We start from the raw sequence: 288,358 nt of genomic DNA on the forward strand, positions 1-288,358 counted from the left end.
AAACACACTACTAGTGGTCGAAGTGCTAGCAGACCCCTGACAACGGTGATGCCTTATGCTTTCTCATCTATGCCTGACACTCCATCCCTCATCTTAAAGCCTCTCGATGGGCAGGGAAGGAGATCACTCTCCTGCTTTACAACCAGCCCTGGCAACTACCGTTACGTAGGGATCTTTTGAGGCTTGCAAACGAGGAGATTTCCCACCCTCACCCAGGTACCGTGGGACTGGCCTTGAGAGGATGAACTTGAATGTGACAGGTCTGCCACTCAAGGTCATTTATACTATCCAAAGTGCCAGAACCCCTTCTACACACTCACTCTATGAACAAGTGGAGAGTTTTTTTTTGAAGTGTTGTGACTCAAGGCAGATCATTCCTTACCTATTGCATGCTTTGTATCTGAGGTTCTATGCTTTTTGCAGGATCTTTTGGACAGAGGGAAGGTTTTCTCCACTGTAAAGGTCTATTTAGCCACTATCTCGACCTGTCATATAGATTTTGACAATACACAGTATTGTCTTGGGACCTGTCTATAGTGCTTGAGGCTTTTCACAGCAGCCTTTTGAGCTGCTGGAAAGCGTGGAGATGATATCTCCCTCCTTCAAAACAGCTTTACTTTTTGCCTGAAAGCAAGTGAGCAACCTGCACGCACTGTCAGTCCACCATTCGCGCTTCAGTTTCCCCCAGGGGTTATCCAAGGTAACCTTGTTACCTCACCCCGCCTTTTTGCCTAAGGTTAGTGATAATTATCATTGCCTTGCCTTAGTTTGTGGCTTTCCACCCTCCGCCCTTCACTTCTTCAGAAGAAGAGTGTCTCCACCGTTTATGTCCAGTATGCGCTTTGCATATTTACTTAGAACGAGAGCATTACGTAAGAGTGACCAACTCTTTGTGTCTTGGGCACCTCCATGCTAGGGTAGGCCCCTCTCTTGTTTACACCTATCCCATTGGATATTGGAGGCTATTGTATTGTCTTTTAATAGCTTACAGATTTACAGCCCCCGGAAGGCCTGAGGGGCTCTTTCCACCAGAGGTATGGTTACCTCTTGGGCACTATTCAAAGGCATCTCTTTGTTGAGATTTGGTATGCAGCATGTTGGGCCACCCCTCATATATTTGAGGTTTTTACCAACTGCATGCCATTGCACCTTCGTTGGCGCGTACTGCCTGTCGTCAGTGTGGGAGCCTCTGAGGGGTGATGCTGTTGGGACTACCCTGAGTTCAGAGAGCATGTCTGCTATACTAGAGTTGGCCATATCCCACTGTGATACATCAAATATTTGAAAGAGAACTCCGTTACTTTCGTAACCCTGGTTCTCTGATAATACGACTGAGTTGGATCACCACATTTCCCTGCTCGCAAGAGCACAAGGAAGAGCCATGCTTGAGAATAACCAGAGGGTGAGCGAGTGGCACCTTTTATAAAGAGGAGCTCGCTTAATTCGCCAGTCGACTTGTCTGTCTCCGACAGACGTTGTGGGATTGATTCTTCCTAGTAGTGATCTGCCTTCGAGCGAATCTCATAGTGATGCATCTCACTTATATGATCAGAGAACCGGGGTTAGGAAATAACATTGAGTTCTCTGTTGTGGTGAAGCCAGGTAGTCTACAATATCTTTTCACCTGTGGAAAACAATATGTTTAAAACACTATTTTCATTGTGTAAAGAGGACATTATTTGACCCAATGAGTGTAATTCTAATGTCTGAGCAGGAGACATGCATAAAGCACCCTCTCATTAACTGGGCCCGACTGTGCCAAGCTTATATTTTTCTATAGGCCTTGCGTTTTGAGATATAATAAAACGCTTGGGTGTGATGCCATCAACATTATTTACTCTGTGTATGTTTGTGGGTGAAGGGAGATCAAGAACATCTCTCAAATGCTACCTTAGACTGCATGCACACTACATCAATTATAAAGCACCCAGAGTCTACAACATATAGTTTAGAAAAACAGAAATACTAAGAAAAAAATCTATACTCGGTACTGGAAAAATGGCTGTAATGCGGGTTTCAATTTTCACATAGTCCTGCCGTCATACAGTGTGACAGAAATGGGAAAAATATGGGGATGAAATTGGGATACGACTGGGAAAATATACAAACTGTTAGATGTGGTTCATCTCTAGTGAGTTTAAACAAGTGAAACAGTAGAATATGACCACCGAGATATTATCCACCTGCAGTCAACATCTCTGAAGCTACTGTGTGCTGTGTTTTGTCCGGTGTGTGTGTGCGCGAATGTGCGTGCATGCATCCTATTGCATGCATGAGTTCCAGTCAACACCAGCTCCCACTTCTGTATTGAACTTTACTGTAGCTCCAGGTTCTGTATTCTGACACTCGGAACGTCTCCCTCTGATCTTCCTGCTAATTATAGAATTTAAAGGGACCATGATGATCTGTTATTCCAAATCGGCAAGCTTGTAATTATTCACTTCATTATTTATTTTGGATGTTTGTTTGAAATATTTCAATGGGGATCCATCATGTGAAGATCAAAGGGGATAATGTCATTAAAGTCATGAGGCAGGTTACAGGTAATCTTGTAATCATTTTTAAGTGTTAATTAGATTGCCTCTCCTTGTAAGTTCTCTCTCGCGCTCTCTCTCTCTCTCTTGGCGGGGGTTCAAGAGCAGTGTAATTCACTTGTTTTCTCCTACGACTGCACTTATGTGGAAGAAAACACACCGCTCAGTGTGAGAGCTTTGTCAGTGTGACGCAGCCTGCTGGTGAAAAGTCAACTTTGAGTAGATCAGGGCACATTTAGAACAGTATGGTACTCTACCTGTGAAGTTAAGTGTTAATTAACAAAGGTCTACACAAGTCATTCCTATGCAGAGGTGAACCGTTTGTTTTGCAGGACGTGACTGTCACTATATCATGCAATTAAAAACAATTGATATAACTGGCACTTAATTAAACATGTTTACTGCCTGTAATCAAACCAATTGATTAGATACCAGGGGTCGATGTAATGCAAAGTTCATCAGCTCCATCTACTGGTGAACAGCAGTTACTACAGAAATCAGTATCACCACACATCAGAGTCCTTTCAATTCCTTTATCTCTCAGGGCTCTCTCCACATAACCTAACATAGCAGGCGTAAAATAAACACCCTTCTTTCTTTCTGGTCCTGCCGAGAGAGAAAAAAACGTCTTTACTGTTCTACCAATCCAGTAAATGTGCAGGAGGAGTTAAGATGGAGTGTCGCCTCGTTAAAGTCCAAAAGCAGAAGTCGGCTATATAAACGCAACATGCAACAATTTCAAAGATTTTACTGAGTTCAGTTCATATAAGGAAATTAGTCAATTGAAATATATTCATTAGGCCCTAATCTATGGACTTCACATGAATTGGAATATACATATGCATCTGTTGGTCACAGATACCTTTTTTTAAAAGGTAAGGTCGTCGATCAGAAAACCAGTCAGTATCTGTGGTGACCATCCTTTGGCTCATGCAGAATGACAAATCTCCTTCGCATAGAGTTGATCAGGATGATGATTGTGGCCTGTGGAATGTTGTCCCACTCCTCTTCAATGGCTGTGCGAAGTTTCCGGATATTGGCACACTGTCGTGCATCAAAGCTGGGACCGAGAGACTGAAAAACAGCTTCTATCTCAAGGGCATCAGACTGTTAAACAACCATCACTAACATTGAGTGGCTGCTGCCAACATACTGACTCAAATCTCTAGCCACTTTAATAATTAAAAATTGGATTTAATAAATGTATCACTAGCCACTTTAAACAATGGCACTTCATATAATGTTTACATACCCTACATTACTCATCTCATATGTATATACTGTACTCTATACCATCTACTGCATCTTGCCTATGCCGTTCGGCCATCGCTCATCCATATATTTTTATGTACATATTCTTATTCATTCCTTTACACTTGTGTGTATAAGGTAGTTGATGTGAAATTGTTAGATTACTTGTTAGATATTACTGCAAGGTCGGAACTAGAAGCACAAGAATTTCGCTACACTCGCATTAACATCTGCTAACCATGTCTATGTGAAAAATACAATTTGATTTGATTCGATTTTTTGTCGTACATGTCGATCCAGAGCACCCCAAACATTCTCAATGGGTGACATGTCTGTTGAGTTTGCAGGCCATGGAAGAACTGGAACATTTTCAGCTTCCAGGAATTGTGTACAGATCCTTGCGACATGGGGCCATGCATTATCATGCTGAAACATGAGGTGATGGCGGTGGATGAATGGCTCGACAATGGGCCTCATGTTCTCATCACTGTATCTCTGTGCATTCAAATTGCCATTGATAAAATGCAATTGTGTTCGCTGGCCGTAGCCTATGCCTGCCCATACCATAACCCCACCGCCACCATGGGGCACTCTGTTCACAATGTTGACATCAGCAAACCGCTCGTCCACACAACGCTGTCTGCCATCTGCCCGGTACAGTTGAAACCAGGATTCATCCGGAAAGAGCACACTTCTCCAGCGTGCCAGTTGCCATCGAAGGTGAGCATTTGCCCACTGAAGTTGGTTACAATGCAGAACTGCAGTCAGGTCAAGGCCCTGGTGAACACGACGAGCATGTAGATGAGCTTCCCTTAGACGGTTTCTGACAGTTTGTGCAGAAATTCTTTGGTTGTGCAAACTCACAGATTCATCAGCTGTCGGGGGTGGCTGGTCTCAGACGATCTCGCAGGTGAAGGAGCCGGATGAAGAGGTCCTGGGCTAGTGGGCTTACACGTGGTCTGCGGTTGTGAGACCGGTTGGACGTACTGCCAAATTCTCAAAAGATTATGTTGGAGGCGGTGTAGTAGTCAAAATGATCACTATTTAATGAAATATCTAGATTTGTAGCTAACTTTAAAATAATTCACCATGGGGAACGAATTTGATCATAATAAACACATTTCTTAGCCCAAAATAGCCACCTAAAATGTTTTTGGGGCCATTCTGCCCATTGTAATTTACATATGCTTTCTAAGGCAGACCAGGGCTTTTGGCACCGCTAGGTTGCTACACAGTAGCTGACCAGCATAGCTTATAACTTCACGTTCCAGACCGGACATTGGGGGCCGGTGAAAACCGAATGCATCCAGTTGTTTCCGACCTGTTGAGGGTGCTCGCTACAGTGGATAAAGAAAAGTAAAATGTACAGTGTCAGATGCCATCTAGTGGATCACTTGAGAACACTGTGATTCTTCAAAAAGCCTGAAATAAACAGCATAAACTGTTGTTTGACCTCTGGCAAATCCACAAGCGGCTCCTTATATCTTAAGCGGACATTGCCATTGGCTGCACAGAGTCGCATTAACAGAAATCCAATGCAGCGTTGTTTACAAGTTGGAACAGTGAGATGTAATCTACACCTCCATTAGGATGATAGACACCCTCATTATTTAGTTGAGTCATTTTTCATTTTGAGTGTAGTTATTTCCATATACACTGTAGCCTCATAGCCTTGGGAAGTATGGTTGCCGAGGGTGCTGTAGCACCCCCAGATAAATCAAAATTAAATAAATAATAATTGTATTACTCCTGTATGAACCGAAACATTTGCATAATATTGCGTCAGCCTGAAGTAAAACGTGACTTAAATAAAAGAGTTCACATATTCTCTGGCAAGAAGACTTAACATGAATCTATGGTAAACTCAGGAAAACTGTGCGATTCTCCCCTAGTATTTCTCACATCCAGGAGAATGTTGAAATGTTTAAATGGATTGGGGCTGAAAGCTTCCCTGGTTGTCAAGGAAACTAATTTGTCAACAAGCCAGAGAAAGAGAGAAGTGGTGATGGTGCTGGAGCAAAGAGCAGAGTCAATTTTGGAGATTGGTTTTTCTCTCCCCGTGTATGGAAATTATAATCAGATGGGAGGACTCCGGCTCCCAGAAGGCTTTGCCCTGCAGGAAAAATGCTCAACACCCCATTAGCATCATCAGCCTGTGGGAGCAAAGAGTACAGTGAGACTGGTTGCAGCAGTTGGGATGTGTGTGTTGCATGAGTGTGTTTGTTGTGTGTGTGTGTGTGTGTGTGTGTGTGTGTGTGTGTGTGTTGTGTCTGTGTGAGTGAGTGCATGTGTGCTAAGGTGCAGAGAATCAGATCAGGCATTTCATGTTTAGCAGTATTTTAGATAGAAACTGTCTCTGAGCCTGTTGGTATCAGACCTCATGCTCCTATACCGTCTGTCCGACGGTAAGGGAGTAAACAACTCTGTGTGGGACCTTTGATAATGCTACAGGCTTTTCTCAGGCACCAAGAAGATATCCTGGATAGGTGGTTGCACGGGCCCAGTGATGTACTGGGCCATCTTCACCACCCACCTGAGGGCCTTGCGGTTATTGACGGAGCAATTCCCGTACCAGGCCATGACGCAATCGGTCAGGATGCTGTCGATGGTGCAGCGGTAGGTAGTATTTGGAGTTTTCTTCAGCCGCCTTAGGAAGTAGAGACGCTGTTGCGCCCTCTTGACAAGAGAGATGGTGTTGTTGGTCCATGACAAGTCCTCTGTGATGTGGACACCGAGGAATGTAAAACTGCTGACTCTCTCTACTGCAGTCCCGTTGATGTGGATTGGGGCATGTTCCCTATTTTGCTTCCTGAAGTCAACAATCAGCTCCTTTGTTTTGCTGATGTTGAGGGAGAGGTTGTTGTTGTCCTGGCACCACAATGCCAGTTCACTTACCCCCTCCCTATAGGCTGACTCATCATTGTTGGTTAGCAGGCAGGGGGCTGAGGATACACCCCTGGGGGGGCCCTGTGTTAAGAGTCAGTTTGGAGGAGGTGTGGTTGCCAATCCTCACAGCCTGTGAGGTAGTCCAGGATCCAGTTGCAGGGGGTGGTGTCCAGACCCAGATGTCTGAGAAGATGCCCGCCAGCTGGTCAGCACACACTCTGAGAACGCGGCCAGGGAGTCCATCTGGGTCGACGGCTTTGTCACAGTATTCCCTCTTTTGAGAGTTTTCCTCAAGTCAGCCTTGGAGAGCGAAAGCACCTGGTCGTCTGGAACAGCGAGAGTCTTCCTGGATGGCTCGGAATTGTCTGCCTCAAATAGAGCATAGAATGTGTAAAGCTCGTCTGGGAAGGAGGCTTCGGTGGGCACCACACAGCTGGATTTGCCTTTGTAGTCCGTGATAGTCTGTAGTCCTTGCCACATGCATCGCGTGTCTGAGTTGTCGAACATCAATTCAAGTTTGAGTCTGTATTGAGTCTTTATGCGAGAGCCTAATGGATTTGTAGAGCTCGAACCTGCTTGCCCTATACGCGTCGCACACCCTCAAGTCATCAGGGTTCCTTCTGCTGACAGTGAATGCTTCAGTATGGGTTCTCAGCATGGTATGGATATCTTTGTTCTTCCAGGGTTTTTGGTTGGGGTATGTCCAGATTGTTATTGTGGGTACATCATCAACACATTTCCTAAAGAGGCCTGTGACTGACAATGTATATTCCTCAATGTTGATGGATGAGTCCTGGCAGTATTCTCAAAGCAATCCTACAGATTGTCTGCCTCCTCTGTCCAGTGCCTCACTATTCTCTGTATTGGTGGCTCCCTTCTGAGTTTCTGCTTGTAGGCAGGGAGTAGGAACAGAGACCCGTGATTTGATTGGCCGATGTGGGGGTGGGGGATGGCTTTGTACGCGTCACGGATGTTTGTATATACATGATCCAACATGTATGCTTCCTCTCGTGGGGCAGGATACATGTTGGTGATATTTTGGGAAGAATGTTTTAAATGTGTTTGGTTAAAGTCACCTGCGACAAAGACTGTTCCGGGTGAGAGGATTCTTGCTGGCTAATGATCTTGTACAGTTCTCTGACAGCCGCCGCAGTGTTTGCTTGTGGCGGTATGTATACAGCTGTGATAATAACACGTGAATTCACTCAGCAAATAGTGGGGTCGTCGTTTAAGCGTCAGAAACTCCAGGTCCGGAGAACAGGAGATGTTTTCAATTTCGGTACACCAGGAATTGTTGATGAGGAAACATACCCCTCCCCCTTACTCTTACCAGATGCCGCTGTTCGATCCATACGGAAAATGGAAAAGCCATCTGGTTGAATAGAGTCTAGTGTATCATCCGTAAAGCATGTCTTTGTAAAACCAAAAGACACAGCATTCCCTGATGTCCCGCTGTGATTGAAGCCTTGCCCTGAGTTCACAAAGTTTATTTTCCAGTGATTGGACATTAGCCATCAGGATACTTGGAAGAGGAGGCCGTGTAGCCCATCTGGGAGGCTGAGAGATAAGTCTGTAGCTTCTGATTCATGGTCCAGAAGTGTTTGTCAGTTGTAGGAAATTATTGCACGACCATTCTGAGCAAACAAAGTAATAATTAACCAAAGTTACTATAGAAAAAGAAAAGTCGAGCAGGGACCGGCAAGACTACGAACCGTTATCTCTTTATCAATTGAGTTAAAGCAGCTGATTCAGACAGCACATTTCACAGGTTTGCCACTTTGAACAATACTGTTACTGGATATTTCTGTTGCTATTGGCTAGGATTACACTTATGGTGAATGGAATTAAATAACAATACAAAACAAATAGTTTAACATGTTAGAAATATTGGCATTATTGATATGTGACAACAAGTGAGCTTTGGGCATACTTGATTCAATTAAAAGTTGACCATGTAGAAATAGATAAGCTTTGCGTATGTAGACATGTAGATATGATTCCAGAGCCAAAGCACACTACTTCTCAGCTCATATAATTCTCCTCAGGATTAATGAGGCTAACCATCCTCTGACTAACGCAGAGATAATAAGCCCAAATTAATTCACTGTGTACGCACTGGCATCGCTATAGTCAGGCAATTTAGTTAAATCAATAATATGGATGTTTGATATATTCTCCTTCCAGAAACTATTAAAAAGAAACACTTTCTTCTTAAGTTCTCTATCTCTAGTGAATAGTAACCAAAGTACTTGAGGTAATCGATATCATACTGCTGATTCTCAGAGCAAAAGCAAACACATGGACATTTAACTGACTGCAATATCAAATTTTAACTGGGCATAGAATAGACTGGGTTTTTGAACTTGGCATACTTCTCGCTGCAAACAAATTGATGTTTTATTATTTCAGAGAGGGGGAAAGGACTAGATGAATAAAACTAGCATAATTTTTGGTGAGAAATGTTTATTTCTGTAGCCATCATCAGGTTGGTAGCCAGACAGATGAAGGTGTGTTTGATATATCAGCACCAGAACAAAGATTACTGCATTGCTTTATGTGCTTATAAACATCACTTGGCCAGTACAAATATCGATTCAAAACAAGACCACAACCAGAATTGTTATTTCAAGACGTGTCAAATATGCAGTATGCCCACAAACAAGATAGTATTTAAATTCTCCCTAAAAAAATGTAACAATCTGTATAAAAATGGAAAAACAAAATAACAATGGATTCAAGTCTGAGTGACTTTTATGATTGGGATGTCTCCAAAGCACAACTATAGGCCCAGGTGGACAGCAAGTGCATCCCTAATCAATACATCTTCATGTCTCCCAGCCATTCTTATCCCGTTTTCTATGGAAACAACATTCTAGAAGTGGCTATATTAGGAAAATAGCATGTCAGCTCAACATTTTGAAGAAACTGTATTTAAAAGAAACATACCTTACTGGTTGCAAAAACTTTTAAATGAATGTAGCTACATTTAGAGTAGCACATTTTATAAGATTACGCCAATTACTTTTGTACTGTAAAAGCAAACCAGTGGATTACTGATAAAGAAAGACATTATATTGAAATTAAGTGCAATTCAATTTAGCTTTATGCCATATAATTGGGGACAATACTAAAAAGTACAATTTGTCACATACTGTAGCAAAGTGGAAATACAAAAGTCACAGTTTTGTCATTGGTATGTGCAGATTGTTCCAAGGCCCCATCCATAGCTCCTCCTCATCGGACTGTGTGCGATCGCTCTGAGATTCTAAAGGTTCTCTCACGTCCTCATTGTCCACTGGTGACTCCTGCTCCTCAGCGTTCCGGGTTCTCTCGCTCCTGGCCTTGGCGATGTTGGACTTTGACGCTATGCTCTCTGGGCCAGTGGTGCTGGAGGCCAGGGAGCCGCTGGAGGGCTGGGTGTTGAGGGTCTTGTCGAACGAGGATGTGGTCGCCACGGGGCTGTTGAGGGGCAGTCTCTCCTCGTGAGTCACGGCCAGTTTGTCCAGTTTCTTAAAGTGCTTGCCCAGCCGCACCGGGGAGTTGACCTTGATGTTGTTTGAGTGGACACCCCGGCGGGTGCGTATGACTGAGCCGTTCTGCGCCAGGTACACGCTGCCATTGATGTTGCTGTGGTTGGTCAGGTTAGACAGACGGTTTCTTTGGGGCTCCGGAGCGCTGTCCTCCCCCGTCGAACTAGTCTCATACTCCCTGTCCACCACCAGCTTAATCCGCTTCTTCCTCCCGTACTGAACAACACAAACAAACAAATAAACAGAAGGCAGATATATGAGAGACATGAAGCCTAACACCACGACATCATTAGAGATGGGTTCACACCATTTGACGGGCAAGGCGAAGAGATGCCAGCAGCAAACACAATGTCACACGGTCATGAAGGAGAAGGAGCTGTTGAAGGAAATGATTATATCTTCTGATGTGAATTAACCACAATCTGTTATGCTTCTTGACACAGACAGATGAGAAGCAATCATTAACCATTTACTACAGAGCCCCAAGAGCTTTAGAAGGAAGAATACGATTATCCCACCAAAGGACAATGCTTTCAGTATTCATGAAAGCAATGTAGAAAAGGCAGCGGCAACGGCAGCTAGAGATAGGACCAAAAAGAGAACAAAGCAAGGAAGGGCATGCATTTTAGACTCTTTGTCATTTAAAAGCTTTCTAAAATGGCTTATATGACAATAATAATTAATAAATTCCACTCAGATAATTGCACACGCAATCCAAGGCATTCAGTGATCTTACTTAATGGGATCGGAATTCACTTGAAGATGTTACGGCTTCATCAGCATCGGAATCAGCTGGGTTGTCATCTTCCGATTCCCCGTCTTCCTCCTCCTCTTCCTCTGTGCTCTGCTTCAAGCCGTTTCCATAAATACCGCTGGACGGTCTCTTCATCGTGGCTTCCTCCTCCTCGGTGACAGGGGAACGGTCATCTGAGGTGTCCATCGTGCCACCGCTGACCTCTGTAGAGTAGGACATGGCGGTCGGTCCTCGTCCATTTCCTGTTGAGGCCGTCGTCCGACTCCCACTGGACTTCCCGGACGACGACCCTTCACTATACTCCTCTGGTGATTCTCCACTCTCAGCCTCCACTTCCTCCTCCCCCGAAGACTCCTCCTCTTCCTCGCTCTCCTCGTCGATGGTGTCCTCGGACCCTAGAGTGTGGGAGGAGGACCTGGATCTAGCGCTTCTTGTCCTGGTAAATCTAGAGCTCCTGGAGCTTGGGTCAGAGACACTTCCACTGTCGTCAGAGGATGCTCTCCTAATGGCTCTGCTAATGCGGCTCTGTGACCTGTCTGTGCCACCGCCACTGTCTCTGTCACCACTCTGGCTGGTGACCACAGAGGATCTCCTGCTGGATGGTGGCCTGGGTGAGGACTTCTGAGTCCCTGGTGCTGTGTCCTCAGTTCCTGCAGATGTCGCGCTCCTCTTGTTGTCCTCAGTCTCTGATCCTGAATCTGTCCCTTTCTCTGTGTCTGAGTCTCTCTCTGTCTGGGACTCCTCCTCTGTCTCCAAATCCTTCTCTGTGTCCGAGTCCCCATCTGAGTCTCGCTCTGACATCCTTTCCTCCTCCTCAGAATCTCCCTGGCACTCCTCCTGCTCCTCGTCTGAATCTACAGCCCTCTCCTGGTCCTCCTCTCCACCTAAGTCTCCTCCAGAGTAGCCCGTGGTACCCAGTGTGGAGGATGAAGCAGCACTGCTCCTACTACTCCTGTCGGAGTAGGCCTCTTTACTAATGCTTTCTGCCTCATAGCTGCTGCCCTCCTCTTGCTCACTAATGTCCCAAGCCAGGGAGGCCTGCCACCTCCTCCTCTCCTCCCTCTTAGAGTCATTGGAGCTTTGGGACCCAGACATCCTCTGCTCAGCTACAGAGCTCACACTGAGGATTTCAATAGGGGATATCCTCCGCTCTTGAAGCCTGCTGGAGATGTTTATACGGCTCAGCGCCTTCCCCAACTGCTGTTTGACCGAGGGCTTGGCATCATCCGAAGCCTGGAAGTAGCTCCCATCTATGACCATGCCACTGTCCATGATCAACATGCTGTCGGAGCGGTTGGCCTTAGTTAGTGTCAGGAAGTCCCCACCATCTCCTCCGTCCCTCCGATCCTTGGAGGAGAACTTCATGGGGAATATCCTGGCTTTGTTCCATGGGGGGTGGAGCGAGGGGGGTTTACCAGGTTCCTTGCTAACCGAGACGGGGAACTTGCTGAGTTTCATGACTGCCTTTAGTTTCTGAATGACCGTGGAGGAGTGGTGGGGCTTGGAGTCTGATGCAGCAGTGCCCTCTTCTGACGGTGGCCGGTCCTGCTCTGTTCTAGAATGGGGGGGCTGCTGGTCTCTAAAGGCCTGTCTGGGGGGGCCACTGGGGGGGCCGTGAAGGGGTCCTCTGCCTTGCATCGGGGGCCTCCTCCCACCCCGCATGGCCACCTGTTACAGTCACATCAGCCCAAGCTACCATTAAAGCCACTGTTAACCATTACTGAGCCATTCAACACGCAGTGTTTCCTCCAGGCACATCGTGCACTTTCCATTGAATTCAAAGTTGCATCATTTCGTATCATACATGAAGCTATTGAACAATGTAACAACTGTAGATAAAATCAGCTACCTCTCCCTCTGACTCCTGCGGACTGTAGTAGTAGCTCCCATCGTCGTCCACGATCACCTCTCCGTACTCATCATACAGGCCTGTCGGAGATATCAACTTCCTGCGACTGCCATACTGAGGCAGTTCATACCTGGAGGGGAGATGGAACAGGTTGGTTACACACTGTACTGACACACACACACACACACAACACACACACACACACACACACAAACTACACAAGCGTGCACGCATGCACCCACTCGCACACACTAGCAGCCATCACAACATTTATTCAACCTCTATCAATACACATTTCTCAGTAGAATTCTGTCATTTGTTTTTCAGAAGAAGTGAGTGTAAAACAGAATATGTGAATAAGCCCGGGTCCCCAGTGCCTCCTAACTGTGGATGGATATGAGAGAGCGAGAGAGAGAGAGACGGCAATGGAGCCTCTTTATTTAGGCTAAGGCCTCCTTATGGGATTTTACAGTCATTACCCCAAGGCAGTGTTTTTTTTCTTCTTTCTGTGTCTTTGTTCAGCTGATCTTTAGTGCCAGAGGGGGGCAGACAAGGCGTACAATAAGATCCAGGGCCCACTCACTACAGAGCGTAGAAGTAAGGTCACTATGCACCCAGATTAAAGGCTTTTAGTGCTCCCAGGGAGAAAGCGTCTGTTAAAATAGAAACGGACCATCAGCTTAACAGGGCGCACTGTGACATCACTGGATGGACTAACAGTACATGGTGTCAGTAATGGCTAAATGGCTCAAGCCTCCAGCCAGACGACTATTACCCCACGTGAGCCAAACTCTAATTGTATTAATGGCGGTTGGTATGAAGGGAAACATTCGCATTTTGAGAGATAGGCTACATAGCAGAGAGAAACATAACATCCGGTATGGCTGAAATGAGAGCCTGCACGTTCTAATTAAAAGTTGAAAATCTGCGTAGAGAGAGAGGGGCGAGAGAGACGAAAGAGACTCAGAGGTAGTGAAAGGTAAATGTACTGCATCTGCTGCTACGGCGTCTGTAGATCCGAATCTTTCATCCTCTAAAACTAATCGCCCTCTCACTTGGGTGCTGGAGGGAGAAAGTCTCAAGAGCCTAATTCCGTGCACAACATTCAATCTAAATCCACGCTCATTTTTACTCTGTTATAAGATACCATATGGATGATGCTCATTGTAACAGGTTAGGTGAGTGATTAGACTCGCTAATTATGGAATTCATCACAGGTGGCAACAAACCACAATATGAACCGTTTCGTCTGAAGCTATCGTTATGTATTCCGACCTGTATGCTGCACTTCAAGGCTGTTCGAAAAACTAATTCTGATGTTTCAGTGGGAGGGGAGGCAGTCTGGAGGCCTGTCGTGACGAGAGCTGTTTGGTATTGAACTCTAAAGGAGTCTCTGGACTCTGCAGACTGACTGAGCTTCCCTGGTGTGAGGTAAGCTGTCGGCCCTTGTGTACACACAGGACCAGAAAGGCATCAGTAACACAAAGATGCATGCACACAAACACACAACACACACTGTGCACTGACACACCGTGCACACACACACATACACTCTCTTACCCATGGTCATAATTATAATAATCCTGGGTGTAATAGTCCTGGCCTGGGTCGATGCCAGACTCCATGGAGAGCTCCTGTTGTGGATAAAACAAGTCATTACTCAAAGACAATGAAGTTGAAGGAAAACATGAGATGGCCATCAAAGAGGCCTCTGTGCTTTATTAAAGACAAATATTTCACTACTTAGCCGAGCAAAGGGAGAAAGAGAGCGTGTTCTGTACCTCTGGTCTCAGAAGAGAGGGCCTAAGCAACTGTTGTTGCTGCCAGAGAGAGCAAGGACAGAGGAGGAGGAAAATACGGAAACAAGACGGAGAGAGAAATAAGGTTTCATTAAAGAGATTGTGGATCAACGTAAATATGGATGGGGAAGGGGTAGCAAGCAAGGTCAGAGGGAGTTTGATGGGAAATAGAGATAAAAAACAGCCTGTGTCAGTGAAGTATAATAAGAGAATTTCATAACCAAAACCCAAGGTATATAATACCAAGGGATGACAGCTTCCGCTATCAGCAGAAGTTTTCCAATATCTGTTCATCACATCGCCTCCCCAAATATAAGGCGGGCGGCGAATTGGAAGTTTTATTTCCCCATTCCGTTTTTGTCATTCTATCAAGGCGGTGTCTATAGATAACATTGTGTTAAATAAACTGACAAGTAGGACCACCATTCAAAAGCAGCAATGTCAATTTTAGGCGAATGGAAACGCCAACGTACCTCATGATGTCCGTATCCACGCCTGTAGGGGAAGAAACATTGTGGAAATCAGTAAACAAGATTGTCAAGATAAAGATTGCTTGAGCTTTCAGATATGAACATTGTTTTACTTACTGTAGCTGAATTTGGCTGCTTAAATCAAATGCCGAGAGTGGTCTCCCTCAACACATTTTTCAGTTTCAAGTGTGTAAGAATTGTAAAGCATTTGTTCATTTCCTTTGGAAGGCAATAATCTGAAACATTCTTCAGTTCTCTTAAATCCATTCTATCCCTTACACACACAGAGACAGAGAGAGAGACAAAGACACAGAGACACAGAGAGACAGAGAGACAGAGGACCGAAAGCCAACAGAAAAATAAGGTGTGAATTTCAAGACTCAACTTTTAAAATTGCATTTTCTAGTATGATATATAGCCATGGCCGGATTAATTTTTTTTTGGTAGGAAGTGCTGCTGCTCAGAAACAAATGGAAGTTGTTGAGAAAAACTCTTTCTATTGGTTCTACAGACAGATTTGTTTTCTCTTTTCTACAGTAGGCATTTGTTTTCCAAACTACCTTTTCCCCTGCAATTAGTTAGTTTGCGAAAGGCAAACCGAGAGTCGCAACCAAGCATATAAATATAATCCATAGATGGCAGTTCCCATTCAAGTCAGGACTGGCAGCCATTGCTAGTGTACCCATGAGTTTAATAGTCAAATTGCCAAGGTAAGAGGTTACAAAACCCTTCGATGGATTATATGTCTATGGCCACAACGCAACAAGCTGTATATTTGGCGTGCATGCTGCCAAAATTGTGGCCTTCCCGACTGTAGGCATACCGGTAACTGCTAAAATATAGGTAACATTTCAGTAAATGAGTGATACAAAGTATACAGTGACTTTGGAAAGTATTCAGACCCCCTGACTTTTTCCACATTGTGTTACGTTACAGTCTTATTATATAATTGATTAAATCATTTTTGTCTCAGCAATCTACACACAATACCCCACAATGACAAAGCGAAAACAGCTTTAGACATTTTTGCTAACTTATTAAAAATAAAACCAGAAATACCTTATTTATATAAGTACTCAGACCCTTTGCTACAAGAATCAAAATTGAGCACAGGTGCATCCTGTTTACATTGATCAACCTTGAGATGTTTCTACAACTTGATTGGAGTCCACATGTGGTAAGTTCAATTGTTTGGACATGATTTGGAAAGGCACACACCTGTCTATATGAGGTCCCACAGTTAACAGTGCATGTCAGAGCAAAAACCAAGCCATGAGGTCGAAAGAATTGTCCATAAAGCTCTGAGACAGGATTGTGTCGAGGCACAGATCTGGGGAAGGCTACCAAAACATGTCTGCAGCATTGAAGGTCCCCAAGAACACAGTGGCCTCCATCATTCTTAAATGGAAGAAGTTTGGAACCACCAAGAATCTTCCTAGAGCTGGCAGCCTGATCAAACTGAGCAATCGGGGGAGAAGGGCCTGAATGCCAAGCGTCACGTCTGGACTAAACCAGGCATGGCTCATCACCTGGCCAATACCATCCCTATGGTGAAGCATGGCGGTGGCAGCATCCTGCTGTGGGGATGTTTTTCAATAGCAGGGAGACTGGTCAGGATCGAGGGAAAGATGAACGGAGTAAAGCACAGAGAGATCCTTGATGAAAACCTGCTTCAGAGCACTCAGGACCTCAGACTGGGGCGAAGGTTCACCTTCCAACAAGACAACGACCCTATACACACACAGCCAAAACAACGCAGGAGTACTTGAACCCGATCGAACATCTCTGGAGAGACCTGAAAATAGCTGTGCAGCGACGCTCCCCAGAGCTTGAGAGGATCTACAGAGAAGAATGGGAGAATCTCCCCAAATACAGGTGTGCCAAGCTTGTAGCGTCATACCCAAGAAGACTTAAGGCTGTAATTGCTACAAAAGGTGCTTCAACAAAGTACAGAGTAAAGGGTCTGAATACTTATGTAAATGTGAAATCAGATTTACATTTTTAATACATTTGCAAACATGTCAAAAAAACTGTTTTTGCTTCGTAATTATGGGGTAGTGTGTGTAGATTGATGAAGGTAAAAATAAGGCTGTAACGTAACAAAATGTGGAAAAAGTCAAGGGGTCTGAATACTTTCTGAATGCACTCAAAAACAATTGGTAAATTAGATTATTTTATACTAATACAATTGCTCCGAGAAAGAGATTTTTTTTAACAAGTAATAAAACAATTCTGAAAAAAGGTAGGGGTCAGAATTATTAACACGTCTGTTTTCAATACCGCAATGGCCATTGCAGAATGTTGATTTTGTGGCCAATTAACCATTTATTTAGTGGCTTTTGATGTGTGCTTAGGGTTGTCGTCTTGCTGGAGGATCCACTTGCGGCCAAGTTTCAGCCTCATGACAGAGCCAACCAGGTTTTTGGAAAAAATATCCTGGTACTGGGTAAAGCTCATGATGCCGTTGACCTTAACAAGGGCCCCGGGATCAGTGGAAGCAAAATGGCTCCATAACATCAATGATCCAACACCATATATTACTGTAGGTGTGTTATTTTCCACTCATGCATTCTCATTTCCACTCCAAACACAGCACTGGTGTGCTCAGCCATCTGACCAAAGCACTGGTTCCAATCCAAGTGCCAATGCCGTTTAGCTAACTTACATTTGTTGGATGATCTGAAAATAGAGCTCTTAGGCCACACACACCAGTGTTGTGTTTGGAGTCGAAATGAGAACGCATGAGTGGAAAATAACCCAATACTTACTGTAAAATATGGTGGTGGATCTTTGATGTAATGGAGCCATTTTGCTTCCACTGGTCCCGGGGCCCTTGTTAAGGTCAACGGCATCTCAGAGTACAAGTTCATATGAAAGACAGGGAGTCATCTCATTCAAACTTTACACAGACTAGACTAACGGCAGTCTGTTGACACTACACTAACACATTGACACTACAATAACCATCCAGAGACACTGGACAAAAGGGAAACATTTAATTACACAGAGGATGAAAAAAAAGGATTGGGAGGAGAGCATCTCCATTCATCAGCTGAACCACTTTGCGTTCAACACTAGTGATTAGAATTCAGCCCAGGACGCTGATCATCTGAAGCAAATGATTACAATTGTTCCCTGATGAGAACGTAATGAGGATTTCCAAATGAACATTTCATGGCTAAACAATCATTTGTGACTTAGAGGAATTTCTCAGCCCCACTCCACTGGTGATGTGGTGAGGCGGCTAATGTGCCCCTGTGTGGTGTAGCTTGTCCAGTAGAAATAACCCTGCTCTTGTGTCGGGCTATCAGGTCATGCCTCGTCCCCAGAGGAGGGTGTGGGGGACTGGTCTGAGTAGTGGATGCCTATGCTCCTTGGTCTGGGCCTGGATGTCATCACTGGCAGAGTTGATAAGCAGTTTGTGGTACTGGGTGGGAAAATAAGCCTCTCTAGTCAAGCTTATCATGGGTCACAAGCAGGGTTAACACTCCCAAAGACACAGTCCTTCATTAAGTGACTCTGGCGGGAATCAGAGTCAAAAGTGTATACAGCACATATAGAGTATGTACTATACATCTGTGATTGTGTAATACATCTGTAAAGTGTGCAGGTCGTCTCAAATGAGATTGTATAAACGTGTTAGCGCGATACTGTGAAACATTGCTGATGCTTACTTTGATCTCGGCACTAAATCTAGTGTCTTGACTTCATAGTGTGACTCGCCTGGCTTCATCTCCTTCAGCAGAAGAAAGGCAGTGTCCTAATCCTAGACAGGAAATCATGAATATTTCCCTAGGATTAACAGATTCTGTAGAACAATGTGTCATCTAAAAGGTGCTACCACTCTCACTGTCTCTGTCTCCCTGCTGGCTAACAACACCTAATGTAACTAGGAGAAACAGCTATGAGCACAGGATGAGCTAAGGATGAAAGGGAGGCATGACATGATACAGGGGGATGCTGAGGAATGATGTGTGGAGGAGAGGAGAGGATACTCTTCCAGGGCAAGTAGTGGAAAGAAATGGTAATAGAGTGAGAAAGGGGTAGAAAGAGAGAGGTAGAGAGAGGGGGGGTTATAGAAAGAGAGAGAGGGAGCTAGAGAGAGGCGAGAGAGGTGCAAAACCAAGAATCAAGGCTATAGAGAGATGACAGGCCAACCTTGAGTTTCTCTCTGCCAATTAAACTGCTATTTCTTCTACCACTGACTACCTGAGGTCCTACGATCAAACTCAAACTGGCAAACAGGACACAACAAGGAGAGCCGCAGCAGTGGGTATTGATGAAAGTGAGTGAGAATCACATGTAATGACGCAGGATGCAGTCTCCATTAGTTACCAGCCTAATGAAAAGTGGGATTATGGAGGGAGTCGGAGGGACGTCGGGCTGAATAAATGTGGAAGAGTTACCGCCGGGGTACAGGCGGGAGGAGACAGGAGGCCGACCAGAAACACGATGGATTGGTTAGGTAATTAAAAGCATATGCATCCCAATTTGACAAGCGAGTTGTTCCACCCACGCACAGCTAAGATGTGCAGAGGCACGGAAAAAGCCAAGTACCATAGAGAGGTACTCAGATCACTGACCGAGTCTCCGTGTCTGTATTTCATTCCACTGGCTGGCTCGTCTCCTCTTCAGATGAGTAGTGATTCCGTTAGTGCTTTAGTTCTAGTAGTCTGGCCTTGCCTCTCTGTGTGAGAGACTACCTTTCCAAAAGTATACTTGAATCCCATTCAATGAAACTGGTGGGTTGGTATTACACATTGTGTATAACACCATTATTGAAATAGAGTGTGTACACCTAACACGTGTAACAAATAGAAATGATTCTACAAGCCAAGATATGGCAGCCCCTCTCACCTCAATCACTATCAAAGAGCAGAGCAGAGAACTCAAGTTTCCCTCTGACTTTATACATGGTGTAACTTTATTTGAAAGGCATTTACATAACGCAGTAGACTTCAATATTGCAGAGTGTGTCTGTGTGTGTGTGTATGTGTGTGACTGCATGAGGGAAGATCTAGGCTAGTCAAGAAGATGTAGAAGAAGAAAGGAGAAATGAGAGAGAGAGAGACCATGTGGTGTGCGAGCGAGCAAAGCTTTATAGAACACATATACAGTTCATTCTGAAAGTATTCAGACCCCTTGACTTTTCCACATTGTGTTACGTTACAGCCTTAACCTAAAATTGATTAAATAAATCAAAATATTCATCAAAATAAAAATCAGAAATTACTTATTTACATAAGTATTCAGACCCTTTGCTATGAGACTCGAAATTGAGCTCAGATGCATCCTGTTTCCATTGTTCATCCTTGATGTTTCTGCAACTTGAATGGAGTGCACATGTGGTAAATTCAATAGATTGACTATGATTTGTAAAGGCACACACCTGTCAATATAAGGTCCCACAGTTGACAGTGCATGTCAGAGCAAAAACCAAGCCATGAGGTCAAAGGAATTGTCTGTAGAGCTCAGAGACAGGATTGTGACAGAGACAGTGGCCTCCATCATTCTTAAATGGAAGAAGTTTGGAACCACCAAGACTTTCCTAGAGCTGGCCGCCTGGCTAAACTGCGCATTTGGGGGAGAGGGGCCTTGTTCAGGGAGGTGACCAAGAACCCGATGGTTACTCTGACAGAGCTCCAGAGTTCCTCTGTGGAGATGGGAATACCTTCCAGAAGGACAACCATCTCTGCAGCACTCCACCAATCAGGCCTTTATTGTAGAGTGGCCAGACGGAAGCAACTCCTCAGTAAAAGGCACATGACAGCCCACTTGGAGTTTGCCAAAAGGCACCTAAAGGACTCTCAGACCATGAGAAACAAGACTCTCTGGTCTGATGAAACCAAGATTGAACTCTTTGGCCTGAATGCCAAGAGTCACGTCGGAGGAAACCTGCCTCCATCCCTACGGTGAAGCATAGTGGTGGCAAGCATCATGCTGTTTTTCAGCAGCAGGGACTGGGAGACTGGTCAGGATCAAGGGAAAGATTAACGGAGCAAATTACAAAGATCCTTGATGAAAACCTGCTTCAGAGCACTCAGGACCTCAGACTGGGGCAAAGGTTCACCTTCCAACAGGACAATGACCCTAAGCACACAATTAAGACAACGCAGGAGTGGCTTCGGGACAAGTCTCTGAATGTCCTTGAGTGGCCCAGCGAGAGCCCGGACTTGAACCCGATCTAACATCTCTGGAGAGACCTGAAAATAGCTATGCAGCGACACTCCCCATCCAACCTGACAGAGGAGAAGAACTGGAGAAGGTTCCCAAATACAGGTGTGCCAAGCTTGTAGCGTCTTATCCAAAAACACTCAAGACTGTAATCGCTTCCAAAGGTGCATCAACAAAGTACTGAGTAAAGGGTCTGAATACTTATGTATATGTAATTTTCAGTTTTGTATTTTGAATAAATTTGCAACAAAATCTAAACCTGTTTTTGCTTTGTCATTATGGGGTATTGTGTGTAGATTTATGAGGAAAATGGAATCCATTTTAGAATATGCCTGTAATGTAACAAAATGTGGAAAAAGTCAATGGGTCTGAATACTTTACGAATGCAATGTAGTTACTCAGTGGAGTCCCACCAAACCAAAATCGGTTCTGTGAAAGTTCCCAGAACATTCATTAGGTCGCTGCAAATGTTTCCATAACACAAAAACTGTTCAGTCAGGCTTATTATTATAGAATGTTTGTATAAAACATTTGCCTGATGTTGCAAGAACATTCCTAGAAAACATTGAATCTGTTCTTCAAAGGTTCCCAGAATGTTTAATTAGGTTGTGGGAACAGTCTGGAGAGAACATTGTGGGGACATAAAATATGATATGTTTCCAAAACACAAAAACTGTCCAGTTGTGTTGATGATTATAAAATGTTTCTTTTAGGGTAAAAAAAACATTCACCAGATGTTGCAAGACTGTTCCTAGAACACATTTTGTCAGTTCTTTAAAAGGTTCTCAGAATGTTTCATGAGGTGTTTTGGGAACATATCTTTTGTGGTGTCACCACAATGTTCCTACCAGACCGTTACCACAACCTAATGAAACATTCTGGGAACCTTAAAATAATAAATTAAACGTGTTCTGGGAAAACATTACTGGTACATTGTGTTACTACATTACCTGGAAACCTAATGAGAACTTTTGGGGAATGTTCTGTGGTGGTTGTTACAGATGTTAAGCACAATATTATAGTGACCGTTAGGAGAACATTCTAAGGATATTTCATTTACAACATAAAATAAGAAAAATATTTTGTTATCATCCTAACGTTATATAAAACCCTAACTAGAACTTATTGGGAATCTTAGCTAATGTTCTGGGAATGTTCACATTTTGCTGGGGTGTGACTTCAAGGTAATCCAATGTACTGGAGCACTTTCATTATATATCTTTCAGGTCTCAGGTTGGGAAAATTCTCCATTTGGGATTTTGACCATGAGACTCAAAATGGTTAAAATGACTTGAGTGCAATGAATATGATTTTTCCTTTTTATGAGACTGATGGGTAGAATTCTCTATACTCTTTAATCCTTAGGTGACGATAGAATGAAACAATTATAGGCTAACTATAGGCTAAACAACAAAACATCACTAACAATACGTACATCAATAAATAAATATTGATGTATGATCGAGAACAACTCCCTTGAAAAAAATACATGGATGACACACAAACAAAGAAAGAACACAAATGAAAACAAAGATAAAGAATGGAATGTCAAAATTAACAAAAAAATGAAGAAACAGTCAATGAAGAAAGAAAGAGAGAAGAAAGAGAGAGTCACATTGCAGTGGACTGAGAGGGGAAGCGTTTCTCCAGCTCTTCCACTATAGAGTTCATGTTAACGTTTGGTTGGACCTGCACCTGATGTGGCTGTTCTGCAACCGGAGCCTCTGCCTGTATCTCTGTTTTGGTGGGGGCTACAATCTCTGCAGTGTCTAGTACGCCATTTAAAGAGTCCATGGAATCCACAGACCCTCGTGGCCTCAGGGCGCTCCGTGGAAGCATCTGTTTTTTGTCTATTTGACTGTACATATTAGCGACAGATTTCTCGATGTCGGCGATGTTCTGTATGTTCTTCAGGATCCCCTTCAACTCCTTCCTGGGGGGCTGGGGATCGGTGGGGAGGGGCGGCGGGGGAGGGCGCAGGGACACGGGTCTCAGGGTGGTCACAGCGGGCAGGGGGGGGAGCACAAAAGTAGATGGACGATTGAGGGAAGGGGACAGAGGAGGAGGGAGAGGCGGAGGAGGGGGCGGGGCAGGGTTTTTGCCGTAGTTAAGTGGGGGGGATGGATGGGAGTTGGGAGGAGGAGGCGTGGAGGGGGGAAGAGGGGAGTTGGGTGGGGGTGGAGGGGGCACGTCAGGGGGGTCAGGGATGACCTCCAGGTTGACCTCGTAGGGTTCGGTGGAGGCTGAGTTGTAGCTGGAGAAGCTGGAGCTGAACCTGCGCCGGACGGGTGGAGTGGGCTTGTGGCTTGGGGGTGGAGTTCCATCGCTCTGGGTGATAATGATGCAGGGTGGGCCCTCTCTGTCTTGGCCCAGGTGGCGTTCCTCTCTACCCAGGATGGAGCTCACAGAGTGGCGGTGGTGCTGGGGGCTGTCGCTACCCAGGATGGAGCCCAGAGACTGTCGGTCTTCTCTGGCCCGGTGCTGGGGGCTGTCGAACCCCAACCCCATCAGGAAGTCTGGAGAGAGAGACCCCCGGGAGTCCCGACTCTGCCTCTGCTTCATCTCCCTCATGGCCTGCTGCTCAAACTGCCTGGCCTGCTCCTTCACCGACAGGGGCTTAGGCTCCATGTAGGTGCTGCGCCCGAGGTTTCCCCAGTCCAGGCCATCCAGCATGTCCTTACTGTCCTTCAGCTCAGTCTTCAGAATCTCCAGCTCCCATTGCACCGGGTCCATCACCACCTGTCTCCTCAGAGCATCATACATGTCCTTCCTGTGGAGTCTGGAAGGTAGGGTCCAGGAGTGGCCCGAGCCACCAGAGTTGAATCTCAGGAAGGAGTCTCTCAGGCCTTGAGGGGCCTGAGGGGAGTAGGTCCCCAGGAGGTCCATCCTCCTCTGGTGCTTCCCCAGGGTCTCTGGGCTGCTGAGCGTGCCTGTGCCTTCGTCAAACAGGGGGTTCTTGGTGGTTAGGGGGTTCTCGTCCGAGAATAACGTGATGTTGCTCTCGGACTTGGGCATATTGTTGAGGAGGATCCCATTGGCACTGGACTGCTTGTGGGCAGTGATGGCCCGTGCGGCAAATGTGCTTATGAGCCTCTGGCGGTCACCTTCCTCTAGCACACAACGCTTACTCCTGCTTTCATGGAGATGGCAGAAAAGAAAAATACTTTAAATAAAAAAGAGGGAGATAAGGTGTAATGAGACAGTCAGAATGAAGGGATGCAAGAGGAAAGTCATCTATGGGATTCTAGCTAGACAAAATAAGGGCTAATTTCCAAAGAAAAAGGTTGTTTATCTGAGGCTACCATTTATACCTTACTGCCACCAAATAAGCTTACCTACATATCTCCTCTCCTAAAACGTTATGAAGCCAAATGAGACCGCAACTGCCAGACTGACACAATCTACACTGACCAAAAGTATAAATGCAACATGTAAAGTGTTTCATGAGCTGAAACAAAAGATCCCAGACATTTTCCATATGCACAAAAAGCTTATTTCTCTCAAATCTGGTGCACAATTTTTTTACATCCCTGTTACTGGGCATTTTATCCTTTGTCGAGATAATCAATCCACCTGACAGGTGCGGCAGATCAAGAAGCTGATTAAACAGCATGATCATCACACATGCACACTTTGTGCTGAGGACAATTAAAGGCCACTTTAAAATATGAAGTGTTGTTATAAAATACAATGCCACAGATTTCTCAAGTTGAGGGAGCATGCAATGTCCACCAGAGCTGTTGCCAGAGAATTTAATGTTCATTTCTCTAACATCAACGTCGTTTTAGAGAATTTGGCAGTACGTCCAACTGGCCTCACAACCACAGACCATGTATAACCACGCCAGCCCAGGACCTCCACTTCCAGCTTCTTCACCTGCTGGATCATCAGAAAGAGGGGCAGGGGGGTTGTGGCGGGGGGGTGCTGAAGAGTATTTCTGTCCATAACAACACCCCTTTGTAGGGAAAAACAAATTCTGATTGGCTGGGCCAGGCTCCCCAGTGGGTCGGCCTGGCTCCCCAGTGGGTGGGCCTATGCCCTCCCAGGCACACCAATGGCTGTGCCACCTGCCCAGTCATGTGAAATCCATAGATTAGGGTCTAAGGAATTTATTTTAATTCACTGATTTCCTTATATGAACTGTAACTCTGCAAAATCTTTGAAATTATTGCATGTTGCATTTATATTTTTGACAGTAACTGACGAGCAAAACATAGGGAATAGTTCACTCTGGGAAACGATCTACATACAGCTGAAGTCGGAAGTTTACATACACCTTAGCCAAATACATTTAAAGTCCGTTTTTCACTATTCCTGACATTTAATCCTAGTAAATTCCCTGTCTTAGGTCAGTTAGGATCACCACTTTATTTCAAAAATGTGAAATGTCAGAATAATAGTAGAGAGAATGATTTATTTCAGCTTTCATTTCTTTCATCACATTCCCAATTGGTCAGAAGTTTACATACACTCAATTAGTATTTGGTAGCATTGCCTTTTAAATTGTTTAACTTGGGTCAAACATTTCGGGTAGCCTTCCACAAGCTTCCCACAATAAGTTGGGTGACTTTTGGCCCATTCCTCCTGACAGAGCTGGTGTAACTGAGTCAGGTTTGTAGGCCTTGCTCGCACACGCTTTTTCAGTTCTGCCCACAAATTTTCTATGGGATTGAGGTCAGGGCTTTGTGATGGCCACTCCAATACCTTGACTTTGTTGTCCTTAAGCCATTTTGCCACAACTTTGGAAGTATGCTTGGGGTCATTGTCCATTTGGAAGACCCATTTGCGACCAAGCTTTAACTTCCTGACTGATGTCTTGAGATGTTGCATCAATATATCCACGTAATTTCCCTTCCTCATGATGCCATCTATTTTGTGAAATGCACCAGCTCCTCCTGCAGCAAAGCACCCCCACAACATGATGCTGCCACCCCCGTGCTTCACGGTTGGGATGGTGTTCTTCGGCTTGCAATCCTCCCCCTTTTTCCTCTAAACATAATGATGGTCATTATGGTCAAACAGTTCTATTTTGTTTCATCAGACCAGAGGACATTTCTCCAAAAAGTACGATCTTTGTCCCCATGTGCAGTTACAAACCGGAGTCTGGCTTTTTTATGGCGGTTTTGGAGCAGTGGCTTCTTCCTTGCTGAGCGGCCTTTCAGGTTATGTCGATATAGGACTTGTTTTACTGTGGATATAGATACTTTTGTACCCGTTTCCTCCAGCATCTTCACAAGGTCCTTTGCTGTTGTTCTGGGAATGATTTGCACTTTTCGCACCAAAGTACATTCATCTCTAGGAGACAGAACGCCTCTCCTTCCTGAGTGATATGACGGCTGCGTGGTCCCATGGTGGTTATACTTGCGTACTATTGTTTGTACAAATGAACGTGGTACCTTCAGGCATTTGGAAATTGCTCCCAAGGATGAACCAGGTCTACAATTCTTTTTTCTGAGGTCTTGGCTGATTTCTTTCGATTTTCCCATGATGTCAAGCAAAGAGGCACTGAGTTTGAAGGTAGGCCTTGAAATACATCCACAGGTATTTCCAATTGACTCAAATTATGTCAATTAGCCAATCAGAAGCTTCTAAAGCCATGACATCATTTTCTGGATTTTTCCAAGCTGTTTAAAGGCACAGTCAACTTAGTGTATGTAAACTTCTGACCCACAGGAATTGTGATACATTATAAGTGAAATAATCTGTCTGTAAACAATTGTTGGAAAAATTACTTGTGTCATGCACAAAGTAGATGTCCTAACCGACTTGCCAAACCTATAGTTTGTTAACTAGAAATTTGTGGAGTGGTTGAAAAACAAGTTTTAATGACTCCAACCTTAGTGTATGTAAACTTCCGACTTCAACTGTACAATAAAAGGGCCTCCTACATAAATAATAGCCAACAGACACGAAGCGGAAACTAATACTCTAATGAGCAACTGCACAACTTTCACAGCTCACAGATTTTACCCCCGGTTACAACCTAGCGATACAACAGAAGTACTCACTTTAGTCTGGAGGCCAAGGAAGGGAGAATGAGGGAATAAGATAGACAGATGAGTATAGCAGGAAACACAGGGTGAATCAAATAAATGCTATAGGCTGTACAACCAATAATGGCAGAATGAATTATCCGGTGGATGGCTGACCATTGCATTGGTTTTGATCGGATAAGGAGGAAGCTACAACCCAAGAAAACAAAGTGAACACTGAGGGCAATTTGAGCAGCGTACCACACTGATAACCCTAGAATCCAGCCTGCGCTCCATGTACTCAACAGCCTTATCGATCAAATGAATTGTGATTCACCACGGCCCATATGAATAGTGGCTGCATTTACTTTAATGATCTTAAATTGACATTAATTTCCTCCTATTTTTCAAAGAGCTGCCCAGTGTGGTTGGATTTTCTTTACTGTTCAAGATGGACAAAAATCTAAAATAATAAAGATTCCAGATTGTATTCTCCTTGCATATAAAATGATATTATGTTAATGCAGGCGAGCGTATATGGAAGGCAGGAAACTGCTGAGCCATGAAACAGTGATAACAGCTTTGCCCCGAATTACACTGAAACGCAGCATGTCTTTAACCTCCCAGATAAACTTAAAACAATGTCTACAGCAGCGCCTGTTTGACCAGGGAACCCAATCATGGCCAGGGAAATTGGTCCGATTCTAAATCAAAAAGAGAATTTGCAAGAACACTACAGGCCCAGTCTAGGCCTTTCTGCCGCCCTAGGCGAAGCAACAAAAAAATGCCACCATCATATACTGGCAAATCTACAATAGTCCCAGTAAGCAAAATGAATTTTAAAGAAATCTAGAATACATATTTTCCCAGACGTTGAAGTTAGGTAAATTTTAGGTTCTGAATTAAGGTGAAAATTCATATTTTCCAGACATAAAATCCGATTAATTTTCAGTTCTGAAAGAAAGTTGTGTCATTTACAAAGGTCTATTTTTGGATCAAATCAGGGCCGGTCCAGACAGGACCAAATCTGAACCAAACATAGATGTCCAAAAGAGTGGCGCAGCAGTCTAAGGCACTGCATCACAGTGCTAGAGGCATCACTACAGATCCAGGTTCGATCCCGGGCTGTGTCGCAGCCAGTGTCGCACAATTGGCCCAGTCATCCGGGTTTGGGGAGGGTTTGGCCGGGATGTTCCTGTCCCATCACGCTCTAGCGACTCCTGTGGTGGGCCGGACACATGCACGCTGACACGGTCGCCAGGTGTACGGTGTTTCCTTGGACACATTGGTGCGGCTGGCTTCCGGGTTAAGTGAGCAGTGTGTCAAGAAGCAGTGTGGCTTGGCAGGGCCGTGTTTCGGAGGACGCATGGCTCTCGATCTTAGCCTCTCCCGAGTCTGTACGGGAGTTGCAGCGATGGGACAAGACTGTAACTACCAATTGGATACAAACTGAAGACCACTGATCATGACAATGTAGCCCATGAGGTGAAACTTCTAGACATCAGATGTGAGTAGCCTGATTATCATTTTTTGTATGGTGTTTGTTCAAATGTCAGCGCATTTTTTTATTTGATTGGGACCCATTTAGGTTGGGCTATTTAAATCGGAGAAACGTGCATGATGTAAGAATTGTCCATCTCGTTGCATTGCACACATTTTATCTTCAGCCTGTAGGCGACAGCAAAGGCTACATTTTATTTCTACCATATTGTATATCTGCTACATGATTTAGGTTAGATGATTTTTTGACGGAATGTTGATGGAGCGCAGCCACCCGGACAGCTGATGAAACTGTGGGTTTGCACAACCGAAGAATTTCTGCACAAACTGTCAGAAAGCGTCTCAGGGAAGCTAATCTGCGTGCTCGTCGTCCTCACCAGGGTCTTGACCTGACTGCATTTCGGCGTCGTCACCGACTTCAGTGGACAAATGCTCACCTTCGATGGCAACTGGTATGCTGGAGAAGTATGCTCTTCACGGATCACGGTTTCAACTGTACCGGGCAGATGGCAGAGAGCGTGTAAGGGGTCAGGTGGGAGAGCGGTTTGCTGATGTCAACCTTATGAACAGCGTGCCCCATGGTGGCGGTGGGGTATAAGCTACGGACATAATTGCATTTTATTGATTTTATTAATTGCATTTTAGTGATAGAGTGACAAGATCCTGAGGCCCATTGTTGTGCCATTCATCCGCCGCCATCATAAAGTTTCAGCATGATAATGCATGGCCCCATGTCACAAGGATCTGTACACAATTCCTGGAAGCTTAAAACATCCCAGTTCTTCCATGGCCTGTATACTCAGACATGTCACCCATTGAGAATGTTAGGGATGCTCTGGATCAACGTGTACGAGAGCGTGTTCCAGTTCACGACAATATCCAGCAACTTTGCACAGCCATTGAAGAGTGGGACAACATTCCACAGGCCACAATCCATAGCCTGATCAATTCTATGAGCAGGAGATGTGTCGTGCTACATGAGGCAAATGGTGGCCACACCAGATACTGACTGGTTTTCTGATCCAACACACCTACCTTTTTTTAAAGTCTTTGTGACCAACAGATGCATATCTGTATTCCCTGTCATGTGAAATCCATAGATTAGGCCCTATTGAATTTATTTAAAATGACTGATTTCCTTATATGAACTGTAACTCAGTAAAATCTTTGAAATTGTTGCATGTTACGTTTATATTTTTCTTCAGTGTATGTTGTTGGAGGTGCGTCTTGGTCAGGTAAGCTTGGAAAATGCCTCCCTTGTCAATCTTCGGCCGTAGGCTACCGCATAACCCTGCCTGATGGGCGGGCCGGCCCTGAGGACACACATGATGGAATTTGTTGGGATATATCATAACACTTACATGGCACTGTCCCCAAGCTCTTCGTAAAGGTTGTTGGTGGCGGCGCCCACTGATTTGCCTGTAGGGAGGGCCATTTGGATCCGGGCAGTTTTAGCACACTCCGCTTGTCTCCTTTAGTAATACCATGGAGAGAAAGTCAACCAAGTTACGTTAAGTTACAGCATCAGCATATTCGAACAGGACACTGCTACATTATACATGCACGTCGCTTGGTACGCAGTGTCACCATAATATACTCAAATAAACCAATTTTGTCGGCACATTTCTTATTTATAGGCCTCCGACTGCAATATAAGGGAGTGTATAAAAACAGGTTATGCACAATTTATTTGTTTTAGATTTCATTGACTTCCCTGATCCCAAACGTTTACTTTGAAAACAGTGGAATGTGAATGCATGTGTCCAAATAAAGGCAATAGAAATAAGTAATAACGACAATAATACTCACTCTTTGAATCTGTTGATAATGAAAGGAAATGAGAGAGCGGAAAGAAAGAGAAGGGTGTTAGTAATAGCGAAGGGCAAATTACAGACAAAATGCTTCTTATAATCATTGTCTTGATGCAAAAATAAAGAGAGTGAAAGAATTCACTGTAGGTTAAGCCAATTTCCTGAACCTGAGACACCGAAGATGATGACACTGAGGATTCTCTTCTCATCTGTTTAACATCCATCCTTGAATTTGTGACAGCCTTCAGTCTAGCCTTCCCGGCTTAGTTTGCAGGCTCAGAGCAGGGGGGGGGAGAATCTCCCTAAACGGCAACAATCAGTCTGCAGTGTTTGTCTGCTCTGGCATTAATTAATGTGCTTTTACGCTGTATAAATAAACAATTAGGCTGGCTCTCAAAGGCGTTTCCATGGTAAATTGCGGAGTGAAAGCTAGCTTCCTCCTAAAATGATGGTTATTAGGGAGAGCCTCTGGGGGCTGGAGAGCAGGTAGCTTGCTGTCTAAACCCCTGTGTCTACACTACTGTCTCTATCTGCACCAGTACTTGTGGCTGATGCCCTATTCCATATGTCCTGCCCTGTGCCCTAGTCATACTCACATTTCTCACGACCAATTCCCATTTGACACAATGTACTTCCAATAAAGCAACTGAACTTCGAACTGTTCTTTTTACTCACTGCCTGTAGGTGATGATGACGATGAGGATGGCGGGGATGCAGCAGAGGATGATGATGATGGCTAGGGCGAGCAGCGCCCCCTCTGTGTAGCCCACGGTCTGCACGGCCTTCTTCACACTGGTCACCACATCCGGTGTGCGGATCTCTAGGATCCTCCCGCCTCGGCCCAGGTACGGCTGGAACTCCTTGTTGATGTCCAGCAGCTTCCCATCCAGAAACCTTGGATGTAAACAGACAATATATACAGTACAGTTACACACACACGGTCATCCTCATCTTTATCACTACCCATCATCCTCATCGTCAGTCAAAGACGGCCTGGAGTTTTTCCTGATCACCTCAACTGAGCTGACCAGGCCTTCGTCAGGAAAGGTCTCATTGCAAAATGAAGCCCGTTGCCAAAACAAAGACGCTTCTGACAAGTTATTAGAGGAAGGAAAGACAGGATTGCTTCACATCACTCTCTCACGTGAGTATCTTACCTATATAACCACAACATGTAAAGTGTTGGTCCCATGTTTCATGACATTAAATAAAAGATCCCAGAAATGTTCCGTATGCACAAAAATCTTATTTCTCTCAAATGTTGTGCACAAATTTCCCCCAGAGCTGTTGCCAGAGAACTGAATGTTCATTTCTCTAACATTTCAAACATCGTTTTAGATAATTTGGTAGTACGTCCAACCGGACTCACAACCACAGACCACGTGTAACCACACCAGCCCAGGACCTCCACATCTGGCTTCTTCACCTCGCAGATCGTCTGAGACCAGCCACCCAGACAGCTGATGAAACTGAGGAGTATTTCTCTCTGTAATAAAGCCCTTTTGTGGGGAAAAACTCATTTTGATTGGCTGGGCCAGGCTCCCCAGTGGGTGGGTCTGGCTCCCAAGGCCCACCCATGGCTGCGCCCCTGCATTTCATGTGAAATCCATAGATTAGAGCCTAATGAATTTATTTCAATTGACTGATTTCCTTATATGAATTGTAACTCAGTAAAATGGTTGAAATTATTGCATGTTGCGTTTATATTTTTGTTCAGTATATTTATTTTCAGATCTCATTTTGCTCTTTTGTAGCTTTGGCAATTCTGTGTGTTTTATATCCCAGTTCGCTCCTGTCACTGTAGGCTTTACAGACTAACCCCACCCCTTGGCTGAAACCCTTTTAAATTTAGTGGACCCTGAGCACACAACCCATGTGGAATTCCTGATCTCTGGCAGCGTTTGGAACTGCCAATCTGCGGTGAAGAACACTGAGTTCATCTCAGCCTATGCTGCCCTTCAGTCCCTTGACTTTTTGGCCCTGACAGAGACATGAATAACCCCAAAGAACACTGCTACTTCAGCTGCTCTCTTTTCATCTGACTACGTTTTCTCTCATAGTCTGAGAGCATCTGGTCGTTGCGTTGGTTGCACAGGGCTAGGCATTTCTCCTAAGTGGAGATTTTCTATTTTCTCCCTCTCTCACCTGTCCATTTCCTTATTTGAATTCCATGCTGTCACTGTCACTTGTCCACTCCAGCTTAATATTGTTGTCATCTATCACCCACCAGGTGCCCTTAGAGAGTTCCTCAATGAGCTTGACACCTTGATAAGCTAATTTCCTGACGATGGCTCACCGCTCTTTGTACTTGGTGACTTCAACCTCCAGACTTCTGCTTTCGATTCCTTTCTTTCCAACTCTCTCTTTCCCCTCCTTGCCTCTTATTTTTTTATTTTAGTTGTAATCTTTACCCCCTTTTTATCCCCAATTTCGTGATTACAATCTTGTCTCATCGCTGCAACTCTCCAATGGGCTCGGGAGAGGCTAAAGTCGAGTCATGCATCCTCCGAAACAACATGATCCACCAAACTGCGCTTCTTAACACCCGCTCGCTTAACCCAGAAGCCAGCCGCACCAATGTGTCGGAGGAAACACAGTTCAACTGACAACCGAAGTTAGCCTGCATGCGCCCAGCACGCCTGAAGGAGTCACTAGAGTGAGATGAGCCAAGTAAAGTCCCCCCGGCCAAACCCTCCCCTAACCCGAACAATGCTGGGCCAGTTGTGCGCCACCCTATGGGACTCCCGGTCATGGCCAGTAATGACACAGCCTGGGACCGACCACCAGGCTGTAGTGATGCCGCAACACTGATATGCAGTGCCTTAGACCACTGCGCCACTCGGCAGTCTATCTCCTTGCCTCTTTTGACCTCACCCTTCCCCAGTCCCCTCCCACTCCCAAGACTGACAATAAGCTTGACCTCATCTTTACTAGAGGCTGTTTGCCTACTAATCTCACTGCATCCCCCTCCAGGTGTTATTTGTTCCTTTTCTGTATCCCTTTCCTCCAACCCTAGCCGCTCAGACCCTGTCGCAATCTTCGTTCTCTCTCTCCCCCACTACTCTCTCCTCTCCTATCATCTCTCCCTCCTGCTAAATCCTTCTCCCTCCTGTCTCCTGATTCTGCTTCTTCAACCCTACTCTCCTCCCTTTCTGCATACTATGACTCGCACTGTCCCCTTTCCTCCTGGCCAGTCTCGGTCCTTCCCTCCTGCTTTGTGGCTGAATAACTCATTGCGAGCTTACAGAACAGGGCTGCGGGCAGTGAAAATTGAGGAAAACTAAACAATCATCCTTCCACTCCCTCCTCTCTACCTTCTCTTTCTCTGTATGCGCTGCTAAAGCCACTTTCGATCACTCTAAAATAACCCCAGGAAACACTTTTCCACCTTCTCCTCCCTCCTTAATCCACCCCCTCCCCCTCCCTCTCTGCGGACGACTTTGTCAGCCACTTTGAAAAGAAGGTTTTAACGACATCCGCTCCTCATTCACTCAGCCTATCGAGTCCACTGGTCCCACTCACACAGAGCTACCCTACTCCTCGACCTCTTTCTCCCCTCTCCCTCCAGATGAAATCCTGTGACTAGTGAGGTCCGGCCAACCGACAACGTTCCCGCTCGATCCCATCCCCACCTCCCTTCTCCAGACCATCTCTGGAGACCTCCCATTCCTTACTTCCTCAACTCACCCCTGAGCAGTCGCTGCATCCCCACTAACTTCAAAATGTCAAAATGGCCCGAGTCGCTCCCCCCTCAAGAAACCAACACTCGACTCCTCTGACGTCAAAAACTATAGACCTATATCTCTTCTTTCTTTTCTTTCAAAAACACTTGAGCGGGCTGTCTCTGACCAACTCTCTCACTATCTCTCTCAGAATGATCTTCTTGACCCTAACAAATCAGGCTTCAAGACGGATCACTCAACCGAAACTGCTCTTCTCTGTGTCACGGAGGCTCTCCGCCCTGCCAAAGCTGACTCTCTCTCCTCTGTTCTCATCCTCCTAGATCTATCCGCTGCCTTCTACACCGTGAACCATCAGATCCTTCTCCCCACCCTCTCAGGGCTGGGTGTCTCAGGCTCTGCACACTCTTGGAATGCATCCTACCTGGCAGGCCGCTCCTACCAGGTGTCGTGGAGAGGATCTATGTCTGCACCACGTACTCTCATGACTGGTGTCCCCCAGGGTTCGGTTAGAGGCCATCTCCTCTTCTCTCTATTCACCAAGTCACTTGGCTCCGTCATATTCTCGCAATATCTCTCCTATCATTGCTATGCGGATGACACTCAACTACTTTCCCCCTCCCCCCTTTTGACATCCAGGTGGCGAAACGCATCTCTGCGTGCCTGGCAGATATCTCAGCTTGGATGTTGGCCCACCACCTCAAATTTAACCTCGACAAGACGGCACTGCTCTTCCTCCCAGGGAAGGCCTGCCCGTTCAAAGACCTATCCTTCACGGTTGACAACTCCAGGCACTTGTCATCTCCCGTCTGGACTACTGCAACTCACTGTTGGCTGGGCTCCCTGCTTGTGCCATCAAACCCCTGCAACTTATCCAGCCCGCCTGGTGTTCAACCTTCCCAAGTTCTCCCATGTCACCCCACTCCTCCGCACACTTCACTAGCTTCCAGTTGAAGCTCGCATCCACTACAAGACCATGGTGCTTACCTATGAAACAGCAAGAGGAGCTGGCCCTCCCTACCTTCAGGGTAGGCTCAAACCCTACACCCCAACCCAAGCAATCTGGTCTGCCACCTCTGGTCTCTTGGCCCTCCCTCCCCTACAGGAGGGCAGCTCCCGGTCAGCCCAGTCCAAGCTCTTCTCTGTCCTGGCACTCTGATCAGCTTCCCCCTGAAGCCAGAACAGCAGAGTCCCTGCCCATCTTCCGAAAACATCCAAAACCCTGCCTCCTCAAAGAGTATCTTAAATAATCCCACAGCACCCCCCCCGACCCCTCTCACACCTCCCCTGCAAAAAAATAATTCTGTGAACTAACACTTGCATTTGACTTTTTCCCCCTTACCAGTTCTGACTTTTCTGATAGCTACTTTAATGTCAGTCACTCTGGATAAGCGCGTCTGCTGAATGACTAAAATGTAAAATGTAAAAACTAATGGCTCTAGTCATAGAACAATATGTATGAGAACAGCAGTATGATATCCACTTATGCATCTCTAAATGTTGTTATATTTATTCCCGGGGTCATTGAAATTACCGAATCGATATATATATATATATATTTATCTCTGATCCATGTTCTAACAATGGAACACCACAGAGTGTGCAACACTTTACTCCCTGTAATGCCTGGAATCATAAATGACAGGTGTGGGGGCACACTGCAACACAATCATGTTGCCGTTGCTCACTAGGCCTATTTGACATGCTGCAAGAGGCAGAGGGTGGTTAGATGAACACTGAGCCTGCTGTGTAGAGTTGGTAGGGAGCAGTAGCGGGTTGTCAGCCAGTTGAATGGCAGAACTAGAGCTGCTGTCGTACGAGGGCATGAGGAGGTTGGCTCTCTAATGAGGCCCTGACTGCAGGGTGACAGGAAACAAAAGAACCCTGGTGAGTGGTGACATCCCCCCTGCCGCACACACGCCTCTGTCTGCCACTGGGTAAACACCTGCTCCACGGGAATGGTGTATCTAGATACTACAAGGGGTGTCCCTCAGGGCCACTGTAGTGACAGGCTACTACTCACTTGAATAGCTCCTGGCGTGAGATGGCCCGGTTGGTCAGAGGGTCGATGGCGTAAACCATCAGGTCCGACTTGGAGTAGTCCTCCTGCTCGAAGCCATCGCCGAACCGCTGCGGCCCGATGGACTCCACCACCACTTTGGCCCCGGGAATCTGGTCCTGCACATAGCGCTCCAAGATCCTGCAGAGGGAGAGGAAGGAATAATCAGGTGCTTTGTATAAGAACAAGGTGACAGCAGGATCTCTGGGAAAATTGTAAATTATATGTTAAATCCAAATGGTAATAACGTACTGCAAATCATAGTTGCTACACCGACCTGTAGCTGTACTCCATTTCACCACTTGATACTGAGCTAACGCTGCCTCAACTGTTTAAAAAGGAAGAGGCCTTGACTGAATGGATTCGGGCTCACTGAAAGGATTTCTCAGTCAGAGGATGCGTCCTTGATCAGTACATGAATTAGGACAGTGATTAGAATGAGGTTGTGCATTGCATTTCCAATGGAAACACATGGCACCCTATATCCTCCTTGAGACCATCAGCAACTATAAAGAGTCAATTCCCACACGTTTCCATGACCCTGTCAAAATCACCTCGCGCTCTAAATGGTTTTGGATTGCAATGTAGAGCCAAAAATGGTGCTCCATCTCCAAAATTCTTAATCGAAGTATCTACAATAGAATCAGTTCAAGGCAAATGCATCTCAAATGGCACGCTGTTCACTATAAAGTGCACTACCCACTATACCAGCATAGGGCTCTGGTCAAAGGTAGTTCACTATGTAGGAAATAGCGGCCAGTTCAGACACAACCCTTGTTTGGTAGTGGGCGTCTGCAGCCAGAAGCTCTGATCTGAGCGGGACGGCAACGGCAAAATAGGTGTTGAAACAATTACCTGCTGTGCCCTGGATGTTCCCACTCCCCAGGGAAACTCCAAAAAGAGGATGGTAGGAGAGAATTGTAACCAAATGGATGCATTTCTGCTTGGGTGGGGAGAACACTAATAAACTAGGTGGCTCCACAGCTGGGGCCATAGCCCTTGGAGCTAAAGTGGAGACCTGGGATGAGGTCCTGTCAGAGGAAGTCCATCATGGAGGACTGGTACTGTATGACTGTTTGTCAGTAAGTGGATAGGTTGAGTGATGGATAGGTGTACAGAAGCAATACAGCCAATACACACAAGCTCACGCACAGTCAGTATGCTGGAATTCAGCTGCACCCACACACGCTCTTCCCCCACCCCCCACCTCAGAGGAACAGGAGACAGCCAGGGAGCCACTGACACTTTCCCTCTCTCCCTCATTTGCAATTTAGCTTCAGAGAGAAGTTGGATGCCTTTCTGATCACAATGCTAATAGCTAAGCAGTACGCTCAAGACAAGGATGGAACCAACCAGTGGCTGTGTGAAGTGTATGACAGAGCTCTGACAGAGCCGCGGAGACAGGAGGTGAGCGGCTCTAACGGAAACTGAAGGGAGGCTCTAACGGAAACTGAAGGGAGGCTCTAACGGAAACTGAAGGGAGGCTCTAACGGAAACTGAAGGGAAGGCTCTAACGGAAACTGAGGGAAGGCTCTAACGGAAACTGAGGGAAGGCTCTAACGGAAACTGAGGGAAGGCTCTAACGGAAACTGAGGGAAGGCTCTAACGGAAACTGAGGGAAGGCTCTAACGGAAACTGAGGGAAGGCTCTAACGGAAACTGAGGGAAGGCTCTAACGGAAACTGAGGGAAGGCTCTAACGGAAACTGAGGGAAGGCTCTAACGGAAACTGAAGGGAGGCTCTAACGGAAACTGAGGGAAGGCTCTAACGGAAACTGAGGGAAGGCTCTAACGGAAACTGAGGGAAGGCTCTAACGGAAACTGAGGGAAGGCTCTAACGGAAACTGAGGGAAGGCTCTAACGGAAACTGAGGGAAGGCTCTAACGGAAACTGAGGGAAGGCTCTAACGGAAACTGAGGGAAGGCTCGCGTCGCCTACAACTTTAATTTGAGCAGCCGTCAAACAGCGGGACACCGTTTCATCTCGATAGAAGGCAGCGATAAAACCAACATTGCACACTGATTCATACAGCCCCCCCTGAAACACCTGCATGCCTGGGAACGGGCCAAAGGTAAGTGTTTGCATATCAAGTATAGGAGACGGCTTATAAGCACAGTCGCGACTTGACTGTTAAAATATGGATTATAAGATATCTTAGATATCTTCTACGTTACCCAAGGAGCTTGTCCTTGTTCTGTTCCACGACTGTAGGAGCAACGTTGGAGACCACCACCTGCATATCCATCAGATTCACCACGGATACCTGGGGAACAGGGTTCAATCAGATGATCAATGGTACAGACACAAAACAAGCATCTATTTCTCTCCCCTCCGTAACTTCTACAAATAAGCTTTAACGTTGGACAGCAGGTTAAACCACACGGAAAATCTCCCTGTAGTTTGTGCAGTACCCATGAAATGAAGCTTCCCATTGGAATTAGATGAACTTAGCCACAGCATGGTTCCTCTCGTTCAGGCAAGGCTCTGGCCGAGCCAGCCTCTTCTTTCATTAAGAGCAAAGGGAGTAAAATAGGCTGCTCAAGGCCGCAATGTATAATCAATGGTCCCCATCTGCCCTGGGACAGTTCAATTTGCAACAAACTGGGAAGAGGCCAGCACGGAAGGAACACGCATTCATCTACTCTCTCGGGGATAGCTAGCCTATCTACCACAAGGCTGGCACAGGACACGGACCATTGATTAGCTGGAGTAGCAACACCATGCTTTTTTACAAATGCAATTCCCGTGGGAAGCTTTTGAGTGTGTCTTTTGGGAGGGCTGGGGTGTTTAGTGCCAATATACACCTGGGGAGCGGAGATATTGATATTGTGGATATCGACACACTTAATGTTGGTCCCTCAGTTATTTTTAAAAGAGCCATAAGCTGGAATTGATCAAGGCTGGGAAGAAGGCTATGAAAAGCTGGCACTGACAGAACTTAGCATTGAACAAAGACTCTGTGGGCACCAGACGGAGACCAATGGCTTTTCAGGGCACAGCGACAGAAATAGAACGGCTAGAACGGACATTCCCGTTCAATTCTCTGGGAGCAGGACAAACTCACCACCACCTCTGCCTTGCTGCTCAGCCCCCCCTCGCCGTAATTGTCAGTGGCGACCACTTCAAACTTGAAGTAGGACCGTCGCATGTTCCTGTACATAATGGCAGTCTTGATGATGCCGGTGTAGGGCTCAATGACAAAGCCATCCTTGCCGTCGGTGGTGGGGGGGATAATAATCCTGTATTGCATGGAGCTGTAATTCCCTGTGTCCTTGTCCAGGGCCTGAGACAGACAAACACAGACACATGGGAGTCAAAGGATTCAAGAGGTTCAAACACAGCAGCGTCATCAACAACAACACAACATCAAGATACAGATCAACTCATCCATCGAAAATGAAAGGGCACAGATTGATTCTTGGGGCAGTTGTAGTTCTCAATTCTTGCTGTAGGGGGAGTCTTTGAGCTGCAAGCCACTCTCCAACAGAGAAACTCCTGTCAATCTGCCCAGCTGATTTCACCATTTGCCACATTGCTCTGCAGTGACATTGATTTATAATACCTTTCTACGACTGGGACTGAGTGTGACAGCACTGTGCCCTGCCCCGCCGGAGTCATTAATACAAATTAGATATTTCCTATATTCTGCAAGATTCATTCAACTCAATCGTACACCACAGGCTAACACTATATATCTAAAATGTTCTTTGGTAACAGCTTCCACCACCTGGGTTAGTTATTGGTGATACCAGACCAGGAAAGAACACATCAGTCTATGAATGCAGAGTGAAAATGTGGCACAGAGACAGCGCAAGCGGAGAAAGGAGAGCTCTTTGACTGTGTTCTGAAAGAAAGCCCAACCTGTTTGAAACTGTGGATCAGATTTGAGGCTGATTTGCTGTGAAACCCTCATGACATTGGATTTGTTCTTTGCAGAGGTTCCTCTTTGTTCTCCTATATATACACAGAGACACAAATGCATTCCTCCAAAACGACTTATAGTAATTATCAGATCAATGTGTCCTTCACAGACAACGTGTCGCTTAGACAACGACTCATTATTTATTTCTACATTGCCACGTCTCACTTCTGTCTCTCGCTCTCTCCCCGCATGAAAAGAATACTGTAATATTCACTGTGGTGTTTTTGCAGACTTTACTGTTGTATTCACTGTAGTGTATTTGTGGACTGTAGTACAGTATACTGTAGTATTTACTGAAGTGTTTTTGCAGACATTACTGTAGTTTTTACTATAGCGTTTTTGTTTTATTATCTTTGACATAGAAGTGGAGGCTTTTTTTCTTTCAGGAAACCTGTAGGAAAAATACAAAGAGAGACATTTCCATAACCTGTAGGTTGGTAGTACTAAGGACTGTATGGATAGTTCAGAGCTTCTGTTCTTTTCTATACACTTTAGGGAACACAATATGGTTTATACTTGGCATGTAGGTTTCTCACTTATGGGTGACACAAATTGCGACATGCGGGAGGGGAAAGGGCAGGGTATATGCAAATTAAATACTGTAATATTTACTATAGTTAAAAAAAAGTGTAGTGTTTTTGCGGGCTGTAGTGTTACGGCAGACGTTACTGTAGTATTTACTACAGTGTTTTTTTTTGTAGATAATACTGTAGTATATACTGTGGTATTTACTGTAGTAGTGTACAGTATACTACAACATTCTATAGTAAGTACTACACATGATTGAGGGATACTACAGTGTGTAGTATAGCATTCTACAGTATACTACAGTTTGCTACATAATTCTGTAGTAAGTACTGTAGTATTCCATAGTAAACTGTAGTATGCTCTCATGTGTGTCCATCTATCCCTTCTTCAGGTTATACACCACTCCACAGGGGTTTAGATTCCTTCTTTCTCCCTAAAAACCTATTTAAAGAAGGATTTCAAAGTAGATTAGTCTAATCTTAGAGATACTGAGCGGCTTTTACAGAAATCTATATTCAGATCTTCTATGAATTTACGATTAGTTAAGCAACAGGGAATAGGTATGAATACTAAAGAGGAAGATATTGACCCGGACGATGAGTGAAACACCTGAGAAAGTTGAATGATACCGTTAGGAGATGGAACCAGTGGGAGTCTCAGCTCAGTAAATCTTTGACCCAGTAATTCCATTACCTCCTGGTCGAAAGGATTATCTCTCTTTAGAGGCTCCTGGCAAACCCGTTTGCAACTGTGTGCTCTGCACTAACAGTCTTGCTGCCTACTCCAGTTGCACACAGACATGGTACAGGCAGATACAGGCAGATACAGGCATGGTAGAGGCAGAGACAGGCAGGCAGAGACAGGCAGACAGACAGGCAGGCAGAGACAGACAGACAGACAGGCAGAGACAGACAGACAGAGAGGCAGGCAGGCAGAGACAGACAGACAGGCAGGCAGAGACAGGCAGGCAGGCAGGCAGGCAGGCAGGCAGAGACAGACAGACAGACAGACAGACAGACAGACAGACAGACAGACAGACAGACAGACAGACAGACAGACAGACAGACAGACAGACAGACAGACAGACAGACAGACGTCTACGGCTCATCATTCTGCAACAGAGCATGAGATGCAAATGACCATCCAGCGGGTAGTGATTAGGATTATAATGAAAGGTGCCCTTGTGTGGGCGCTGTATAGTCTGCCCTCATCACTGCGCGTGCACGCCCACCCACCCACCCAACAGGTGTCACAGTGGCTTTAGCTACAAAAGGTGCGAAAAATAAACACCAAAACAACACGTCGAACATGTGAATGCACACCCTGGTGCACACACAGGGAATAATTCCCTTTCACACAGGATGGTGTGGCATGCGATTGACAGGTGTGTGGACATTTGTATGTGAGAGCCTCTACGGCCTTAGCATTCTAAGTATTGCCAGGGGTGTCGGAAAGTCTCAGATGTTAGAGCCTCCAGCTGGTAATGCATTGTCAACACGGGCTAAAGATACCGGCAGGGAAAATAACAGTCCTCCCAGGATTACAACTACAAAACTCTGCATTTCAAATGCAAACACAGATAATCACTCAACCAGACACATTTTTGGGGCGTAAAACCTTTCTGTTCCTTTGGCTGGTTTCATTGTGAGGAGGAGTGATCGTGAAATGTGTCACGTATATTTGACGATGTTTTGATAGTTCCATGTTAGAAAAGTTCAATTGCAGAAAATAATGGGTTGTTCTTTTAAGACACCAATTGCACTATCTAGAAGTGGTACACTTAGGCTGTGTTCAGACAGGCAGCCCAATTCTGATCTTTTTTTCACTAATTGGTCTTTTGACCAATCAGATCAGTGCTGAAAAAGCTTTGGAAAAATAAAACAGAATTGGGCTGCCTGTCTAAACGCAGCCTTTGTGTTTGAAAAGAGCTGGTTGTACCTGAACTTGTAGTACAGAAGTGAATGTTTTGGCGTCCTCTGCCACTCCTCCCAGGTACAAGGGTTTGGTAAAGACAGGAGGGTGATCATTCTCATCCCAAACGTCAATGAACACCCTCGCTGTGTTAGCTGCAAACAGAGGAGAAAGAAACAAGGAATTCAAAATGAACCCCCAGAGAAAAGGTGAATCTCATTTGGATTAAATGGAACTGGAAAAAAACTAGAGGGCATGTCTAAACAGCCTAAATGTGCATCATATACAAAATAGGAAGTCTACAATTCACTGCCAACACACTGATTTAGACGTTTGACTAATATAGTACAACACTGCATTGCGGTTTGTCATAGTAAAAAGCCAAGCCACATCCTGAAGGGTTACAACTGCGCCGAGGGACCTTGCCAAATAAAATGCCATACATCATCTGACAAAATGCTCTGGGACCGACCAAGGGGACAGTAGAGTCGGCACATTTCTGGTTTATCCCTGCCAGGATGTCCAATGTTACAGCGGATGACAACACTAAACGGGCAACAACAGGAGAGTACCTGCAGCTGCGATGCAACACACAGACACATGCACGCAAACGCGCACGCAAATGTACGCACGCAGGCACACAAGCCACACACACACATGCCCCTGTTGAATCAGTGAGGTGGCTCTAATCACTTGAACAAAGTGTCTTCATTATACAGTTGATGGTGGCCACCTTCATAGCCAAACGCAACGGGGAGAACCCATCCACACTACGCTCGAGAGCAGCCATTTAACACTCCACCTCCTCCAGTGGAATGAATCAAACAACATCAATAGCCCCCCCCCATGATGATACTCCCACCGCATCTCAACTCTAGCTGCCAGGCCTGCTTCAGTGGAACGAGGAATTAATCTATTGCCATTGGGTGTCCTCGATCACGTTTGCTGCTGCCCCATCTCAGCTTGAATGACACATAGTGAGTGGCCAGGGTATATAAGTCAAACCATTACAAGGAGGGGGAAATGAAACAATTTTCAGTCAATTGAGTATGAGTAAAGAAAAACCTACAATATCTATTACAAAGCGCAATACAAAAATATCTATCTGTGTATAACATACAGCAGTGACTATATCCACAAGTGTTTCCTTCATTCTAGATGTAAGTGGATAACAGCGCTATTGGAATCAAATTGATTTGAGTGATTTGTTTCTGCATATTGAGGAGACATGATAAGATTGGCAAGAAATGAATGACTTGTTTAATCTGCCACATGAACCAGTAACTGCTTAATTAAAATGTATCCTCCGCTGCAACTCAGCACGATGTTGACTAATTAGAAAACTAAATAACGTGAAAGGACGAGGCGTGCTTTTAGTCTTCTGGAAAAAAGCAAAGATGGGAAATAATTTACAGCTAAATGCCAGACACATTTCTGTTACAAGAGAGAGAAAGACGGTAGAAACAAACATTTGAATTACTCCAATTAAGGCCGTAAAAAGCTATTTGGCCGACAATTGCCTTCAGTTTTTAAACCTCTCTGAGGCAATTACCCCACAGAAGGCTTTTGCTACTACGGCTGACCTTGTAAAACAACACATTTCACTGCACCTATCCGGTGTATGTGACAATAAAACATACAAAAAAAGAAGACTTTTAGCCCTGGGCAAAAGTAATGCACTATATAGGAAACAGGGTGCAATTTCCCAAGTGACAGTTTAAATGGCAGGCAGGCTTACTCTTGGAGGGCGCTCTGAGATTGGAACCGACCACTCCCATGGAGTCAGCCTCCACTTTGAGGATGTAGCTGGCATTGGTCTCGTAGTCCAGCTGCTTGGCCGTAGAGAACACCCCGGTGCTGTTGTTGAGCCGGAATACGCCTGGGAGATACATTCAGATCAACAGAGTAGAGCTAGAGTCAGCACCGTATCATATCAGTCCGGGGAGAGGAGGGAGTCACGCATAATGCACAGAGCAGAGCAGAGCTAGCACCATATCAGAATGTATCAGCCCCTAGGTAGAATGGCAAGGGCATTCACCTCCCCAAATCCCACTGTGTGTAGTGTCAAGTGTTGAGGCACGACACCAGAGAGAGATCACGCTACACTGGAGAATCACTGAGTCAATGATTGTTTTTTTGTTGTGTAAGGCATAATTGATGACTTACACTGAAACACATAGCTAGTTCTCACTTTTCAGACCTAGAAATTAATTCCCCCAGCACGCCATAAACGTTAAAAGCCACAACGATGAAGGACACTGTCATTATCTTCCCGAGCTTCTTCATTGAATCTAATGAGAGTTAAAAGTGAAACCAATTCCCTTTGTTTCCAAATGAATAAATGCTTCAGATGCAGTTTTAGTGCAAGGCTCAATATGGGGATGCAATTTGATATTTTCCCACTCTGAAAAGCATGAGCCCCGGTTTTAATCACAGTGAGGAATGGTGGGAGGACGGTAGGGTCTAATCATCCCTCAGGGAACTTCTACATGGCAGAAACTGTCAGCAACAGGGGACACTGACTAGTGCACACAAACATACACACACTTTGGTAGACTTAGGGGCAAAAAAAGAGCGCAGTCTCAGGACAGATGGTACTCTTTTAGGTCCTTTAGACCATGACTATGACAGTGCATATCTTACATTGAACATATTTTACATTACCCCTCGCTCAAGGCAAATGGTGAAATCATTCTGAGGTGCGGAGGGTTCATAACTAAATGATGAGAAAGTAAGTGACTGACTAGAGCCACTGTTCCTAGGCCGTCATTGAAAATATGAATGTTCTTAACTGACTTGCCTAGTTAAACAAAGGTTAAATAAAAATATAAATAAATAGAGCTGTGTAGAGCCACATAGAGCTGTAAAGAGCCATATAGAGCCACATAGAGCTGTAAAGAGCCATATAGAGCTGTATAGAGCTGTATAGTCAGAGCTGTATAGAGCTGTATAGAGCTATATAGAGCCACATAGAGCTATATAGAGCCACAGAGCTGTATAGAGCCACAGAGCTGTATAGAGTCACAGAGCTGTATCGAGCTGTATAGAGCTGTATAGAGTCACATCGAGCTGTATAGAGCCACATCGAGCTATATAGAGCCACATAGAGCTGTATAGAGCCACATAGAGCTGTATAGAGCCACAGAGCTGTATAGAGCCACATAGAGCTGTATAGAGCCACATAGAGCTGTATAGAGCCACATAGAGCTGTATAGAGCCACATAGAGCTGTATAGAGCCACATAGAGCTGTATAGAGCCACATAGAGCTGTATAGAGCCACATAGAGCTGTATAGAGCCACATAGAGCTGTATAGAGCCACATAGAGCTGCATGCATGGCTCTTTGAGTGACCTCATCACTACTTCATGTTGTTTATAGTGTGTCAGAATAAATTAGTGGCACTATCACTGCTGTATAGAAAATGATAACATGGCCTCTGGAACTAGGTCAAAGGTATAGTGTAGGTTACAGTATGCTACTCACCTCCCTCATTGCCCTCCACTATAGAGTAAATTATTGTTTGATTGATAGCAGCAGCCAGGATGACCCCGACCACCTTCCCCACCTTAGCCATCTCACTCACCGGGGGAAACCTGTAAGAAAACACACACACACACACACACACACACACGAAATTACCCAATTTTTTTCAGGCCACATGTTAGCTATTGATCTCTGCCAGCGCTATAATCCGCATTCCATACCGCACTGCTGTTCATACTAATACCAATAGGCACAACATCTTTAGGTCCTAAAGGGTATTTTTCATATTTGCCATTTAAATCAGCAATTGACTTTCTGACTAATTAGAGCTGTTAATTGACCAAAAAAAGTGCCAGAGAGGAATAAGCAACTGCAGGACTATGGTCCTTGAGGCATTGAGTTGGGCACCCTTGCCATTGGGCATGTGTTTTATTCCACTTCCTCAGACCTAAAACTCTATCTGACGTACTGTAGTTGAAAAAGACAAGCAGCAAAAACACCCACTTATATACAGAGGAGTTGGAACAAACAGAGGAAAAGTAGACAAACTACCCACTTACTTTTACACAGAGAAGTGTCCTGCTAACCCAGGATATGACTGACTGTGGAGCAACCTTGTTTACAAATCATTTCTGCATGATATGGTGTAATGACAACATTAATGGAAACACTGGCAGAGATACTGTAATTGCTTTGCCAAATAGCTTGATTATACATACTCCTACTTGGCACTGTGAAATCTCCCAGGTCAATTTCATTTAATTAAATAAACTCAATTCATGTGGTCTCTGATCACAGCTGGTTCACCTCGAAAATATTGGCAATTAACTAGGTAAGTTATTACAATTTCATAAACATTCCGTTGATTTGACTCATATCACAAACAAAATGTGCATGTTAAAAGCAACTGAACGACAGATTAAATGGGCGTAGGGCAAATAAAGCAAACATCTAAAAGCTGTGGTGGATGCAGACATTCCACGGGGGGTCTTGAAGGTCTCAATGAAAGACAGGGAAGGTTCTCCCAGTCTGTAATCCCAACATATTTCAAACTGACCACCATTGTCCCTGTTCCCAAGAAATTTACGGTAACCTGTCTTAGTGACTATCCCTCTATAGCACTCAGATCTGTTAATTATGAAGTGCTTTGATAGGCTGGTCATGACATACATCAACATCATCATCCCAGACATCCTAGACACACAACAATTTGCATACCGCACCAACAGATAAACAGAGGACGCAATCTCAACTGCACTTCATACGCCATCTCCCACCTGCACAAGAGGGGAAATGTGGGAATGCTGAACATAGACTACAGCTCAGTGTTCAACAACATACAAGCTCATCACCAAGCAGAGAAACCCTGGGACTGAACAACTCCCTCTGCAACTGGATCCTGGACTTCCTAATAGGCCGGCCCCAGGTGGTGAGGGTAGGCAACAACACCTCTGCTACACTGACCCTTAACTGAGGGCCCCTCAGGGGTGTGTGCTTAGTCACCTCCTGTACTCCCTGTTCACCCACGACTGCATGGCCACGTACAACTCCAATACCATCATCAAGTTTGCTGACGACATGACGGCGTTAGGCCTGATCACCGACGGCGATGAGACAGCCTACAGGAGGAGGTCAGAGACTTCGCAGTGTGGTGCCAGGACAACAACCTCTGCCTTAATGTCAGTAATACCAAGGACCAGATCGTGGACTACAGGAGAAAGAAGGGAGAGCGTGGCTGTAGTGGAGTGGGTCTAGTTCCTTGGCGCCCACATCACTAAGGACTTAACATGGTCCACACACACCAGCACAGTCATAAAAAGGGCAGGACAGCACTTCTTCCCCCTCAGGAAGCTGAAAAGATTTGGTATGGGCCCTCAGATCCTCAAAAGGTTGTACAGCTGCACCACCGAGAGCCTCTTGACTGGCTGCATCACCGCTTAGTATGGCAAATGCACCGCCCTCGACCGCAAAGCGCTACAGAGGTTGGTGCGGACAGCCCAATACATCACTGGGGCCCAGCTCCCTGCCATTAAGGACTTTTATATCAGGCGGTGTCAGAGGAAGGCCCGTAAAATTGACATAGATTCCAGCCACCCAAGTCATAGACTGTTCACTCTGCTACCGCCCGGCAAACAGTACCGGAGCATCGGCTCTCGGACCAACAGGTTCCAAAACAGCTTCTATCCCCAAGCCATAAGAGTGTTAACTAGCCATAAGGCTGTTAAATACTTAAATGGTTACCCTGATGATCTGCACTGACCCTATGCACACTCCCAAGACTATATATAAACACTAGTACACTGACACTCCCACACAAAAACTCAAGAACACATATTGATTAAACACAAACACACAAAAACACTTTTACACTCATCATATGCTGCTGCTACACTGTTCTTTATTTTACATTTATTATTATCTATCCTGATGCCTAGTCACTTCACCCTGCCTTCATGTACACATCTACCTCAAATACCTTATTATTATCATCATCATCTATCCTGATGCCTAGTCACTTTCCACTGCCTTCATGTACATACAGTGCATATGGAAATTATTCAGACTGCTTCACTTTTTCTATATTTTGGTACGTTACAGCCTTATTCTAAAATGTATTAAATTGTTTATTTTTCTCATCAATCTACACACAATACCCCATAATGACAAAGTAAAAACAGGTTTTTGGCTGCGATTACAGCCTCAAGTCTTCTTGGGTATGACGCTACAAGCTTGGCACACCTGTATTTGGAGAGTTTCTCCCATTCCTCTCTGCGGATCCTCTCAAGCTCTGTCAGGTTGGATGGGGAGTGTCGCTGCACAACTATTTTCAGGTCTCTCCAGAGATGTTCGATCGGGTTCAAGTCCGGGCTCTGGCTGGGCCATTCAAGGACATTCAGAGACATGTCCCAAAGCCACTCTTACAATGTCTTGGCTGTGTGCTTAGTGTCGTTGTCCTGTTGGAAGGTGAACCTTCGCCCCGGTCTGAGGTCCTGAGTGCTCTGGAGCAGGATTTCATCATGGATCTCTCTGTACTTTGCTCCGTTCATCTTTCCCTTTATCCTGACTAGTCTCCCAGTCCCTGCAGCTGAAAAAGATCCCCACAGCATGATGCTGCCACCACCATGCTTCACCGTAGGGATGGTGCCAGGTTTCCTCCAGACTTGATGCTTGGCATTCAGGCCAAAGAGTTCAATCTTGGTTTCATCAGACCAGATAATCTTGTTTCTCATGGTCTGAGAGTCCTTTAGGTGCCTTTTGGCAAACTCCAAGTGGTCTGTCATGTGCCTTTTACTGAGGAGTGGCTTCCGTCTGGCCACTCTACCATAAAGGCCTGATTGGTGGAGTGCTGCAGAGATGGTTGTCCTTCTGGGAGGTTCTCCCATCTCCACAGAGGAACTCTGGAGCTCTGTCAGAGTGACCATCGGGTTCTTGCTCACCTCCCTGACCAAGGCCCTTCTCCGCAGATTGCTCAGTTTGGCCGAGCAGTCAGCTCTAGGAAGAGTCTTGGTAGTTCCAAACTTCTTCCATTTAAGAATGATGGAGGCCACTGTGTTCTTGGGGACCTTCAATGCTGCAGAAAAGTTTTGGTTCCCGTCCCCAGATATGTGCCTCGATACAATCCTGTCTCTGAGCTCTAAGGACAATTCCTTCGACCTCATGGCTTGGTTTTTGCTCTGACATGCACTGTCAACTGTGGGACCTTATATTGACAGGTGTGTGCCTTTGCAAATAATGTCCAATTAATTTAATTTACCACAGGTGGACTCCAATCAAGTTGTAAACAGGGAAACAGGATGCACCTGAGCTCAATTTCGAGTCTCATAGCAAAGCATCTGAATACTTTTTTAGATTCTACAAATCTGTTTTCGCTTTTTCATTATGGGTTATTGTGTGTAGATTGAAGAGGATCTTTTTTTCCCATCCATTTTAGAATAAGGCTGTAACATAACACAATGTGGAAAAAGGGAAGAGGTCTGAATACTTTCCGAATGCACTGTATCTACCTCATACCTTGTACCCCTGCACATTGACTTGCCACTGGGAGATTTAGTGTGAGAGGACAGAGTGTTTTGTCCTATAAGGTGAATGGTGTTAACTAAGGACATCTTTGTAACCTGTTGTGACATTTCATTGACAAAGAAGAATATGACAAGAGATAGGAATATTCAAGTGAATCTTCTTGCGTCATTGTGTACTGTTTTCACAAGATATATTATAAATTGCAATACAATATGGAATTTACAAATTGCCATGCAATCTTAACCCTTGGAGACCCCAACCTAACAATATAACATATGTTTTTATTAACACAATGGCAAACCACATCACCCAAGGACAGTTTATCACTGTATTTCTGTCGTTCTTTATTGGTAAAATGTAAAGGCCTGAGATCACCCTTCTGTAAAGCTGAATCGTGTCGTCAAGGCTTGGAATGTCATCAATTGCCAGAGTGACACTTAATGGTATTCATAAAAAAACGATCTTCTGTTTCTCTGGTCTCTTTGCTAACCACAAGCCGCATGATAACAGTAACAATGTGTCAGAAGAACACAAACACCTCCTGCATGGTAATATGGCTGGGCTCAGGAATATTACTCTACCTGCATGCTAACCAATACCTTTCTATAGTCAGGAGCTGAGATTGTATTTCTGATGGGTTGTTGTTCTTAACTTTGGTAGCTGGGCTGACCGTTGGTTCACAGTGATACTGCCTCAGCTCTACTCCCCACCCATCCCCATCCTCACACCTTCCTGTGTCTGCCTCCCTCAAGGTCTCCACGACAACACGGGAGCTGCCTGCCGGGAATCAGTCGCCACATATTTCATGACACGGTGGGCATGTCAGAAACACCCACCCACCCTTCCCTTACACACACACACACCTATGACACACACACACTGACCTGCACATCAATACACTGAGACATACACACCAACACACACAAACCTCTATCCTCCACACACACACACACCCTCCTGTAGCATGCATGGAGGGAGAGTGCTCCACCTCACACATTCCCAGACAAATCATCCCCACAGTACCAGCCTCTCTTGGAAGGAAGGAGGATATTACTGAGAGTTGAGCTGTAATGCCTTTCTCCTCCAGTTATGAGGCAATTGGATGGCAGTGTGCGAGACGAGTCGCACTTAGACAACACACACACACACACACACACACACACACAGACTCACGTTTTTTGTTATGCAAGACCATACTGAGGCAACGGGCTCTCAGTAGCTCATTCGCCCCCAGTAATCCCCCCTGACATTTCCCAATCAGCCGCTCCTAGCTGCCAAGTGAGTGGCGAGTGCTGCTCTGTTTGTACAGATAACACAAGAGGATGCTCATCTCTTCCCCTGGCTCTGACACAGCTCTAATGGCCACTCCACATAAGCAGACGGTTAAGTGTGAGAGACTAATGAGGTCCACAAAGCAATGCCCATATCACAGCTATCCCTGTTCCCCCATTCACTCTCTGACTCACCATGCTGTACCTACAATCTAGAGCATGGACTGCAGGCTATGGCACCTCGTAATAACTGGAAGGAAAGTTAAGCCTCCAAGCTTATGTAGCTTTCTGGAGGAATTTTAATGGAATGTTTGTGTTTTGAGTTGTTTTCCTCAGAGTGCTGTTAGTCGGTCTATGTAATAATGAATTTAAAAAACCTGCTGCACATTCACACCCCTTGACTTTTTCCAAATGTGTTGTGTTACAGCCTGCATTTAAAATGGATTCAATTTAGATTTGTTTGTCACTGGCCTACACACAATACCCCATAATGTCAAATACAGACTCAACCACAATGAAATGACCGGGGATGTTTTCCAATGGCTTGCAAAGAAGGGCACCTGTTGGTAGATGGGTAAAAATAAAAATAAAGACATTGACATTCAATATCCGTTTGAGCAAATTTAAGTTATTAATTACACTTTGGATGGTGTATCAATACACCCAGTCACTACAAAGATACAGGCGTCTTTCCTAACTCAGTTGCCGAAGAGGAAGGAAATCGCTCAGGGATTTCGCCATGAGCCTTTAAAACAGTTAGAGTTTAATGGCTGTGATAGGAAAAAAAACTGAGGTTGATCAACAACATTGTAGTTATTCTACAATATTAACCTAATTGACAGTGTGAAAAGGAAGACTGTGCAGAATTTTTGCAACAAGGCACTAAAGCAATACTGCAAAAAATGTGGCAAAGAAATTGACTTTTTGTCCTAAATACAAAGTGTTATGTTTGCTTATCCAATACAACACATTACTGAGTACCAGTCTCCATATTTTCAAGCATAGAGGTGGCTGTATAATGTATCCTGTATCATGTATTGTGTATCCTGAGGCTGAATTTATTGTAGTTGGGGATTTTAACAAAGCAAATGAGAAAAAGGCTCCCGAAATTCTATAAACATATTGATTGTTGTACTCGCGCTGCTAAAACTCTTGACCATTGTTATACTACCTTCCAGAATGCATATAGGACCTCCCCCGCCATCCATTCGGCAAATTGGACCACGATTGCATCTTGCTCCTCCCCTCCTATAGGCTGACACTCAAACAGGAAGCACCCGTGGTGAGGACTTTTCAACGCTGGTCTGACCAATCGGAATCCACACTTCAAGATTGTTTTGATCACGCGGACCGGGATATGTTCAGAGTAGCTTCAGGAAATAATATCGACACATATACCGATACGGTGAAAGATTTTATCAGGAAGTGCATATGAGAAGTTGTACCCACTGTGACTATTAAAACCTACCCCAACCAGAAACCGTGGATAGATGGGAGCATATGCGCAAACTGAAAGTGCAAACCACTGCATTTAACCAGGGCAAAAAGACTGGGAATATGGAATAATACAAACAGTGTAGTTACACCTCCGCATAGCAATCAAACAGGCTAAACGTCAGTATAGGGACAAAGTTGAGTCCCAGTTCAACAAGACGTATGTGGCAGGGTCTACAGACAATCACGGACTATAAAAGAAAAACCAACACGTCACAGACACAGACGTCTTGCTTCCAGACAGGCTGAACAACTTCTTCGCTTGCTTTGAGGATAATACGATCAGGAACCAAGGTAAGACCCAGACGCAGACTGTGTGGAAGTAACAATGTTTATTGTAACAAGGGCAAGAAAACGCCAGGTCAAGGCAGGCAGGGGTCGATAATCCAGAGTAGGAGCCAAGGTACAGGACAGCAGGCAAGCTCAGGGACAGGCAGAGTTCAGTAATCCAGAGGTGGAGCAAAGGTACAGGATGGCAGGCAGGGTCAGGGAGAGTGGTCAGGCGGGCGGGTACAGGGTCTGGACAGCCAAGGGTCAAAAACCAGGAGGATGAGAAAAAGAGAGGCTGGGAAAAGACAGGAGCTGACAGGATAAATACTGGTAAGCTTGACAAACAAGACGAACTGGCCCAGACATACAGAAAACACAGGTATAAATACCCAGAGGATAAGTGGGGAAGATGGGCGACACCTAGAGGGAGTGGAGACAAGCACAGGTGAAACAGATCAGGGCGTGACAGTACCCCCCACCCACCCCCCTTCTAGGGATGCCACCTGGCGTTCCACCTGGGCGGATACCTGGTTGACTGGGGTGCCAGCGGTGAAAGTCGGCGATGAGGGCTGGGTCCAAGATGTCTTTAGCGGGAACCCAGCACCTCTCCTCCGGGCCATAACCCTCCCTCCCAGTAACCCTCCCAGAGTTGTATCGGCAGTCTCCGGACTCGGGTAAGCTCAGATCCTCTCGGGAACATAGATGCAAGGGACTTCCGGAGTTCATCAGCTGCAAGGTGGGGTTAAAGTGATGAGTGAGTTGAGATCCGTCGGTAGTTCTCGGGCTGCCAGATCATCCTTTACCTCCTCCAATAATCCATTCAGGAACGTGTCGAATAGCACTTCCGGGTTCCAGGTACCCTCCGCTGCTAACGTACGGAACTCCACCGCATAGTCTGCAACACTGAGGTTGTCCTGCTGAAGCAACTTCCGGGCAGCCTCTCTCCCGGACACCGGAGCCTCAAACTTTTCTCACTTCCGCCACGAATACCTCCAGACTGAGGGAGACGGTGGATTGTTGCTCCCGCACCGCCATGGCACAGGCGAGTGCCCTCCTGAACATCAGCAAAATAATGTACGCTATCTTCGAGTGGTCCGAGGGGACGAAGAATACTGCAGCTCAAAAATGAGGGAGCACTGGGAGAGAAAGGCCCGGGCAGGTTCTGGAATCTCCATTGCAGCGCTCTGGGGGAGGTAAGCGGGGTTCCCGGGAAACCGGGGTGTTGGCGCTGCAACCAGCCGGGTTACAGAGGGGCTGGGTGGTTATCGTCGTGGTAGGCTGCCTAGTAGGCAACCCACGGAATTGCTCCCGCAATGCATCCAAGGCTAGGTCGTGACGTTCAGACCGCGACGCAACTCCTCGTGCCTACCAATGATGGCTCCTTGGGAGATGGCGTTGCGGAGCTGGTCTAAGTCTGCTGGGTCCGTCATGGCCAGTTCGTACTATCAGGAACCAAGGTAAGACCCAGATGCGGACTGTGCGAAGTAACAATGTTTATTGTAGCAACAGGGGCAGGCAAATGACAGGTCAAGGCAGGCAGGGGTCAATAATCCAGAGGTGGAGCAAAGGTATAGGACGGCAGGCAGGCTCAGGGTCAGGGACAGGACAGGGAAGGGTCAAAAACCAGGAGGCCGAGAAAAAAAAGAGAGGCTGGGAAAAGACAGGAGCTAACAGGACAAATGTAAGCTTGACAAACAAGACGAACTGGCCCAAACAGACAGACAACACAGGTATAAATACCCCGAGGATAAGTGAGGATGATGGGCAACACCTGGAGGGGGTGGAGACAAGCACAAGGACAGGTGAAACAGATCAGGGGAGACAAATACAGTGTCACCGACACGGCCCGCTATCAAGGACTGTGGGCTCTCCTTCTCCGTGGCTGACATGAGTAAGACGTTTAAGCGTGGTAACCCTAGCAAAAAATAAAAATAAAATAAAGCCTCGCAAGGCTGCCGGCCCAGATGGTATTCCTAGCCACGTCCTCAAAGCATGCACAGATCAGCTGGCTGGTGTGTTTACAGATATATTCAACCAATCCCTATCCCAGTCTGTTGTTCCCGCATGCTTCAAGATGGCCAGCATTGTCCCGGTACCTAAGAAAGCAAACTTAATTGAACTAAATGACTATCACCCTGTAGCACTCACCTCTGTCATCATGAAGTGCTTTGAGAGACTAGTCAAGGATCATATCACCTCCACCCTACCTGATACCCTAGACCCACTTCAATTTGCTCACCGCCCTAATAGATCCACAGACGATGCAACCGCCACCACACTGCACACTGCACACTGCCCTGTCCCATCTGGACAAGAGGAATACCTATGTAAGAATACTGTTAATTGACTATAGCTCAGCATTCAACACCATAGTACCCTCCATCATCAAGCTCAAGGCCCTGGGTCTGAACCCTGCCCTGTGCAACTGGGTCCTTGACTTCCTGACGGGTCGCACCCCAGGTGGTGAAGGTAGGAAACAACACCGCTTCGCTGATCCTCAACACTGGGGCCCCACAAGGGTACGTGCTCAGCCCCCTCCTGTACTCCCTGTTCAACCATGACTGTGTGGCCAAGCACGCCGCCAACTCAATCAACTAGTTTGCAGACGACACAACAGTAGTAGGCTTGATTACCAACAACGATGAGACAGCCTATAGGGAGGAGGGGAGGGCTCTGGGAGTCTTGTGCCAGGAAAATAACCTCTCACTCAATGTCAACAAAACTAAGGAGATGATATCTACATCGATGAGACCGCAGTGGAGAAGGTGGAAATCTTCAAGTTCCTCAGCGTACACATCACTGACAAACTGAAATGGTCCACCCACACAGACAGTGTGGTGAAGAAGGTGCAACAGCGCCTCTTCAACCTCAGGAGGCTAAAGAAACTTGGCTTAACACCTAAAACTCTCAAACTTTTACAGATGCACAATTGAGAGCATCCTGTCGGGCTGTCTCACTGCCTAGTACGGCAACTGCACCGCCTACAACTGCAAAGCTCTCCACAGGGTGGTGCAGTCTTCCCAACGCATTACCGGGGGCAAACTTCCCGCCCTTCTGGACACCTACAGCACCCGATGCCATAGGAAGGCCAAAAAGATCATTAAGGACATCAACCACCCGAGCCACTGCCTGTTCACCCCGCTATCATTCAGAAGGCGAGGTCAGCACAGGTGCATCAAAGCTGGGACGAGAGACTAAAAAACAGCTTCAATCTCAAAGCCATCAGACTGCTAAACAACCATCACTAGCACATTAAAGGCAGCTGCCTATAGACATACGTAGAATAGGAATCACTGAACACTTTTAGAAATGGATCACTAGCCACTTTATTAATGTTTCCATATCTACAGTAACATTACTCATCTCATACGTATAAACTGCACTCCACACTATTCTACGGTATCTTAGTCACTTTTAAATTGTGTTTTTAACCTTTATTTAACTAGGCAAGTCAGTTAAGAACAAATTCTTATTTACAATGACGGCCTACCAAAAGGCAAAAGGCCTCCTACACATCACAACAAGAGACACAACACAACACTACACAAAGAGAGAGCTAAGACAACAACATATCAAGGTAGCAACACATGACAACACAGCATGGTAGCAACATAACATAACAACATGGTAGCAGCACAAAACAAGGTACAAACATTAGTCAACAGCACAAAGGTCAAGAAGGTAGAGACAACAATACATCACACAAAGCAGCCACAATTGACAGTAATAGTGTCCATGATTGAGTCTTTGAATGAAGAGATTGAGATAAAACTGTCCAGTTTGAGTGTTTGTTGCAGCTCGTTCCAGTCGCTAGCTGCAGCGAACTGAAAAGAGGAGCGACCCAGGGATGTGTGTGCTTTGGGGACCTTTATTAACAGAATGTGACTGGCAGAACAGGTTGTGTATGTGGAGGATGAGGGCTGCAGTAGACATCTCAGATAGGGGAAGTGAGGCCTAAGAGGGTTTTATAAATAAGCATCAACCAGTGGGTCTTGCGACAGGTATACAGAGATGACCAGTTTACAGAGGAGTATAGAGTGCAGTGATGTGTCCTATAAGGAGCATTGGTGGCAAATCTGATGGCCGAATGGTTAAGGACATCTAGCCGCTCGAGACCAACCTTACCTGCCGATCTATAAATTATGTCTCCGTAATCTAGCATGGGTAAGATGGTCATCTGAATCAGGGTTGGATTTCTTTGAAACGTACCCAGAAAGACTCACACCTGTAAATCAATGACATAGTTGATTCTACGATGTATTGACTCAGGGGGGTGAATATTTATGTAAGTTCTATATTTCTACATTTAATTTTCAACACATTTCCAAAAATATAAAACAAATAATGTTTTCACTTTGTCATTATGGGGTATTGTTTGTAGATGTGTGAGAGAAAAAAATTCTGTGTTATCCATTTTGAATTCAGGCTGTAACACAACAAAATGTGGAATATGTCAAAGGGTATGAATACTTTCTGAATACACTGTAAAAATGCATGTGGCGGAGTGGCTACCTTTGGTTCATACATGATGTTACAGGGACTGACTAACAAAAACGCAACAAATCGAGGCAAAGAAAAAAAAGATACTAACAAAGTAACTGTTGTCATCTCTTAATCTGATCTCCGTAGCCTACTCTATCTCATCCTTTGATCTTCTGGAGTGCAGTGGGAAGATAACATGAGGGATGGAAGCCCATCTGCCACACTGATTTGACAATTTTTCAAAACCCACTGCAAATATTCACCGGATGATAAAACCGACATTTAATCCAGGTCTTGAATAAAATATGTGGCTTGTTATTCAGGATAATCATATTAATCCACTTGAATACAAATGAATCAGAGCAGTCTTTAATCATCACAAAGCCAGGGCAAAGTGTGCTAAGACCATGTTGTAAATCTACAAATGCAGTAAATACCTTCAGTGTGCTATTAGTAGGAAGAAAACAAATTTACTATGACCCGAGTTATGCGTTTGTGTAAGGTCATGAACCCTGTTCCCGTTTTGTGTTGAAGCGAGAGACAAATGCTCATAGGTTACCCATGCCGAGCCCTCTAGCAGACCATGTGAGAGTGTGAGTAGCGCAGTAAAGCATGCTGTCTGATATGGACTCTACACAGCATCAATCCCCCCAGAAAACAGCTGACTACGCCAATACACACCATGGCTTCATTCACTGCACACAACAGGACTCTCACTGACTCCCATTACTCAGAGAGGTATCAACACTCAACGAAGCCGAGTTAAACTAAAAACATTCATGTTTACTATTTGGCTATTTTCGATAAAGAGCCTTTTTATTTTTGCAGCTGTTTTGCTATCTTGAGTATTAGGCGCTCACTTTTTCAAAGAACAGGATCTGTGCAGTTGCCATACTATGGCTGTTCTTTTGCAAACAAGAGGTAAAGGTCAACTCTTAGTCCTGCAAACTTGGGTGAAATATCAAGTCCATAAATACCAGTTAGCATGGGCACTTCAGTAGTGTTGTGAACTTGGGGAAAATATCTTTAGCCTTTCAAAACAAATCCATTGCTTCCCATTCAGATGGAATACATAAATATAAAGCAAGCATTATGGATAATGAGTGTTTGTGTTGCAAATGGAAATACTGTAGTGACAATGATCCATAAATACCTGTTAGCATTAGCACTTTAGTAGCTATGATAACTATTTGAGCAGTTCTCCGTTCAAGACTTAGACTAGGGATATATAATAATATTATTATGAGTCTTTAATGGGAAAAGGGGAAGAAAAGAGACGAGCATCAAGGAAACTCTTAAGTATCATATAAAGTTCTTAAATGTACTTTTAAGTGGTAAAACATTAAAAAAAATCATTTCTGGTTTCTAAACCTCCTCTGATGCTAGCTAGCCGTCTAGCCTAATACCAAGATTGGTAGCCAGCACATGAAACCCTGAGGCTGTTTCATCTAAAATACATTTGCATGATTCACCCATAGTGCAGCTTCACATTTTCCAATCATGCTCAGGAGAGTTTTTAAAAATAAGATAAGCCGATACATGTGATAAATAATTTAACAGCACAATGAATATTTAAAACGACAGGCCCTTGTTGTACGGCTGCCAACAAAAGAGGGAGCAGATAAGGGCTCATGCTTGATTGAGACATTGTGGGATAAAAGTGAAAAAAAAAGGCTCCATCGAGATGACTCATCAACGACAAGCATTTGATTTCCTTATTCTCTGCGGGCTATTTGGCAAAGCTGTTAACCCATCTATCCAAATAAAGACACAGGAAACACACACAATCAGGTGCGTACACGCTCAAACGCGCACACACATTAATGAGCCCGGTAATGATCCAATAATATCACCGATATGCAATGCACACAGGTGCCCCGAGAGAGTCATGACGACATCTCAATGACGCGTATCAAAAATCACACTGTTCATCGGGATGTCTGTTGTTGCTACGTTTACATGCTCGTTTCAGTGTCATTGCCTCTATGATACTCGGCTGCTAACACCATCTATGAATAAAACAACACATGATTTCAGTGCGATCAACACATAACGTTGCCTGTAGCACTTCAGGCTCTCTCTCTCTGTGATGCGGTAGCGAAGGTAACCTTGGATGTACTGTAAGTTGCTAGTCATATTTTTTGAACAATTGTTTCGGCACTTTTTACGACAGCACATTTATATCGTTGGCAATGTTTGAGAGCTTCTGTGAGTCATGTGTTTGTTAGAGGCACATGTTTTTATAGCTGGGTAGACTTCATAAAAGTCATAAAAGTCAAAAGAAAAATGTTTTGAGTACGGAGGACAGACGGGTGTAGAATTATTAAATACGTCAGACAATTTTGCAAACCACACACATGCACTGTACCAGATGGCAGTCACATTAAATATGGAGCAACTACCTCCAACTACCTCCAAGCCATAAGACTGTTAAATAGTTAGTCCCTGTAGCTATTGGTTAACTATTTAACTATCTGCATTGATCCTTTTTGCACTCTTCTGCACACTTTTGACTTTTCACCGCCACTGGTGCTACTGTTCATTATCTATCCCAGGGATGGGCAACTTTGATGGGGGTGGGGGCCACAAAAAAACCCAGAACTCATCATGAGGGGCAGCAGCGGCTGGTGGGTCTGCATGCCCACATTGATATCCCCCCAACCCCACCTTGCCAGCCAAACAATTTAGCAGCTCCCCTCGTGACAGCGAAGAGGGAAAATGTACGTTTTAAAGTAAATGTTCTGCAATTCTACACATTTTGCCATGGGGTGTAGAGAACATGTTGCAATTAACTAATTTCATGCAATTTTACTCAATTGTCCATTACTCAATTGGCCATATGATAACTGATGATCAATGGGCCCCATCCCGGTCGACCATGCTTACTACAAGTTTAGATAGCTGGCAGTGGAGATTGCAGCGGGACTAACTTACCAATCTAAAAATGTTTTGCTGACCTGGGCTAATTGAGTGACTACTGATGCACAACCACATTTCGAAATTGCATTTCGTTCAACATTAAGTTGAGACCCCGACTGAGTTAAAAATATATATTTTTGTTGTTGTTGTAGACCCCATCCCTGATCTATCCTGTTGCCTAATCACTTTATCCTTACCTATATGTACATATCTACCTCAATTACCTCGTACCCCCGCACATCGACTCGGCACTGGTACCCCGTGTATATAGCCAAGTTATCGTTACACATTGTATATTTATTCCTTGTGTAATATTTTTTATATTATTTCCCTGTTTCTCTCTGCATTGTTGGGAAGGGCCCGTAAGTAAAAATTTCACTGCTAGTCTACACCTGCTCTTCACGACGCATGTGACAAATAACATTTGATTTGACTAGTGGCTCTACTACCTACATATTCTTTGAAGTGTCATCTCATCTTACATTTTAGACATTTAGCAGACGCAAGTGCTTTGCTCAAGTGCACATTGAAAGATTTTTCACCTAATCAGTCCGGAGATTCGAACCAGCGACTTGTCGGTTACTGGCCCAATGCTCTCAACCGCTAGGCTACCTGCCGCCCTTATTTCGCTTTCAATGCACTGATGCAACTCACCTTAAAAACATCTTAATTCTGTACTCTCTACTTTTAATTACATTCATTAACAAGGCAGTCGTCCATAGCACCATGTCTATTTGACAGTGCACGGTGGTTAACTGAGCTGCTATCATTAGGACATGTTAATAAGCTATGTTATGCTAATGCTGTGTTTGTTTTTCTGCCCCCATGCTGGTAGTGGTGCGTGGTGACTGCCAACGGCTGCATGTTTATACTGCAGGTGCTGTCCTCCGAAGGAGGGAGGGAGTCCCACTACCCTAATCATGAGAGAGAGGGAGAGAGAGAGCGAGAAATAGAAATTGTGTGTGAGGGAGACGCGAGTGGAGAAATTAGGGCATGCCAGAGGGAGGGATGGTGGAGAGAGGGAGGGATGGTGGAGAGAGGGAGGGATGGTGGAGGGATGGTGGAGAGAGGGAGGGTGCGGAAGGAGGAGAAGAGGCTGGACTAGACAGCAGGACTCTGCCAGGCAGTTAATTGGACCTGACCGTTAGGAATGCATACACCCATGACAGATGACATTTAAACCACGCACCGCTCCACTACACACTGGAGTGTGACTTTGCACAACCCCCGTCTGTAGTATTAACACTCCAAATAACAGGCTGGCGACTGGTGGCCGCAAAACTACCCTGCTCTACAACTCTAAACACACACATTTAAGGGTGTTAACACTCTTAACCCGGTTAAACGCAGCATTGCAAGACAGAGTGTTAGCCAACTTCAGAGGGAGTTGTGCATGTCTAATGTGCGTGTGTGGTGGGCACATTTCATCTGACCGTGTTTATTATTCCCCCCCACAGAGAGAATAATCACACGGCTGTGATGAGCTCCGGGGGGTTGGGCCGGTCCAACCCATCCTTCCAGCCCTGCCTAGGACACAAGCACACACAGTCAGGGAGGCAACACTCTGTCTCTCCCCTGCTCCAACCCAATGAGGGCCATGGAAAAAAAAATAGAGCTTCCTCACTATCTTACTGTGACTCGCGGCGTGATTACCGTACCGTACCTAGCAGCTAGTTACACTCCCGGCCTTTTCTGGCGCCCCGTCTCAATAACCTGTATGTTAGGGACAGAGCACGGCGATTGCTTTTAACACGGCCACAGCTTAACAGGCAGACTGTGGCACAATTTTCGCAATCGTTAAGTCATCCTATTAGGATCTTTTAATCATCTACCTCAGCAGGTAATCTAATTATCATGATTCACAGGTACTGGCATGCAACTCCACAGCTGTTCTTGTTCTCATTCCTATTGGTTCACTGTTCTTATTCAAGAGGCTTATACACAAAGGTATCCCTGATGTAAAAGTAAGCAAATTACATGTTTTTTTTTTTTAATGCAATAGCCTTGTGTGTGTGTGTGTGTGTGTACTGCGTAATGACGAATAAACAATCAAATGCAGGGTTTTTCCGCTTTCAATTGGTTGCAGGGCAAAAGGGCGCTTACTTCAAAGCCATAGTGTAATAGCCCGTGTTTCCAAGCTCCCCTCATACAATCTTGTCTTGGATGATACGTTTCCCCTCATGTTTATTCATGTCGTAGTCTTACTCAGGAGAAGGAGATGAAAAAAAAAGCTAATTCACACATCTACGGAGGTAAGCAGAAAATGAGACAGTGATTGCAGTGATCGTCAAAATGACAAACTCAGAAGTGGCAAGGTGGTTACGGTGGTGGGTGATTTAGTGAAACTCACTGCGGCTTCATTAAGTGTTTCTATGAGATAACCGCTGTGGAAAACGCACAGGCGGCAGATTTGAGTGGCAAACTTCACAGTTTGTTCCACTCGAGGAGGGGGAATCTACTGGTGCCACTTTGCCAGACAGCGCTTCTGCCAGCCAACCTGACATCACCTCACACACGCTAAATCAAAATCTCCTATACAACACCAAGCTCTTCGTCAGCCCTATGCAAATTCACGATCATTGATATTCAGAATCAACCAACCTCGCACACTAATTAAAATCTCCACAGATTCCAAATGTTCTTGGCCTATTAAGTTCAAAGACTGGGCTACAGATGTCAGACAAAGGCTTCGATCATCCAATTAGGTTATCCAATAACCTTTCAACCCAGCTCAAGGATTTCAGACTCTTACATTGTAACACCATTAAACATTAGGCCACATCATATGCCAAGTTCTAAACTGAACAGTTGATAAAATGCTGAATATACAGTGCATAATATAAAAGCACATACGATAAAGAAAATTGGCTGCAACTCAAAGATTGGTTGAGATGGACATTATAACAGTTTGTGAATAGACAGTGAATTATTGATGTACATTGATTGGCATAGCACAAGGACTGCTGGCACTGAGTTAAAGGGCTTATTGGTTCCTGAGAGGCCCACAGACGGAAGAGGGAGGGAAGGGGGAGGGAGAGTAGGAGGGGTCGACAGAGGAAGGGAGTGGCATTATCCTGTGGACTGTAACTCAACTAGAGGAGTAGAGGGAGGGGTGGATGAGAGATGGAGGGATGGAGGGAAGCAGTATCCTCTGGACTGCTCAACTAGGAGAGCAGATGGAGAGAGGGAGGGATTTGAGGGAGAGATAGAGAATAGGGAAGCAGATTGTGGAGGCCCTGGCTGTGGAGGGGGACCAAACACCTGGCTAATGTCTCCACAGGCACTAATTAACAACTGATCCAGGCAATGCTGCCTGCTAGGTGGCCTGTTACCAACAGCCATTGTTATTCCCCCACCTGCCAAAGAGCCACTATCACCGGTGACCTTCCACCGCTGTGTAGGACATGTCATTAATTCAAACCCCCCATTCAAGGCTTTTCATTGCCCATGTTTCTGGCTCTGTAGTCTTAATGAATCAGTAGATAAGGCTGGCTTGTTATAGAGCTGGCTTACACACATATCCCCCCCACTAGATTACAACACAGCTTAACTCCTCTGCCAACAGAGAACTGGACCAAGTTAAGAGGCCTACATGGTGTGAGAGTGTGCATACAAAATAGATATAAATGCAGGAGACACATTTCAGTTGAATGCATTCAGTTGTACAACTGACTAGGTATCCCCCTTTCCCTTTTTAAAGCATGTTGAGAACTTTAAAAACGCACTTGATATTCGGTATTGAAAATGATTCGATGTGGTGGGGTGAAAAATCATTGTTGCACAAGAGGCATTTCGCATGCCCTCGCTAACTTTAAAAAAATTTCATTATGGAAATCAATAATAGCAATTTAGTAAGCCAGAGCTGATCCATCGAGAGTCAATGCCAGGGGAGCTGAATTAATTAGGCCTTTATGTCACATATGTACAATACTTAATTCAATAAAAGAGCTATAATTTATGCAGAGCAAGTGCACTCTACCCTTTGAGAAAACAACACTGTGCAGTGGTGAAGTATTGCTGTACTTACTACACACTCTAGCTATGAGCTATGATACATATTCATATAAACACTAGCAATAAAAGCTTCACTGACAGTTTCCATATCGCCTCTAACCCTTTCTGAAAATATATCCGCAGTTTAGTGTTCTCTTAAATACCTTGACATCTCCACAAAGGTGAATTAAATGTTGAGTATTTAACACATTTACATTGTAAATTAAAAAGCTGGAGATCTATGCCCTCTCTGACAGGGGAAGAGGAAATCCCGTGCCCGGACTATATGACCTCATAAAAGCGCAGCGCACTGTCATAAGCAACACTGTGTGACGTGTCAACCTGTGTCTGCGGCTCCACCTTGATCGAGCCCTGATATTTGACCACTGGGAATATTGATGTTTCATGACTTAGAAAGACAACAGGAAACACCTCAGGCAACAGCTCTCATACAAATCCGTATTGAAGGAGAAGATCCAAGCTCTAAAAATGTAGATTAGAGACCGTGCAAACCATATACAGTATAATTTGAAGTTCTAGCCTGGTCCCAGATCTTTTTGTGCGGTCTTGCTAACTGGTCTGGTTTACCATACCAATTTCACACAAACAGATCTGGGACCAGGCTAACAGTGTACATGCTCAGGGAGAAGTGTACCTGTATTCCTCCTGGGTGAAGACTGGTATAACGGAGGGCTGCAGGACAGTGATAACCACCAGGGTCTTGTTGACTTTCACTGGCTCCCCGTCGTCATAGGCAACAATGATTAGCTGCAGAGAGGAAATAAAATAAGAATCGAACAAGAAAAAAGTGGAACATAGGTTGTCACTCAATTTCTCCACTCAATGACGGTCTTAGAAAAAAGGTTATTTTACAGTACTGTTTATAACAAAAGGTATGTACTCACACTAAACACTAGATTTGGCTCTTCATTGAGGTTGACACGTGTGATGACGCTGCCCGTGACTTCGTTCACGTCAAAGATGCTGCCGCTGTAAGGGTCCTCATCGAGGTCCAGTCGGTAACGTACACGGCTGGCAGGGGTACCCTGGGAAATACACACACACACACACCTTCTGTTTATTTATCGATAATGGCAGGACAATCTCAACAAAATGCATCAGGACATTTCTACACACAGGATCAAGGGTCGGGGATCAACATTCCCTGGCTCTGTGACTCATGCATTTGAAAACATCCGGTTTCCTTGCCACTGAGGCATACTCTACAACGTCTAGGTTTGTTTTTCATTACTCTCCAAAGGCTCCGGGTGGAACAGAATGGTGTTTCGCTCATTCTGAGACTTCTTTGTGAACTCATGTGTTGCCTTAGCAGGCAGGGAGGCAGACAGAGAGGCAGGAGGTGGCGACTCGGCTGGGTGTCTGGATCATTTGAGGTGGTGAAGTGAGGGGGAAGGAGAGACTCTACGGGGGCAGCGACGTCTCATACAAATCCATCTTCCAACAGCATAAATGCCATAGCAAATGGACCCTGATTCACAGGGGCTTAGCGTGAAATCTGCCCAATAAAGGATTCACTGATTTATTATGAAAGCATTGAGAGAAAGTACATCAATATCGACAAGGAGCGAGCGTCTGAAAACACTGCTTAACCTTCCTGGGGTTTGTGTCCCAAATGGGACCCTATTCCCTACATAGTGCACTACTTTTGACCAGGGCCTGTATCCGCAAAGTGTCTCAGAGTAGGCGTTCGGATCAGGTCCCAACCTGTCCATGTCCTGTGATCTTATTCCTTATGATCTACAAGGCAAAACTGATCCTTGATCAGCACTCCTACTCTGACAGATTTTTTTGGCTTTGGTCAAAAGTAGTGCACAATATAGGGAATAGGGATGCACCCTGCCTGGAATCATAGACAGGGAAATCTAGTCAGAGACGTGTTCCACTGTGACTCAAACATAATCCTAAATCATACTTTATGGTATCGCATTTCTGCAAACTTATCTCGTTCAACTCTAATATTTTCTCTGCACTAATACTTTAAGTCGCCTTTTTAACACCGCCGAGACAACTTAATTGCACGCTGCCATGACTGTCACACCTTTTAACAGAGTTCTGAATCTTAAACACGCAGGTTAAATCTCTCTCTCTTGCTCATACAGGGCCAAATTTGGCTGTAGTTTAGGAATGGAGAAACATGGCTAATGATGGCTCATGAATAAACAGAAGTTCATAAGCATCATGGGATGCCAATGTGAAGAGACAGCTGACAGATGTTAGGAGAATAGGCGAGCAAAGAAGCGAGGTTAGAGAGAGAGCAACAACATTGTTGGACGCCATAACAACAAGCAGGTCAGAGCTGAGATGATAACGCTAGCTGACGAATTAAGGATCTGCCATTTTGTTTGGCAAATATCAAATGCACTTTCATATTCTATGAATTCGGTAGATCACATGGCTTACTTAGAACACGCTTTTTAAGTAGCAGTTTCATGATGCAAAATATGTAGTTAAACAAAACAGCGGAACCGGCATTTGTGTAAATGCTTGTTCACTTTCTGTAATTACAATGAGTAAAAACTATGATACATTTGTTAAATCACACAGATCTCCCTTGTTAAGCACAGTTTTTTTTCCCTTTTAACTCCTAGGGGATTTTAAAGCAAACATTTCCTTGATTAAACATACATTCTAAATTGAAGTCACATTGTCCTGATAAACAAAACAACTCAAGTTGTGCTCGAGTTGAGTTCTGTCTCAATAGCTGCTCCTTTTCAATAAACCAACCTAGCAGCGAGTCAGCAAAATCGACTATAAAGTACGGCCCGAGAACCCTTTCTCATATGACAGGAGAGAATCATGATCACAGTAAACAAATAATTCCAGTGTCAGTGTTTGACGGAGGACTATAACAAATTTTGCCGAGCTTCTTGAGATGCTGAGAACAGCCCAGAGCCCCGTTTGCGCGCCGTAGCTTAGCTGGCAGCGAAGACAAACAAAGTTTCCCATCGAAGTTTCAGGCCTGTAACTAATAGTAAATTAATCTTCCCAGTCAATAGCCAGTCGTGAGTAGACTTGTAGTGCCGTCCCTTATGTACTGTAAATAGAGACCGAAACCGATTACTCTTCAGCCTCCACAACTTTCACGGTGAGAGTAACCCAAGCTGGAGTGCCTTGCAGGGGGGAGAAGATGGCAGGGGGGTTGGGAGTTACGGAGGGGGAGAGGGGAGGGGGAGAGGGGGAAAGTAGACAGCTCTGACAGGAGTCTCTGACTGCTCCACCATCTGCTGCAGAGGGGGTGAAGGACACAGGTCATATTGTAAAAATATGCACACAGACACACACACACACACACTATGACAGGAGTCTCTGACTGCTCCACCATCTGCTGCAGAGGGGGTGAAGGACACAGGTCATATTGTACAAATGCGCACACAGACACACCCATATAGTTATGTGACTTCGCACAATTAGACGCACATGCATGCAGACAGTACACGGGCACGGCGCACACGCACACAATCTCAGACGGATCATATCATTTAGTGACTAAGCAACTACTCTGCTTATCAGATTGATTAAAAGGGGAGGAAAGTTTCTCTCTAGGGTGGGCTGTTTAATAATACCGGTATAATGAAGGCTGATTGTGTAGCTTGCTTATAGGATTGCGTTAATTGCGTATCACATTTAAAACTTTAGACAAGATGGGATATGAGAGGCGTAATTGAACTCTTGATACCAGAAGCCCAACACTGATCACCCCCCCCCCACAAAATAAAACATCCCTCCCTGCATGAATACTGAACATTGGGAAGAAGACATTGAACAGCTTGTGGAGTGCACTGAATTCACCTGTGAGATGTCAGATAAAAGAAGAGAACAGAGCCAAAGAGGATTGATCTGAGTCTCATCCAGCTGTGACTTGTGTTTTAAAATGTAATATCTCTTTGAAGGCCAACTCGGACATCGGATAGATTTCACTACAGAAGCTGATGTTAAAAGCAGACCATTGTCTCCGAGATGCTAAAGACAGTGAAGGGTACGGTGACCACAGTGACATAACATCTGCAGTGTGGACCCCCACCCTCCACAGCTTATCTGTCTGCAAACGTGGATGTAGAGAGAGAGAGAGAGAGAAAGATAGGGAGAGAGAGAAAGAGTAAGAGAGGATGGAGAGAGATGGGGGAGGGAGGAAGGACTGACAGAGAGAGAAACAGAAAGAGGGAGAGAAAACAAGAGGGGAGGAAGGTTCTCTGCTCAGTCTCCTCACCTGAATTTATGATCAGGAGTGAGCTGTGTGTGTGTGACTCGGGGGGGGGGGGCTAGCCTGCTTTGGCTTTGAGGTTCCAGCTAGGCAAGGTGCCAGGCAAGGTGCCAGGAAGGCTCTGTGGCGTCTCCCTCTCCCACCTTGTCTCTATCAGTGATTCATCTCACAGCTCAGCTTGAGAACTTGCCTCTCCTGTCATCTCAGAACTGCTTTACATACATCTGAGGGAGAGGAGTGATTCGATGTGGGGCGCTGGTAGCCCCAGTCCAGCCAGCCAAGCCAGAGCCTCCCACTCATGCAGAGAGATATCACAAGGGCTCACCTCGGCCTGCCAAGCCCGCCAGGCGGGAAGGGGTCTCCAGAGGGGCGAGGCTGGACTTCCGCTGGCGCTCTCTACTCTTCCCTTCCTCTCCTCCTTTCTCTTTGCCTTCCCTCTCCTTTTTTCTCTCTTCTCCTCTCCTTTCATCCTCTCCTCTACCGACTGCTGGGACCATTCAGAATGCCTTCTTGTTAAAAGGTAAATGTCCACATAGTCCTACAGTACCACTATGCCCTACATGTGTGGGAAAAAAATGATAGCATATAATCTACGTTGTTGTTCCACTGCATGTAAATTGATGAATAACATTCGTTCGTGAATAACATTTGCTCCGTGTGTTATTTGCCCTGAGAGACCTTAAGGCATCTACCTCTTTGCGCCAATGTGATGGGTGAGTTTGTGAAATCAAGCGTTTACTATAAGGGGGAAATGTAATATCATTGTATATTCAGGAACTTGTTGCCGAAGCATGGCTGATTCGCCACGCCTTGGGACGTCGGCTTGGCAACACTGACATGATTTCCTCAGGCCACAGGGCAATGAAATCACACAACACAGTGAGCATGTAGAATATGCTTCTTCTATATGATATGCAGTGAGCATATTGCTTTCTGCCTGCAGGTCCACCCGAGGCTATAAGATATCAGAACATGTAGTGATATCAATCTCTCTCATAAATAACCATCCTTAACTTATGTATGAACGAACAAATCCAGTAGCACAGAACATGATAAATAAATGAAAGCGCAAAATAATGAGATTTACCCTACCAACGTAATAATAGCGAAACGCACTACAACAACTCCGACCGATGTATCTAAATTATATCATTAAGCATTCCATCGACGGGACGCCTCTGTGGAATACATAGAAACAAGACAAACAAACACAATGACAATGTACGAGCGCAGTAGCGCAGACACACACTATGTTTTCTGTTCTCCGCTAAATCGCCGGCTCGGGACAGAGCTGAGCCGATCATGCTTTCACACCCGCGTAGCCACGGGAGCAGCAACCTGGCAGGCATGTTGTAGAAGTGACAGTCGGGCCCAGAGCAGAGCAGGGCTGTCACGTTGTTGTCTACTCACAGGGGGGTCTAGGTCCTCTGCCTGTACCGTGGTGACCACAGTCCCCTTGACTGCGTTGGGAGCCACCATGCCCCTGTACAACACCTGGCTGAACACTGGAGAGTAGTCATTCATATCCTGGAGAAGGAAGAGAGAAACACACTCATGTAATTAGTGAGTTTCTGAATCAACAGTATTTTTACTGTAAAAGCCTACTACTACTACTACTACCACGACCACCACCACCACCACCACCACCACCACCATAATAAAGATACCCCTCACGGTAAATGCTTCCAGTTGTCAGAATGACATTAACATGATCTAGTCTCTGTGACCTTGATTGAATTCAACCTTATTGTGAATTAGTGAAGTAGCTAGCGCGGACATGGCAAGCCATTTTCCTCGGCTACTCCTTTGATTTCCTCTGAAGGACTGGCTGCATTTACAACTGTCAGCCTGGTCTAGAGAGGCTCACATTAACACTTAGGCAAAGCACTAAATCAAAATGGCAGATACTCAATAGGAGATCATGAGGCTTCATTAAGACTGACATGTGCGGCAGAGGGACTGTTTTAACTTCAGGCCTGAGAGAGATCATTAGACCCTGTGTGTGAACCACGGAGACGAAAGCTCTATATGAAGCTTAGCAAACCCCCTAGTACTGGTAGAGGACATCAGTACTCTATTTCGCCAAAGAAGCGTTCTTTTCCAAAGACTGTCTGAAGACTGAAGAGGTCCAATAATGAGTGCAGCTGGATCAGAATACAAAACATGTGTTAGCCTACAATCTGTCCAGTTGCTGCTCAGCTATTCGCCTTTAAGAAGGAGCTGCATTGCAATGCATTCAAAATAGCATGCCGCCTCACAAAGTCCAAGGAGAGGCCAGGCTATTTCAGGAGTCCAAATTACACCTTCTTCCGGCTACCTCCTGCTCTGAGAATTTACACCAAAAAGTCCTTGATACAGTGCCTTGGCTTGTTAATAAAACTTAGTGGTTGTCTGTCTGTCTGTCTAGACAGCAGCTTTCATCACTGTCCCCTTCTATAATCACACTTCTTCTGGATGCTGATTTTTGCTCTGGCTGTCTGGCACAGATTACATAACACCGAGCAACAACAAAAAATTGCTACGATTCCCATTAAGTTCTAGATACGGATTTATCTAACATTAGGATGATAACGTCCCAAAAATATTCAAAGAATTCAAAGAATGTTTTGATAACAAAATATATATTTTTCAAAAAGGTTTTAAATGAAATATCCTTGGAATGTTCACGTTTTAATGTCAGGTGCACAGGTAGAGTGAAATGCTTTTCTTGCAAGCTCCAAAACATACAATGCAATAGTCGATATCAATGTTGCACTAAAAATACCATAAGGTAGAACAAAAAAATAAGAAATAGTGCTCAACATTCACTAAAATGTCGTGCACAACAGCTGTAACAACCACCACCAAACATTCCCCCAAAATTCTCATTAGGTTTCCAGGTATTGTAATAACACAGTGTACGAGCAATGTTTTTTTTTCTCTCATAACAGAAAAACTGTCCAGTCATGCTGATGATTATACAATATTTGTTTAAAACATTTGCCTGATGTTGCAAGAACGTTCCCAGAGCACATTGTCTGTTCTTTTAAAGGTTCCCAGAATGTTTCATTAGGTAGTGGGAACAGTCTGGTGGGAACATTGTGGGGACATCACAAAAGATACAGTGCCTTGAGAAAGTATTCACATCCCTTGACTTTTTTTCAAAACAAATTGTGTTACAGCCTGAAATTAAAATGGATTAAATTGAGATTTGTTTTTGTCACGTGCCTCCACACAATACTTCATAAAGTCAAAGTGGAATTATGTTTTTCTACATTTTTACAAATTAATTAAAAATCTAAAGCTAAAATGTATTGAGTCAATAAGTATTCAACCCCTTTGTTATGGCAAGCATAAACAAGTTCAGGAGACTACCTCATCGCTGTACACCACACATACAATTATAGGTAAGGTCCTTCAGCCGAGCAGTCCATTTAAAACACAGATTCAATCACAAAGACCAGGGAGGTTTTCCAATGCCTCGCAAAGAAGGGCACTTATTGGTAGATGAGTAAAAATTAAAAAAGCAGATATTGAATAAGTAAAACTGAAAAAAATGTGGCAAAGTAATTAACTTTATGTCCTGAATGCAAAGTGCTTTGTTTGGGGCAAATCCAATACAACACATTACTGAGTACCACTCTCCATATCTTCAAGCATAGTGGTGGCTGCATTATGTTATGGGCATGCTTATCATCATTAAGGACTGGGGAGTTTCTCATGGGAGAAAAAAATGAATGGAGCCAAGCACAGGCAAAATTCTAGAGGAAAATCTGGTCCAGTCTGCTTTACACCAGACACTGGGAGATAAACTCCCCTTTCAGCATGATAATAACCTAAAACACAAGGCCAAATCTACAGTGGAGTTGCTTACCAAGAAGACAATGAATATTCCTGAATAGCCGAATTACAGTTTTGACTCAATGAACAACAACAAATTTTACAGAGCTTAAATAATTTTGAAAATAATAAATGGGCAAATGTTACACAATCCAGGTGTGGAAAGCTCTTAAAGATAATATACCCAGAAAGACTCACAGCTGTAATTGCTGCCGAAGGTGATTGTAGCATGTATTAACTCAGGGGGTTAAATACTTATCTAATAAAGATATATTAGTGTTTTATTTGTCATAGTTTTGTTTTTACAAATGTTCAAATCTTTCTACCGCTTTGACATCTTGTAGATCGTTTATTAAATCCATTTTAATCCCACTTTGTAACACATCAAAATGTGGACAAAGTCAAGGGGTGTGAATACTTTCTGAAGGCTCTGTATGTTCCCAAAACACAAAAACTGTCCAGTTGTGCAGATGATTCTACAATGTTTCTTTTAGGTTGCAAAAAAACATTCACTAGATGTTACAAGAACGTTCCCAGAAGACATTTCGTCTGTTCTCTAAAGGTTCCCATAATATTTCTTGGAACATTCTTATGAATGCTTTTGACACTTTTTTAAATCTTTTTAATCTTTATTTTAACAGGGAAAACAGACTAAGATCTGGATCTCTTTTACGGCTGTGCCCTGTGTAAACATGTTGACATGTACAGTTTTAGGCATACAGACAAGAACATTTCAAACATACAAAACAAAGACACAATTCAACAGAAACAATCACAGACAACATCATATTGATCCTCCATAGCATTTTTGAAATGGGCAAGGGACACCAGAGTGTCTAACTTAAGTTGGATCTGCAGTTTGTTCCATAAATAAGGTGCAAAGGAACTGAAGGCAGTCCTACCCAACTCTGTGGAGACCGCAGGAGTCTCTAATGTAATCCACATCTGTGATCTGGTTTTAAAATTAATATATCTAGTGGAAATTAATGATGATATATATGGAGGTAGTTTTAAAAGAAGAGCTTTATAAATAAACAAGAGAGCATGTTGCTCTCGCCTCACAGATAGAGAGGCCCAACCCACATGTTGATATAGGATACAGTGATGAGTTTTGTAACTATCACCCGTGATAAACCTGAGTGCACAATGGTAAATAGCATCCAGTGGTTTTAATGTGTTTGCCGATGCATGCATATAGATAATATCACCATAATCTAAAACGGACATAAAAGTAGCCTGTTTTCTATTTACAGAGGCCAGACAAGCCCTGTTTCTGTAAAGGAACCCTATCTTGAATTTGAGCTTTTTTCCCAATTCAGTAACATGTTTTTTAAAAGAAAGCCTATCATCTAACCATACCCCTAAACTCTCAGTTAGAAACACTTTTGTAATCACTAGCTTGGATGGTACTCAAATCAAACAGGTCTCTGAAAAGAGATGCAGAGATGCAGAGACCTGTTTGATTTGAGTACCATCCAAGCTAGTGATTACAAAAGTGTTTCTAACTGAGAGTTTAGACCTAGAAAAAAACATGACATTTGTTTTCTTAGCGTTTAAAACAAGTTTAAGCTGTAAAAGAGACCCCTGTAGTATCCTAAAATCAGACTCCAACTGCATTAAAGCTTGGTCCGCTGTTGGAGCAATAGAGTACATCACTGTGTCGTCTGCATATAAATGGAATTTACAATATCTGACATCATCACCAATGTTGTTTATATAAAGTGAGAACAATAGTGGGCCAATTATTGAACCCTGAGGGACCCCTTTAAGTAACCGTAAGGGGTCAGACTTGACCCCGTCGACCATGACGGCCTGAGTTCTATCTTTAAGATAGTCATAAAACCATCGGCAGGAATCAGTGCCCACTCCTATAGATGACAGCTTACTCAAAAGGATAGCATGGTCTACAGTGTCAAAAGCTTTTGACAAATCTACAAACAACGCAGCACAGTGCTTTCTATCATCTAAGGCATTTGCAATATCATTTACAACAAGCATAGTGGCCGATGTGGTACTGCGTTTAGATCTAAAACCATATTGATTGGTGCTAAGAATACTGTTAGCAGAAAGAAAAGATTGTAACTGTTTGTTGACTATAGATTCTAGGATCTTTGCCAGACAAGGGAGCCTAGAGATGGGTCGATAGTTATCCAAATCACTACCGTCACCTCCCTTATGTAATGGCATAACAAAAGCTGCTTTCCACACCTTAGGGATATTTCCTGTGCTTAATGTTAGATTAAAAATGTGTGTCACTGAACCAGCAATGATAGGTGCAGCACACTTACGTACGGGTCTAAATTGTCAGCGCCTAAGGATTTCTTAGTATCAATGGCACACAGGGCAGCTAGAACCTCTGGTTCGGTTATTTTCTGGAAACTAAAAACAGGGTTACAATTTTTCAGAGTAACGGTTGAAAAGCAAGACGAAAAATCAACTAACTGGCCAGTACCACAATGGCCACTTTTCCTTTCAAATAAAAAACCAGCAGAGATGAAATGCTTATTAAAAGCATCACAAATATCCTTTTTTTTCACTTAGAATACAGGAGTCTGAGGTAATTTGCTTAGGAAGAAAAACAGCAGAATTACCCCGTTTCAGTGAATTAACGGTTTTCCAGAATTTTGCAGGATCTCCTGCAGAATCTGTCATAGCATTAAGGAAGAAACACTGCAGAATCATCGGCACAACTGGACAATTTTTGTGTTTTGGGTATGTCTGTAAGCTAACATATGGAATTGTTTTAAGAAGGTCATTTAGCTATTTGATTTTGAAGACCCTTTGAAGGATAAAAAAAAAAGTAGATATAAAAAATATTTAATGAAACATTGAATTCGGCCTTACCGCTATTAGCCCATACAAACGCACTGAATAACAGATTCACTACATCGGACAACAGATAGTCCCTCAAATAAAATCAAAAGGATGTTTTTTCTGAAGTGTCTGTACAATATCTGAGAGATTTAAGAAAGATCAGGAAACTATATATACAGTTGAAGTCAGAAGTTTACATACACCTTAGCCAAATACATTTAAACTCAGTTTTTCACAATTCCTGACATTTAATCCTAGTAAAATTTCCCTGTCTTAGGTCAGTTAGGATCACCACTTTATTTTTAAGAACGTGAAATGTCAGAATAATAGTAGAGAGAAAGATATATTTCAGCTTTTATTTCTTTCATCACATTTCCAGTGGGTCAGAAGTTTACATACACAATTAATATTTGGTAGCATTGCCTTTAAATTTAACTTGGGTCAAACGTTTCGGGTAGCCTAACACAAGCTTCCCACAATATGTTGTGTGAATTTTGGCCCATTCCTCCTGACAGAGCTGGTGTAACTGAGTCAGGTTTCTAGGCCTCCTTGCTCGCACACGCTTAAATAAGTTCAGAAGTAAAGAATGTGCTTAACAAGTCACATAATAAGTCACATGGTCTGACAAACACCACTCTAGCTCTGCCACCATTCACCGCAGAAGTGCAACATCTGCGGATGCGGTGGATTGAGACACATCCAATGCAAAAAACAGATCTCTATACCTTAAACGGATGGGTTTTGATGGGGATTTTTTTATTATGCTAATTGGGGCCACAGAAATCTACTCTAGAGGGTTAAAGTCATCATTGGCCTCATGGTGAAATCCCTGAGTGGTTTCCTTCCTCTCCGGCAACTGAGTTAGGAAGTTACGCCTGTATCTTTGTAGTGACTGGCTGTATTGATACACCATCCAAAGTGTAATTAATAACTTCACCATACTGAAAGTCAGCTTCTTCTTTTTTTTCCTATCTACCAATAGGTGCCCTTTTTGCAAGGCATTGGAAAACCTCCCTGGTCTTTGTGGTTGAAATTCACTGGGACCTTACAGATAATTGTATGCGTTGGGTACAGAGATGAGATAGTCATTCAAAAATATGTTAAACACTATTATTGCATACAGAGTTAGTCCATGCAACTTATTATGTGACTTGTTAAGCACATTCTTTACTTCTGAACTTATTTAGGCTTGCCATAACAAAGGGATTGAATAAGTGCTGTGTAGAACTATTTCACAAGCCTGATCTCTTACAGTACCTACTCTTCTACTGGTCTAGGAGCGCAGAGGCCAACGGCAGGCTAATCTCCATACAGCTCGTGTCTGGTGCTTAATCATAATACATCAGATGGCCACAATACTGACAAAATAGAGCCCTCACAAACCTAATGAAATATCCCAGCACTGTACTACAATATCAATCTCTTTTTATCAGGCCAGGAGAAATGAGAGGTAGCTAAGGATCATCCATCTCTCTTTTACTCCGTGGTGGTGAGGATGGCTAGTGGTTTTAGACGAGAGAGAGAGACAGACAGACAGACAGACAGACAGACAGACAGACAGAGCGAGCGAGACAGACACACAGACACACAGACAGACAGACAGACAGACAGACAGACAGACAGACAGACAGACAGACAGACAGACAGACAGACAGACAGACAGACAGACAGACAGACAGAGCGAGCGAGACAGACACAGACAGAGAGCCAGACAGACAGACAGAGAGAGAGAGAGCGAGACAGACAGACACAGACAGAGACAGACAGACAGAGAGAGAGAGCGAGACAGACGCAGACAGAGACAGACAGACAGACAGAGAGAGTGAGACAGAGAGACAGACACAGACAGAGACAGACAGACAGAGAGAGTGAGACAGAGAGACAGAGAGAGAGCCATGTATTCATGAAAAATGAGATTCACAGGTCTTCTGCTACGCTTCTGCATTTTTCCTTTTGAATGATGGAGTTGGCTTGTGAGTGATAAACAGCCCAGTGGCCTAACTGATGGGTCTCTGCTATGGAGGTGGCAGGGGGAAGGTACAGTCGTTTCCTTACCTTTATCTTTACGGTGACAGTGGCCAGGCCTGGGGGCATGCTCCCTCCACTGTCCAGGGCTTCCACCACGAAGGTGTGGTCCGTGGCTGCCAGGGTCTCAAAGTCCAGCGTCTGCAGCACAGAGAGCTCTCCAGTCACTGGGTTGACAGCAAACAGTTGCCTGGCTTCCGGGGTCCGGATACGGAAGGTGATGTTGGAGTCCAGGTCAGAGTCTTTGGCCTAGAGGAGATGAAGAGAAGGAGGAGGAGGAAGGAGTACTGCAGGTAAGAAACAGTTCAGTGTCCTGTATTAGTGCATCTCTGGTCTATGGGACTTGATATAAAGTCACTTTTACTGTAGTTATAAATAGGTATATGTAAGAAACAGTTTCCTATTAGCTAAGAACACAACAGCCAGAAAATTATACAACGTTACAGCATGAATCTTAAGTCTCTTATTCAATAGGCAACAATAAAAACAAAAGAATCGAGCAATTCTAGTTTCTGGCACTCGTCGGTCAAATCACAGTGACAAGCAGTAATAACTACTCAAATCCATTGTTAGGAGAGAGACCTCTCTCCTGACAATGGATTCACCCCCCTGCGTCTGTGTGGGTTGTGCATGTCTTTTTTTTCAAGTGGAGGTGTGTGTGTTCACGTGGAGTGTGTAGGGGGAAGAATAGCTGTGGGCCTATACACAGATAACCCCCTCTGACCATGCTAGCTCAGCCATTAGTGGCTCCACTAATCTGCCTAAAATATCAGCCTATCAGCATGCTCGGTGTGGAACGGGGAGCGACGGGAGGCCACGGTGATGAGAGGTTTGACACTGCAAGGGGGATCAGTGCACTAGGACCAGGCAGACACTGTCTGGCCGTAAACTGTCAATCAACCAACACAACCTGAAAATGTCCATGATTAGCCTCACACAGGGAGATGTGACTGGTCTCCTCAAAAAGGTATTCTCTGGGCTGACTAACAGCAAATAACCACAATTCTAGATAGTCCAGACGATACACTCAACTTTTGGATCAAAGCAGAAGCATGTTCTTGGAAAACACAAATAACCACAATGCTGAAGTCAGGTTCTTGGAAAACAAGCAGGTTTCCAATTAACTTCATTTCACCTCAGAGTATAATGGGGTGAAAAAAGTTCCTACTCCACTCAGCTCCTGTTCGACCTTTCCTGAGTGCACTTGACCGAATAGAGGGCAATGTAAAAATGTCAATGTCTGAGGTTTTGATATCCTCTGTCAATATGCTCTAGGCTATCCGTATGCCTCCTGACCTTGTGTGCTTTGATGTACTCGCGGATGCATTTGGACTGTGGAGCGTTTGAAGTAGTAAACACATCCCGCCTCGTGGCTCCTGAGTGTGCATGGAGCATACTGTGCACTCTTGGACACACACACACGCACAGGCTGGCAATCACACATACATCATGCACAAACACACACACACAAACACACACACACAAACTCACAGTAAGCTGAAGGATGACCGTCTTCATAGGACTATTCTCCGGTAGATTGACCGTATAGGATGGTTGTGAGAACACCGGACTGTTATCATCCACATCCAGCACGGTCACCGACAGAGTCAGTGTGGTCCTCCTGGGGTCCTCCACCGCTCCGTCCTCCGCCTCCACAATGAGGTCATACTGACCCCTGACCTCTCGGTCCAGAGGCATGGCGGTGGAGATGGTGCCATTGGAGTTGACCCTGAAGAGGTTGGCGTGGTTGACTAGTCGGTAGCGCACCTGGCCATTAACCCCCGCGTCTGGATCTGTGGCCTGGGTGGGTGGGTGGGTGGATGAATGGGTGGGTGGATGGGTGGAGGGAGGGAGACACAGGAGGTTAGACCCTCCATATCAAATCAAATTAAATGAAATGTTATTTGTCACATGCGCCGAATACAACAGGTATATCACCTTACAGTGAAATGCTTACTTACAAGCCCTTAACCAACAATAAAGTTTTCGGAAATACACCCCCCCCAAAAAAAAGTGTGTCGGGGCACCGGTGTCGAGGTAATATGGACATGTAGGTAGAGTTATTAAAGTGACTATGCATAGATAATAACAGAGTAGGGGGGGGAAATGCAAGTAGTCTGGGTTGCCATTTGATTAAATGTTCAGGAGTCTTATGGCTTGGGGGGTAGAAGCTGTTTAGAAGCCTCTTGGACCTAGACTTGGTGCTCCGGTACTGCTTGCCGTGCGGTAGCAGAGAGAATAGTCTATGACTTGGGTGGCTGAAGTCTGTCAGAGGAAGGCCCTAAAAATTGTCATCGCCTGGTATAGAGGTCCTGGATGGCAGGAAGCTTGGCCCCAGTGATGTACTGGGCCGTATGCACTACCCTCTGTTGTGCCTTGTGGTGCAGCTGTAGAACTTTTTTGAGGATCTGAGGACCCATGACACATCTTCTACCCACTTCATCTACCCACGTCTCCTGAGGGGTAACAGGTTTTGTCGTGCCCTCTTCACGACTGTCTTGGTGTGCTTGGACCATGTTAGTTTGTTGGTGATGTGGACACCATATGGCAGGCATCATGCATACATTAATAGGGAGGAACTCTCACACACACATGCAGTCATATATACACAACACACACAAGCACACAGGTAAGTGCACCCCCCCACACACACACATAAACAACACACACACACACACACACACACACACACACACACACACACACACACACACACACACACACACACACACACACACACACAATGAGACACCAGTTTCAACAGCAGGGAGAGAGCAGTACACAGATCACAAGCAGACAGCCTTACACAGGTACACAGTGTTACAGTTTAACCGTCTCTTCAAACAGCCTGTTGTGTCCTCTCTGTAATGCAAATGGAGGATTTGTTTGTACCGCAAGTTACGCAGTTCTGTCTGTATATTGTAGGGATTGTATTGTATCCATACAGCATTAATCCTTCCATTGCACTCCGGATTTGTTCGAGGTTGAGGACAGTGGTTTTCCAATGCACTCTAATGAGCTAACAGAACATATAGCTCATTATGAAACTATGTTATGTGTTCAGAATTGTCCTATGCTGTTCCATTGTAGTATATCCTGCATCTGTGTTCTGTTACTGTAGTATAGGCCTACACTGCACGTATCTCTGCATTTGTTGCTACATGTGCATCATTATCCAGGTCCTGTGCTCTGCTCTACCCTGATAGCGCTCTTATCTGGCTCTGATCACAGAGGTTCCCTGCATTAATCATCAAGGTGGTAATAGGGAGGCTGACTCCGCACCCATTGACTCCAGACTTGAAGGCGGGAGCCAGATGACATGAGAAGCCAGGATCACACAGAATGATCATATCATCACTCCGATGACTTTGTAGGATCACGACACCATGATCCCATTGAACAAAGGAAGATAGTAACTTAACATCTCACCTCCAGATTGGGAGCTAAAAGTAATTGAAAAATGGAAAGAAACTTGATGTTGAAAATGGCATTTATTCTACTAAAAGGCAAGTGATAATTGACTTGAGGGTGTTAAGGTGTCACACCCTGATTTGTTTCACCTGTCTTTGTGCTTGTCTCCAACCCCCTCCAGGTGTCGCCCATCTTCCTATTATCCCCTGTGTATTTATACCTGCGTTCTCTGTCTGTTTGTTGTCAGTTCGTCTTGTCAGGTCTTACCAGCATTCTTTCCCGCCTTCCTGTTTCTCTAGTTCTGTCTCCGAGTTTTTCCCGATTCCGACCATTCTGCCTAACCTGACCCTGAGCCTGCCTGCCGTCCTGTACCTGTCTGACTCTGACCTGATTACAAACCTCTGCCTGCCCTGACCCCGAGCCTGCCTGCCGTCCTGTACCTGCCTGACTCTGACCTGATTACAAACCTCTGCCTGCCTTGACCCCGAGCCTGCCTGCCGTCCTGTACCTGCCTGACTCTGACCTGATTACTAACCTCTCCCTGTCCTGACCCCGAGCCTGCCTGCCGTCCTGTACCTGCCTGACTCTGACCTGATTACAAACCTCTGCCTGCCCTGACCCCGAGCCTGCCTGCCGTCCTGTACCTGCCTGACTCTGACCTGATTACAAACCTCTGCCTGCCCTGACCCCCGAGCCTGCCTGCCGTCCTGTACCTGCCTGACTCTGACCTGATGACTAACCTCTGCCTGCCCTGACCCCGAGCCTGCCTGCCGTCCTGTACCTGCCTGACTCTGACCTGATTAAAAACCTCTGCCTGTCTTGACCCCGAGCCTGCCTGCCGTCCTGTACCTGTCTGACTCTGACCTGATTACAAACCTCTGCCTGCCCTGACCCCGAGCCTGCCTGCCGTCCTGTACCTGCCTGACTCTGACCTGATGACTAACCTCTCCCTGCCCTGACCCCGAGCCTGCCTGCCGTCCTGTACCTGCCTGACTCTGACCTGATGACTAACCTCTCCCTGCCCTCGACCTGCCCTTTGCCTGCCCCGTGTTTCTAATGAATAATCTGAGAACTGTACTATCCGCCTCCCATGTGTGCATCTGGGTCATATCATTATTTGTGATAAAAAGGGAGAGTGGACACAAAATGTTTCTTTTCAGAGACATTGTTGGAGTGGTACAGAACCTTTATTTTCCACCAGAGAATGAAATACATCGAGGAAATGTAAATTAATCAATCTTGGTGGAAATACTGAGACGGGATCGGTTTGTAATTTTCATAAAAATGGAGATTGCCTTCACTCAAAGCATATTGCAATGCAAAAAAAAAAAAATTCTACGGAAATGCTGCTCCTGCCGTTGTTGTGTACAGAACACAACATCCGGTAGGAGATCAGTAAGATACCATGAGAATAATAAAGAACATGTTGACTCGACTGAAGTCTGAAGACCCAATCGTCGAGCCAAAATAATGAAGATAACTCTCCATTCAGTGACGGCATGAGTTCAATACATTTCTATCAGCTGCTAAAGCAACCAGGACCTGGTAATGAAAGTATTCATCTTCTCAGCAATCAATGAAAGGTTGACTTTGGGCAAAAATGCAAAATAACGGCTTTTACCTGTATAACTTATCAATGCACCATCATACCAGTTCATTTAAAGCATGTTAGAAAAATTGATAATGGATAAATAAGATATTTGGCTACAGAAGTGCCATTTCTTACCGATCTCTACAGCTTCCATCCAAAAACAAATCCTGCGAAATGACGTCAACACTACAAGTGGCTAGCTTAGCTAATGAACCAGAATGACACGTCGATGACGCACCAAATGCACACCACAATTCTGTTCGTAAATTGAGAAAGAGGAGGAGTTGGACCATTTTTCGTGCCCAAAGTCGACCTTTAAAAGTTAATGATTTGATCACCCTGCTGCAGGATAACGTTTCTGCAATGCAGGAAATAAAAATTTAGTGCATTTCAAATTTCAGACTTGATTTTTCCTTACGGAACATTTCCATTACTTACAGTTGAAGTCGGAAGTTTACATACACTTAGGTTGGAGTCATTAAAACTTGTTTTTCAACCACTCCACAAATGTCTTGTTAACTGTTAACCTCTTTTCTACCCTTCCTGTCTGAATGATGTGCCCAAAGTAAACTGCCTGTAGCTCAGGCCCTGAAGCCAGGATATGCAAATGAGTCGTACCATTGGAAAGAAAACACTTTGCATAAATGTTAGAATAATGTAGGAAAATATAACAATAGATATGGTAGGAAAACAACCAGAAATGTATTTTTTGGAGAGACCATCCTCTTAGAAATTCAAGAGAAAGGTCATATTGAAAATTAGCTCCCTGGATGCAATTCCTATGGCTTCCACAGGGTGTCAGCAGTCTATGTTCAAGGTTTCAGGCTTGTAACTTAAAAAACTTATAAGAAATATCAGTTTTAGCAGAAGGACACAGTCTTGTAAATTTGTGTTTGCGGCGCTATGAAGACATTACACACCTGCTAAAATCGGTTTCCTATTGAACATACTTCTTTCCATAAGAAATATTATAGTTTGATTACATTTTAGGGTATCTAAAGAGTAAATAGAAATGTATTTTGACTTGTTGAAACAAAGTTTAGGGGTAGATTTTCGGATTCCTTTCTCTCGTTGTTGAACGAGTGGATCACTCAAATCGATGGTGCCAAATAAACTGACTTTTTGGGATATAAAGACGGATTTTATCTTACAAAACGACACTACATGTTATAGCGGGGACCCTTTGGATGACAAATCAGAGGAAGATTTTCAAAAAGTATGTGAATATTTAATCGTTATTTGTGAATGTATGAAACGTGCCGGTGGAAAAATATTTCCTCAAACAATCGCATGGCATGTTTTCACAGTAATAGCTACTTTAAATCGGACAGTGCAGTAAGAATTGAAGCTTTCAGAAGATATAAGACACTTATATGTACATAAATGTTTACAATCCATATTATTTGTAATTATTTATTTGAATTGCGCGCCCTCCAGTTCCCACTAACGGGACCCTAGCCCTAAGTTAACAAACTATAGTTTTGGCAAGTCTGTTAGGACATCTACTTTGTGCATGACACAGGTAGGTTTTACAACAATTGTTTACAGACAGATTATTTAACTTATAATTCACTGTATCACAATTCCAGTGGGTCAGAAGTTTACATACTTAGTTGACTGTGCCTTTAACCTCTTACATCTAGACGTTCCGCTAGCGGAACACCTGCTCCAATATCCAATGATAGGCGTGGCGCGAATTACAAATTCCTCAAAAATACAAAAACTTCACATTTTTCAAACATATGACTATTTCACAGCATTTTAAAGACAAGACTCTCCTTTATCTAACCACACTGTCCGATTTCAAAAAGGCTTTACAGCGAAAGCAAAACATTTGGCCTGCAATATGAGTTCTGTTATTCTCACAGACACCATTCAAACAGTTTTAGAAACTTTAGGGTGTTTTCTATCCATGTGTAATAAGTATATGCATATTCTAGTTACTGGGTAGGAGTGGTAACCAGATTAAATCGGGTACGTTTTTTATCCAGCCGTGAAAATACTGCCCCCTAGCCATAACAGGTTAAACAGCTAGGACAATTCCAGAAAATTATGTCATGGCTTTAGAAGCTTCTGATAGGCTAATTGACATAATTTGAGTCAATTGGAGGTGTACCAGTGGATGTATTTCAAGGCCTACCTTCAAACTCAGTGCCTCTTTGCTTGACATCATGGGAAAATCAAAAGAAATCAGCCAAGACCTCATAAAAATAATTGTAGACCTCCACAAGTCTGGTTCATGGCAATTTTCAAACGCCTGAAGGTACCACGTTCATCTGTACAAACAATAGTACGCAAGTATAAACGCCATGGGACCACGCAGCCATCATACAGCTCAGGAAGGAGATGCGTTCTGTGTCCTAGAGATGAATGTACTTTGGTGCGAAAAGTGCAAATCAATCCCAGAACAGCAGCAAAGGACCTTGTGAAGATGCTGGAGGAAACAGGTACAAAGTATCTATATCCACAGTAAAACGAGTCCTATATCGACATAACCTGAAAGGCCCCTACACAAGGAAGAAGCCACTGCTCCAAAACCGCAATAAAAAAGCTAGACTACAGTTTGCAACTGCACATTGGGACAAAGATTGTACTTTTTGGAGAAATGTCCTCTGGTCTGATGAAACAGAAATAGAACTGTTTGCCATAATGACCATCGTTATGTTTGGAGGAAAAAGGGGGAGGCTTGCAAGCCGAAGAACACCATCCCAACCGTGAAGCACGAGGGTGGCAGCATCATGTTGTGGGGGTGCTTTGCTGCAGGAGGGACTGGTGCACTTCACAAAATTAGATGGCATCATGAGGGAGGAAAAGTATGTGGATATATTGAAGCAACATCTCAAGACATCAGTCAGGAAGTTAAAGCTTGGTCGCAAATGGGTCTTCCAAATGAACAATGACCCCAAGCATACTTCCAAAGTTGTGGCAAAATGGCGTAAGGACAGCAAAGTCAAGGTATTGGAGTGGCCATCACAAAGCCCTGACCTCAATCCTATAGAAAATTTGTGGGCAGAACTGAAAAAGCGTGTGCGTGCAAGGAGGCCTACAAACCTGACTCAGTTACACCAGCTCTGTCTGGAGGAATGGGCCAAAATTCACCCAACGTATTGTGGGAAGCTTGTGGAAAGCTACCCAAAATGTTTGACCCAAGTTAAACAATTTAAAGGCAATGCTACGAAATACTAATTGAGTGTATGTAAACTTCTGACCAACTGAGAATGTGATGAAAAAAATAAAAGCTGAAATAAATCTCTACTATTATTCTGACATTTCACATTCTTAAAATAAAGTGGTGATCCTAACTGACCTAAGACAAGGAATTGTTACTACGACTAAATGTCAGGAATTGTGAAACTGAGTTTAAATGTATTTGGCTAAGGTGTATGTAAACTTCTGACTTGAACTGTATAATCCACATAATAATTAACATTTCCTGTTCCTGCAGGATTCTTTTCCAGCTGCAGCAAACTGGCTCAAATTAAGATTCTACATCGGTAAAACCTGTATCTATGCCCTCCAATGAACTATCAAACAGGCAAAGCGTCAATACAGGACTAAGATTGAATCGTACTACACCGGCTCCAACGTTCATCGGATGTGGCAGGGCTTGCAAATTACAGACTACAAAGGGAAGCACAGCCGAGAGCTGCCCAGTGACACGAGCCTACCAGACGAGCTAAATTACTTTTATGCTCGAGGCAAGTAACACTGAAACATGCATGAGAGCATCAGCTGTACCGGACGACTGTGTGATCACGCTCTCCGCAGCCGATGTGAGTAAGACCTTTAAACAGGTCAACATTCACAAGGCCGCAGGGCCAGACAGATTACCAGGATGTGTACTCCGAGCATGCGCTGACCAACTGGCAAGTGTCTTCACTGACACTTTCAAACTCTCCCTGTCTGAGTCTGTAATACCAACATGTTTCAAGCAGACCACCATAGTCCCTGCGCCCAGGATTACTAAGGTAACCCGCCTAAATGTCTACCGACCCGTAGCACTCACATCTGTAGTGCCCTCAATGCTCATCACTAAGCTAAGGACCCTGGGACTAAACACCTCCCTCTGCAACTGGATCCTGGACTTCCTGACGGGCCGCCCCCAGATGGTAAGGGTAAATAACAACACATCCGCCACGCTGATCCTCAACACTGAAGCCCCTCAGGGGTGCGTGCTCAGTCCCTCCTGTACTCCCTGTTCCCTCATGACTGCACGGCCGGGCACGACTCCAACACCATCATTAAGTTTTCCGATGACACAACAGTGGTAGGCCTGATCACCGTCAACGACGAGACAGCCTATAGGGAGGTCAGAGACCTGTCCATGTGGTGCCAGGACATCTACCTCTCTCTCAACATGATCGAGACAAAAGGAGATGATTGTGGACTACAGGAAAAGGACGACCGAGCACGCCCCGATTCTCATAGACAGGGCTGTAGTGCAGCAGGTTGAGAGCTTCAAGTTCCTTGGTGTCCACATCACCAACAAACTAACATGGTCCAAACACACCAAGACAGTTGTGAAGAGGGCACAACAAAACCTATTCCCCTTCAGGAGACTGAAAGTATTTGGCATGGGTCCTCAGATCCTCAAAAGGTTCTACAGCTGCACCATCGAGAGCATCCTGACTGGTTGCATCACTGCCTGGTAGGGCAAATGCTCGGCCTCCGACCACAAGGCACAACAGAGGGTAGTGTGTACGGCCCAGTACATAACTGTGGCCAAGCTTCCTGCCATCCAGGACCTCTAGACCAGGTGGTGTCGGAGGCCCTAAAAATTGTCAAAAACTCCAGCCACCCTAGTCATAGACTGTTCTCTCTGCTACCGCATGGCAAGCGGTACCAGAGCACCAAGTCTAGGTCCAAGAGGCTTCTAAACAGCTTCTACCCCCCCAAGCCATAAGACTTCTGAACATTTAATCAAATGGCTACCCAGACTATTTGCATTGTCCCCCCTATTTTACGCTGCTGCTATTCTCTGTTTATTATCTATGCATAGTCACTTTAACTCTACCTACATGTACATTTTACCTCAATTACCTCGACTAACCAGTGCCCCCGCACATTGACTCTGTACCGGTACTCACTGTATGTATCCTCGCTATTGTTATTTTACTGCTGCTCTTTAATTATTTGTTACTTTTATTTCTTTCCTTTTTTTTGTTGTAGGTATTTTTTTTAAACTGCATTGTTGGTTAAGGGCTTGTAAGTCTGCATGTCACTGTAAGGTCTACACCTGTTGTAATCGGCGCGTGTGACAAATACAATTGGATTTGATTTGCAGAGACTCCGAGCTATGTCTCACACCGTTCATCACACCAGAACTACAATATGGGCATAGCTTCATTATCTAGTGAGGAAGAGAGGGCATGCTGAGCCAGAGAGTACAATGATTTCTGCTTCACTTGTCTGTGAAGCTCTCGCTCGTTAAGTGAAATCAGTAACGTGTCTTGATGGCTTGATACACAGAGCAAAACGCCTCTCAGGAGCAGACACTGAATGTGCCAAGTCAACTCATTTGTCTTGCAGACAGTGCCTTGGATCACATGGATCAACATTATTAATATTATTATTACAACTGTGTTGACAGGACATGGACATATATCAGAAATGTTGCATAAATAACACCATAACACACATGGCGGTAACCCACCATCTCTACTAACATCCATTTCAGACAGGAAATGCCACGTATTCATTTAACCATTTATTAGTCTTGGCTCCTTCGTGGTGGCTCACTGCCAGAGCATACATAATAATTACAAGCAGAGTCCAAACAGGTGGCGCCTGGGGTGGGAAAACAGAAAACAGACTCGCATGTCGAGTAGCGCATGTTACAACAATAGCGTGTCACCGAGAACGCCAGCGCATAGCGTGCGCGTGGCAGCCATCAGAGAATGTGTGAGCAGAAACCTGGTCAACTAAATAGACTGCCACATCGAGGTAGAGTGATGAATCTAACTGGTGCAATATCAGCCGACGCAAACACTCAGATTTCCTGTATGAACCTGCTGTGCTCGATGTGTTCCCAGATAGAGGAAGAAACTGTACTCAGATGTTTTAGCGTTTAGTGTTCCATCAAGGCTTACTCATTTCGATGCACATATTGATGCAAATCCAACTTGGCTGATCATATTCTGAGACAGTATGGGCGACGTGCTGATTACACACACACACACACACACACACACACACACACACACACACACACACACACACACACACCAGAGTGCGTGCATCGATCATCAATTATTCCCAGCAGTCAATGCGGCTCCAGCTACTTTCCCTCCAACTCTTCACCCAGGTAAAACATTCATCGTATGATTCACAACACAGCCGTGCGCAGTGCTGCGCCACACAACACCACACAGACTCCCTCCAAAGTTGTCTGCCTGCATTATCCTCCGCTTACTCCACTAACAATCCCCAGCCCTATTAAACTACACCACTAATTACAACTCCTCGCAGCTTAACAGAGCCCAACAAAGCTACTCATTATAGAATGTCCCTGAAGGTGACAAATGATTTAAATTACATTTATTAAATTGGAAAATGATTAACAGCGGAGCGGGCAGGGAGCTCGTGGGGGGCCATCAGCCGCCTGGGCCCTCTCTGCTCTGGGCCTCCTGGCAGCTGGGCACACATGCTGGGGGGATCAACAGGCCGAGCATAGAGTGGGGCCATTGGCACTCGGCCATAACCTCCCTGTGGGCCTCTGATTACAATTAGCCAAATGGGACAGGGAGAGTCAGCGAGAGAGAGCCACCAGAGCCACAAAGGAACAGTAGGGTGTACTGCTGCAGGTCAGGTACAGATAAGTTAAATCGCATGGGACAGACTATTTCAATGTCAAAGGCCCCGTGGACAGTATGCCTGCTTATACAAGCTGCAATTTACATGTTGATAGATTCAGTGCAACAGAAACATTACTCTACAGGGCAAGCCAGCAACAGTACACTGACTTACTCATCAGACAGATCTTAACATGAGTGCATTATACAAGGGGCTATGTATGAGCCAGCAATGTGGACCATACAGTAAATATACAGCGTGGCATACATAAAGGCAGGCTTACCTTTACTTGGCCCACAAAAGAGTTGGCCTCCTCCTCTGTAACTGTTAAGTTTCGGGGCATGAGTGGATCGAAGACGGGGTCATTATCGTTGACATCAGTGACCACAATATTCACAGTAGCCGTGGAGGTCTGGAAGCACAGAATAAAAACAACACAAATATTGATCTCTGTTTTGAGCAAAGCCTCTGGCAGGACAAATCAACGGGAGTTCTTTCTCTAAAACAGTAGCTTAAAAGCACAGCAGACTTCTCTGTATGTCATGCCTGACCCAATCAGAATGTGAGTGAATAAATTCTGTGTCATTCTTAAACTCTCTAATCAAATAATACATTTGGTTTCATTATTCAGGCCCAGGATGGGTTTTCATCAACAAATCCACTTGTTTCCTGATTAACTGCTACAGCTCTTGCAATAATGCTGATATATTTGCATTCGCCATCATGTGAGGAATGACAAATCTCCTCAGCTTTAGGTGAATTAGCATTTTTGTGTTTGATATGACAACGAGATGCTCCCAAAGCAAACACATTTAGTTTTAGGTTCTTTTAGACGGTGCATCTTGTCAAAATTATCACTTGATTAACAAAGACTACTGAGCCGTATAGATATAGCACATTAAATCTCTTCAGAAACCAGGATGTCATGACACAGGGACTAATCTTGAGCTGGCTACGAGAGCATCCTGTGACCATAGCGACTTGCAGTCTATTATAGAAAATAAAACATGGAGTTCAAGGCTTTTAGAAAACTGAATTAATCAAATGAATACCCTTTTGACTTCTAGCCACACGTTTCCCCCGATAGAAGAACAGGTAACAAGTGCAGGTAATCACATTTTAATTTGTGTCATTTAGCAGACGCTCTTATCCAGAGCGACTTACAGTTAGCGCATCCATCTTATTAAGATAGCTAGGTGAGACAACCACATACTGTATCACAGTCATAGGAAGTACATTTTTCCTCAATAAAGTAGCTAATCTGCAAAGTCTGTGCTAGTAAGAAAAGACAAGTGCGAGTGTTCGTGCAAAGAAGGCAAGTTAATTAATCAAGGTAGTCTATCACACTACTTAAAGTGGAACCGACACATATTTAGTACCATCAAATCTTATTCAAATATGCTCATAAACAGTACAACCTTGGGAAGAATAAGACTGTTCTTCATAGTGTGAGAAGCGAGCACATAGAATGTGATAATTGTCATGTTTTCATACATTCATAGAATGTTTGGAAATGACGTAGAGTCAGGAATCGGTGAACTTTCTATAGTAATATTAATGGGAAAGCAGGGCCATTAATGCGCTTCGGGCCATTCATCGAAATGCAGTAAATAAAACAACGAATACAAACTTGTCAGTCCATAATCTACACAAAACGGTGTGCCATAACCAATCACAACTAGATTAGGCAAATAAGCCATGCCAACAGCACTTTGATGTTGCACTCCACTGGACAGGCAGCGGAACAGCGCAACATCTCTCCTTGAGTTGCCTATCCAGAACAACAACAACGTTAGCCTGAACCATACAAGTTCAAATCTAGCACAGAGGACAGTAAACCCTGTCAAACTTCTCAGACGGGGAATAGTAGCCTGCTCGGCCTCCTGCAGTGCCCCCCAGCCCAATAACAACATGGCATCCTTCCAGCTGCTAGCCAGCTAGCTACAAGGCTCTGTCATTTGAGGTTCCAGCTAGTTAAATGACTTAGCTATCAAGTCATATAGCTAGCTTGCTAAATAAGTAGACCATACATAATAGATAAGGTATAGCCTTAACCACATCGCTACTGCATCGCTAGATCGATTGTGTTGAGACTCCCAATCACTGCCCTTTTCGTCCGTTTTTGTCCAAAGTATTGGTTGAGTGAAACTGAAACGGTTCATCCCCTGAATGGCCGGGGTAACAAATCAAATGTACCAGCTGTGATTTACAACCCGATAGCAATATTTATTAGACTACCTAGCGATTCACGGTGAATTTTATTAATCGTGCGGCAGGTAGCCTAGCGGTTAGAGAGGGTCGAGCCAGCAACCGGAGGGTTGCTGGTTCGAATCCTGCGTCCAGACAGAAAAATAATCTGGTAACAACAGCTCCCCAGGAGCACAGTGGCAGCCCCCCGCACCTTTCCAAAATCTGTATGTGTCTTTTGGAGCGGAAGTCACATTTTGGTTGGACCTTGTGTGCAATTGAACAATAAAGCGATCTTAAACCTCTTATGAAATTGGTTTTAAAGCACAAACTGCAAATGTGATATTTTAGACCAATATACTGATTATCTGTTTGTTTCATTTCTGCAATGTAGTTAAACGGTGTCAGATCCACTTTAAACCTGCTGGCTATAGAGGTGTGGTATTTAAAAGCCAATATTTCAGCGTGGAAAGTTAATCTGTACATAACCCATCACTGTGACTTCTCTTCAATTTAAAGTGATCCTGAACCATTACCAGACCGTGGGAGGAAGGAAGCGTGATCACTGCCGGTCATCTAACATCTCAGCCCTTTAAAGGTTTCATCTGTGGTCTGTGACACTACAGACTGACTGGGTGTGTTCTTACTGACTCACTGTTTCACAAATATGATGGATTCTCCAATTAGCTCGTTTTTAGGCTGGCGGTATCAGAGCAGAACATTTAATAAGGCTCTGGGCCATCATGTTGATGCTGATTAATGAGGTCTGTGATGGATCACAAAGACTGAAGCCCCCAATCGCCTCCTTTATGAAGAAACTGCGACCATCAAAAAAAAAAAACACAATATCCAAACAGGACAATTCCTCATTGAATGACCAGATAATACAGTAACTGTCAGAGCCAGACAGATGGTTGCATCATTTAGAGGTTCTCTGTCTTTTGTCTAACAGCCCAACAATTCAACACAAAAAAACAACCAATTACAGCACAGAATAAATTAGCAACCTGTGGGTCGTTAGGCAGATATTGCTATAGCTAATTCCTTAGTGGTGGCCCTTGTATTCACACCGGCAACCCAAATCAGGCCGTACATTAGAGCACTAGCCTACGGGGAGGACTAAACCGCCATTAGCCCAGAACATATGGCTTCCCCTTCATCAGAGGAAGACTGGAGGAGAGAACAGTGTGCAGGTGTGCCCTCACAGCAGGTAGTCCCTTCACTTTGCATCATCCCTTCCTAATGTCTAACTTCCTCATTGTCTTCTCCGCATTTAGCTTTGAAAGTACATCAAAGACATTCCTTCCCACAACACACCCAGAGGAATGCAAAAGTGATTAATAATCCTAAAATGAGGATGTGTGTTATTCTCTGCTGTTTTTTAATGTCAGAAAGAGCATTTGAGAAAGGCTGGGATTATTCATGAGGCGTAACTTCATGATGCAAAACATCTATGCGCTACTTGAAACATTTACTTGGAGCGAGGAGGGGTAGTAATGAGTGAACTGGACAAATACATAGGAAATTCAGGACTATTGCTTTGACATGAAAACAATGGTGCACAGCATGTGCACTTCGAAAAAGGTAAACACTCATGCTTTGTTTAGGACCAAAACGGCATTGTCTCTTCAAAGTGGTAATCAGCAGTAGAAACAATAACAAGGCATACCCACCGCCCCCGTTTAGTAAAAATGCTGAGGGATGGGGTTGGCGAATGTGACCACTCTGAAATTCATAGACCGAGAAAAGGATACAAGGATTGACCATCCGTGATATGAAAATTATAGCTTTAACCATGTTTTAACGCTATATAGTGTTTGTTTACATTTACTTTGTTTAAAAACATTGGAGCAAAAAAGGTTTTGCTGAGGAACGACAGTTGAACTAAGCTCACGAGGCATTTATAAGTAAAATTCTTCAAGAATCAATGGGTACATATAATTCATTATGTTCAAAAATGGATGTAACAACTGATGATTGCCCCTTTAAGACCAAACAGTACAACCAGTATTTATCATCTATAACAGAGTATTATCTGACACCTCTGATATGACTGTATAATAGATACTGTCTGTCTCCCTCTCATGTGGTCCTCATCAGATAATATTGGCTGGCCCCGGGCCCTCCAGGACCCTCTGGCACACCTGCAGGTGCCTAGAGAAACACACGCCCCATCCAGTAGGAAACATCACCAAGAAGGGAGGTCAAGCAGTTCTGGAGCGTCAGTGACAGTGGTGCGTACGTGCGTCTCCTAGGCCAGAGAGCCCTTCCTAGTCCCTACAGGACTGTTTATTAGCTTGGCTAATGACCAGCTGATTTGGAAAGGTCAATGAATTTTAAAGGCCTCAGTCTCTGCCTTTACCCTACACGCTCAGGCTGCAGTTTAAACTTTGCTCAATGTTTTATAGAATAAGTGGAAACGTGGAGGGCACAGAGGGGAGGAGAATGATGGCGAGCGCAGGGGAGGGAGGTTTTACTGGTACTCACTGTCCGCTGTCTCATTTTACTTGCATGAGACAACCAACCACACTGGACTACTCTTTAAGAAGAGGATGAGAGTTCCCCCTCTCCACTAGGTGAGAGAGACCAGCTCTGAAAAGATTGGCCAATTAAGTGATTCAATCTAGGGGGAGGTGCTTCAGGTATCAGAGTGTGCCAGAAGAGAGACGTTTGTATTCATTTCCATAAAGGTCAGCACGGTAACGTGTCACACCTGCATTAAATATGCCGCCGCTGGCATCAAAGAGAATAATGTCACATGAATCTGTCTGCTGGCTTCCTCGTTAAGTGTGAAATGGAAATAGATGTTTTGGACATCGGGATATGCAACGACAAGGCAAAGGTTTAGCCGTCATTAGAGTGATGTAGGTGGTTGCATCAAAGGCTTTTGAGATCATTCACATCTCTCAACACTGGATACAACCTTTAAAGATGGCCATGATTGATGACAAACACTGCTATTGCATTATTATGACTGCACATTTTAAATCAACCCTGATTTTCACCTAACAACCCCCAGTTAATGTTATGCAACATCTTATTCCTTGTTATTATTTACAGTACATAAATCACTGCTACTCCAGTTTGGCCAGGATCCGATCAAAACAATGGACTGCAGACCTCCAACACAGTAAATAGGGCTAGCTACACAACCTGCCATGCGCTTAACTGAATGGATCGAACAGATTAATGAACACAAACTGATTGACGGTGAGACAGCACACAGACGAATGGATAAATGAAGTAATTTATGACGGAGAATAGATGAACGAATAGATGGATAGAAGGACAATTGACGCAGGCTTACCCCTTCCGGATGGCCATCTGAGGCTGTTACAACGAGAGTGTAGCGATCCTCTGTCTCCCTGTCCAGCGGTTTCCCCAGGACCAAAAGCCCTGACCTGGGGAGAAGAGACAGAGACACGGTGGTTCTTTTCCAATAACCACCATCAGAACACACTCGCATCATTCAATACAGTCCATTTGCAGCCTTCGTGAAATTTTCCCACTCACTCTGCTTCCCGCTGAGCCAGAAGCTTTCAGGGTTCCTCAATCAAACAGATCTCACGTAGTGATAAACAATACCCACACAGAAACAAGAAAGAGTGAAGGAGACAGAAATTCTTGCATCAAAGTCTGCATTCAGACATTGTGAATGTGAACATTTCAACAACTGATTGAATCACAATTGAGACAGGTTTCAATTGGCCCGAAATCACAACTTTGTCAGTGTAAGCAGATTATTTTTCCTTCTAATGCAGAACCACCGTTTATTTTTGCTTGTATGTGGTTTATAATGGGGGTTTATGTAAATCTGGCTATTCAATTACATGCACGTCGGATACCGTGGGGCATGTGGACCCACCAGCACATTAGAAGGAAATGGAAGCTCCTTCTCTCATTCTGCCGACAGAGGAGAGTTATATGTCGGCACTTTGACAAGCTACTGTGGCCTAACACACACGCATACTGTATAGAATTGATAGTACACGGTCATTTGGTGTGGGGTACACTTAGCATGCATACAGCACTGGTTTCAGCCCTCTCACAGAACGACCCTTGAGTGTTTAAATACATGGGATGATTATCTGCTGTCAGCTCTACACTGTTAGAAAAAAGGGTTCCAAAAGGGTTATTCGGCTGTCCCCATAAGAGAACCCTTTTTGGTTCCAGGTAGAACCACTACATTTCCAGGCAGAGCCCTTTTGGGTTCCACGTAGAACCCTCTGCGAAGAAGGTTCTACCTGGAATCCAAAAGTGTTCTACCTATAACCAAAAAGGGTTCTCCAAAGGGTACTCCTATGGGGACAGCCAAATAACCCTTCAATGTTCTAGACAGCACTTTTTTTTATATATATAAGAGTGTACATCTGTTAGCTGTCTGTCTGCTCCAGCTCTCAGAGATGGGCCCAAACTAGAGGGCAATGTACAGCCACCTAAGGAAACGCGTCTGCAACCACGCATCTCGATTTTCCCTCTACTTGTAGTTTTCGGATGGTTACTCACTTAGTCATTTAGACACGCAAAAGGTTAATCAGATATTAGAGGTACATTTTAAACGCAGTATTTTTAACGGTTCATAATCAGGCGATTCTAAGAGTCCGGGTGCACACATCCTAAGAGGGATACGAGCTCCGTGAGGACCATAGTGGAATGATATGCCCCTGTTAAAATGAATTAGACAAACGCAAAGCGGCACCTCAAATGCTGCCGCCACGACTCTCATGTATATTTATAAGCTATTCATAGAGAGCATTGTCTCTACGCGCACACACACACACACACACACACAATCATCCTCCCATTCAAAAACATCAAGGATGATGATAATGCCAAGCTGAAATGAAATATCATGATTATTAGCAGCTGGAAAAGCAAACTGGATCAGATCCAGCATGTGAGAGAACCTCATTCACAAGGGTGTTGTTTTGAAATGCTGAATAACTAAGAGAGTATTAAAGATATCATCTGAGGCCCACTAAGAGGCAACACAGAGCAGAGGTTATTGAACAGATTGTGATCTGTGAGGCCTGCCCGTTTCTGGCGTTAAGCTGGCGATGAGACGCAGGCAGGTCTCTGATCACAATCACCTCTACAGCGGACTTAAAGTCTTGACATGCTGGCGTTTTAAGTCTAATACAAAAGCAATCGAACGGGTAACTTGTAAAACGGTCTGGCAAACAATCAACTCCTTAACTATTACCAGTTGGATAAAAACAGCTTTCTTCAAAAGAAACATAAATATGCAAGATCTGGCTCAGTCGTATGACAATGGGGATACAGTGTGTTATAGGCACGTGAATCTATCGGGATGTATCCATTAATAGGGGCTATATAAGAGGATACACTTTAATGCATCTCCTCTAGGACTGGGGAGCTTGTCCCCTACTGTTTTCATTTGCCTCTTCATTGAGGAGACAGAGACAGGCGCAGGGCTTATTAACATTTTGTAGTTCTGGTGTATGCAATTTCTTGGACCTGACAGTCTGCAACAGGAGAGGCATGATGACAATTTGAGTTTGGAGCTTTGATTGAAGTGGCCTCCGGTAGCACAGTTATGACTGCATGGCAATGTGCTGGTTATTGCAGAGAAAAATGGAGAGAGAGAGAGGGAGGGGGCAGAGGGAGAGATAGAGAGCGAGAGAGGAGAGAGCAGAGGGATAGCTCTTAGAGGTCTACCTGAGACCCAACCCAAGAGGTTTCAGGTCCAAAATTCAAACTTGCCCATCAGGTGCGGGTCGAGTCCTGTTTGATTGCTATCGGTTATCAGGTCTATGTAACTAGAGCTGATAGACCCCGAGTGGATCTGAATGGACCCAACCACGGCCTACAGCATATTTATTGACTTGTAGAAGGCCTAGCCAAGATATAAAGACATATTTGTTATCCAAAATAGCAACTTGCCAGGTAGCCTAGCAGTTAAGAGCATTGGGCCAGTAACTGAAAAGTAAAAAATATGTTGATGTGCCCTTGAGCAAGGCACTTAACCCTAATTGTGCCTGTAAGTCGCTCTGGATAAGAGCCTTTGCTAAATGACAAAAAATAAATAAACCATTATTTTTTGTTACATGTGGGTATGGGTCGGTTCTAGGTCCGGTTGTAGTCGAGTCCATTCAGGTTCGGGTCCCCATATTATTATAATTTTTTGTATTTTAGCCCCTTTTTCTCCCCAATTTCGTGATATAGCCTAGTGGTTAGAGCGTTGAGCTCTAACCACTAACTGAAAGGTTGGTGGATCAAATCCCTGAGCTGACAAGGTAAAAATCTGTCGTTCTGCCCCTGAACAAGGCAGTTAACCCACTGTTCCTAGGCCGCTAACCATAGAACACTGCTCCCTAAAAAAAATCCCAGCAAATCTTATTGTAGGCTTGGATTAAATCTATGAAATTGTAAGAGGAAATATTTACTCCAAGCCAAGGCACTCATACTTTTCCCGCCAATACCAAAAGTGAAGCTCAGAGTAACCTTGGGACTACTACTGTATAATCTGATATTTGGTCTGTTTTTCAAACTGGGAGAGAATTGTTTTGGTTTTCATTCATTTATCACTTATTAATTATGTATTTGAGATGCTAGGGAGAATCGTATCTACATTTTCAGCCCCTCGTGTTTTGCGGAGAGCTTCTGAGAGAGCAATTCAGTTTACTACAGATCACATATCATGGCAAAACACTATCCAAAACCCTTTCCCTAAATCAACAACTCTGTAACAGGGTAGTACTACTGCTGGCAAAGTGTCATGAATAAATCCTCTACGATAATATAGGTAGGTGTTGTTGATGACTAAAATAAGCTTACGCACGTTCGGGAGAGCTCGAAGAGGTGGTGGGAATCTCCGCTCTGGATGCTATAGGTAATAGGATCTCTTTCACGGTCCTTCGCCTGTAGAGACACAGAGACAGAGAGCCTCTTTCATGTCAAATAAAACCCAATTTCACAACAGACAATGAATAATACTGAATGACTTTACTCAGCAGTATCCGGTCCATTTCTACTTCATGCATTACAAACAATAGTTTGGTAGTATCAGTGGACAACAATTCAGTAATGACGTCTACAGTCTGAGTGGTCTACATAAACAGCTCGAACCATTTCTTCTAAGACAGAATAGACAGTAACATTGGTAACTGTCTCAGTCCCTTCTGGTACAGACTAAAAAGGAGCCATTGTTAGGAGCTCATCAGCTGTATACACTAAATGTTCTGAAGCAGATCCCACCGCCGCCGCCAAATGTCACACTCTAGATGGAGTTCAGAGTTCATCACGCTAGGTCTGAACTAAAGAACAGTGTGGTATTGTGAAGAAGCCTCGTCCCCAGGCTCACCTGCAGGTGGAGGAGAGTGGCTCCGGTCCTCATGGCCTCGCTGACCTCCAGGCTGTAGAGGAAGCGGGGAAAGCGTGGGGGGCTCTGGTTGTTGGGTGGGAGCACCTCAATGTACACAGTGGTGATGGAGCTCCTGGGCGATAAGGATGGGGGATGGGTGTGAAATTAATTCTGGTGAAAAACGACTCCATGTGGAAAAACCCCGATGAACACGGGGGTTAAATTCGTTGGTATACATTTTTACAAAAAACAAGCACTTTTATCAACTTTAACTGTCCTCCAAGAGCTTAGATTCTGAAAGACAGAGACTGTGGGAGGGTTTTGTTTACAATATGACAATTGGTGTGTGGGATGTAGGGTACACACAGATGCAATGTTATTGGCTGTAGGTGTTTGTTTTGGGTTTGTTAGGTGTGTTTTGCAAGAAAATCTATATGACTGTAGATTAAAAAGCTGGTGGGTACTGTACGTAGGCTGAAATCCATAGTTGGTGAAAGAGCCACATCCATTTGCGATATTACAAAAACAAAAGAAGTTATTTCAAACAACCAACACTGTTTTTTCACTCAGACATCATTGTACGCGCGAAAGAACAGCAGAGTATGTACTGTTACTTTGTTTTACCACGACGCTGGATGCTGTTCTCCTCTGTTTAATCACCAAACAAAAGTGAAATCACATTTGTGTACAGAACATTAAGCCCCAAGTGTCCGAGTCGGGCCTGAACATAAACATAATTGAATGATTACAGCCACTTTTACAAGTCAATTTTAGAAAGACATATGGGGGACTTCTTAAGACTTGTTATTTCAAGACTTGTTCCCAATGGGGCATGAATCAAAACCTGTGAAAAACATGAATCAAATGGTTTTAAAGGATCGGCAGCATGTTCTGATCCTAGACATGCTACAAACAGTGCCCTGTAAGTCAGGGCCAACTCTCCCTCTCGTAAAACTTTGAAACTGAGCAGTGATTTTCAACCGTCCATGGTTGAAGCTCCATCTGGCCAATGCAAATAATTACACACCCGCTGCCTTTGCTATTATCAGCATTTATTTTCCTGTTCGACAAGATGGCACTCCAGACTTTTTACGTATTCACACCCCTAATAATCATCATCACAGTTTTATTTTGCGTCTCTGTCCTTTACTTCTCAAAACAAAGGCTTCCAAGGTTCTTTGTGAGATGAAACTTTTACCTGGCCATGTTTTGGGAAAGACAAAATTCCGAGAACGGCTGGCACAGAAACCCCCCAGTGGACTGACGCCGCAGAACCCCCCAGTGGACTGAGGCCGCAGAACCCCCCCAGTGGACTGAGGCCGCAGAAACCCACCAGTGGACTGAGGCCGCAGAACCCCCCCAGTGGACTGAGGCCGCAGAACCCCCCCAGTGGACTGAGGCCGCAGAACCCCCCCAGTGGACTGAGGCCGCAGAACCCCACCAGTGGACTGAGGCCGCAGAACCCCCCCAGTGGACTGAGGCCGCAGAACCCCCCCAGTGAACTGAGGCCACAGAAAACCCCAGTGGGTGCCTTAATGTTTTTCCTATAGAACTCAGCCTTACAGGCGCTACATTTCCTGCAAAATAATCTCTTTCCATGTTAGTCTATTGAGCTATATTGATTCTGTGGCCACCAAGCATTACAGAGGGCACAAAGGCGACACAGATTGAATTCAGTTGGAGGGTGGGCATTGCCAATTATTGTGAAAAGCTTCTCATTTCCGCTTTGGGTACCAGATGGGTCAGTCCTGAGAGTAATATCTATCAGCACATTGTTACAGGGATATTTCCACAGCAGAATGTGTTATCCTGCAGAACACTATCGATTTAAGAGAGCAAGAGAGAGGGGCAGAGAGAAAGAGATACATAAAAAAGGAAAGAGAGAGGGGGTGACAGAGAGGGAAAGAGGGAGAACGGCAGCAAGGGAGTGAGTCTGTGGCTGCTGTAAACGGAATGGAAAGTACCTGGTCCTCTGTGGCTCTCAGCCTTTACAGTCCCCGCCAGTTTCCAGCCACCACCACCCTAACTCTCCACGGCCCTGCTCGGTCTCCCCACCCCCCAGCCCTCCCCATCCTCCCCTCCAGCCTCCCAACCCTCGGGCCCCCCCAGGGCTCCCTAATAGCCTCACCTCCTCTGGGACTCCGGGCCGTTATCCATGGCCTTCACGGTCAGGGCATAGGCGCGTCCCACGGCCAGGGAGATGCCAGGCATCACAGTGATCACTCCCGAGCGGTTATTGATGGCGAAGTGGCCTTGATTCCCCGCCAGGATCTTGTAGGTCACCAGCCCGTTGGGACCCTCGTCAGCATCCAGGGCCGTCAGCTGAAAGGGATACAGGAGAGGAGCCACATCATTTTTCCATAAGTCTCCATCGACAGTGTCCGCAGTCGTCCTCGGCCCAGGGACATCACTAGGGGAAGGCAATCTATACCAATATCTTCCCCACATTTCAAGGAACATGCAAATTCAGCGCTGCTATTATTCTTAAACATATCTAATGCGCAATTAAACGTCTCGTGTTGGGGGCGTATTACAAATCAATAGCAAATATGGTCAGCAAATTTGAAATAAGAAAGTAGAGACTGCTATCAAAATCAAACACAGAAATACCTTTTAACATTAGCATAATCTCGGTACAACATACAGTACTTCATATTCAACACAGTGTGATGTGTAAAGAAGTGGCCACACATGAATAGAAATCTCAAAACATGAATGTGTTTAAAACAAAACAGAATGCTACATTATGTGACTAAACAAAAGCATGACTACAACACCTTTAGTGTAATTGTCCTCATATGTCATTCTAAGACTACATACTGTAACTCAAAGATGTCTCTGACGAATTAGACAACGCTTCAGTCACAAACCCCTCATTAAGTCATTCAACAGGCAAAGAGTTAACTCATAACTGTCCTTATTAACGCATGTTTCTGAAGCCTAACCAGCCTAACCTGGCTTGCTATGAGAGGAAGTCTTCTGATCGGAAACAGAGATTTAACTGCCTAGACTTGACCTTTTCTGTCAGTTATTTGTTCCCTGCAACTGAACTGGGCTCATGCTCAGACTGCAAAACAGGGGTTATAACAAATTACCCACAATCTTCCCTGGGCACAGAGGGGAACAGCCTATGGCAGCAGCCTGCTGAGAGCTAAGCATAACAGTCTGCTGCCATAATTATTCCAGCTATAATTCATTAAGAAATTAGGTTTACTAACGCTATTACTCTAAGCGGGTGGTTTGTTTGGGAAAACAGCGAGTCAGTATAGCGTATTGATTAGAGGTCTGCCGATTAAATCGGAATAGCTGATTAATTAGGGCCGATTTCAAGTTTTCCTAACACCTTTATTTAACTAGGCAAGTCAGTTAAGAACACATTCTTATTTTCAATGACGGCCTAGGAACGGTGGGTTAACTGCCTTGTTCAGGGGCAGAACGACAGATTTTTACCTTGTTAGTCCAACGCTCTAACCACCTGCCTGACATTGCACTCCACGAGGAGCGTGCGTGGCAGGCTGACTACCTGTTACGCGAGGGCAGCAAGAAGCCAAGGTAAGTTGCTAGCTAGCATTAAACTTATAACAAAACAATCAATCTTCACATAATCACTAGTTAACTACACACAGTTGATGATATTACTAGTTTATCTAGCGTGTCCTGCGTTGCATATAATCGATGCGGTGCCTGTTAATTTCTCATCGAATCACAGCCTACTTCGCCAAACGGGTGATGATTTAGCACTGTCGTTGCACCTAACCATGAACATCAATGCCTTTCTTTAAAATAAATACACAAGTATATATTTTTAAACCTGCATATTTAGTTAATATTGCCTGCTAACATGAATTTCTTATAATTATGGGAAATTGTGTCACTTCTCTTGCGTTCCGTGCAAGCAGTCAGGGTATATGCAGCAGTTTGGGCCGCCTGGTTCGTTGCGAACTGTGTGAAGTCCATTTATTCCTAACAAAGACCGCAATTAATTTGCCAGAATTGGACATAATTATGACATTACATTGAAGCTTGTACAATGTAACAGCAATATTACAGTGAGGGAAAAAAGTATTTGATCCCCTGCTGATTTTGTACGTTTGCCCACTGACAAAGAGATGATCAGTCTATAATTTTAATGGTAGGTTTATTTGAACAGTGAGAGACAGAATAACAACAAACAAATCCAGAAAAACGCATGTCAAAAATGTTTGAGGGAAATAAGTATTTGACCCCTCTGCAAAACATGACCTAGTACTTGGTGCTTCTGATGTTCTGAGCAAGGAACTTAAACGTTAGCTTTTTAACATGGCACATATTGCACTTTTACTTTCTTCTCCAACACTTTGTTTTTGCATTATTTAAACCAAATTGAACATGTTTCATTATTTATTTGAGGCTAAATTGATTTTATTGATGTATTATATTAAGTTAAAATAAGTGTTCATTCAGTATTGTTGTAATTGTCATTATAAAAATATATTATTTTTATTTAACAAAAAATATAAAATCGGCCGATTAATCGGCATCGGCTTTTTTGGGGGGGTCCTCCAATAATCAGTATCGGCGTTGAAAAATCATAATCGGTCGACCTCTAGTATTGATTACCTGTAATACTGTTTCCCCTGGCAGAATGTCTGTGTAAACATTAACACTGTAGGAGGAGTTGAGGAAGGTTGGTGTGTTGTCGTTGGCATCAATCACTGTGATATGAACGGTCGCTGTAGGGCTCTCCTGAACTCCGTCTGAAGCCATCATCTATAGAGAAGAGAGAGAGAGGCAGAGAGAGAGAGAGAGAGGCAGAGAGAGAGAGAGAGAGGCAGAGAGAGAGAGAGAGAGGCAGAGAGAGAGAGAGGCAGAGAGAGAGAGAGAGAGAGAGAGAGAGAGAGAGAGAGAGAGAGAGAGAGAGAGAGAGAGAGAGAGAGAGAGAATCATACACCTTCAGAGAAACCATTGAGGAATGAGCTTTTGAACAGCCTGTTGAGAATATCTAGGAAACAGTCAAACAATGCTAATGCATGACATGCATGACATGTATGTATACAGTAGAGAAACTATATAAACCATGACATGTTCTGTCATGTCACGAACAACGGTTTAGTCCCTGAGAGTCACAGTCACAAGAGAGAAAAGGAAGACAAGGATGGTGACCAATGGTTAAAAAAATGCAAGATTGAGAGCAATAACCTTACTAAAACCCATTTACACAGGCTTTAGAGATACTAATTCATCACACTGACTAAACAGGGCTTATTGGCTTAAAAACTACTTACAGTAATGAACACTACAATGCTCTTACAACTCCAATCATGATTGGCATACCAATGTTGTTTTTTCATTAGATAAAGTGAACAGACCCTTTAATGTGCCTTTGCTAATTAATACTCTTAAGCTTCACTAATGTGTGTGTGTGTGTGTGAAGCTGTATCTGACTGTGAACTTCCACATAGAACGCAACCGATCACATGGATAAAACAAGACTAACATAGGCTTAAAAAAAAGAAAGAACATGCTAACAAGCGTCAAACAGCGAGAAAGGCACAATGATCCTCAGTTGAGCAGGAGATAAAACACCATTTGTTCCACTGGGATGTTCAAAGCTCTCCCCATTAACTTTTCGAATTAAAGCTACTTATTTTGCCACCATTGTGATCTTCCCCGCAAAACAATGGCAGAAGCAGCTAAAAAAAGCCCAAAGGTAAACACAGTGGTAAGTGCTAGCGAAAACCGGAATCCAGAGACATCCCTTTAGTATTTCTTAATGTCTATAGTGCTTAGCAACACCACACTTCAAAGTCTTGACAGGATAGCGCTGCAGGCACCTCCACTGCTCCAGCATGATGTGGTGGTGGGGAGAGAAAACGTCAAAGTGTTGTTTTCTCCTCTGAGTTTCCGGTGCAATGCTCTACCCTTGACATTATGAGGCTCTTGTCTCCATTTTAGTCTGAGACAAGTTAGCACTATAAAAACCTCTACCAGCTCCCAACAACATAACAGTACAAATCCTCTAGGCAAGACAGAGGCAAAATGATTATTTTAAGCACTAAACCATCATTAGGTGGGTAGTGGTTGTTGTAGATGTGGTTGTATTTTGACTGGCAGGGACGGTGTCTTGCAGGGTGGGTAGCATAACAGATTCAGTGCCATTTGTCATTTGAATGAAATCAAGTAAACATACCCTGACTGAATATGTATCGGAATTAAAACCCATCGAGACACATCCACATGGATATCTTCATGGTAATGATGGAGAGGGGAAACACATTGAGGCGATGACTGACTAGGAAGCATTCGTATGTGAGACGGATCCATAATTTAACTCAGCATAGTATCAGGATGGGTTGGACTGACTCTCAGAAGCCTTCCCAGACAAGCGTGCTTGTTCTCAGGGTTTTAATCATTCTGTGACTGCCAGGACAAGGCCAACTCCAAGTGATGGAAATGCTAACAGAATGCTAAATCCATGTCCCCCAGAATTAGGGCTGAAGGGAGCAGCACACCAATATTTGCATTCAGAGAAGTATTCTAGATCTTCTTTGCCCTATTTCACATTCTGATGTTTTTTGACGAAAACAGAGTTGATCCTGCTCTTGAATTACAAACAGACACACAAACCTCAATATTTAGAGAAAAAAGTATTAGCATACAGCCAGACAGTCACAGTCAATTGATAAGTCATTGCCTTATCAATAAGAATGGCGCCGGAGGGGATGGCTGCCATTTTACGGGCTCCAAACCAAATGTGCTATTTTGTGTGTTTTTTCCGCATTGTTTGTAACTTATTTTGTACATAATGTTGCCGCAAATGAAATTCTGTTGCCTCAATATGTTTAACATCTTTTAGCCTTAGGTTTTCCTGTATTATTTGTGCTCTGCAAATTACTAATCTATAGCCCCTTTCCCCAAAACTGAAATACATTTGCCAAATGCCTTGTTATCCACAGACACGTTTTGGTATAGAAATAATTTCATGTGTGGACCTGATAAATTTCTCTTATGACCGAAAAGAGCTTCTGGATATCAGAACAGAGATTGCTCACCTCGAACTGGACAAAGATGATATAATGTTGCTCCCAGACAAGGCCCAAATCCCTGTCATTTGTATAAAGAAAATAAGGAAATACAGGGGGCGGAGATCAGGGTGCCTTGTGAGAATTCATCGGCAAGAGGGTAACCCGCCTCTACCATCCGTTCTTTTGGCCAACGTGCAATCACTGGTGAATAAACTGGATGAGCTCCGTTCGAGACTATCCTACCAACGGGACATTAAAAACGGTATTAAATTATTGTTCACCGAGTCGTGGCGGAACTACGACACAGATAATATATAGTTGGCTGGCTTTTCTGTGCATCGGCAGGACAAAACAGCTACGTCCGGTAAGACGAGGGGTGGGGGGTATGTGTCTATTTGTAAATAATAATTGGTGAGCGATGTCTAATATTAAGGTAGTCTCGAGGTATTGCTCGCCTGAGGTAGAGTACTTCTTAATAAGCTGTAGACCACACTATCTACCAAGAGAGTTTTCATCTATATTTTTTTGTAGCTGTCTATTTACCAACACAAACCAATGCTGGCAGTAAGACCGCACTCAATGAGCTGTATAAGGCCATAAGCAAACAAGAAAATGCTCATCCAGAAGCTGAGCTCCTAGTGGCCGGGGACATTAATGCAGGCAAACTTAAATCCGTTTTACCTAGTTTCTACCAGCATGTCACATGTGCAACCAGAGAAATTCTAGACCACCTTTACTCCACACACAGAGACACATATAAACCTTCCCCTCTCCCTCCATTTGGAAAACCTGACTATAATTCTATCCTCCTGATTCCTGATTACAAGCAAAAACTATAGCGGGAAGTACCAGTGACTCGCTCAATACGGAAGTGGTCAGATGACGAGGATGCTACGCTACAGGACTGTTTTGCTAGCACAGACTAGAATATGTTCCGGGATTCATCCAATGGCATTGAGGAGTATACCACCTCAGCCACTGGCTTCATCAATAAGTGCATCAACGACATCGTTCCAAAAGTGACCGTACGCACATATTCCAACCAGAAGCCATGGACTACAGGCAACAACATAACCAAGCTAAAGGCTAGAGCTGCTGTTTTCAAGGAGCGGGACACAAATCCGGAGGCTTATAAGAAATCCCGCTATGCCACCGCAATGCCTTCAGACGAACCATCAAGCAGGCAAAGCGTCAATACAGGATTAAGATTGAATTATACTACACCCTGCCACATCCAACGCCGGTCAAATGTGGAAGGGCTTGAAAAATATTACAGACTACAAAAGAAAACCCAGCCGCGAGCTGCCCAGTGATGCAAGCCTACCAGACGGGCTAAATGCCTTTTACGCTCGCTTCGAGGCAAGCAACACAGAAGCATGCATGAGAGCACCAGGTGTTCCGGACAACTGTGCGATCACGCTCTCCGTAGGTGATGTGAGCAAGACTTTTAAACAGGTCAACATTCTCAAGGCTGCTGGGCCAGATGGATTACCAGGATGCATACCCAGAGCATGCGTGGACCAACTGGCAAGTGTCGTTACTGACATTTTCAACCTCTCCCTGACCGAGTCTTTAATACCTACATGTTTCAAGCAGACCACCATAGTACCTGTGCCCAAGAAAGCGAAGGTAAACTGCCTAAATTACTACCGCCCCGTAGCACTCATGTCAGTAGCAATGAAGTGCTTTGAAAGGCTGGTCATGGCTCACATCAACACCTTCATCCCGGAAACCCTAGACATATACCAATTCGCATACCGTCCTAAGAAATCCGCAGATGACGCAATCGCAATCGCACTGCACACTGCCCTTTCCCACCTGGACAAAAGGAGCACCTATGTGAGAATGCTGTTCATTGACTACACTTCAGCATTCAACACCATAGTGCCCACAAAGCTCCTTACTAAGCCAAGGACCCTGGGACTAAATACCTCCCTCTCCAACTGGATCTTGGACCTCCTGACAGGCCACCCCCAGGTGGTAAGGGTAGGCAACAACACATCTGCCACGCTGATCCTCAACACAGGGGCCCTCAGGGGTGCGTACTTAGTCCCCTCCTCTACTCCCTGTTCTCCCACGACTGCGTGGCCAAGCACGACTCCAACACCATCATTAAGATTGCTGACGACACAACGGTGGTAAGCCTGATCACTGACAACGATGAGACAGCCATTTGGTAGGAGGTCAGAGAACTGGCAGTGTGGTGCCAGAAAAACAACATCTCCTTCAACGTGATCAAGACAAAGGAGATGATCGTGAACTACAGGAAAAGGGAGGCCGAACACGCCCCCATTCACATTGACGGGGCTGTAGTGGAGCGGGTTGAGAGTTTCAAGTTCCTTGGTGTCCACATCACCAACAAACTATCATGGTCCAAACACACCAAGAAAGTTGTGAAGAGGGCACGACAACGCCTTTTCCCCCTCAAGAGACTGAAAAGATTTGGCATGGGTCCCCAGATCCTCAAAAAGTTATACAGCTGCACCATCGAGAGCATCCTGACCGGTTGCATCACCGCCTGGTATGGCAACTGCTCGGCATCTGACCGTACAGCCCAGTACATCACTGGGGCCAAGCTTCCGCCATCCAGGACCTATATACTAGGCAGTGTCAGAGGAAGGCCCAAAAAATTGTCATAGTCAATTGTCAAAGTCATAGACTGTTCTCTCTGTTACCGCATGGCAAGTGATACCGGAGCGCCAAGTCTAGGACTAAAAAGCTCCTTAACAGCTTCTACCCTCAAGCCATTAAACTGGTCAACAATTAATCAAATGGCCACCCGGAGTATTTGCATTGACATTTGTTTTTACACTGCTGCTACTCACTGTTTATTATCTATGCAGTCACTTTACCCATGTACAAATTACTTTGACTAACCTGTACCCCCGCACATTGACTTGGTACGGTACCCCCTGTATATAGCCTCCTTGTTGTTATTGTATTGTTTTATTTAAAAAAAGAATGATAATATATTCTTAACTCTATTTTCTTAAAACTGCATTGTTGGTTAAGGGCTTGCAAGTAAGCATTTCACAGTAAAGTCTTCACCTGTTGTATTCTGCGGATGTGAAATAAAATTGGATTTCATTTCATTTGGATTTGATCAGATTGCTAAAAAATAAGGTCTCTCAATTCTAAAAACAAAGTGGTAAGGTGAGCTGGAAAAATGGAACTCCAAAACCTCCAAAGTTCTTAGGACAAATTCCAATTATGGTTTCTGATGACATGGCACTTGGCAATTTGAAAGCCTGACAAGACTACGGCTCTCAGGCTGAATGATACAGCTGTTAGGTGACATTTCTTCAAATAAACAGGTCTATCTGATCCAGAGGGAACCGCGAATAACCCAGTGCCAGTTTGAGCCGAGGGAAGAATACATCATCAAACATACTGAGGAATAGTACTGAGGTTAGCAGTGTGCTGTGCTGGCACCTGTGTGTTGTTGTGTTGTTCTCTGCTGAGCTGAACTATTCTGTTCTGAGCTGTGCTACACTTAAGTGTTTTGCGCTGAACTCTTCTGCGCTGTGCTGTTCTGTGTTATCCAGTGAACTATACTGAGCTGTTCTGTGTTATCCAGTGAACTATACTGAGCTGTTCTGTGTTATCCAGTGAACTATACTGAGCTGTTCTGTGTTATCCAGTGAACTATACTGAGCTGTTCTGTGTTATCCAGTGAACTATACTGAGCTGTTCTGTGCTGAACTACGCTGTTCTGAGCTGTGCTATGCTGTACTTTACAGTTCTGTGCTGAACTCTGCTGTGCTGTGCTGGACTGTGCTCTGCCGTTCTGTGCTGTGCTTTATCATGGTCTTCCAGCTGGTAACAGTGCACTAGCCAGCAGCAGAGACTATTACTCTTGCATGAAAGCTCAGTTGTTGGTGAGTATTGGTTTCATTATTGAAACTTGGTAGGTGCTGGCTCAGGGGATTGCACAAATACTTAATGAGAGAGGCTACCGCATCACATTACATTAACAATTCACTTTTTATCTTTTAGCACAATAACATTTTCAATGAGTGCTTTTACAGTGATTGCTTTTACTTTTTACTTACATATCGGAGTATGTAAGCCTACACAAAAACACTCAGACACACAGACAGAGACAGACAGACACACTACATCAAATACAGGCCCTGTGCCAACTGGTTGTCTGGGCAGAGGGAAGCGGGAGACTTTGGTGTGCGCAACAATAGAGGATTATTACTTGAAGACAAACACCATTGTTCTATCCCAATGGTCATAAAGTTTGGGGAAAGAGTGTGATGCACTCCATCATTACCAGCTAAAAACAAAAATAACCCTGCATGCTATTAGCTGAGGATACGATGTGGAAGACATTTTTACAAAGGATGGGACCGTCTCGTAAAAAAAACAAAAAACAAATTGGACAGAAATTTCAGGAGCATTGGCAAACTAGTTACTATGGGGGTACAAATGCCAGCTATGAATTTCAAGGAGCAAGAAAATAAGTATCTTGCTGATTCAATAGTGTATATGTAATAGTACTGTACTGATATACCTATTGCCATTCTAGCAGTGTTCATGAGCTTGCTACAAGACATACTGTATATGGCCATTAAAAGACAAGTGACTGAATTCCAGTTTACGATGTACTATTTTGTTTGACAGGTGCTAACTTAGTTGTGGGGGGAGAAGAAGAGGGAGAGAGAGAGATTAGTGTCAGCTAGAGCTAGCCTTACCGTGAACGTGTAGCTGTCCTGCTCTTCACGGTCCACGGGCTTCAGCAGTGTCAGGTAGCGAGTAATCCCCGAAGGTGTCAACATGAAGATTGTGTTGTAGTTGTCCAAGGATATCTGCACCATGGGATCTTTCATCTTCAAGGGAAGGAAAATAAATCACTGAATTTTTATTGGCAACAACAAGTCCACAAACAACGACCGACTGACTGGAGTCCCATTGATGAAAGCAAGGTGATGAAACCTAGTCAGTCAGTTTCAAATACACGTTTTAGAGACAAAGCGAAATATATGTGAGGATAAACACTCATGACAGTTGAACTATGAAGTCATCTCACAGTTTTTATTTCTTTGCCTATCAAACTGTCTAGTTTCCATGAACTCCATCATGGTGTTGAATGACAATGAAAAACAATTACACAGCTCCTTGTACGATATTCGCGTGGCACTGATGTTGGCATCTGTATCATATTTGCATGACAAAGTATACTAAGGATTTGTTGTTATCAATGCACTTTCTGTCCACGGTATCTGTATGGCTGTGTTGCGGGGTCTGTTGTGCCAATCTAAACGGGCTTTCGAATGTTAAACCCAGTACCTTTCCCTAATTCATCTGAAGTCCTGCAAGGCTTTGTAGTCCTTGTGTCGTGGTTGTGTTCTGCACACACAGAGCAACACCTGGATACATTTGTGTATGAATACAGACCAATAATGAAAAGTCCAACCTCATACACTGCCTACCCCTGCAATAATAGCGTCCGCATCCGAAATGGCACCCTATTCACTATATAGTGCACTACTTTTGAACAGAGCCCTATAGGAATCTCTATGGACCCTGGTTGAAAGTAGGGCACTATAGTGAATCGTTTGGCATTTGATAAGCAAGCCAGTCCTTTTAATACAGGCCCATTCCAGACAGGCGACAGCCTTCATTACTAATATGCACCCCTCAGCACTGTGGATATTGTTGATGCTGCTTTAGAGGATATTGAACTTACACCGCTGCCCCTCCGGATGGAGGGAGACATAAATAAATTGAGCTGCGGCAAATAAAACTAATTCGAATAATAATCACCACAGACACTTAACAAATGGCTGGGTGTTAGTAGAGGTGCCCTCTCCCAACGCCCCCGCACAGCGGGAGATGACACCGCTTCCATCAGCATGAGGTTTCCCAAAATAATACAACCCACATTGACTTTAGCCTGCTCCAGATCGGCATGTGAGAAACAACTCCACTAGACCAGGCTAAACCCAGAGTATATACGTATATACAGCACATATGGCACTAGTAACAACTATACACAACTATATGCCTTATCAATGGAATACAGACATCCATGTACTGTGGGAAACAAGTCCCTCAGGTCAGAGAAAAATAGATCATTGCACTTCAAAGTCTAATCAAGCTAGCTACAAATGTAAACAAAAATCTATAAACAAGGCGTGAAGCGGAAATCATGTAAATAGAAGAATTGGATAGTTTGAAAAAAAAAAAAAGAGGCTGATCAGCAGAAAAAGAGAGAAAGAGAACTTCACACTAGTAATCACCAATCACAAATGCATTGGCTAATACCTACAGGTTCATCACCAGGGAGGAGCTGAATTAAGAGAACAAACCAAAAAGTGTGATTGGACAACCTGCTCAACCAATGAGAACTGGGAGATGGTGTTAAAATCGCGTTAAAACGAAAGTCATGCATGTTTTTTGCTGATTCATTCCTATACTATCCTCTTGAAAGTCAAATACCTTATTTACAGCTGACATACTTGGATCCTGGAACTCTACATAGACAGTCACTTGATTCTATGTACTGTAACAAGATTAGCTCTTAACCTCTCTGCTCTCTCATCAAGATCTACAGCACTATTCCATAGAAAGAGTGAGTGCGAATAATTTAATTTTTTTTTTTATTTCACCTTAATTTAACCAGGTAGGCTAGTTGAGAACAAGTTCTCATTTACAACTGCGACCTGGCCAAGATAAAGCAAAGCAGTGCAACAAACAACAACACAGAGTTACACGTGGAATAAACAAAGATACAGTCAATAATACAATAGAGAAAGTCTACATACAGTGTGTGCAAATGAGGTAGGATAAGGGGGGTGAGGCAATAAATAGGCCATAGTGGCGGAATTATTACAGTATGGCAAATTAAACACTGGGGTGATAGATGTGCAGAAGATGAGTGTGCAAGTAGCGGTACTGGGGTGCAAAGGAGCAAAATAAATAACAATATGGTGATGAGGTAGTTGGATGGGCTATTTACAGATTGGCTATGTACAGGTGCAGTGATCTGTGAGCTGCTCTGACAGCTGGTGCTTAAAGCTAGTGAGGGAGATATGAGCCTCCAGCTTCAGTGATTTTTGCCGTTCGTTCCAGTCATTGGCAGCAGAGAACTGGAAGGAAAGGCAGCCGAAGGAGGAATTGGCTTTGGGGGTGACCAGTAAAATATACCTGCTGGAGTGCGTGCTGCGGGTGGGTGCTGCTATGGTGACCAGTGAGCTGAGATAAGGCGGGGCTTTACCTAGCAACGACTTATATATGACCTGGAGCCAGTGGGTTTGGCGACAGATATGAAGCGAGGGCCAGCCAACGAGAGCATACAGGTCGCAGTGGTGGGTAGTATATGGGGCTTTGGTGACAAAATGAATGGCACTGTGATCCAATTTGCTGAGTAGAGTGTTGGGGCTATTTTGTAAATGGCATCGCCAAAGTCAAGGATCGGTAGTATAGTCAGTTTTACTAGGGTATATTTGGCTGCATGAGTGAAGGATGCTTTGTTGCGAAATAGGAAGCCGATTCTGGATTTAATTTTGGATTGGAGATGCTTAATGTGAGTCTGGAAGGAGAGTTTACAGTCTAACCAGACACCTAGGTATTTGTAGTTGTCCACATATTCTAAGTCAGAACCGTCCAGAGTAGGGATGCTGGACGGGTGGGTAGGTGTGGGCAGCGATCGGTTGAAGAGCATGCATTTAGTTTTGCTTGTATTTAAGAGCAGTTGGAGGCCAAGGAAGGAGAGTTGTATGGCATTGAAGCTCGTCTGGAGGTTAGTTAACACAGTGTCCAAAGAAGGGCCAGAAGTATACAGAATGGTGTCGTCTGCGTAGAGGTGGATCAGAGAATCACCAGCAGCAAGAACGACATCATTGATGTATACAGAGAAAAGAGTCGGCCCGAGGATTGAACCCTGTGGCACCCCTAAAGAGACTGCCAGAGGTCCGGACAACAGGCCCTCCGATTTGACACACTGAACTCTGTCAGAGAAGTAGTTGGTGAACCAGGCGAGGCAGTCATTTGAGAAACCAAGGCTGTTGAGTCTGCCGATAAGAATATGGTGATTGACAGAGTCGAAAGCCTTGGCCTGGTCGATGAATACAGCTGCACAGTATTGTCTCTTATTGATGGCGGTTATGATGTCGTTTAGGACCTTGAGCGTGGCTGAGGTGCACCCATGACCAGCTCGGAAACCAGTTTGCATAGCGGCGAAGGTACGGTGGGATTCGAAATGGTCGGTGATCTGTTTGTTAACTTGGCTTTTGAAGACCTTAGAAAGGCAGGGTAGGATAGATATATGTCTGTAGCAGTTTGGGTCTAGAGTGTCTCACCCTTTGAAGAGGGGAATGACCGCGGCAGCTTTCCAAACTTTGGGGATCTCAGAAGATACGAAAGAGAGGTTGAACATGCTAGTAATAGGGGTTGCAACAACTTCGGCAGATAATTTTAGGAAGATTGGGTCCAGATTGTCTAGCCCTGCTTATTTGTAGGGGTCCAGATTTTGCAGCTCTTTCAGAACATCAGCTATCTGGATTTGGGTGAAGGAGAAATGGGGGAGGCTTGGGAAAGTTGCAGTGAGGGGTGCAGGGCAGTTGACCGGGGTAGGGGTAGCCAGGTGGAAAGCATGGCCAGCTGTAAAAAAATGCTTATTGAAATTCTCAATCATCGCGGATTTATCGGTGATGACAGTGTTTCCTAGCCTCAGTGCAGTGGGCAGCTGGGAGGAGGTGCTCTTATTCTCCATGGACTTTACAGTGTCCCAGACCTTTTTGGAGTGCATCAAAGCGGGGACCGAGAGACTGAAAAACAGATTCTATCTTAAGGCCATCAGACTGGTAAACAGCCATTACTAACATTGAGTGGCTGCTGCCAACATACTGACTCATCTCTAGCTTCTTTAATAATAAAAAATTGGATGTAATAAATATATCACTAGCCACTTTAAACAATGCCACTTCATATAATGTTTACAAACCCTACATTACTCATCTCATGTATATATACACTGTACTCTATTCCATCTACTGCATCTTGCCTGTGCTGTTCGGCCATCGCTCATTCATATATTTGTATGTACATATTCTTATTCATTCCTTTACACTTGTGTGTATAAGGTAGTTGTTGTGAAATTGTTAGATTACTTGTTAGATATTGCTGCATGGTCGGAACTAGAAGCACAAGCATTTCCCTACACTCGCATTACATCTGCTAACCATGTGTATGTGACAGATAAAATTTGATTTGATTTGAGTTAGTGCTAAAGGATGCAAATTTCTGTTTGAAAAAGCTAGCCTTTGCTTTCCTAACTGCCTGTGTATACTGGTTCCTAACTTCCCTGAAAAGTTGCATATCGCGTGGGCTATTCGATGCTAATGCAGAACACCACAGGATATTTTTGTGCTGGTCAAGGGGAGTCAGGTCTGGAGTGAACCAAGGACTATATCTGTTCCTGGTTGGACATTTTTTTGAATGGGGAATGCTTATTTAAGATGGTGAGGAAAGCACTTTTAAAGAATAACCAGGCATCCTCTACTGACGGAATGAGGTCAATATTATTCCAAGATACCCGGGCCAGGTCGATTAGAAAGGCCTGCTTGCTGAAGTGTTTTAGGGAGCGTTTGACAGTGATGAGGGGTGGTCGCTTGACCGCAGACCCATTACGGACACAGGCAATGAGGCAGTGATCGCTGAGATCCTGGTTGAAGACAGCAGAGGTGTATTTGGAGGGCAGGTTGGTTAGGATGATATCTATGAGGGTGCCCGTGTTTACGGATTTGGGGTGGTACCTGGTGGGTTCATTGATAATGTGTGTGAGATTGAGAGCATCAAGCTTAGATTGTAGGATGGCCGGGGTGTTAAGCATGTCCCAGTTTAGGTCACCTAACAGCACGAGCTCTGAAGATAGATGGGGGGCAATCAATTCGCATATTGTGTCCAGGGCACAACTGGGCGCAGAAGGTGGTATATAGCAAGCGGCAACGGTAAGAAACTTGTTTCTGGAGAGACGGATCTTTTAAAGTAGAAGCTCAAATTGTTTGGGCACACACCTGGATATTATGACAGAACTCTGCAGGCTATCCTTGCAGTAGATTGCAACTCCGCCCCCTTTGGCAGTTCTATCTTGTCGGAAAATGTTATAGTTGGTAATGGAAATTTCAGGGTTTTTGGTGGTCTTCCTAAGCCAGGATTCAGACACGGCTAGGACATCCGGGTTGGCAGAGTGTGCTAGGGCAGTGAATAAAACAAACTTAGGCTTTTACGGTTACAGAAGTCAACAAATGAGAGCACCTGGGGAATGGGAGTGGAGCTAGGCACTGCAGGGCCTGGATTAACCTCCACATCACCAGAGGAACAGAGGAGGTGTCGGATAAGGTTATGGCTAAAGGCTAAAAGAACTGGCCGTCTAGTACGTTCAGAACAGAGAGTAAAAGGAGCAGATTTCTGGGCACAGTAGAATAGATTCAAGGCATAATGTACAGACAAAGGTATGGTAGGATGTGAATACAGTGGGGGTAAACCTGTGCATAGTGACTATAAAAGCGATATTGTCTCTAGAAATATCATTTAAACCAGGTGATGTCACCGCATGTGTGGGAGGTGGAACTAAGGTGTTAACTAAGGCGTATTGAGCAGGGCTAGAGGCTCTACAGTGAAATAATGCAATAATTACTAACCAAAACAGCAATGGACAAGGCATATTGACGTTAGGGAGAGGCATGCATAGCCAAGTGATCATAGGAGTCCAGTAAGTGGCTTCAGGCAGCTAGCGGGCCGGGGCTAGCAAGCTAGCAGAAGGGCCTTTGAGGCACGTCGCGCCGGAAGAAAGTCTGTTGTGGCCCCCCTCATGCTGTGACGTCGGCAGACAGATCAGCAGGGCTCCGTGTGGTAAACCAGGCCAATTGGCAAAATAGGTATAGTGGCCAAAGAATTTGTCCGATGGGCCTCTTAATCTAACAGTCAGATGTGCTCTAGACAGCTAGTGGGCCACGGCTAGCAGGCTAGCAGATCGGCCTAGCAAGGCTAGCTCCAGGCTAATTGGTTCTTGCTTTGGGACAGAGGTGTTAGCCAGGAGTGGCCACTCGAATAGCAGCTAGCTAGCTGCGATGATCCAGGCGGGAAAATAAATAAATAAATAAATAAATAGGTTCAGAACTTGCGGTAGGAATCCGGAGATATGGAGATAAATAAATCCGATTTGCTCTGGTTTGAGTCGCGCTGTGCAGACTGGCGAGAGTTGTCCGGGCTAAAGGTAGCTGATGACCGCTAGCAGTGGCTAGCTGACTACTAGCTAGTATCTAGTTAGCTGTCTAGCTTCTGTTGGGGGTTCCGGTTCAGAGGACGGATCAGCAGGGCTCCGTGTGGTAAACCAGGCCAATTGGCAAAATAGGTATAGTGGCCAAAGAATTTGTCTGATGGGCCTCTTAAGCTAACAGTCTGATGTACTCTAGACAGCTTGCGGGCCGCGGCTAGCAGGCTAGCGGGTGGACATTTAGGGGACATCGCGACGAAGGAGTCAGTTGAAAAACCCCCTCGGGTGTGATTAGGTCGGTGAATGAATGACTGAAATAATGAATCAATGAATGAATGAAGAGACTGGTCAGCTATGGGGTCTTACCTCCTCAATGTCATTGTCCAGAACCTTGATGCCCAGGGGGGTGGTGAGGCTGACGTCGGCGAACAATGTGGTGCCCACTGGCGCTGACTCGATGATGAAGCCCTGGTATGTGGTGTCTTGAAAGTATGGTGCCTGGTTGTTCTCATCCAGAACCTCGATCTGGAGGTTAGCAAACGCAGGCAGGGGGTGGCCGTTGTCCTGCTCTGCCTGGAAAACAGAATACGTAAATATGTGTTCTTATTGGACACGTTCAGGTGGCACCTTCCAGATTCACTTCTCCTTAATGAACATGACTGAGAAATACTCAATAAGTGCATGTATGCAGCACTGAGGGTTTCAAAACTCTTTATTTACAGCACAAGTAATGCTGGGTTCATGGACTAAGCTTTCCAAAGACAACTGATTAAAAAAAAAATGGGGTTGAATCTAACACAAGGATACATATAATAACCAATTGGAATGACATTTGATGATTTCGACAGCAATCTTTGTGAGTGATACTTATTATTCCTTTGTAATCATATTCCTTTCCAACAAACATGGAAGTACACTGGAAACTCATTAATCCTAGCAGGGCTGTTTGTTCTCTCCATCAGTGATGTTGATCTAATCTACGGCCAATCAGCACGGTTGTGTCAATACAGAGTAATGAAACCGCCTTTACAATTATTGATCATAACAACATAGAGAGAGAGGGGAGGGTGACTGCTGGGCCCCTCACAAAAAAAACACTTTATATGACTGATGACCAAATTAATTCCTTCATTTTTCTGCCTTTTCAGCCGGTTTTGTCATTATCCCTCCTCCTCCATAATTGATTACTAATGCTTGACCCGTGTCTATAAATTCACCGGTTTTACGTGAACTAATTGAGATGGTGGTCGCCTGTCCTAGAATAGCCTAAACCACGTCCTGTTGAACTCCGTATGATGTCTCGTGTTCAGTCTTATTTTTCAAATATCTGGTTGTCCACACTAAACGACGCGCTACATCGGTGGCAACTGTGTTCTTTTTTTAGCGTTTTTTTTATGACTGTGGAACCCAATATCTGCTGACACGTGGCTAAATGCTAGCTAGCGTACCAAAGCAGCATCACACAAATGTTATTCTCATTTGCAGTGCACCATCATCTCCCTCACTGCTAGCTGTCGGACAAGTGAAGCATGAGTATTGGACAGTATTGGGGAAGCTACTCTGAATTTTGTTGTGGAGCTGTACAAAAAAATACATCTCAAGTGAAACAAAGTGCTTTTCATGCAGGCTATTGTGTCAGATTATCATTTTTTTTGTATCATGGATCAACTAATTACACATTGAAGTATTCCAATATTTGTTCCTAAACAAGTATACTGTCTATTTTCAATTTATAAAACAAGGATGTTTCTTAAATGGGAGGGGGGATGAATGTAATGATGACAATTAGATGTTCATCATTGATTACTAATGCCTGACCTGTGTCACGTTAACTAATTGAGATGGTGGTTGCCTGTCCTAAAATAAACCACGTCCTGTTGAGTTTCGTAGGCTGTCTCGTGTCCAAGTCTTTCACATAGCTGATGGTCCACTCTCCGAACCCTCCCAAACAGTGCGCTACTCTAATTTGCCTATACATCAAAGTGTCTCGCATTACCATTGGAAAAGCCACTATAGTTTCAGGGTTAACACGAGTAATGAGGCTATATCAATCACAATTTAATTATAATACAGATTATAATATTAATGAAAGAGAACAATATGCCATACTGTATAATTTTACTTTGAAATGGACAGTATCAGTCCAAAGTTTGGACACACGTACTCATTCAAGAGTTTATTTTTACTATTTTCTACATTGTAGAATAATAGTGAAGACATCAAAACTATGAAATAACACATATGGAATCACATAGTAACCAAAAAAGTGTTAAACAAATCAAAATATATTTTAAATTGAGATTCTTCAAGGTAGCCACCCTTTGCCTTCATGACAGCTTTGCACACACTTGGCATTCTCTCAACCAGCTTCACCTGAAATGGTTTTCCAACAGCCTTGAAGGAGTTCCCACATATGCTGAGCAATTGTTGGCTGCTTTTCCTTCACTCTCCGGTCCAACTCATCCCACACCATCTCAATTGGGTTGACGTCGGGGGATTGTGGAGGCCAGGTCATCTGATGCAGCACGCCATCATTCTCATTCTTGGTCAAAATAGCCCTTACACAGCCTGGAGGTGTGTTGAGTCATTGTCCTGTTGAAAAACAAATGATAGTCCCACTAAGCGCAAACCAGATGGGATGGTGTATCGCTGCAGAATGCTGTGGTAGCCATCCTGGTTAAGTGTGCCTTGAATAAATAAATCATTGACAGTCACCAGCAAAGCACCCCCACACCTCCTCCTCCATGCTTCAGGGTGGGAACCACACATGCGGAGATCATCCGTTCACTTACTCTGCGTCTCACAAATACACAGCGGTTGGAACCAAAAATCTCAAATTTGGACTCATCAGACCAAAGGACAGATTTCCACCGGTCTAATGTCCATTGCTTGTGTTTCTTGGCCCAAGGAAGTCTCTTCTTATTATTGGTGTCCTTTAGTAGTGGTTTCATTTCAGTAATTCGACCACGAAGGCCTGATTCACACAGTCTCCTCTAAACAGTTGATGTTGACATGTGTCTTTTCCTTGAAATCTGTGAAGCATTAATTTGGGCAGCAATTTCTGAGGCTGGTAACTCTAATGAACTTATCCTCTGCAGAGGAGGTAACTCTGGGTCTTCCTTTCCTGTGGCGGTCATCATGAGAGCCAGTTTGATCATAGTTTGGTTTTTGCAATTGCACTTGAAGAAACATTCAAAGTTCTTGAAATGTTCTTATATGTCTTAAAGTAATGTCTCTTTGCTTATTTGAGCTGTTGTTGCCATAATTTGGACTTGTTCTTTTACCAAATAGGGCTATCTTCTGTAAACCATCCCTACTTTGTCACAACACAACTGATTGGCTCAAACACATTAAGAAGGAAAGACGTTCCACAAATTAACTTTTAACAAGGCACCCCTGTTAATTGAAATTCCAGGTGACTACCTCATGAAGCTGGTTGAGAGAATGGCAAGCGTATGCAACGCTGTCATCAATGCAAAGGGTGGCTCCTTTGAAGAATCTCAAATATAAAATATATTTTGATTTGTTGAACACTTTTTTGGTTACTACGTGATTCCATATGTGTTATTTCATAGTTTTGATGTCTTCACTATTATTCTACCATGTAGAAAAAAGAAAAATAAAGAAAAACCCTGGAATGAGTAGGTGTGTGCAAACTTTTGATTGGTACTGTATAATTTTCAGAACTATTCTAAGACTATACTGACACCTCGTAGAGAAAAAAAACACATGATTTCACATGAAATTTCACACGTGAAATCATGTGGAAACCTGGTTTTGGGTAACTTCACATGTAATCACATGTTTTCAAGTGTCATTTCATATTATCACGTGTTGCATTACATGTTGTCTGTGATTCACGTGCTTTTGGAACATGTGATATGCATGCGTGAAATGCATGCGAGAAGCGATCATATCAAACGGAATGAGAAGCAAATCTAAACTTGCAAAAAAAAAGGCAATTATTGAAATGATTACATCTTCAAAGTGTTCATCATGGTGCAGAACCAAACGCATACTCCGCTGCTTAATTGAATTACAACGGTGGGATGGTTGACTCCAAATTGGGTGGTTGACTCCAAATACTCAATTAAGGGTGATTCACATGTACGTCATCATCTCTCAAACCACTCCAATAGTCAATCACATACACTTATCAGTCAAATCTAATGAAAATATGATAGTCATCATTAAACTACATGTTTCTGTCCACCAGACAACCACAGCGCCCTCCCTCCATTCTCCGAGACTATTCCTATTCCTGTACAGTATCTGGATCATATTGTGTATCTATATTTAACACAGCCCCAGGGCAGTATAGAGTACCACAGTATGAGTCATAATACCCATAAAACCTAGTGGTCAAATAGGGAAATGGTTCCAATCGTTTTTTCCACTATTCATTTTTCCCATAGGATATTTTAGAAACACATAAAATAAGGGCTGGGTTTCGTGTAGGCTTACTCTGGTGTGACGTTTTGATAACCTTGTAAATCTCTCTAGGACAAGGTGACTTTTATCAATATATTCACCTGTATCTACCCCCCAAAAATGTAATGCTAATTAGCTGCTAATGTGGCTATCATAAAGAACTGATGCCATGATGAGACAAGACTGCCGAATCGAGGCAAAGGTAAGAATCTCGGGATTAACTATCAAAAGTTAGCTAAATGTAGTAATTTTATCAACTGGCTACATTTCTTTAAATAGACAATTCTGTGAACTGTCTTGTGCATGTTTTAATTTGACACAGTACCTGTTAGCAAAGGTGTTAGCTAGAGATGACGTGCAGGAGCTTGCAGGGATTTGTAGTTTTGCATGATGTCTACTTTGATGTTAAATAGCATTTTAGAATCTGAGAGTAAATGGAGCCGAATATTTTTATAAAAGTCAACTTGTCCGAGAGAGATTTACATGGTTATCAAAACATCACTCTAGGATAGGCCTACACAAAACACAGCCCTTATTTTACATTTCTAAAATCCCCTATGGGAAGAATAAATGGTGGAAAAACGATTGGAACCATTTCCCTGTTTGACCACTAGGTTTTATGGGTATTATGACACCTCCACTGTGGGGCTCTGTACGAGCTGTATTTGCAGCCTGGCAAGTTCCAACTCAATGAAGCCTGGAAAAAACTTTCCCTAGTTCCCAACACACAGATGCCTGTAGAAAGATAACCTGTGTTTCTTTTTTTTGCCTTTATAAAAAAAAAAAAGAGAATGAGCTTTCTCCCTGAGAAAGATTTGCACTCTATACAGTACCTGTCCTTGGACAGGGCAGACTGTAAATGGGGTAACTGCTGAGCTGATCTCTTCCTGTGGTGGGCCACCTTTCTCACTGTTAACACAGTCATTGTGCAGGAGTCACTTCTCATTCACCCAGCCCAGTCTACCTGTCATGTGAGAGGGATCTGTCCAATATCTGGAGGGGTAGCTGCCTGCTGCTGAGCTCAGGCTAGAGGGACGGAGGGAGAGGGGAGGGCACTCACCACTCACCTTCCCCTCACCGACTCCTGAAGCAGAAAATCTCTCAAGCATGTTGCTGGTTGATACCGCTACCAATCTGGCCGTCAGCATGCAGCAGCGCGAGCACGACACTACACACACACACGGTATACACATCTAATTCAAACACTACACACTGCATGAATATTTAATTCACACATTTCACACACACACTGCATGCATATCGATGTCACACATGCTAGGTTGAACTGAAGCCCCCTACATATGAACACAGTGTCATATAACCCATAGCTTGCACTGGGCTCGTTCCTCTTTGATCCGGAGTCTGAGACACCTGTAGTACAGGAGTTTCCCCCTGTGCCGATAAGGGAGCTTTATCTATATAAGCTCATGTCCATACTCCCCACTCGGAGTGTGAGGATCCTTGTAGCATGCAGAATGTTCCTAACGGATCACCACCCTCTGGAGTTTAAAGCAACAAGCCTAGTCGGCAGTTGTGTGTGTGTGTGATACCTGACTCATCCGAATGGAGTTTTAGCACCGCTCACTGCCTAACCTGCTCTCACACACACACACACACAACATCCCCAGACTCTGCCTCTCTCTCTCGCTGTGAATTATTGGATCATTCCCCCTCTTAATCAGAATAAAATACCATGATCTTGTCACGAAGACAGCATGCCGGGCTACAGAGCTTTATTCTTATTACCTTGATTACCAAGTCAAATCTTTGATACAGGTCCCTGTTGAGCGGTTTGAGGAGCTTCAGCTTGGCAGTGGTTCGGTTCAGAGAGAAGAAGTCGGCGTACTTCTCAGGCTTACCTAAACGGGGGACAGGGAAATAATTGACCGTCACATTGAACGTCAGATGAGAAGTTGGAGGCTTTAAGAAAGTAAGTACCTCTGTGTTTCACAATTTTTTTTTTAATGCCCTTTACATTACACGAATGTGAATGTAATTCTAATGAAAAGTCTTGAAAATACTCACAACCTTTAAATATAATTTCATATTGTCAATGTATGTCAGAAAATAGAAAAATATCAGGCATCTCCTTACTGGCCTCCCAGAGAGCCTGGGAGCGAGATGGGAGCATTGCACAGCAGCATAGTTCCCTACAGCCCTGCACTGTCAGTTCTCATCTCAGCTCTCCACAGGTGGCCCCCTGCTCCCCTTCGCCAGAAACGCATCCCATCCTCACCCGCCTCCTTCTCGTCCCTCCATTGCATACTCTCTCCCTCCCTGCCACCACCACCAGCCTTTCGGTTACAGCTGCACTGCCGAGCCCCCACAACCATCACGCCTTACACTGGAGATAGCTATCCCCTCTGCATGACCAGGCATGGGAGCGGTACAGTGGTGACGGAATATAGATGACAGCAGTGTTGACAGGTACCTACCAATGAGGATGGAGTAGAGGATTCCTGGCCTCTCAGAGGGAGGCTGGATGTTCCTGTCCTGGTCCACGGCCTGAATGATGGGCGTCACGTTGACAGGGTTCACTTTGCTCTGAAAGGAAAGAGTAATGGTTAGTTCTATCTGTCAGTCAATACTCAGAAATGAGCCATTTACACAGTGTGGGATGCGGGGGCTTCCATTCTTAATGGGATAAAAGGCTGGCGAAATAAAAAGTTGGAGAATTAATGCATGGTGTGCAATCTTCATCAATTAGTTACCTTTGGGTTTTACAGCAGCGACAGCAACATAATTGCAGTGTTTCAGTTGTACCTTTAAACATCATGGTCAAAGCAGAAATTATGTAGATTGTGTTGACTTGTTTTGCAGTAAAAGGTCTATTCATAAAACAGTGAAAACTCATAAACTGGATGATGTGAGGAAGGAAATGATTATATATAATGTGGACCTCTTTATCACAGCAGCCGTCACAAAAAGCAATAAACTGCAGACATTTGTTTCCTCCTGAAGCAACATTTATTTTAGTCATTTAAGAGGTTGAAACCACGAGAGAGAGAGAGAGAGAGAGAGAGAGAGAGAGAGAGAGAGAGAGAGAGAGAGAGAGAGAGAGAGAGAGAGAGAGAGAGAGAGAGAGAGAGAGGAGTGTTTGCGAGAGAGAAATAACGATATGGAGTGAGTAACTGGTCCTTCACTCCAAGTTTCCCCAGCCTAGGGGGAGGAGTAAATTGTCTACTCCCTGTCAGCTCGTCTGCATAGATGTGCAGAAGCACAAGCACCACGCCGGCCTAGTCTCAGTCCCAGTAAATAAGCAGCTCATTTATAATTCAACTCTACTCAGAGAAACCAAGTGAAACTGCTAAAAGTGAAGATGTTAGCTGCCTGGATGCCTCTGCAATAAGGCTCCCGGATAATGTATGTGTGCCTGTGTGTGTGCGCGCCTGTGTGTCAGCATTAGCCGTACAAAGACCCCATTGGGGAATTGTGATCCCTGTGTGCCGTGAAGAAGTGTCGAGCAGCTGCTGTGAACACACACACAGGTAGGACCATATGCTCTGGGGGCTGGTTGGCAGGAAACTGCAATTTGTGACAAACATTGACGTCAAATCTGTGACGAGCTGGAGGAGTAGACGCTGTTTGTATGAAAAGTAATTACAGACATCTTGGTTTCTTTACCTGGTAGAGTATCGAGATAACAAGGAGGCAAGACATTCATAACAGCAAACGTAATAGAGCCACCTGGAATAAAGCATTGGATTTAAAAGTCAAGCTCTGCATCTCCAAATGGAACTAAAGCCTTCTCCTCCTATCCCTGTTACCCACTGTCCTTGATCATCATGCTTCACACAGCCCTATGAGTAGTCATTAAGTAGCGGTGAACATAGTCTCCTCTCTGCTCTGTACATCTCCTGCCCGGTTCATCATGGACCGCTGGTAACAGTCTGAGCATGGACCTTTGGCAATGATTTATCTCTGTGGGGCCCATTGTAATCTCAGCACCTGCAATTACAATGGCTCCAGTATGACTGCAGTAAATCTAATGACTCTGTGGGGCCCTCTCCTCGGTGGACAGACAAGCTATGATGATACGCCCTTAGTCAGCCCTTAGTCACTAGCAGTATGATAAGGAACTACCCCAGCTGGCAAATAACATTCCCAGAACCATATGTTTCTTAGAACTTGGTGAGAGCTTTGTTGTACTTTGGTTGTTTTGCATACAACCGTCCCAAAACTGTCTGAGAATGGTGCAGGCTAGTTGCTTGGCTTTGAAACATTCTTAGAACATTTAAGGAACTTCACCAAAAAAAACTTTTGTTGGGTATTTCATTAGTTTAACAGAATGTTTCCTAAAAGTTCAAACCTTGGGAATGTTGTCAAATAGTTCAGAGAACGTTAAGAAACAACGTTCTCCTATTGGGAATTTCAGCACTTCAGCACAGGGCTGGGCAGTATACTGTATTTTACTGTACCGTTATTAATGCAAGGACCGGTTTGGGTTTTTACTTTACCTTCTATAACTGTATTTCAATGTCTGGTTTGTTAAATTTGATACGCTATTCTGCCGTGTGTAGCACATTTTTTATAGTTTACGCCGCTACTTGAGTCATCTCTCCTCTCTCTCTCTCTCCATGCCGCTTTCCACACAGACCTAGCACCGCTCCCTGTCACTCAAGGAGCGCAGTTGTTGTTGCTTGACCATGAGACCACCTGCAGTCAATCTGCATGGTCAATGCAGCACATACAACATGATGCTGATAAGCTTCTTAATATACACTGAGTGCACAAAACATTAGAAACACCATCCTAATATTGAGTTGCACCCCCCTTTGCCCTCAGAACAGCCTCAATTCATCGGGGTATGGACTCTACAAGGTGTCGAAAGTGTTCCACAGGGATGCTGGCCCATGTTGACTCCAATGCTTCCCACAGTTGTTTTAAGTTGGCTGGATGTCCTTTGGGTATTGAACCGTTCTTGATACACGCAGAAAACTGTTGAGTGTGAAAAACCCAGCAGCGTTGCAGTTCTTGACACATTCAAACCGATGCGCCTGGCAACTACTACCATACCCTGTTGAAAGGTACTTCAATATTTTGTCTTGACCATTCACCCTCTGAATGGCACAAATACACAATCCATGTCTCAGTTGTCTCAAGGCTTAAAAATCCTTCTTTAACCTGATTCATCTACACTGATTGAAGTGGATTTAACAGGTGACATCAATTAGGGTTCGTAGTTTTCATCTGGATTCACCTGGTCAGTCTATGTCATGGAAAGAGCAGGTGTTCCAAATGTTTTGATTACTTAGTGCAAATCCACAAGTGTTCTATAATTACACTATTAGTGTGTGTATCTTACTCTCTGCAAACAGTTAGTCTTTTCTTAGCAAAACCGCTAATGCTAATCGCTAGCTAGATAATAAATGCACTGAGCTAGCTAATACAGCTTGATACCAGTGATGGTGTAGGCCCAAATCAGCATGTTGTTTGTGCAACAGTTTCTTCTAAATCAAAGAGGAATAGGTGAAGCATGAATATGTTAGCTACATCAAGTAGCTAAGAGAGAAAACATTTAACGTAGCCAAAGATTATAGGATCCCCTAGGAAACCATGACCAACAGTTTGATTCCTACCCTGTCACAATAACTCCTCCCTGGCTTTTTCATTGGTTATCATGTCAAACCACACTGTATTCATAGTGCCCACTATTATAATCTAACTATATAATTAGAACATGATCCATTCGTTTTTTACACTGCTGCTACGCTGTTTTTCGTAGTCACTTTACCCCTACCTACATGTACAAATTACCTCGACTAACCTGTACCCCTGCACATTGACTCGGTACCGGTACTCCCTGTATATAGCCTCGTTATTTTATTGTGTTACTTTTAATTATTTTTTACTTTCGTTTATTTGGTAAATATTTTTCTTAACTTTCTTGAACTGCACTGTTAGTTAAAGGCTTGTAAGTACGAATTTCATGGTAAGGTCTACACGTTTTTTTCGTCGCATGTGACAAATAAAGTTTTTGTGTTTATTCTTCAATCAAGTTGCATTTTGGTTGGAATTGAGTTGATTCAAGGCAAGGGATTATCATTTTGATGATGCGTGATACTTCATTTAGAAGCCTGTATTTAAAAAAAAGTATAACGTCTACTCTAGGTCTGTCTTTTTCTTTAAATGGGACTGCAGCAGGCAGAAAGTGATATGTGTCCGACTGACTATACACTAAGAAATGAGAGTCCCTCAATGGTTCTTTTGGAAGAGTTGTGGTTATTTGTGGAACTATACTGACCCAAAGAACCCCTGAGCCCTTCAAATGGTTCTTTACAGGTCAAAAATAGTTCCTATTTTAGTGATAATTAAAATGTAGGGGTGGTGGCTCATTAGAATATTTCGGGGTGTGGTTTGTTCACAGCTCTTTTTGTGCAACCGTGAGTGAGAGTGTCATTCCAGTTTATCTAATCTGTAATGTTGTGTTAAGTATTATGTTCTATATTACTATGGCCAGTGACAGTGTTTTGTAGAAGACTGGTGCATATGGCCTTGTGTCAATTGAGAAAGCTTGATTGAGTCAGTAGTTCTCAATTCAGTCAGGGACCCCCAGCCATTCCAGAGCTAGCACACCTAATTCAATTTATCTAAATAATTGTCTAAATCGTTTTAACAATATGGCTAATAAACCATTAAAAAAATGGTTCAATATAGCCCCACACTAAAGATGAATGGTTCTTTATAACAGGTTATTTGGCATGTAACCATAGCAGAACCCTTTTTTGGTCCTATATAGAACCTTAGGAAAGGGTTCTTTATAGCACCATGCAGGTTCCATTTAGAACCAGATGAGCATGGCTTTTTATAGAACCTTCAAAAAAAGGTTCCATATAGCACCAAAAAGGGTTATGCTAGGGTTACAAGCTAAATAACCAGTTATATAGAACACTTCGTAATAAAAATGTATATTTCATGATGCCAAATTAATGTGTTTACTTTGATCTGAACGACAACGTAACGACGACTCCTCGGCAGACCGCACAGAGTCCTCCGCTCCGTGGTCCATAATCAATGCTTGACTGAACGTTAGCTGGCCGTTTTAAAGGCTGAACTAAAGGAAGATTGGCTTTTGGAGGGATCGGTTGAAGCACGGGAAGATTTTGTTAGTGTAATTAACCGAGGATGGATTCTCTGGGGGGGGGTGTGATCTGTGATGGCGTAACGAACGAATAGCAGCCCTGTGCTCACTCCACTACTCCCACTCAACCACAGGAGGACGCGCCAAAAGACTGCTCTACTCTACTCTGATGAACCCAACCTTCCAATTAAACAGCTTCCAGGCTCCTTTATGATACATGGTGAACACTGACAAAGAACTTACATCAAAATACTCTGTACCTGGCATACTTTGACAGATTTGCATTTCAGCACCTGTGTTCAAAAACGGCTAATTACCCATGGTGAAGCACAGTTTATCAAAACAAATGACTTACATTTTAGATTTGAATTACTTGTCTGTTCACGTCTTTATTATTAGCTACATCTTATTCCAGCTTTACATTTCAGCCTTGGAATAAATGAGCCAGTGAATTAATATATTACATGCAGCCGACTTTCCTTTCCATTTTATACACACACAGTCACAAACAAAACAATTACGCTCCACTCAACACTGGGGTATAACACTTTCAAAGCCTCCTGTTGTAATTGTCAACAGACACCAGCAGTAGCTTACCCACTGTTCCCTCAGTGCTATTTCTAATCTGATTTCTCAGCTCTGATGGTATATTACACTCTACCAACACTAGCTACAGAGGATGTCCAGAGTGCTGCTGTGTATGGATGGGGAAGCAAAATGGTAGAATACACAGAGGACACAGCATTGGAGAGCCACTTGAGCCTTACTAGGGATGTTATTACTGCTCCGGAGAGGCTCACTAGCGCTCTGCTTTGGAGGGATATAAAAAGGCGGAGTGATCAGCTTGTCTTGAGGAAAGTACCTCCACTCCAGTGGAGGCTGGTGGGAGGAGTCATAGCAGGACGGGTCATTGTAATGGCTGGGATGGAATAAAAGGAACGGTATCAAATACATCAAACATACGGAAACCACATTGGACTCCGTTCCATTCATTCCATTACAATGAGCCGTCCGCCTATATAGCTCCTCCCAACCAGCCTTCACTCCTCCACTCTCCTATCCTCTATTTATGAGCATTCTCCCTGGGACAAGAGGGCCGGCCCATGGCTCCTGCTCCCCAGAATGTCTTACTGTGTCCTGGATCCTCGGCTGAGATACTGTCTTTCAAACTAAAGTGAGATGCTTGTGTGAAGCAGAAGTGTAACTTTGTGACAAACAGCTAAAGGAGTTTTTACAATCTGGCCTATCAGCCGTTTCGATATCTCTACCTCCTCCTCCTCTCCAATCACAAGCTTAGTTTTACTTGAGCGGTACTGAGCCGAAATAAATAAGTTGAAGCCTTATGTTTCGTCAAGCACCGACGGAGGAGACACGAGAGGCGCATTTAGGAGATAGCAGTTAAGCTCCCTGACACAATTGAGAGGAAGACAAGAGGAATATAACAGGACTTCATCATTACACGTGTGAATGTGAACTAGCCCCCTGAGTGATGGGATTGATGGGGATGGCATCCTTGGGAGGATGAGGTGGGGGTGTTTCGAAGACCTGATAAGAGGTTACGCTGGCATTGCCACTGCATACATCATCCGAATCAGGGCCCCTCACATAATGTCACCTCTCACAGCACTCGTAAAACATGTCCTTGAGTGCGTTCTAGCTGGCGTTAAGTCCAGCCCCCAGCCACTTAAAACAGTGGCGTAAACTTAAGGCTCCTGTTACCTTGTTCTGTCATTTGGCTGCAGAGTGTTGAAGGATCTCAATGTAAGCAAATTCTGTTTTCGTACACTGTAATTAAATAGTAAAAATATTTAGCTTCTATGTGGTTAATAGTGTGTGAATATAGATTGTGTTTTGGCTTGTCTCCCATATGAATCTTCTCTTTGTGCCAGACTGGGTTCAAGTGACTTCTGTTCCTTTTTTCCCTGTATTTATTTTTCATGTATGTATGTATGTATGTATGTATGTATGTATGTATGTATGTGTGTATGTATGTATGTATGTATGTATGTATGTATGTATGTATGTATGTATGTATGTATGTATGTATGTATGTATGTATGTATGTATGCATGTATGCATGCATGCATGCATGCATGTATGCATGCATGTATGCATGTATGTATGTATGTATGTATGTATGTATGTATGTATGTATGCATGCATGTATGCATGCATGCATGCATGTATGTATGTATGTATGTATGTATGTATGCGATGCACAATGCAGAGAACACTGGAAGAAGAATTATTATTTAATTACCATAGTGAGTTATTGTAATGTTTGTTTATGTGTCAATTAATCCCATAAGGGATGGGTTGCCAATTGATGTTTTGACACAAAAAATTAATTTCATTCATTCATTCAGGTGAGGCTCTTAGTGTACCACTGCCGTCTCAAGGTCATAGTTTGACCTGTAACTATCTTTCTTAGGATATTGCTTAATGTTTGGAAAAAATGACATTTTTTTACTTTTCTGCAAAAATGTTGCTTGATAGTATCAATAGAATGGACCAACAATAGCATTGGCCTGTATTGCAGTACTACTCAAGGTCTTTGTTTTTGTGCAGTCTGGGATTCAATCGCCGGGTGTATTCAAGTCATGAGTGATAATAACCAGACTTTTCTAGATTCATTTAAGGCAATTTAATGGGGTTGCCTGGAAAAAGCAATTGTCCTTGTTTCTGTGAGTATCCATTTTACATTTGGATTAGTAATACTTTAAAGGAATCACTGATTCTACTCAAGGTAAGAGAGCCCAAAGTGTAAAACTAATTACCTGTGAATTATCTGTCTTGTAATTATAGCATTTCCATGCTTCCATGACTCAGCCATTTACTTCTGGTAGACTTTGATCAAGAGAGACTGCCTACCTAGATCAGTGAACAACAAATCAATGGAACTGACAAGGAGATATGTTGATAATCATTCTACATGAGAAAACACGTGTCACGCTGTTTGGAGTTGAAATCTAATCTAGTCGAAAATACTTCCATGCACAGTACCCCTGACAAGTCAACATCTTTCCTCCAATCATAAGAAGTGTCTGTCATCTGTTTAGAACGATACAATGCATTCACAATAGCAAACCACTACTGCTATTGCGAACGACTAATCTAACGCTGGGTTGGGGAAGTTCTGTTGGATGGGGGTCAGAGGAGAAATGTTTGTCTTGTTCAGGTCCTGTCACTTGTTTCTTTGTCCATGTGTACCTGTCTTACCAATAACAATCCAAAAAAATGGGATCACGAAAAAAACGAAAACAATAGCACACCAATGGTCGCTAATGTTCATAGTCATTCTCATCATTTCAACTTGCACCATCATGATGATTATCCATGAACAACACATGAAATATATCACTGCCCATAAATGTAGCATAAATCGAATAGCCCTGCGTATTCAAAGCCCTAATCTTGGAAATTAGCTTAAAAACAGAGGAAATCACACTGAGCCTCGTGTTTAATATTAATATGAGCGCACCCATGCTGCTGACATAAATGGCTCCTGAGGCTGACATGCAAACAGAGGCCCAGAGAAGCCAAGCTGTCTCTCAGCTACCTCTCTCCCTAGCGCTGAGAGGAGTGAGCTGCCTCTCAAGCAGCCCTGTTTGAATAGAGGGACATGTCAAATGTCTACTCAGCAGGGGTTCTAGAGCTGGGGCTGGTCTGCAGTAACACTTACTGGGTCAGTGAGCTCCAGGATGTGGGCCCGGTAGGTGAGGGGGCTGCAGTCACGCGTGTTGTCGACCAGGGAGCAGGGCAGGAACATAGGTCCCAGGTCATCCCCATCCAACACGTCTACAGTCAGGGTGGTGGTGGCGGTGCGTCGTTCGTTGGGGTACGGGGCGCGGTCCTACAGAGGGAGATTATTATTTACAAAATTGTATTTATCCTTTATTTAACCACATTGAGATTGACATCCATTTTCCAAGCCCTGGTCCAGAAAGCCGCATACATATAGTTTCACATGAAACACAACCAGGAGTGTAGTGCCGCTGGAACGCAGAGGAGCGGCTCACTTTTTTCAATTTGAGAATGCACGGAGCGGGTAAAACTATTTCTGGAAAATGTATTTGGATACATTTGAAATAAATTATATTTATTTACCAATAAAATTCCATGAAAAACAATAGGTTGACAAACCAAATAAATATGTACAGCAGCCGAGAGGTAGGTAAATAAAGATTTCTTCCCTGTCTTCTTTCTGGCAGTGGCGAGAATGATGAAGAACTATAGGCGTGTATGCACTGCGGAGGCTTGACCACTTTGGCCAATCAGAACGTTGAATAAAAATCTAAGTTCACTATGTGTCTGCCTTGATGTTCATAAAACTCCACGGACCCCCTCTAGCGAAGTGGAACCCAGAACGATATGTGCCCACTTAGTTATGGCAACATTGTTCCGCCGAGGACACTGCCTGGGATATTTAGCCTACACTGGCTATTTGTTGAGACACAGGGCCTGTTTTAGCTTGGTATGTCGGGGTGAGCAATTGGAAATGTGAATTGGGGGAAGTTGGAAGTAATAATGCATTTAGGTTATAGTTTATTGAGATGCATAAATACACCACATCAAAAACTTGATTTTATGGCTGTTTTAAAATTAATTTCCTACAATTCTATGCAGTAATTATTTATGTTCACTACTTGGTCAATTGACTTGATAGCATGTTTAATCTATGCAAATAAATGATATGAATTGATAGTTCACCTTTTATTCTGTAATAGGGTATATTGTATCCATGTGTCAAGCTAATCAAATCAAAGTATATTTATGATACAGCGTGTAAGCTACACAATACAATGAAATGCCTACTCGCAAATAAAGCTCTCCTAGCAATCTATATGTATTTATATTAGGCTATAGTCTACAAATGGCTATACCACAGTCTTAGGCCTATTAGGCTATCCTTCAGCACCACAAGTTGGTTCAACGTCTTTAACGTCATTCCGCGATCCTGGCGCTGTCCTTTCAGCACCACGAAGGGCGCTTCAATCGCTTGAAATGACATCTCATCCATACTGATCACTTATTATTATTACAAATAGAAGATTATCACTTCTCACACTGGTGCTTGTTTACTAAAGTTACATCAAACCTGTGAAATTGTTAGATTACTCGTTAGATATTACTGCATGGTCGAAACTAGAAGCACAAGCCTTTTGCTACACTCGCATTAACATCTGCTAACCATGTGTATGTGACAAATAAAATTTGATTTGAATCAATCTCTCGCAAGATCACATAATGATGAATTTGCATTTTGCATAACAGAGCAAAATATAATAGCATAGTAGGCCTATAACGTTACTGTCACACCAAAAACACCTCCTCATTGCTAATGAGATTTTAAGATGGTTAGCTGAAGCTGAAAGGTCAATTTTTTTTCCTCATGTGCCAAACTCAACAGAGGGTGCCACTAGGCAGAATATATGGTTTGATTGAAACAAAATACAAGAAAGGCTAAAAGTTTGACATTCAAGACAATCTAAATATTCCCATGAAATTCCCATTATCATTCATGATTGACAGTGATGATGGCCTATTTTCAAATTAGGTAGCCTATACCCAACTTGATGTTTGAGGGTATTACAAATTCAAAAATGTATGGAGACAATATCTGTAGGCATAGGCAGACATTGCAATTGGAGGATGCATTTTATCCATATTTTATATTCTATAATTCTATAATTGACTGATCTAAAAGAATAGCACGATACCACTCGACACCACAGAACATAAAACTGCTATGAATGGAAGTTAAAACAGTGCAAAGTGCATCAGAGAACTTAGATTGCACACTTTTAAACCTGATCGTTTATAGTCAACAGCCCTCCTATCTGGGATGTAAAATCATCAATGAGAATAAAATGATCTTGTTTTAAGTCCTTTTGCGAAGTGTTCCTGGATGATTGGGGCAGCAGTCCTAAAAGCACTCTTACCAAACTCTGTTCTTGTGTTCGGAACAGTTCTGTGATCTCAGACGGGAATGTCCATGACTCTGGAGGGTGAGTAAAGTGCTTAAATATATTGGCAGCTGCCCTAAAATTGACTTATAGACAAAAACATGTAGGCCTACTGTACCAATGAGCCTGTCGCCTTACAATTAAGGATGGTCATCCTGCTAACTGATATAAGGTACAGTGATGTGTAGGAGCTTTTGTGTTGGTTACAAATCTTAAAGCAGCTTTGGTAAAGTGTATCTAGTGTGTGTGTGCAGGTAAGACCCCAGGGCATTCGTGTACAGAATATCACCACAGTCCAACAAAGGCAAAGAGAGTTGCTGCAACGAGGTCTTTTCTAGCTTGAAAAGAAAAACAAGACTTGTTTCTAAAGAAAAATGGCAGCTTAAGTTTAGGCTTTTTTAGTGAGCTGTCGAACGTGGAGCTACCTGTTAGGGCTAGGGGGCAGTATTTACACGGCCGGATAAAAAACGTACCCAATTTAATCTGGTTATTACTACTGCCCAGAAACTAGAATATGCATATAATTATTGGCTTTGGATAGAAAACACCCTAAAGTTTCTAAAACTGTTTGAATGGTGTCTGTGAGTATAACAGAACTCATATGGCAGGCAAAAACCTGAGAAGATTCCTTACAGGAAGTGGCCTGTCTGACAAGTTCTTGTTCTTCTTGACTCTCTTTATTGAAAACTGAGGATCTTTGCTGTAACGTGACACTTCCTACGGCTCCCATAGGCTCTCAGAACCCGGGAAAAAGCTGAATGATGTAATTCCAGCCCCTGGCTGAAAAACATTAGCGCCTTTGGTAAGTGGTCTATCAGAGGACAATGAGACTGAGGCGCGTGCGCGAGGCGACCCCATGTTTTTATTTTCTCTCTCTTTGTACTAAAACACAGATTCCCGGTCGGAATATTATCGCTTTTTTACGAGAAAAATGGCATAAAAATTGATTTTAAACAGCGGTTGACATGCTTCGAAGTACGGTAATGGAATATTTAGAATTTTCTTGTCACGAAACGCGTCGGGCGCGTCACCCTTCTTTACCCTTTCGGATAGTGTCTTGAACGCACGAACAAAACGCCGCTATTTGGATATAACTCTGGATTATTTTGAACCAAACCAACATTTGTTATTGAAGTAGAAGTCCTGGGAGTGCATTCTGACGAAGAACAGCACAGGTAATAACATTTTTCTTATAGTAAATCTGACTTTGGTGAGGGCTAAACTTGGTGGGTGTCTAAATAGCTAGCCCTGTGATGCCGGGCTATCTACTTAGAATATTGCAAAATGTGCTTTCACCGAAAAGCTATTTTAAAATCGGACATAGCGAGTGCATAGAGGAGTTCTGTATCTATAATTCTTATAATAATTGTTATGTTTTTTGTGAACGTTTATCGTGAGTAATTTAGTAAATTCACCGGAAGTTTGCGGGGGGTATGCTAGTTCTGAATGTCACATTCTAATGTAAAAAGCAGTTTTTTTTAATATAAATATGAACTTGATTGAACAAAACATGCATGTATTGTATAACATCATGTCCTAAGATTGTCATCTGATGAAGATCCTCAAAGGTTAGTGCTGCATTTAGCTGTGGTTTGGGTTTATGTGACATTATATGCTAGCTTGAAAAATGGTTGTCTGATTATTTCTGTCTGGGTACTCTGCTGACATAATCTAATGTTTTGCTTTCGTTGTAAAGCCTTTTTGAAATCGGACAGTGTGGTTAGATTAACGAGAGTCTTGTCTTTAAAATGGTGTAAAATAGTCATATGTTTGAGAAATTGAATAACGCATCACGGGATTCCACTGGCTGTTACGTAGGTGGGACGAAATCGTCCCACTGGCCCTAGAGAAGTTAAAAAGACAGCGTTTCATCGATGTGAAACCCCAAGTATTTGTATGATGACGCCACCTCTATTGGCATGTTTTGCAAAGGGACTCTGAGGCAGAGTAGGGGATTGCTTTCTTGTTCTTGAGAATACCATTAGTTTGGTTTTCTGTGAATTTATGACCAATTTGAGCTGAAAGAGGTGATGTTGGACAACATTAAACGCTTTCTACAATTTGAGAAATGCCACATCTACTGTGGGAGCCGTGCTACAGATGATGGTGCCATTTGCATATAGATGACAGGGGTGGATATTATTAACTGAGAATTTAAAGCAGAGTAGGCAACTAGATTCAGCCGCAGTCCGATTTTTTTGTCGGCGCGGATGGTTGGAGGGGCGGAACATAAATTATAATAATTTGTACACTGCAAATTGACCACAACTAAGCCCAAAAAGAGATTGTATTTGAAAATAATAATTTCACATTGATACACATATCTATTATTTTATTTGTGGGAATACATGAGATCAGATTTCCTAAATTAAACACATTTTTAGCTGAATTCCTGGTGATTCCGGTTTTGGATGTTGCCGACCAATGATTTAAAGTATATTTTTGTCTGTTTACCTTTCTTCCGCAGCTGGGTTGTTCCACAAAATGAGTGCCTGTTGCATCCCTTTGATATTTTAAGTACAAATTGTGCATTTTAAAAGCCTGCTATATCAGATGAAGTGCCCTTTAATATAGACCACATGGAAAATTCTATAAATCAGATTTTTCATAGGAATAAAGTTCAACATTTTGACATGTTCCTCTGTGCGTCCTCTGTGACTTCTAAGAAGATTTGAACCCATTACCACAACATTTCTCCAAGTTTTTCACCATCATTGTAAAGACCAAGATAGTTATTTTGTTACTTTTGCAAAGTCCTTTCTGAAGATTATTATTTACTTCATGTGATTAGAGATTCCTTTTAAGGTCAACCCTGGTACCTGAGCTGAATTCCCGTTTTAATATGATGAACCCTTTTTTTAAAGAATACTTTATCGAAAGAAATTTTGAACATCTAATAGTCAAATCATAGTGTAAAAGCAGGTGAGCTGGTTCTACTCCTTTTAGCCTTTTCCTGGTGTTTTGTGGTGGAAAACTGAGCGGGTCGCCATAACACGTCAACAATGTTACCCATACTATAGCTAGACAGGCTAGAAATGTTTTCACAATACACAAGGGGATTGTCACAAGGGGATTTATGGCTTATATAAGATGAAAACGTCCACCCTGTTACGATCAACCCTGTTACTTTATTTGGCACTTAATAGGCATTTACTATAGTCATTTTTTTTTTACTTAATAACCTCCTGAGATGGGAAGACATGTTTTCTATTAAGTTGAACATGTGCTCTTTATGACTGAATGTTAAAATTAGGGGAAATAAATATAATCATAAAAATAAAATAATTGTATTGCTAGTGGCCAATCCTCAAAAAGGGTTTTAGTTTTTGAGATACCCCTACCCGAGGTAAAACAAAACCACAACCATGTTTTTTCACATCTCTAATATCTCCCATTCATGAAATGGATGGTTGTGTAAAAATATTTTACTGCAAAAGTGGTTAAATTGATAGTAGTCAGTTGTCTACACTACATACACAAACAAACAGCAATAGGATATCGCAATGCATCTTGAAAATATAGACCTGTAAACACTGTGATAGAATAGGCAGAAATATCAACTACGAATATTTATGATGAACGTTATTGTTGTTGTAGCTATTGTAATCTAAATCGTCTCTGGGCTGGGACTGCGAAAACTGTCATTTATTTTCAATCAAAGGTACCTCTGTGGATTGGATGTTCAGCCTCTTGCAATTACGTTAGGGGGCCAAATCCATTATGGCGTCCAGAATCCAATATGGCTGCCACAATACCATTAAATGGTGTTTTAATCACCTGCACATGTTTTAGATCTTTCAGATTTGTGTACTGTACTTATGACCTGTACTATTTTAGTGTAATTCAACCATGGTTGGGAATCCAATAGGCCTGCCATAATTACACTCGAATAGCTTTGTCTGGATATAAAAAAGGAAGCAGACTTCTTGGCATGGCAACACCAAGTATTCCAAGTCACGAGCCTCTGAGGATCAATGAGGCAACTCGGGAGGCTCCAACGAAAGGAAAGAGAACCCTAGGCATCCTCTCCCTAGCTCTACAACTTGCTGTATACCAACTGTGGGTCAACTTGTGCTTCCAGGAATGGGCTCTTAAATCACTTTCAGTAATCTTATCATCTAGAAGTAAGCTTCGATTCATTGCTAGTCCAATAGATCCGACTGAATCGAACATGACCTTCCGCTGGCTCACTGCATTTATTATGCGCATTGGGATGTTCCGGTGCACTCCTATGCTGTTTGGGTTGAGCTGGCATATTTATTTTTTCCAAAAAGTTTGTCCACCCTCCTGGCCGTCTCCTTGGACTTTCCGTATATGTTGACTTGGTGATATTATGGATGCACCCACAGATGATGACAAGGGCATTAGGCAGGTGTTCACTACAATGAATCAACACAATCTGAAACTCATTGAAAAGAAATGCCATCAACTTAGTGGGGCTTCGCATCATAGGAATTGTGCCTGTCCGATGTCAATGCCATCTTGAATCTCCCAGTCTGCCCTGGAGCTGCCGTACATGTTGACTTGGTGACATTGGGATGCATCCACATAAGGCAGCCGTTTACCACACTGAACCATCACACCTCTCCAATGTCAATGCCCTCCTGAATCTCCCAGAACTATCCTCGATAGGCCCACTCCACCATCAGTCCCCCCTCTGGCAGTTAATAAAGACAGAGACACTATGCAACTGGACTGGCACATGTCAGGAGGCCATTCAACAGCCAAAATGCCATCTGGAAAGTGCTGGTGTGCATTGCCCTCATGTGCACCTATTTTGCTACCACCCAGGGCTGGCCAGCCCATGTGACACCTGAACTGGACTTGCATGTGAAGAATGAGCTCTCATGCTGTGGTGACTAATGCGTGGGAAACTGTTCAGTAATCCCAACATATATAAGGGCATAATGCCATCTATGGCAAACAAGAGGTCCTTTAGGATGGACAAACTTAAATAAAGATACTGTATATGATTGTGTATGGTGGCTGGGGATTGACTGTGAGATAGTGGTCTCTGCTTGATCCGTTCCACCACCTCTGCAACCCCTTTACTTTCCATCAAAGCCCAGGGATAATCTTCGAATGTATATGTGTGTGTGGAGCTGTGCTACGTCCCTCATAACCAACGCTTCATAGTCACAGTCTATGACCTACACTCTAAGTAACCTCTAGGTAACCTGATATCACGCTCAAAGGTTCTGTCCCTCTTCATTTTTATTTATTTAACTAGGCAAGTCAGTTAAGAACAAATTCTTATTTACAATGACGGCCTACCAGAAGGCAAAAGGACTCCTGCGGGGACGGGGACTGGGATTAAAAATAAAAAATAAAATAAAAATATAGGACAAAACACACATCACGACAAGAGCGACACCACAACACTACATAAAGAGAGACCTAAGACGACAACATAACACGGCAGCAACACATGAAAACACAGCATGGTAGCAACTAAGGTTGCACATGTTGGGAAATATTCAGAGGTGGAAACTTTCTGTGGGAATTAACGGGAATATATGGGAATTAACGGAAATATATGCAAATTAATATTAATACCATTGTAGATGTAGATGTTTTTTGCATTGGCTATATTTACCATATCATATGGAGACAGAAACCTTTTGCCTTATCATAAGTAGACATAATTGCAAATGATTAAGTCCTTCCAATAGAAAAAATGTAATTGTTACGAATTGAACTTTAATTAAATGAGTTGACTCTTCACATGGGATGTTTTCACTGAACAACAAAAGGGAATATTGAATGATCCCCAATGATCCATCGCATCTCCCAAAAATGTTTTCAACATACATCTGTAAAATGATGGTCTAGAAACTAAAGCTTTGGTTATCTTCCTCTCAGGCTTCCACGTCTTCTCTCTGGACCTCCTCAATGTCCACCTCTTGAACATCAGACTCTGAGGCCTCATCTTCACTGTCACTATCCAACCTTGTTGAGGATGGCTTGTTGTCAGGCTCAAAAAGCCTCACATTTGCCCGCATGGCCACCAATTGTTCAACCATTGTATTGGTCAGCTTGATCCGTGCTTCGGTGTGTGTGTGTGTGTGTTCCCAAGCAAGGACCAGTTGCACTCTGAGGAGGCTGATGTGGGTGGGATTTGGAGGATAACGGAGGCAACAGGGGAAAGAGCCTCAGACCCACAAAGTCCATTCCACCAGGTGGCTGATGAGATATGTTGGCACGACTGCCATATTGCATCTCCATCCCAAAGCCCTTGCTTGGAAGTGTACTTCGCCAGACTGCAAAGAGCATTTCCCTCATCCAGGCCAAGGTGGCGAGACACGGTAGTGATGACACCATAGGCCTTTCTGATCTCTGCACCAGATAGGATGCTCTTGCCAGCATACTTGGGGTCCAACATGTACGCTGTGTATGGACTTCAGGCAGAAGTCTTCACGCTTTTTGATGCATTTCAGAATTGCAGTTTCCTCTGCTTGGAACAACAGTGAAGTGGGCAGGGCAGTACTGATTTCTTCTCTTATATCTGCAAGCAGAGTCTGAACATCAGACAGGATGGCATTGTCTCCCTCAATCCGTGCAATGGCTACTGCTATAGGTTTCAGGAGTTTCAGGATGCTTACCACTTTCTCCCAAAATACATCATCCAGGAGGATCCTCTTGATGGGGCTGTCCATATCGGCAGCCCCATCAAGTGATATGGCCATTTCTTGGAGGCTCCTTCCCCTCCAGGAGACTGTCAAACATGATGACAACACCACCCCAACGGGTGTTGCTGGGGAGCTTCAATGTGGTGCTCTCGTTATATGCTATAACTTGATGACCCTTCACATACCTAACCATTTCCTTGGCTCTCTTGTAGTGTATCCATTGTTTTCAGTGCCATGATGTCCTTGAGGAGCAGATTCAATGCATGAGCAGCACAGCCAATGGGTGTGATGTGAGGGTAGGACTCCTCCACTTTAGACCAAGCGGCATTCATGTTCGCAGCATTGTCTGTCACCAGTGCAAATACCTTCTGTGGTCCAAGGTCATTGATGAGTGCCTTCAGCTCATCTGCAATGTAGAGACCGGTGTGTCTGTTGTCCCTTGTGTCTGTGCTCTTGTAAAATACTGGTTGAGAGGTGGCGGCGATGTGGTTAATTATTCCTTGCCCACGAACATTCGACCACCCATCAGAGAGGATTGTAATACAGTCTGCTTTCTCTATAATTTGCTTGACCTTCACTTGAACTCTGCTGAACTCTGCATCCAGCAATAGTAGATAAAGCATGTCTGGTTGGAGGGGTGTATGATGGGCGAAGGACATTCAGAAATCTCTTCCAATATACATTGCCTGTGAGCATCAGAGGTGAACCAGTTGTATACACAGCTCGAGCAAGACATTCATCAGCATTTAGCTGACTACATTCCTCCATTGAGTTAAAAAAACTTTGATTCCAGGAGGACCATGAGCTGTTGCTATTGATAAGGTGTTAGAGTCATCATTTTCACCTCGAATAGAGGTAGAGAGACTTTGGTCAGAGGTTGCTTGTTGTGAGTGCTGAGGGAACTTTATGCACTCGGCCAGATGATTCTGCATCTTTGTTGCATTCTTCACATATGATTTGGCACAGTATTTGCAAATGTACACAGCTTTTCCTTCTACTTTAGCTGCAGTGAAATGTCTCCACACATCAGATAGTGCCCGTGGCATTTTCCTGTAAAGATTAGAAAAAGAGTAAAAAAAACAAATACAATTCCATGTACAGATAAATAGTTAAGCAGTTAGATTAAACAACTCCTTTGTAAGATACATTTTTTTAAATGAAACATGTATGGAAACAGGTGAATTAACACTCATTTAGCAGGCTCAAGCAAGCTAAAACCCACATGGTAGCAAAAACTAACTAGCAGAAATTGTTAACAAGTTAGCAATAATTTAAAAAACACTTTCATGTAGGCTACTATTTACTAGTTAACAAAAAATCATGTATGTCATATAAAATATATTCACCCCACCCAGTATGGTAATCAAAACTTACCAGAAAGCATGTATTCCTTGGCTCGGACAGTGTAGTAGTGTGGGCTCAATAGCATCTCATTAGTGTGCAAGATCTTAAGAATCAGCTGTACATATGATGGAAGAATGCACTGCACATGTGATGGAAGAATGCTCTGTGCATGCAGAGGGTTGCAATTCCATTGAATTATGGATAATTTAACCAAAATATGCCACAAGACCTAGATTCGCCTTATGCGTATCCCACAAAAAAGGTTCACTGTTATAAGCTAACTTTTTTGAATGAATTTATGCAAAATTCCAAAAATTCCAGGGCTTAACGTCCCATGGAAAATTTCTGGAAAATGTCCAGACATTTTCCGGAAGGTTTCCAACCCTTTGTAACCCTAGTAGCAACACAACATAACAACATGGTAGCAACACAACATGGTAGCAGCACAAAACATGGTACAAACATTATTGGGCATACTGTAGACAACAGCACAACGGGCAAGAAGGTAGAGACAACAATGCATCACACGAAGCAGCCACAACTGTCTGTAAGGGTGTCCATGATTGAGTCTTTGAATGAAGAGATGGAGACAAAACGGTCCAGTTTGAGCGTTTTTTTTTCTTCAGCTCGTTCCAGTCGCTCGCTGCAGCCAACTGAAAACAGGAGCGATCCAGGGATGTGTGTGCTTTGGGGACCTTTAACAGAATCTTACTGGCAGAACGGGTATTGTATGTGGAGGATGAGGGTTGCACTAGGTATCTCAGATAGGGGGGAGTGAGGCCTAAGAGGGTTTTATAAATAAGCATCAACCAGTGAGTGGGTCTTGCGACGGGTATACAGAGATGACCAGTTTACAGAAGAGCATAGAGTGCAGTGATCTGTCCTATAAGGAGCAAATCTGATGGCCGAATGGTAAAGAATATCTAGCCGTTCGAGAGCGTAATCACAGCCAACTACCCATAGTAAATATCGGCCAAATAAATCACTGACTCCCAAAGGAATATAAAGGAATATGCCACATTCAGGACTGTTTGCCACATTCAACATAAAAAAAAACTCCAGCCACTGTCAATTAGGTGTTGGAAAGATTCTGTTTGGAGGGCAGGTCTGTTTGTGACATCAATCTCACACTCTCCTTCACAACCAGACAACTAACCATTCCACTACTGGAGTATCCCCTGCATCAATTAGGCTGAGATAGCTCAGCCTGCATTTACGCTGGAATGTTAACATTCCAGTTAGTCAATGGTTCTCGTTGGCATGCAAACTGCATCCGCTGAGTGCCTCGACCCAACTGTTGTATAAATGGAAACCGTATACCCTGACAGTCAAACAGGAAGGATACTTACTGCCCTTGTCGATGCAGCATTCCCAGAATGACCAGTTAGCTGTGTAACCTGGTCAGGCCCCAGAACTAAAACCAATACTGGCTACTTTATCTCCTCACCCTGTTAGGACACACTCATGGCCTGGTCACCTCAAAGACTTTGAATCAACCTTGCACACTTGTTTCAGTAGGCTAAATAGGGATACGGTTAAAGCTGTACATATACGCTGCTAGAGTGGCTGACTGTTGTATAACAGGTTGCTTTCCTGTAACTTGGTTACACTACTGTGTGCTTGTGTCGTGAAAAACATGAACACACATTTAAAAGCTAGTTGGCTGCAGCTACTCAGAACAGAGGCATGGCAGTGCCACTCATAGTTATACCAAGAGCCGTATAAAACCCTTTTAACACTAGAACCGCTAAAGCAGTTATTTTTGACCACTCGTGATTTATTTATTAACTTTATTCACAAGCAGAACTGGAGTTCTAACCAGTTTTATGATGGTTTTTCCCGTTTCCCCTGACTTCTCCCGAGAGTAGGGCCTGCTCCCCTCCATCTGCCGATAGTTGATAATTACCTGGAAGCTGAACCTAAACTATACCGAAACGAATTTCACACATACAACAGCAGATTAAATAGTAAAGTATGAGGGGGGAGAATAGGGGAGAATGGGTGAGTTGATGAGAGAGGGGCAGCGAATGATGCATAATTACGTAATCACCAATTGTGAATGAAGAACAGGGCGGCCATTCTATTGTATTGACCCATTCTAATTATCATCTCAAAACAGTGTACCCTATATCAGTCCACTGAATCCAAGCAGTTTTATCAGTCTATTCTGGCCTAGTTGGAGTCGGCTACAAAGTAAGCGTGTGTGTAATTGTACATGCTGAATGGCTTTCAATATCTGGGAAAAGATCCCCATGGGGCAGCAGGTGAGAGAGTGTCAGAACGTGGTGACGAGTCTTGTGGAACCTTAGGTTGGCAAGGGGAGAAATGTCACCATGGAACATTTCTTCACTTTACTGTCATTGGTGAATTTTTTTTTTTAAAGTCTGGCCGGCAGCATGAACAAAATGAGACGGGAGCTCCCTCCCTCTGCACAAAATAAGGCACCTGCACCGCCATTGTACTCCACAACGGTGCTGAAGAATGATAAGACAACGGGACACAATAAAGAGAGAACCGGAGACTATTACGCACTACAACAAAACAAAGGTATGTCAAAGTGTGTCAAGCCAGTGAAAGTTCCGAAAATTGTGGCAACTGTTGGGACAAGGGACAACAGCTAAATGAAATCCAACTGACGCACAAAAGCACCAGCTGACTGTAATTGACTATTTTTGACACTTATTACTTATATTCATTATAATGCCATACTTGTTTTTGTGCTGATATTCACTATTTACCAAGGCCATTCTAAAATGTTTAGCCTACTGATGTTTCCATCATTTGACCGTGCGTCTTGGTGCTTGGGATACTTTATTTGTATTTTGTTTTTATAAAAAGAAGCTGTTATCGTCTTCTAACACATATGCGTTCTGTTTCATAGTTGTAAGAAAAGCACTCCACAAATAAAACTGATTGAACACTTGAATTCTTGTGTGCCTATTAAACAAAATGTTTTTTACAGTAACAAACTCATGAAAATGCTATTGTGTTATTTAAAATAAAAATTTTTAAAAGTATTCTAATGTTACCCAAGGCCTTCATAAACACAACCAAACAATTATTTTGCGATATAATAAATTAAATGTATTATTTACACTGTTAGAATGTTTTAGTCAAAGGCCCAGCAGCTCTAGTGTTAAAGACAAAATAACACAATACAAAATAAACCAGGGCAATTTATATGCAGGCAAAGGTGTTTGAGTGTAATTATGTTGGCCATATTGGATTCATAATCAAATGTATTTACACCGACACAGTCTTTCATCATTTGGTTCTTTGAGTCATTATGTTTCCACCAGTGGAGGCTGCTGAGGGGAGGCTGGCTCATAATAATGGCTGAAACGGGGGAAATGGAATGGCATCAAGCACATGGAAACCATGTGTTTGATGTATTTGATTCCATTCCACTGATTCCACTGAATCAGTGGAATGGTATCAAATACATCAAACACATGGTTTCCATGTGCTTGATGCCATTCCATTTTCCCCGTTCCGGCCATTAGCATGAGCCCATCCTTCCCAATTAAGGTGCCACCAACCTCCTGTGGTTTCCACATAGAACCTTCACCCTTCAGGAACCCTCTTTCCTTAGTGTGTATGTATTTTTGTCAGGCAGGATCATATAGCACTGAATGAGAGCACATTTGACTTGTAAAGTTGTCTATTAACCAGCTACCAAAAAGTAAAGCTTACATTTATCATAAATATTCATAATTGGCATTTCCGCCGAAACTATCTCAGTGTTTACAGGTCTATATTTCCCAGATATCCTTACGCTGTTTGTTTGTGTATGTAGTGTAGACAACTGACTACTGGCATTCCACATTTTAGTAATGTCAGAGCTTGCAATATTAGGTTACATGAGATTGCGCAACCCATCCACCCTCTAGCCAGACATTATGCTGCACTTTTCAAGTTTAGGGGGGGTGTCACAATATCTATCAATTTAACCACTTTTGCAGTAAAATATTTTCACACAACCATCCATTTCATAAATGGGATACATTAGAGAGGAGAAAAAAAACATGCTTTGTGTTTTGTCCTACCTCGGGTAGGAGTATCTAAAAAGCACGTAGGCCTTGCCACTCACCTAAAAAGGCACCTAATTGGTGGAACAACGCGATTCTACCTTAAGTGCAACATCCTTTCTGTATTTTCCAAAAGATTCAAGTTTTCAAAAACATTCTGCATTGCATTCATTTCAGTCTGGAAAGCACTTGCATTGAAAATATATGCCACATCGGTTCAAGCATCTGTTCATTCAAATGTTCCAGTATCAAAAGACATTGTAAAACATTTTGGTAAAATTCTGGCAATGAATACCTTGACTGAGGCATAATTGAATGGATAATTCTGTACTCTCTTTACCATTCTTGCCTTGGACATCTAGTATGTCCTCCTTTTCAAAAGAACATGCAACAATCATTTAACACACACAGAAAAATATGATTTTGCATTTACAAAGTGGTATGAAGTTTCACTTCAAGTTTTTCTTAGTGCTGCAGCCTACCCTATTAAAAAAGACACATCGTACAGTCCTGTACCCATGTGCAGTACGCTCCAGTGTTTGGTTTGTCCATCGCTTACCCTAGACAGACAGGCCCTGGCCAAAAGTAGTGTACGATACAGGGAATAGGGTGCCATTCCAGAATCGACCACAGACTTTGATGACTCTGTCTTGCATGGCTGTCTACTTACATTAGCCTGGATGATGACCAGGTAGCGGGTGATCTCCTCGTAGTTGAGCCTCTCCCTCAGGACCATCGAGCCAGAAAGGGTGAGAGGGATGTCAAACGTCCTGTTGGCCATCTGCGACACGAAGAGATACAGTACCCTGGGTTAAGAGTGCACTCCACTCAGAAAAGCTCCCCCTTGGTGTAGAGATTGCCTCAACAGGACATTTGTGGCCTTGTGACCCCTACCTAGTGATATGAGTAATACGGTAATAATTGAATATCTCTAGCAATCTTTTTAGGCTGTGCAGTGTGATTGCCATCAGTCATGGGTTTAAAGAGAATCAGATTGGATGGGTCAGTCAGTAAGTACTGAGATGTAACATACCGGGTCAGTTGGGTTGTACTGGATGATGTACTCGATCTGTCCGTTTGGGCCGTCATCAATGTCCAGAGCTCCATTATTCCCAGTGAAGCCGGAGAAGATGGTGGTGCCAACTGGGGTCAACTGTAAGACGACATTATTACATCGTTATGACAATACTAACGACCCAAACTATCAAAAGAAGTCTCCGCACACTTGAATCAGATGTAAGTGTCAGTTTTCCTGTGCTAAGCATTCGGTCGACAACAACCTTCATCAATACACTAACGATCCAGCCATTCTGAGTGAAACATACAGTAAGGGCGAAACCAACGTTAGGGCTGGGAATTGCCAGGGACCTTACTGTACTATATTATCACGAGACTTAGGTGCCCATTCTATATGTTTTGTGATTCGATATCGCAATTTTATTGCGATTTGACATTCCTGACATATATCTCGCTATACGTCTGCTGCAGAGAGACAAGAGAGAGCATGAGAAAATTTGTTTTGATCATTCATGGAAACAAAAGTGCTGAAAACAATATTGGATCACTATTTAAAAAGAAGGTGGAAAACAAGCTATAGGATGAAAAATACTGCCGTTTTGGTGCAGGTACAGTCGACAATAGCGCTAGCTAACGCTACCTAGCAACAACAAAAAAGTAGCTATATAATATCGTCAAAAATAACATTGCGATATGCAACTGTATAAATTTTTCCTGCGTCACTAACCAACATGCTGTTGATTTGTTTACAGACGAGCATATTGCGGTGAAAACAGGATTAGTTAGCTTTGAAGTGACTGGTTGCGCAACAACATAATCCCTGTTGGATTCTGAGGTGGCTAGCTCAGCCAATCACCAACAAAGCCTTGCTCTTGGTCTTCTGAGAGGGGCGAGTGATTCGCAGCACTAGAATGGTTCCTTTCAGCTGTCATACCTGAGCCCCACAGTGGACCGCTATCAGATGTGAGAATAGAAGGTAATAGACTAGTGCCTGTTGGCAGCACCAAGGAAACCTGGGTATTTTAGCTCCTGAAAACTTTTTCAGGAACATGAACACACAAAGGATGTCAGATACAAGAGGAAGAGAGGAGAGGGTTCAGCGAAACACTACTGACATCAGCTATGGTTTGACTGGTACTGTAAAAATGTTTTCACTGAGCCGAATAGGAAAAACCTAATAGAAACCCACAGCAGGGACCCCAAATGTAATTTCTAAAGGAGGTGCTGTAATGAAAAGTAGAGGCACGATTCCATGTTTCCCATTCACAGAAATTGAAATCTACTCTGTCGTCTTTGACAAAATAGGGACGGCGGGTACACCCCATCCATTCTGCAATTTTGTTAACCGCAGAAATACATAAGCAGGCATTATTTAAGAGCTATCATTACCTCATTGGGATGCAAAGCTCTCCCAGCGCCAACCAGTCACAGACACACCTCTGGGAGCACATCACTCCTCCACGTCCCTTAGTCTGCACATCAGCGCCTCAGTGATAAACATTGCGTAACAGACTGTATGCATGAAGGCCCCCGTAATGAATGGATTAATGTAGTATAAAGAAGTGTAAAGTGCATTTAATAACCAAGGGGTTAAGTGTTTGCGGATTACTGCACGTCTTAGTAGTGTATTTATTGGGATACACAAGGAGAGGCCAAAAGATTCTCCCCATATGAGATAACAAGGTGTTGAAAGGTTAAGGCATATCTAGAGCTGTCTGAAGACTAAGTGCCTGATTAACAAGTGTGAGTGATTCAGCCTTGACTATAACTCTTGATGCCAGTCTCAGGTAAAGGTGTAGTTAATGGAATTTTTAAACAGGGTCAAGGTCTCACAAGAGCATACAGCTAGCAAGCATGATTGGCATTCACTAACTCCCCATCCTCCCGCTTGCAACTTCAGCGGAAAGTTGGAATGCAAGCAAATAAGGCTCTCCAGATACTATATGACACACAGTACTGTCATGCCAAGTACGTCCATGTGTGCAGTCAAGATCTCACATTAGCAGATGTCTTCAGCTCAACAACATACTTCCTTCAACCGTGAAAACCTCTAACTGGTGTTATATCTCGCTCTGCTTCGACAGCGCTGTAGCTCTCCACTATGTGGGCTTAAACAGTTGACTGATGGACAGGAGACTGCATTCTATTGGACCCCTTATCTCTATCCAACACCTTGTTTGGATAGTCCGGTTTTCCCATCTGTAGTTGCTCTACAGGTCAACTATCTGTCGATATGCAACTATTTGGGCTCCGGTTAGGTTTAGAATAAGGGTTAGGGTAAGAGTTAAGTTTAGGGTTAGGATGAGGGTTAAGGTTAGGGTTAGAGCTAGGGTTAGTAGATAGTTAGTTGAAATGATGCTGATAGTCTGTAGAGCATCTGCAGATGAACTATCCAAGTAAAGTTTTGCCAACATTTCAAACTGCGTAAAAACAAATCTATAGAGCAGAATAATGAAAGCAACCATTTCCAATAGTTTGAGAACAGAAGCTTCTGCAGGGGCTGTCTTCTCTGTCTGCTACTCTGAAAGGCTGCTCGCTAATGAGCTCAATCTAACACAGAAACACTCAGGGGACCCTTTTTCTATTAGGGAAAAGCTGCAAAATCACCATGTAGCTACTTTTTCCCCTGGTGGGACACCAGACGCTCTGTGGCCCTCTATTCCTGGAGCCTATGGACAATGTACTGTTAAACCACAGAGACCCATGGAGGTCCCACTGTTAAACCACAGAGACCCATGGAGGTCCCACTGTTAAACCACAGAGACCCATGGAGGTCCCACTTTTAAACCACAGAGACCCATGGAGGTCCCACTTTTAAACCACAGAGACCCATGGAGGTCCCACTTTTAAACCACAGAGACCCATGGAGGTCCCACTGTTAAACCACAGAGACCAATGGAGGTCCCACTTTTAAACCACAGAGACCCATGGAGGTCCCACTTTTAAACCACATAAAGACCCATGGAGGTCCCACTGTTAAACAGAGACCCAAGCAGTCCCAGGGGTGGGATGGGCCATCAATGTTAAACCACACAAAAAAATCAGGTCTCCTCCAGAATAAGATATGGGAAGATCCTACAGTAGCTATAGTTACAGACATTTTAATGACCACAGTCTTAGTCTCTTTAACAGTCAAAAAAGCTCCCTGGGAATAAATGTAATTAGATTTGAAGTTATTACCGTACCTACCAGTCCACAGTCACTGAGCAATGGCTAATATTTCACATTTTTACAGCTTTTCCCAAATTGTATGGCCCTATTCAGGTTGAACGGACTGAAATATTCAATACTAAGTAATGAGATACTGCTCAATGGTGGCCTGTGAACTCGGAGCGAGAGTCAGACACACCGTCTTGGATTGTAATAAAATATTTAACTAGGTTATCCTGGGGGGGTCTCACCTCATTTATGGCGACATAGTAGCGAGGCTTCTGGAACTGGGGCGCGTTGTCATTGCGATCCCTCACAACGATGCGCACCTCGTGTCGAATGATGCTCCCGACCAGCTCGTTGGTGCACTGAACCTGGACCACGATGGAATGGATGTAGGAGGGGGGCTAAAAGGGGGAAAAAATAAGCATAGTTTCAGAAGGAACCAAGGACAACGAGGGACAGTGTCATTAGCCTCCTATCAACTGGTTGACATTGAACAACATGACTGGGATTGATGTGTAGAACATGTAAAGAAAGTTATGCTTCAGATCAGACGTATGCTTTGCTTTTCTATCTTTTTAATCTCCGCAATTATCATAAACTACTCTAACACCGGTAGATAACATATGCCATTTAGCCAACGTTTTTATCCGGTGCACTGTTCAAAGTGTACAGTTCAGTGCATGTGCAGTACTTTTCTTTCAAGAACGGATAGGTTTGTTGCTTACACACTGTACATGTTTAATAGAAGAATGCAAAGAAACAACGTGGCTACAGTATGCTGTGGAGCTTATTTTACCTCAGGATGTATTTGAAGGGAATGTAAATGTGTAGCTAACTTGCAGTGAACTGTTTTTTTTTTCTTTAGAGTAACCCAAACCCCACAGCAAACATATGAATAGTCATTGCGTGTTTGAACGCTTACATCTCGGTCGAGGGCCCTGCCGGTGCTGTTCAGGTAGAGCCTCTGTCTGACCGGGTCCAGTATTACCCAGTGGTTGTAGTTGTCTCGGAGGGAGAGAGAGATGGTTCTGCCTGGGTCTTCCGCTCGGCCTTGGATTTGCATATTCTCAACCAAAAGCGTTCCTTATGAGACAAAAGAAAAGTGGTTCATTTGAAATGCAGCCAGGAGTTGATTGACAGAGCTGTGATAAATATACCTGCTGAGAGCAAGTTTTTCCCTAGGCAACATTCCCTTGTGTTGTTAATCTCACTCTTCTCGAGTGCTCTTTTACGAGCTATTGTTACGATCTTTCAGAAAAGCAGGAGTAGAGAGCAGTGTGCCCAGGAAAACAAAGATTCATAGAACTTATTTTCTGACAATGAAAACATCTTCTTATAGAAAAACCTCAACAACTGCTTGACTGAAATGTTTTCAAATCAAAGGAGACCATTTGAATGATACAAAACGTCTGAAAATATGTCTTAAACTATTGGTTTATAAAAACCAGGGAGGCGGCCAAGCTAAAATTACATTTGAGCTCTTTGTCTGAAACATGCTATGCCTGCTTTCCCACACACACTTTGCTGCTGCAGTCCAGATAAGGACTAACTGCCTGCCTGGTACCAAGCTTTGATGAAGCCCAAGCCTGAAGGTACTGCAGTCCACGTACATTCATTCTAATTCAGATAAGCACTGGCCAGTTCAGCCTATGCTAATTACACAGTACCTGGCTACATTAACATTTTTACATTTGAGTCATTTAGCAAACGCTCTTATCCAGAGCGAGTTACAGGAGAAATTAGGGTTAAGTGCCTCAAGGGCACCAGCAGATTTTTCACCAAATCGGCTCGGTGGATTTAAACAAGCGACCTTCTGGTTACTGGTCCAACGCTCTTAACCACAAGGCTACACGCGCACACACACCTTTTCTGACATCAACTGTTGTGCAGTTGGAAAGGCAATCAAACTTCAAACCCATGTCTAGCCTACATCCAGTATGCAGGTAGGCCAGAGGGAAGTCAGGGGAAGGGCAGACAAGCCCATGTCTCTCTTTCTCCTTTGCTAGCCAGGTCATGGCTGGTCCAGCCTGCTGTGGTGTGTCTCACACTAATGCTCATGGACAGTTGGAGCCCACTCACTGATACAGTGCCAGTCAAAAGTTTGGACACACCTACTCATTCAAGGGTTTTTCTTGATTTGTACTATTTTCTACATTGTAGAATAATAGTGAAGACATCAAAACTATGAAATGGAATCATGTAGTAAGCAAAAAAAAGTGTTAAACATATCAAAATATATTTTATATTTGAGATACTTCAAAGTAGCCACCCTTTGCCTCAATGACAGCTTTGCACACTCTTGGCATTTTCTCAACCAGCTTCATGAATAATTATTTTCCAACAGTCTTGAAGGAGTTCCCACATATGCTGAGCACTTGTTGGCTGCTTATCCTTCACTCTGCGGTCCAACTCATCCCAAGTCATCTCAATTGGGTTGAGGTTGGGTGATTGTGGAGGCCAGGTCATCTGATGCAGCACTCCATCACTCTCCTTCTTGGTCAAATAGCCCTTACACAGCCTGGAGGTGTGTTTCGGGTCATTGTCCTGTTGAAAAACAAATGATAGTCCCAGCGCAAACCAGATGGGATGGCGTATCGCTGCAGAATGCTGTGGTAGCCATGCTGGTTAAGTGTGCTTTGAATTCTAAATAAATCACAGACAGTGTCACCAGCAAAGCACCCCCACACCATCACACCTCCACCTCCATGCTTCACGGTGGGAACCACACATGCAGAGATCATCCATTCACCTACTCTGCGTCTCACAAAGACGGTTGGAACCAAAAATTGCAAATTTGGACTCGTCAGATAAAATAACGGATTTCACAGGTCTAATGTCACATGTGCTTCTTGGCCCAAGCAAGTCTCTTCTTTTTATTGGTGTGCTTTAGTAGTGGTTTCTTTGCAGCAATTCGACCATGAAGGCCTGATTCACGCAGTCTCCGCTGAACAGTTGATGTTGAGATGTGTCTGTTACTCGAACTCTGTGAAGCATTTATTTGGGCTGCAATTTCTGAGGCTGGTAACTCTAATGAACTTATCCCCTGCAGCAGCGGTAACTCTGGGTCTTCCTTTCCTGTGGCGGTCCTCGTGAGAGCCAGTTTCATCACAGCACTTGATGGTTTTTGCGACTGCACTTGAAGAAACTTTCAAAGTTCTTGACATTTTCTGGATTGACTGACCTTCATGTCTTAAAGTAATGATGGACTGTCATTTCTCTTTGTTTATTTGAGCTGTTCTTGCCATAATATGGACTTGGTCTTTTACCAAATAGGGCTATCTTCTGTATACCACCCCTACCTTGTCACAACACAACTGACTGGCTCAAACCGATTAAGAAGGAAATTAATTCTACACTGCACACCTGTTAATTTAAATGCATTCAAGATTAACCTGGTTGAGAGAATGCCAAGAGTGTGCAAAGCTGTCATCGAGGCAAAGGGTGGCTCCTTTGAAGAATCTAAATTTTTTTAAACAAATCATTTGTTTAACTTCTCTAGGGCCAGTGGGACGAAATCGTCCCACCTACGTAACAGCCAGTGGAATCCTGTGGCGCGTTATTCAAATACCTTAGAAATGCTATTACTTCAATTTCTCAAACATATGACTATTTTACACCATTTTAAAGACAAGACTCTCGTTAATCTAACCACACTTTCCGATTTCAAAAAGGCTTTACAACGAAAGCAAAACATTAGATTATGTCAGCAGAGTACCCAGACAGAAATAATCAGACACCCATTTTTCAAGCTAGCATATAATGTCACAAAAACCCAGAAGACAGCTAAATGCAGCACTAACCTTTGATGATCTTCATCAGATGACACACCTAGGACATTATGTTATACAATACATGCATGTTTTGTTCAATCAAGTTCATATTTATATCAAAAACCAGCTTTTTACATTAGCATGTGACGTTCAGAACTAGCATACCCCCCGCAAACTTCCGGTGAATTTACTAAACATTTACTAAATTACTCACGATAAACGTTCACAAAAAGGATAACAATTATTCTAAGAATTATAGATACAGAACTCCTCTATGCACTCGATATGTCCGATTTTAAAATAACTTTTCGGTGAAAGCACATTTTGCAATATTCTCAGTAGATAGCTAGCCCTGTGATGCCGGGCTATTTAGACACCCAGCAAGTTTAGCACTCACCAAAGTCAGATTTACTATAAGAAAAATGTTATTACCTTTGCTGTTCTTCGTCAGAATGCACTCCCAGGACTTCTACTTCAATAACAAATGTTGGTCTGGTCCCAAATAATCCATTGTTATATCCAAACAGCGGCATTTTGTTCGTGCGTTCAAGACACTATCCGAAAGGGTAAAGAAGGGTGACGAGCACGGCGCATTTCGTGACCAAAAAAATTGTAAATATTCCATTACCGTACTTCGAAGCATGTCAACCGCTCTTTAAAATCAACTTTTTATGCAATTTTTCTCGTAAAAAAAGCGATAATATTCCGACCGGGAATCTGCGTTTAGGTAAAAAGAGGAAAGAAAATAAAGCACGGGGTCGACTCGTGCACGCGCCTAAGCCCATTGTCCTCTGATCGGCCACTTGCCAAAAGCGTAAATGTGTTTCAGCCTGGGGCTGCCTCGATATCATTCAGCTTTTTCCCGGGCTCTGAGAGCCTATGGGAGCCGTAGGAAGTGTCACGTTACAGCAAAGATCCTCAGTCTTCAATAAACAGAGACAAGAAGAACAAGATCTTGTCAGAGAGGGCACTTCCTGTAAGGAATCTTCTCAGGTTTTTGCCTGCCATATGAGTTCTGTTATACTCACAGACACCATTCAAAAATTTTTAGAAACTTTAGGGTGTTTTCTATCCAAAGCCAATAATTATATGCATATTCTAGTTACTGGGCAGGAGTAGTAACCAGATTAAATCGGGTACGTTTTTTATCCGGCCGTGTCAATACTGCCCCCTACCCCCAACAGGTTAACACTTTTTTGGTTACTACATGATTCCATATGTGTTATTTCATAGTTTTGATGTCTTCACTATTATTCTACAATGTAGAAAATAGTCAAAATAAAGAAAAACCGTTGAATGAGTAGGTGTCCAAACTTTTGACTGGTACTGTTCTTACAATGACACTCCAACACACAAACAGACACACACATACGACATACGCTCACAACACAAAACACACACATGCATATTGACGCCAAACACACCTGTTCATTTTACATTTACATTTTAGTCATTTAGCAGATGCTCTTATCCAGAGCGACTTGCAGTAGTGAATGCATACATTTCATACATCACACTCTTCACAAACGGTGCTGCTACAGCTTATTATGTAACCTGATTGCCTAGTCACTTTTACCCCTACCTACATGTACATATTACCTCAACTACCTCGTACTCCTGCTCATTGACTCAGTACCGGTACTCCTTGTACACTGAACAAAAATATAAATATGCAACATTTAAGGTGTTGGTCCCATGTTTCATGAGCTGAAATAAAAGATCCCAGAAATGTTCCATACGCACAAAAAGCGTATTTCTCACAAATGTTGTTTACATCGCTGTTAGTGAGCATTTCTCCTTTGCTAAAATAATCCATCCACCAGACAGGTGTGGCATTTCAAGAAGCTGATTAAACAGCACAATAATTACACATGTGCACCTTGTGCTGGGTACAAGAAAAGGCCACTCTAAAAATGTGCAGTTTTGTCACACAACACAATGCCAAAGATGTCTCAAGTTTTGAGGGTGTGTGGAATTGGCATGCTGACTGCATGAACGTCCATCAGAGCTGTTGCCAGAGTATTTAATGCTAATTTATCTACCATAAACCACCTCCAGCATCGCTTTAGAGGATTTGGCAGTACGTCCAACTGGCTTCACAATCGCAGACCACGTGTATGGTGTCGTGTGGGCGAGCGATTTGCTGAAGTCAACATTGTGAACAGAGTGCCCCATGGTGGCAGTGGGATTAGGCATAAACTATGCACAACGAACACAATTGCATTTTATCAATGGCAATTTGAATGCATATCTGTATTCCCAGATATGTGAAACCCATAGATTAAGGACTAATTAATTGATTTACTCATTAAGTGTAACTCAGTAAAATCAAAATAATTGTTGCATGTTGTTTATATTTTTGTTGAGTATACATAGCTTTGTTATTGTTATTTATTCTGTTACTATTTTTCATTCTCAGATTTTCTTACCTTTTAACTCCGCACTGTTGGGAAAGGGCTCGTAATTAAGCATTTCATAGCAAAGTCTACACCTGTTGTATTTGCCGCATTTGACAAATACATTTTGACTTGAGTAGTTAACCTCAGGCTGGCTCCAGCCTCTAGCAGCGCTGGCTGAGTGACCTGGAGTAGTTAACCTCAGGCTGGCTCCAGCCTCTAGCAGCTCTGGCTGAGTGACCTGGAGTAGCTCTGCTTAGCGCGCAGACCTTTGCAAGAAAGACAGATGAAATGTACTCAACACGACTCTCCAACCTCACGACTCTCCTTGACTGTTTGACTGTTCTTAGTGCACGGTAAAAACAGCTGTGACCTACATTAAGTGTCATAGAGTCGGAAGTTTTCCTATCAAGGCACAGCAGGCTATAAGGACTGATAAATACTGATAAACTGAGGCGCAGTTTAACGCAAACACATATTTGAGGATTACCGTTGCTTTATGTTGACAGAATATGGGAATGTAAAAGCCACAACTTCTGCTTGAAGCAGTTTACTATCGTGTTTGAAGCATGTTTCTGACAACAGACTAGAATGCTTGGCTATGTAGAATTTGAATAAGCACGAGTATGTGTATGGCGAATGATCAAGATTGGATTTACATTAGTGTGCATGCTACCAAAACCCTGTCACCTTCAGTAATTCTTTCATTTACATTTTCCATGGCTCTTTTTTACTATATAGTCGGTTCCTACCTAAATTCCTTAATACAATTTTTAAGTAGCCTGATTGGAAAACCAGGGTCTCTGTAGACAGAGATCCTCAAAAGATCTGCATGTTCAATCAACAGATGACTACACGCACACACACACACACACTCAGCCTTAGGTTTGAAACTGTCTCTTAAAAGTTGAACTCACCACCCCTTTGCTTTTGTTTTGGCGTGATGTGCTGTACGTTGTCGTTGAGGTAACTAGGTCCAGTGTACTTCTCCACCTATACAATAGTAACTGTTGACCAGAGAAGACTCTGGGAAGTGGAAACAATGCATGTAACTAAGCCAATATCTACAGGGAAAAACGAAAGAGAATTACAAGCCGAGCTGAAAAGCTTAATAGGTTTTGTTTTTACATTTACTAGATGAAGAGAGCGTAAGGAATTCGCACAAGTAAACGTCCCAAATTTCTATGAGAAACTGGGGTGAGACTTGGTTCACTGGCTGCATCATTTCTCTAATGTGCTAAGGGACTCTTCTTCCTTGTGATGGTGTTTATTTTAAATGTTTGATGACAGACAATATAGTTCACTTGTTCATTTGCTGGACAGAAAAAGCAGAAATATCTGCAATTCTCAACTGTGATTCACGTGTCAGACAGACACACAAACGGACAAAACGTCAATCTCCACTGGAACCCTCGTCAGATCAAGTCATCAATTTTGAAAGATATCCAAAGCAGAAGTGTCAGGCTTTCCCGGAAGATCAGCTATTGGTGCTGGAACATTTCGATTCGTTACACATTTGTTATACCATCTACACATTATTCATGTCTTCCTTATCGCTCTCTAAATCGTACCTCATTCCCTGCTCTCCTCCTGCTATGTTTGTGTACAGCAGCAAGATGGTTGTTATTCTACACTGATGGTTAAAGAACACATTAGTGGCTGATGCTGACAGTGTTTGAGCTACACTACAGGTACAGACTGCACTCCACTCCCTGTTCTCCGGCAGCTGTAGGCTGACATTTGACTAGCAGTGAGCGGAGTCGTGCAGGTCCGTCAGCAGCTGGCACATGGGATGGCATCTTGGCAGCCTGACATGGTCCTGCAAGCTGGCAGAGCACCTGTGACTGGTGATGTAGACGGGAGGGGGGGGGCTTGGCTTGGCTCTCTGTCTGATCATACTGGGCTCCAGCCTCCAGGACACCGGGAGAAGGTTGCTGCTGGGTCAGGCTGGCTGTTTACACGTTAGCACAATGTTCCCATTCACCCCATGCAGACAAAGCATATACAGTAGGACAGGCAGCAGAGAGACTTGCTGATGTTGGTCCATTATCTCTTCTGGAATTGCCCAGACGGTGTAGAGTACCCTCGTTGGCAGGGATATTTTGTTAGTAGGCATACTGCTATTGGGCATATTGTTGGGGGATGTAAATGACTGCACATCACCCGACGTCAATCTCAAGCTTTTTATATGGAATAACGGAGACCACAAAATCCTGACGGTTATTGAATAAATTCCTTACATCTGAGCTGTATAGTGCCTGTCTACAGTAGCTTATTTTCTTTTTATAAATACCAGAGACCATGGCATGGAATGAATAAGCATTTACATTCGCCTATCATTGTCAGTGGGGTTTTAGTCACACACAGTATAGAAGGCCTTGCAGTTTGAGACAAAAGCCTATAGGAGTGATCAACTAGTTTGTCATAACTGCCACGATCAAGTAGTAGACGTCTGATCTGCTCGGCTGCTCTCTCTATAGATGGGTTGGCTGACAACGTCACGAAAACGATGTGCACGCCTCCATGGGGCAGAAGTCAGCCTGTTGTCGTGATTCTGGTTGGCCAGATTGCTGGCAAGAATGACAAGAAACTGCCATCGCAAGTGGCTCATTTCAGCTTGTTTTATCATGTTGTTGATACCATGTCTTGTAGAGCTTACAAGTTGTCAACAATCTAAGCCAACCTCATCTGTTTTGCCCCGTTGTTGCTAAAAAAAAAAAACAACCCGTCTACAACTCCATAAAAAAAGCCCCTACAGCAAACAGTCTTTCAATTTCACTCTCACTTGGCAAACCTGATCCAATGACCTGCAATCTATTTTCCTTCTGTGAGGGTTCTCCCACTCACTGACGTGCCAATCACAAACGTTGTTTTGCCTCTTGACGCACATCAGCATTTGTTGTGATACCATCAAAGGCGAAGACAAACATATGTTGTTCGTTTCTACATACACTGTGGTGATGAACAGTACTCAAAAGAAGAACATGGGAGAGCAGCTTCCCGGTCTATTGCACGTGGCAAAAGCAAAATACATACAAAAACATTATTGTTTTAGTGTGTACGTGTATTTTATGTTGAGTATGAAGTCTGAGGATCATTGATGAGATATCAACAGTGTTATACATACGCTTAATACGGTATGAAAATTGGAAATAAAAGTTAGACTTGATACAGGTAAATGTTTTATTTAAAAGAGGGGGAACTTTTGCTTCACATATTTTCCCTTCAATTGAATCCAAGAAAATATAATGTTTTTGGCCATTGACAATGATAATAAATAGTCTATTTCGCCCTGACATTACTTGACAAGTCAGCAACTCTGGCTCGGAGGAGTCCGAAGATTAAAATTACATGAGTAAAATCAAATGGGCGTAGCAGGGGTGGAGGGTTAGATTTCCTGCAGGATGTACTGGTACATTAAATAAGCTCTTCACAAAACATTAGGCAGGGAGCGAGTCGACGTGACCAATGGTGACCGACACAGTACAGCCTTGTTCATCGTCTTCATCTCCAAGGCTCCATCTGCTTCTAGAAATAACGGTGCTTTGTGGGATGTGGGACCAGACACACACATTTTACTTACACACTAGAGTACATGTATGAGGTAATGACCTGGCAGTGTCCGTTTGGGATATTTGCTACCATCACCATGAAGCCTAAAGACATTTTACACTTTCAAGACCCCTAACCTGAGGACAATTGGACATGGTCCCCATAAACTGGCCTAAATATTTGACAATCTGCTGCTACTGCAGTCCTTAAAAGGACCTGATCACTACCATTCCACGAGCCTGGGACTATTTTGGTCTATGAGAAGAGACATTTAATCAAGAAACATAGTCCAAGGCTCTAGCTAGGTCTCATAGAACTGTGAGCACAATGCCGATCTGTCCGTCTACCAGTCCAGGATGAAATAGAGCAGTGGCTGGCGGAGAGTCCTAATGCAAACCACCACGCAGTCTGGGAAGAAAGGGGACGCAGGCAGCAACAACACAGGTTCTCAATCACTGAATGATAGCACTTCTCCTAAACAGTACAGACCTGGGTAAAGATGCTTAGGGATAAAAGGGTTTTAGGGTAATGTTTCGTATTATGTATTACTGTAAAGATATGTATTGCTCGAATCTGACTGGAACGGCATAAATGTTATTGCATAACCAACTTTAAAATATTTCCAATATTTTACGGTTGCCACATTATAGGGATAATAAATAGGGATAATAAAATACAAGTGGAGTTAAGAGGTGAGGAATTAACCAGGAGATGGGAAACAAGGAAGTGTAAAAAATATTAAAATTTGAGGTGAGAAAAGAGTGGCCCGTTCAGTAGCTAACCAGGACTGGTTGTCCTCCATTCCATCTCCTCCTTCCCCATTTCAATAGTCCAGTCCTGGTCATCTTTTCTGCCTGACACCTATCCCTTAGCATGGTGTACTGTATGTATCGCATGGGGTTTTAAAAATGGCATCGAGATTTGGTACCAGACTACCTATCCCCTGCCTCCTTTGACTCTGTCCCTCTCAGAAGCTCCCCTTCACACTCAGTCCTGTCCTATTAGATTAATAACCCCTATCCTTCCTCGTGATGTCACAATTGGTTCCTATCCCTCTCGTTACCTGACCTCGCCCCCTTCTCATCACCTTTGTCTCCTGTGCTATTGTGTGGACACTCAAGAAGGGGACCTTGAAATTGGCCCCAGGGTTGCTGATCCACTAATCTCCTCTCTCCTGCCTCACAGTGTGTGTGTGAGGGAATACCTCACTACTGTGTGACCCTCGGGTGCACCTCCATCACACTCACTGGCCCCACACCTCAGATTTCATCATCCACACCTGACACTCGCCACTGTGCCTCGACATTAAAAGACCATAGGAGAGCAAAACTCATCTAGCAATGAATCCCATGTCACAGTGTCTATTGTTTTAGCCCAGTTGAATTTGCAGAGAAATACAGAGCAATTCTCAAAGTCTGCTAAGGTTATATCTTCAAATGACACTTACCTTAGGTTTATATGCCATGGCAATCATACATAAAATTGTCCCTTTATAATAAAAAGTTGTCAGGGCTATAACTTTATTCATTTCCTAATAAATGACTTTCCAGCTGTCAGAACGGAGTGAAGTACACCTGAAAAAACTCATGAATTTACTGAGACAAGCCAAAGTTTTAAGGAAATGGGTTCACAAATTTACAGCTGACCTGATTTGCTTTCATTTTAGAGCGAAATCTTTAAGGTGTCTGCAGAGAGGTCTATTCTCCAAATGCATCTCACAGAACAGTGATTTTGGCAACACTCCCTCTCTGTCTCTAGCTGGAAAATGATGATTGAATTCAACTTCGGGGAGAATGATTATTTTGCTATGTTAATCTGTGTGATACACAGTACTTGGTTTGTGGTCTGTCACTGTTTTTCCAAAGCTTAGACGTGTTTCTTTATGCCTGCACAAGGAAGCAAACTCTGAAATTCAAAAGGGGGGCCCATGAAATCAATGTTATTGAATAAATAAATTCACTGTGGATCAGTGAACAACTACAAACATACTATATGAAAAATATCCTGGTGCCAATCTAAAATATATTCTCGACAGCAATTGCTTCGGATAAGTATAGCGTATGGCTTAAACTACATAACATGTGATTTCTTATGCTGAGGCATGGTTCATCCATTAAGTGAGGAGTTAAAAGCGCTTTCACGCAGTATGGGGTGAAAATCACAGGTAAATTACTGTTTCATGAGGAACAAATTCCCTTTAATCCTCTGACCTTGGCAAATATACAGTTGAACTAAAGAGCTTTTCAATGCAAACACATTCTGACTCCTGCACAAAACCTCTCTCACAAAAATAATTATGCGCGATTAAATGCATACTTTACAATAGAAAGAAATTCATGCTCTATGAATACAAATTAGCACTGGCTTTGATACTGCAAGTCAAATTGGAAAAGTATTGTTGTCCATCAATAATGTGAAACCAGATGGAAAACTTCTTAGGATGGTAGCGTACTATATTGCCACTCCTGTTATCTTCAATCTGTGCCTGGAGAAAAGTGTTTGTCCTCGGACCTGGAGGGAAAATAAAGTAATTCCGCTAGCCAAGAATGGTAAAGCGCCCTTTACTGGTTCGAACAGCCAACCAATCAGCTTGCTGCCAGCAATTAGCAAACTTTTGGATTTTTGTTGTTGTTGATACAGTGCTGTTTCTCTGTGAACAAATTAACAATATACTTTCAGCATGCTTATAGAGAAGGGCATTCAACATGTACTGCACTGACACAAATAAGCTTTACATCCTCTACCATATCATGGGTTGAGAGCAATCTATCCAACATAACACAGAGGGTTCTCTTTCATGGAAGCTTCTCCAATGTAAAACATTAGTGTGGTGTTCCGCAAGGCAGCTGTCTCGGTCATTTACTGCTCTCTATTTTTACTAATGATCTACCACTAGCCTTTAACAAAGCCTGTATGTCTATGTACGCTGATGATTCAACATTATACCCATCAGCAACCACAGCAAGTGAAACCACGGCAACCCTAAACAAAGAGTTGCAGTCAGTTTTAGAATGGGTGGCTAGTAATGAACTAGTCCTGAATAGATCTAAAACTAAAAGCAGAGGTCTGGGAGGTCTGTCTGTGATAACGAGATACTCAGCATTTTTAAAACAACAGTCAACCAAACAAGTCCTGCAGGCTCTAGTTTGATCTAATCTTGACTATTGCCCGATGCTGCAAAGAAGGACCTAGTGTCACGCCCTGACCTTAGAGAGTCTGTTTTATTCTCTATTTGGTTAGGTCAGGGTGTGACTTGGGTGGGCAAATCTTTGTTTATATTTCTTTGTTGGCCTAGTATGGTTCCCAATCAGAGGCAGCTGTTTATCGTTGTCTCTGATTGGGGATCATACTTAGGCAGCCCTTTTTCCCACCTGAGATCGTGGGATCTTGTTTTTGCATTGTGCTGTCTAGCCCTGCAGAACATTACATTCGGTTTTACATTTTCTTGTTTTGTTGGTGTTCATTATTAAAGTAATGACGTACGCCTACTACGCTGCACCTTGGTCTCCCCATTCAAACAATGAGCGTAACACCTAGAAAAGCTGCATCTGGCCCAGAACAGAGCAGCACATCTTGCCCGTCAATGCACACAGAGGACTAATGTCAACAGTATTTATGTCAGTCTCTCTTGGCTCAAAGTAGAAGAAAGATTGACTGCATCAATTCTTGTTTTTGTGAGAATGTGCTGAACTTCCAAATTGTCTATATAATCAACTTACATATAGCTCTGACATGAAACATACAGTATTATATAGAGCCATGATTGAATGGAACTCCCTTCCATCTCATGTAGACAAGGGGCGGCAGGTAGCCTTGTGGTTAGAGCGTTAGTAGTGGTTTCTTTGCAGCAATTCGACCATGAAAGCCGGTTTCACGCAGTCTCCTCTGAATAGTTGATGTCTGTTACTTGAACTCTGTGAAGCCTTTATTTGGGCTGCACACCTGTTAATTGAAATGCATTCCAGGTGATGAAGCTGGTTGAGAGAATGCCAAGAGTGTGCAAAGCAGTCATCAATGCCTGTGTTTCAGACATAAAGAAGTGGATGGCTGCAAACTTTCTACTTTTAAACTCGGACAAAACAGAGATGCTTGTTCTAGGTCCCAAGAAACAAAGAGATCTTCTGTTGAATCTGACAATTAATCTGGATGGTTGTACAGTCGTCTCAAATAAAACTGTGAATGACCTCGGCGTTACTCTGGACCCTGATCTCTCTTTTGAAGAACATATCAAGACTGTTTCAAGGACAGCTTTTTTCCATCTACGTAACATTGCAAAAATCAGAAACTTTCTGTCCAAAAATGACGCAGAAAAATGTATCCATGCTTTTGTTACTTCTAGGCTGGACTACTGCAATGCTCTACTTTCCGGCTACCCGGATAAAGCACTAAACAAACTTCAGTTAGTGCTAAATACGGCTGCTAGAATCCTGACTAGAACCAAAAAATTTGATCATATTACTCCAGTGCTAGCCTCCCTACACTGGCTTCCTGTTAAGGCAAGGGCTGATTTCAAGGTTTTACTGCTAACCTACAAAGCATTACATGGGCTTGCTCCTACCTATCTTTCCGATTTGGTCCTGCCGTACATACCTACACGTACGCTACGGTCACAAGACGCAGGCCTCCTAATTGTCCCTAGAATTTCTAAGCAAACGGCTGGAGGTAGGGCTTTCTCCTATAGAGCTCCATTTTTATGGAATGGTCTGCCTACCAATGTGAGAGACGCAGACTCAGTCTCAACCTTTAAGTCTTTACTGAAGACTTATCTCTTCAGTAGGTCCTATGATTAAGTATAGTCTGGCCCAGGAGTGTGAAGGTGAACGGAAAGGCTGGAGCAACGAACCGCCCTTGCTGTCTCTGCCTTGCCGGTTCCCCTCTTTCCACTGGGATTCTCTGCCTCTAACCCTTTTACAGGGGCTGAGTCACTGGCTTACTGGTGTTCTTCCATGCCGTCCATGGGAGGGGTGCGTCACTTGAGTGGGTTGAGTCACTGACGTGGTCTTCCTGTCTGGGTTGGCGCCCCCCTTGGGTTGTGCCATGGCGGAGATCGTTGTGGGCTATACTCGGCCTTGTCTTAGGACGGTAAGTTGGTGGTTGGAGACATCCCTCTAGTGGTGTGGGGGCTGTGCTTTGGCAAAGTGGGTGGGGTTATATCCTGCCTGTTTGGCCCTGTCCGGGGTATCATCGGATGGGGCCACAGTGTCTTCTGATCCCTCCTGTCTCAGCCTCCAGTATTTATGCTGCAGTAGTTTATGTGTCGGGGGCTAGGGTCAGTCTGTTACATCTGGAGTATTTCTCTTGTCTTATCCGGTGTCCTGTGTGAATTTAAATATGCTCTCTCTAATTCTCTCTTTCTCTCTTTCTGTCTTTCTCTCGGAGGACCTGAGCCCTAGGACCATGCCTCAGGACTACCTGGTATGATGACTCCTTGCTGTCCCCAGTCCACCTGGCCGTGCTGCTGCTCCAGTTTCAACTGTTCTGCCTGCGGCTATGGAACCCTGACCTGTTCACCGGACGTGCTTGTTGCACCCTCGACAACTACTATGATTATTATTATTTGACCATGCTGGTCATTTATGAACATTTTAACATCTTGACCATGTTCTGTTATAATATCCACCCTGCACAGCCAGAAGAGGACTGGCCACCCCTCATAGCCTGGTTCCTCTCTAGGTTTCTTCCTAGGATTTTTGGCCTTTCTAGGGAGTTTTTCCTAGGGAGTTTTTCCTAGCCACCGTGCTTCTTTCACATGCATTGCTTGCTGTTTGGGGTTTTAGGCTGGGTTTCTGTACAGCACTTTGAGATATCAGCTGATGTACGAAGGGCTATATAAATAAATTTGATTTGATTTGATCAAGGCAAAGGATGGCTGTTTGAAGTTTGTTTTGTTTACTACATGATTCCACATGTTATTTCCTTGTTATGATGTCTTCACAATGTAGAAAATAGTAAAAAAGAAAAGAAAACCCTTGAATGAGTAGTTGTTCTAAAACCTTTAACCGATATAGATAGATAGATATATAATTCAGCAAAAAAAGAAACGGCCCTTTTTCAGGACCCTGTCTTTCAAAGAATTCGTAAAAATTCAAATAACGTCACAGATCTTCATTGTAAAGGGTTTAAACACTGTTTCCCATGCTTGTTCAATGAACCATAAACAATTAATGAACATGCACCTGTGGAACGGTCAGTAAGACACTAACACCTTACAGACGGTAGGCAATTAAGGTCACAGTTATGAAAACTTAGGACACTAAAGAGGCCTTTCTACTGACTCTGAAAAACACCAAAAGAAAGATGCCCAGGGTCCCTGCTCATCTGCGTGAACGTGCCTTAGGCATGCTGCAAGGAGGCATGAGGACTGCAATTTATTGCCCTGGCCACATCTGCAATGTCCGAACTGTGAGACGTCTAAGACAGCGCTACAGGTAGACAGGACGGAGAGCTGATCGTCCTCGCAGTGGCAGACCACGTGTAACAATACCTGCACAGGATCGGTAGATCCGAACATCACACCTGCGGGACAGGTACAGGATGGCAACAACAACTGCCCGAGTTACACCAGGAACGCACAATCCCTCCATCAGTGCTCAGACTGTCCGCAATAGGCTGGACTAAGGGCTCATAGGCCTATTGTAAGGCAGGTCCTCACCAGACATCACCAGCAACAATGTCACCTATGAGCACAAACCCACCGTCGCTGGACCAGACAGGACTGGCAAAAAGTGCTCTTCACTGACGAGTCGCGGTTTTGTCTCACCAGGGGTGATGTCGGATATGAGTTTATCGTCGAAGGAATGAGAGTTACACCAAGGCCTGTACTCTGGAGCGGGATCAATTTGGAGGGTCTGTCATGGTCTGGGGCGGGGTGTCACAGCATCATCGGACTGAGCTTGTTGTCATTGCAGGCAATCTCAATGCTGTGCGTTACAGGGAAGACATCCTCCTCCCTAATGTGGTACCCTTCCTGCAGGCTCATCCTGACATGACCCTCCAGCGTAACAATGCCACAGCCATACTGCTCGTTCTGTGCGTGATTTCCTGCAAGACAGGAATGTCAGTGTTCTGCCATGGCCAGCGAAGAGCCCGGATCTCAATCCCATTGAGCATGTTTGGGACCTGTTGGATCGGATGGTGAGGGCTAGGGCCATTCCCCCCAGAAATGTCCGGGAACTTGCAGGTGCCTTGGTGGAAGAGTGGAGTAACATCTCACAGCAAGAACTGGAAAATGTGTTGCAGTCCATGAGGAGGAAATGCACTGCAGTACTTAATGCAGCTGGTGGCCACACCAGGTACTGAATGTTACTTTTGATTTTGACCCCCCTTTGTTCAGGGACACATTATTCAATTTCTGTTAGTCACGTCTGTGGAACTTGTTCAGTTTATGTCTCAGTTGTTGAATCTTGTTATGTTCATACAAATATTTACACATGTTAAGTTTGCTGAAAATAAACGCAGTTGACAGTGAGTGAGAGGAGGTTTCTTTTTTTTCCTGAGATTAGATTATATACAGTACCAGTAAAAGGTTTGGACACACCTACTCATTCAAGAGTTTATTTATTTTTTCATTATTTTTACTACATCATCAAAACTATGAAATAACATATGGAATCATGTAGTAATCAAAAAAGTGTTAAACAAATCAAATATATTTTAGATTTTTGATTCTTCAAAGTAGCCACCCTTTGCCTTGATGACAGCTTTGCACACTCTTGGCATTCTCTCAACCAGCTTCATGAGGAATGCTTTTCCAACAGTCTTGAAGGAGTTCCCACATATGCTGAGCATTTGTTGGCTGCTTTTCCTTCACTCTGCAGTCCAACTCATCCCAAACCATCTCAATTGGGTTGAGGTTGGGTGATTGTGGAGGACAGGTTATCTGTTGCAGCACCTCATCTCTCTCAAATAACTCTTACACAGCCTGGAGGTGTGTTTTGGTCATTGTCCTGTTGAAAAACAAATGATAGTCCTACTAAGAACAAACCAGATGGGATGGCGTATCGCTGCAGAATGCGTGTGCCTTGAATTCTAAATAAATCTCAGACAGTGTCACCAGCAAAGCACCATCACACCTCCTCCTCCATGCTTCATGGTGGGAACCACACATTCAGAGATCATCCATTCACCTACTCTGTGTCTCACAAAGAAACGGCGGTTGTAACCAAGAAATTTCAAATTTGGACTACCAGTCTAATGTCCATTGCTTGTGTTTCTTGGCCCAAGCAAGTCTTTTCTTATTGGTGTCCTTTAGTAGGGGTTTCTTTGCAGCAATTCGACCATGAAGGCCTGATTCACGCAGTCTCCTCTGAACAGTTGATGTTTAGATGTGTCTGTTACTTTAACTCTATTAATCTGAGGTGCAGTTCACTCTAATGAACTTATCCTCTGGAGCAGAGGTAACTCTGGGTCTTCCTTTCCTATGACGGTCCCCATGAGAGCCAGTTTCATCATAGCGCTTGATGGTTTTTGCGACTGCACTTGAAGAAACTTTCAAAGTTCTTGAAATGTTCTGGATTGGCTGACCTTAATTTCTTGAAGTAACGATGGACTATTGTTTCTCTTTGCTTATTTGAGCTGTTCCTGTACCTCATGTACCTCATGAAGCTAGTTGAAAGAATGTGCAAAGCTGCCATCAAGGCAAAGGGTGGCTACTTTGATCATTCTCAAATATAAAATATATTTAGATTGTTTTTAACACTTTTTTGATTACTACATGATTCCATATGTGTTATTTCATAGTTTTGATGTCTTTACTATTATTCTGCAAAGTAGAAAATATATATTTTTCTTAATTTTAAAAATGAAATGCGTAGGTGTGTCCAAACTTTTGACTTGTACTTTATATATCCACTCACCGGCCTGTTTATTAGGACCATCCCCTTCGCGAAAATGGATTGCTTTTTACAGACAGTGACTCACGTGGCCGTGTCTTCTATAACAAGCTGGCAGACGGGCATTGAGGTATTCAGTTTCAGCTCGACTGAACATTTCCCGCGAACGGTTGGAAAATAATTTTGGTTCCAACCCCTGACTCGAACCAGCACCACCACCTTGGGGAGCTGTAGACAGTCCTGGTGACAAGGTGAGGGGAGCCGTCTGATGATACCAGGGTAAATACTAACTGTATGATTTTCAATACAGTTTAAAAATATGTTTTTGTTGTTGAGCTGTTTAAATTAAGTATAACTATAAGAAATGGAAGATAAATAATGATAAATAAATATCAAATAAATAATATGCAGCTCAGTGCTCCAGCTATGCATTTGGTTTGCTAACTTGGCTAGATGTCAAGATCAAGCTTCTTGGTTACAGCAGAGACATTCAATCCCCTTCTGGATCAAGATCCCTGTTGCCCCAATTATTTTGTGTGATGAAATAGCACCCCTTGTTTGCCCTTCTGGTAATACGGTATTCCCTGGTATGGTTTAGAAACGGTATGACGGTACGAAAATCTGGATACTGCCCAACTCTACTGCTGATGCCCATTGCCAAGGAGCAGCAGTGTGGAAAAGCCTTGACGCTCATTAGGCAGTTGGTAGCTAAAACAACAGCCAGCCGCTGACTTCCGCTTACACCTGTCAAATGCATCAATAATGTTCAAACGGAATTACAGGTAACAACGAAGCCCAGCCCTGGCCACCACACTGAATAGTGAGTCTGGAGAAAGAAGGGAAAGAGGGGAAGAGGGAGGGAGAACAGAGAGATCTATTACAGCGAGGGGCCCCTGGCTGTGCAGCATGCTGAACACCATCTGTGCTGTGGCTGCCAGGGACCGGCCCGGCGTGGAACCATCAAGGGAGGTTTTAAGAGGGAGAGAAATATGGCCACAACAACGAACAGCAAGAGCAGCTCCACTCATTAGTGCCTCCCTCCCTGGTGGGCACATTTAAATTCACCCATAAACTGGTAATGGCTTAGCCCTCAACTGAGGAAAACAATTAGGATGTGGAGAATGTGGAGTTTAAGTGGTAAACACACATGGTGAAAAACCTCCAGAACAAGAATTTTGTGAACTATCCATTTGTCTGTTTTATTAGATGGGAAAATGCAATGCTCTGTGTGAGAAGCTTTTCATCCCTGCGACTCAACCAGAGTTTATGATTATTTATGATCCCAGCTTCTGTTACATTTGAATAATTTAGAAGACGCTCTTAGGCCGAGCGACTAACAGGAGCAATTAGGGTTAAGTGCATTGCTCAAGGGCACATCGGCAGATTTCTCACCTAGTCGGCTCAGGGATTCGAACCAGCAACCATTTGGTTACTGGCCCAACGCTCTTAACCATTAGGTTAACTGCCACCTCTGACATTGGTGCATTGTTTCAACAATGCTGCATGTAAAGAACACATACCATTTGGGCTCTCTTCATCTATGGCAACAATTGTGGCAGGTGGTCCAGTCCTGGAGAGTTTGCATTCTGAAAAAAAAGATAAAAATTACATTAACCTGTAATCTCCTGTTACGCACCATTACAATTTACAGTCGTACTATGACTAGAAGCCACACAGGACGGAACATTGAATGGAACTAAGCTATATAGATGTACTGCCATGGGGGAGAATAGTGGGAGAATATGAGCAAAGTGCACAGTGGTAATGACATATGACTTCTTTATGAGCAGTGTGAGGCTATTACCGGAGGATTGGTGGGGGTAAATACACTTTTAGAAAAAAGGGTTTCAAAAGGGTTCTTTGTGGAGAGATAGCATTCTACCAAGAACCGTTTTGATCTGAAGAACCTTTTTTCGGAAGACAAGGGCTCTTTGTAAGGTAATGGGTTGTACCTAGAAACGTTAACATCCTAAGAACCGTTTTTGGAAGAAAGGGTTCTTTGAGGATTCTTTGGAAGGCAAGAAGGGTTCTACATAAAGTATAACCATATAATCATATTTCCCAGCATGCTCTATTTCAGGGTGATTTTCAGAATTGCTTGTTTTAATAGCTGTGTTTTGGCATGTTACATTGATTGATTGATTCATTTTATGCTACACATTTTATGCTACATAAATAGCATAGATTTTTCTAAACTAGTCCAATCTGTTAGTAGTTGTACTCATTAGTGAGATGGTTATTCCAGTTTACATGATCGAGGTAGTTTCAGTATTCAATCTTCCCTACCTTGGCAGTCATTCTGAGTGCAGGTTGCAGGGTGATATAAAATCCCACGTGTTCGATATCCTAACTCTGGCTAGATTCTAATAGGAATTAATTAAACACCACTTTGCAAGCCAGCATAGTGTGACTTGCAGGCCTGATGTTGCCTGTAAACCAGGAGTTTCTTAACACCACTGTGTTAGGGTATAACTAGGCCCTCAAACAAAGGCCTTATGATATATGTAATGTCATAAATAATTTTACTTGAAAGGCTAATAAGGCTGGAGGAGCTGTTCATCGAGGAAGAACCCTCCAAAGATATGTGTATTTTTCGAACCCTTCGTAGATGGTTCTAGGAAGAACCTTTAGATGATAAAATTGTACTTGGTAGAACCCTTCATAGAGGGTTCTAGGCAGAACCTTTCATAACGGGTTCTAGATAGAACCATATACAGGGGGTTCTATGAAGAACCCTACATAAAGGGTTCTAGGGAGAACCCTCTTCAAAGGGTTCTCCCTGGCACCAAAAAGGGTTCCCCTATGGGGAGTAACCGAAGAACCCTATATGGTTCTACTGAGCACCTTTTTTTCCTGAGAGTGACTGCTACAGTCAGATCCCAGCGAGACACAGGTTAGAGACAGGGAAAAGATCCATCGCCTTACCATCATACTGCCAGTCTGGAGTCAAAGTCATCAGCCAGAGAGAAGAATAGAATGAAGGAAAGAAAAAGACAAGCAGGGAGTCAGAGTTCCATAAGATACTTGAAAGAGAACAAAAAAAGAGGAAAAAGTGAGGGAAGAAAAAGTATCAAAAGAAAAGTACAGAAACTTTGTAACTTTGAAACAGAGGTGCGAAAGTTCACATTATAGTACCTGAATCCACCACTTCCACCTCAAAACACAATCTCCATCATCCTTCCTTTCCTTGCCAAGAGCTACAGAATCAGTTATAAATCAATTTATGATATAAATGCAGGTAGACTTTGAGCAAGTAAACATAAATATCTCACCATCAAGCCCACTACTGACACCAGCCAAGCGACTAATTAAGCTATTACCTCAAAAACATTTCACCCCCTTAAATTGTTCCCCTTCACAGATCAGTATGCGCAAACATTACTCACAACCCACTATGGTAGATTTACAGTCTAGGACAGAGCAGTGAGACGAGGCTGTGGTGGTGGAGAGGCATCTGAATAAAGTGCATCAGTGAGTGATTTGATGAACACCGTTCCTGGGTGGCAGGCTGGGAGAGATCTATTGCATCATGGGACTACATTTGTTACGGGGGGGGTGTCAGTTTCACCCCATCACTCCCAACCTCCCGGTTTAAGACACACACCTTTACAAAATATGAACGGCTAGTTATGAGAAGACCGACAGCTCGGTATAAATCACACCGCGTCAACACACTGTTGAATTCCTCCCGAAAGAAAGAGATGTGGTCATGGGAGAAATGGTTTCCTCGGGGAGGGTGCACTTGCTGGATTATTACTTAAAAAAAATATATAACTATTTCTCTTCCCAACACAATAGCCCTTCGCAGACGGCGGTGGTAGTGAGTGAGCAGTGCCGCCAGTACGTTAATACTAGGAAACCATCGCTAACTGACGAGATATCAAAACGCTCCCATATAAACAGCCTGGGACTTGAGTTCGCTCCGGAACACTGGGCCTTGATTATATCGGTTTGTCGTGTCTGGAGAATGGATGTACGGACAAGCAAGGGGCAGCAACAGACGAGAGATACGTTCATAGTCCTTGTGCTTTTAGGTCCTCCGTATGGCTGGCCTTCATAAATGACTAACTACCCACTAGCTGACTAGTTAAATGAGTCACATGACATCAGAAAGGCTGTAACCCAACAACCCCCCCCCACCCCCCCGGCAACTGTGGCCCTCATATCAACGCCAGCCACCGCAATGCAACAACCGTCTCTACGGGAGAACAAAAAGATAGTGTGACGTTGAAATATTCATGGAGGGGTGTTACTTCTATATACTAGTACGCAGAGCAGAGGGACTCCTGTCTGATCGACTTTCCAGATTCCAAACAGGCACAAAGAATGTTTTGATCAATTGTTTGGGACTGTTCAATAGCCAACCAGAGCCTATAGACACAGTATCCAATTTCACCTACTGTTTGAAAGAAAATGTAACCAATATACCAGTTTTCACAAAGGCATGTATATTTTGTATGTGTAGGCCTACAGCTACGAACATCCTGATCCACACCTTGTACACTATCCAACGTCATGTTATTGCATATTGTAATATGATTGCTATTCATTAATACCAGAAAGTATATTTAAGTAGTAAGTAACAGGCAGACATTTCGAAACAACAACAACTCAAATGCTAAAGTGGGTAGCAAATGCCTCAATAAGCAGACATTCAGTAAGCACATTATCTATCCAATCATCCAATAACAAATCCATGACTTTGTACGGATGCCCAAAACTGTAAAAGTCAAAAGGAACAGTCCCCTAAAACCTGCTCCAGCCAAAAAGAAATCTCCAATAAACTGCTAATGTAACCGATGTGAAATGGCTAGTTAGTTAGCGGTGGTGCGCGCTAATAGCGTTTCAATCGGTGACGTCACCCGCTTTGAGACTTGAAGTAGGGTTGCCCCTTGCGTTGCAAGAGCCGTGGCTCTTGTGGCGCGATGGGTAACGATGCTTCGGTGGGTGTCAGTTGTTGATGCGTGCAAGGGTCCCTGGTTCGAGCCCGGGTTGGGGCAAAGAGAGGGACGGAACCTACACTGTTACATTGATGCTGTTGACCCGGATCGTTGGTTGCTGCGGAAAAGGAGGAGGTCAAAGGGGGGGTGAGTGTAACCGATGTGAAATGGCTAGTTAGTTAGCGGTGGTGCGCGCTAATAGCGTTTCAATCGGTGACGTCACCCGCTCTGAGACTTGAAGTAGGGTTGCCCCTTGCGTTGCAAGAGCCGTGGCTCTTGTGGCGCGATGGGTAACGATGCTTCGGTGGGTGTCAGTTGTTGATGTGTGCAAGGGTCCCTGGTTCGAGCCCGGGTTGGGGCAAAGAGAGGGACGGAACCTACACTGTTACATTGATGCTGTTGACCCGGATCGTTGGTTGCTGCAGAAAAGGAGGAGGTCAAAGGGGGGGTGAGTGTAACCGATGTGAAATGGCTAGTTAGTTAGCGGTGGTGCGCGCTAATAGCGTTTCAATCGGTGACGTCACCCGCTCTGAGACTTGAAGTAGGGTCGCCCCTTGCGTTGCAAGAGCCGCGGCTTTTGTGGCGCGATGGGTAACGATGCTTCGTGGGGTGTCAGTTGTTGATGTGTGCAAGGGTCCCTGGTTCGAGCGCAGGTTGGGGCGACGAGAGGGACAGAACCTACACTGTTACACTAAGTGTACCTAAGTCTAACAGTGAGAAATATACTTGGATTTGATGGATTCAGCCTGATTTGAAGCAACACCAGCTTGGACTTGACGTTGGTGTTATTATAGCCATTCAGTGTTCACTGGGGTCAATACCTGACCAATGACACACTGCATTCAGGTGTTCTCTCTCCACAGATCATTGGTTCAAAGGAGACAATGAGGATTAGTATTCTATTTCAGAATAATGAGGGTGATGAGATCATTGGCTAAGATCTGACCCTCTGATTGGTTAAACGGTTAAATGCATCTTTGACCCTGCAGGTGTAACATTCCTCCCATAGAAATATAATTTACTAGAACATATATCCCCATTTGAGTCAATGCTCTGTAATTGTATTTCTATGCCTCCTCCCACTTGTACTGATATGACACCAGAACATTGGCTGATTACAAAGCGGAGCGACGACGTGCGACAGTGAACTTTGATGTCCAAAGACAATCCCTGCATGTGCCCACTCATTTAACTGTGATAACCTGTATGACAGATGCTGCTATGAGATTACACCGACACCATCCAGAGTAAATCGCCACAGAAATCAATAGCCAGCTATACGGAAGCTACCTGCACAAACTCCAGGTCAGCGAGGCTAGATTTACTCCCAGGACGAGAGGCCATTCTAACATGCATTATTTCTCCTCAGCCCATTCAAGAGAAATACAACGTCAAGGGGAGTGGGTTGGTAATGACTTGTTTTTTTGTATGTGAGGTGAATTGGATACGAACGGAGTCTGTGAAATTGATAAAGAATGATAAAACGCAGAATGTGATGTCCATATTATTAAAAACACGTAATAGAATCAACAACAAAAACTACTGCAGAGAGAAATTCACTAAACAATAAGTGCTTCTACCATAGCATATGGTTTTCTAATCAAAAACATAATGCTAAATATTCATGGGTACAAAAAAATATTCTATATTCATTCCAGAATCCACTTACAATCCATCGTTCCTGTACCATGAATAATTTCATACTTCACTAATGTTTCAGTTCGACTTTGAATTAAAACTCTCAATGGGGATAAACACATTAGGATATGATATTCAGAGTTTGTCAAACCACCTTTTGAAGTCAAAGCGTCATGAGCACAACAGGTGGCAGTGCCTGACTTATTTTGCGCATTCATTTAGCCCGTGCGCACACACACACACACACACAATCCATTTCCATTATCTCTAATGAAGCAGATAAAAAAACATGCAAATCCATTGATGAAAATATCAGGAGTCCAACACACACACACACACTCTCGCTCGATCTCTCTCTCTCTCCAAAAAAGGAAATACACTGGGTGGGGGGGTTACAGTCAGTGTGGTGTCTGGATAAGAAAGAGAAACATACAGGCTGGTGCCCCAGTCTGAGCCAAACTGAGGCTGGCAATGCATGCTCCCCTGATAAAAGAAGTTCAGGAAGTTCTGTCAATAATCTGATCTCCACCATCAAATAGTGTGCTACTGTGCTTGGCCTGAATAGTAAACTGGTGGGAACTCTGACAAACAAACCAAAATATAGAAATTGAAATGGATTTTGTTTTAACTCATGAACCTCAAAAAGAACTGAGGGGAGACAACTAAAATATTGATGAGAATAGTGCTAACAAAACAAGTATATGTCCTTGATAGATTGCTCTGAAGTTAGTTTGTTTTTGTCATGCGACTTGAAATATGTAACTAGCTAAAGTAGGTCTATATAACGATATATTATTCCTATGCACAGATAGCTATACACTTATATTCATGTGTACAGTATAGCCCAGAGGGGCATGTGGCACATAACAGAGAGATAACTATCCGGATAAGTGTGTAGGTGTGAGTGGGACACTTCGCATGACTGGGCACCTGAGTGGTGCTGCTTAGTGCTCAAGGGGAACCAACCTGCAGTCCTATTAATACACAGCGCTGGATCCCCGGGATGAGCCCCATACTGAGACACATCCATACATAATGCAATGGAGAGGAATCCCACTCTGTCACCTAAGAGGGGAAATTCAACTTTCTAACAGGAGAAATAGAAGAAGAGAGAGAGACAGAGAGGTAGGTAGAGAGAGAAAGAGGTAGAGAGAGAGATTGGTAGAGAGAGAGATTGGTAGAGAGAGAGACAGATTGGTAGAGAGAGAGACAGATTGGTAGAGAGAGAGACAGATTGGTAGAGAGAGAGACAGAGAGGTAGAAAGAGAGACAGAGAGGTAGAAACAGAGGTAGAGAGAGACAGCGAGGTAGAGAGAGACAGCGAGGTAGAGAGAGACAGCGAGGTAGAGAGAGACAGCGAGGTAGAGAGAGACAGCGAGGTAGAGAGAGACAGCGAGGTAGAGAGAGACAGCGAGGTAGAGAGAGACAGCGAGGTAGAGAGAGACAGCGAGGTAGAGAGAGAGAGAGACAAAGAGAGAGACAGAGAGAGAGAGACAGAGAGAGAGACAGAGAGACAGAGAGAGAGACAGAGAGAGAGAGACAGCGAGGTAGAGAGAGAGAGGGACAGAGAGAGAGACAGCGAGGTAGAGAGAGAGCGAGGTAGAGAGAGAGAGGGACAGAGAGAGAGAGGCAGAGAAAGAGAGAGGCAGAGAAAGAGAGAGACAAAGAGAGAGAGACAGAGAGAGCGAGACAGAGAGAGCGAGACAGAGAGAGCGAGACAGAGAGAGCGAGACAGAGAGAGCGAGACAGAGAGAGCGAGACAGAGAGAGCGAGACAGAGAGAGAGAGAGACAGAGAGAGAGACAGCGAGGTAGAGAGAGAGAGAGGGACAGAGAGAGAGACAGCGAGGTAGAGAGAGAGAGCGAGGTAGAGAGAGAGAGCGAGGTAGAGAGAGAGAGGCAGAGAAAGAGAGAGGCAGAGAAAGAGAGAGGCAGAGAAAGAGAGAGACAGAGAAAGAGAGAGACAGAGAAAGAGAGACAGAGAGAGAGAGACAGAGAGAGAGAGAGAGAAGAGAGTACGAGCCAAAATTAGGACTGTCTTGTAGGTGACACTGATCACTGGCTTAAGATGGTATCTATTGCTCCATGGCAACCACAGGATGAGGATGCACTAATTTGTTTCTGCATTAGAGTTGCTTCGCCACAACACACTCATCTCTATTTTCTTGCATCCAGCTACTACAGTGACAAAGTGATATTTTGAAATTGGATTAGGAAGGACTTAACCATGAGTAGTAATGTTATGTCACAATCTAGGTGTTCTGTTTGTCCCTACATGAATAGACAGACTAGAAACTATTTTCCAGCACTGATATGCAGCTTGATGATCATTCTAGTTAGAACAATACTAACTACAGCCTCAAAACCTTATGCCCTAATCGAGTCTAAATTGCACTGTGCATCAGAAAGGGACTGATTTCTGAATCAGAGGTGAAATTAACATTGGGCCAAGGTGAGAACAGTTCATTAAAGTGTCAGTCATTCAATTGATCATATTTGATTGATTAAAGTGTCCAACATTTAGTGGCCCAACACCATGAATCAGTTTGAATTAGACATTTTTTTTTTTTAACATTTTTTATAAGGTCTCATTTTGAGCGGATTCAGACAGCTGGATGAAGGAGCGTCAATAAATCAATAGTACATTTCTGAATATTCAACTCCATTCAGGCACCGGTCAAATGCGGAGGCAGCAGCACCCGTGACTTCACTAACGTCAAGTCAAACACGCTTCCATGAATCAAGTATCGCCACATAAATCCAGAGGAATCTGTCAGGTTGAAAACGAATCAACGGGCAAACGGCTGCAACTGAGCAGGAGTATAGAATCAGAGCTTATCACTGGGTTGAGGCAGTTTGAACATATCAGTTAAGTTGAACCTGTGACCATTAAATCAAATACAGTGGTACAAATGGCATAGAAATACAAAATGTTCATCAAAATAAACCCATTCGGTGTATTTTAGCATCTGGGTATTCTGAAACTAAAACAGGCAAATGCGGTCGTATATTGGCCTCGCTTGCATAGAAGAGAGGTACTTATGAGGTGTGGAGTACTTACCGTCTGTGTCTTGTGACAGGCAACGAGTGGCTAACAGCAGAAGTCCTATCCATATTCCTAACCATGTGAAGTACCATGACCTCTTTTGCATTTTCATCAAGCGTTACTGCGTGCCCACCTGGAGGGAGAGAGAGAGAGAGAGAGAGAGAGATGAGAATTACCTTCTCTGTCATGTACATCCTAGGGGCCAGGGGGTTGAGTTGAACAGCAAAAACGACCCTAGGCCCTATTCACTAGGTCTAAAAAGCTACATAGCCAGTTGATAATTAATAGCTGAACTCTTGTAGATTCCAAACCTTGTAGAATACCACAACATATTTACATCCACCTGTAGTGGCAACATGAACATCAACAACACAAAGCGAACAGAAATTGTCATGGTATCTTTGTCATTGTATCTTAAAAAAAAAATAAAAAAAAAAAATAAGTTACTCTCATCATTTTACCTCCTTACAACTCTCTACATTTGCCACCATCTCTCAACAATTTGGTAAAAATCGAACCCGAACAGGTGAATTACAGGTATTCTGAAAGGAATCCGACACCGGCGCTTATGAGTCAGTCCATTTCAAAAGGAAATTTCCCACCCAATTTTACCTTTGGGAAATAGTCTTTTATCGAAGGGCTATGGGGTGTCTTCTATCAAATTCAGGTTCTCTCATGTAATACCACCGGAGAGGAACCACATTTAACCTTGCCCTTTGAAGTAGACAGTGAAGTTGATAGTGTTTTCCACCTGAGAGATACAGTCCACAATACAGTATAGCTTTGATGTTTCCTCCATCATGGATGCTCCATGTCTTCAGTGGTAACTTATTTTACTGTATGAAAACCAGGCTCTGCCAGTTATCCCTGCACTACTGATTATATACCACAACGAAACGTTTTTGAGAAATATACTGAGAGGATAGTGAGAGGATAATCTTGTGGTCGAAATACATGGAATTGCTAAGATGCAGGAACTGTGAACTTGTGACCTTGTGGATCTGGCAGACGGTGCAGAATGCAACGTTTTGCATTATACTTCACTAAAAAGAATGTCACTGAAATGAAAAGACACGAGCAATGAACAATGGAGAAACGCAATGGATTGATACACTTTTTCCAACGGGAGATACTTCGGCAGAACGTTTGAGTCCTGAGCCAAGGAAGCGATACCAGACAGCGACAGATCGTGACACGGGCTTTCAAGCCAACCGATTCCTTTAACATCAACGCCCGTCTCTTTATGAACTGATCGCTCCACAGTCTCGCAGGCTCACTAATCATTACGCACGGTCTTTGTTCCTCTCAACCAATAACGTCTTTGGAGAGACAAATACAATGTAATCCACTCTATCGTCAGAACGGATGCATCTCTTTCCCCTCTGTAGTTCTTTCCTCAGATTAAACAGAGAAAAGCCCACTGACATCCAAGACTCAAAAGCAAAACGAACACTAGTGTTTCAAAGTTTAATGCCAAAATATGCCTGGTTTTGTCATGTTTTCAGAGTTTTTAATTCTACTAAAAAAGGTAAGACCATAGAGACAACGTTTTTTGAAAAACATACAGTACCAGTCAAAAGTTTGGACACACCTGAATGAGTAGGTGTGTCCTAACTTTTAACTGGTACTGTACATCCACACACACACACACACACACACACACACACAAAGCATGCACATACGCCGACACACAAACGGCAAACATCTTTCCCAGTATTGATCTCAATAAACTAATGGCCCAAAACAGTACCTTTCACTTCAGCTTTAATCCCTGAGAGTAACAACGTGATTGGCTCAACCTTCCAGCAGCACAATCTCACAAAAACGCTCAACATCTACTCTAACAACAACTACCTTTTTCTTAATATTCTTTGGAGAGGGAAATCTAATATATTTTTGTAGATTAAAATGATTTTCCAATATTTTGTAATGTGGAAAAAGTTGGCATCAGAAGAGAAAAACACTTTTATCATTTGCTCCCTGCTGGGGTTTCTCTTGAATAGGCTGTTGGTTTGTCCTGTAATATAACGTCTATAAATTGGAGGAGCCCAGAAAGTAACACGGGTACTGAAGTCATCAACGTTTATTGCCTCTCTAACACAGTACTCAGAGGAGGAAGCTGAGAAAGCAGACAATGATCAGCTAGGTAATGGACCACGTTGAACTTGTTAACACCCTTAATCCATTTCTGTCACCAGTGTTTCACTAACTACGCGAGGAGACGCGCCATTAGCCTGGCGAGCTATCTAACGGTAAACTACTCGTTGGGAGTAATAAAGCGGATAGGTCATGTGATGGAACTGGAAATAACACTGAAGGATTAGTCTTACCGGTAATTACTCCATCAGTAAAATTCGTCCATCTTTACCTAACATTTCAGTAAAATCTCAATAAACCTTTAAACATATTCATCTGTCCAATAGCGTTCTGCTGTCTTGGAAAAGAAAATATGAAATATTTGGTCAACAAAAAGTCACATCTCATTACTGTATTGGATACTGTGTCATGGTCTTGCCCAGAGAACTGATATCTATTAGGATGGTGACAGATTCCCATCCATTATCCACAGTGAGAGGTGATCAGGCAGGACTGGGTTGTAGGGGAGCTGCAGTCCTCGGTTGGCACTGATGCCGTCACTAACGCTAACACCGGAGCACCTTGATTTACTTCCGCTCATTGCTCATGCAAGAGGGCATCTCTGAATCATCCACAACCCTCTGTCCTCCGATTTGCTTTTTAAAAAAATCTCAGAGCTCTGCTAAAGCTACTGAAGCCTAAGTGATAAGACAAAGAATGCAAAATGAAGGCAAGTAAAAATATGAATAATTGATTAGATTTGGTATATTATTGGTTAAATTCTTTGAGTGTTTTTCCCTTATTAAAAAAAGCTGTGAATGACTCATGTAGTTGTTCAGAGATGAATAAGGGAAACGAATTAATATAATTACGTGCACTATAATCCAGATTGCCACAAATTAACGCTCTGACTGGAGTGCTTTTTGTGTTAATCATAATGAAAAAAAATGTATGATGCAAAGTAAAGTGAACCTGCGTGTCCTGTGCATTCCCAAACATCCATCCATACCTCTCCAGGCTTATTCTCATACTTGCAAGTGTTGTTGAGCATAATGTCCTCGACACTGTGCTTGTGCTATTTGTTCTACACCGCATGTAAGTAAACTAAAGTATGCCAATGGATATATTTAGACTTATTAATGTTGCACGCCAGAGGGCTGCAGAACAATACATGGCAGCCCTGAAGGTATCCCAGTACTATTCAGCACCATGGACCGCAATCCTAATAGCACCAGTACTATTCAGCACCATGGACAGCAGCCCCAATATTACCAGTAATGTTCAGCGCCATGGACAGCAGCCCCAAAAGCACCAGTACTATTCAGCACCAAGGACAGCAGCCACATTAGCACCAGTACAATTCAGCTCCATGGACAGCAGCCTCAAAATAACTAGTAATATTCAGTGCCATGGAAGGCAGCCCCAATATCCCCAATAGCACCAGTACTATTCAGCACCATGGACAGCAGCCACAATATCACCAATATAATTGATGGAGATCTCGTCTTTGTATCTGTGCCATTACAGCTCTAAGTCAATCAAATCAAATTGTATTTGTCACATGCTCCGTAAACAACAGATGTAGACTAACAGTGAAATGCTTACTTGCGGGTCCTTTTCCAACAATGCAGAGTTAAAGATAACAAAATAAGCTTGACTTGCAGCCAGTCAAGATGCTCTCAATGGTGCTGCTGTAAAACTTTTTGAGGATCCGAGGGACCATGCCAAATCTTTTCAGCCTCCTGAAAGAGAAGAGGTGCTGTTGTGCCCTCTTCAAAACTGTGTGGGTGTGTGTGGACCATGTTAATTTCTTAGTGAGAAATTTGAAGCTCTCAACCCGCTCCACTAAAGCCCCATTGATCTGGATGGGGGCATGCTTGCCCCTCCGTTTCTTGTAATCCACGATCAGCTCCTTTGTCTTGCTGATGTTGAGGGAGAGGTTGCTGTCCTCGGACCTCCTCCCTATAGGCATCCTCATTGTCGTCGGTGATCAGTCCTACCAGTCGTGTCGTCAAACTTGCAAAAGTTGATGATTGTGAGTCATGGGTGAACAAGGAGTACAAGAGGGGACTAAGCACACACCCCTGAGGGGCCCCGTGTTGATGGTCAGTGTGGTGGATGTGTTGTTGTCTACCCTCAAAAGTCAGTGAAAACACTTGCCAGCTGGTCAGCGCATGCTCTGAGTACGTGCCCTGGTATTCCATCTTGCCCCGCGGCCTTGCGAATGTTAACTTGTTTAACCTTTTCACACATACCAACAAACGGGTGTGATCATTCTATAGTGGTCCCTGTTGCGTATGGTCAAACCGGTGTGATTAGAACGCTTGATTAGAATGCTTATTTAGAACGTCCATTTTCAATTGACGCAACAATCAGCATTTGAGCTGCCCACACGTTTTTTTATTTTATTTACAGAAACATTTTTGCACAACCACAGTCCTTACAAAGCTATGTCCAGAATATGACCAGTTTATTTTTGGATGCAATGTTCAGACATTCACAGAAGTAGCTACAGCATAACACAGTCAAACTGAAAAGTTTTGGCAACATTTGTCCTAGCGCTAACTGAGGAAAGATAGACGTAACACAAGCGGTCATATTTTTATAACTCTTGGCTGACAGAAACTAGAATGAATTAGCTAATAGCAATTACTATTTATAATTAATCACATCCTGGGTGAGCTCACCATTGATCAAAATAATTGAGTAAAACACTTTCTAGAAATCAAAAGTAATCCGATGATGGGTAGTTTGTGCGCGCCGCCTTGTTTGTTTTTCCCGTCGACCAAAGATAATAAGAGGAGACAAGATGAGTTTGGTCTGTTTGCAATATGCATGTTGAAGGGGGTGTGTCGTCTATGATCATCCACTTCCCTTCAGTCACTTCCGGAAGTTTACCCAAAAGATGAGTGAACCATTCCTTCACCTCATTATAACATCTTTGGTCTGACAGATTACGTGACACCCAGAAGGCCTTGTATAATGTCAACAAACATGGCTGGCAAATAGCTTAGCTCATTACCATCAGTACAACCTTCAAAAAAGTATTGAAAATGATTCATCCTCATTGGCGTTTTTCCTATTTTGTTTCATTACAACCCGTCATTTAAATGTATTTTTATTTGGATTTCATGTAATGGACATACACAAAATAGTCCAAATTGGTGAAGTGAAATGAAAAAAAAATAACTTGTTTCAAAAAAATATATATTACAATTTTAAACAGAAAATTGGTGCGTGCATATGTATTTACCCCCTTTGCTATGAAGCCCCTAAATAAGATCTGGTTTAACCAATTACCTTCAGAAGTCACATAATTAGTTAAATAAAGTCCACTTGTGTGCAATCTAAGTGTCACATGATCTCAGTATATATATATATACACATATATTATATTAAGGTGTGTGTGTATATATATATATATATATATACACACACACACACCTTAATATAATATATGTGTATATATATATATATATATACATACACATATATTATATTAAGGTGTGTGTGTGTGTATATATATATATATATATATATATATATATATATATATATATATGTATATATATATATATATATATATATATATATATATATATATATATATATATATATATATATATACACTACACACCTGTTCTGAAAGGCCCCAGAGTCTGCAACACCACTAAGCAAGGGGCACCGCCAAGCAAGCGGCACCATGGAGACCAAGGAGCTCTCCAAACAGGTCAGGGACAAAGTTGTGGAGAAGTACAGATCAGGGTTGGGTTATAAAAAAAATATATATCTGAAACTTTGAAGACCCCCCGGAGCACCATTAAATCCGTTATCAAAAAATGGAACACGACCCAGCCAAGCCGCACTGCTTCTTGACACAATGCCCACTTAACCCGGAAGCCAGCCGCACCAATGTGTCGGAAGAAACGCCGTACACCCGGCGGCGTCAGCGTGCCAGCCACAGGAGTCGCTAGAGCTTGATGGGACAAGGAAGTCACGGCCTGCCAAACCCTCTCTTAACCCGGACGACACTGGGCCAATTGTGCACTGCCTCATGGGTCTCCCAGTCACTGCCAGCTGTGACACAGCCTGGGATCGAACCCAGGTCTGTAGTGACGCCTCAAGCACTGCGATGCAGTGCCTTAGAACGCTGCACCACTCGGGGGTCCCCGCAAATTGATTTTAACAAACAATTGGTCCGCCCAAAAATGCTCCGTTGAATTTCAAAATCCCGATGTGGCCCTTGAGCCAAAATGTTTGCCCACCCCTGATCTATAACGATAGCACCATTACTAGTCAACACCGTGTACCATAATAGCAGCCTCAGTAGCAACAGTATATCTCCAGTACTATCAGCAGCCCCAATTGCACCAGTGCTATTCAGCACCTTGGACAGCAGCCGATTAGCATCAGCCTATTCAGCACCTTGGACAGCTGTCCCATTACCGCCATCACTTTAGACACCATTGACAGTACCCAGCACTATGTTTTCAGTATCACGTGCAGAGTCGGCTGGTGAGACAAAGTTTGGCAGCTTGAGCACTTAAAAAAATATAGATTGTTTTAGATGGGTGTCCTCCTAACAGACTTGATCTAATATGAGCAGAGGAAGAACAATCTGTGAGCCCGCCATCGTATAAAACAACTTTGTCACGGGTGTCGTAAGGACTTGACCAAAATGCAGCGGGAATGTGTATACTCATCTTCTTTCTATTAGGCAGAAAGAAGGAAAACCAAAACAAAAACGCACGTATACAAAAACAATGACGATAAACAGTCCTGTAAGGCTTACAAGGAACAACTACCCACAAAATCCCATAGAAAAAACACCCCTCTTAAATAGGACCTTCAATTAGAAGCAACTAGGAGCAGCTGCTTCCAATTGAAGGTCAACCCAACAAACACCACATAGAAATAGACATACTAGAACTAACATAGAAATAGACTAACAAGAACATAACCCAACAAACCCCGAAACACTCTAAACAAACACCCCTCTTAAAACAGAACATAGCCCAACAAACCCCAAAACACTCTAAACAAACACCCCCTGCCGCGTCCTGACCAAACTACAATAACAAATAACCCCTTATACTGGTCAGGACGTGACAAACTTTCAAAGCTAACTGCTTCCAGAAGAACATTTGGTTATTTTGGTGTGTTTTAAGAAAATGGGCTCTCAATAATAAACTCCAAGCAAAACTCATAAAGTGTAGAGGAGACAAAGGCGAAAGCCTTGACTGAGTTTTGGAGCACTTTAAAACAAAACACAGACTCTCATTCACATACTCTGTTTGAAGGTCTAGCGTTTAACCTCCATGATAGAGGTCAAACCTCTCCGTCAGTGTTCTGTTCTTCCCTTCCGTCCTCTGGATGGAAGTGAAATGACTCCATGCAGGTTGGCGGAGAATGGAGACAGACAGACACAGCAAAGACTATTTGTTTTAAATGACAAGCTTATTCAATGAATCCCCGCTTTTGTATATTTCTCCCTGTTCTGTTCACTGCTACTGGCAACAGATTGCCACCTAGACCAATGATGGATGGTTGCGACAAACATCCCTGGACAGCTAATTAAAGAAACCTCATTTGATAGGGGGGCTCCAGACTTAAAGAGCATTAAATGCAGGGCCTGAAAGCAGGCTGAATCCAATTACCCATTGTCCTTAATGACAGAGAGAGAAAGCTTAACAAGCCATTGGCAACCAGTATGACTATTGTATGATCCACAATTGAATTTTAAGGCTTTTTGAAAAATATAGTAATTTTACCTAAATGTAAAAATGGATACAGTCAAGTGCTGAACTGCTCTACAATTCACTCTCTCTATACTACTGGATAGAAACAGACAAGACAACTGAATGAGAGACAGAAATGCAATTCAACGAGTATCAGGAAACAGTTAAATGCTAAGAGCGGCTTGTTGACTCTGACCAGGAAGTGTCCTGACTTTTTGACTCACTGAGATCAGTGATGAGCCCATGGCAATGTGTACACATCTGAAATGGTAAACTCGATGACCTGGCTAAACACCAGAAGTGAATTTGATGTTACCATTTTTATCTTACACTTGAAGGGTACCATCACTAACAGCCCAGAGGTCAGGCTTAAGAAGTTGGAGAACTCTTGTAGTTCAGCATGTGGACCATTGATAACAGAAGTTTGAACCCAATCGTTTTTGAACCTCGATGGATGAGGTCTACTACTGGGCTGTGTGTGCAGGCTGACACTTGAGGTCATATGAGTCCATAACATACATACAGTTAGGTACACAACTTATGCAGGCTAATCATGAGTTCACTCATATTAATACTGACATTATGCATACAGTAGCTAGAGGGTGTTATGGATTGGAAAATTAGGCTAGTCTAAAAAGAAATGCACATAAGCTTATAAATGTTAATGTAAATCCAGGTAGTTGGAGCCTAAAGAGAAAGCCTTCCTTGTCCACAGGGCTTGGCTTAACAGGATATGGTAGATATGGCAGGTGGTATGGCGGGAAGAAGGGTCACTGCACCCATTCAGTTTGAACTGCTTTGACCAAAGTCTGACATAATGCTACATAATAAGGCATCCGCGCCGAATATCTTTGATTCTTTCTATGAACACTGGGGAAATGCTGCAGGGAGAATATTCATATTCCTCATAAGACATCCAAATGTGAGTGTCTATTATTTTGCTCCTGCTAAAAAACAGACACAGAATTCGGGAAGCATTGGCAATTAAACGTTGCCTTTTTTTCTTTTTCTTAACGCTGTAGGCTACCCCTCCTTTTCACATATCAGTTTGGGACGCTTTCATTTGCAGCTAGGCTACTTTCTATCTTACATCTACAAAGACAAGGCAACAGATTGTTAAGAATGTTCACAGTAATTGGATGACCCGTTGCATAATCCTGCGTGCTTGATGTACGACGGGATAGTGTAAATGTAAACTCGATATAGAGAACTACAGTATTGTAAAGCTTTCATTCAAGTGAGTGTTGAAAAAAAAAAAGTAATATTTGAACGAATTCCATTTAGTTTTGCAGGCATGTGATAACTACATTCACGTAGCATATGTGGAGTCATGTCGAGGAAAACCGGCTACACACGTTTGTATGTGTTCAATAACACGCTAACAGTATCCCCAGCAAATAATAACTAGGTCATATCGCAAGGAATCGTTCACCCAGGATGACCAATCTATGAAATGGACAAATAGTGGCAACCAGTCTGTGAGATAAAAATACACTGACTTCAGTAGGACGGTGCAATAGACTGGTGCTTTATTCTGTAAGACCCTAAGAACGCATGTTTTTCAAACAAGCTTTTCTTCTCAAACAGTAATTGGCAGAAAAAGTCTTACCATATTAGCTCTAAAGCCATGTAAATCCCGTTCAGATAGTGCTTCTTAGGGCAAAACGCATCCCTGAACATCATCAGGAACTCTGCCACCCTCTGTCTTCTTTGCTTTCCCGTTTCCCGTTCTAGAGTGACTTTCAGAACCAGAAATCACACACGCCTCCCACGAGAAATGGAAAAGTAGCCCGTGTGGAATTTGCTCGAATGAATTGATGACTTCGACTACTTGAGTGCGTAAACAGTATTCCCCTTGCGGTGCTCTATGTATTAATCTGAGCGTCGCTGCTAACAGAGCAAATGTCCCTTGAAGCCATGCATTCACACCAGCACTAGAACGCCGTAATCTAATTAGGACACAAAAGGCACACTAAGATTATATGCGCAGAATACGGTACATGCGACCCGCTGCAGACAGCGCACCAGGGGCGGTCCTGGGGGGGGGGGTGCCCCTGTGACAACAATTTTGGACCCCTTGTGGCCCCCCTAAATGTGGACTATGAAATAATTTTTACATCCGTTATTAGACAGTGGCAACGCGGAATACTAATGATTATGAACATGGTCTTTTGCCTGCTAATGCCAGCAATGCAGTGAAGAAAACGATATGACAACAATAACGTCTAATATAACTGGCCCCTCTAACAGTACAACTGGCCCCAGCTTGGCTCCCCCAGTTGAAATGGTCTAGAACCGCCACTGCAGCGCACTATGGGCAGACCAGACAGAGAATTCCCCACAGGCTCCAACCAAGCATGAGCATGACTCCTCAATGTGTTTCATGTTTTTGTAATGCCAGGAGACGGTTGACTATTGCGTGAGTACAGTACTGAAGCCTACACCTATGGGCTACGCTTGCCAAATTGCGTGGGGGGGGGGGTAATAGTGCAATTATAGCTCAGTGGCTTTACCTATCTGTCCATCTGTTCAGTGAGTAGGATTACATCAAATTCTGTTGAGCCAGGGTATTCAGAAATACCAGGACCAGTAGTAAGCGGCCTTCAAATCAACTGTGATAAAGTCAAGCAATGACACAAAGGTGATGTATTTCCTTTGTGTGAATGATGTAGTTACTGATGGACAGGATTACAGGGGGGGGGGATAGAGCATGGTTGGTATTCATTTCAAATGACACTTAAAATGTAGGATGTCTCAGTCACAAGGCAATAAAAAAAGAAGATAACGCAGTCTGTGGTGCAATAGTAGTCCCAATGATTATGAGGGAACGGACATTGTAAAATGCTTATCATTCATTTGGTAAACTCCACACTTTGTTGACTCCCATTTGGAAAGCAGATGTTTGTTTCCTACAGTGTCAGCAGTGGGGGTTCTAGACCATTTCAACTGGGGGGGGGGGGGGTTAAGCTGGGGCCAGTTGTACTGTTAGAGGGGCCAGTTACATTAGACGTTATTGTTGTCATATCGTTTTCTTCACTGCATTTCAGGCATTAGCAGGCAAAAGACCATGTTCATAATCATCATCGTTGCCACTGTCTAATAACGGATGTAAAAAAAGAATGATAGCAAAAATGTGTTATGTAAAAATTATTTCATACTCCACATTTAGGGGGGGCCACAAGGGGGTCCAAAATTGTTGTCACAGGGGCCCCGGGCCCCCCAGAACTGCTAGTGAGTGTCAGATTGTTATTTAATTAATCCTGATATATGATTTATTGTACACACCTGGGAAGATCAATTCAACCATTTATTTTAAAAAAACTCTCGGACTTGAAAATTACCCTCTGGAGCATGACAACATGAATTTACAACTTCAGATGTTTACTGTAGTATTAACAAAATGAAAGGAGTTTTGTGAAGGTAATTCCAATCTAAGATGCAGGTGCCTCTATTACCTTAGCAAATCAGCAGACCAGCAGACCGAAACCATATAACATACACATCCACATCAATAAAAGGTAAAGCAAAATAAACATCCTTCCAGTCTTATTTATGGGAACTTGACACATTACAATTCTATCCCGATGGCAATGCGCCAACAATAAGAGAGCCTTCAACACACAGACAGAGAGACAGCGATACAGAGAGACAGAGAGCAAGAGAGAAAGCAAGAGAGCGAGATACAGAGCGGGAGAAAAGAGAAAGCGAGAGACAGCGAGAAAGCGAGAGAGAGCGAGAAAGCGAGAGAAGGCGAAAGCGGCGAGAAGCGAAAGCGAAGCGGCGCGAAAGCGGCGAATAGAAGGCGAAAGCAAGCGAGATAGAGAGCGAGAAAGCAAGCGAGATAGAGAGCGAGAAAGCAAGCGAGATAGAGAGCGAGATAGAGAGCGAGCGAGCGAGATAGAGAGAGAGCGAGCGAGCGAGATAGAGAGCGAGCGAGCGAGATAGAGAGAGAGAGAGCCACCGAGATAGAGAGCGAGCGAGCGAGATAGAGAGAGCTAGAGAGAGAGCTAGAGAGAGAGCTAGAGAGAGAGCTAGAGAGAGCGCTAGAGAGAGAGCTAGAGAGAGAGCTAGAGAGAGCTAGAGAGAGAGCTAGAGAGAGAGCTAGAGAGAGAGCTAGAGAGAGAGCTAGAGAGAGCGCTAGAGAGAGCGCTAGAGAGAGCGCTAGAGAGAGCGCTAGAGAGAGAGCTAGAGAGCTAGAGAGAGAGCTAGAGAGAGAGCGAGAGAGAGAGCGAGAGAGAGAGAGAGAGAAAGAGAGAGAGCGAGAGCGCGAGCGAGAGAGCGCGAGCGAGAGAGCGCGAGAGAGCAAGAAAGCAAGCGAGAGAGAGAAAGCAAGCGAGAGAGAGAAAGCAAGAGATAGCGAGAGAGAGTTAGAGATAGCGAGTTAGAGTGTGAGAGAGCAAGATAGCAAGATAGAGAGAGAGCAATAGCGAGAGAGCAATAGCGAGATAGCGAGAGCAATAGCGAGAGAGCAATAGCGAGATAGCGAGAGCAATAGCGAGAGAGCAATAGCGAGATAGCGAGAGCAATAGCGAGAGAGCAATAGCGAGATAGCGAGAGCAATAGCGAGAGAGCAATAGCGAGATAGCGAGAGCAATAGCGAGAGAGCAATAGCGAGATAGCGAGAGCAATAGCGAGAGAGCAATAGCGAGATAGCGAGATAGCGAGAGCAATAGCGAGAGAGCAATAGCGAGATAGCGAGAGCAATAGCGAGAGAGCAATAGCGAGATAGCGAGAGCAATAGCGAGAGAGCAATAGCGAGATAGCGAGAGCAATAGCGAGAGCAATAGCGAGAGAGCAATAGCGAGATAGCGAGAGCAATAGCGAGAGAGAGAGCAATAGCGAGAGAGCGAGAGCAATAGCGAGATAGCGAGAGCAATAGCGAGATAGCGAGAGCAATAGCGAGATAGCGAGAGCAATAGCGAGATAGCGAGAGCAATAGCGAGATAGCGAGAGCAATAGCGAGATAGCGAGAGCAATAGCGAGATAGAGAGGGCGAGATAGAGAGGGCGAGATAGAGAGGGCGAGATAGAGAGGGCGAGATAGAGAGGGCGAGATAGAGAGGGCGAGATAGAGAGGGCGAGATAGAGAGGGCGAGATAGAAAGAGAGCGAGATAGAAAGAGAGCGAGATAGAAAGAGAGCGAGATAGAAAGAGAGCGAGATAGAAAGAGAGCGAGAGAGAGAGAGCGCGAGAGCGCAAGAGAGAGAGCGCAAGAGAGAGAAAGCGAGAGCGAGAGCGCAAGAGAGAGAAAGCGAGAGCGAGAGCGCAAGAGAGCGAGAGCGAGAGCGCAAGAGAGCGAGAGCGAGAGCGCAAGAGAGCGAGAGCGAGAGCGCAAGAGAGCGAGAGCGAGAGCGCAAGAGAGCGAGAGCGAGAGCGCAAGAGAGAGAGAGAGCGAGAGCGCAAGAGAGAGAGAGCGAGAGCGCAAGAGAGAGAGCGAGAGCGCAAGAGAGAGAGCGAGAGCGCAAGAGAGAGAGAGCGAGAGCGCAAGAGAGAGAGAGCGAGAGCGCAAGAGAGAGAGCGCGAGAGCGCAAGAGAGAGAGAGCGAGAGCGCAAGAGAGAGAGAGCGAGAGCGCAAGAGAGAGAGAGCGAGAGCGCAAGAGAGAGAGCGAGAGCGCAAGAGAGAGAGCGAGAGCGCAAGAGAGAGAGGGAGAGCGAGAGAGCGAGAGAGAGAGAGAGCATGCAGGGCAGAATTAGGCCAATATCCACTAATAATAAAAACTCTAAAAAGAGCAATTAAGTTTTGGAAACATCTAAAATACAGTGACCCCCTCTCATATCATTACCAAGCCCTGCAATACCATGGGCTGAGCAAAGAAAAGAGTCCCCTCATCCAGCTGGTCCTGGGGCTGAGTTCACAAACCTGTTCTACTAACAAACTGAAGCCTCAGGACCAGAACATCCAATTAAATCAAAATAAACCAAATTACAACACAGTCAAAACAAAACTACATTGCTTATTGGGAAACACAAGCACAAAGCAAAATGCAGTGCTATCTGGCCCTAAATCGACAGTACACCGTGGCTAAATATTTGACCATGGTTACTGATCAAAACCTTAGAAAAACCTTGACAAAGTACAGGCTCAGTGAGCACAGCCTTGTCATTGAGAAGGGTAGACACAGGAAAACCTGGCTCCCTGTAGAGGAAAGGCTGTGCAACCACTGCACAACAGCAGAACCTGAGACGGAGCTGCATTTCCTGACAAAATGTCAAAAATATAAAACAATTAGAGAGTGTCATTTCCCTAAATTTCAAACCCTTATTCAAGGTTTCAAAGACCTCTCTGATGAGGATAGGCTACCCGTCCTGTTGGGGGAGGACGCAGAGAGCTGAGGGTTGGCAGCGCCCTACATTGCTGCCTGCCATAAATTGAGGGACAGTGTCTGACAGACCAATCAACCTGCACATGTCCTCTACTGCATGCTTATTGTTATTGTTGAATGTATGGTTATTTTGACCCTTGGTTATTGTTGTTACTGTTGTCCCGTTGACAATTTTGATTCTCATTTTTATCTTGTAAATATCCAAAATAAGCTTTGGCAAAATGCACATTGTTACATCATGCCAATACAGCAAATTGAATTGAATTGAGTGAGAGCAAGAGAGAGAGACTATAGGAGCCAATCTACAGACAGGCAATAAAGATTTGACAGACTCTGCCCAACGCAGAGACGAAATGTACTCTTCTCATGGTTATTGAAATTATACAGGCCTCAATGACGTCTTCAATTGGACTGCCTGGGTTTGTTGTGCCAGCAGTAATGAATGTGTTATTTGGAAAGCGAGAATGGCAATAATGGTAGACTAGTAGGTCATTTGTACCAGCTTTTAAAAGCTCCTCTCTGCAATGGCTTTCCCCCTTGCAGATGAACACACAGGGTTCTGGCTGCACTGTTGCCTCACATTATAATAAGGCAACGTGTGGACCTAATATGCAAATATCCCTGTAGTAATGGATATATGTACACATTTCTAATGTATATGTACATACTGAAATTGAAATGTCACATTTTCAATTAACACAGAAACCAATCCACCCTCATAGAAGCTAGTGGATTCATGCTTGAAAGGTGTAAAAACACTGATATGAATATATTCCATATGATCACACAGGCCCTTTATCACAGCCTGAGGCTAATGAAATACATATGTTCGGGCCTTTTGCGCTATACGTTTAGCCCTCAACTCTCCATTTCAAAAGACCCACAGCAAAAAAAATTTAAAATAAAATGGCAGCTGTTCAACAATATGTCATATTGCTTCACAAAGGATTTAGTCCATCTCAAGTTCAATGGACACAGAATACAATTCAATATGTGTAGCTACTGTACGGAACCACCAGCATGTAACCGCTGCCATTTCTTTTGACCCATGGCGTTAGGTGAGACTTGCCATAGGGCAGGAGCAAAGAGTGCGTGTTGGAGCTCTCCATGGTGCTTACAATGCTTCGCCTCAGACAGACCTCAAGTAAAACCGCTCAGTATGTTAAGTGGTGACAAATATGCTACTACTGTGTCATTGGATAATACCACATCCCTAATAAAGGGTATTTAGCCCAATGACAGTATGTAGACACAATGCTGTGTGCAAAGCTATTATGCTGTAGGAGGGACAGTAGTGATTGAACACTGTGTCTATACGTGAAGTTAACACCCATATACGGTACAGTACTTAAGACTACAAATCTCCACAGTGGTCCGAAGACATCAAGGTCTTGAAATCCCATCACGGTATCAGGGTCTGATCAGGGCTTAGAGTCCCTCATCGGTATCAGGGGCCCTCATCGCCGGCCACCTGTCCACAGATTCCTGTATCTCTCTCGCTCTCGTACTCAACAACTCTCGTGGTTCAACTATCACCCACTGCCATTCCCGTACACACCAAAATGTGATTTGGTTGATGGCTACATTTCTTTCTTCACATTCCAAGTAACACCTGTTGTCCCGGAGATTCAACCTGCGTCTTAGTTAGTGTAGGTCTGCTGGAGAGAGATGACGCCTGTGGAGGATTGCGAGGCGGGCTCTGGCTCTGGGGTCCATTAGAACTGTGCTAATTGCTCCTTCTCAGGTGGCAGTTAGGTGCCCTTGAGGCAGGAGCTGGCTACAGCAGGCGCGCACACACACACACACACACACACACACACACACACACACACACACACACACACACACACACACACACACACACACACACTGCTTCCAAATGTCACTACAAAGTTACTGTGGAGTTGTGTGTAAGTTGTGACTTATTTTTGCCTTGGTCTCCACTGACAATGTGTTGGGAGTTCATATGTACCGTATGTTATGAAATTTGTGTACATTCGGTGACAGCCTACAGTAAATCTAGCGTGATTCGTGGCTGCATATCAAGCATAATAAAAGGGACAAAGGAAATTTCACAATGGATATGAAGGTGAGGGTAGGTGTGAGTACAGATGTAGAATTTTAATTTGATCACCATTTGTTACTCTAATTTCCACTTTAAAAATGTTAGACTTGATTTTCCCTAACAAAACATTTATCAAGCCCTACAATATCATTAATTATAATCCACATAAGCATTTCCTGGTGTAGCAAACTGGCTCAAATTAAGATCCTAGATGTGTAAGTGTCATTCATCTGTTACGTTTCGTTGTGTTCCGTCCTTTTTCGGGGTCGGGGGAATATCTTTAAAACCTGCCTCTTTACACGCTCCTCAGGAGAGATCATTTGGAAAGATCCACATTTATTTACAGCGTCTTTAAAATACGACCAGCCAACAGGACTCTCAGTCTGAGTCTTTGAATCCTCAGGTAAGAGCACAAGTACGCCAAAATACCCAGACGACTATTCACTTTCGTCATGGCAACGATGGAGCGAGTGTATAAAAAAAAAATGTGTGTCTGAAGTTTTGAAAAGCCCAAAGTCATTATATCTGCTGTTTCCAGAGAAACTGTGAGAAGGTGATTACTGGAGATTACTACCACCTGCCTGAGCTGCCAGTCAGTGGTACCCCGAGCGACCCAAGACATACAGGGCCAGTAGCCGTTCTGGGGAACTTGCACTAATAGAACTAATTACAAGTGAAGTGGAAGGACACCCAAGGTCCCCCATTACAAGGCAGCAGCACTTCTATAAATGCAGTGGTGGCAGCTGACAGATTTTGTGGATTTTTTTTTAGCAATATATTTACGACCTGCTTACTTAGACACCTTTACGGCCCCGCTCAATCTAAATGGCAAAGCCCATCAATTCACCATGAATATTAATGTGTGTTAAAAAGGAGCAATCTACATCGTTTTATGTTGTATAGCAACCCTGCCCGCACTGTATAGAATGGTGCTGCGAACAGCTCAGAGCACAGTACTATTCCTCCTATAGCTAGCGTCTAAATCTTTACTGAACTTTGACCCTGTGAAGGGTTAGATAGGGCTCACGGTGGTTGGTCTGTGCTAATTTATATGTTTCTTTTTTTCTATGTCTTCAGAATATACCTGTATGTGTGTTTTCAGTATATCTTCCCAGAACATGAGTTTTCAGGATAACGTCTACATCATGTTCATAGGCGTTTCCGTGACACTTGAGAATTCAATTAAAAGGACTTTTCACACTACATTGTACTGAGCCCCAGGCTAGACTGGCCCTAGGCTAGCTTAGCCTGTGTTCACATAAGCATTTGTTAACCCTGGGCTAAGTTTTAGCACTGGGCAAAAAAAAATGCACACTTGTATGCCACAGATATAAGCAATAGGACATCATTAACACGGGTCCAGCAATGTGCTCGGAGCACTCCAAACCGCCAGAGTGAGAAGTAGAGGTGGTCGACTGCTCTTACTATATCTGAATTCACACTCTCCTCAACGTCCCCTCTTCCAGTCCACTTGTCTCGTGCCTGGCCTCCCGCCCTCACCATTCAAGGTCACTTGTCCTCTGTGATGAGGGACGAACCCATCACTCCATTATCTTTCACAGGGGAAACAACAGGTTGGTGCTGGATGTCTATTGTTGCTGACAATTGAAGTCTTAACATATAGCTAGTAGACAGATTCGGAGAGCCCTGGCTCTTGATTTCGCTCCACCAGTGGTCATATACATAAGGATTTATAAAATATGATACAAAAGATATCAAATTCTACATAAACAATGAGACATCCTGGATGGAGTTCAAACAATGACATGAGCATAACCCAGCGGTTCCGAAACGAGGGATCGCGACCCCACGTGGGGTCGCCTGATATGAAAATTGGGGTCGTGGAAGAATTTCCAAAATCCTGGTAAAAAAAAATATATATATTAAAATATAGTCTTTGTCTCTCAAAATCATTGTAATGTGGTTAACCTTAAAAATCTAAAAGTAAAAATTCAACCAGAGTGCCCTTAGATTGTGGGAAAAGGCCGCACTTGACCGTTGCACTTGAATCATTCCCATGGTAAATGGCTAGGCCCACTATGATATGAAACCACACACTATTGCAGAGACTTTGATATTACTGGCCGCAATTGATATGGTGAAAACCATGCGTGGAGAAGCAGGCAGAGGTACAGAAACTCACATCAATACCTTTGTCAAATAACACTATGAAACTAAGAATTTAGGCTATAACTAGAAATCAAGAGGAAATTTCTACTGAACGACTCAAAAACTCCCCACCTCATGCTCTCCAAATGGACGTTAGCTGTCAGGGCCGAGATGCCCATGCATTGACTTTTGTTCGCCACACGTCGGGGGATGTTATTCACGAGGACATATTGTTCCGTCTCACGATTCTCAAGCATTCAACGGCACAGGGGATTTTCAGTGTGCTGCGTGGCTGTATTGACGAAAAACAGATTCAATGGGATTGAATGGTGGGCTTTTGCACAGGATGGGGCTCCATCTATGGTGGGACGGTGGGCAGGCCTCTGCACTCTAGTTATGAATGTGTCTATCTCTGCCATATGGACGCATTGTATGATACACCCACTGAGCTATAATGGATAAACCAAGAGCAACTGGCGGCAAAATAGCTGAGTGCAGAACTCTGAGAAAAGCAGCAGGTAACGTTGACTGTAAACTACATTGCTCACACCTGTTCGCTAAACTACGTGGAGATATGTGATCAGAGCATGACAGTGTTCAATTTCACAATGAAGCTTGGTGGTTATCAAGGGGGAGTTTTGGAAATTTGTTTTAATTCAGAGAGGATTGTCATTCGCAATGGATGTAAAAAAGAGACTTTGTGTGAAAATAAATGTGTCTCCTTGTCTATGTAACAGACTTACTGAACTGAACACGGGCATGCAGCGGAAATACCCAAAAATGTGACAGATGATTGACCAAATCTGTTTCACTGTGATCCTGGCTTAGTTGACATGCCGGTAAGTGAAATCGAACAGCTGATCGAGCTGTCAAGTGACTGAATGTTGCAGCCAACGCATTTACGGGTCACTATGGAGGAGTTCCTGACTCAAAAGGGAATACTGTGCTGTCTCCCTCCAAGAACTAAAACTCATCGTACGCTGATTCAGTGCTCCCGTCTGCATTAAAAAAATATTGATCGAGGTTGGATGTGACAGGAGAGATGAGGCGCACTGCCTCTGAGAAGCTCCGACGTGACATGCATCAAGCACACCCATCTCTTAGTGGTGGTGAGATAAGAAATTCTGTCAGACTAATTTGCAATTGACTGTCATAGGCCCACATTAAAAGTATACAGCATGATTGGCTGTTAAAAAAAATGTTGTTAGAAAAGTAAAAGTAAGCATTGGCTGTTAATTACATAATTTTTTTTTCACATGGTTGGGGTTGCGAGAATTTTCAGATACAAACTGGGGTTGTGGGCCAAAACATTTTGGGGACCCCTGGCAAGGCTGGCATCAAGAATTATATTCAGATGGTAAAACAAGAAACAAGGAAGATCAAGACTTACCTATGTTGTTTCTTCTTGATCAAAAAGCATATCTTTCTTCTTGGCCACAATGCCAGCACCTGCAAGAGATAAGTTTATTATGGTTTTGAGCAACATTTTTATGAAAAGGTTCTCTGTCGATTTTAATACTTTCACAGATAATTAAAAAAATATATATATTGTTCAGAATTCTGAGCTACAAATAATCCTGCAGCAAATGGAAATGTGAATTATTATGTGGATTATAATTAAAGGAGCATTTTTGTAGGGCTTGATACATTTTTTGTAAGTGAATCAAGTCTGAAATTTCAAAGTGGAAATTACAAACTTCAGAAGCTTTTTTAAACCGCAAATACACTACAAGTTTTACAATTCCTGCATTGCTGGAACATTCTCCTGCACCAGGCTGATCAAATTATGACCCTACATCTGTAGTGCTGGCTGTTTAGAGGATTGTTGGTTGAGTGATGCTCAATGTGTTTGTTAATCAAACATCTAGAGGCCAAAACTGACAGCTGATTTAAAGCTCTGTATGCATTCTCTATGTGAAGACAAAGTCCTATAGATAAAGACAAACATATAAGTTCCATAGATGAAGACAATCACTGCTGTTTTGAACATCACAGGGTAATGTCACCCATGACAACCGCCTCAACCGTCCCAAGCGATGATTGATGAGAAATGTGACTTTTCACTGTTTTCTCAAAGGTCACACCTCCATCCTATTAAGGATATATCTTTTACGTCAGAAGAAATGAGTGGGAAAGCAGCTGACAACGATGGGCATTGGGCAACAATTTCTCCTCCCCTTCAGGGTTAATGCCTGCTGAGGGGAGATAATGAAGAATTATAGGCTGTATGAACCTGAAACCCATGTTTGCCTTAGTTTTAATTAGCTGTCAAGCGCTGTGTTTATACAGGCAGCCTAACTCATATCTTTTTTCTAAAATATATATTTTTTTAAAACCTTTATTTAACTGGGCAAGTCAGTTAAAGACAAACTCTTATTTACAATGATGGCTTACACAGGCCAAACCCTAAACAACGCTGGGCCAATTGTGCGCCGCCCTATGAGACTCCAAATCACGTCCGGTTGTGGTACAGCCTGGATTCGAACCAGGGTGTCTGTAGTGATGCCTCTAGCACTGAGACGCAGTGCCTTAGACCGCAGCGCTACTCAGGAGCTAATTGGCCCATTTACCAATCACATCAGATCTTTTCAGAGCTGATCTGATTGGTCAAAAGGACAATTAGTGAAAAAAAAGATCAGAATTGGGTAGGGCTGGGCGGTATACCGTATTTTACGATATAATGGTATTGATGCACGGACCGGTTTGGGTTTTTACTTTACCTTCTATAAATGGTATTTGATCGTTTGGTTTGTTATATGGAATACGCTGTGTGTAACATCGATTTTTATAGTTTACCTCGCTACTTGAGTCATCTCTCTCGCTCTCCATGCTGCTTTCCACACAGACCTAGCACCGCTCCCTGTCACTCAAGGAGCGCATTTGTTGTTCCTCGACCACGAGACACTTGTGTTGTCTGCATGGTCAATGTAGCACATGCAACAATGTTGATGACAACGATGCTGTTTTCCATTTTCTTCTTAATATAAACTCACTAGCATTCTATAATAACAGTAGTCGTTTGTGTTTCTTACATCTGCAAACAGCTAGTTTGTCTTTTCTTAGCAAGTTGGGCCTAAAGCTTGTTAGCCGCTAATGCTAATTGCTAGTTAGCTGGCTAGCGAATAAATGTACCGAGTGAGAGCAAACGTAATTAGCGATACAGCCTCATAATACCAGTGATGGTGTAGACCTAAATCAGCATGTTGTTTGTGCAACAGTATCTTCTAAATCAAAGAGGAATATACGAAGCATGAATATGTTAGCTAAGTAGCTAAGAGAAAACATTCAATGTAGCCAAAGATTATAGGGTCCCCTAGGAGACACTTGTCAACACTTTCGTTCCTACCCTGTCTCAACTCCTCCCTGGCAACCCTGTATTGAAAGTGCTCACTATTATATTCCAACTGTTCACCCAAGTGTTTTGCTCTAAATCACAAGTCAAATCGCAACATTTCGTTCAAAATAAGGTCCAGGTTGTTTGCCCATATCGTGCAACACTACGTGGCAGTGAGGAAATTATCTCAAATTAGTGCAAGAAATGCAGAAATGTATGAAAATGCTAAAAAGTATTTTTGGTTGGAGTTTCATTGACCAGTATATAACAATCAGAATGGAGAAAGGGCCATTGAAATCACTTAGAATGTATCGGTTGTCACTTTAGGGTCATGCACTACTCATGAAGCAAATTTAGAACTTTTATTATTAAAAAACATCAAATAACCATCAAATACCGTCCAATTTCTTTTTAAATACCCTGATATGATATTTTCCCATATCGCCCAGCCCTAGAATTGGGCTGCATGTGTAAACGCAGCCAATGTGTGGCAGCTGGAACCGAAACAAAAGTCAAAAAGAGGGAAGACATTTGGGTTGGGTTATCTACTATAGATATTAATGACAATACGTATTTGATTTTTATTACATGCTTGGCTTTAGTGTTAAGTTGGCGTGTGGATACGCTAGACATCTTATTGATTAACTCCATTTGGAAAGCCACAGATATCCACTGGGATCTCATTTGGAGCTCATTTTACTACTGTACAATAAACAAAAGCTACAGTGTACAGATCATTATTACAGGAGCTGGCAAAACAATAAAAAGATGCCTTCAGAAAGCATTGACTTTTTCTACAATTTTCTGTGTTCCAGCCTGAATTGAAAATGTATTAAATTGAAAAATGTTGTCGTTGGCCTACACATACCCCATAATGCCAAATTGGAATGGTCTTTTTGAAATCTTTACAAATTAATTAAAACATGAAAAGCTGAAATGTCTTGAGTCAATAAGTATTCACCCCCTAAATAAGCTTAGGAGTAAAACTGTACTTAACAAGTCACATAAGTTGCATGGACTCACTCTGTGTGCAATAATAGTGTTTAACATAATTATTTCATGTCTATCTCTGTACCCCACACCTACAATTATCTGTAAGGTCCCTCAGTCGAGCAGTGAATTTCAAACAGATTCAACCAAAGTCCAGGGAAGTTTTCCAATGCCTTGCAAAGAAGGGCACCTATTCCTGGGTAAAAAAAAAAGCAGACATTGAATATCATGGCGCATGGTGAAGTTACTAATAACACTTTAGATGGTGTATCAACACACTCAGTCACTACAAAGATACAGGTGTCCTTCCGAACTCAGTTGTCCGAAAGGAAGGAAACCGCTCAGGGATTTCACCATGAGGCCAATGTTGACTTTAAAACAGTTACAGAGTTTAATGGCTGTGATACAGTAGGAGAAAACTGCAACAAGGCACTAAAGTAATACTGCAAAAAATATGGTAAAGCAATTAACTTTTTGTCCTGAATACAAAGTGTTATGTTTGAGGCAAATTCAAGGACAGGGGAGTTTTTCAGGATAAAAGGGAAACGGAATGGAGTTAAGCACAGGCAAAATCCTAGAGAAAAATGTTGTTCAGTCTGCATTCCACCAGACACTGGGAGATTAATTCACCTTTCAGCAGGACAATAACCTAAAACACAAGGCCAAATCTACACTGGAGTTGCTTACCAAGAAGACAGTGAATGTTCCACTTTGACAGAGCTTGAAGGATTTTGAAAAGAATAAATGGGCAAATGTTGCACAATCCAGGTTTGGAAAGCTCTTAGAGACTTACCCAAAAAGACTCACAGCTGTAATCGCTGCCAAAAGGTGCTTCTACAATGTATTGACTCAGGGATGTGAATAATTATGTAAATGTATTTCTGTATTTCATTTTCAATACATTTGCTAAAATTTCTGAAAACATGTTTTCACTTTGTCGTTATGGGGTATTTATAGTGTGTAGATGGGTGAGGAAAAAAATATATTTAATCAATTTTGAATTCAGGCTGTAACACAACAAAATGTGTAATAAGTCAAGGGGTAAGAATACTTTCTGAAGGCACCCTACACCGGATAGGTGCAGTGAAATGTGTTGTTTTACAGGGTCAGCCATAGTAGTACGGCGTCCCTGGAGCAAATTAGAGTTAAGTGCCTTGCTCAAGGGCACATCGATAGATGGTTCAAATACCCGAGCCGACAAGGTGAACAAACACATTTTCGGTTACTGGCCAAACACTCTAAGCACTAGGCTACCTGCTGCCCATTATTTGGGGTCAAGGTTTCAAGGTCATAGCTAATCATGCACATGTTCCTATATAAAAAAGTGTGGACAAGTCCGATCCCAGCACATGCATGACATTATCAACCCTCTGAGACAAGACCACTCTTAACCGAATCAGATAAGCAATAAAGCGATCCAGATATTAAACCCAACATTAGATTCTCTTGACTACTCCCCTCTATGACATTTGCAGACATTAGGAATATGGTTTAAAACTGACTTGGACATACAATTCTAATAATTTGACTGAAATGAAAGGGGGCAAAATCAATGATCAATTTAAAGGTTAAGCCTTCTTAGCTTTCTTGCAGGGGCATAATCCTATCGATCTGTCTCTGTTTATACTGAGACCTGATAGTCGGGACGACAGAGACTTAATCTTTCATACTCATCTACAACACAGAGTTAACCATTAAAGCAGTACAGGGACCAATAGAAAAATTGTATTGTCAAAGTGCAACTAATTCTCTACAAACAACAAAACAAGTCATTCAACATGCCATCTTGTTGCCGTCCGTCATCAGCCAATCGTTAACACTTCTAATTTCCTGAACTACATTTTGTTCATCTTCACCTTTTTGGGGAACAAACATATTTAAAAGCTACAACACTTACACCAAAACTCTCAATTCTTCATTTCTGGAAAGATAACTTCTACTTTTAGACTGTGAGTGAACAAAATTGAACTGAGCGTGCGAAAAACTTACTCATCCTTCAAAAAGACAACAGCAATCTCCCACTCTCTCTGGAGACTGCAGGCATTCATCTAGCGTGCACCATGGGGCCTTCAGTTTGTGCTCTGCTACCATCTCCCTTCGACTACTCAACAAGACTGAGCTAATACCAACACCACAGTCTACAAAATACCATTCAGCCTTCTAAGGCATGAGCTGACTGTGTTTTCTTTTTATATTATAAAGTGGAAATAGGTCACATGGAAACCATTCAAAGTTTGAGGCTTTTAATAGCAGTCTTACTAAACTCAGCAAAAAAAAGAAATGTCCTCTCACTGTCAACTGTGTTTATTTTCACCAAACTTAACATGTGTAAATAGTTGTATGAACATAAGATTTAACAACTGAGACATAAATTGAACAAGTTCCACAAAGATGTGACTAACAGAAATGGAATAATGTGTCCCTGAACAAAGGGGGGGGGCAAAAGTAAGTCAGTATCTGGTGTGGCCACCAGCTGCATTAGGTACTGCAGTGCATCTCCTCCTCATGAACTGCACTAGATTGTCCTGTTATTGCTGTGAGATGTTACCTCACTCTTCCACCGAGGCACCTGCATGTTCCCGGACATTTCTGGGGGGGAATGGCCCTGGCAGAACACTGACATTCCTGTCTTGCATGAAATCACGCACAGAACGAGCAGCATGGCTGTGGCATTGTCATGCTGGAGGGTCATATCAGGATGAGCCTGCAGGAAGGGTACCACATGAGGGAGGAGGATCTCTTCCCTGTAACGCACAGCGGTGAGATTGCCTGCAATGACAACAAGCTCAGTCCGATGATGCTGTGACACACCGCCCCAGACCATGACGGAACCTCCACCTCCAAATCGATCCCGCGCCAGAGTACAGGCCTCGGTGTAACGCTCATTCCTTCGACGATAAACGTGAATCCGACCATCCCCCCTGGAGAGACAAAACCGCGACTTGTCAGTGAAGAGCAATTTTTGACAGTCCTGTCTGATCCAGCGACGGTGGGTTTGTGCCCATAGGCGACGTTGTTGATGGTGATGTCTGGTGAGGACCTGCCTTACAACAGGCCTACAAGCCCTCAGTCCAGCCTCTGTCAGCACTGATCGAGGGATTGTGCGTTCCTGGTGTAACTCGGGCAGTTGTTGCCATCCTGTACCTGTCCCGCAGGTGTGATGTTCGGATGTACCGATCCTGTGCAGGTATTGTTACACGTGGTCTGCCACAGCGAGGACGATCAGCTGTCCGTCCTGTCTCCCTGTAGTTCTGTCTTAGGTGTCTCACAGTATGGACATTGCAATTTATTGCCCTGGCCACATCTGCAGTCCTCATGCCTCCTTGCAGCATGCCTAAGGCACGTTCATGCAGATGAGCAAGGACCCTGGGCATCTTTCTTTTGGTGTTTTTCAGAGTCAGTAGAAAGGTCTCTTTAGTGTCCTAAATTTTCATAACTGTGACCTTAATTGCCCACCGTCTGTAATCTGTTAGTGTCTTAACGACCGTTCCACAGGTGCATGTTCATTAATTGTTTATGGTTCATTGAACAAGCATGGGAAACAGAGTTTAAACCCTTTATAATGAAGATCTGTGAAGTTATATGGATTTTTACGAATGGTCTTTGAAAGACAAGGTCCTGAAAAAGGAACGTTTCTTTTTTTACTGAGTTTATATATTTAGTACAGATCAAATCGCTCTTCATGGTCCAAGTGGGTGGTTACTATAGACGGAAGATATAAAAGGGGCATTAGCTGCCTTCTGAAAACAAAAAGTCAACTGACGATTTGACAGGTGTGTGGTTGGTGTGGTACAGAGTACTGAGTGAATTTACACAAAAATATAAACTGCCTCCTGTGGCACATGGACCACCTGCTTTTTGACCATCACTGAAAATAAAACTTGTATTGGCAAAATGATATGCTTTCTCAAAATGTCTCAATAGGTTTTCAAAAGAGCAGAGATTCCCACAATGAGCCACTACAACTGAGTTGAAGTGAACTCTTGGATTCCACCGAAGTGCATCGCCACACTTACTCCCAAAATAACTAACATGAAAATACATTTTTATTTTTTTTCAGATGGAGAAAAAAAAAAGCTATTACATTCTAGGGGGGGGCTTATATGTAGGTTTCTTAGGGCAGAAAATCATGTTGTTGCATTACCCAGTGCACTCGGAGAAGATACTGCAATGAGAGAGGACAGTGTTGCAGACTGGTTCCCATTCAGGGGGAAATCAAGCGTTACCAGCAATTCACAGATCAAAGGAGGAAGACGCTGGAGGTTCTCTGTAAATAAAAAAAGCCTTCACATCCAGCATGAGTACTTGTCCTCAGATATATTTGATTAATAAAACCAATTACATGGTGTTTGTATAGCTTCTGCTCTGATCTACATAGCCTGATTGACAGCTACCTGTCTGTGGTTCTAATCAGAAAGCTGGGGAACAGAGAAGGGCCAATAATGAGGGACCTTATGAGAAGCACCTGATATGGAGTGGGTGCACATTCATATGGGATTTCTTTTTTTTTTTTTTTTTAACTTAATGAGTTCAAGTCCTAGTGAATAGAATAAGAAAATGCCCTGTTCATTTCAGAATACTGATTTTTAAGCAGAGTGATCTTATGTTCGTTAAGTGAAATAATGTTGTATATCTGCAGTTTACAACAAGCATAACAATTCTGAAAGTGTTATGCCACTTAATGCTAATTGAGACTATATTATACTCCGAGACAATGTATTGATTGAGAACATTCGGAAAGCGGTTTCACATTCAGACAAAGGCAATGACATTCTATAACAATATTCTACTCCCTTTGTTGTCAGCTTGACCTTGTTTCCTTGTGATATACAGACAGCAGCACTACCACACTGTGGGATTCAAAGTTGCCCTTCAGAAGAGCAAAGACAGAGATATATCTTAAATTCCGAACGAGGGGTCATGATTCATCAAGTGATCATTCATGCTGCTTTCCACTGGGACTTTGCAGACCCACTGCCGAGGTGCAAAGCCAGCTAAGTTACTGATGACCCCGGAGATAAAGAATCCTCATCTCAACATAACAACTTTCTGAAGAAGCATTAGAAGAGAAAACCACATGAATAAAACACGGGTGATTATATTTTTCTTCTTGCTGAGACAGATAGCTCTATTTAACATAAAAGTGTATGCAATTTAGAAATGGCATAGAAGCATGTTTTAAAATAACGGATAACAGTAAAGCAAAGATCAGGGGTAATTATGTAAAGCAACAATATCCAAAAAGGACTTCTACTTGGTTCTGATATCGACTCTCAACTGCTCATGCTGGAGGCAATATTTTCTATCCATTACAAGGTCCTAAGCTTGGCAAACTATAGGAACTCGACTTATTACTTATCTCCTCTGATTGACAGTGCATGTTTACACTGAGCAGAGGACAGTGTTTGTGTGGATGACTGCCGGGCCTTTTTTCGCTGAATATTGGAATACTTTCACTCCAGGCAGCACAGTATCATCCTCCACAGAAGCATGGCCAAAGATACTAGTCTCGGAAACGGGGACATGGGGGATTGTCTTGGCAACTTTGAAAAAAATCTTCCAGGGAGAGTGCTCTTCCAACAGACAACTCTCCCAATAAATCACGAATTTGGGTAGGTGGGGCTTAAAAATGTGAGCAGGAATTGTGCTCTTGAACAAAAGAATCCCCTCAAAAACATGGACAGAGGACACAATTTCAGACGCAGATCGTTCAACTAATTATAGCGACAGCCATTCGGTGGTTGAAAGCTTGTAACAACAATGTTAGTTGTCATGGCTCATGCAAACAACTCAAACAAGCTAAATACACTCCGTTGTGTGTCCAGTGGGGATGTGTACATCAGGGCACAAACGGATAAGACAGATTTTGCTCATCCAATTCCACCTATGCCAACCGATGCTTTGTGTCTGTGCAGAAGTGCATGTCGGAACATTGTTAATGTGGGAGGCAACCCGTCTGCCTAGAGAGACTACAAGGATAACGAGCCATAAATGGTTCAAATAATAGAAGGCTGGGTCCACTCTGAAAATATTTCACCTTCTAAGAAACGAAAACGGCTTTCTCTCCAGGTTGCTATGGCAGAGGTATATATGCTCGCCGAGACAGAGTGAACGTGCTTTGTTATAGCCTATAGTTGGTGTTTCTGTTGACATACGTACCTGATAAATTCTAACAACAATCACACACAAAAAGCTAATCCTGGGCACTGCCTATGCTTACAAACTTACAAGGTTGAAGTGAAAGTGATGACATGTCCAACCACATGTTGCTGCATACAGACAGACCACTAAAAAAACACAGAAATCTAAACAAACAACACTTCAAAGTTAGTGTGATTCCAGGTTGCAACTACAAGGATCAAAAAGGTAACTATTTGACTGAGGCACAGTAATACATATTTTTCACCCAAAAAAAAGGACTAAATCCAGGTATTGAAAATGTGACATCTCTTATTATATCAATGGAGGGTAAAGATGACATCAAATTCTGTGTGTGTGTGTGTGTTCATGTCAGATGGTTAGGAGTGGATCTGCAGTAGCAGTGCTGTACACACAGCAGGCTATAAAACAAAGCCAGTCTAACATTGTCAAGCTACCTTGTCACCTCACTTAGCACAAGTCAACTTCTCTGTCGAGCTATAAATGCTAGCCATTTGTGAGACGAGGGGGAGTTCCAAGCACTGAATTGGCCCATCGTTTCCAGCCAGTGACAAATAATGTATGGTATTATTTCAACTTCCTTTGTCACACTTATGCCAGGCCTGTCATAGCGTTTCATAAGTCATTTGCGGTGTTCAAACAAGCATGTATCCTATTTAGGTTGAATAAAATCAGCCGGTGCCCTTCCCTATGGAATGTACTAACGGACACGGCTCAGTCAGTGCACGCTCTTCATACTACTCCTTCAGAGGTCTTTATGCTCAAAGCCTTGGCACTTGAACCTACCGATAATGTTGTTTTCGTTAATTAAATGTCACCCTAGAGAAGGAGGAGAGCTAAAGTCTATGAGTAGACCTGTGCTTTCTTTTTTATCTTTCTCTTTTGTTGCACTGAAAGTGCTTTGAGATACGACTGAATTGTTCTTAGCAACTGATGTTCACACAGAAAAAAACACATTGGAAAAAAAACGTTGAAATAAATCAAATCTTAATAAAAAAAAAAAATACCAATATGAATGTTGCACTTACGCTGAAAGTTCACTGCCAAAAACCAGGGCAATAGTGATTACCATGCTGAGGACGTCCCTCGAGGACCACTAAATTAGAGAGGGTGTTGGGATATCTCCCTCCTGACTAATGATGGCGCACAGCAATCCCAGGGCAATAAAAAGAGGGCCTTATTTTCAAAATGTGATGCAATGAGGACAAAGAAAGGAGGACACAGCCCCAGTAGTTTATAGTTAGTAATTACCAAACAAATCATGTTCAATAGTAACCTTCATGTGTCCAAGGAGTACCACAGGCTGATGAAACATTACATAGGGAGAGTTTCTCTCTCTATAGAAGAATTCAACCGTATGTTAATATCTTAAATAAACATCTCTATAACCAGTGGGATGATGACTGATTCCCGGAGGCCAAGGATCTAATGTTATTCGGTGGAGAACAATGCTAGAGCAATGTCTTTAGAGACAGAAGCATGTCTCAATGAGAATGCTTTCAGAGATGTGAGAAGTGCTTAGAGAGATGTTAGTCCCTCCTACTCTGTATCTACTGTAGCGGTGCCTACATTCTGGAATAATAGCCTCACACCACCCACCATGTTTAAATTGGTTGTCAGGACCCAACCTGGCAACTCTCCCAGATGGCTATTCCAGACCCCAAACTCTTACGCTGAACACTAACAGTCAAATGTATCCAGCCGGTAGCCGTAAATGTAGTCTCTCTACACTAGCCCCGAGTTCAAACAGATATTATTTCAAACAGACCGTGGAGCCTCAGGCAGTTGTTTAAGAGAGCTTGTCTTAAATCCATGATTAGGTACAGGTATTCAACCCAGCCATTTGCTCATGAAGGTTTATGAATGCTGCTTTCCTCAAATTAAGTCAAATTAAAAAAAGGCAGTCAGAAGAGTGCATTTCTACCTATAAATATACACTAATTCTCTACAATCCTGTGTGGAGTTTTAGGAAAAGGCATGGTCTTATCGGAGGGTAAAAAAAATAAATCCTGCATCCACAGATTCCCTACTCAAATGGATTAGATTGAATTTTTAGCCCAGACTTTTTAATTGCATGTCATCCATTAACTTCAAAGTGGCATTGACAAGAGTTCCAAGACTTTGCCGAATCCGTAAGCCCCGCTCACAGCCCCACGCCTTGTACTCATTAGACACTCGGTCTCCTTATCCTGCTCTCTCCTCTTTCTCATGTAGCCTAGTACTGCCCGTCACATTTCTTCCGAGATGTTTCTTGCTTTGAGAAGAATTAGAACTAAAAAAAAAGTTAAAAGACTACTTGTAGGAATCAACCCAAATTAGATATGATGCAATTTCCACCTCTGATCCTGTATCCACCGTGAGGATATGTACTGTGACTATCCGTGTGGTATCATTTTTGTTATGGTGTCAACGTTGCTAGCACAATGCTTATATGTTGTCACCTTGACGCTAGAGAGTGGCCAAAAACCTTGACTAATCCTCAGTCTATATCCCAGCTTGGTTCATGAAACAGAATGTACAAGTGTACAGAACACCCACAGAGAAATATCACAACAAAATGCCAGAGAAGACTGCTTTTAGAAGAAGAAAAAAAAAAGTATGACTCTGACCTGAAGGAGTTATCTTAATGTTCTTGACTACAATATGTTGACTGTTTTCCAAAAAGACTAGCCTGTTTGGACTTCCTCTGACAGTTGGATGCCATAGTGAGAGATAAGGCATCAACCAGTAGATGATAATCTCGCTCTCTACCTACCTCTCTCTCTCTACCTACCTCTCTCTCTCTCTACCTACCTCTCTCTCTCTCTACCTACCTCTCTCTCTCTCTACCTACCTCTACACCCCTCTCTACCCCTCTCTACCCCTCTCTACCCCTCTTTGGCTCAACTCCAAGGTCTACGGTATTTTACTCTTGCTCAGCTGAAGAAGGATATGAGGAGTCTGAAGAGATATTTCTGGAGAAGTGATTCACACTTATGAATACTTTATTATTATTAAATGATAGACATTAAATTATTAGTATCCTACTGTATTATTAACACCATGTTAAAGATAGTAAATCCCCAGATAAATATGTTTGGTTCTGTCAGCTTGACCGTATCGAAATTCTTCATGTGCCCACTGAACAGATTTCAAAAACGGTCATCAGTCATTCATATAATCGTAGAACTTGTCGACTGAGGTCCTAAACTGGTCTGATAGACACCTTTCATGTTACAGTTTTAGTCAGAGCACTGGTAGCTGTAGGGGTAGTGGAAGTAACAGTCGCAATGGTATTAGTGGTAATATAATGGTGCTGGTGGTGATACTAGAAGTCAGAGTCAGTAAGCTAAGGAGGCCTTGCACTAATCGTCAGTGGAAAACACACTTCCTGAAAGAGCAGTTAAGATGCTTTTTCCCTCAAAGATGCAATAAAATAGGGGCGATCTTCTCAGTCAAGCCTCTCTGCACTTGAATTGGAACACAGTGGCAATGCCTTGACATCAGTAATATTATAGCACCACCCACCCCTACACACTTTTCCATTTCACAATTTATACATGAAAGCACTCTGATTTTGATCTTACACCCTGATTTCCTCCCACGGCCATTACTGAACTTAATCAGGTATTTAATATGGTGCACATAAGAAAAACACAACCTCTGTCTTGCACATTTATTAACCAAGCTGGAGGGGAAAAAAAGAAAGCACAGTTGTAGGATCTTAATTTGACCCGTATTGTTGCAGCAGAATAATCCTGCAGCAACAGGATATGAACAATTAGTACATAACGTTGCTTGATCGGTGGTTAGGCTATTAGCTGGACAAAAATACACTACGTGAAAAGCGCAATACTGTTCATAGAACTGTGCGTTATTGCAGGTTTTCAGTGAATTTATGTAAAATCACAAAGCTCATCTGCATTTCCTGGGCTGCTGTAAAATTCTCAGCAACAACAGAGTGATCAAATTAAGATCCTACGCATGTCATGAAAAACAGAAACGTGGCTCTAGATCTGGGAGCAACAAGACAATAAAAGCCTCTATCTTCATGGCCCTAATGTTGAGATACAGTATAAACACCTGTAACGATGAAGACGTCATTCTGTAGGAGTTCTCTTATGGTCATCTAGTAGTCAAAACAGCAGCATTTAGGGATTAAGCATTGATCTGTTATGGATATCAGCATCATCTTTTGAGCCTTAAAAAAATGAAAGTATGATTGTAATGAGATGCATTTATCTTGCATTGCTCATGTTCGAAGCCTCCAAATAATTCCAAGTCCAAATGCAACCACATAAAACTCTGTTCAAGACTGGAAACAAAAACAGAAGTATAGGGCACATCTTAAAATGTTATCAGGGACGCTGCCAGCCCTTGAGAGCGAGATTCAACGCTTGTGAGCAACTTTGAGGACCAGTTTAAAAAAGGTCAAGAACATAGCTAACTAGAATGGTTAGTGAGCCGAGTCCGGGTGCATCAGTGATGGAATACTGTATCACCGGGCGAGATTGAACTACATTGCAGTGAGTGGACTAGCCTATCAGAAGGTGCCTGCTGAGACATAGTCGCGTGGCACAACATGGTTATGGAGAATTCCATTCTCCAGTAGATTACCTTCCACATCCCTCTTGGGCAGTGGAAAGGAACCGGCGAGTGACACGGAGGGGAAACTAGGGTGACGATTGTGCTTTGTTTGCATACCCTGGAAATTTTAATTAAATCCATGGGTGATTTGTGACTGAGACACACCAAATGCAGCAACAACATTAAATCGGCTTGACTCTCGGTAATTAAATCTATATTTTAATTCTGACGATGTTAATCAATGAAATAATTGAAAACTAATGAATTAATATAAGGGCGTAATTCCCCTCGTTCACTCTGTGTAAATGTTTTCAATTAAAACATTCCCTGAACACATTCTGTGTGCAATTAGAGCTAATGCAAAGTTTGATAATCACAGAATCATCGAGCCAAGAAAGATGTCCACCTCACGCATGTTTAACAAATGGCCATATCTAAGGTCATTGTATGGCCAAATAAGGTAGAAGATGGAGAGAACGAGATATGAATACAACAAGCACAGATCCCATCTCATCTCCATGACTGAGTAGCAGGCAATACATTTCTGCACCATAAATGAGAAGACAAAAGGTAGGCTTACAGGCTGCAGTTTGAGATAAAAGGGAAACTTGTTTTTTCGAAACACATTACAGCTTTCATGTCTTTCCTTTGACACATTCACCATCGCAAGCTGTAAGAAGATACAGCCCAAATAAATTCATTAAATATTTACATTCAACATCCACAAAAATCTATTTTACAAATCCTCAGAGATCACACCAGTAGATTCAACAATGTTGATAGAAGAACAAACAGTGTGAGTGAGTGAGTGAGTGAGTGAGTGAGTGAGTGAGTGAGTGAGTGAGTAGGCTAGAGTATGTAAGGCCCTATGAAATCTGTTTCCGTTTTGTTTTTTTCACAAATTTTGTTGTCTCTGTTTTGTTTTTCCAGGTTTCCCTTTTCCCCGTTTTTTTTTTTTTTCCCCAGGTTCATGCTCAAAATCAATCTTTTTAATAGAAACAACGCCAACATTGGATGTTCTAAGTCCACAACAACGCTTAAACCACATCAGGAGACGACTTTTGAGGTCTGGGAAAAATGTACGAAATTTGAATTTTGGGGTGTAGTTACCCATTAATGCAATTGCGCACCAGCAAGAGACCATTGTTTGGTTGGAGATGTTTCTGTAGCACCCATGTGACTGTAGAGTTTGCAAAACAAAATGGCCACTGGATAGATGCAAGTAATCATGATACTGAATCACTCTGCCAGGTAGGCATAGGCTACTTTGTAGTGAACATTTCATTTAGAAGGTTTTTGGGAAAGCCGTTCCATCTCTACCAGAGAAGAAGGTTAACATTTACATCCTCTATAATGGCTACACAAAGTGTAGACATGCGCACGCCTCGCAAACACAGACAGGAGCATTCCTGTGCCGTTTCAGAAAGATGCAGGAAGTGAATCACTGACACCTTTTGTTCATATCATATGATTAACTTGAGCAAATTGAAGCTATTTCTAATAAAGTTCAATACATTTAGTTGATATCCTAAATTAAAAATATATAGATATTTTACCCCTTTTTCTTCCCAATTTCATGATATCCAACTGCAATCCAATTACAATCTTGTCTCATCGCTGCAACTCCCCAACGGGCTCGGGAGAGGTGAAGGTCAAGTTACTCTTCCTCATATACATGACCCATCAAACTGCGTCACCCCCTGCTTAACCCGGATGCCAGCTGCACCAATGGGTCAGCGCAAACACCGTTCAACTGACGACTGAGTCAGCTTGCAGGCTCCCGGCACGCCACAAGGAGTCACTAGAGCCAAGTAAAGCCCCCCCGGCCGAACTCTCCCCTAACCCAGACGACGCTGGGCCAATTGTGTGCCGCCCTATGGGACTCCAGGTCACGGACAGTTGTGATACAGCCTGGGAATGAAACCAGGACTGTAGTGACGCCTCATGGATTAAGCATTGTGATGCAGTGCCTTAGACCCCTGCGCCACTCGGAAGGCATTCAATTCCACTACGTTCGTGTTCTCCGCAACGCAGATTTTATAGTGCCCGATGTAGCGATACTGTTGTTGTCCTGTATATGCTCTTACAGACTGCAAACATCCTGTGTATGCAACGTAGTTCCTTGGTTTGCAGAGTCTTCTAGAGATTACGCAGCACAGTATGGTACCTTGTGAGCAGAGCAATATGGAGCAGATTTTAGACTTCATACTAACAAGATATTCATCAGTCAGACTTTGCAGATGGACTCCCTTTGCTATGCAGTATGTTCTCTCTCTTTGCCTATCAACCACCTAGACTGACACATACTCCATGGTACTCTAAAGGAATAATCCGTCCCAAATCAACGTCTCTTGACAGTATAGCTTACCTCAAAAGAGGTCTAAAGTAGAACGGAGTCCCCCATTTGGATCTCAATCCCCGAAGAACCGTAAAGATTGGCAGCAGCTAATTGTATAAAATAACACGGTGCCAGGCTTTCCAATTCATGTGGGATTAAGATGAAATGCATAACGCATATAATAGGATCTACACAACAGATCGCGTGGACCACAGACTCAGCTTGGGTTAGTAAAATGTCTGACAAACTTTAATTCGGAGGGTGAAGTATTACTTCACCTGCCATATGGACATGTGGTATTGAGTTTGTTTATGTGGTCTCTTGGCTAGTTGTGTATATACTGTACATCTTGCCCACTACACCCCACCCATGCCAACTTATTGGAAGATGAAAACATAAAGCAGGGAACAATGCTTCTTCTTATTGAGCCGGCACCTGTTCTAACTGTAGAGTTGGCTAATCAATTTACATTCATGAATATTGATTATTAAAAAGGGAAACTTCACAATGTTTCGACTTCATATTCATCATCTCTAGCACCACCCAAACATCAACATATGTGAAAATGGTGTGTTTATCTTTTTTACTACAAAACATAGAGAGGAAGATAAGTGTTTCCAATGACATCATTGGTGTGCATCGTGTGAATTTGACCAATTGTGAGTAGGCATTGCCTACTAATTGTCAACTAATTGGTTGATGATGTCATTGGAAACACTATTCTTTATCTTTTTTACTACAAAACATAGAAACACATTTTCACATATGTTGATGTTGGGGTGGTGCTGGAGATTATGAATATGAAGTCTAAAAATGTTGAGACCTTCTTAGATACATTGCAATGGATTTTCCAGGGCTCTCAGTGCAGAGCAATTTGTTTCTAAATCCAAGAGCAAGCGTAGAAGTGAATTAAGCTATAGCCATGTTGGGGCATACAACAGTACATATTGGATAAATACAGATGTTTTTTTTTTTATTGCCATGGATTTTAAAGGCCCAATGCAGCCGTTTTCATCTCAATATAAAATAATTTGAGTAATAATTAAGTACCTACCTGTGATTGTTTCTTTTTGACCATTTTAATTGAAAACATAAATAGCTTCTTAGCAAGAACAATATCTCAAGCAATAATTTTTTCTAGGACTGTGTGGGAGTGACCTAAGGAAAACTGAAGACTAGCTTTTATAATACATTTTTTTACCCTTATTTACCAGGTAAGTTGACTGAGAACACATTCTTATTTACAGCAACGACCTGGGGAATAGTTACAGGGGAGAGGAATGAGGCAATTGGAAAATAAGGATGATTAGTGTAGGTGGACATGAATTTAGCCGGGGTTAGCACCAATGTTCCCACAAAAAAAAAATGTGGGCACGGAGCAAATTTCAGGTCTGCTGAGCGCAACTTCCAGTGTGCGTTTACTGTGAACAATGAGGCTGTACCCACTTTAAGTTACACTTTTAACAGTGGCCAAGTAGGCTACTGTGGCTATTTGACCATAATGTAGGCCTACCAAAAACAATGCAGAGAAATGCATACCATAACATTTAAAATTGAAATAGCTGTTCTATCACTCAGTCTACAGTAGCAGCCAATTTGTGGTGATCATTCCATGAGACTTGAAAAAAAAACATGCAGGAATTGAAAATAACCTGTTTATCCATTTTACATTTACATTTTAGTCATTTAGCAGACACTCTTATCCAGAGCAACTTACAGTAGTGAATGCATACATTTTTTTGTTGTTGTACTGGCCCCCCGTGGGAATCGAACCCACAACCCTGGCGTTGTACACACCACGCTGGCATTGCAAACACCATGCTCTACCAACTGAGCCACAGGGAAGACCACAGTTGTCCTTCATACAAGGAGATGCCCGAAATTGTTGTTTGCTGCAAGAAACCACTTCACAAAATAAAATGAATTATTATTCCGACACCATTATTACAGAGAATCAGACAAACTATGCTACCCTCTGCCTATTGGCTACTTAGCGTATTCACTGCCGCATTAAGACATAAAAAGTTCTTTACCTGACTCGCCTTTCAAAGATTGCTAGAAATGAACAAATTTGTGCTGTTGTAGGAAGCAGCCACTCCCCCATTGTTGACTAGAAATGATCTATAACTGGGCTAATAACTCTCAAAGAATATGAACACGTGCACAGGTGGCTACACGCAGCTCTCGCTCTGATCTCAAAACAAGCGCATCTACTTGCGACCGCTCATGGTGTAAAAAATGTCCAACTCAAAGTGAATGGCACATATCCAAATATGGCAATGGCTATTTGCATATAGGTCTACTGCAGCTCTGATTGGTTATGGCGCATCGGTCTGAGTCGTGCCTGACAATGCAATAGAATCCTACTCCAATGCGCTATTCCTACAAGAAAATCTCTTGCAGTTAGATTTGTTTCTGTATGTTAAATTGAAAGTGGCTAATATTGCGTTGATTCAATCACAATTTCCACAGAGCAAAATGATGATAGTGTTAACTAAAGGAGTAAACTCTTGAAAGTTGAGTGAAGTTCAATCTCGTGCTTCTCTGCGCGGGCCGATATTTTCTATATTTCTTCTGAGTGGCAGACCAAGGGCTTAGACAGCTTAGACAGAACATTGGTTAACACCCCTACTCTTATGATAAGTGCCATAGGATCTTCAGTAGCCACAGAGAATTGGAACACCTCATTAACGTCCCATCCAAAAGACAGCACCCTACACAGGGCAATGTCCACAATCACTGCCCTGGGGCATTGGGAGGAAAAAGTGCGTCCTACTGGCCATCCAAAACCCCTTCTAGCAGCATCTGGTCTCCCATCAAGGACCAACACTGCTTAGCTTCAGAACTAATTAATTAATTTACCTGGTGATGTCACCAGGCAGGCCAAAATTCCATCCCACCAAAACAGGCTGAAAGTTCAGGCTGTCTTTTCAAACAGCTCTTACAATAAAAATGCATTTTCATCATTTTCTAAATTTCACAGTATTATTCCAACTTCATAGTGTGGAAGTATATATAAAAACACAGTAAAATCTAGTTTGACTGCTCTGGGTATTTCAATATTTTATGATGACATCGAAATGAAAGCACTGTATTGTAAATTTCACCTAAATGTAGCTTTGACATGTTATACCTGGATACAGTGCCTTCATAAAGTATTCACACCCCTTGACTTTTTCCACATTTTGTTGTGTTACAGCCTGAATTTTAAATGGGTTCAATTTAGATGTTGCAACACTGGCCTACTCACAATACTCCATAACGTCAAAGTGGAATTATGTTTTTTAAATGTTGACTAATGAATTAAATTAAAATCTGAAACCCCTTTGTTATTGCAAGCCTAAATAAGTTCAGCATAAAAATGTGCTTAACAAGTCACATAATAAGTTACAGAGTGAGTCCATGCGTGCAACAGTGTTTAACATGATTTATTTATGACTACCTCATCTCTGTACCCCACATGTACAATTACCGGTAAGGTCCCTCAGTCGAGCAGTGAATTTCAAACACAGATTCAACAACAAAGACGAGGAGGTTTTCCAATACCTCGCAAAGAGGGGTAGGTATTGGTAGATGGGTAAAAAAAAGCTGACATTAAATCAAAATCAAATCAAATTTTATTGGTCACATACACATGGTTAGCAGATGTTAATGCGAGTGTAGCAAAATTCTTGTGCTTCTAGTTCCACCTATGCAGTAAAATCTAACAAATTCACAACAACTACCTTATACACACAAATGTAAAGGGATGAATAAGAATATGTACATATAAATATATGGATGAGCGATGTAAACATTAAAGTGGCATTATTAAAAGTGACTAATGATACCTTTATTAAGTCAGTTTATTTAAGTGGCCAGAGATTTGAGTCTGTATGTTGGCAGCAGCCTCTCTATGTTAGTGATGGCTGATTAACAGTCTGATGGCCTTGAGATAGAAGCTGTTTTTCAGACTCTCGGTCCCAGCTTTGATGCACCTGTACTGACCTCGCCTTCTGGATGATAGCGGGATGAACAGCCAGTGGCTCGGGTGGTTGTTGTTCTTGATGATCTTTTTGGCCTTCCTGTGACACCGGGTGGTGTAGGTGTCCTGGAGGGCAGGTAGTTTGCCCCCGGTGAGCCTTGCGGTTAAGGGCGGTGTAATTGCCGTAACAGGTGGTGATAGAAGGGCGCTGTAATTGCCGTACCAGGTGGTGATACATCCCAACAGGACACTCTCGATTGTGCATCAGTAGAAGTTTGTGAGTGTTTTTGATGACAAGCCAAATTTCTTCAGCCTCTTGATGTTGAAGAGGCGCTGCTGCGCCTTCTTCACCACGTTGTCTGTGTGGGTGGCCCATTTCAGTTTGCCCGTAATGTGTACGCCAAGGAACTTAAAACTTTCCACCTTCTCCACCACTGTCCCGTCGATGTGGATGGGATGGGGGGGTACTCCCCCTGCTGTTTCCTGAAGTCCACAATCATCTCCTTTATTTTGTTGACGTTTTAGTGAGAGGTTATTTTCCTGATACCACAGAGCGAGCAAAGAAGTTATGTAATTTGTCTGGGAGCAAGACGTCGGTGTCCGCGACGGGGCTGGTTTTCTTTTTGTAATGCGTGATTGACTGTAGACCCTGCCACATACGTCTCATGTTTGAGCCGTTGAAAAGCGACTCTACTTTTTCTCTATACTGACACTTGTTTGATTGCCTTGTGGAGGGAATAGCTGCACTGTTTGTATTCAGTCGTGTTTCCGGTTGCCTTGCCATCAATAAAAGCTGTGGCTCGCGCTTTCAGTTTCGTGCGAATGCTGCCATCAATCCACGGTTTATGGTTAGGGAAGATTATAATGGTCACAGAGGGAACGACATCTCCGATGCATTTGCTAATAAAGTCGCTCACCAAGTCAGCGTATACGTCAATGTTATTGTCTGAGGCTATCAGGAACATATCACAGTCCACGTGATCAAAGGAATCTTGAAGCGTGGAATTCGATTGGTCAGACCAGGGCTGTATTGACCTGAGAACGGGCGTTTCCTGTTTTAGTTTCTGTCTATAGGCTGGGCGCAACAAAATAGAGTCATGGTCAGGCGGGGGAGGGCTTTGTATGCATCCCGGAAGTTTGAGTAGCAATGATCCAGAAAGCTACCAGCTCTTGTCGCGCATTCGATATGCTGAGAGAATTTAGGAAGTATGGTTCATAGCTTTGTTAATATCCCCAGCTACAATAAATGCAGCCTCAGGATGTATGGTTTCCAGTTTACATAGTCCAGGGAAGTTCTTTCAGGGCCGACGAGGGATCTGCTTAGCGGGGATTTACACGGCTGTGACTATAATCAACGAGATATCCCTTTGAGCAGAATGAAGTTATTAATTACATTTTGGATGGTGTATGATTACACCCAGTCACTAAAGATACAGGCGTCCTTCCTAACTCAGTGCCGGATAGGAAGGAAACCGTTCAGGGATTTCACCACGAGGCCAATGTTGACATTAAAACAGTTAGAGTTTAATGGCTGTGATAGGATAAAACTGAGGATGGATAGGATAAAACTGAGGATGGATCAACAACATTGTAGTTCCTCCTCAATACTAACCTAAATGACAGATTGAAACGAAGGAAGTCTGTACACAATAAAAATATTCCAAAACCTGCATCCTGTTTGCAGTAAGGCACTAAAGTGAAACAGCAAAAAATGTGGCAAAGAAATGAACTTGTAATCGTTGCCAAAGGTGATTCTAACAGGGATGTGAATACTTATAAAAGAGATATTTCTGTATTTCATTTTCAATAAATTTGCTACAAACATGTTTTCACTTTGTCATTATTGGGTATTGTGTGTAGATGGGTGAGATTTAAAAAAAAAATATTGAATTAATTTTGAATTAAGGCCGTAACAACAAAATGTGGAATAGGTCAAGGCGTATGAATACTTTCTGAAGGTACTGTATATTGACGACAACGATTTGAGTGGTTGATATCACATTAATTTGCTAGGATGCATAAGCCTTGAGATGTTTTAGTTTGTACACTGAACAAAAATATAAACATGCAACAATTTCAAAGATTTACTGAGTTAGAGTTCATATAAGGGAATCAGTCAATTGAAATGAATTCATTAGGCCCTAATCTATGGATTTCACATGACTGGGAATACAGATATGAATCTATTGGTCACCGATAACTTTTTTTTTTAAAAGGTAGGGGCGTGGATCAGAAAACCAGTCAGCATCTGTTGCGACCACCATTTGCCTCATGCAGTGCGGCACATTTCATTTGCATAGAGTTGATCAGGCTGTTGATTGTGGCCGGTGGAATGTTGTCCCACTCTTCTTTAATGGCTGTGCAAAGTTGCTGGATATTTGCGGGAACTGGAACACGATGTCATACACGTCGATCCAGAGCATCCCAAACATGTTCAATGGGTGACATGTCTGTTGAGTATGCAGGCCATGGAAGAACTGGTACATTTTCAGCTTCCAGGAATTGTGTACCGAACCTTTGCGACATGGGGTCATGCATTATCATGCTGAAACATGAGGTGATGGCGGCGGATGAATTGCATGACAATAGGTCTATACCTCAGGATCTCGTCACGGTACCTCTGTGCATTCAAATTGCCATCGATAAAATGCAACTGTGTGCGTTGTCTGTAGCTTATGCCTGCCCATACCATTACCCCACCGCCACCATGGGGCACTCTGTTCACAATGTTTCATCATCAAACCGCTCGCCCAAATGGTGTCATATACGCTGTCTGCCATCTGCCCTGTACAGGTGAGACCAGGATTCATCTGTGAAGTGCACACTTCTCCAACATGCCAGTGGGCATCGAAGGTAAGCACTTGCCGACTGAAGTCATTTACGACACCAAACTGCAGTCAGGTCAAGAACCTGGTGAGGACGACGAGCATGCAGATGAGCTTCCCTGAGACGTTTTCTGCCAGTTTTTGCAGAAATTCTTTGATTGTGCAAACCCACAGTTTCAGCAGCTGTCCGGATGGCTGGTCTCAGACGATCTCGCAGGTGAAAGTCCTGGGCTGGCGGGGTTACACATGGTCTGCGGTTGTTAGGTTGGTTCTCTAAAACAGAGTTGGATGTGGCTTATGGTAGAGAAATTAACATGAAATTCTCTGGCAACAGCTCTGATGGACATTCCTGCAGTCAGCATGCCAACTGCACACTGCTTCAAAACGTGAGATATCTGTGGCATTGTGTTGTTAGACAAAACTGCATATTTTAGAGTGGCCTTTTATTGTCCCCAGCACAAGGTGCACCTGTGTAATGATCATTGTGTTTAATCAGCTTCTTGATATGCCAAACCTGTCAGGTGGATGGACTATCTTGGCAAAGGAGAAATGCTCACTAACAGGGACGTAAATACATTTGTACACAATATTTTAGAGAAATAAGCTTTTGTGCATATGGAACCTTTCTGGGATATTTTATTTCAGCTCATGAAACATGGGACCAACACTTTACATGTTGCGTTTATATATTTTTATTTTACCTTTATTTAACTAGGCAAGTCAGTTTAAGAACAAATTCTTATTTTCAATGACGGCCTTGGAACAGTGGGTTAACTGCCTTGTTCAGGGACAGAACAACAGATTTGTACCTCATCAGCTGGGGGATTTGAACTTGCAACCTTTCAGTTACTAGCCCAATGCACTAACCACTAGGCTACCCTGCCACCCCATTATATATACAGTATGTCAAACTTCACGCACTCTGCATTGCATGGCTGCTGTGCCCTGGAAAATCAAAATTGGTTACACAAGCCCACATCTCCTCCACATAGGGAGTAGACTAGTGACACACACACACATTTTTTGAAAAAGGGCTAGATGAAAACATTTAATTGATTTCCTTTCTAGATTATCTTTGATGTAATGTGTGCTTTGGCATGAAAATATGTTTAAATGTTGTGGGCAACAGAAAAATGAGCAAAATTTAGCTGACCATATGATAACATATTTGTATACTGTACAGTACCATAGGCCCATGGCTATGTAAAACATCTGCAACATTGTGCTTGTTCAAATAAAGGTTAGATGTGACATGTGCGAGACCCCCTTAGCTTCCTGAATCACAATAATACTGTATGTGTCAAACAATGGCAACCTTGCTCCCACAAGTGAAATGCTTTTGACCTCTGTAATCAGCCTTGCCTCCATCCAGCTCAGGCTCAGCATACTGTAGTATTTGTGATGCAGATACCCGTTTGCCATTCATTTACCAAACCATAATCAGAAGCAGAGACAAGCCAATGAAATTTGTGTGTGTGTGTGTGTGTGTGTGTGTGTGTGTGTGTGTGTGTTTTTTAGAATCTAAATCGTCTGAACCCTGTTGAACAAAAGACATTCAATCAATGACCCACTTTAGTGTCTTTGATAGTGTTGTATGGCCTTGCCTTTTCAGGAAAATAGTTATTGTGAAGTCCTTCAGTCCAGTACTTGCGGAGTGGTTGTATCAATGTAAAGCTCATTCGATATCAAATTCACAAAATATCAAAGCAACTATAAACAGGCTATAACTTGATCTCACAGTAAAAAATGAGCAAAGTCACTGAGGAAAAAAAGAGAGGGAGAAAATATGTATCTTTAGGTAAGGGCTGACAACCTCTCACTTGGCTTCTCTATGCACATTGCTCTCCTTGTTCACCTACTGTGATCAAAATAATATATTAGCCGAGGGATGCATCGCATGAAATTACATATGCCTATATAGCCTACTGAATATTACATTTCAACAGGCTGCATCGCCACCGATGTCGCTAAAAAAGGAAAAGAAACGAACTTACCTTCCTACAGCGCTTTCAAAATAGAATATACGTTTCCTCCGTAAACCAAGCGACGCCTGTGACGGACTCAGGCAAAATTAGGGAAAGCATGAATGTATTGATATTCCTACACTTTTGACGCTCCGACAATTTCTTAATATGCTGCGCCGGGAGAGGGGATCAACGCCCGTCCACCGCACTGGGCGAATCTCGCTTCCTCCAGAGCACTTGCAAAGTTTTCCCTCTGCGTCTACCAGCGAGCCGTGGCCGCCTTCTCTGCTTTAACACCGAAGGTTTCAGTCCTCATGGAGACAGAAAAGAGGTGAACGATACTTGATGTTGTTCTCTATTCCTGACAGTTGACCGAAAGACGGAGCTAGAACTAAATGCGCCGGTATGGGAGACAGAAGAGAGAGAGAGAGACCCAAAGGATATCTTGCCACTAAATAATTTCCTTGAACTCCAGCGCCACCCTCAGAGGTAAGAATTTTAACAAGTCAAGTGGAGTAAAAATGAAAACAACCAATAAACACATAGGTGGGGTGATTATGTGAAATATTAATGAGTGTGTTATTCAAAAGCTCTCATAATAAATATATCTATCACAATCTGGGATAGAATGCTAACTAAACCTTCAGCATACCAAAATATCATTGTCCAAAACCAGTGGTGTAAAGTACTTAATTTAAGTAAAAATACTTTCAAGTACTATACTTAAGTATTTTTTTTTGTTTTTTTGGGGGGGGGGGGGGGTATCTGTGCTTTACTATTTATATTTTTGACAACTTTTACTTTGACACCCAAACGTACTCATGACATTTTGAATGCTTCGCAGGACAGGAAAATAGTCAAATTCAAGTGCTTATCAACCAAACATCCCTGGTCATCCCTACTGCCTCTGATCTGGCGGACTCACTAAACACACATGCTTCGTTTGTAAATGATGTCTGAATGTTGGAGTGTGCCTGTGGCTTTCCGTAAATAAAATTAAAAAAACAACAATCTGGTTTGTTTAATATAAGGAGTTTGAAACTATTTATACTTTTACTTTTGATACTTAAGTATATTTTAAACCAAATAGTTTTAGACTTTTACTCAAGTAGAATTTTACTGGGTGACTTTTACTTTTACTTGAGTCATTTTCTATTAAGGTATTTTTTTACTTTTTTCACCACTGTCTAAAACTGAGGAATTAGCCTAGAAAGTATTTGTGAACAAATGTCATGGCACACAAAACGGTATTTGTTTTCAATTCAATGACAACCTTCTGCTTCATGAATTAGATGTCAAGGGTGCATGAGGTAAACCGCTATCTGAAACCTTCTACAGTGGGGAAAAAAGTATTTGATCCCCTGCTGATTTTGTATGTTTGCCCACTTACAAAGAAATGATCAGTCTATAATTTTAATGGTAGGTTTATTTGAACAGTGAGAGACAGAATAACAACAACAAAAATCCAGAAATAAGTATTTGACCCGTCTGCAAAACATGACTTAGTACTTGGTGGCAAAACCCTTGTTGGCAATCACAGAGGTCAGACGTTTCTTGTAGTTGGCCACCAGGTTTGCACACATCTCAGGAGGGATTTTGTCACACTCCTCTTTGCAGATCTTCTCCAAGTCATTAAGGTTTCGAGGCTGACGTTTGGCAACTCGAACCTTCAGCTCCATCCACAGATTTTCTATGGGATTAAGGTCTGGAGACTGGCTAGGCCACTCCAGGACCTTAATGTGCTTCTTCTTGAGCCACTCTTTTGTTGCCTTGGCCGTGTGTTTTGGGTCATTGTCATGCTGGAATATCCATCCATGACCCATTTTCAATGCCCTGGCTGAGGGAAGGATGTTCTCACCCAAGATTTGACGGTACATGGCCCCATCCATCGTCCCTTTGATGCGGTGAAGTTGTCCTGTCCCCTTAGCAGAAAAACACCCCCAAAGCATAATGCTTCCACCTCCATGTTTGACGGTGGAGATGGTGTTCTTGGGGTCATAGACATTATTCCTCCTCCTCCAAACACGGCGAGTTGAGTTGATGCCAAAGTGCTCCGTTTTGGTCTCATCTGACCACAACACTTTCACCAGTTGTCCTCTGAGTCATTCAGATGTTCATTGGCAAACTTCAGACGGGCATGTATATGTATTCTTGAGCAGGGGGACCTTGCGGGCGCTGCAGGATTTCAGTCCTTCACGGCGTAGTATGTTACCAATTGTTTTCTTGGTGACTATGGTCCCAGCTGCCTTGAGATCATTGACAAGATCCTCCCGTGTAGTTCTGGGCTGATTCCTCACCGTTCTCATGATCATTGCAACCCCACGAGGTGAGATATTGCATGGAGCCCCAGGCCGAGGGATATTGACAGTTCTTTTGTGTTTCTTCCATTTGCGAATAATCGCATCAAATGTTGTCACCTTCTCACCAAGCTGCTTGGCGATGGTCTGGTAGCCCATTCCAGCCTTGTGTAGGTCTACAATCTTGTCCCTGACATCCTCTGAGAGCTCTTTGGTCTTGGCCATGGTGGAGAGTTTGGAATCTGATTGATTGGTTGCTTCTGTAGACAGGTGTCTTTTATACAGGTAACAAGCTGCGGTTAGGAGCACTCCCTTTAAGAGTGTGCTCCTAATCTCAGCTCGTTACCTGTATAGAAGACACCTGGGAGCCAGAAATCTTTCTGATTGAGAGGGGGTCAAATACTTATTTCCCATTAAAATGCAAATCAATTTTATAACATTTTTGACATGCGTTTTTCTGGATATTTTTGTTGTTATTCTGTCTCTCACTGTTCAAATACACCTACCATTAAAATTATAGACTGATCCTTTCTTTATCAGTGGGCAAACGTACAAAATCAGCAGGGGATCAAATACTTTTTCCCCCCACTGTATCTGTCGGGCGTTAGCGGGTGGCATGTCTAATGACATGATCCAAGGCTGAGGAGGAGGGGTCGTAGGATGCCGAGACAGTAAATTGGCCCAGACGCGGAGGATAAACATCTTCGTTTTACAGTTTGCAATCTACACCTCAAGCTATTTGATCTAAGAGTATTATGTTTTGATGATGACGATGATCATGATGATGATGATGAAGAGTATTAGTGAGTGGGCCTTATGTCCTAGCAACATCTTTATCCCACAAGTTCAACAAACCCTGAAATCAGTTTCACCAGAAAGTATTTACTTTGAGTGTTGCAGCGCCATGGACAACAGCCAGCTGATAAATGGTTAGTCCTTGGAGACAAGGGTTAAGGTTGTTAACCTTAGAGAACCATCAGTTTGTCAAGGCATTCCTTTGCTTTTTTGATGAAAATGCCTTAGTATAATGCACAAATGCTGGGTAATAAGCTAATGATAGTGCACAGCTTCTCCTCAAACGAATAATCAACAAAAACTATAGGTACGACCCTGTAAAGATTTCAAGGGTGCCGAAGGTATGACCGTTCCAAAAAACAAAAAACACATTGTCACAAATGTTACAGTGCGTCATGTTTGAGCCAAGCTCAAGAAAAGTGAAAATGAAACCTCTGAAATCCTATTGGGAAAGAGTTTGTTATAATTCTCCTTGTAAGGCGGTGGCAGTCTCCCACAACAGATGGCACAAACGGCCTCTAGCATTGTCCCGTCTATAGCTCCACATCAAGTTGGATGACGAGATTGCCCAACGTTTCCAGTCCACAACTGTATGTCAAGAGCTGAACTAATGTGATTGTCCTTTATGCAACAAGTAAATATCCCCAAGCTTGCTCTTCCCATTTGAATATGAGTAACAATAAGAAAAGATATAGATACAGACACAACAGGGTCGCTATATAGACGCCTGATGGCGCAAAGGTGTCCCACCCTCAGTCATAAGTAATGAGTGATTAATAGTGCTTATACAACTATTAAGATGTCATCAGCTGGTCAATGAGCTGCATGCCAATCGATGGCTGAGGGGATCTATGGTTTTACAGGGGAGGGGTAAGAATGTACTGTATGATGAAGGGGTTTGAAGCCCCTTATACAGTACCAGTCAAAAGTTTGGACACACCTACTCATTCAAGGGTTTTTCTTTATTTTTATTATTTTCTACATTGTAAGATAATAGTGAAGACATAAAAACTATGAAATAACACATATGGAATCATGTAGTAACCCAAAAAGTGTTTAAACAAATCAAAATATATTTTAGATTTTAGATTCTTCAAAGTGGCCACCGTTTGCATTGACTAGAGAGACTAAAAAGCTTGTGACAGTGATGCACGAGCTAGGTTTATTTGAAACATCGCCATCTCTTGGCAGCATTTACCGGCCAGATTCAGAATCTTGAAAACCCCATTAGAAAAAAAAGCTACAAAACTCTATTCGATTTTATTTTTTGTACAATGTTTTTTATTTTTTATTTCAGTTGCTTTTGGAGTCAAAGATAATAATTTCAGTATAGTTTTAGTTTTTCAAAAGGGTTTCTCAATTATTTTATTTCAGTTTATTTTATTTCATTTTTTTTCCTGATTAGTTTTAGTTTACTATAATAACCTTGGTGCTCATACACCCACTAGACCTCTCACTGCAATTGTGCTGGTTTTGTATTCAACAGGAAGAGTCTACTTGGCAGTTCATAAAAAAAAAATTGGGACAGGAGGGAATACACAAGAATGTGCCAAAAGCTCTAGTGTTTGTTCCCACACCCTGCTCCTTGCTATCCTGAGCCTACAAATGACTAAACAAATGCATATGTGAAAAGAGTAACATTTCTTCTTCATTATGGTGAGATTCAAGACCACACTTTTAGTATGACCGCTGCCAACAATTGTTTGTTAAGCTTGTTGTTTTCTGAAACTGAGATGAATGCAAATTGCTTAGTATGGCCCCTATGTTGGAAGGCTATTTTGTCCGTTCTCTGTTGACTGATTGACCTCAAGAGAGACATGGTCTTTCTAAAAATGGTTTCAGCCATGCACAGTCTGGCATTTAAAATGCACTAAGATTTGATTTCCCATGACCCCAGTCTCAACCTATTGTAGAAGACATTTATTATCTCCATCACCACTCAACTATACAGGAGTCTCATTTTAGAAATTCCATACCCACAGTCACCTTTTAAAGTTCACGCAAACCCCCATTGCTTTTCTATTGCATTACCATTCCATTGCATTGCAAGTTCCGCACTAGCCTTCAAGAACAGTAGGCCGCCAACTTAAAAGGGCAAATCATGCCATAATTATTTTTCATCAGTGACATTGTAAATTCGACTGCAATGATGTTCTAAACAGGCGATTAACAATTCACACAAATTCAAGGGCTTTTGAAACCAACTCAGCAATAGAATACACATTTATCCTGATCTATATATCGAAGCAGAGCATGGAATATCTAATGTTAAGGATCCACTCACTGAGGAGTTGAATATAATGAGGTAATGTACACTCAGTGGCCAATTTATTAAGCACACCACCCCATTCACGAAAACGGTTCACTCCTACAGACAGTAATTCACGTGGCTGTGGTTTGCTATATAAAGCAGACAGACAGGCATTGAGGCATTAAGTTACTGTTCAATTGAACGTTAGAATGGGCAAAACGAGTGACCTAAGCGACTTTGAACGTGGTATGATCGTCGGTGCCAGGCGCGCCGGTTCCAGGATCTCAGAACCGGTCGGCCTCCTAAGCTTTTCACGCCCGACAGTGTCTAGGGTTTACAGAGAATGGTGCAACAAATATAAGGTTAGCGGCAATGGGCGAAAACAAGCTTGTTGATGGAGAATGTCAAGAATCATGCAAGCTAACAGGCGGGCCACAAAAACAGGCAAATAACGGCACAGTACAACAGTGGTGTGCAGAACGACATCTCGGAACGCACAACTCGTCGGTCCTTGTCACGGATGCGCTATTGCAGCAGACGACCACACCAAGTTCCACTCCTATCAGCTAAAAACAAGAACAAGCAGCTCCAGTGAGCGTGCGATCACCAACACTGGACAATTGAGAAATAGAAAACATGGCCTGGTCCGGCGAATCCCGGTTCCTTTTGTGTCATGCTGATGGCAGGGTCAGGGTTTGTAGTAAGCAGCATGAGTCCATGGCTTGGTGTCAACGGTACAGGCTGGTGGTGGTGGTGTAATGGTATGGGGAATGTTTTCCTGGCACACGTTAGGTCCCTTGATATAATTTAGAAACTTTTGAATGCCATACCTTGTAGAATCCATGACTGAAGAATTCAGGCTGTTCTGGAGGCAATGGGGGGTACCCAATAGACTGGTCACTGAGTGTATGTATAAGCACCAAGGACACTATACCATCTGAGGAGAGCTTCCATCAGTACTAAGGTCCCAGAGGATTATTTTTATTATCCACAGCCACCTCACAGAGGGTCCTTGTCTCCCTACAATTTGGAGAGTCTGAAATGTAATTGGTAAAATTCCAGTTACGACAGACTAATCAGATGAAGCAATAGTGCGTTTCCAAAACATTGTACTTTTACGCCCTTTTTGTCTCAGCCACCATACTCAAATTATATCTTCAACAGTAATTTCCTTCTCATTTCGTCTAAAGGACAGACAGACATTGGACATACAGCATACGCATGCTTGTGTCCTCTCAGCTGTCAGGGACTAAATAAGCTAGACTCTTCTACATCTAAATAGTTGAGTCTTTTTGGTCTCAATTCATCTTCTCAGTTTTTTTTGTGTCGGATTTACACTGTCATTATGCCAGTCTGTCCTCTATGTGACAGCCTCTTAACCCTCAATGACACGAGGGGAAACATGTCACTATACCATCTGATTGTTTTACATATAAAAAAAAAAATAATAATTTAAATGTCATTTTTTTTACCATGGGGCAGAGAAACATTTGCAGTTTTATAGCTAATCTCATGCTATTTTACACATTTTGCCATGAGGCTGATAATTTTCGGGTTTGTTTGGGAGACAATTTCCTGTTATCCTACACATTTTGCCATTCTGCCATGCTCCTGTACATTTATTAAATATTTTACATTTATAGTTGTTTTTGTTTAAATCGTTTTCCTTTCTTTCAAGGTCTTTCAACATTACTAGCCAACACTACTAGCAAGCTAGCTATCTAGTTAGCTAGAGTGTTTTGATTTGAATGCACCACCCTATTTTTGTGTTGTTTCTATGGTCTCCAGAACCATGAGGAGTACTGCAATGGATGACAAGCTGGTAGAGATTAATTAATCGCTCCATCCTCAGATGGAGCGATTGGATGACGAGCTGTCATCATTGAGTGAGTCACCCCAAAGCTTGTGGGGCCCCCCGGCTGGCGGGGGCTGCAGGGTTGTATGCTTCACCAGTGACAAACACACACAATCTCAGAAACATAGCACAGTGGGAAAAGTGACTACTTGAAAAGTGACTACTTGAAAAGTGACTATGTGAAAAGTGACTACTTTGCACCCTAACTTACCTGCCTGAGCCCCTTTAAAGACTCAAGGATTGTACTGTAAGTTCAATAGGCACACATTTCCTAAAATATCAACCCGAAATACCAGACCTCAAATTCGAAAGACATTGATTCAAAGTCTAAGATTTAAGATATTATGGGTTGTCACTTCCCTTCTGCCCTGTATTCAGTCCATATCAATGATTTAGTATTGTTTTTTAAAAAGTGGGTTTCTCTAAAGGCCCCTGTCCATATTGTAGTTACAGAAAGTAAAAAGAATATGAAAAAATCATGCTGTTTACTTACAGTTACAATCAGTTGGAGATGGACAGCCAGCATAATTTCTCTGTGCCCTGAGATAACCAGCTGTCTGTTGAGAGGCTGTCTGAGGGAGAGGCTGTGCCTGTGGCCACCTGCAGCAGTGCTGAAAGCCAATCCTGGAGGATGGAATTACAGCTAAAATAGGTTTAATTTCTTGTCGGCAACAAAGGACTGTTTGATGTCTTGGCAACCGAACAGACACTCACCTAGTGATAAATGCAGTTGAGATTCCATTAAAAATACATGGTGCAAGTGATCAATGCCGATTGAGATTCTGCGCAGATTATTACAGCAATTGTGAATATCTCCACAGACCTGTGACAACCTACGCCCACCATCTTGAACATACACGCTTTATATGATAACATAAGACGAAATGTATAGTTGCAGTAACCTCAAAATGTGGCCATAGATGTGTTACTCATTTTAAGGTTGGATGTTATATTAGTTTGTAAGATAGCCTCAACATTAGTCTATTTACTGCATTACAAAAGTAATATTGAATTGTGTTTCGATGACAATGCAACCAAATATCAACATTTAAAGGAGACGTATCTACTGCTTGGAAAGTTTCACCTGAGCCACTACTGGCTTAACTAATCTCATTCTTTAACTTTTATTTTTGGTTGAGTTGGAGACGTGAATCCAAAATATCGTTTGTTAGCCTATTAACTTGTCGAAAAAGTTATTTATTGTATTTCAAAAGTGATGTCACTGCAACCAAATATACACATTTTGAAGAAGATTGATCTTCTGCTTGGATAGTTCCATCTGTGTCACTGACTAAGTCTGGCCATAATTCCAGTTTGTCTACAAATGAATAATTGATATGTTGGATTCACATCTCCAACTCAACCCGAAAATCATACTCTGAAATACTTTGTTAAACCTACCCTTTGGAATGACTTCGATAGCAACAGTGAATCTATTTCGTTTGTAAGTAGCAATCTCTTAACAATCATTCTCACGATAGCACATTGGTAATAGTCAGTGTGAAATATCATAGCTGGGCTTGATTAAAAACCCTGGATGGAAGACCAAAGAGTAGACAGATCAGTTAGGAGGTGCTGCCCAGCCTATAGTTTCTTTCTGATTGTGGATATAACGTTGAAGATCTGCTCTTTCTGTGACAGACTGACCAGGTGAATCCAGGTGAAAGCTATGATCCCTTATTGATGTCAACTGATAAATCCACTTTAGTCAGTGTAGATGAAGGGGCGTAGACTGCTTTTTTAAGCCTTGAGACAATTGAGACATGGATTGTGTATGTGTGACATTCAGAGGGTGAATGGACATGACAAAATATTTAAGTGCCTTTGAAAAGGGTATGGTAGTACAGTAGGTCAAATCAAATTTTATTTGTCACATACGCGTTTTTATTGCAGGTGTAGCGAAATGCCAGGTGCAATGGTTTGAGTATGTCAAGAACTTCACAGCTGCTGGGTTTTTCACACTCAACAGTTTTCCGTTTGTATCAAGAATGGTCCACCACCCAAAGGACATCCAGCCAACGGCAGGCCAGTAGTCGAAAACGGGTGAATGATGAAAGAGGACAGAAGAGGCTGACACGAATTGTGCAGAGCAACAGACGGGTTACAATTAGTCAACTGACAGTCCAGTTCAACATTGGTGCCCAAAGACCCATGAAAGAATATACAACTGGTCATCCCTTGACACGAAAGGTTTATGGCAGCCGACAACCTTACAGAGTTAATGAATGAAAACACTGGACACTGGGGAATTGGTAAAACATTGCCTGGTCTGACCAATCCCAGTTCCTGCTGTTTCACACTGATTGGAGGACTAGGGTATTCAGAAAACCACGAGTACATGCATCCACCATGCTGTGTGTCAACATTGCAGGTTGGTGCTGGTGATGCGAGTTGTGTTTTCATGGCACACATTGGGCCCCTTGATAAAAGTGGAGCAATTTTTGAATGCCACAGGATATCTGAACATCATTGCCAATCAGGTGCATGCATCTCTTCATGTCAGCGGTGTATCCATCTGGGAATGGATTTTTTTCAGCAGGATAATGCCCCATGCCACAAGGCTAGGATTGTCCATTAATGGTTCCAGGAACATGACAGTGAATTCAGCTTAGGGAGTGGTCGAAATTTACAAAAACTTTACCTGGATGAAAGTGGGGGATTTTTCAATTTCAGTCAGCTGGAGGGTTTAGTATTTTTTATTTAGTCCAGGGGAGGGTCATGTCATTTGCAATTGATTAACAAACCACACGCAATGGTAAATCTAAGCGCTGATGTAGCGCTATAGGTTCGGGGGTGTGCAGAAATATTTGAGCTATTTTCACAACCCAACATGATTGGCACAGTGCTGGTGGTGGCGCGAAAGGGCTGGGTTTTGCTGAATAAACCAGTTGTGGGTGTGCTGAAGCTTGGCCCCTCACTGGCCAATCAGAATGTGCTCCATGGCTAAACATGTGGTTGCTTCAAATTGTGTATTCCAATATTAGTCTGTTATAGTTGGTTAAATAGCTTACAGAAACTAAATAACAAAATGTAGACCCATTCCATCTTTGCTAAATATGTTAACTTGAATCTGTTTGCAGTTATTGTTCTAAGTCATTGTATGGTTTCAAAGCGGAAATATACACAGTGCCTTCAGAAAGTAGGGCCTTGGTTAGGGAGGTGAACAAGAACCCAATGGTCACTCTGACGGAGCTTTAGAGTTCCTCTGTGGAGATGGGAAAACCTTCCACAAGGACAACCATTTCTGCAGCGCTCCACCAGACTGAAGCCACTCTTCAGTAAAAGGCACATGACAGCCCACTTGGACTTTGCCGAAAGGCACCTAAAAGACTCTCAGACCATGAGAAACAAGATTATCTGGTCTGATGAAACCAAGATTGAACTCTTTGGCCTGAATGCCAAGCGTCACGTCTGGAGGGAACCTAGCACCATCCCTACGGTGATGCATGGTGGTGGGAGCATCATGCTGTGGGGATGTTTTTCAGCGGCAGGGACTGGGAGACTAGTCGGAATCGAGGCAAAGATGAACGGAGTACAGAGAGATCCTTGATGAAAACCATGCTCCAGAGCACTCAGGACCTCAGAATGGGGTGAAGGTTCACCTTCCAACAGGAAAATGACCCTAAGCAAACAGCCAAGACAATGCAGGAGTGGCTTTGGGACAAGTCTCTGAATGTCCTTGAGTGGCCCAGCCAGAGTCCGGACTTGAACCCAATGGAACATCTCTGGAGAGACCTGAAAATGTATGTGCAGCGACGCTCCCCATCCAAACTGACAGAGCTTGAGAGAATCGGCAGAGAAGAATGGGAGAAACTCCCCAAATACAGGTGTGCCAAGCTGGTAGCGTCACACCCAAGAAGACTCAAGGCTGTAATCGCTGCCAAAGTTGCTTCAACAAAGTACTGAGTGAAGGGTCTGAATACTTATGTATTCGGTTTTCGGTTTTTATTTTTAATAAATTAGGAAACATTTCTATAACCAGAGAGGGAGGTGAGCAACTTTTCCAACTCCAGCAGGGTGCTCCATTCTGCTGCGGAGTATGGCAGCCTCCAGCTGATGGAATGAGCCGGCATTCCGCACTCTATTCCTTAGTGGACTGCGCGAGGATGTCCAGACGGATTTGGAATGTTGGGATGACAACATATCCTTGGACGCTCTCATCGCGGTGGCCATCCGTCTGGATAACCTTCTTCGGGGTGCCGGTGTACACCTTTGGCTGTCCTGAGGCAGTGCCTGAACCCATGGTAGGGGCCACACACCTCTCTGCAGCAGAGTGGCGTCGCTGGAGACAGCTGGGGCTCTGTCCCTCTGCGGCCAGGAGGGGCACCAGCTTCAGTGGTGTCCAGTGTGTCCCAACCTGGGGTCCATTGGAGCAGAAGCCAGCCCAGTGCCCTTCTGTTTCCCAGGGTAGGCGTGAGTATTCCGTTATCATCGTTTTCCGCCAAACCCTTTCTGATTCCCATTTCACTGGCTGGCTGTCTCTCAAATGTTGTCTCTACAGCTCTAGTCGACTCCGGTGCCACTGGGAACTTAATCGAGCAGGCCCTCACCTCCTCTCTGAACTTAACTTCATACCCACTCTCCTCTCCTTTTCCTGTCCAAGCCCTGGATACGCGACCTATCAAACTGTCCTCCCGAATCGTTGGACCTGTGTGTTGGGACGTAGATGTGGACATCCACCAGGCTTTGGAGAGGGAACCCGCTCCTGCTACCCGCCCTCCAGAGTGTATCTACATCTCCACGGGATGAGAGATCAGCTGTGACCTGGGTACACACATCCCTCGCCGCTGAACACTCCAGTATCACCTGCACCATCCAATCCCTCTCCGATAAATACTGGTGGCCCACCTTGGCGTAGGACGTCACCCACTATGTCAACTTATGCACCGTATCCAATCCAAATCTCCCAGGCACGCTCCAGCAGGGACACTACTTCCCCTTCCCGTGCCTCAACGGCCTTGGTCACATCTGTCCATAGACTTTGTTAATGATCTCCCCCTTTCTGATGGGTTTTACCACTATTATGGTCGTTGTTGATAGACTCATTTAAATCCTTCCATTTTATCCCTCTCTCTGGTCTACCTATCACTCTCCAGGTTGCGGAGGCACTATTCCAGCAGGTCTTCCGGCACTATGACCTTCCGGGGGACATCGTTTCAGACCATGATCCCCAATTCACGTCGCGGGTCTGGAAAGCCTTTATGGTCGAAGCTGGGGGCCACAGTCAGCCTCACATCTGGGTACCACAGTCCAACAGGCAGGTGGAGAGAACCAACCAGGAGCTAGGGAGGTTCGTAAGGAGTCACTGCCAGGACCGACAGGGGAGTGTGTCCGGTTCCTTCCCTGGGCAGAATACACTCAGAACTCACTTTGTCACCACTCCACCGGGCTGACTCCCTTCCAGTGCGTCCTGGGATATCAGCCAGCCCTGGCTCCATGGACTCCGAGCCAGACCGAGGCCCCTGCAGTTGATGAGTGGTTCCGACACGCAGAAGAGATTTGGAACGCCACCCACATGAGGCTCCAGCACATTGTCCGCCGTCAGAAGGATCAGGCAGACCGCCATCGCAGTGAGGCTCCCTGTGTTCCATCCTGGTTATCGCGTCTGTCTCTCTACTGGGAACCTCCCGCTCCGCCTTCCCTGCCGGAAGCTGAGCCCCCGGTTTATGGGGCCCTTCAAGGTCCTCCGGAGGGTTAATGATGTAACTTACTGTTTAACAACTCCCCACCAACTGTGTGGCATGGAATTTGTTGATTGTTATATCTCGATGTGTGCCCGATGCTGCCCCACATCCCTGATTCTCTGCTGGGGGCGCACAATATCAAGTGCGCCTAGTGTGGTCTCAATCAAATGATCCATAGCCTATATTATAGAATATAGGCCTAGGCTATACGAAGAGCATGCTTGAAGAAGCACAGGGCAAAGTTATATTTCTAAGAAAATGTACTTCCTTCCCGATTTGTTGCACTGCTGGCTACACTGCATTACACACTATCTCAATCATGAGCTGTGGACAAAAAAAATGTAATATCTGTGTGCTCAGACTGGGCCAACTGATGTCCTGTTCAGTTTGAAAGGGAGAGCGTGAAGATTTTTGATAAAAACAATATGTTTTGTTGCCTATAATGACGCTATATCAGAGTTATTGACCTCACAATAAGCCATATTCAAGTCATTCACATAACTTACATTACTATGAAGTGGCACCGCGGAGATGGACAGTGCATGGGTGCTGAAAGTACGCTAATTCTAGAAGTCCTAATTCATTTAAACAGTCTTCATTTTGATTTGACTTTAGGCTACTAACAACGAGGGCTTTGTGTTGGAGCCTATTTCTTCCTATTCAAGAAATGTTGTCTGCTTGACAGATGAAATTATAGTCTACTATACATTGATTTTTTTTGTCAGCCAATTCCTTCAATCACCGAACACCATGCACTCCTTAAATATCTGTGTCAGTGGTGTGTTAAGTTAAAAACAGGGCTCGAATTGAGGGGGTGTGTGAGGGTATTGTGGCTTTTGTTAAAGAAAATCGCCAAAAGCATAGCTAACCCCTTGTTAGCTTTATATATTTTGTATTTGTTAATGGAGCTGATTATATAAAGTGATCTATAACGACGCTTTAGTCCGCAATGCTTGAAGATAAAAACAAGCTGACAAGATGCGTATGGGATATCTTTGGTTTGTATCTATGACATTCAGAGGCTGTGCTAGAACCTTCTATATCCGAGGAGACAAAAAGTGTACTTTGCTTGGGAAGTAATGTGTGTTTCTGTCACTATCAATTGTCATTCAACGTTTCAACATGCCTTTAAAGAACATACTAACTCTAAATCAGTCAGGAGCAAGCCAGGCAGACTAAGAAGGAACAAAAAGGAATTATTATATTATTATTTCAAGGCTATAGCCTGCCATTTAAGAAATAAATTGAAGAATTTGTGACGCGCTACAGGCTGGCAGGAGGCTGGCATTTTAACAACATGCCTATACATTTAGCATTTAGGCTGTATAAAATAAATGTTTTAAAAATAATGACTTAGAAATAAATAATAATGGAACGAAGAATGACTTATTAGGCTATACAGACATTCTACAGTGCCTTTGAACTCCCTTTTAGAAACATGAGTTTGGCCAGTCTTTGGTTTGAGGATTAAGCAATGAGCTATGCATGCCTAGTTTGTTAATTTAGCCTAGCAGATGCTTTTATCTTCGCATGCCCTAATCACAGTCAACACAAATCTATTTTGTAACAACAATATCATGGAATAAATTAGAAAATGATATTTTCCCCAAATGGAAAAAAAGGAACAAACGCATATAGGGCTACCTGATGTCATTTTCAACTGACTGCTAAGTTAAACAACGAATGGCTTTTTCTCAAATTCATTGATCATCAGATACTTCAGTTGTAACTGGTTCTGTTGCGATACATTTTTACAGTTGATAGAGAACTTCAGCACTGCTCCAAACTTAGACTATCCTCTGTTTTTTTAACAATAGCCTGTATAGAGATCAAAACCTCTCTGGTGATGCAGCATGCGCTCGTTCATTATCATGCTCTGTTGTGGTATTCAAAGATGCTGCTCGTCTCCAGTCATGTAAAATAATGTAGAATTGCATGAAATGCCTTTATGAAAGGCCATTTTTTTCCTAGGACTGCAAATGAGGTGATGGATTCATGCGGTGATTTTATTATAATGGAGATTTTTTTCACCCCTACCCTTGTCCACAGCGGAATGTGAATCCACATCCCCCTGGCTACTTTGCCATGTAGGCTAATGCTTACAAAACAAAGAACAGTTTCTAAAACGGCATATCTAAAGTCTCTCACGGAAGGCATATTCTCTGCTATCCACTTTATGTTTTGATTATTCTTTTGGTTTATAGTGGAGGGTTACTCTGTTTTTTTCAAGAGTTCAGAGAGGGTCGGGTAAAAATATATTTCACTGAAGGTAGGGCCATCCATTTTCATTTCAGAGAGGTCCGATTTTATCCAGGTATCCTTCATTACAACGAATGTACAGTACCTTACTGCAGCGGCCTGCCCAGTCACCAGATCTCAATCCAATTGAACATCTGTGGGAAGAGATGGAATGAGCTATTCAGAGTAGAGATCCACAACCACTACCAGCCGACTGGGCTCCCAAGTGGCGCAGTGGTCTAAGACACTGCATCTCAGTGCAAGAGGCTCCACTACAGTCCCTGGTTCGGATCCAGACTGTATCACATACGGCCGTGATTGGGAGTCCCATAGGGCGGCGCACAATTGGCCCAGCGTCGTCCGGCTTTGGCCGGAGTAGACCGTCATTGTAAATAATAATTTGTTATTAACTGACTTGACTAGTTAAATAAATACATAAAAAACAACTTGACACAACTGTGGGAGGCATTGGGGTCAACATGGGCCAGCATCTCTGTGGAACGCATTCGACAGCTCGTACAGTCCATGCCCTGATGAATTGAGGCTGTTCTGAGGGCAAAAGGGGGTGGTTCAACTCAATATTAGGAAGGTGTTCCTAATGTTTTGTACACTCAGTGTATTTTATACAAGGTTTGTCTATGTTGAAATTCGGTTACCATCATGACATAATCCTGTGGTTGAAATTTCACCGTCAAAACATCGTTGACTACTTTTTTCAAACCCAATGTAGATTCCATGTAACAATATGTTGACAAATGACGTTGAAACAGCGTTGGTTCAACTAGTTTGTGCCCAATGGGTGGGCTCTTCATTTACATACATCCAGTGGTCTGGAATGAGTAGTATCGCCCATTCTGGAAGGGTTTTTAGAGTGTTATTGAAAAATATCATTTTAATTGCTGCTTGAAGGTGATTGTAGACCTCTGTGTGTCTATCCAGATGCTTATCAAATGTATCACACACAGAAAACACTGCCCAGTCACAGCTGTTGGCATGTCTGTCTGGCTGTCACTTAAATCTATTCTCCCGGGGTCTAGATTTAACAGAAACCACTGAAATTGAATTATCTGACCGGGTGGGTAATTGGACAACATTTGTATTAATTCCTCAGTGCTCTGACTGCATTGAGACAGGTTCATTAGCCTCTTAGCAACAACTGAGACCGACAATTTTCACAATCAGGCATGCATAACTGACCTCAGACGAGGGATTATGGATACACTTGTGTAATAAATGGACTTCAAAGCACGTTCTCAAACTCAAGAAATACCTCACTGTGAAATACATGTTTTAATGGAGTTTGTTTGTAGTATTTCATCATGTGTACCAAATATAATTTGTACTGGAGTGGATGGTCATAGACTTAAAGAAAACTGACCACCAATTTCTCCTCGACTTTCATGTTTTAGAAATATCTATATTTTCTTCCTATACTCTTTTTTTTTGGGGGGGGGCGAGGCTACACTGCTGCTGGCCACCTCCAGCGGCCAACCTCCCATCAGCAGCATCACAGTGAAAGGCACAATATATAGAAATCAATTTGCAATGGATGGCTAGTTCTAAATTAGTTGATTCCCCTGGAGATTCCTCTTCCACAGTCATCTCACATATCACAAGGTCAGAGCAACAGAGATATTACATTTTTCTCTCTCCCTCTACTTGGAAGTCTGGGAAGTCTTGCAGGAAAACTACATGTATTTGCATGTGGAAAAATGATTTGACATGAAATGTCGCATGAAATCTTGTTTTTGGAACACTCGCATGTGGTCACGTTTTCACATGTGTAGTTTCATGTGATCACATGGAAACAACTATTTTTGGAACAATTCACATGTGATCACGTGAAATTCAAGTAGTTTTACCATAAGGGACTTACATATTAGGTTAGGATTTTAAACAGCATTACACAACCCTGTCCAGCAATATTTTCCGCTAATTATCGTCTGAGCATTCATAATATCATACATGATAAGATTTTATTTTGAAATGGCCTCTGTGGCTGGCACATATGTTTATCTATATGAAAATGTACTGTATGCATGCAATGTGTTGTAAAACAGTGGAGGTTTTGAGCTTATTTGACACATGCCACTGCAGATGTGTGAGTGACAACATTTTCGGCTCCTCTTTCCATTTGGAAAGAATGGCAGAATCTCTCTACATGTGTGTTGCAAATTCCCACTTAAATGAACACTTTATTACACTTTCTCAGTGTTTAGACTAGATGAGTTTATTAGTCACATGCACAGGGTCGCAGATGTAATTGCAGGGTACAGTGGAATTCTTAAGCTGCGAGCTCCAACAGTGCAGGTCAAAAAGAGAAGTGACTGAAACAATACAAATAATAATTTACAACTCTAACAATGATAAATGTCCATGGGTGGGGGAGGGGGATGTTCATGTGGGGAGCAGCGTTTCGTTGTTCTTGGTAATCAGGCCAACTACTGTCGTGTCATCAGTGAACTTGATGATAGAGTTGCAACTAGATCAATGCATCTAAAAATGTGCGTACAGAAACATAGAGATATTAAAACAAACTATTCTAAAAAGCAACATGCAACAAAGCATGCTAGGAAATATGATGACGTAATAACACCACACAGTGTTGATTCCTGTAACGATGTACGCTGAGAGTCGCGAAGCAAGTTCAGGGAGTGAATACATTTAATAAACAAACGAACATGAACAAAACAAGACACACGAACAGATCACCGACATGAAACAATAACGACTGGGGAAGGAACCAAAGGGAGTGACATAAATAGGGCAGGTAATCTAGGAGGTGATGAAGTCCAGGTGAGTGTCAATAAGCGCTGGTGTGCGGGACGATGGTGACAGGTGTGCGTAATAATCAGGTGTCTGGTGACCTAGAGGCCAGCGAGGGAGGATACGTGACAATTCCACCGTGATTCAATAACACTTAATTTATTCACTTCAGGTGGTGTCAATTTCAATCCCACTGGTGTTAACTCTTGTAGAATTAACACTCACAACACTTTACTTCAACACCGAGATTTTAACACCAGCAAATTTGCTGTGTGCATTTGTTTACCATTTCCCTATGCTGATACTAAAGCATCTCATTAACAGCACTTAAACCTAAAGCTGAGAAACGGAAGTGGCTGAGTCCCTTCAGACCAATGGACAATAAGCTCTTTAGAGGAAAATAAGCTCTTTTAAGATGGGAGAAATGAATGCATGGCTCACAGGCTATTAATGCCAAATTGTTTGGGCCTTTGAAAATAATCCAGCTGTTTCATCTGGCTATACAAACACAAACAAACAATTGGGCATAGATGGTTTTGAACATGAAGAGGACCTCATACACATGCCCACTTAATGAGGGCCAATTGGAAGTGTGCCTTGAATACACTCAGCGCTCTCGTAGCTCCTGTGCACCTGCTGCAGGTGGAAATAGACTGCTGAGATGGAAAAAGCAGAACATTATCTGCCTGACATTGATTGTTTCTGTTTGTTTTCCAGTTTCCCGCCTCCCCTCAAACTACCAATTAGATGGTATTTTATGGACCAAATGGGCAGTTTGCATATGCAGTGCATTTTCCGACCCCCACTAATACATTAAAAGCTAGTTTGCATAGAGCCCTCGGCCGTGTAATAAGCTCCTATAGGCCAGGCTGAGGGGCCAGGCTAAGTGGGGTGCTAATGAATGGAGAGTTAAGCTATAGCCAGGCAATGGTAGACATACAGTACAGCACCACGTGATGTGTGATATATAGAAACTGTGGGCCTAAGCCTTGAGTCCCAGTGGAGCTCCGCTGCCAGATCCTCACAGATGGTTTGGGTTGGATGAGACAGGGGTGACACGTTGATGCTCACACTACTACAGTTATCCTTTTACTGCAGTGAGATACATCAATGTAATAGTTTTAAGAAGGTCATACTGAGGATTATTTAGCATTTTGATTTTGAATTTTAAAAAATACAATACTAGTCAAAAGTTTAGACACACCTACTCATTCAAGGCTTTTTCTTTATTTTTTACTATTTTCTACATTCTAGAATAATAGTGTAGACATCAAAACTATGAAATAGCACATATGGAATCATGTAGTAACCAAAAAAGTGTTAAACAAATCGAAATATATTTTATATTTGATATTCTTCAAAGTAGCCACCCTTTGCCTTGATGACAGCTTTGCACACCATTGGCATTCTCTCAACCAGCTTCATGAGGAATGCTTCCAACTCATCCCAAACCATCTCAATTGAGTTGAGATCGGGTGATGGTGAGGGCCAGGTCATCTGATGCGGCACTCCATCACTCTCCTTATTGGTTAAATAGCCCTTACACAGCCTGGAGGTGTGTTTTGGGTCATTGTCCTGTTGAAAAACAAATGATAGTCCCACTAAGCACAAACCAGATGGAATGGCGTATCGCTGCAGAATGCTGTGGTTGCCATGCTGGTTAAGTGTGCCTTGAATTCTAAATAAATCACTGACATTGTCACCAGCAAAGCACCCCCACACCATCACACCTCCTCCTCCATGCTTCATGGTGGGAACCATACATGCGGAGATCATCTGTTCACCTACTCTGCGTCTCACAAAGACACGGCAGTTGGAACCAAAAATCTCAAATTTGAACTCATCAGACAAAAGAAAATATTTCCACCGGTCTAATGTCCATTGCTCGTGTTTCTTGGCTCAAGCAAGTCTCTTCTTATTATTGGTGTCCTTTAGGAGTGGTTTCTTTGGAGCAATTCGACCATGAAGGCCTGATTCACGCAGTCTCCTCTGAACAGTTGATGTTGAGATGTGTCTGTTACTTGAACTCTGTGAAGCATTTATTTGGGCTGCAATTTGAGGAGCAGTTGACTGCAATGAACTTATCCTCCGCAGCAGAGGTAACTCTGCGTCTTTCTTTCATGTGCCGATCCTCATGAGAGCCAGTTTCACCATAGCTCTTGATGGTTTTTGCAACTGCACTTGAAGAAACTATCAAATTTCTGGATATTTTTGGGATTGACTGACCTTTATGTCTTAAAGTAATGATGGACTGTCGTTTCTCTTTGCTTTTAAACTCAGCGAAAAAAGAAACGTCCCTTTTTCAGGACCCTGTCTTTCAAAGATAATTCGTAAAAATCCAAAGAACTTCACAGATCTTCATTGTAAAGGGTTTAAACACTGTTTCCCATGCTTATTCAATGAACCATAAACAATTATTGAACATGCACCTGTGGAACGGTCGTTAAGACACTAGCAGCTTACAGACGGTAGGCAATTAAGGTCAAAGTTATGAAAACTTAGGACACTAAAGAGGCCTTTCTACTGACTCTGAAAAACACCAAAAGAAAGATGCCCATGGTCCCTGTTCATCTGCGTGAACGTGCCTTAGGCATGCTGCAAGGAGGCGTGAGGACTGCAGATGTGGCCAGGGCAATAAATTGCAATGTCCGTACTGTGAGACGCCTAAGACAACGCTACAGGGAGACAGGACGGAAAGTTGATCGTCCTCGCAGTGACATACCACGTGTAACAAATCAAATCAAATGTATTTATATAGCCCTTCTTACATCAGCTGATATCTCAAAGTGCTGTACAGAAACCCAGCCTAAAACCCCAAACAGCAAGTAATGCTGAAGAAGCACGCATGCTGTAGAAGCATGGTGGCTAGGAAAAACTCCCTAGAAAGGCCAAAACCTCGGAAGAAACCTAGAGAGGAACCAGGCTATGAGGGGTGGCCAGTCCTCTTCTGGCTGTGCCGGCAGGAGATTATAACAGAACATGGCCAAGATGTTCAAATGTTCATAAATGACCAGCATGGTCAAATAATAATAATCACAGTAGTTGTCGAGGGTGCAACAAGTCAGCACCTCGAGTAAATGTCAGTTGGTTTTTCATAGCCGATCATTGAGAGTATCTCTACCGCTCCTGCTGTCTCTAGAGAGTTGAAAACAGCAGGTCTGGGACAGGTAGCACGTCTGGTGAACAGGTCAGGGTTCCATAGTCGCAGGCATAACAGTTGAAACTGGAGCAGCAGCATGGCCAGGTGGCCTGGGGACAGCAAGGAGTCATCATGCCAGGCAGTCCTGAGGCATGGTCCTAGGGCGCAGGTCCTCCGAGAGAGAGAAAGAAAGAGAGAATTAGAGAGAGCATACTTAAATTCACACAGGACACCGGATAAGACAGGGAGAAATACTCCAGATATAACAGACTGACCCTAGCCCCCCGACACATAAACTACTGCAGCATAAATACTGGAGGCTGAGACAGGAGGGGTCGGAAGACACTGTGGCCCATCCGATGATACCCCCGGACAGGGCCAAACAGGCAGGATATAACCCCACCCACTCTGCCAAAGCACAGCCCCCACACCACTAGAGGGAAATCTTCAACCACCAACTTACCATCCTGAGACGAGGCCGAGTATAGCCCACAAAGATCTCCGCTACGGCACAACCTGCACAGGATCGGTACATCCGAACATCACACCTGCGGGACACGTTCGGGATGCCAACAACAACTGCCCGAGTTACACCAGGAACACACAATCCCTCGATCAGTGCTCAGACAGTCCGCAATAGGCTGAGAGAGGCTGGACTGAGGGCTTGTAGGCCTGTTGTAAGGCAGATCCTCACCAGACATCACCGGCAACAACGTCTGCTATGGGCACAAACCCACCATAGCTGGACCAGACAGGACTGGCAAAAATTGCTCTTCACTGACGAGTCACGGTTTTGTCTCACCAGGGGTGATAGTTGGATTTGCGTTTATCGTTAAAGGAATGAGCATTACACTGAGGCCTGTACTCTGGAGCGGAATCAATTTGGCGGTGGAGTGTCCGTCATGGTCTGGGGCGGTGTGTCACAGCATCATCGGACTGAGCTTGTTGTCATTGCAGGCAATCTCAACGCTGTGCGTTACAGGGAAGACATCCTCCTCCCTCATGTGGTACCCTACCTGCAGGCTCATCCTGACATGACCCTCCAGCATGACAATGCCACCAGCCATACTGCTCGTTCTGTGCGTGATTTCCTGCAAGACTGGGATGTCAGTGTTCTGCCATGGCCAGCGAAGGGCCCGGATCTCAATCCCATTGAGCACATCTGGGACCTGTTGTATCGGAGGGTGAGGGCTAGGGCCATTCCCCCCAGAAATGTCCGGGAACTTGCAGGTGCCTTGGTGGAAGAGCGGGATAACATCTCACAGCAAGAACTGGCAAATCTGGTGCAGTCCATGAGGAGGAGATGCACTGCAGTACTTAATAATGCAGCTGGTGGCCACACCAGATACTGACTGTTACTTTTAATTTTGACCGCCCCTTTGTTCAGGGACACATTATTCAATTGCTTTTAGTCACATGTCTGTGGGTCTTGTTCAGTTTATGTCTCAGTTGTTGAATCTTGCTATGTTCATACAAGTATTTACAGATGTTAAGTTTGCTGAAAATAAATGCAGTTGACAGTGAGAGGACGTTTATTTTTTTCTGAGTTCATTTGTTCTTGCCATAATATGGTCTTTGACCAAATAGGGCTATCTTCTGTATTCCACCAACACAATTGATTGACTCAAACGCATTAAGAAGGAAAGAAATTCCACAAATTAACTTTTAACAAGGCACACCTGTTAATTGAAATGCATTCCAGGTGACTACTTCATGAAGCTGGTTGAGAGAATGACAACAGTGTGCAAAGCTGTCATCAAGGCAATGGGTGGCTACTTTGAAGAATTTCAAATCTAAAATAGATCCTGATTTGTTTAACACTTTTTTGGTTACGCCGTATATGTTATTTTACAGTTTTGATGTCTTCACATCTATTCTACAATGTACAAAACAGTACAAATAAAGAAAAACTCTTGAATGAGTAGTAGTGTCCAAACTTTTAAATGGTAGGGGTACAGTGACTATGTATAGATAATAAACAGTGTGTAGCAGCAGCGTAAAAAAGGGGGGATTGTCTATGTAAATAGTCCGCGTAGCCATTTGATTAACTGTTTAGCATCCTTGGGCATATAAGCTGTAAAGGAGCCTTTTTGGACCTAGACTTGGTGCTCCGGTACCGCTTGCAGTGCGGTAGCAGAGAGAACAGTTTATGACTAGGGTGGCTGGAGTTTATTTTTAGGGCCTTCCTCTGACACCACCTGGTATAGAGGTCCTGGAAGGCAGGAAGCTTCAGCCCCAGTGATGTACTGGGCTGTATGCACTACCCTCTGTGGCGCCTTGGGGTCGGCTGCCGAGTAGTTGCCATACCAAGCGGTGATGCAACCAGTCAAGATGCTCTCGCTGGTGCAGCTGTAGAACTTTGAGGATCTGGGAACCCATGCCAAATCTTTTCAGTATCCTGAGAGGGAATAGGCATTGTCGTCCCCTCTTCACAACTGTCTTGGTGTGTTTGGACAATGATAGTTTACTAGTAATGTGGACGTCAAGGAACTTTAATTCTCGACCCGCTTCACTGCAGCCCTGTCGATGTGAATGGGGGCATGCTTAGCCTCCCTTTTCAGCTCTTTTGTCTTGCTCACGTTGAGGGAGAGATTGTTGTCTTGGCACTGTACTGCCAGGTCTCTGACCTCCTCCCTGTAGACTGTCTCATTGTTGTCGGTGATCAGGCCTACCACTGTTGTGTCATCAGCAAACTTAATGATGGTGTTAGAGTGGGTGAACAGAGAGTACAGGAGGGGACTAAGTACACACCCGTGAAGGACGCCAGTGTTGAGGATCAGCATGGGAGATGTGTTCTTGCCTACCCTTACCACCTGGGGGCGGCCTGTTAGGAAGCCTAGGGTCCAGTTGCAGACGGAGGTGTTTAGTCCCAGTGTCCTTATCTTATTGATGAGCTTTGAAGGCACTATGGTTTTGAATGCTGAACTGTAGTCAACAAACAGCATTCTCTCGTAGGTGTTCCTTCTGTCCAGGTGGGTAAGAGCAGTGTGGAGTGCAATGAAGATTGCGTCATCTCTGGATCTGTTGGGGCGGTATGAGAATTGGAGTGGGTCTAGGGTTTCTGGGATGATGGTATTGATTTGAGCCATGACCAGCCTTTCAAAGCACTTCATGGCTACAGACGTGAGTGACTACTGGGCGGTAGTCATTTAGGCAGGTTACCTTGGTGTTCTTGGGCACATGGACTAAGGTGGTCTGCTTGAAACACGTAGGTATTACAGACTCAGTCAGGGAGAGGTTGAAAATGTCAGTGAAGACCCTTGCCAGTTGGTCAGCGCATGCTCTGAGTACACTTCCTGGTAATCCATCTGGCCTTGCGACTTTGTGAATGTTGATCTGTTTAAAGGTCTTTCTCACCTCGGCTACGGAGAGCGTGATCACAGTCGTCCGGAATAGCTGGTGCTCTCATGCATGGTTCAGTGTTGCTTGCCTCGAAGCGAGCATAGAAGGCATTTAGCTCATCTGGTAAACTTGCGTCACTGGGCAGCTTGCGGCTGGGTTTCCCTTTGTAATCCGTAATAGTTTGCAAGCTCTGCCACATTCGACGAGCGTCAGAGCCAATGTAGTAGGATTTGATCTTAGTCCTGTACTGATGCTTTGCCTGTTTGATGGTTCTTCTGAGGGCATAGCGGGATTTCTTTTAAGCATCTGGATTAGTGTCCTGCTCCTTGAAAGTGGCAGCTCTAGCTTTTAGCTCAGTACGGATGTTGCCTGTAATCCAGGGCTTCTGCTGGGGATATGTACATGTATATGGTCACCGTGGGACGATGTCGTCGATGCACTTATTGATGAACACGGTGACTGATGTGGTATACTCCTCAATGCCATTGGATGTGGTAGCAATACAGTCCTGTAGCTTAGCATTTGCTTCATCAGACCACTGGTACTTCCTGCTTGAGTTTTTGTAAGCAGGAATCAGGAGGATAGAATTATGGTCATATTTGCCAAATGGAGGGTGAGTTAGAGCTTTGTATGCATCTCTATGTGTTGAGTAACAGTGGTCTAGAGTTTTTTTCCCTCTGGTTGCACGGGACATGCTGGTAGAAATGAGGTTTCAGTTTTCCTGCATTAAAGTTTCCCTGGCCACTAGGTGCGCCGCTTCTGGGTGAGCATTCTCTTGTTTGCTTATGGCCTTATACAACTCTTTGAGTGCGGTCTTAGTGCCTGCATCGGTTTGTGGTGGTAAATAGACAGCCAAGAAAAATATAGATAAACTCTCTTGGTAAATAGTGTTGCCTACAATTTATCATGAGGTACTCTACCTCAGGCGATCAAAACCTCGAGACTTACTTAATATTAGAGATTGCGCACCAGCTATTTCTTTACAAATAGACACAAACCACCACCCCTCGTCTTACTGGAGGTTGCTGCTCGGTCTTGTCGATGCACGGGGAAACCCAGCCAACTGTATATTATTGTCTAGGTGGGTGTATCTAGTGCAGGGAAGTCAGGCGCAGGAGACCAGAGATGAGTGGACAAAGCACTTTACTTAGGCAATGATATGAACACAACGCAACCGCGTCACAAAATACAAAACCCAAGAACAAAGTACCGGCTGCCACATAGCACGGGTATAACACAAAACACGGCGCAAACCAGCCTGAAGCGTGCCAATCTCAACAATAAACAATACCCCACACAGACAGGGAGGGAACAGAGGGCTAAATACACATAGCAATGATGATGAAATGAAAACCAGGTGTGCCGGAAAACAAGACAAAACAAATGGAAAATGAAAGGTGGAGTGGCGATGGCTAGAAGACCGGTGACGTCGACCGCCGAACGCCGCCTGAACAAGGAGAGGGACCGACTTCGGCAGAAGTCGTGACAGTACCCGCCACTTGACGCGCGGCTCCAGCAGCGCGCCAACACCGGCCTCGGGGACGACCCAGAGGGCGAGGTGCAGGGCGATCCAGATGGAGACGGTGGAACTCCCGCCGCATTGAAGGGTCCAATTCGTCCTCCACCGGGACCCAGCATCTCTCCTCCGGACTGTACCCCTCCCAGTCCATGAGGTACTGAAGGCCCCTCGCCCGACGCCTCGAATCCAGTATGGTGTGAACAGAGTACGCCGGGGCCCCCTCTATGTCCAGAGGGGGCGGACGAACCTCCCGCACCTCAGACTCCTGGAGCGGGCCAGCCACCACCGGCCTGAGGAGAGACACATGGAACGAGGGGTTAATACGGTAATCGGGGGGAAGCTGTAACCTGGAATTCACCTCGTTCAGTCTCCTCAGGACTTTAAATGGCCCCACAAACCGCGGTCCCAGCTTCCGGCAGGGCAGGGCAGGCGGAGGGGCAGGTTTCGGGTCGAGAGCCAGACCCGGTCCCCCGGTGCAAACAATAGGGCCTCACTGCGGTGAGGCTCGGCACGGCCCGCTGGAGGTGAACATGGGCGGCGTCCTATGTCTCTGCCGTGCGCCTGAACCAGTCGTCCACCGCAGGAGCCTCAGTCTGACTCTGATGCCATGGCGCCAGAACCGGCTGATACCCCAGTACGCACTGGAAGGGGGAGAGGTTAGTGGAGGAGTGGCGAAGTGAGTTCTGAGCCATCTCAGCCCAGGGCACGAATGCCGCCCACTCCCCCGGCCGGTCCTGGCAATAAGACCGCAGAAACCTATCCACATCCTGGTTCACTCTCTCCACCTGCCCATTACTCTCGGGGTGAAAACCCGAGGTAAGGCTGATCGAGACCCCCAGACGTTCCATGAACGCCCTACAGACCCGGAACGGGTAAGGATGTGTAGCTTACCTCTGGGCAGGTGCCTAGGAGCCTTACACTGGGCGCACACCGAGCAGGAGGAAACATAAACCCTCACGTCCTTAGCCAAAGTGGTCCAACAGTACTTCCCATTCAGACAGCACACCATCCGACCGATGCCTGGATGACCAGAGGAGGGTGACGTGTGGGCCCAATAGATCATCCAGTCACGGACAGCAGACGGAACGTACAGACGCCCAGCGGGACACTGAAGGGGAGTGGGCTCTGCACGTAACGCCTGCTCAATGTCCGCGCCCAGCTCCCACACTACTGGCACCACCAGGCAGGAGGCCGGGAGTATGGGGGTGGGATCCATGGGCCGCTCCTCTGTGTCATACAGCCGGGACAGTGCGTCTGCCTTCACGTTCTGGGAACCTGGTCTGTAAGAAAGGGTGAAAACAAAACGTGTGAAAAACATGGCCCACCTGGCCTGGCGAGGGTTCAGTCTCCTCGCCGCCCGGATGTATTCCAGATTGCAGTGGTCAGTCCAGATGAGAAACGGGTGTTTAGGCCCCTCAAGCCAATGTCTCCACGCCTTCAAAACCTTGACAACAGCCAACAGCTCCTGGTCCCCCACGTCATAGTTTTGCTCCGCTGGGCTGAGCTTCTTCGAGAAGAAGGCACAGGGGTGGAGCTTCGGTGGCGTACCCGAGCGCTGAGAGAGCACAGCTCCTATCCCAGCCTCGGACGCGTCCACCTCCACTATGAACGCCAAAGAGGGATCCGGATGGGCCAGCACGGGAGCCGAGGTAAACAGAGCCCTCAGGTGACGAAAAGCCCTGTCCGCCTCAGCCGACCACTGCAAATGTACTGGTCCCCCTTTCAGCAGTGAGGTAATGGGAGCCAATACCTGACCAAACCCCCGGATAAATCTCCGGTAGTAATTGGCAAACCCAAGAAACCGCTGCACCTCCTTTACCGTGGTAGGAGTTGGCCAATTACGCACGGCTGAAATGCGGTCACTCTCCATCTCCACCCCTGAGGTGGAAATGCGGTACCCTAGGAAGGAGACGGACTGTTGGAAGAACAGGCATTTCTCAGCCTTGACGTACAAGTCATGCTCCAACAGTCGACCAAGCACCCTGCGCACCAGGGACACATGCTCGGCGCATGTAGCGGAGTATATCAGAACGTCATCAATATACACCACTACACCCTGCCTGTGCAGGTCCCTGAAAATCTCATCAACAAAGGCTTGGAAGACTGATGGAGCATTCATCAACCCGTATGGCATGACGAGGTACTCATAATGCCCTGAGGTAGTACTGAACGCCGTCTTCCACTCGTCTCCCTCCCGGATACGCACCAGGTTGTAAGCACTCCTGAGATCTAGTTTGGTGAAGAAGCGCGCCCCGTACATTGACTCAATCGCTGTGACTATGAGAGGTAGCGGGTAACTGTACCTCACAGTGATCTGGTTTAGGCCTCAATAGTCAATACATGGGCGCAGACCTCCCTCCTGCTTCTTCACAAAAAAGAAACTTGAGGAGGCGGGTGAAGTGGAGGACCGAATGTATCCCTGACGCAGGGATTCGGAGACATATGTTTCCATAGCTGCCGTCTCCGCCTGTGACAGGAGATAAACGTGACTCCTGGGAAGTGCGGCGTCTACCAGGAGATTTATCGCACAATCCCCCCGTCGATGGGGTGGTAATTGAGTCGCCTTCTTTTTGGAGAAGGCTAGAGCCAAATCGGCATATTCGGGGGGAATGCGCATGGTGGAGATCTGGTCTGGACTTTCCACCGTAGTAGCATAGCATACACATAGCAATGATGATGAAATGAAAACCAGGTGTGCATGAAAACAAGACAAAACAAATGGAAAATGAAAGGTGGAGCGGCGATGGCTAGAAGACCAGTGACGTCGACCGCCGAACGCCGCCCGAACAAGGAGAGGGACCGACTTCGGTAGAAGTCGTGACAATTATCCATATACTCGTTCAGCCACGGCTACGTGAAACATAAGATATTACAGTTTTTAATGTTCCGTTGGTAGGATAGTCTCGAAAGGAGCTTATCCTCCAGTGATTGTACGTTCAACATTAGGACGTATGGTAAAGGCAGATTATCCACTTGTCGACAAATTCTCACAAGGCATCTGGATCTACAGCCCCTGTATCGGCGTCTCCTCATCTCCTCATCTTTGTCCAGTCCGAGGTGAGTAATCGCTGTTCTGATGTCTAGAAGCTCTTTTTGGTCATAAGTGATGGTGGCGGAAACATTATGTACAAAAAGTTACAAACAACGTGAAAAAACAGACAGAATAGCACGACTGGTTAGGTGCCTGTAAAACAGCAGACATCCCCTCTGGCACAATCGCAGTGTTTGTCTTTCCATAGAGAGGTCATAGTTTGTAGGCCAAACCGTTCGGACACTACAGAGGATTTTGTGAGAAGGCTGATTTTCGGGATGTCTCATGTTCTGACAAACACCGCTCTAGCTCTGTCACCTTTCACCGCAGATGCGGAAATGCAACATCGGCAGATGTGGTCAATGGTCGATTAAAACGCATCCAATGCAAAAAAACAGATATCTCTATCGTAAACCGACAGATTTGTATGGCTCTTTTGTTATTATGCTAATTATATTTATGCGGGGGCGCAGACATCGAATGTAGGTTTTTAAAAATGTTTAATAATTCCATTTTAAAAAATAAACAATTCAACAGTGTTTTTATGTCAGTTTTGTTTTATTTGAGTCTTCTGTGATGTATATAAAGTGTAATATTGGGATGCTAACTCATATTTAAATTAATTTCAACTCTATATCTGACATGGAACAGGTGTCTTCTTTTTGTAATCCATAACCATGTGTGTGAGGTGTATACTTTTGTTTCAAAGTAGATGTGTTTAAGACTACCAAGAAACACTCTGTGTGACCCTGATTTAGCCCACTGCAGTATGAAACTTCTGCCGTGCTTGATTTCTCCCTCATCACCCCAAAGATAGATTTGGAATGAGGTTCCTGTGATTAAGCTCTTGATTTGTCCGCTCTTAAATTTTTCATCCACTCCGACCTCAGAAGCACATGATTAAAAGACTCTTTCAGACCATTAGTGCAAGACCAAGCATTATTTAATTCACTTCTCAGTAGTTTACTCAGAGTGAACTGCACTCCAATGGTGGAGTATTGATTTGATTTGGCATTATAGCAGATACCCCGCCACTGTTTTGGTAAACAACTGAGGGATAGGGCTGAAGAAATGTAACCACTCTCTAATTCATAGACAGGGTTCTGGATGCAAGGACTGACCATTATTGATATAAAAAATATTTTTTTAACCATGTTTTGAGGCTATGCAGTGTTTGTTCACATTTACATTGTTTTACCCAATGTTTATAAACAATCTTATATTTTGGGTTCTGATGGAGGACGACAGTTGAACTAAGCTCATGAGGCATTAACAAGTTATATTTTTCAAGAATCAGTGAGTATACACCATTCATTTAAAAGTCTAAAAATTGATGTAGCAACCTCACAACCTCACTTTAAAGGTTTGACATTTGGAATGCCTTTCTCTCAATGTAGACCCTGAATAATTGGGGTGCCGAAGGCATTTGGGTTATCAGCCCCGGCATGCCTCACTCTAAAAGTTCAGACATCACAGGACACTTACAAAGTTTATCATAAAGCAGTCTCTTTTCAACTTTATCCCTCTCTCTGGTTCACCCACATCCTGGGCATCTTCATTGCACTTAAGTTTGAGTCATAGTGATTACATTGATTACATGTTTTTTTTGTGCCACCAAGTGATTCAGATATCATATGCTTAGAAAATATAGCCAGACAAGAACATGAGTGATTGTTAGACCACTACGCATACAATAACTCCATTCACAGACATAAAATGTGTTTTTGGTTTTGGCCTCCAGACATTTTATTCACAATCATTGAATATCAAAAAGGCCATGCAGTTTTCAGTCACCAACTCATGTTTTTTGTCTCCTTCTCTCGATAATGTTTTTATTGCAATCTAAAGAAATCAGTGACACACCACCAAACTCACTCATTAAACGATAGAATTAGCAACACACAGTAGGGATTCATTATTTTTTCTCACAAAAATCGAGCATATTTCAAAACCGGGATAATTCCTATTTTTCCTGGGAAGTGCCCATTTAAAGCGTTTAAAACCAAGATATGGTCACTATGCCAGGGTTATCCCCAAACAAGAGGGCTAACCTTGTTAGCTTGTTAGCTTGGCTGTGCAACTGTGTCAGGGGTAGGCAAACCTGTTCCTGGAGTGCCGCAGGTACTGCAGGATTTATTCTAACTAGGCACCGCACCTGACCAACTGAGCTAATTTATCAGTTCAGTGACTGCCTAAATTCAATACACCTGGTCTTCCAGGTCAGTTAAACGGAAAAACATGAAGTGCCTGCGGCACTCCAGGACCGGGGTTGCCTTCCCCAGACTATGTAAAGATTTCAGAGTAAATTAAACTGATAGTTACTAATGATAGAGTGACCACAGTACCTGTATCTTTGATCGCCTGTGCATGTCAGTAGTAGGCCATCTCGAGTGTGCTCAGGACACACAGGGCACATTCTGAATATAGCGTTGTCGAATCATTCTAACTTTGTAATGGCAGTCAAACAAAAGTCAAGTGGCGAAAGTTGCTATCTTGCTACAGATGTTCGATTTGAATTTGATCACTCTTTTTTTGTTGCTGAGAATGTTCCTGCACAGCAGGAAATGAAAACGTGTAGCGTATTTGAGTTTTAAAAAGGCTTCTAAAATTTGTAATTTCCAGACTTGATTTGCCCTAACAAAAAAGGTATCAACACCTACCTACAGAAATGTCCGTTAGCCTAATTATAATCCACATAATAATTCAAATTTCCTGTTGCTGCAGAATCATTTTCCAGCTGTAGCCAACTGGCTCAAATTAAGATCCTACATCTGTAGATAACCTCCAACAAATGACAGAATGTCTCCTATATTTGGCAAAATCAAGTCGATGATTATACAGATAGCAGATCATCTCAGGAATAATGAGGACATCGAGGAGATCAGGAGTATAAATAGATTAAATATCAAGGTACTGTATTTTAACGGGGACCAACCCTGTTAAAGAAAATATCCATATCTACTCTCATACCGTTTCTTGATCACACATTCTCTACCGAAGCTGTCATATGGGCAGCAAGTAGGCTACGAGAAATGTTATAGGCCTAGAGGTATTTTGACATGCATAGGGGAGAGACAAGCTTTAATAATGCAACCTATGGATGGATTACAGAAGTTAAGAATTTGCATGCAAGACAGGAGTCAGGATTTGGGGTTTCAGTTGGATTGGGACTGGACAGGAAAATAGCCTAGGATCAAGGACAGAATAAGATAGAACTTTCTCTCATGCCTCTGAATTGTTAAGAGACTTTGTCTGTAACCATGTTTCCATCCTCACTTTTTATGCAAGTAAATTCATACCGTATAATGAAAAAAATCATGACAGCTGCAATGGGAACAGAAAGTTTCAGTAAAATGTTATAAATATGGATTGATCATTTGTTCGTTCGACATGGCGGGATTTTTTTTGTGTTTGTAAAATTAATTATGTGAGAAATGGGCTTGGAAGCGCCTTTATGCACAAATATTGATATAACAGCTGATGATCAATGGGCCCCACCGCGGTTGGTAATTCAACCACTCTTACTATAGGTTTAGATAGCTGGCCGCTAGACTCATTTACCAATCTAAAAAAATGTAGGTGACATGGGCTAATTGAGTGACTGCTGATTCACAACCAAATTTCAAAAATGCACCTTCTGTATTCTATTATTCTAATGTTCAACATTAAGTTGAGAACCCGACTGAGTTCCTAAAACAAATGACTGAGTTCCTAAGTGCATTCGGAAAGTATTTAGACCCCTTGCCTTTTCCCACTTTTTGTTACGTTACAGCCTTAGTTTAACATGATGGATTAAATTGTTTTTTCCCCTCATCAATCTACACACAATACAAATGACAATGACAAAGCGAAAATAGTTTTTTAGAAATGTTTGCAAATTTATATAAAAATACAATAATAATATCAGAATTACATAAGAATTCAGACCCTTTACTCAGTACTTTGTTGAAGCACCTTTGGTAGTGATTACAGCCTCGAGTCTTCATGGGTATGACGCTACATGCTTGGCACACCTGTATTTGGGGAGTTTCTCCCATTCTTCTCTACAGATCCTCTCAAGCTCTGTCAGGTTGGATGGGGAGTATTGCTGCACAGCTATTTTTAGGTCTCTCCAGAGATGTTCGATCAGGTTCAAGTCCTTCACCCCAGTCTGAGGTCCTGAGCGCTCTGGAACAGGTTTTCATCAAGGATCTCTGTACTTTTCTCTGTTAATCTTTGCCTCGATCCTGACTGGTCTCCCAGTCCCTGCCGCTGAAAAACATTCCCACAGCATGATGCTGCCACTACCATGCTTCACCGTAGAGATGCTGCCAGGTATCCTCCAGACGTGACGCTTGGCATTCAATATTGGTATCATCAGACCAGAGAATCTTGTTTCTCATGGTCTGAGAGTCTTTAGGTGCCTTTTGGAAAATTCCAAGCGGGCTGTCGTGTGCCTTTTACTGAGGAGAGGCTTCCGTCTGGCCACTCTACCATAGAGGTCTGATTGGTGGAGTGCTGCAGAGATGGTTGTCCTTCTGGAAGGGTCTCCCATCTCCACAGCGGAACTCTAGAACTCTGTCAGAGTGACCATCGAGTTCTTGGCCACCTCCCTAACCAAGGCCCTTCTCCCCCAATTGCTCAGTTTGGCCAGGCAGCCAGATCTAGGAAGAGTCTTGGTGGTTCCAAACTTCTTCCATTTAAGAATAATGGAGGCCTCTGTGTTCTTGGGGACCTTCAGTGCTGCATAAATGTTTTGGTACCCTTCCCCAGATCTGTGCCTAGGCACAATCCTGTCTTGGAGCTCTACGGACAATTCCTTCGACCTTGGTTTTTGCTCTGATGGAAACCTAGCGAATGACGGCTCGAATAGGTACATACTACTTTTATAGCCTATAGGCCTACTGTAGGGGTTTCCTGTAGGGTTTAATAACTGCATTTGGGTCGCGTGTGCAGTGTCAATTATGCATGTGTTTGAATTTATTGTAACCTTGTGTGAAGTAAATATGCTAGGCTAAAAGCTTCCATGTGACAACCTGTTTGGATAATGTGCTATTTTAGGGCCTGCATTGGTGCCGACATTGGGGGACAATATGATTTCCCAGGTCTTGACATTACATTTTTGGGGGGGAAACACACAGGTGCTGTCACAGCTATCGTCGGTGAAGGAGGACCAAAATGCAGCAGGACGGTGTTTGTTCATTTTGAACATTTATTTAAATCCAAATGAACACAAAAACAACAAACAAGAGAACGACCGATCCACTGACAGTCTGGCAAGGCACAAGGCTAACACAGAACAATCTCCCACGAATAACAAACACACCCTAATATATGGGACTCTCAATCAAAGGCAAATAGACAACACCTGCCTTCAACTGAGAGTCCCAACCCCAATTAACCAAACATAGAAACAGACACACTAGACTAAACATAGAATACATGAAAATCAAACAGTGCCCAAAAACCCCGGAATACTTAAATCAAATGCCCCTTCAACAAACACACCACCCCGAACCACATAAAACGAATACCCTCTGCCACGTCCTGACCAAACTACAATACCAATTAACCCTTATACTGGCCAGGACGTGACAGGTGCAGTGGTGTTTCCACCAAAATGATTTGTTGCATACAAAAATCTGTGCGTGATGATGTAGTTTCCATCCTGTTTTTGTCACAAAAACTGTTGCATTAAATAGCAAATGTGCCTACTCTGGTCTTGGCATGTGTAGTCTAACCAACAGCTGGCAGATAGTGTGGGTAGGCTAGACTACATGATGAGATTATTATTATTATCATGTAGCGAGAATATATTTTTTGTGTCAAAAGGCAGTCAAGCTTCGATCATCATGTCACCATAATAAGACACTCGATATGTATTGGAAAGGAGCATCAAGATCACCTTGCACCTTCACAAACCTGTGAAGTTCATCATCATTTATTTAATCTGTAGCCTATTAAACGGCATGGTTTCCTGAGTCATAGTGGGAGGACCACACACCATGTCATCGTGTGACTCCAAGTTTACTTTGACATGATGGTTGTTATATCAATATTTGCACTTAGAAGTGTATCAATTGCCATTTCTTGCATAACACAATAAGATCCCACCGGGCTCCCGAGTTGTGCAGCTGTCTAAGGCACTGCATCTCAGTGCTAGAGGTGTCACTACAAACACCCTGGTTCGAATCCAGGCTGTATCACAACCAGCCGTGATAGGGAGTCCCATAGGGACTCATAGGCAACTCATAGCCACTACTTGGGATCTGATTTGGTAATTTGGTCAATTTCAATATAATCGCTAGTGTAACATGGCTTGTTATTGTCAACGACTACTAAAAACAACAAATTATCTCTGGGTATAAGTTAGGGTAAGAGCTTGGTTCATGCTTAGCCTACATGATAACATTGGGGATAGGATTTTGACTGTAGTCCAAGGCATTTACTTCAACTGCAGTCAAGGCAAGTCAAGACGGGTTTTAGATACAGTATATTTGGGCTACATGGAAAAGGAATGAGCCAAATCTATTCAGAATTCTCTGTACTTCCGTGATGTGCATGGTTCCACCTTTGGCACTGTCCTCCTACATGATGTTACTTTAGCTTATCTTTCTGTGAAGGGAATCTACAGTCCTGAGCCAATCAGAACATAGCATGGCCAGAACCAGAGAACCTGGACATCACAAATACACAGATATGTAATATACTGTATATAATACCCAGCCAGGCTGCTCCCATTATCAGAGGTTACAAATGACATGTAGTTAGGTGGACACATAGAGTTGACCTTGCCTACCTTCATTAGCCTTAGTAATCATGGCGAAAACATGATCAAAATGCCTCAACCTCAGAGTCAAGCACGTGTGAAATCTTTGTGGCACAAATCAGTGGTACAATAGAACAATGCAGACGCGTGTGTCCACCAGTAAATTTTCACTGGGGTTCTAGACAGTGCACACACTTAGAAAAGAGGTCTCCTCAATGGTTCTTTGTTAAGGGTGATGGGTCTACAGTATGTGGAACCATAAATACTCAAGGAACCCTTTGAGCCCTTCAATGGTTCTTTTCAGTTCAGAAAATTGTTCATACATTTTTTAGTGATAATTAAAATGTATAGGCAAATATTTTGAGGCATGTTTTCCGCACAGCTCTTTTTGTGCAACCGTGAGTGAGAGTATCATTCCAGTTTATTTCATCTGTTGTGTTATATCATTACATATTAAACAGGATTATGGCCAGTAACTGTCACGCTCTGACCTAGGAGAGCTGTGTTTTCTCTGTTTAGCTAGGCCAGGGTGTGATAGGTGGGCATTCTATGTTTTGTTTTCTATGTTTTGGCTGGGTATGGTTTCCAATCAGAGGCAGGTGTCTATCGTTGTCTCTGATTGGAAGCCGTACTTAGACAGCCTGTTTTTCCTTTGTTTTTTGTGGGTAGTTGTTTTCCGTTTAGTTGTAAGTACCTGACGGAACTGTCGGCTGTCATTTTTGTTTAATTTGTGAAGTGTTCATTTTTCATTAAACTCAAGATGAACATATTCCACGCTGCACCTTGGTCTACTCATTCTGACGCCTGTGACAGAACTACCCACCACAAGAAGACCAAGCAGTGTGCACTCTCCAGGAGGAGGAGTGGGACGAAGCAATATGGCTCAGAGGAGTGGACCTGGGAGGAGATCCTAGATGGGGCAGGACCCTGGACAAGGCCTGGGGAGTATCGCCGTCCGCAATGGGAGATAGAGGCAGCGAAGGCGGAACGACGATACCATGAGGAACGGATAGGCAAGCAACAGGAGGCCGAGAGGCAGTGCCCCCCAAAAAATGGGGGGGGGGGACACGGGTAGATTGGCAAAGGCGGGTTTAAGACCTGAGCCAACTCCCCGTGCTTACCGTGGGGAGCGAGTGACCAAGAAAGCACCGTGTTATGCAGTGATACGCACTGTGTCGCCAGTGCGTACTCACAGCCCGGTGCGCTCGGTGCAAGCTCTTCACCGTTGCCGTGCTAGAGTTGGCCGGCAGCCAGGGAGAAGTGCACAGGCTCAACGTATCTGGCCTCCAGTGCGTCTCTTCGGCCCAGGTTATCCTGCACCTGCTCTACGCACAGTACCCCTCATTCACCAGCACAGCCCAGTTCGTCCTGTACCAGCGCTCCGCCCTTGCCGGGCTATAGTCAACATGGAGCCAGGACGGGTTGTGCCAGCCCTAAGCGCCAGACCTCCAGTGCGCCTCCAAGGCCCAGTGTACCCTGTGCCTGCTCCGCGCACTCTCCCTCCAGTGCACCACCATAGCCCAGTACGTCCTGTGCCTGCTCCTCACACTCTTCCTCCAGTACGCCTCCATAGCCCAGTACGGCCGGTGCCTGCTTTGAGCACGTGGTCCTCAGTGTGTCTCCCCAGTCTGGTGAGACCGGTTCCAGCTCCCCGTAGGAAGCCTCCAGTGATAATCAATGGTCCGAAGCCTCCAGTAATAATCCATGGCACAAAGCCTCCAGTGATGATCCATGGCCCGGAGCCTGTAGAGATGATCCATGGCCCGGAGCCTGTAGGGATGATCCAGGGCACGAAGCCTCCAGTGATAATCCATGGCCCGGAGCCTGTAGGGATGATCCATGGCACGAAGCCTCCAGTGATGATCCATGGCCCAGAGCCTGTAGGGATGATCCATGGCACGAAGCCTCCAGTGATGATCCATGGCCCGGAGCCTGTATGGATGATTCATGGCACAAAGCCTCCAGTGATGATCCATGGCCCAGAGCCTGTAGGGATGATCCATGGCACGAAGCCTCCAGTGATAATCCATGGCCCGGAGCCTCCAGTGATGATCCATGGCACAAAGCCTCCAGTGATGATCCATGGCGCGGAACCAGTAGCGATGATCCATGGCATGGAGCCTGCAGCGAAGGTCCCATGTCCGGAACCTACAGAGACGCTCTCCAGTCCGGAGCCTCCAGCGACGCTCCTCAGCCCGGAGCCTCCAGCGACGCTCCTCAGCCCGGAGCCTCCAGCGACGCTCCTCAGCCCGGAGCCTCCAGCGACGCTCCTCAGCCCGGAGCCTCCAGCGACGCTCCCCAGTCTGGAGCCTCCAGCGACGCTCCACAGTCCGGAGCCTCCAGCGACGCTCCACAGTCCGGAGCCTCCAGCGACGCTCCCCAGTCCGGAGCCTCCAGCGACGCTCCGCAGCCCGGAGCCTTCAGCGACGATCCGCAGCCCGGAGTCTTCAGCGACGATCCGCAGCCCGGAGTCTTCAGCGACGATCCGCAGCCCGGAGTCTTCAGCGACGGCCTGCAGCCCGGAGTCTTCAGCGACGGCCTGCAGCCCCGAGTCTTCAGCGGCGGCCTGCAGCCCGGAGTCTTCAGCGGCGGACTGCAGCCCGGAGTCTTCAGCGGCGGACGGCGGACTGCAGCCCGGAGTCTTCAGCGGCGGGCTGCAGCCCGGAGTCTTCAGCGGCGGATTGCAGCCCGGAGTCTTCAGCGGCGGACTGCAGCCCGGAGTCTTCAGCGGCGGACTGCAGCCCGGAGTCTTCAGCGGCGGACTGCAGCCCAGAGTCTTCAGCGGCGGCCGGCAGTTCAGAGCCTCTGGCGCTGATCCACGTTCTGGTTCCTCCGACAACACAGAAGCGGGGGGATCAGCGGGCGGTGTGGGGGCTACGCCCCGAACCAGAGCCACCGCCAATTATAGATGCCCACCCGGACCCTCCCAAATAGGTTCAGGTTTGCGACCGGGAGTCCGCACCTTTGGAGAGCTGTGTTTTCTCTGTTTAGCTAGGCCAGGGTGTGATAGGTGGGTGGGCATTCTATGTTTTGGCTGGGTATGGTTTCCAATCAGAGGCAGGTGTCTATCGTTGTCTCTGATTGGAAGCCATACTTAGGCAGCCTGTTTTTCCTTTGTTTTTGTGGGTAGTTGTTTTCCGTTTAGTTGTAAGTACCTGACGGAACTGTCGGCTGTCATTTTTGTTTAATTTGTAAAGTGTTCATTTTTCATTAAACTCAAGATGAACATATTCCACGCTGCACCTTGGTCTCCTCATTCTGACGCCTGTGACAGTAACAGTGTCTTGTGAAAGTCTCATCTAAAGCTTGCGTCAATTGAAAAATCTTGACTGAACCAGTGGTTCTCAAGTCTCTCCTCAGGGACCCCCAGCTATTCCAGATCTATCACATCTGATTCAACTTGTGAATTAGTATAATAATAACACCTAAGAAATGTAGGTTATTTGTTGAACCTTTGCAATTTAGAAAAGGTCCTTTATAGAACCATTCTCCATAAAGGTTCTCAGGGCTATACACACAGATTTTATTTTCTAAATAGTATAGGGGCTCTTTGGCTTGTAACCATAATGGAACCCTTTTTGGTGCTATATAAAACCCTTTTTTGAAGGTTCAATAAAGAAACATGCTCATAAGGTGCTAAATGGAACTATAAAGAACCATTTCCTAAAGTTGAATAAAGAACCAAATCACCCTTGGCCTACAATAGCCCACGCAGAAATCTAATTAACATAATAAAAACATCCCCATCAAAATATGTCGGTTTAAGCTAGAGATATGTGTTATTTTGCATGGGCTGCGTCTCAATACACTGCATCCGCCGATATCGCCCTTCCCAATATGCAGTGAAGGTGGCAGCGCTAGAGCCGTGTTTGTCAGATGAGACATCCCAAAAATTGGTCTTCTTGCCTAAACGTCTGTAGCGTTTGGCCTCTAAACTATTATGACCACTCTATGGAAAGCTGAGACTCTCACGGACACGACTGTGTTTTCCATTTTGCTAGGACGCCCTGAAGCCTCACAAGACTCATCGGAAGGTCCCAAGTATCAGTTAAAATAAATTATGGAAGTATATATGGAGATACTTTGGTTCCTACAAAAAAGAGAAATATTTCTTGTATCTCTCAGATAGTTTTCATCTATATTCTTCGTAGTTGTCTATTTAAACCACAAACTGATAATGGCACTAATACCCCACTCAACGAGCTGTACATATAAGGCCATAAGCAAATAAGAAAATGCTCATGCAGAGGCCGCGCTCCTAGTGGCTGGGGACTTTATTGCAGGGATACTTAAATCCAATTTACCTCATTTCTACCAGCATGTTACATGTGCAACCAAAGGAAAAAAACTCTAGACCATCTTTAATCCACACTCAAACAGCTCTCCTTCGCCCTCCATTTGGCAAATCTGACCATAATTCTATCCTACTGAATCCTGCTTACAAGCAAAAACTAAAGCAGGAAGTACCAGTGACTCGTTCAATAAAGAAGTGGTGAGATGACGCAGATGTTAAGCTACAGGACTGTTTTGCTAGCAAAGACTGGAATATGTTCCGGGATTCATCCGATGGCATTGAGGAGTATACCCCATCAGTCACTGGCTTCATCAATAAGTCCATCAATGATGTCATCCCCACAGTGACCGTACGTGCATACCCCAACTTGAAGCCATGGATTACAGGCAACATCCGCAGTGAGCTAAAGGGTAGAGCTGCCGCTTTCAAGGAGTGTGACTCTAATCTGGACGCTTATAAGAAATCCTGCTATGCCCTCTGACGAAACCATCAAACAGGCAAAGCGTAAGTACAGAACTAAAATTGAACCCCACTACACCGGCTCTGACGCTCGTCGGATGTGGCATGGCTTGCAATCTATTACGCACTACAAAGGGAAGCCCAGATGCAAGCTTCCCAGTACATGAGCCTACCAGACGAGCTAAATTACTTCTATGTGTGCGTCGAGGCAAGCAACACTGAATTATGCATGAGAACACCAGCTATTCCGCACGACTGTGTGATCACGCTCTCAGTAGCCAATATGAGTAAACATGTTAGCATTCATAAGGCCGCAGGGCCAGACGGATTACCAGGTCGTGAACTCCGAGCATGCGCTGTCCAACTAGCAAGTGTCTTCACTGACATTTTCAACCTGTCCCTGACTGAGTCTGTAATACCTACATGTTTCAAGCAGACAACCATAGTCCCTGTGCCCAAGAACACCAAGGTAAACTGCCTAAATGACTACCGACACGTAGCACTCATGCCTGTAGCCATGATGTGCTTTGAAAGGATGGTCATGGCTGACATCAACACCATCATCCGAGAAACCCTAGATCCACTCCAATTTGCATACCGCCCCAACAGATCCACAGATGATGCAATCTCTATTGCAGTCCACACTGCCCTTTCCCACCTGGACAGAAGGAACACCTACGTGAGAATGCCTTTAATTGACTACAGCTCAGCGTTCAACACCATAGTGCCCTCAAAACTCAGCCCTAAGCTAAGGACCCTGGGCCTAAACACCTCCCTCTGCAACTGGATCCTGGACTTCCTGACGGGCTGCCCCCAGGTGGTAAGGGTAGGTAACAACACATCTGCCACGCTCCTGATCCTCAACAAGGGGGTCCCTCAGGGGTGCATGCTTAGTCCCCTCCTGTACTCCCTGTTCACCCACGACTGCGTGGCCAAGCATGACTCCAACACCATCATTTAGTTTGCAGACTGCACAACGGTGGTAGGCCTGATCACCGACAACAATGAGGCAGTATATAAAGAGGAGGTCAGAGACCTGGCAGTGTGGTGCCAGGACAACAACCTCTCCCTCAACGTGATCAAGACAAAGCAGATGATTATGGACTACAGGAAAAGGAGGGCTGAGCACACCCCCATCGACGGGGCTGTAGAGGAGCAGGTTGAGAGTTACAAGTTCCTTGGTGTCCACATCACCAACAAACTATCATGGTCCAAACACACCAAGACAGTTGTGAAGAGGGCACAACAACGCCTATTCCGCCTTAGGAGACAGAAAAGAATCCATGTGGAGAGAGGGGAACTGGCCAGGCAGATACGGCAAGGGCGGTTCGTTGCTCCAGTGCCTTTCCGTTCACCTTCACACTCCTGGGCCAGACTACACTCAATCATAGGACCTACTGAAGAGATGAGTCTTCAATAAAGACAATAAAGACAATAAAGGTTGAGGCCGAGTCTGCATTTCTCACATGGGTAGGCCAACCATTCCATAATAATGGAGCTCTATAGGAGAAAGCCCTGCCTCCAGCTGTTTGCTTCGAAATTCTAGGAACAGTTAGGAGGCCTGGGTCTTGTGACCGTAGCGTACGTGTAGGTATGTATGGCAGGACCAAATCAGAAAGATAGGTAGGAGCAAGCCCATGTAATGCTTTGTAGGTTAGCAGTAAAACCTTGAAATCAGCCCTTGCCTTAACAGGAAGCCAGTGTAGAGAGGCTAGCACTGGAGTAATATGATCAAATCTTTTGGTTCTAGTCAAGATTCTAGCAGCCGTGTTTAGCACTAACTGAAGTTTGTTTAGTGCTTTATCCGGGTAGCCGGATAGTAGAGCCTTGCAGTAGTCTTACCTAGAAGTGACAAAAGCATGGATACATTTTTCTGCATCATTTTTGGACAGAAAGTTTCTGATTTTTGCAATGTTACATAGATGGAAAAAAGCTGTCCTTGAAACAGTCTTGATATGTTCGTCAAAAGAGAGATCATTGTCCACAGTAACGCCGAGGTCCTTCAGTTTTATTTGAGACGACTGTACAACCATCAAGATTAATTGTCAATATCTCTTTGTTTCTTGGGACCTAGAACAAGCATCTCTGTTTTGTCTGAGTTTAAAAGCAGAACATTTGCAGCCATCCACTTCCTTATGTCTGAAACACAGGCTTCCAGCAAGGGCAATTTTGGGGCTTTACCATGTCATGCTTTTGTTAGTCCACTAGGGACCTGTTTTCATTGTATTATGTATGTAATCAATAACCTAGCTGTGTGTGTGTTTACATATTCTGTGTGATAATTTAGTTAGTAAATAAATAATTAAGGCAATTTGTGTATCTCTGATTCATCACTTAGGTTAGGGTTCGTGCAAATATCCAAGGGTTATGCGACGTTCAGAATGGGACTGATGAGGTAATAATTAATAATTTACTGTTATTGATGTAAGAGATATTTAGATCATCTTTAGAGTTTAAGTTGGGAAATAGTAACTCTGTATACAACTCTTCCCATGGTGCCCCAAATTCCTAATGAGTTAATTGTTACATTATTAATTTAATTGTCACGGTCGTCGTAATAGATGGACCAAGGCGCAGCGGGTATGTGAATGCTCATTTTTATTAATCCAAAACAAACACAAAAAACGATAAACGGACGACAAAACAGTCTTGTAGGCTCACACAGCAGTACAAGAAACAATCTCCCACAAACCCCAAAACAAACATACTCCTAATTATAGGACCTTCAATCAGAGGCAACGATAGACAGCTGCCTCCAACTGAAGGCCCCAACACCAATTAGCAAAACATAGAAATACAAACAACTAGACAGAACATAGAAATAAACTAACATAGAACAATAACCAAAAACCCCGGAATACATAAATCTAACACCCCTCTACATACACAACCACCCCGAACCATATAAAACAAATACCCTCTGCCACGTCCTGACCAAACTCAAATAACAAATAACCCGTTTACTGGTCAGGACGTGACATTAATTGAGTAATAATTAAACGTAGTAGGTAATTATTCAATAAATTAGCGTCATCACGTTAATGATAGTCACATCACGACACAGGGTTTATTATTCTGGTCAGCCATTACATTGTTAAAATTCTATAGGTGTTAAAGTTCAATCAAGTGAGCGACCTCTGTAACAGCCCGAGGAGTCCCTGAGGAGAGAATTCAGAACCACTGACTGAGTTAGTCAACAGGTAAATTTTTTCTCATGTTGTGTAAGTTAGTCTAGTTAGTCTAGACCGCTATCTTAATTTGTATTAATCATGGCCAAATTACCGACCGGGCACGCAGGGCCCCATTGATTTATTTAGTCACTCTCACGCATATCAACATGGCATTAGTCATGGCAAAATGAGTAAAACGGCAGGAAATTATCCCCAACCCATGGCAAAATGTATGGAATTGCATTCAACAACAACAAAAAGTTCTGTAAAGGAAACTTATTTGTTTACCTTGTGTTATTAATAAAATAATTTTTCTGCTAACAGATCGCTGTACATAGTTATTAATCCCGGGGTGGGTTAATTAATGTGAGTTAATGTGTAGCGGCAATTGTATGTGTTTGTCAATCGACTGTGGTGAAAGTTCCATCAAATAATGTGATAATGGCTGGGGTAATTTTTGCTTGTTTTTGCTATTCTTCAAATAGTATTTTAAAGTTTTTAAATTGTATAGAAATGCAGTAATTTTGCTTCAACTTTATTATTACAAAAAAATTCATGGAAATTGCCATAGATTTAAGTCAAAACTGTAACTCGGCCACTGAGGAACATTCACTGTCTTCTTGGTAAGCAACTCCAGTGTAGATTTGGCCTTGTGTTTTAGGTTATTGTCCTGCTGAAAGGTGAATTCATCTCCCAGTGTCTGGTGGAAAGCTGAACCAGGATTTCCTCTAGCATTTTTCCTGTGCTTCGCTCATTCTGTTTCCTTTTTATCCTGAAAAACTTCCCAGTCCTTAGCGATTACAATGGGCTCCAGAGTGGCGCAGCAGTCTAAGACACTGCATATCAGTGCAACGTGCCATTGGAACACAGGAGTGATGGTTGCTGATAATGGGTCTCTGTACGCCTATGTAGATATTCCATTAAAAATCAGCCATTTCCAGCTACAATAGTCATTTACAACATTAACAATGTCTACACTGTATTTCTGAACAATTTGATGTTATGTTAATGGACAAAAAATGTGTTTTTCTTTCAGAACAAGGACATTTCTAAGTGACCCCAAACTTTTGAACGGTTATGTATATTGAACAATTGTGTGTATAAGCAGACTTCTTCTAGTGTTTTCTTCAAAGAACCTGTTCTTTGGCATACAAATGCACCTCCGCTTGTGAGTGTGTGCTTACAGTGCTTTGATATACCGTGAACTGTACTGCCTGAAACACAACATTACTTTTCCTTGACTTTGAAGATCAATCATGTGTAATTACTGTACTTTTGTCTGCCATACAAAAGTACCATAAATTAAATTCAGAATGTAATCATAACATCCTTTTCACAGACAATTCAACCCATTTCTTTTTTCCTCGCTATTAAAGTCATCATACATCTTCTAAACTCAGCAAAAAAAGAAACGTCCTCTCACTGTCAACTGCATTTATTTTCAGCAATCTTAACATGTGTAAATATTTGTATGATCATAACAAAATCAAAAGTAACAGAATCTGGTATGGCCACCAGCTGCTTTAAGTACTGCAGTGCATCTCCTCCTCATGGACTGCACCAGATTTGCCAGTTCGTGCTGTGAGATGTTACCCCACTCTTCCACCAAGGCACCTGCAAGTTCCCGGACATTTCTGGTGGGAATGGCCATAGCCCTCACCCTCCGATCCAACAGGTCCCAGATGTGCTCAATGGGATTGAGAACCGGCTCTTCGCTGGCCATGGCAGAACACTGACATTCTTGTATTGCAGGAAATCACGCACAGAACGAGCAGTATAGCTGGTGGCATTGTCATGCCGGAGGGTCATGTCAGGATGAGCCTGCAGGAAGGGTACCACATGAGGGAGGAGGATGTCTTCCCTGTAAAGCACAGAGTTGAGATTGCCTGCAATGACAACAAGCTCAGTCCGATGATGCTGTGACACACCGCCCCAAACCAAGACGGACCCTCCACCTCCAAATCGATCCCGCTCCAGAGTACAGACCTCGGTGTAATGCTCATTCCTTCGATGATAAACGCGAATCCGACCATCACCCCTGGTTAGACAAAGCCGCGACTCGTCAGTGAAGAGCACTTTTTGACAGTCCTGTCTGGTACAGCGACAGTGGGTTTGTACCCATAGGCGACGTTGTTGTCAGTGATGTCTGGTGAGGACCTGCCTTACAACAGGCCTACAAGCCCTCAGTCCAGCCTCTCTTAGCCTATTGCTGACAGTTTGAGCACTGATGGAAGGATTGTGCGTTCCTGGTGTAACTCGGGCAGTTGTTGTTGCCATCCTGTACCTGTCCCGCAGGTGTGATGTTCAGATGTAACGATCCTGTGCAGGTGTTGTTACATGTGGTCTGCACTGCAAGGGCGATCAGCTGTCCGTCCTGTCTCCCTGTAGCGCTGTCTTAGGCGTCTCACAGTACGGACATTGCAATTTATTTCCCTGGCCACATCTGCAGTCCTCATGCCTCCTTGCAGCATGCCTAAGGCACGTTCCTGCAGATGAGCAGGGACCCTGGGCATCTTTCTTTTGGTGTTTTTCAGAGTCAGTAGAAGGCCTCTTTAGTGTCCTACGTTTTCATAACTGTGACCTTAATTGTCTACCGTCTGTATGCTGTTAGTAGTGTCTTAATGACCGTTCCACAGGTGCATGTTCATTAATTGTTTATGGTTCAATGAACAAGCATGGGAAACAGTGTTTGAACCCTTTACAATGAAGATCTGTGAAGTTATTTGGATTTTTACAAATTATCTTTGAAAGACAGGGTCCTGAAAAAGGAACGTTTCTTGTTTTGCTGAGTTTATATGCAGCAGGGTTCATCCAAGGCCAACATTGGCTATATGTGGTTCAGAACTTTTTGACAATTCCCATCCATAATTCATTAATTTCAGTTGTGTTTTTCCCATTGTACATGGCAATTCAATACTGACAAAAACAAACTCAGATTACCCTGCACACACGTACACTATACTGTAATTCTGTAAACAATACTGGATATAAGTGTGCCTGTAACTCCCATCATCACATTACTACTGGATGTGTTTGTTTCGGTGTCATTTTCAGTGTAATGATACCAAGGTAGGTATCCGTTCTGCCCAACTTCTCCAGAACCAGGAGCCTGGCAGAGCTGTGGGTGGAAGTGGACCCGGACCGGCATGGGCACTGGGAACTGGCAGGGTGTCTTCTGAATCCTCCCCCACCTAAGCCCCTACACCTGCCCACCTCGGCTGGCTCAGTGTGGGGGCTCCTCTCCCTCCATTTCACTGCTTCTGGAGCATGTCCTGCTCACGTGAGAAGCCCTGTATCCCATCATGGCAAATCCAATACTGTCTGGTTCCTTCCCTGGTTTGACATTGGAATCACCGTAATAGGATTTTGAGTATACTGAATAAAACATTCAATGTCAACGTAATTGTATTTCGGTTACATGGGGAGGATATGAGGTATTTATTATGAAATAGAATACACACTTTGAATTATTTTGTATTTGTAATATGTAAATGATACACGTGTTTGCCAGTTACAATGTAATCAATGTGCCTTTTTGTGAATTATTGAAATGAATAAGTCAATATTTTGAATTGAGAACATTGTCTGGGCAGATTTATGTCTATTGTAAAGGGAAGGATTTGAAATGTATTGACTCTGTTCTGGCTTACAGTAGCAATGTCCACCTCACAATGCCTTAAGTATCAGAACTGTACTGTTGAAGTAGAAAAATACCAACATGGCAAAACCCACTGTCTTTGCAGATGAAGGATCTTCATTTGATCACCCTGTCTCAGGAGAATTTTCCAGCAATGCATGGCATGTAACACTTGAAGTGTATTTGAGGTTTAAAAAGGCTTGTGAAGTTTCTAATTTCCACTTAGAAATATCAGATCAGATTTTCCCTTATGAAAAATGTAACTACCCCTACAAGAATGTCCATTAATTATAATCCACATATAATTCACATTTCCTGTTATTTTCCTGCTGTAGCAAACTGGTTAAAATGAATATCCTACATCTGTATCTGAGCCCATGGGCCATTTTAATTCGCTCAACAATGATTTTACAGATGTACCTGTAATACCAAAATAATCTGCATGGAATTGCTATACAATTATACAAGTCTTAATTGGAATGCATTTAAATTACTATTTTGAATATGAATCAGTGAGCTTTTAACCCCACGTTGAACCCTGAATCGTAACTAAGAATATGATTAATGTGACTGATTACTGGTTTATGTCTATCCCCATATGTCAGCCCTTGCCTTGGGAAATGTACTGTAAGTGTGATGAGCGGTGTAGTGGAAGATGGAGAATCCATCAAATAGAGCCTGCTGTCGAGATAACCAGCACTGTACAATGCATTCAGGAAGTATTCAGACCCCTTGACTTTTTCCACATTTGGTTAGGCTACAGCCTTATTGTAAAATGCATTAAAAAAAAAAATCCTCATCAATCTACAGATAATACCCCACAATGACGAAGCAAAAACAGTTTTTTTTTAAATTTTTGCAAATGTATTACAAATAAAAAAACTAAATACCACATTTACATAAGAATTCAGACCCTTTACTCAGTACTTTGTTTAAGCACCTTTGGCAGTGATTACAGCCTTGAGTCTTCTTAGGTATGTAGCTACAAGCTTGACCAACCTGTATTTGGGGATTTTCTCCCATTCTTCTCTGCAGATCCTCTCAAGGTCTGTCAGGTTGGATGGGGAGCGTTGCTGTACAGCTATTTCAGGTCTCCAGAGATGTTCGATTGGGTTCAAGTCCGGGCTCTGGTTGGACCACTCAAGGACATTCAGAGACTTGTCCCGAAGCCACTCTTGTGTTGTGTTGGCTGTGTGCATAGGGTCATTGTCCTGTTGGAAGATAAACCTACGCCCCAGTCTGAGGTCCTGAGCACTCTGCAGCAGGATTTCATCTAGGATCTCTCTTTACTTTGTTCCGTTCACCTTTCCTTTGATCCTGACTAGTCTCCCAGTCCCTGCCGCTGAAAAACATCCCCACAGCATGATGTTGCCACTACCATCCTTCACTGTAGGGATGGTGCCAGGTTTCCTCCAGACGTGACGCTTGGCATCAAGGCCAAAGAGTTCAATCTTGGTTTCAGTCCAGAGAATCTTGTTTCCCATGGTCTGAGAGTCCTTTAGGTGCCTTTTGACAAACTCCAAGCAGGCTGTTGTGTGCCTTTTTCAGAGGAGTGGCTTCCGTCTGGCCACTCTACCATAAAGGCCTGATTGGTGGAATGCTGCAGAGATGGTTATCCTTCTGGAAGGTTATCCGATCTCCACAGAGGAACTCTGGAGCTTTGTCAGAGTTACCATCGTGTTCTTGGTCACCTCCCTGACAAAGGCCCTTCTCCCCCGATTGCTCAGTTTGGCCAATCAATTTAATTTACCACAGGTGGACTCCAATCATGTTGTAGAAACATCTCAAGGATGATGAATGGAAACAGAATGCACCTGAGCTCAATTTTCGAGTCTCATAGCAAAAGGTCTGAATACTTGTGTAAATAAGGTATCTGTTTTTTATTTTTAATACATTTGAAAACATTTCTAAAAACCCATTTTTGCTTTGACATTATGGGGTATTGTGTGTAGATTGATGAGGGAAAAAAAGACTTTCATCTATTTTAGAATAAGGCTGTAACATAACTACATTTGGAAAAAGTCAAGGGGTCTGAACACTTTCTGAATTCTCCATTGTGAGGGAGTAGTTGAGATGGATCTGAGGGCTTGCAGGCTGGGAGGAGATACAGAGATTAGCAGAGCATAAGGACGGTATAATGGTAGATAAGGCCTCAGTATGGTGGAGAGGAGAGGGTATTGTTGCTGGTCCTGGATAAAACTGATGGAACTACATAGAGGAAGGAGTCTGACGGGGCAGAACTGAGAGAGTGGCACAGCAAGACCTGCATGACAAAGCCGTTTATCCCTTTTACAGTTTACAAATGCTGTTTGAGGGAAAGTTGAAACCATAAACTAAAATATAAACTGTCTAGATTCATGATCAAGCAGTCAAACACCAGCGAACATCTCATAAGTCAAACTATTCAATATGTATCAAGTTAATTCTCCATCATTTAGCCATAATAAAGATGGATGCTTCTTCATAGCAACTGACATACATTTCACGTGACAGACGGTCTTCTTTTCCACTTCATCTTAGTTAAAAGCCTTAACACTTTACATTTTCTGTCTTAATGATGCCTCCGCTTGATTTGGTGTTTATTGCTAATAATAGCTGGGTTGTATTATTGCCAGTATTCAGCAAATGTAGAAATCCCACCGGTGTCTCAAATGCTTCCCACATGCTTCACCGGGTTCTGTAAAGAATCAAAAAGCACATTGGGTGTTACTAAATGAATCAATGAATCATCCTATTTTATGGCACTGTTAGCATACTACCTCCATATGGCATCATCAATATTGTACACAGTGTTTGGGTGGGTAAAGCAGGGAGAGTGCACAGAGAAAAACCGTTGGGGCTGACTAGGGGGATTGCCAGGGATGGTGTGGATTTGACGCTACACTGTCCAAGGTACACGGGTAAGAACTCCCAAATGTTTTGCTTTGTGCACAGAAGGTAATCAACGGGAACACATGCCACTGGGCACAGACATCAGTTCAACATCTATTCCACTTTGGTTCAATGTAATTTCATTGGAATGACATGAAAATAACGTTGATTCAACCAGTGTGTGCCCAGTAGGATGCCTGTGTCACAATCCATTTGTTTTTCTTGCAAGGATACGTAACAATCTGTTGTTTTGATTCTTCCTACGTTGAGACCGAAGAATGACCTGCTCCTTGGCAAGCCGGATTTCATCTTCATTGTTCAGTCAAAGAAAAAACAAAAGGTTCTTACCCCATGATATTTTTCATGAGATATTCCTCCAGGACAGAATCCACCCAGACAAGTGCCTTCTTTGATCAAGTCTGAAACCAGCCTCCCCTGAATAGACAGCCAGGGATAGTTTACTGAATCTGGCCTTGGATATCTTGAATGGGAGCAACAGGTCTCGTAGCCCAGAGTGCAGCAGACGAGTGCTTGTTAGCATATGGTGGCTTGGATGGTCCAACAGTTTGAGTAGGCTCCAGCTAGTCAGTGAAGCGAAACTCAAGGCCATCTGACACAGTGGCCTCAGTGCAACAGATCTCTGCCTGCTAGGCATAATGCTGTCTGACAGCTGAGTCAGGGAACAGAGCTGGAACACATGGAAACCACCGCTGAGATGAAGATGGGACTATTTGTCACAAGAATACACACAGTACTTACTGGTTATAGATTGCATGTGTACAGAGATCAGTATATATTTCCCATCTTAAGTCCTATAATGTACATGTACTGTATGAGTAGCATACTATATTCCTTGAACATGATGAAACGTAGCTTAATAGTAAGATAGAATAAACACAAAACATCTGAAGTGGCATACATGACCAGCCTGATAATCCTAATTTCCTGATACAGTACATCCACCAGACCAATCATTCAGTACTATTCCTGGTTGTGTCTCCTCTCTCATGGCAGCTGGTTTTCCAAAAGCCAGCATATTCGCGGACGAGGAAAGGGAAATGGCATCCTTAATTAAATACATCTGCTATGGCATATATGCAGGCTATTTCAAAAGGTGGATAAATAATTGGGAGCACTGGAATTCAAACACATTAGTCACCCCCAGTACCATTCACCCGTCTCCCTCTTGGCTCGGAGTGAGAGACCAGCTCTAATTCAGGGTTGGGGCTGTAATCAGAATCAAACCTATTGTTTCCAAACAGTATTTTCCAGCATTAGATGCGTAACGCATAATTAAAAAATCGACGTAATTGAATCCGCTTCCCCTGTTTGTTATTGTCGCCGTTGTTGCTTTGATTCCTTTTTTAATCCAAAACATGAATCAGAATCAACCAAAACATTCAACATCTGCGCTGCCGGGGATGGTTTAAATTTACACCAAAGGGTGGATGAGGACAAATTATGAAATCGCAAGACATCTTCAGCATATGATTCTTCTCCCTTCTTTTAAGTCTAACAAAATAATGATGCATGTGCTGACTGCTAGCCTTCTGACATTGCTCAATTCAATTCATTTGCATTTGATATTTCCAATATTAAGCATATTACATTATACCTTCATTCAAACTAGGGGATTGATGCAAAATCAGATAATAGATAAGGTTCAGTCCAGGCAGGGGAGTCGTGCACCACAAAAATATGAGGGGGCACAAACTTTGTGAGGATTGTTTGGGGGTGGTCCGGAGGGGGGCTAGGCCCCCCGACAATAAATTGGACAATTTTGCACCTGAAAAGCTTTTTCCAGCACTCAAAAGCCATAATCATTATGCTTAATTCGATGTAAAAAAAAGTATATATGTCTATTTTCAAGCTGTGTCCTCCTGATAGGTGGTTATAGAAACTAAATTTGCTCCTCTGCATCTCTGCTAAAATCTAGGTAAAGTATTGAAAGGAATCAAATCATATCAAGTCATATCAAATTTTATTGTTCACAAACACATTTAGCAGATGTTATTGCGGGTGTAGCGACATGCTTGTGTTCCTAGCTCCAACAGTGCAGTAGTATCTAACAATTCACAACAATACACATAAATCTAAAAGTGTTCCATTATTAAAGGGGCCTATGTTTATGTCTATAGGGCAGCAGACTCTAAGTTGCAGGTTTGCGTAACCTGGGTAGAAAACGGCTAGTGATGGCTATTTGACAGTCTGATGGCCTTGAGATAAAAGCTGTTTTTCAGTCTCTCGGTCCCAGCTTTTGGTCCCAGCTGACCTTGCCTTCTGGATAATAATGGGGTGAACAGGCTGTGGCTCGTGCAGTTGATTTCCTTGAATGTCTTTTTGGCCAGGGTTTTAGGGGTGACAAGCCAAATTTCTTCAGCCTCCTGAGGTTGAAGAGGCGCTGTAGCGCCTTATTCACCACATTGTCTGTGTGGGTGGACCATTTCAGATCGTTAGTGATGTGTACGCCAAGGAACTTGAAGCTTTCCACTTTGTCTGTGGTCCCGTCGATGTGGATAGGGGCATGTTCCCTCTGCTGTTTCCTGAAGTCCACGATCAGCTCCTTTGTTTTGTTGACTTTGAGTGAGAGATTATTTTCCTGGCACCACTCTCCCAGGGCCCTCACCTCCTCCCTGTAGGCCGTCTCATCATTGTTGGTAATCAGTAATCACTGTTGTGTTGTCTGCAAACTTGAGTTGGAGGTGTGCGAGGACACGCAGTCATGGGTGAACAGGGAATACAAGAGGGGGCTGAGCACGCACCTTTGTGGGGCCACTGTGTTGAGGATCAGCGAAGTGGAGGTGTTGTTTCCTACCTTCACCACCTGGGGGCAGTCATTAGTTCAGTTACCTTTGCTTTCTTGGGTACAGGAACAATAGTGGACATCTTGAAGCAAGTGGGGACAGCAGACTGGAATGGGGAGAGATTGAATATTTCCACAAACACTCCAGCCAGCTGATCTGCACATGCTCTGAGGACAAGGCTAGGAATGCCGTCTGGGCCGGCAGCCTTGCGAGGGTTAATACGCGTAAATGTCTTACTCACGTCGGCCACGGAGAAGGAGAGCACACAGTCTGTGGTAGCGGGCCTCATCGTTGGCACTGTGTTATCCTTAAAGCGGGCGAATAAGGTGTTAAATCAAGGTGTCTGCGACGTGGTTTGTTTCCCTTTGTAGTCTGTGATTGTTTGTAGACCCTGCCACATATGTCTCGTGTCTGAGCCGTTGAATTGCGACTCGACTTTGTCTCTGTACTGATGTTTTGCCTGTTTGATTTACTTACGGAGGGATAATTACACTGTTTTTATTCGGCCATATTCCCAGTCACCTTGCCATGGTTAAATGCGGTGGTTCGCGCTTTCAGTTTTGCACGAATGCTGCCATCTACCCACGGTTTCTGGTTTGGGTAGGTTTTAATAGTCACAGTTGGTACAACATCTCCTATACACTTCCTGATGAACTCAGTCACCATAACCGTGTATTCGTCGATGCTATTCTCAGAGGCTACCCGGAACATATCCCAGTCCGCGTGATCAAAACAATCTTGAAGCATTGATACCGATTGGTCAGACCAGCGTTGAATAAACCTTAGCACTGGTACTTCCTGTTTGAATTTCTGCCTATAAGAAGGGCGGAGCAAAATGGAGCCGTGGTCAGCTTTGCCAAAGGGAGGGCGGGGGAGTGTCTTGTAGGCATTTCAAAAAGTTGAGTAGCAGTGATCCAATGTTTTACCAGCATGATAACTACAGTAGAACTTTGGTAGTGTTTTCCTCAAATTGGCTTTTTAAAAGACCCAGCTACAATAAATGTGGCCTCAGGATACGTGGTTTCCAGTTTGCATAAAGTCCAGTGTAGTTCTTTGAGGGCCGTCAATGTATCGGCTTGAGGGGGAATATACACGGCTGTGACTATAACCAAAGATATTTCTCTTGGTAGATAATGCAGTCGGCATTTGGTAATGAGGTATTGTAGGTCCGGTGAACATAAGGACTTGAATTTCTGTATGTTATCACAATCACACCATAAGTAGTTAATCATGAAACATATACCTCCGCCTTTCTTCTTCCCGGAGAGTTATTTATTCCTTTCTGCATTATGTACTGAGAAACCAGATGGCTGTATGGATGGGGACAGTATATCTCGAAAGAGCAATGTTTCCGTGAAATTGCTGATGTCTCTCTGGAAGGAGATCCTCGTCCTGAGCTTGTTTACTTTATTATCCAGAGACTGTACATTAGCAAGTTGTAACGCTTGGGCGTTGTGGGTGTGGAGTCAGGCGCAGGAGGCAGAAAAATGTTTGGTACAATATATATTTAATAAGTACCACAAAAGAGAAAAAATGCCCAAACACAACAGGGCGTAACAAACCCAAAGTCCAACAACATGATTCACTACACGAACACAGTGAAAACACGTAACAAGCTCGCACACAGAACAGGTGGAGAGGCGGGCTTAAATAACACCACTAATTACCTAATAGAACACAGGTGCAACTAATAAAGACATAAATAACAGAAAAACGAAAAGGGGATCGATGGCAGCTAGTAGGCCGGTGACGACGACCGCCGAGCGCCACCCGAACAGGGAGAGGAACCACCCTCGGCAGTAGTCGTGACACAAGTAATATACTCGGAAGTGGTGGAGGGTGTGCATGCTTCTTGAGTCAGACTAGAAGTCCACTCCGAAAACTTCTTTTCCACCCGGCAGTGATTTGGAGCAACCTCTGGAATAAGTTAAATAGCCCTGGGGGGTACGAACAAAGAATCCAATTTGGGAAAGTCGTATTCCTTGTTGTAATGCTGGTGAGTTATTGCCGCTTTGATATCGAAAAGTTATTTCTGGCAGTATGTAACAATGTAAGAAATAAAACACACACACACAAAAAAATACTGCAAAGTTGCGTAGTAGCGAGAAGCAGAGGTTCCATATCCATAAATTCCACCAACCTTGCCAGCAGGCATGCCATCTAAGATAGTTTGACATGCTAGGTACTCTAACTAGCTACCAAAAAACTTGAAATGGCTTCTTGGTAGCAAGTTATGAGGTTGGGAGATTGGGAACCTATCTGGGCTAGCTAAAGCCAACTTCATAAAATTGCTAGGTGGTTAATAGTATTACAGAAAGAAAAATCTAACAAATAAATAAATATATATATACAATACCAGTCAAAAGTTTAGACACAACTTCTCTTTCTAGGGTTTTTCTTTTTTTTACTATGTTCTACATTGTAAAATAATAGTGAAGACATCAAAACTATGAAATAACACATATGGAATCATGTAGTAACCAAAAAAGTGTTAAGCAAATCAAAATATATTTTACAATAGAGATTCTTCAAATTAGCCAACCTTTGCCATGATGACAGTTTTGCACACTCTTGGAATTCTCTCAACCAGCTTCATGAGGTAGTCACCTGGAATAAATTTCAATTAACTGGTGTACCTTGTTAAAAGTTAATTTGTGGAATTTCTTTCCTTCTTAATGCGTTTGAGCCAATCAGTTGTGTTTTGACAAGGTAGGGGTGGGTATACAGAAGATCGCCCTATTTGGTAAAAGACCAAGTCCATATTATGGCCAGAACAACTCAAATAAGCAAAGATAAACGACAGTCCATCATCAAGAACTTTTAAAAATGTTTCAAGTGCAGTCTCAAAAACAATCAAGCGCTGTGATGAAACTAGATCTCGTGAGGACCGCCACAGGAAAAGCAGACCCAGAGTTGCCTTTGCTGCAGAGGATAAGTTAATTAGAGTTACCAGCCTCATAAATTGCAGCCCAAATAAATGCTTCTCCGAGTTCAAGTAACAGACAAATCTCAACATCAACTGTTCAGAGGAGACTGCGTGAATGAAGCCTTCATTGTCGGATTGCTACAAAGAAACCACTACTTAACGACACCAATAATAAGAAGAGACTTGCTTGGGCCAAGAAACATGAGCAATGGACATTAGACTGGTGGAAATCTGTCCTTTGGTCAGATGAGTCCAAATTTGAGAGTTTTGGTTCCAACCGCATTGTCTTTGTGAGATGCAGAGTAGGTGAACAGATGATCTCCGCATGTGTGGTGCTCACCGTGAAGCATGGAGGAGGAGGTGTGATGGTGTGGGGATGCTTTGCTGGTGAGACTGTCAGTGATTTATTTAGAATTCAAGGCACAGCGGTCTAAGGCACTGCATCTCAGTGCTTGAGGCGTCACTACAGACACACTGGTTCGAATCCAGGCTGTATCACAACCGGCACTGATTGGGAGTCCCATAGGGCAGCGCACAATTGGCCCAGCGTCGTCCGGGTTTGACCGGTGTAGGCCGTCATTGTAAAAAAAAAATGTCTTAACTGACTTGCCTAGTTAAATAAAGGTTACATGTTTTTAAATATCAAGGATGGCTACCACAGCATTCTGCAGCAATACGCCATCCCATCTGGTTTGCGCTTAGTGGGACTATCATTTGTTTTTCAACAGGACAATGACCCAACACACCTCCAGGCTGTGTAAGAGCTATTTGACCAAGAAGGAGAGTGATGGAGATGACCTGGCCTTCATAATCACCCGACCTCAACCCAATTGAGATGGTTTGGGATGAGTTGGACCGCAGAGTGAAGGATAAGCAGCCAACAAGTGCTCAGCATATGTGGGAACTCTTTCACGACTGTTAGAAAAGCATTCCAGGTGAATCTGGTTGAGAGAATGCCAAGTGTGCAAAGCTGTCATCAAGGCAAAGGGTGGCTACTTTGAAGCATCTAAAATATAAAATATATTTCGATTTGTTTAACACTTTTTTGGTTACTACATGATTCCATATGTGTTATTTTATAGTTTTAATGTCTTCACTATTATTCTACAGTGTAGAAAATAGTAGAAAAAAAGAAAAACCCTTGAATGAGTAGGTGTGTCCAAGCTTTTGACTGGTACTGTATATATACAAAACAGGACAAATCTGAGGGGGCACGTGCCCCTGTACCCCATATGGGCATGACGCCTCTGAGTCCATGTGGTTCAGTGATAGGCTGAGATAAAGGCCAATTGACAAGTAGGGCCTCAGCCAATATAAACCTGGAACCAGTATCTATTGGCTGCGGACGGCGCTCCATCAGTTGAATAATACAGGTGAGGAGGTCTCCTCTGTGTCACAAGCAGACTCTCACAGTGATATTCTCTGCAGGTCTACTCTCATCACTGTCATCTTGGATTAAGACTTTCCAACAGCAGGGTCACAGGTGGTCATCTTAATACAGATATTGACCGCTCAGAAGCTATACCAGTCGCTCAATTCATTACTTTCGCTCTCAGAAATTAACAGTTACACTTTGCCTTGAGGCCCTTCCATTTTGTGACATAGAACTGTGTTTCTATTAAAATATGTCTTTTTCTATACCATGGCAGGATATAATTGCATGGTCAGGCATAGAATGACTAAAGAACAATGTCACTATTGTCATGATAGAACAATTATTACAATAAGAAAATAGCATACTACTGTAAATTATTGCATCTATGTTGAAAATATGCAGTAGTGTAAAGTACTTAAGTAAAAATACTTTAAAGTACTACTTAACTAGATTTTTGGGGTATCTGTTGTTTACTGTTTATATTTTTTTACTTTTACTTCACTACATTCCTAAAGAAAATAATGTACTTTTTACTCAATACATTTTCCCTGACACCCAAAAGTACTCATTACATTTTAAAATGTGTAGCGGGACAGGAAAACTTAGAGAACATCCCTGGAATCCCTACTGCCTCTGATCTGGCGGACTCACTAAACACAAATGCTTCGATTGTAAATTATGTCTGAGTGTTAGAGTGTGCCCCTGGCTAGCCGTCAATCAAAACTGAGAAAATGTTGCCGTCTGGTTTGCTTAATATAAGGAATTAGAAATTATTTTTAGTTTTACTTTTGATACTTAAGAACATTTTAGCAGTTCCATTTACTTTTGATACTTAAGTACATTTAAAACCAAATACTTTTAGACTTCTATTAAAGTTGTATTTTACTGGGTGACACATTTACTTGAAATGTTCTATTATCTTTACTTTTACTCAAATATGACAATGGAGTAATTTTCCAACACTGAAAATGTTATTTGAAAACCAAGTCTTTTTCAGTTTTAACTTTTTACCATGCCTGATACTGCCCAAACTTCCCCTACTTCAGGCCTGCTATTCACCAGACACCACCATATAAGCTGCGATGGATTTCACTGGGCTACTCAAGATGAAGCCATTAGGGTAAAAAATGTTTAAAAAATCTGATCAGCAAAGGCATGGCTGAGTTCTGGCAGGGCCACAATGGGGGCCCAGTGGTTCACTGCCTGTTTCAATAGACACACAACACACAGTCAGGGAGGACCTGGCTCTGCAACACACACCACCACCAGACATATGTTATCAGACCGTATTAATTTAATGAATCAAAAAAAGCCATTATATTCCACAAATTGAGTTTATGTTCAAATATAATTTCAATCTGACAGGATTTATAATCTGACAGGAAAGGTAGAAAAAGAGGCTTTATTCCCTGAGAGAAATATTGAGCACGTCGATTCAGACAGGAGGTGTGTTGCTCAGAGAGGATGACATTCTGTACCTCTTGTAAACATCGCCTTCTATAAGTGAGCACCATGTTCTGTAAAAATGCAAGCCTAAGAAAAGAGAAACTATACTGAACTAAAATATAAACCTAAAGTGTTGATCCCATGTTTCATGAGCTGAATAAAAGATCCCAGAAATGATAAATATGCACAAAAGGTTTCTCTCAAATGTGTACAAATTTGTTTACATCCCTGTTGGTGAGCATTTCTCCTTTGCCAAAATAATTCATCCACCTGACAGGTGTGACATATCAAGAAGCTGATTAAACAGCATGATCATTACACAGGTGTACCTTGTGCTGGGCACAATAAAAGGCCACTCTAAAATGTGCAGTTGTGTCACACAAACAATGCCACAGATGTTTTTCAGGGAATGTTCAATTAACATGCTGTCTGCAGGAATGTCCACCAGAGCTGTTGACATAGAATTGTATGTTCATTTCTCTACCATAAACCACCTCCAATGTATTTTTAGAGAATTACGCAGTACATCCAACCGGCCTCACAATCACGTGTACCCACGCCAGAACCTCCACATCTGGCTTCTTCACATGCGGGATCGTCTGAGACCAGCCACCAGGACAGCTAATGAAACTGTGTTTGCACACCTGAAGAATTTCTGCACAAACTGTCAGAAAGCGTCTCAAAGAAGCTCATCTGTGTGCTCGTCGTCCTCACCAGGGTCTTGACCTGACTGCAGTTTGGCGTTGTAACCGACTTCAGTGGGAAAATACTCACCTTCTATGGCCACTGGCATGCTGGAGAAGTGTGCTCTTCACAGATGAATCCTGGTCTCAACTGTACCGGTTTGCTGATGTCAACGTTGTGAATTGAGTGCCCCATGGTGGAGGTGGGGTTATGGTATGGGCAAGCATAAGCTACAGACGACGAACACAATTGCATTTTTTCGATGGCAATTTGAATACACAGCAATACCGTGACGAGATCCTGAGGCCCATTGTCATGCTGTTCATCCCACAGCAATGTTACAACTGTAATGAACACGAGGGGAGACAGAGAGCTGGTATCAAGCACAGGGCGCAGCAGGTATTTATTGCAATGGACCACAGGAGGAGGCAGACGGGACAGGAAATAACGTAATCTCGGACGTCTGCTGTTAGGGATGACCACCAGAACTTGCGTGTCAGTAGCTCCGTGGTCCGGGTGATTCTGGGATGGCCAGAACTCAGCGAGGTATGGCACCACTGCATTAGTTGGGGTCTGACGGACGCAGGAACGTAGGTCTTGCCTGCAGGGGTGTCGGGAGGTGCTGGGTCGTGGCGCAGGGCCTCTTGGATGGCTGCTTGGATTTCCCACTGTATGGGTCCCATGACACAAGACGAAGGCAGGATGGGTTCAAGGAAGGGGAATCAAATAGACGGGATAAGGAATCAGCCTTCACATTTTTCTTGCCGGGCAGATAGGTGATGGTGAAGTTGAAGCGGGTGAAGAAGAGTACCCAGCGAGCCTGTCTGGGGTTGAGCTTCTTAGCACTTAAGGACTCCAAATTGTGGTGGTCGGTAAGGACAGGGAATGTGTGACGAGCTCCCTCTAACCAGTGGCGCCACTCTTCGATAGCCAGCTTAATGGCGAGGAGCTCTCGGTTCCCGACATCAGAGTTCCTCTCAGCGGGTGACAGTTTCTTGGAAAAGAAGCCACATGGGTGTAATTTGGGAGGTGTCCCGACCCGCTGAGAGAGAACCGCTCCCACGCCGACCTCGGATGCATCCATCTCCAGAACAAAAGGAAGGGTAGGATCTGGTTGCCTATGGATGGGTGCAGAGGTGAAGAGGTGTTTCAAGGTCTCAAATGCAGCAAGGGCGGTGTCGGTCCATTGGAGGTTACGGGTTTTTTGACTGGTGAGAGCGGAGAAAAAAATCGGTTATGCGGCTGCAGTTTCGGGTGAACCGGCGGTAGTAGTTGGAGAATCTTAGGAAACGTTGTAGTTCCTTTACGGTGGTAGGTTTGGGCCAGTTAAGCACAGCTGTGACTTTGCCTTCGTCCATGTTGACCCCTCCTAGTGTCAGCACCGACCCTAGGAAGGTTACCGTAGTAATGTGAAAGGCACTCTTCTCAGCCTTGACATAAAGATGGTGGTCCTGTAGCCGTTGGCGGACTTGTTGCACATGCTGTACATGTTCTGCAATGGAGTGAGAGTAGATCAAGATATCGTCAATGTACACAATGAGGAACTGGCTGATCATGTCCTGGAAAACTTCATTCATGAAGGACTGGAAGACTGCGGGAGCATTGGTGAGACCGTAGGGCATAACCAGGTATTTGTGGTGATGAACGCCATCTTCAACTCATCCCCACTTCAGATACGGACCAGGCTCTAAGCAATGCATAGGTCTAGTTTGGAGTAGATGGTAGCCTGTCCAACTTGTTCTAGCGCGGCCGGAATCAGAGGGAAGCGATTCTTGATGGTAAGGTCATTGAGGGGTCAGGGTTCCGATTTGGTCCTGCCGTACATACCTACACGTATGCTACGGTCACAAGACGCAGGCCTCCTAATTGTCCCTAGAATTTCTAAGCAAACGGCTGGAGGTAGGGCTTTCTCCTATAGAGCTCCATTTTTATGGAATGGTCTGCCTACCAATGTGAGAGACGCAGACTCAGTCTCAACCTTTAAGTCTTTACTGAAGACTTATCTCTTCAGTAGGTCCTATGATTAAGTATAGTCTGGCCCAGGAGTGTGAAGGTGAACGGAAAGGCTGGAGCAACGAACCGCCCTTGCTGTCTCTGCCTTGCCGGTTCCCCTCTTTCCACTGGGATTCTCTGCCTCTAACCCTTTTACAGAGGCTGAGTCACTGGCCTACTGGTGTTCTTCCATGCCGTCCATGGGAGGGGTGCGTCACTTGAGTGGGTTGAGTCACTGACGTGGTCTTCCTGTCTGGGTTGGCGCCCCCCCCCTTGGGTTGTGCCATGGCGGAGATCGTTGTGGGCTATACTCGGCCTTGTCTTAGGACGGTAAGTTGGTGGTTGGAGACATCCCTCTAGTGGTGTGGGGGCTGTGCTTTGGCAAAGTGGGTGGGGTTATATCCTGCCTGTTTGGCCCTGTCCGGGGTATCATCGGATGGGGCCACAGTGTCTTCTGATCCCTCCTGTCTCAGCCTCCAGTATTTATGCTGCAGTAGTTTGTGTCGGGGGCTAGGGTCAGTCTGTTACATCTGGAGTATTTCTCTTGTCTTATCCGGTGTCCTGTGTGTATTTAAATATGCTCTCTCTAATTCTCTCTTTCTCTCTTTCTGTCTTTCTCTCGGAGGACCTGAGCCCTAGGACCATGCCTCAGGACTACCTGGTATGATGACTCCTTGCTGTCCCCAGTCCACCTGGCCGTGCTGCTGCTCCAGTTTCAACTGTTCTGCCTGCGGCTATGGAACCCTGACCTGTTCACCGGACGTGCTTGTTGCACCCTCGACAACTACTATGATTATTATTATTTGACCATGCTGGTCATTTATGAACATTTTAACATTTTAACATTTTGACCATGTTCTGTTTTAATATCCACCCTGCACAGCCAGAAGAGGACTGGCCACCCCTCATAGCCTGGTTCCTCTCTAGGTTTCTTCCTAGGTTTTTGGCCTTTCTAGGGAGTTTTTCCTAGGGAGTTTTTCCTAGCCACCGTGCTTCTTTCACATGCTTTGCTTGCTGTTTGGGGTTTTAGGCTGGGTTTCTGTACAGCACTTTGAGAATATCAGCTGATGTACGAAGGGCTATATAAAAATAAATTTGATTTGATTTGATTTGGTCAGTAATCTATGCAAGGACGGAGACTACCATCCTTTTTTTTTACAAAAAATAAACTGGATGCAGCCGGAGACATGGATGGATGAATCCCATGTCGAGAGCCTCTTCTATATAGGTGCCCATAGCTCATTATCTGGATTGGACAAGTGGTAGATCCGACCCTTAGGGGGGCGATGCCCCAGGAAAAAGGTTGATCGCGCAGTCCTCCGGGCAATGAGGGGGCAGAATGGACGTCTTTTTCTTGCTGAAGACATTCAGGAACTGGACATATACAGGTGGGATGTGGGTTGGAATGGCAGACTCCGATCCTTCTATAGAGGTGGCTCAACAGGGTAGACTGAAGCAGTTCCTAAAACAGGCGGGAGACCATGACAGCAGTTCCCCTTTCCACCAGGAGATGGCAGGGTCGTGAAGGCTTAGCCAAGGGTGACCGAGGATGAGGGGTTCTTTAGGTGAAGACAACACCATTAACTGAATGACCTCCAAGTGAAGGAGACCAATCTGAAGGGTGATACTTTCGGTCATGCGAGTCACAAGACCAGTTCTGAGAGGTTGTCCGTCCAGTGCATTAATCCTAAAGGGAGGATTAACAGTGATTAGCTTGACCCTTAACTTTTGTACCAATTGTTCGTCAATAAAATTTCCTGCAGCCCCCGAGTCCCTCCACAAACTGAGTTACCCCATTAGCAGAAAGAAGAGCCGGGATCCCAAACTGCCTTTAAGTAATGTTCAAAAACGCAGAAGTGCTTACCTGGGCGGAAGTGGAGGGGTTGTGGTCACCCCTTCGTGTGGGGGGGGGGGTGAATCAGACAGCTATTGAGTAGGTGATTACTCTCTCCACAATAGAGGCACAGGTTTTCACGTAACATCCGGTGTCTCTCAGCAGGCGTGAGAGGGACACAGCCAAGTTGCATGGGTTTGGGGCTGTTGGACAGTGGTGGATGAGAGAAGGGCGTGGAAGCCTCGCATGCCTTGGGCGACTGTATAGGTCTGCGGTCCACCAGTAGGTTGCCAATGGATATGGACATCCGGATGTATTGGTTTAGGTCCGTTAAATCTCCTCTGCAGGCCAGTTCGGTCTGTAACTCCCGATTAAGACCCCTCCGGTAGACTGTAAGGAGAGCTGGTTCTCTCCATCCACTGCCGGCAGCCATGGTACGGAACTCAAGGGCATACTCAGTGGTGGAGTGACGGCCCTGTCGCAGCTCACATAACAGGCCCCCGGTGTGACGACCTGAAACTGATTGGTCGAACACCTCCTTGAAGAGGGCCTGGAAACGTGATTCAGAGGAAAGATCAGAACTTTGAGCGGCACACAGGGCTGTGTGACCCAATCCAGAGCTTTGCCTGTGAGTAGAGAGATGACGAAGTCCACCCTATCTTTGTCAGAGGTGAAGTCAGTGGGGTGATGGTCTAGGTACAGGTTACACTGCATGAGAAATCCTTGACATTTCCCTGGGGAGCCGTCGTATTTATTAGGCATGGAGATGGGGGGAGATGAATGAGGGGAGGCTTTTTATTTTTCTCTTCTGAATTAACAATGCTAACCACTTATATATTTTTTACTGCCTTTAAATTAGTCAGTTGAGACAGTGTTTCAATAACCTAAAGTAGTATGGCTATAAATTAGAATGCATGTCCAATAAAGAGTAATATAGAAAATTGCTCCATACTTTGTGATAATGCTAATGTCACATATCTGAGTCCATTGATTCTCATTGTCTCAACTTGTTTCCTTTCCTTAATTCATCATATCTTAATTTAGTTTCTGCCTACATTATTTCTATAACATTTGAATGAAATGTTACATCTTCTTGGCATTAATTATATTCTACACCTTTCCTTACTGTGTGTTGAACTCGTTCCCTGTAATGTTATCACGTGGACACTGTTCGTGTGCAGCTGGTACAGCTTTTTGCAACCATAGAGTTGCTCCGCTGTACCAGGCGGCACATTATTCACAGCTCAAAAATCCAGTGGTCCCCCCAGTCCTTAGCTGTAGAGAGCGAGCAGTGTTGGCACATGCCAAGAACCATGGTCAGTCTGTGTGGATATAGATAAACATGCACATGCAAAATCAGTATCTAAACAATTGTGTGTCCCATTTCAATCGAATAGGGTGTGAAGCCAGGCCCAGGAAGCAAGATGTTAATCTTATCAGCTAAACCGAAACAGAGGACCATGGCTGAAGAAATTAGGTAAAATCTGAAATGTAAATCCCTTAACTTTTACAACAGCCACAGTAAATTATTTGACTGTGAGATTACTAATTATGTTTTGCAAAGGAGCACACTACAAAGGCCTCTATTTTTATTTTATTTATTATTTCTTCTAAGGGGAACTGCCTGACCTGTCTGTCCTGTACAAGGACTTTCACATTGAAACGGCACCATTGATCACCACAATTACATTTTATTTTTTTATTTTTTACATTTTAGTCATTTAGCAGACGCTCTTATCCAGAGCGACTTACAGTAGTGAATGCATACATTGAAAAATAAAAATAAAATCGTACTGGCCCCCCGTGGGAATCGAACCCACAACCCTGGCGTTGCACACACCATGCTGGCGTTGCAAACACCATGCTCTACCAACTGAGCCACAGGGAAGGGAATGGGGATCAACAGCAAGGTCCCATTGGTCCCATTGGTCGACTCTGCTTTTAGAAAAAG

The 288,358-nt window shown here is 43.6% G+C and overlaps 1 protein-coding gene across 9 annotated transcripts; it reads right to left on the bottom strand.

The window, feature by feature from the left end:
• Positions 1 to 9,205: 9,205 nt before the first annotated feature.
• On the bottom strand, positions 9,206 to 223,721 carry pcdh15b (protocadherin-related 15b). Of its 9 annotated transcripts, none has more exons than XM_014179316.2 (40): positions 223,281 to 223,721; positions 198,501 to 198,559; positions 178,816 to 178,933; positions 172,104 to 172,118; positions 170,699 to 170,764; positions 151,552 to 151,712; positions 150,875 to 151,030; positions 147,490 to 147,609; positions 147,127 to 147,237; positions 132,172 to 132,342; positions 123,844 to 123,952; positions 123,155 to 123,267; positions 117,344 to 117,550; positions 110,451 to 110,585; positions 103,346 to 103,495; positions 100,875 to 101,068; positions 98,747 to 98,879; positions 98,225 to 98,304; positions 94,730 to 94,823; positions 89,519 to 89,647; positions 78,933 to 79,241; positions 77,472 to 77,690; positions 70,194 to 70,310; positions 65,467 to 65,607; positions 65,217 to 65,329; positions 46,113 to 46,222; positions 44,367 to 44,507; positions 42,656 to 42,783; positions 39,332 to 39,550; positions 38,442 to 38,530; positions 36,234 to 36,410; positions 31,206 to 31,424; positions 30,529 to 30,537; positions 30,081 to 30,191; positions 15,077 to 15,098; positions 14,586 to 14,624; positions 14,365 to 14,438; positions 12,805 to 12,934; positions 10,938 to 12,623; positions 10,286 to 10,417 (listed from the first exon to the last, which is right to left on the bottom strand). In XM_014179316.2, the coding sequence occupies exons 3-39, from the start codon at positions 178,910 to 178,912 to the stop codon at positions 10,938 to 10,940; spliced, it is 6,294 nt and encodes a 2,097-aa protein (XP_014034791.2). In that variant the 5' UTR covers positions 178,913 to 178,933; positions 198,501 to 198,559; positions 223,281 to 223,721; the 3' UTR covers positions 10,286 to 10,417. The 9 variants fall into 9 exon arrangements, with proteins under 9 accessions (XP_014034803.2, XP_014034804.2, XP_014034791.2 ...); XM_014179317.2 differs by lacking the exon at positions 223,281 to 223,721 and adding an exon at positions 199,907 to 199,947; XM_014179328.2 differs by lacking the exon at positions 10,938 to 12,623 and having other exon boundaries at positions 9,206 to 10,417; positions 223,281 to 223,714.
• Positions 223,722 to 288,358: the final 64,637 nt, after the last annotated feature.

The sequence above is a fragment of the Salmo salar genome, chromosome ssa28 (genome assembly GCF_905237065.1).
Source record: "Salmo salar chromosome ssa28, Ssal_v3.1, whole genome shotgun sequence".
NCBI classification, from domain to species: Eukaryota; Metazoa; Chordata; class Actinopteri; order Salmoniformes; family Salmonidae; genus Salmo; species Salmo salar.

Coding starts and splice junctions, on each gene's coding strand:
- pcdh15b (XM_014179316.2), bottom strand. CDS start 178,912: ATGAAAATGCAAAAGAGGTCATGGTACTTCACATGGTTAGGAATATGG. Junction 132,343..147,126: donor TGGTCATCATCCAGGCTAAT/GTAAGTAGACAG, acceptor CTCCCTCTGTAG/GACCGCGCCCCGTACCCCAA. Junction 15,099..30,080: donor GAGCTTGGGGACAGTGCCAT/GTAAGTGTTATG, acceptor CTTCCCCTACAG/GCGTGGATACGGACATCATG.